At 41.8% G+C, this 276,208-nt stretch overlaps 1 protein-coding gene across 7 annotated transcripts; it reads right to left on the bottom strand.

The window, feature by feature from the left end:
* Window positions 1–78,300: 78,300 nt before the first annotated feature.
* On the bottom strand, window positions 78,301–215,207 carry LOC126272899 (cytochrome P450 6k1-like). 7 transcript variants are annotated; one of them, XR_007549277.1, is made up of 9 exons: window positions 215,071–215,189; window positions 183,506–183,751; window positions 166,259–166,497; window positions 137,233–137,495; window positions 105,347–105,450; window positions 103,103–103,324; window positions 101,837–102,088; window positions 82,809–83,311; window positions 78,301–81,865 (listed from the first exon to the last, which is right to left on the bottom strand). XR_007549277.1 is itself a non-coding variant. In XM_049976157.1 (9 exons), the coding sequence occupies exons 3-9, from the start codon at window positions 183,723–183,725 to the stop codon at window positions 83,142–83,144; spliced, it is 1,563 nt and encodes a 520-aa protein (XP_049832114.1). In that variant the 5' UTR covers window positions 183,726–183,751; window positions 202,568–202,686; window positions 215,071–215,207; the 3' UTR covers window positions 78,301–83,141. The 7 variants fall into 7 exon arrangements, 5 of the variants coding, with proteins under 5 accessions (XP_049832114.1, XP_049832117.1, XP_049832115.1 ...); XR_007549276.1 differs by having other exon boundaries at window positions 105,347–105,543; window positions 215,071–215,158; XM_049976157.1 differs by adding an exon at window positions 202,568–202,686 and having other exon boundaries at window positions 78,301–83,311; window positions 105,347–105,543; window positions 215,071–215,207.
* Window positions 215,208–276,208: the final 61,001 nt, after the last annotated feature.

The following is a 276,208-nucleotide window of genomic DNA, read 5'->3' as shown; positions in this document are numbered from 1 at the left end:
ACATTTCTATTTGAATTCTCGGTTACAAATAAAAAAAACACATATTTCACTGTTTTTGGGAATACATCCACTAGGGGAACGAAATAGGGATGAAAAATTAATGAAATATTTTCTTATGAAAGTATTTTCAAAGTTACGTCTATGAAAATTTGAATTTCGCTTTTCAGTTGGAAATTAAAAAAATACGCGTTTCAGTGCTTTTTGGAAATTCAGCCCCTAAGGGGTTAATACTGAATAGTGCTAATGTTACGTTATCTGCTACTACGGTCCATTTCAGCATTACGCGTTTGGAAATCCTGGTCTTAACTATAGTTTCCATAACCGCAACTGGTTACTTGCAATAAAACGAGAATGAATTGTAATTTAATACATATAATTTTAGATCAAGTGCAATCGCTGGGGTTATAGCATGACGCTACTCTAAAAATGTAAATATACATTGTTTTATTGCAACAAAGCAACTACTTACGTTGGTATATAGAATGTGTTAGTCTGGTGACATATCAGCTGATTTTCGGAAAAATATCATCCACGCAATTTCGAAGACTGCAAGAGCCGACAAGTACGATAATTATCGCACAATCACTATAACAGCACTTGCGACCAAGTTGCTGACAAGAATAATGTACAGAAGTCAGGAAAAAATTGAGGATGTGTTAGATGATCATCAGTTTGGCTTTGGGAACGGTAAAGACACCAGAGAGGTAATTCTCATGTTACTGTTGATAATGCAAGCAAGACTAAAGAAAACTTAAGACACGTTCACAGTATTTTTCGTCCTGGAAAAAGGTTTCGACAATGTAAAATGGCTCAAGATGTTCGAAATTCTTAGAAAAATAAGTGCACGCTATAGGGAGAGACGGGTAATATACAATATGTACAAGAGCCAAGAGGGAATAATAAGAGTTGACTACGAAGAACGACGTGCGCCGATCAAAAAGGGTGTAACACAGGGATGTAGTCTTTCGCCCCTACTGTTCAATCCGTACATCGAAGAAGCAGTGATGGAAATAAAGGAAAGGCTCAAGAGTGGAATTAAAATTCACGGTGAAAGGACATCAGTGATACGATTCGCTGTCATTGCTTTCCTGAGTGAAAGTGAAGAAGAATTGCACGATCTGCTGAATGGAATGAACAGTCTAATGAGTACAGAGTATGGATTGAGAGTAAATGGAAGAAAGCCGAAAGTAATGAGAAGTAGCAGATATGAGAACAGTGAAGAACTTAAGATCAGGATTGATGATCACGAAGTAGTTGAAGTTAAGGAATTCTACGACCTAGGCAGCAAATAACCAGTTACGGACGGAGTAAAGAGGACATTAAAAGCAGGCAAGCAATGGCAAAAACGGCATCCCTGGCCAAGAGAAATCTCCTAGTATGAAACATAGGCCTTAATTTGAGGAAGAAATTTCTGAAAATGTACGTTTGGAGCATAGCATTGTATGGTAGTGAAACATGGACTGTGGGAAAGCGGAACAGAAGAGAATCGAAGCATTTGACATGTGGTGCCATAGACGAATGTTGAAAATTAGGTGAACTGAGAAGGTGAGGAAGGAGGCGGTTCTGCGCAGAATCGGCGAAGAAAGGAATATGTGGAAAACACTGACAAGGAGAAGGGACAGGCTGGCGGACATCTGTTAAAATATCGGGGAATGACTTCCGAGGTACTACAGGGATCTGTAGAGGACAAAAACTGTAAAGAAAACAGAGATTTGAATACATCCAGAAAATAACTGAGGACGTAGGTTGACATGAAGAGGTTGGCACAGGAGAGGAATTACTGGACGGCTGCATCAAACCAGTCAGAAGACTGATGACTCAAAAAAAACTGTTAGTTTGAAACATATAATTTAAATTAAAAACCATAATTTAATGGTTGACAGGAATGTGACCAGTGATTGACAGTGAAACCCACTAACAATTCATTTGTATAATACGTTGTGTAACAAATAACATGGCAGTATTATAGAATCTCATTCTCACATATGCACATTACATTATTATTAAGCGTGCACGAAGAATATAAAAAGCATAATTTTCAAGCAAAATAACAATGAAGGCAAGATATTTTGTTATCGGTATAGAGTTAAGAAACTAGTGTGATGCTCTTCAGTTTAAAATTGGTGTCAGATCTGTTACCTGAAATGATAATAGAATTTTTTTTAAATGAATGTTAACGAAAATAATTGTAATTTAGTTTAGATTACCCCCCCCCCCTCATGAACTATGGACCTTGCCGTTGGTGGGGAGGCTTGCGTGCCTCAGCGATACAGATAGCCGTACCGTAGGTGCAACCACAATGGAGGGGTATCTGTTGAGAGGCCAGACAAACGTGTGGTTCCTGAAGAGGGGCAGCAGCCTTTTCAGTAGTTGCAGGGGCAACCGTCTGGATGATTGACTGATCTGGCCTTGTAACACTAACCAAAACGGCCCTGCTGTTGTGGTACTGCGAACGGCTGAAAGCAAGGGGAAACTAAACCCATAATTTTTCCCGAGGGCATGCAGCTTTACTGTATGGTTAAATGATGATGGCGTCCTTTTGGGTAAAATATTCCGGAGGTAAAATTGTCCCCCATTCGGATCTCCGAGCGGGAACTACTCAAGAGGACGTCGTTATCAGGAGAAAGAAAACTGGCATACAACGGATCGGAGTGTGGAATGTCAGATCCCTTAATCTGGCAGGTACGTTAGAAAATTTTAAAATGGAAATGGATAGATTTAAGTTAGATATTGAGGGAATTAGTGAAATTCAGTGGCAGGAGGAACAAGACTTCTGGTCAGGTGAATACAGGGTTATAAATACAACATCAAATGGGGGTAATGCAGGAGTAGGTTTAATAATGAATAAAAAAATATGAGTGCGGGTAAGCTACTACAAACAGCATAGTGAACGTACTATAGTGGCCAAGATAGACACGAAACCCACGCCTCCAACGTAGTACAAGTCTATATGCCAACTAGCTCTGCAGATGACGAAGAAATTGAAGAGATAAAAGACATTATTCAGGTAGTGAAGGGAGACGAAAATTTAATAGTCATGGGTGACTGGAATTCGACAGTAGAAGAAGGGAGAGAAGGAAACATAGTAGGTGAATATGGATTGGGGCTAATAAATGAAAGAGGAAGCCGTCTGGTAGAATTTTGCACAGAGTATAACTTAATCATGGCTAACACTTGGTTCAAGAATCATAAAAGAAGGTTTCATACATGGAGGAATGCTGGGGATACTAAAAGGTATCAAATAGATTATATAATGGTAAGACAGAGATTTAGGAACCAGGTTTTAAATTGTAAAACATTACCATGGGCAGATGTGGACTCTGACCACAATCTATTGGTTATGAACTGTAGATTAAAACTGAAGAAATTGCAAAAAAGTGGGAATTTAAGGATATGGGACCTGGATAAACTGAGTAAACCAGAGGTTGTAAGAGTTTCAGGGACAGCATAAGGGAACAATTGACAGGAATGGGGGAAAGAAATACAGTAGACGAAGAATGGGTAGCTCTGAGGGATGAAGTAGTGAAGGCAGCAGAGGATCAAGTAGGTAAAAAGACGAGGGGTAGTAGAAATCCTTGGGTAACAGAAGAAATACTGAATTTAATTTATGAAAGGAGAAAATATAAAAATGCAGTAAATGAAGCAGGGAAGAAAGAATACAAAGGACTCAAAAATGAGATTGACAGGAAGTGCAAAATGGGTAAGCAGGGATGGCTAGAGGACAAATGTAAGGATGTAGAAGCTTATCTCACTAGGGGTAAGATAAATACAGCCTACAGGAAAATTAAAGAGACCTTTGGAGAAAAGAGAGAAACTTGTATGAATATCAAGAGCTCAGGTGGAAACCCAGTTCTAAGCGAAGCGGGGAAAGCAGAAAGGTGGAAGGAGTATATAGAGGGTCTATACAAGGGCGATGTACTTGAGGACAATATTATGGAAATGGAAAAGGATGTAGATGACGATGAAATTTGAGATACGATACTGCGTGAAGAGTTTGACAGAGCATTGAAAGACCTGAGTCGAAACAAGGCCCCGTGAGTAGACAACATTCAATTAGAACTACTGACGGCCTTGGGAGAGCCAGTCCTGACAAAACTCTACCATCTGGTGAGCAAGATGTACGAGACAGGCGAAATACTCTCAGACTTCAAGAAGAATATAATCATTCCAATAAAAAAGAAAGCAGGTGTTGACAGATGTGAAAATTACCGAACTATCAGTTTAATAAGTCGTAGATGCAAAATATTAACGCGAATTATTTACAGACGAATGGAAAAACTGGTGGAAGCCGACCTCGGGAAAGATCAGTTTGGATTCTGTAGAAATATTGGAACACGTGAGGCAATACTGACCCTACGACTTATCTTAGAAGAATGATTAAGGAAAGGCAAACCTACGTTTCTAGCATTTGTAGACTTAGAGAAAGCTTTTGACAATGTTGACTGGAATACTCTCTTTCAAATTCTAAAGGTGGCAGGGGTAAAATACAGGGAGCGAAAGGCTATTTACAATTTGTACAGAAAACAGATAGCAGTTATAAGAGTCGAGGGGTATGAAAGGGAAGCAGTGGTTGGCAAGGGAGTAAGACAGGGTTGTAGCCTCTCCCTGACGTTATTCAATCTGTATATTGAGGAAGCAGTAAAGGAAACAAAAGAAAAATTTGGAGTAGGTATTAAAATCCAGGGAGAAGAAATAAAAACGTTGAGGTTCGCCGATGACAGTGACAGCAAACGACTTGGAAGAGCAGTTGAACGGATAGTGTCTTGAAAGGAGGATATAAGATGAACATCAACAAAAGCAAAGCGAGGATAATGGAATGTACTCGAATAAAATCGGGTGATGCTGAGGGAATTAGATTAGGAAATGACACTTAAAGTAGTAAAGGAGTTCTGCTTTTTGGGGAGCAAAATAACTGATGATGGTCGATGTAGACAGGATATAAAATGTAGACTGGCAATGGCAAGGAAAGCGTTTCTGAAGAAGAGAAATTTGTTAGCATCGAGTATATATTTAAGTATCAGGAAGATGTTTCTGAAAGTATTTGTATGGAGTGTAGCCATGTATGGAAGTGAAACATGGACAATAAATAGTTTGGACAACAAGAGAATAGAAGCTTTCGAAATGTGGTGCTACAGAAGAATGCTGAAGATAAGGTGGATCGATCACGTAACTAATGAGGAGGTATTGAATAGGATTGGGGAGAAGAGAAGTTTGTGGCACAACTTGACTAGAAGAAGGGATCGGTTAGTAGGACATGTTCTGAGGCATCAAGGGATCACAAATTTAGCATTGGAGGGCACCGTGGAGGGTAAAAATCGTAGAGGAAGACCAAGAGAAGAATACACTAAGCAGATTCAGAAGGATGTAGGTTGCAGTAGGTACTGGGAGATGAAGGAGCTTGCACAGGATAGATTAGCATGGAGAACTGCATCAAACCAGTCTCAGGACTGAAGACCACAACAACAACAACAGTTTAGATTAGATCATTTTATATTTACTTTCATTCCAACTGATCTGTAGTGAGGAGGTCCTCCAGAATGTGGAAGATGTCAGAAAAACAACAATACATGTCAAATATTTACAACTAAAACAAATAAGCTAATGTACCATTCCACAGGTCCCAAGTGAAATGATCGTCATTTTTTAACGAACACTATATGAAAGAGTCATTTTACAAATACTAATGCACTGAATTTAAAATAAAAAAGTTTTTTAATTTTTTATAAGGTAATAAACATGTAATACAACTACTATAATACTTATTTACAATGATCACATTACTGCACTGTAATGGTGCAGAAGTTAGATTGTACTTACACACACACACACACACACACACACATATTTGCAATTAACATACTGAAATTGTGCAGAAGTTATATTAGATATCAGTTGGTTTTACCGCGAAATTCATCAATGGAGTAGAAGGAGTTGGCCACCAACAAATCCTTGAGGCTTTTCTTAAACTGAATTTCATTGGTTGTTAAGCTTTTTATGGCTGCTGACAAGTTATTGAAAATGTGTGTTCCTGAATAATGCTCACCTTTTTGTACAAGACTAAGTGACTTTAAATCCTTGTGAAGATTATTCTTATTTCTAGTACTGATCCCATGAATTGAGCTGTTGGTTTGAAAAAGTGATATATTTTAATGACATATTTCATTAAGGAATAAATGTATTGGGAAGCAGTAGTTAGTATCCCTAGTTCCCTAAACAGGCTTCTGCAGGATGTTCTTAAGTTCACACCACATATAACTCGTACTGCACGTTTTTGGACTGGAAAACTTTAGCTTGGCTTGATGAATTACCCCAAAAAATAATCCCATATGACATTATGGAATGAAAGTAAGCATAGTATGCCAGCTTTTTCATTTTTATATCCCCTATGTCTGACAAAATTCGCATTGCAAACAGAGATTTGTTAAGACGCTTCAGCAGTTTTGTGGTGTGCTCCTCCCAGTTGAATTTATTATGAAGCTGTAATCCCAAGAATTTAACACAGTCCACTTCTTCTATCTTCTTATCGTCGTATGTTACACGTATACTCGTGGGACACCCGTTACAAGTTCTGAACTGCATGCAGTGTGTTTTTTCAAAGTTTGGTCACAAAGAATTGGCTAGGAACCAGTGATTAATATCCACAAATATTTTATTAGCTGATCTTTCTAAGACAACACTTGATTCGCTATTTATTGCAATGTTTGTATCATCGGCAAACAAAACGAACTTGACATCTGGTAATGTTACTGATGAAAGATCATTGATATACACAAGAAAAAGTAAGAGCCCTAAAATGGAACCTTGTGGAACCCCACATGTAATTAGTTCCCAGTTGGATGATGCCTGATAGCTTGATACATGTCTATTTCCTAATGACACCCTTTATTTCCTGCCAGAGATATAAGATTTGAACCATTTTGTAGCATTTCCTGTTACACTATAATATTCTAATTTACGTAAAAGGATATTGTGATTTATGCAGTCAGATGCCTTTGACAGGTCACAAAATATATCAGTTGCCTGCAATTTTTTGACTAATAAATTAAGCACATTTTCACTGTAAGTGTAGATAGTCTTCTCAATACCAGAACCTTTTAGAAATCCAAACTGTGACTTTGACAGTATGTTATTTGAGATTAGATGATTATAAAGCCGACTGTACATTACTTTTTCGAAAATTTTGGAGAATGCTGGCAACAGTGAAATTGGACGGAAATTTGATGCTATTTCTTTATCTCCCTTCTTAAACAGTGGCTTAACTTCAGCATATTTCAGCCATTCAGGAAATATTCTAATGATAAATGACTGGTTACACAGATAGCGTAATATGTTACTTAGCTCAGAATCACATTCTTTAATTAACTTTGTTGATATTTCATTATACCCATTAGATGTTTTTGATTTTAAAGATGTTATGATGGACACTATTTCTGTTGGGGTAGTGAGGGTCAAATTCATATTATGGAAGTTACTTGAAATGTCTGGTCTGAGGTATTCCATAGCAGCATCTACCGAACCTGACAACTCCATATTTTCAGTAACAGTTACAAAATGTTTGTTAAAAGTTCTGCAACACTATACAGAACTGTCACCATTGTATCATTTACTCTTATTGTTGTTTGTTCCTCTTCATGTCTGGTTCTACCGTTCTCCTCCTTCACTATATCCCATACTGTCTTTATTTTGCTGTCTGATATGACTGTCTTTTCCTTGTAATATATTTGCTTTGACATCCGTATTACAGTCGTTAATATTTTGCAGTATTTCTTGTAATGTGCTACAGCATCAACATTGGAACTGTTTCGGATTGACAGATACAGTTTTAGTAACAAATACAAGAGTCTCTACTCGAAATTCTTGATTATTACAACATTCATATGAAATATAAACATTGATCCGCATGCCAGTGGCTTATCATGGGCCTAATTATGGGGAGGCCGGGAAAGATATTGGAAAATCCCCTCTCCTTCTCCTTTAAAGTACGCATATCTAGAGTTCCTAGGACGTATGACACAAGGGACACCCAGTCACCTGACCACGTTCAAAGTCCGTGAGTTCCGCGGAGCGCCTCATTCTGCTCTCTCACGATGTCTAATGACTACTGAGGTCGCTGATATAGAGTACCTGGCTGTAGGTGGCAGCAGAATGCACCTAATGTGATCACATAGTGTAGCAGTTGTTGCATTGTAGCTGCCCGGTATGCGTGTTTTGCTGGAAATGAGCCATATAAACATGCAGGCCCCTAGAATGCGATTTCACAAAATGTTACAAAATGTTCGTGTGTTATTTCTAGCATAGCATCTGTTCGGTGCTGGGGGCATAGATTTGTAGCTCTTTAATTTTCGATGTTCAGGTGTTGGAGATTTTAATGCGTGATAGAGAATGTAACATCAGTGTTCTGAGTGTAAAAGCATCTACCACTCTTAAGGGCTACATACACACATTCTTTCTTTCTTCGTGGATATCTATGGCAAAGTGCCTTTCGAATTTTATAGGAATCATTGTCTTCCTTGTACAATTAATATTAAAAATCGGTACTTCGATTTTCGTGTACACGTACTAATATTATGAATCGCTCTGCGACAATATATTCGTTCCTAGGTACGCATTATACTTTCCTTCTTTTTGTATGAAATTGTACGTAGAAATAGGAGACGTGGCTCTCCTTTAGAGAGCATTTTAAAATACTTGTGCGTTGTAGTAATTTGTTTGAAAGCGAGCTGTCTTAACAAAATATTACTTAGCTGAAAAGCAGAACAGCATTGTCGAGTTTCACAACGAAGTTTATGTTGGCACACAGTCTGATAAGTCCGTTGCAGCATTAACATTAGCTTCATAGATACAGGCGGTCAATGCAATGTTGTGTCTTAATCTGTAAAGTTAAGACTATACCGGTTCACGGCACTGCACTACGTTAGCATGTGAGATCCATTGCTCAATGTTTACCATCAACTGGTGCCACTAACACGCTCTCCACGGGCTCCCTGTCTCTGTCAATTCACTAGTGGGTCGTGAGGTAGCGTTCTCGCTTCCCACACCCGGGTTCCCGGGTTCGATTCCCGGCGGGGTCCGGGATTTTCTCTGCCTCGTGATGGCTGGGTGTTGTGTGATGTCCTTAGGTTAGTTAGGTTTAAGTAGTTCTAAGTTCTATGGGACTGATGACCGTAGCTGTTAAGTCCCATAGTGCTCAGAGCCATTTGAACCATTCACTAGTGTGCAACAACAAAATTAACCATCGACGTAGGTACCAGCTCAGGGCAGCTTCCTCTAATGTTTGTAGAAATTTCACAAATTGTTTTTATGTTCACTGCAAACGTTCTACTGCCTGAATAAATCACATTGGAGCATGTTGCTCGACAGAGGGAGATGAACAGTTTTATTTTCGCACATACACTACGCCACACACTCAACATGAGCACCATGCATCGCTCGAGAAACATCGAAACGGCAATCTATTTCACTCCACACACGAATCAACAGGTTCCTGTTTATTCTACATCTACATCTACATGGATACTCTGCAATTCACATTTAAGTGCCGGGCAGAGGGTTCATCGAACAACCTACACAACTCTCTATTATTCCAATCTCGTATAGCGCGCGGAAAGAATGAGCACCTATATCGAGCCGTACGAGCTCCGATTTCCCTTATTTTATCGTGGGGAGGTTCCTCCCTATGTAGGTCTGTGTCAACAAAATATTCTCGGATTCTTGAGAAGATTCCGTCCTAACGAGAAACGTCTTTCTTTTAATGATGTCCATCCCAAATCCTATATCATTTCTGTGACACACTCTCCCATATTTCCTAATAATACAAAACGTGCTGCCTTTCTTTGAACTTTTTCGATGTACTCCGTCCGTCCTATCTGGCAAGGATCCCACACCGCGCAGCATTACTCTAAAAGAGGACGGACAAGCGTAGTGTAGACAGTCTCATTAGTAGGTCTGTTACATTTTCTAAGTGTCCTGCCAATAAAACGCAGTCTTTGGTTAGCCTACCCCACAACATTTTCTGTGTGTTCCTTCCTATTTAAGTTGTTCGTAATTGTATTTAGTTGAATTTACGGCTTTTAGATTAGACTGATTTATCGTGTAACCCCGAAGTTTAACGAGTTCCTTTTAGCACTCATGTGGATGACCTCGCACTTTTCGTTATTTAGGGTCAACTGCCACTTTTCACACCATTTAGATATTTTTTCTAAATCGTTTTGCACTTTGTTTTGAACTTCTGATGACTTTATCAGTTGATAAACGACAGCGTCATCTGCAAACAACTCAATACGGTTGCTCTGATTGTCTCCCAAATTGTTTATATACATAAGGAACAGCAAAGGGCCTATTAACGCTACCTTGGGAAACGCCAGAAATCACTTCTGTTTTACTTGATGACTTTCCGTCAGTTACTACGAACTGTGACCTCTCTGACAGGAAATCACAAATCCACTCACATACTGAGACGATATTCCTTAAGCACGCAATTTTCACTACGAACCGCTTTTGTGGTACAGTGTCAAAAGCCTTCCGGAAATCCAGAAATACAGAATCGATCTGAAATCCCTTGTCAAAAGCACTCAACACTTCATGTGAATAAAGAGCTAGTTGTGTTTCCATGAACGATGTTTTCTAAACCCGTGTTGAGTGTGTGTCAGTAGACCGTTTTATTCGAGGTAATTGAGAATGTTCGAACACAATATATGTTCTAAAATCCTGCTGCATATCGACGTTACCGATATGGGCCTGTAATTTAGTGGGTTACTCCTACTACCTTTCTTGAATATTGGTGTGACCTGTACAACTTTCCAGTCTTTGGGTACGGATCTTTCGTCAAGCGAACGGTTGGATATGATTGTAAAGTATGGAGCTAACGCATCAGCATACTCCGAAAGGAAACTAACTCGTATACAGTCTGGACCAGAAGACGCTTTTATTTTGTGATTTAAGTTGCTTCACTGCTTCGAGGATATTTACTTCTACGTTACTCATGTTGGCGGCTCTTCTCCATTCGATTTCTGGAATATTGACTTCGTCTTTTTTTGTGAAGGCATTTCGGAAGGCTGTGTTTAGTTGAATCGAAAGTTTCGACAATTCAGTTTCTCAGTTCTTGAAGAGACTGTCTTTTATGCGCCCCTACAGGAAAAAGTCGCGTATTTTAGTCCTGGTGCCCTGGGAGGCCGAAAGCAGTGAACAAGCTCTGTCCTTCTCTTCCAATCCAGCGTTGTGGGATGGTGTCGTTAAGATAACGCCACACCTCAAGTTGAAAGTGAGGTGGGGCGCCATCATGAATAAAAATGAAATATTTGGAATATTCGTGAAGTTGAGGAAGCAACCAGTTGTGCAACATGCCCAGGTATGAAATTTCTGTCACAGTTTCTTCCTAGAAAAAGACAGGTCCGTATACTTTGTAAACAGAAACGGTGCAAAACACATTCACTTTCGGTGAATTTCTTTTATGTTCAACGAGGACACCCAAATCCTTACGTACGGTGGTTTATTTTACGCGATAGATGAAACGTCGATTAGTCCGAGAAGATGAGTCGTTGGCATAAAGTGTAGTCTGCCATATCACGGAGAACTGAAATGGAAAACTCGCAATTTCTGTTATGGTAACTGCAGTAACTGCAGCTTGTAAGGCTTCGTATGCAGGCGTCGTTTGAGAACATGCCACACCCTTATTTGAGGATGCTGAAGTCCTGGCCTGCTCGCCTTGGGGACTTCCAGGCTCCGTGTGAACGCATCTCGGATACGCTCGGCGTTCTCATCAGACGTGCGTAGCCGATCGGTGCCTCCTTTGCATATGCAACCAGCTTTCAAGAATTTTGTGCGCCAGCCATAAATCTGGCGCATAAAGGCGGCTTCTTGGTGAATCCACGGCGTAACACACTTTGGACTTGAACAATGGACTGACTTCGCGAAAATTCCAACACAACATTGATTGGTCTTGTGGTGTTGCCGCTGTGTTGCTACAAACAAGTACAGCTGGACCAAATTTTGAAACTTCCTGTACCTATTGACATGTGGAATATGTTGCAGTATTTTACAGTTTGTCTGTAATAACCGACTGAAATCTCTTCTTTCTTTTTGAATCACCCGGTATTTTATGCGTAAGCAACTTTGTCTTTTCATTTTTGCAGTTGTAAGCGTACTGGCTTGGTCGCGGAGTATCTTTGCGGGCACTCGCGTCGGCAGAGCCGAGCGCGGGACATCGAACTGTTTTGTTGTGTGGTGAATAGCTCTGCATGTAATAAACATTGTTAGTATGGAAGTAGAAGTGTTGCTACAAGTGCTATTACAGTAAAATGATGAAATAGGGAAGTGATTTAGAGAAAGGGGGGGGGCAAAAGATGTAATTATAAATGAGCAGTGCCGCCGATAACGTATTTGTGTATCTTCTCGTTACGTGTCGCACAGCATCAATCATCCACGCCGTGTTCGGTCTCCCAGAATGAACTGCTGTGAATCAGTAGAAATTAATCACCATAAAAGAGCGAAGTCAAGCGCCAGTACTTTTTAGCGAGCGTGAGAACGTGCGTTCGATCATCGCGTTTCCGCATTATCAACAATCAACCGCGCCGCGACGGTTACGCACACGCTCGTACAACGGAGAATTGTGAACTGTAAATTTAACTTTGTGAACAGTGTTAAAATATCATTACTAATGTCAAGGATGACTGGTACCAAATATCTGTGTATGCGTGACGAGCGTAAGAACTTCCGTGCGATCATTCGGCTTCCGCATCATCAACAATAACCCGCGCCGTGTCGGTTACGCGTACGCTCGTCCGAATGATATTGTGGACTGTTAATCATCCACTAATTGGGATAACACTTCTGAATTAGAATGTAAACAGTGCAACCTGCGACTTTCTTTTATCGTCTCAGAATATAGTTGTTCATACCAGACGTAGAACAGTGTTGTGTTTCGACGTTGAGTGGCTCCCCTAACTCGCTTGCGTACTTCGATAGATAATTTCAGGTAAGCCAGCTGGAGCACGACCGCCGCGGGATTACCAGATACTTGGGGTGGACAGGGCGCACGGTCAAGAAAAGCAGAAGTGGAGAGAACAGTTTAAGGTACCCCCAACCACATTAGTACTCCCGGGCGTGTTACACAGTACGTTAACAATTTTTTCAAAGTTCTATTCTTATTTTGTTTTACATTGTCCCATTTCTTTTGACAGTATAAAGATCTGCGTACATCCATAACATAAAGGAATGGTTGAGCCCAAATAAAGCAGAAACTCCGCATTCAAAGACTCGCGCACAGCCACAAAAGATAACGTTATGCATCTGGTGGAACAGCGAAGGTGTGGTGAACTCCGAGATGTAACCAACACGGCTGACACTTATTGTCAACAACTGAGGCGTCTTGCAGACACAGTCCAAGAACAAGACCAGGATGACTCCGTGAAGTAACTGCATCTCCAGCCCACATTCTGCTAGGCTGACAAAAACAGCGTACAGGAGTTGGGTTGGGAAATCATTCCGTACACACCTTATTCACCTGATCTCGCGTCCTCAGATTTTCACCTCTCTATCGAATCTTCAAGGAGCTTCCTTTCTGGATGAAAATGCGCTCCGAACATGGTTCGATGAGTCCTTCGCCTTAAAACCACGTGATTTCTACAGTCACAGAATCGAAAAGTTACCCCAGCTTTGGCAGACTGTTGTGAACAGTGAAGCAGAATGTACAGGGTGTTTCAAAAAGAACTTTACAACTTAATGAAAATTCCTATAAATTTATTAAAAGAAGATAGAACTGGGTTTAGCATTATTTTGTGGGGAACTACATCAAGTTTTTTTTTTTTTTACCTTAAACTAAAGATGTTGCATGCGGCTTCCGTTGGTTATCCTGCACATGTGTATCAGAAGCCAATTCCTTCCCAAACTCGGTGTAGCATTGTAGGTGTAACTTGCTCAATGGCAGCCTAAATTTTGCTATAAGTTCAGGTAGAGAAGCCGGCACAGGACGTACAAACACGATATCCTTGATGAATTCATATTAAAAAAAATCGAGTAGTGTCAGGTCTGGGGAACGTGAGCGCCATGCAATTGGCGCATTGACCTGGAAAGCGGTCACTGAGAAAATGCCGGACGTCAGCCAGGTTGTGGAGTGGTGCACCATGTTGCACGAAGTAAACATTTCGTTCTAGGTCATCGGCATCGATCTGTGGTAACAAAACCTGTTGTAACGTTGTATCACTCGCCCAACGACGTCGCCAGATTGGACGACCTGCTGATTTCCCATGTCTAACCGACCAACCTGTTTCTACAAAACAATTATGCTACTCATAAATTGTAGGCCTACTAGGGGGATCTTTAGCGTACTTGGTACGGAAATTTCTCTGAATTGCTGTCTCCGACTCCGATTCTTCAAACTAAAACACGCTCGCGTCCAGTGAAGCCAGCCATCTTTAACGCAATTGCCGCTGACGATCCTTACGGTGTGATTCGGCACTAGCGATCTAAGCGAGACAAAACTTGATGTATTTCTCTACAAACTGACACTACAAACACCTCTGTCAGTACTATCAATTAATTTATTTGAGTTTTCAAAGTTGTTAAGTCCTTTTTGAAACACCCTGTATTATTGATGACAAGATTCTGTTGTCTGTACTTGTTGTGTTTATTAAACGTAAGGAATAACCAATCCAGTAGAAGCTTTAAACTCCCTTACTTTTCGACTCCAACAGGTTCTCTATTTGTGCCGTAATTGTTCCGCACTGAATCTGTAGTAAGAAAGTTCGTAAGGGCTTGGTTTTTGTGATATTGATAGTGGCAGTGCACAGTACGTCAGAAAATTAATGTTCCATGCATTTTGAGCAAAGATAACTATTTAATACATAACACAGAGTATATAAAATACTATGGCGACAATTCTTTGAGCAGCCAATAATGTCCTCCACGAAGTCTTCGAACTTATTTAAGGCGTCCAAGGCCGTAAGGACTTGTTCCTTTACACATCGCAGCAACTGCCAGCCAACTTTATCTCGGACGCCCCGTTGTTACTTCTGCCGGAACTTCGTCTCCTACCTTGCAAAATTTACAGAAGCTCTCCTGCGAACCTTGCAGAACTAGAACTCCTGAAAGAAAGGATATTGCGGAGACATGGCTTAGCCACAGCCTGGGGGATGTTTCCAGAATGAGATTTTCATTCTGCAGCGGAGGTCCCGAGTTCGAGTCTCGATCCAGCACACAGGAAGTTTCATATCAGCGCACACTCCGCTGCAAAGTGAAAATCTCATTTTATTTATAAACTGTTTGAAAATAAGGCAGCTCACAGTGGCTCTGGTATATACGCACGCTGATTTCAAAATATGTTACGAGTGCAGTTAGCAGTAAACAAGTAATAAATTATAACATCATAACACATGTGTTACGTTACTCTAAGAACACAGAAAAGTAGTAAGCGAGAAACGTTTTTCCTTCCATCTTTCGTAGCGGTTGACAGCGACAAAAAATGTCGTAAAACTTTGAAATTGTGTGTAATGTTTGTTGTAAGTCGCTACGTGCTCTCATTCTCAGATACTGGGCGGATAAAGACTGGAAACGTACACGTCACGGTCTATGCTTCTTTTTCTCCCCTACTCCTTTGATAGGCAGGTGGTCCTTACCGCACAGCGACTGTCACCTGACGGTAAGGCATACGTGTACTAAGTTCGTTTGAAACCGGTCCACTAGTTTTTAAGGAGTTTTAAATCTGTCTATCCAAATAAAAGAATGTGTGAATTTACCTTACAAACGTGTTTCGTATGATTGATGTAAGGACGATCAGTGGTTTGTAATAAAATGTACTTACAATCTGGTTTACTTTCTAGATCTAAAAATCGCTAGCTACAAAACACATTGAGATGTGCTTGTACATACAGTACTTTGTGTCCAAATTTCGCTCACATCTGTGTCATCTGCTGCTTTTTTGGGGGTGGGTGGGAGGAGGGATTTGCTCTTCTATTAACTTAATGATCTCATTAACAAGGGTGCAGTTCTACATCAAAGGAAAGCAGCGCCGTAAATATGTTGCAGTGCAGACCACTTGCGATGTTCTACACCAATAAAACGAAACATGCTTAGCGTCAAAAATATATACTTTCTTCTAGTTTCACATACAAATTTAAAAAGTTCAATAATTCGTTTATTAAAAAAATAGGAACAGGAATTATATGATAATGTATGATACTTATCAGGCCTCCATAGACTCAATAAATAAGAAAAAATAAAAAATGCATTCACAGATCAGCTTCTGTATGGTGCTAACAGATATAACCACTCATAGATGTCAGTATTTATGCTATCCACATGGTGTTTTCGTTGTGGACTGCAGTCCAGAGACTGGTTTGATGCAGGTCTCCAAGCTTCTTCATCTCCCAGTACCTACTGCAACCTACATCCTTCTTAATCTGTTTAGTGTATTCATCTCTTGGTCTCCCTCTACGATTTTTACCCTCCACGCCGCCCTCCAACACTAAATTGGTGATCCCTCGATGCCTCAGAATATGTCCTACCAAGCGATCCCTTGTTCTAGTCAAGTCGTGCCACAAATTTATCTTCTCCCCATTTCTATTCAGTATCTCCTCAATAGTTATGTGATCTACCCATTTAATCTTCAGCATTCTTCTGTAGCACCACATTTCGAAAGCTTCTGTTCTCTTCTTATCTAAACTATTTATCGTCCATGTTTCACTTTTCACTTCCAGACATGGCTGCACTCCACACAAATACTTTGAGAAACGACATCCTAACACTTAAATCTATACTCGATGTTACAAATTTCTCTTCTTCAGAAACGCTTTCCTTGCCATTGTCAGTCTACATTTTACATCCTCTGTACATCGACCATCATCAGTTATTTTCCTCCCCAAACAGCAAAATGCCTTACCTACTTTAAGCGTCTCATTTCCTAATCTAATTCCCTCAGCATCACCCGACTTAATTCGACTACATTCCATTATCCTCGTTTTGCTCTTATATCCTCCTTTCAACACACTGTCCATTCCGTTCAGCTGCTCTTCCAGGTTCTTTGCTGTCTCTGACAGAATTACAATGTCAAGTGTCCACATAACAAGTCCATTAGATATTGTAAGTTGGATTAATTACCGCACTTTTACGTCGTTGTGCTCTGAACAGCAAATTTGTCGTGGTACTCGTCAGTAAGAGCAGATTGTCATGTTTTGCTGTTCTTACAGCCAAGCAAATTGTCAGTGTTACATCAGCGTACAGCGTGGGAAGAAGTAATCGTAACAAGCGGAAGAGGACGACTGTTCGGCTAGGAACATCAACTTCCAAAAACCGGCGGAAGAAAGGCCTCAGACAACAACAGAGCGAAGAAGAAGAAATCCATTATCCGGACAGATACTGGGCCGAGGGCTATCTGGTGTTTTCCCGGTATACCGGGGATGACTGGATTGAGACCCATGGGGACCTGACTGAAGACCTCTATTATGGATGCAAAGTCACAACGTTGGATAATGATAACTCACTTGAGATCCGGACAATCTGTTAGAGTGCCAAGACCAAAGTGAGGAAGGTGATGAAGGACAATATTAGTGAAGATCCATTTAGGATGTTCGACGTGAAAACAGTGCGACAGGTGCTGTTGGACCGTGGGCGGGATGGCACGGTGAAACTTCACAATCGAACTGTTAAAAAGAGACCTTCATTCTCCATTCTGGCAGTACATCCGACAACTGATGCGGTTGGTTTCTAGAAGACAGAAGACATTTTCAACTTGGCGGACTTCATTGGCTTTGAAGTAAAGATAGAATCTCTCCCAACTGGATTTGACATCAAACCACAATGTTATAAATGTCAGTAGCAAGCATACGTAGCAAAATATTGCTGAAATAAAGTGAAATGCGTTAAGAGTGCCGGTAGTAACGACAGCCACAACTGTTCGCAGAAGACTGAAGACAGAAGAGGAGGAGACGAAGAAGACGCGGGAATCGCGGGACATCATCCCTTGAGAAGATCAAAAGTGTCTCGGCGGCGACCCCTGATCCCGGTTACCAGCCGGCACCCGCTGTCTGTGGCAGGGACTGTGGTGGGGGAACTGATCTCACTGTGCGGAATCGGGACAAGCGGAGCCGAGACACCGAGATGGAAAAGTCTCTGGAGTAGCAGAAGGCAGTGCAAGACTAGAAGCCACGGATTCCGGGATGGAGTTGTTGGTGAAGAGGGAGGCACTCGCCGATGTTTCAGTGAGGAGGCTTTTCCACCAGCTCGAGACCAGACTCCAGAATAGAACTGAAGAGGTGCTTCAGGCTGCAGTTAGGAGATCAAGATAGCGCCTTGGGCATTTTACAGTCCTAGCCTAGGTTTTTACAGAGGTTTCCCTTAAGGCTGTAAGGCATATGCCGCGACTAACAGCTCTCCTCTGCCCAGCCAGTGCTGTATCTATATGCTGCCCTTGCAATGAAATGTTAACCCTACCACAATAAAAAACATCTATTGAGTCACAACAGAATAAAAGTCTGTTGCTGAAGAGAGTTAATCACTAGATGCGGCGCACTCTCAGTAGAGGGGATGAAGGTTAAAGAAAAAAGCCGCGCAAATTTATTTTTGAAATAAATTTGTTGTTTTTAAAGAAAATGAAAAACGGATTGTATTTACGAGCAGCTCTTTTACTCCTGAAAACACACAATGCACAGAAGTTGGTTACGTTGCATAGCTGTTAGGGGTAAGGAACCAAACCCATATTCCCTACATCATTCATTCAAATATCAGTCGATTTTAAAAATTCAAACTGCAGACATCGTCTATGTTAAACGACCTATTCAACAATTATTAAACATTAATATTAAATCTTGTTGTTGTTGTCTTCAGTCCTGAGACTGGTTTGATGCAGCTCTCCATGTTACTCTATCCTGTGCAAGCTTCTTCATCTCCCAGTACCTACTGCAACCTACATCCTTCTGAATCTGCTTAGTGTATTCTTCTCTTGGTCTCCCTCTACGATTTTTACCCTCCACGGTGCCCTCCAATGCTAAATTTGTGATCCCTTGATGCCTCAGAACATGTCCTACGAACCGATCCCTTCTTCTAGTCAAGTTGTGCCACAAACTTCTCTTCTCCCCAATCCTATTCAATTCCTCCTCATTAGTTACGTGATCTATCCACCTTATCTTCAGCATTCTTCTGTAGCACCACATTTCGAAAGCTTCTATTCTCTTCTTGTCCAAACTAGTTATCGTCCATGATTCACTTCCATACATGGCTACACTCCAAACAAATAATTTCAGAAACAACTTCCTGATACATAAATCTATATTCGATGTTAACAAATTTCTCTTCTTCAGAAACGCTTTCCTTGCCATTGCCAGTCTACATTTTATATCCTCTCTACTTCGACCATCATCAGTTATTTTGCTCCCCAAATACCAAAACTCCTTTACTACTTTAAGTGTCTCATTTCATAATCTAATTCCCTCAGCATCACCCGACTTAATTTGACTACATTCCATTATCCTCGTTTTGCTTTTGTTGATGTTCATCTTATATCCTCCTTTCAAGACACTGTCCATTCCGTTCAACTGCTGTTCCAAGTCGTTTGCCGTCTCTGACAGAATTACAATGTCATCGGCGAACCTCAAAGTTTTTACTTCTACTCCATGGATTTTAATACCTACTCCGAATTTTTCTTTTGTTTCCTTTACTGCTTGCTCAATATACACATTGAATAACATCGGGGAGAGGCTACAACCCTGTCTCACTCCTTTCCCAACCACTGCTTCCCTTTCATGCCCCTCGACTCTAATAACTGTCATCTGGTTTCTGTGCAAATTGTATATAGCCTTTCGCTCCCTGTATTTTACCCCTGACACTTTCAGAATTTGAAAGAGAGTATTCCAGTCAACATTGTCAAAAGCTTTCTCTAAGTCTACAAATGCTAGAAACTTAGATTTCTCTTTTCTTAATCTTTCTTCTAAGATAAGTCGTAAGGTCAGTATTGCCTCACGTGTTCCAACATTTCTGCGGAATCCAAACTGATCATCCCCGAGGTCCGCATCTACCAGTTTTTCCATTCGTCTGTAAAGAATTCGCGTTATTATTTTGCAGCTATGGCTTATTAAACTGATTGTTCGGTAATTTTCACATCTGTCAGCACCTGCTTTCTTTGGGATTGGAATGATTATATTCTTCTTGAAGTCTGATGGTATTTCCTCTGTCTCATACATCCTGCTCACCAGCTGGTAGAGTCAGTAGTTCTAATGGAATGTTGTCTACTCCGGGGGCCTTGTTTCGACTCAGGTCTTTCAATGCCCTGTCAAACTCTTCACGCAGTATCGTATCTCCCATTTCGTCTTCATCTACATCCTCTTCCATTTCCATAATATTGTCCTCAAGTACATCGCCCTTGTATAAACCTTCTATATACTCCTTCCACCTTTCTGCCTTCCCTTCTTTGCTTAGAACTGGGTTGCCATCTGAGCTCTTGATATTCATACACGTGGCCTGCTTCGCTTACTGCATTTGTATATTTTCTCCTTTCATCAATTAAATTCAATATTTCTTCTGTTACCCAAGGATTTCTAGCAGCCCTCATCTTTTTATCTACTTTATCTTCTGCTGCCTTCACTACTTCATCCCTCAGAGCTACCCATTCTTCTTCTACTGTGTTTCTTTCCCCCATTCCTGTCAATTGTTCCCTTATGCTCTCCTTGAAACTCAGTACAACCTCTGGTTCTTTCAGCTTATCCAGATCCCATGTCCTTAAATTCCCATCTTTTTGCAGTTTCTTCAGTTTTAACCTACAGGTCATAACCAATAGATTGTGGTCAGAGTCCACATCTGCCCCTGGAAATGTCCTACAATTTAAAACCTGATTCCTAAATCTCTGTCTTACCATTATATAATCTATCTGATACCTTTTAGTATCTCCAGGATTCTTCCACGTATACAACCTTCTTTTATGTTTCTTGAACCAAGTGTTAGCTATGATTAAGTTATGCTCCGTGCAAAATTCTACCAGATGGCTTCCTCTTTCATTTCTTAGCCCCAATCCATAATCACATACTATGTTTCCTTCTCTTCCTTTTCCTACTGACGAATTCCAGTAACCCATGACTATTAAATCTCCGTCTCCCTTCACTACCTGAATAATTTCTTTTATCTCATCATACATTTCATCAATTTCTTCATCATCTGCAGAGCTAGTTGACATATAAACTTGTACTACTGTAGTAGGCATGGGCTTCGTGTCTATCTTGGCCACAATAATGCCTTCACTATGCTGTTTGTAGTAGCTTACCCGCACTCCTATTTCTTTATTCATTATTAAACCTACTCCTGCATTACCCCTATTTGATTTGGTATTTATAACCCTGTGTCCACCTGACCAAAAGTCGTGTTCCTCCTGCCACCGAACTTCACTAATTCCCACTATATTTAACTTTAATCTATCCATTTCCCTTTTTAAATTTTCTAACCTACCTTCCCGATTAAGGGATCTGACATTCCACGCTCCGATCCGTAGAACGCCAGTTTTCTTTCTTATGATAACGACGTCCTCCTGAGTAGTCCCCACCCGGAGATCCGAATGGGGGACTATTTTACCTCCGGAATATTTTACCCAAGAGGACGCCATCATCATTTAATCATACAGTAAAGCTGCATGTCCTCGGGAAAAATTACGGCTGTAGTTTCCCCTTGCTTTCAGCCGTTCTCAGTACCAGCACAGCAAGGCCATTTTGGTTAATGTTGCAAGGCCAGATCAGTCAATCATCCAGACTGCTGCCCCTGCAACTACTGAAAAGGCTGCTGCCCCTCTTCAGGAACCACATGTTTGTCTGGCCTCTCAACAGATACCCCTCCGTTGTGGTTGCACCTACGGTACGGCCATCTGTATCGCTGAGACACGCAAGCCTCCCCACTAACGGTAAGGTCCATGGTTCATGGGGAAGTAATATTAAATATGTTTTTCAAATTGTAAAAAGAAAAATTTCAGTTTCTACTACCTTATATTTCTCAAAATGCTTCACAATGAAACTAAAATATGTACTTAACACGTTGACAACTTTTTTTTTACAGTTTTTACTGATTTATTTACTTTAAAGTTTTCTGTGAAACTTCTGTGCAGTGAATCGTGAGATAAGTTTAGTTTTCCTAACATTAGTATGTAGCCTACAGTGTTTTCAACTGTCTTACCATTCAAAACAAGCACAATTCTTAATGAAGTCATACAGCTCCTTTCAAAATTGTTGTCCTTTTACAAAACGCTGAATCATGTATACTTACAGAAAGTTATCTGGTAGATCCAAAATCTTCTTTTCCTGAGGAAATATTTCATGTTGCACATTCTGCAGAAATACTTATCTGTCTCAAAAGCTACAAATATGAAATAAAAGTGTATAAAATTCCAGTCAACTATAATAATTTCTGATATCCAGTTCGAAATTCTTCTGACCACTTAATCAAGCAACTTCTTGACTCGGAAGTTCACAAAATGAAATTGGTAGCTTCGGATTCAGAAGTCTCTTTTGTTCTAATTCAGGTTGTTATTCAAGTTCATATTTTACAATTGAAGCTGTAATTTCCATAGTTCTTACAAGTATTGAACCTTCCTTTGGAACTGTTCCATCAGTTCCATCTGCATTTATACTATACTACCAGACAAAATCATGAATTAAATTCAAACTCTATATGAAGCATAGAATAAGAGCACCTTTTAAAATTACTTCTTTACAATTTTTAAAGAATCTCAGTACTATTTCTTATATATAAGTACTTCATTCGTATTTGTATTTATCTTACCATTGTTTATATTACCTACCAAAGATACTGCATTTTACCATAAAGAGATGAACTTAACTGAAGCTAAACTATTGACGAAACATACGAATGTTCGCTTGTAAGGAGAATATTATTTTCTCCTTATTGTTAGGAAATAAAAAAATATGATAAAATTCTCAATTAGTTAAACATTTGGTGTAAAATTTGATCCATGTTCATGAATAACATCAAAACTCATATAGAATTAAGCTTAGTAGGATTCATGCATTCATTTGTAATATTTATTCTAAACTGTAGATCTTTGTTTGCATAACCAAATTACTCTTCGTCTTTTCGTTCACTGAAAATTATTTAAATTAATAGCTTTCAACTATTCATTCATTTCAGAAAAAATACCACCCTGTTTATTGCTAAAATTATACTTACAGCAGCTGTATTAAAATCTATTATTTCTTCATTGTTATTAGTTGTAGTCAATATTATATCATGAATTTTATCATTAATTGGTGTTAGTATTGGATAGTAGAATCTGTGTGATGTATACGTGCCAATCGCGTAAAATTACGGTACGCTCATGAGACTTAGCAGCTCCTAGCAATGAAGCAGTACAGCAACATTAACCTCACATTACTGAATTTTGCACTGGGGGAACATTACAAGAGACCCTTGAGTCGGACCATGTACCAATACTGACGAAGTTTCAACATACCAAAAGCACCAGGAAAAAGTTTTCTCAGAGTATAAGTGGAACACCAGGAAAGGACAAGAGACCGATTATAACGAAATCGTATAACACATACTGCAAGACTACAAGAGAATTTGAGATGTGTGAGTACATTATGCAAACTTTGTGGTTGTCATAGAAGGTGCACCTGAAAACTCTATTTCACAGAAAACTCCTTTCTACTCTATGACAGACCGTATTCGGCCTAGTTGAACAGAGAATGTGAGATTGAAGTCCAAGGTAGGAAAGAAGCGCTTAGAACTTGAAGATGAAACGATTAATAAGGATAATATGTTTGTGAACAATTTAGAATCTCTTGTACACAGTTTTTTAAACAGTTGGGCATATTGAAATAGTCTCTCAGTACATTCACTCCCTTATGAAGTTTGTCAAAAACAATTTGAAAACAGGAGAAACATTTATAAATATAATACCAGAAGGAGAAATGAAATACTGTATCCATAACTCATCCCTAGTGTGTCAGCAAGATATTCAGTGACAAAATCTTTGACCACGTTCCTAGTTATGTAAACAATTTAACAGCCAATATAATCACTGTACGTATGTGAAATAGAAAAGCAAATTTAAAGAAAGAGAGAGACTAAACATAGTTAAATATAAATCACTGTACGTGTGTAAAATCAATAACTTAAGAAATCATGTAGATGGACGGTTTGTTGTCATGTATTTTGCTGAGAAAGTATTTTACGACTGTAAAAATAGCTCGCTTCACATTGTAGCGAGAGATCGCAATGTCGATCTATGTACCGTGCAGGTAACTAATTATCGACAAATTACGGGGGGAAATTTCTTGACTAAGTGTAATATAGGCCATGGTGAAACGATGTTTAAAGGAAGAAGAGGGATTTCTGAAAGAATCCTCAGTAATCAGAGTTTAGGAAAAGTTGAAAAAAGTGAAACTTGTCAGCACGGATACGACAAACGTACACCTGCCTAAATTAGGCATTCTAAAAGTAGACCAGGTCATCAACCGATCCTAAGAGAATAGCGCGCCACACCATCTTAGAAACTGCACTTTGTTGGCAATCAACAGAGCGCTAGCGCACGTCAAATGTACGACGCCCAGTCCACAATGCTACAACACCTGCTGGAGAAAGGACCAAAACATTCCGTGAACATGCTTAATAACCTATGGTATAGTAAAACTTACATCCCCCAGCCCACTAAAACAAAAACCTGTGAAGCCGCCAGATTGTGGTCTGCTGCGCAGATCTCTCCCACGTGTGTCGTGCGTGTACAAAAGACTGGAACGTCTAATGAGATATAAACTACGAGGGCTGATCAACAGAGACTGAGAATGATTCTTTCCTGTAGTCCCGAGACAATGTGCTATCTGTAGCACGAATATATGAAAAGAGCGTGTTTTATTGTATAAAGTCCACAGGAGGCGGCACTTTCGTATCGATAGGTTGGCAGCAATGCTCTGTTTCGTAGCCGCTCTTAGCATTTCGCATACCAAATAATGGAGGTGATGCGAGAGGAACACTAGGGCGTAATAAAAACTTCTGTCTATTAAACCCATACAATCACTGAAACCAACGAAGAGCTGCAGCAAGCGTACGGCGGAGATGCACTACCTCAAGTAACAATGTTTGGGTGGCTCAAGGACATCAAAGAAGGCCGACTTCCCTATGTTAAGGAAGGGAGTACTGCCGTTTTGGTCTCTGCTGTGACTGCAGTCAACAACACAGCTGCTGAAGGAAGTGGTAATGATCACTGTGTTTCACCGCAGTAGAATGATTTACCAGCATAGAGTTTCACTACTGATAGAGCAGCATACTGCACGTAACTTTTGGCTGAACTGAAAAAGCACGCTGCAAGGACACGACCAGAACTCTCTCGGACTGGGTGGCTCTCGATCGTTAAGTGAACGCCGCCGGCCACTGCGTTAGAGGTAATGCCTGAAATTTGATATTCTTCTCACGCTCTTGACACTGTGGATGTCGGAATATGGAATTCCCTAACGATTTCAATGCTTGTAGCTCCAGCTATTATTCTGCGTTAAAACTGTTAATTCTCGGCATATGCCATAATCACGTCGAAAAACTTTTCATCTGCGCACAAAAGATGGCACCGTCAATGCATTGCTTTTTTATGACTTGTGTACGCGATACTGCCGCCATCTGTACACGTGCATATCGCAATCCTATGACTTTAGTCACTTCAGTGTAACATTAGGACAGTTCATATTCCACGTTAAAAGATCCATTAAATACTTAGGACCCCATATTACCGATAAACTGTTGTGGCACCAGTCAATGAATATGTAATCCAAAATGTGAAGTAACTGTTACAGTCAATTTATGCCGCTCCTTGATCAGAAATTGTATGAATCATGGGTGAATTTGTTTCAGATCAGCGATAAACGCTGACCTAGTGAGAATAAGTGTCAGTTCTAATGCATTAGGATCTAGCTGGGTGCGTTTAACTCCGAAAAATTCCCTCACTGTTGAAACAAATTACATTAATCTAGATCGAGATTAAAATATATCAGGGGCAAATTACTGTTGAAGTGTTTCCAATTCACACAAGCCAGACTGTCATCAAAGATCCAAGAACTCTCCATTAAGGGTTATGTTGACAAGTTTAACTGAAAATGAAATTTCGACCTCTAGCGGATGTGTTTTATGGCTTCATGCTGCTACAGAGGACATCTGCTACTTTGGTACACCGTACGTTAATACCACAGATGCTAACACATATCAGTTTCATCCATAGCCGAATCTCTTAAAAAATCCTGAGCGGAAACTTATGCGAAAGTGTGATTCCTTGATGCCACTGAACAAGTCCTATCAAACCGATCACTTCTTCTAGTCAAGTTGTACTACAAACTCCTCTTCACCTCAATTCTATTCGATACCTCCTCATTAGTTATGTGATCTACACACCTAATCTTCATCATTCTTGTGTGGCACCACATTTCGAAAGCTTCTATTCTCTTTTTGTCCAAACTATTTATCGCCCATGTTTCACTTCTATACATGACTACACTCCATACCAATACTTTCACAAACGACTTCCTGACACTTAAATCTATACTTGATGTTAGCAAATTTATCTTCTTCAGAAACGCTTTCCCGTCATCAGTTAGTTTGCTCCCCAAATAGCAAAATCATTTACTACTTTAAGTGTCTCATTTTCTAATATAATTTCCTCAGCATCACCCAACTTAATTCGACTACATTCCACTATCCTCGTTTTGCTTTTGTTAATGCTCATCTTATATCCTCCATTCAACTGCTCTTCCAACTCTTTTGCTGTCTCTGACAGACTTATAATGTCATCGGCGGACCTCATAGTTTTTATTTCGTGCCTCAACGATACAGACACCCGTACCGTAGGTGCAACCACAACGGAGGGGTATCTGTTGAGAGGCCAGACAAATGTCTGATTCCTGAAGAGGGGCAGCAGCCTCTTCAGTAGTTGCAGGGACAACAGTCTGGACGACTGACTGACCTGGCCTTGTAACGCTAAACAAAACAGCCTTGCTGTGCTGGTACTGCGAACGGCTGAAAGCAAGGGGAAACTACAGCCGGAATTATACCCGAGGGCATGCAGCTTTACTGTATGGTTAAATAATGATGGCGTCCTCTTGCGTAAAATATTCCGGAGGTAAAATGGTCCCCCATTCTGATCTCCGGGCGGGGACTACTCAAGAGGACGTCGTTATCAGAAGATAGAAAACTGGCGTTCTACGGATCGGAGCGTGGAATGTCAGAACACCTAATCGGGCAGGTAGGTTAGAAAATGTAAAGACGGAAATGAATAGGTATAGGTATAGATATAGTGGGAATTAGTGAAGTTTGGTGGCAGGAAGAACAAGACTTTTGGACAGGTGAATACAGGGTTATAAATCCAAAATCAAATAGGGGTATTGCAGGAGTAGGTTTAATAATGAATAAAAAAATAGGAGTGCGGGTAAGCTACTACAAACAGCATAGTGAACGCACTATTGTGGCCAAGACAGACACGAAGCCCACGCCTACTACAGTAGTGCAAGTTTATATGCCAACTAGCTCTGCAGATGATGAAGAAATATATGAAATGTATGATGAGACGAAAGAAATTATTCAGGTAGTGAAGGGAGACGACAATTTAATAGTCATGAGCGACTGGAATTCGAGAGTAGGAAAAGGGAATGAAAGAGGAAGCTGCCTGCTAGAATTTTGCGCAGAGAATAACCTAATCATAGCTAACACTTGGTTCAAGAATCATAAAAGAAGGTTGTATACGTGGAAGAATCCTGGAGATACTGGAAGGTATCAGATAGATTATATAATGGTAAGGCAGAGATTTAGGAACCAAGTTTTTAAATTGTGAGACATTTCCAGGGGCAGATGTGGACTCTGACCACAATCTATTGGCAATGAACTGTAGATTAAAACTGAAGAAACTGCAAAGAGGTGGGAATTTAAGGAGATGGGACCTGGATAAACTGAAAGAACCAGAGGTTGTACACAGTTTCAGGGAGAGCATAAGGGAACAATTTACAGGAATGGGGGAAAGAAATACAGTAGAAGAAGAATGGGTAGCTTTGAGAGAAGAAATAGTGAAGGTAGTAGAGGATAAAGTAAGTAAAAAGATAAGGGCTAAGAGAAATCCTTGTGTAGCAGATGTTGAATTTAATTGATGAAAGGAAAAAATATTAAAATTCAGTAAATTAAGCAGGCAAAAAGGAATACCGACTTCTCAAAAATGTGATCGACAGCAAAATGGCTGAGCAGGGATGCCTAGAGGACAAATGTAACTATGTAGAGGCGCATATCACTAGGGATAAGGTAGATACTTCCTACAGGGAAATTAAAGAGACCTATGGAGAAAAGAGAACCACTTGTATGAATATCAAGAGCTCAGATGGAAACACAGTTTTAAGCAAAGAAGGGAAAGCAGAAAGGTGGAAGGAATATGCAGGGGGTCTATAAAAGGGCAATGTTCTTGAGGACAATATTATAAAAATGGAAGAGAATGTAGATGAAGATAAAATAGGAGATATGATACTGTGTGAAGAATTTGACAGAGCACTGAGAGACTAAGTCGAAACAAAGCCCTGGGAGTAGACAAAATTCCATTAGAACTAATGACAGCCTTGGGAGAGCCAGGCATAACAAAACTCAACCATCTAATGAGCAAGATGTATGAGTCAGGCGAAATACCTCCAGACTTCAAGAGGAATATAGTAATTCCAATACTAAAGAAAGCAGGTGATGACAGCTGTGAAAACTACCAAACTATCAGTTTATTAAGTCACAACTGCATAATACTAACGCGAATTCCTTACAGACGAATGGAAAAACTGGTAGAAGCCGATCTCGGGAAAGATCAGTTTGGATTCCGTAGAAATGTTGGAACACGTGAGGCAATACTGAACTTATAACTTATCTTAGAAGAAAGATTAAGAAAAAACTAACCTACGTTTCTAGCATTTGTAGACTTAGAGAAAGCTTTCGACAATATTGACTGGAATACTCTCTTTCAAATTCTGAAGGTGGCGCTGGTAAAATACAAGGAGCGAAAGGCTATTTACAATTTGTACAGAAAGCAGATTGCGGTTATAAGAGTCGAGGGACATGAAAGGGAAGTTGTGGTTGGGAAGGGAGTGAGACAGGGTTGTAGCCTCTCCCCGATGCTATTCAATCTATATATTGAGCAAGCAGTAAAGGAAACAAAAGAAAAGTTTGGAGTAGGTATTAAAATCCAGGGAGAACAAATAAAAAAAATTTAGGTTCGCCGATGACATTGTAATTCTGTTAGAGACAGCAAAGGACTTGGATGAGCAGTTGAACGGAATGGACAGTGTCTTGAAAGGAGGATATAAGATGAACATCAACAAAAGCAAAACAAGGATAATGGAATGTAGTCGAATTAAGTCGGGTGATGCTGAGGGAATTAGATTAGGAAATTTGACACTTAAAGTAGTAAAGGAGTTTTGCTATTTGGGAAGCAAAGTAACTGATGATGGGCGATTTAGAGAGGATATAAAATGTAGACTATCAATGGCAAGGGAAGTGTTTCTGAAGAAGGAAATTTGATAATATCGAGTATTGATTTAAGTGTCAGGAAGTCGTTTTTGAAAGTATTTGTGTGGAGTGTAGCCATGTATGGAAGTGAAGCATGGACACATATCTAATAAGGAGGTACTGAATAAAATTGGGGAGAAGAGGAGTTTGCGGCACAACTTGACCAGAAGAAGGGATCGGTTGGTAGGACATGTTCTGAGGCATCAAGGGATCACCAAATTAGTACTGGAGAGTAGCGTGGAGGGCAAAAATCGTAGAGGGAGACCAAGAGATGAATACGCTAAGCAGATTCAGAAGGATGTAGGTTGCAGTAGGTACTGGGAGATGAAGAAGCTTGCACACGATAAAGTAGCATGGAGAGCTTATCAAACCAGTCTCAGGATTGAAGACCACAACAACAACAACCATGAATTTAATACCTACTCCGAATTTTTCTTTTGTTTCCTATACTGCTTGCTCAATATACAGATTGAATAATATCGGGGAGAGGCTACAACCCTGTCACTCCTTTGCCAAACACTACTTCCCTTTTACGTCCCTCGAAATAGTTATTCTAAGTTCTGACACTTTTATATCAGGATCGTCTCATTTGTAATTATGCCATATAGAGGTTTTTTATTGTAATATACGTGTTATGCCCCTCAGAGACGCATTAAATTCATTCTTCAGCAAAGCCCAAAGCATACACTCCAACTGGTCATATGCAATGTATAATACTAATGTCTCGCCATTTTCCTGAGCTCAACATATCACTCATTATGGGGCGTGGCTTACTCAGTTATTTTAACAGGAAAAATTGAAACATGTTGTGTTGTGTTCCGTTGTGGGGTACATTTTGGCAGTGATGAGAGCCGGCAGCATTCGTTAAAGTGAATGGTGGGGGTGGAGGGGCCCAGTAGATACACTGATGACAGAGAGACAATACTTCATTAGCTTCAGGTACACATCACATGGTCAACAGTGTGAGGCAGACACGCCCCACTCCAGTGACCCAGACCGGAGAAGGCTCGCAGACAGCAGCTCCCTCCCTGGCGACAAGCAACGTGAGCACACCGCGATGCTGACGTCACGTAGGGCGACTGTCCATATCCTGACAGTGAGCCGTGGCCTCAGAGCATAGAAGGATCCTTCTAGCCGTGGCCTGGAAGCCAGCTGCGTTCCGTGTTGCGATGGCGGGCGCCTTCACTTAGGTGGCTCAGGCCCGGCGACGACTACCATACATTAGGGACACTTCAGGAGAGTATCAAGCTGCATACCTAGCTCCACGCGGACTGGCCGCGCGGTTTGAGGAGCCAAGTCACGGGCTGCGCGGCCCTTCCCTCCCAGGGCACGGGTGTTTGTATTGTTCTTAGCATAAGTTACTTTAAGTAGTATGTAAGTCTACGGACCGAGACCCTCGTCAGTTTGGTCCCTTAGGAATTCACATTTGACTATTTGCATACCTAGCTTTTTTCTGCTTTTATAGTTAACTTCTTCAGTTAGCCTTGCTAGGATGGATAGGATGTATGCAAGCTCTGTGTGGACGCAGCAGGAGCTAGCCACAGTTCACGAACAGTTGAATGCACTTTTGGCAACGGTCAGTCTCCTTCAGGCTGCCGCCGCAGACTGTAGCGGTGCCAGAGAATCTTGCACATCACGTGGCACATCTCACGTGTGACTCATTTTGCCCACGAGCTTTGCTGCCGAGGCACCTCCTGGTGTACCCAATACGGTTGATCCGCCCTCACGCCAGAATGAGTGGCAGGTTCATGTCGTTCGAGGCAGAGGGCCAATGTGGAGATAGGCCATCTCTCCTCAACAGTTCGCTCTGTGAGTGAATAAGTGGCCATTTCTTCAACAGGGTCCTAGTAGACACGCGTGTGCAGGGCTTTGCTGGTTATCGGGGATTCTAATGTTAGGTGTGTTATGGAGCGCCTTGGGAGACAGCGTTCAGCGCTGTCAAGTAAGCCAATGTGCACTCGTTATGTTTGCCAGGAGGCATCATCTGAGACGTGGAGGATGCCTTGCGTATGGGTATCGAGCACACATGGTGCACTCATTTGCACGTTGTGGCTCACGTCAGCAACAGCAATGTCGCATGAGTCTGACGCCATCCTCAGTTTCATATAGATGGCTGGTGGAAATGGTGAAGGCTGCTGGTCACACGTTTGTGGTGCTACCGGAGATCGCAATTTGCAGAATTGTTCCCAACCCTGATCGTCGTCGTTTGGTGTGGATACATGTGGAGGGGCTCAGCCAAAGGCTTCATTGACTCTGTGACGATCTTGGGTGCAAATTTCTAGACCTACATTGTCGGTTGGGGAATTGCAGGGCTCCCTTTGATAGGTCAGGTGTGCACAACACAAAGGAAGCAACTACTTGGGTAGCAGAATACGTGAGGAGTGCACAAGGGGTTTTTAGGCGAGGTGGCACTCTGAGGTATTCTGATGAACATTCGCGAAACGATAATCAGCTAACAAGATCAGACGGCTTTCAGAATAAAGACTCTTCGACTCTCCAGATTCAAATGGTTCAAATGGCTCTGAGCACTATGGGACTTAACTTCTGAGGTCATCAGTCCAGCTAATTGAACCTAACTAACCTAAGAACATCACACACATCCATGCCCGAGGCAGGATTCCAACCTGCGACCGTAGCGGTCACGCGGTTCTAGACTGTAGCGCCTAGAAGCGCTCGGCCACTTCGGCCGGCGACTGTCCAGATTTTATCACTAGACTGTCGGAGTATTCATAATAGAATTCCAGAATTTACTGCACTCCACGAAAGTTCTCGAACTAAGATTATTATTGAGGCCGACAGCTGGCTGAAACCCGAAGTACAAAGCTCTGAGATGTTTAGCCAGTCCTCTGACGTACGTCGGAAAGACAATTTAGACGCCATAAGACGGGGTGTGTTCACTGCAGTTGATAAAAATACTGTCTTCATTGGGGTCGAAATTCAGCGTGACAGCGAAGTTATCTTGTCGATGTAACAACATATCTAGATGAATACAAATTAACTGCTGGACGTTTTTACGTCCACCCAATTCCGCTGTGACAGGTTTGTTTGAGTCATTGAAAGGAATCCTACGGTACGTAGCAAGTAAATACTCAGTCAAGCAATAATAGTTGGAGGCGACTTAAACCAACCGAGTATTGACTGGAACCCCTATGGAAACGTTGCAGGGGGCACAGACCGACAGTCTTGCGAAGTACTTTCGAGCACGTTTTCCTAAAACTGTCTTCCTAAAACTGTCTTTTCCTAAAACTGTCACACGCAATGGAAATATTTTAGAACTTTTAGCTACAGGTTTGACCTTATCGGTGAAGTCAGTACAACGACTGGGATTCGTGATCATGGCTTCGTCACTGCGCCTGCGGTTACTAAAGTTAACAAATCATTCAAGAAATCTAAGAGAGTGCTTCTGTTAGACAGAGGAGATAAGCGGATGTTGGCATCTCACTTGGACAACAAACTGACTTTATTTAGTTCCAGCGTGATGGCCTTAGAGGAATTATGTGCAAAGTTCGAAGGGATTACAAATTATGCTCTGGGGAAGTACGAGCATAGTAAGTGGATTAAAGGCGGAAAAGACCGACCGTGCCTCAACAAGAAAATTCGGAAAATGCTGAGGAAGCAAAGCCTATTAGCCTCGCGGTTCAAAAGGTAATGCGTAAATGGCGACAGGCAAAGGTTAATAGATATTTGTGCACCTGCAAAACGCAGTATGTGGGAAGCAGACAACTATTATCACTATCATACCTTAGCAAGAGATCTGGGTGAGAATCCGAGAAAATTTTGATCTTCAGTAAAATAGCTAAGAGGCCTTAGGGCTTCTATCCAGTTACTCGTTGGCCCACCAGGGGGATGGGTGGGGGTGGGGGAGTTGGAGTAGCAGAGGAAGATTGGAGAAGGAAAGCAAAAACAACTGAACTTAGTTGAAAACAACTAAGCCACCAGGCCCTGATGGGATCCCAATTCGATTTTACAAAGAGCACTCGGCAGCATTAGTCCCTAACTTAAATTGCGTTTATCGCGAATCTCTCAACCAGCGAAAAGTCCCATGCGACTGGAAAAAAGCGCAGTGTGATCCTGTATATCAGAAGAGTAAAGTAACGGACCCCTTAAATTGTTCAAATGTTCAAATGTGTGTGAATTTTATCGACCAAACTCCTGAGGTCATTGGTCCCTAGACTTACACACTACTTAAACTAAGCTATGCTAAGAACAACACATACACACCCATGCCCGAGGCAGAACTCGATCCTCCGGCGGGAGTGGCGTGCAGTCAGTGACATGGCACCTCAAACCGCGCGGCTACTCCGCGCTGCCCGCTAAATTTAAGATCAATGTCCTTAACATCGGTTTGCTGCAGATTTCTTGACCATATTCTGAATTCGAGTACAGTAAATTTCCTTGAGACCGAAAAGATTACGTCCACGAATCAGCAGGGTTTTAGAAAGCATCGCTTGTGCGAAACACAGCTTGCCCTTCTCTCATATGAAATACTGTGAACTATGGATGAGGGTCAACAGGTGGATTGCGTACTCCTAGATTTACGAAAAGAATTTGACACGGCACCGCACTACAGGTTATTAACGAAAGTACGAGCATATGGAATAGGTCTCCAGATATGGAGGTGGCTCGAAGATCCCTTAAGCAATACAACATATCGTTGTCCTCGACGGCGAGTGTGCATCAGAGACAAGCAGTGCCTCAGGGAAGTGTGATAGGACCACTGTTGATCTCTATAAACATAAGCGATCTGCGGGTGATTACTGATGATGCTGTGGTGTACAGGAAGATGTCGTCATTAAGTGACTGTAGGGTGACAGAGGACGACTTACACAATATTTCTTTTTGGTGTGGTGAATGGGAACTAGCTATAAATGTGGAAAATCTAAATTAATGCATATGAGTAGGGAAAACAAATTTTCGAATAAAGCATTAGTTTTGTACTAATTGACACAGTAATATCGTATAAATATCTGGCTGTAGAGTTGTAAAGCGATATGAAACGGAACAAGCACGTAAGGACCGTGCAGGTTCGAATCCTGCCTCGGGCATGGATGTGTGTGATGTCCTTAGATTAGTTAGGTTTAAGTAGTTCTAAGTTCTAGGGGGCTGATGACCTTAGCTGTTACGTCCCATAGCGCTCAGAGCCATTTTTTTTTATTTTTTCTTGCCACCATCCGTGATGTTTGTTGTTGTTGTGGTCTTCAGTCCAGAGACTGATTTGATGGAGCTCTCCATACTACTCTATCCTGTGCAAGCCTCTCCCAGTACCTACTGCAACCTACATCCTTCTGAGTACGTTCAGTGTATTCATCTCTTGGTCTTTCTCTACGATTTTACCCCCCCCCCCCCCTCCCGCGGCCCTCCAATACTAAATTGTCAAGTTGTGCCACATACTCCTATTCTCCCCAATTCTATTCAATACTTCATCATTAGTTATGTGATCTACCCATCTAATCTTCAGTAGCACCACATTTCGAAAGCTTCTATTCTCTTCTTGTCCAAATTATTTATCGTCCATGTTTCTCCTCCATACATGGCTACACTCCATACAAATACTTTCAGAAACGACTTCCTGACACTTAAATCTATACTCGATGCTAACAAATTTCTCTTCTTCAGAAACGCTTTCCTTGTCATTGCCGGTCTACATTTTATATCCTCTCTACTTCGCCCATCATCAGTTACTTTGCTTCCCAAATAGCAAAACTCTTTTACTACTTTAAGTGTCTCATTTCCTAATCTAATTCCCTCAGCATCACCCGACATCGACTACATTCCATTATCCTTCTTTTGCTTTTGTTGATGTTCATCTTATACTCTCCTTTCAAGACACTGTCCATTCCGTTCAACTGCTCTTCCAAGTCCTTTGCTGTTTCTGACAGAATTACAATGTCACCGACGAACCTCAAATTTTTTATTTCTTCTCCCTGGATTTTAATACCTACTCCGAACATTTCTTTTGTTTCCTTTACTGCTTGCTCAATACACAGATTGCTGCAACCCTGTCTCACCCCCTTCCCAACCACTGCTTCCCTTTCATGTCCCTCGACTCTTATAACTGACATCTGCTTTCTGTACAAATCGTAAATAGCCTTTCGATCCTTGTATTTTACCAGTGCCACCTTCAGAATTTGAAAGAGAGTATTCCAGTCAAGATTGTCGAAAGCTTTCTCTAAGTCTACAAATGCTAGAAACGTTGGTTTGCCTTTCCTTAATCTTTCCTCTAAGATAAGTCGTAGGGTCAGTATTCCCTCACGTGTTCCAATATTTCTACGGAATCCAAACTGATCTTTCCCGAGGTCGGCTTCTACCAATTTCTCCATTCGTTTGTAAAGAATTCGCCTTAGTATTATGCAGCTGTGACCTACTAAACTGATATTTTGGTAATTTTCACAGCTGTCAACAACTGCTTTCTTTAGGATTTGAACAATAATATTCCTCTTGAAGTCTGACGGTATTTCGCCTGATTCATTCATCTTGCTCATTAGATGGTTGAATTTTGTTATGTCTGGCTCTCCCAAGGCTGTCAGAAGTTCTAATGGAATTTTGTCTACTCCCAGGGCCTTGTTTCGACTTAGGTCTTTCAGGGCTCTGTCAAACTCTTCACACTGCATCATATCTCCTATTTTATCTTTATCTCTTCCATTTCCATAATATTGTCCTCAAGTACATCGCCCTTGTCTAGACCTCCTGTATACTCCTTCCACCTTTCTGCTTTCCCTTCTTTGCTTAAAACTGTGTTTCCATCTGAGCTCTTGATATTCGTACAAGTGGTTCTCTTTTCTCCAAAGGTCTCTTTAATTTTCCTGTAGGAAGTATCTACCTTATCCCTATTTATATGCGCCTCTACATAGTTACAATTGTCCTCTAGGCATCCCTGCTTAGCCATTTTGCTTTCGATCACATTTTTGAGACGTTAGTACTCCTTTTTGCCTGCTTAATTTACTGAATTTTTGTATTTCCATCAATTTTCATCAATTAAATTCAACATCTGTTACCCAACGATTTCTCTTAGATCTCATCTTTTTACCTACTTGATCCTCTGCTACCTTAACTATTTCATCTCTCAAAACTACCCATTCTTCTTCTACTGTATTTCTTTCCCCTATTCTTGTCAATCATTCCCTATTGCTCTCCCTGAAGCTCTCTACAACCTCTGGGTCTTTCAGTTTATCTAGATCCCATCTCCTCAAATTCCCACCTTTTTGCAGTTTCTTCAGTTTTAATCTACAGTTCATAACCAACAGATTGTGGTCAGAGTCCACTTCTGCCCCTGGAAATGTCTTACGATTAAAAACCTGGTTCCTGAATCTCTGCCTTACCATTATATAATCTATCTGAGATCTTCCAGTACGTCCAGGTTTCTTCTATGTATACAACCTTCTTTCATGATTCTTGAACCAAGTGTTAGCTATGATTAAGTTATGCTCTGTGCAAAATTCTTTCAGGCAGCTTCCTCATTCATTTCTTGATCCCATTCCATATTCACCTACTACTTTTCCTTCTATCCTTTTTCCTACTATCGAGTTCGAGTCACCCAGGGCTATTAAATTTTCGTCTCACATTACTATCTGAATAATTTCTTTTAACTAATCATACATTTCATCAATCATTTCGGAGCTAGTTGGCATATAAACTTGTACTACTGTGGTAGGCGAGGGCTTCATATCTATCTTGGCCACAATAGTGCAATCACTATGCTTTTTGTAGTAGCTTACCCGCATTCCTATTTTCCTGTTCGTTATTGAACCTACTCCTGCATTACCCCTATTTGATTTTGTATTTATAACCCTGTGTTCACCTGACCAGAAGTCTTGTTCCTCCTGCGACCGAACTTCACTAATTCCCACTATATCTGACTTTAACCTATCCGTTTCCCTTTTTAAATTTTCTAACCTACCTGCCCGATTAAGGGATCGGACTTTCCACTCTCCGCTCCGTAGAACGCCATTTTTCTTTCTCCTGATATCAACGTCGTCCTGAGTAGTCCCCGCACGGAGATCCGAATGGGGGACTATTTTACCTCCGGAATATTTTACCCAAGAAGATGCCATCATCATTTAATCATACAGTAAAGCTGCATGTCCTCGGGAAAAATTACGACTGTAGTTTCCCCTTGCTTTCAGCGGTTCGCAGTACTAGCACAGCAAGGTCGTTTTGGTTAGTGTTACAAGGCCAGATGAGTCTATCATCCAGACTGTTGCCTTTGGAACGTCTGAAGAGGCTGCTGTCCCTCTTCAGGAAGCACACATTTGTCTGGCTTCTCAACAGATAACACTCCGTTGTGGTTGCACCTACGGTACGGCTTTCTGTATCGCTGAGGCACGCAAGCCTCCCCACCATCGGCAAGGTCCACGGTTGACGGAGGGAGGGGGGGCCGGGGGGGGGGGAGGATGATTGTGATTAGGACGGCAAATGATCGACTTAAGTGTATTAAGATAATTTTGGGAAAGTGTAGTTTATCTGTGAAGGGGACAGCGTAGTGCGACCTAGTCTTTAGTATTGCTGGGGTTCGTACTCTGTCAGGTTAAAGACAGTCGCCGAAGAAATTCAGAAATTGGCTGCTAGATTTTTTACCGGTATGTTCGAACAACACACAAATACTTCAGCGTTGCTCAGATAACCCAAATGGGAATCCCCGCAGGGAAGGCGACATTAATTTCGAGGAACACTGCTGAGGAAAGGTAAGATACGAGAAATTAGGGCACAAGAAAAGAATTGAGTAGTAGTGATACAGGGTACCCTACGTCACGAACCGTGTGGTGGCTTGCAGAGTATGTAGATGTATATGCAGACGCAGAAGCCGAAGGAAGGCTACCGTACATGGGACCCAATGCGCTGTCCCTGGCAGGACAAGGAGGGAGGTAGGCGCAAATGGTAAAGACAATCAGTGCTGGCGGCGTGTAGCCCGACTGCAAATTATTCCGAGTTCTACTAAAATTGCCCGCATCTCGTGGTCGTGCGGTAGCGTTCTCGCTTCCCACACACTGGTTCCCGGGTTCGATTCCCGGCGGGGTCAGGGATTTTCTCTGCCTCGTGATGGCTGGGTGTTGTGTGCTGACCTTAGGTTAGTTAGGTTTAAGTAGTTCTAAGTTCTAGGGGACTGATGACCATAGATGTTAAGTCCCATAGCGCTCAGAACCATTTTCTACTAAAATTGGGCAGTGACAATACAGCGACGAGTTTTTTCAGGCATCAGAGTACCACGGCACTCAACATCAATAAAAGTCATTATATCGGTTCAGCAGAGGTGGCCGTGACTAACACGAGTGCTGAGCGACGGTATAGAGTCAAAGTTCTCGGACTCAGTTATATATAATACCTAATTCTCGTTAGAAAGAGATCCGACGTCATGTAGAATATGTGACATGTGTCACTCTGAATCAGAGTCCTTATCCGGTTGGCAGAAGACACTTTCAGCAGGTTCTTCTGAGTGTGGTCGCGAAGCGGTGAGCTGTTGGACGAGCGGCAGCTGTCGAAAGCTGGCTTCAGGCTGCTGTCCGCCGGCTCCCGCCGTCTGCTCCGGAAGTGGAGCCGTCGGTCGAGTGTCCTGTCACCTCTGCTTGTCGGGCCTCGCAGCCAGCATAGATACTGTGCAGGTGGAATGAGAGCACGTGACTATATGTTTCCGCCCACGTCACGTGCGATTGCTAGCAGGGCGGCAAATATGCCGTCTTCTGCAGGCCGGGTCGGAACTAGTGTTTTCAAAAATGGTTCAAATGGCTCTGAGCACAATGGGACTTAACTACTGAGGTCATCAGTCCCCTAGACTTAGAACTACTTAAACCTAACCTAAGGACGTCACACACATCCATGCCGCAGACAGGATTCGAACCTGCGACCGTAGCAGCAACGCTGTGCCGGACTCAAGCGCCTACAACCGCTGGGTCAAAACCGCCGGTAACTAGTGTTTTACCTGTGTGTCGACTTGGGGATTAACGGCTGCTGGGCAGCAACCCACATGACACTAGTGTACCGCGTGAAGCCTATGTGTCCGTGCGCTAGTGCAAAATACAGATGTACACTCCTGGAAATGGAAAAAAGAACACATTGACACCGGTGTGACAGAACCACCATACTTGCTCCGGACACTGCGAGAGGGCTGTACAAACAATGATCACACGCACGGCACAGCGGACACACCGGGAACCGCGGTGTTGGCCGTCGAATGGCGCTAGCTGCGCAGCATTTGGACACCGCCGCCGTCAGTGTCAGCCAGTTTGCCGTGGCATACGGAGCTCCATCGCAGACTTTAACACTGGTAGCATGCCGCGACAGCGTGGACGTGAACCGTATGTGCAGTTGACGGACTTTGAGCGAGGGCGTATAGTGGGCATGCGGGAGGCCGGATGGACGTACCGCCGAATTGCTCAACACGTGGGGCGTGAGGTCTCCACAGTACATCGATGTTGTCGCCAGTGGTCGGCGGAAGGTGCACGTGCCCGTCGACCTGGGACCGGACCGCAGCGACGCACGGATGCACGCTAAGACCGTAGGATCCTACGCAGTGCCGTAGGGGACCGCACCGCCACTTCCCAGCAAATTAGGGACACTGTTGCTCCTGGGATATCGGCGAGGACCATTCGCAACCGTCTCCATGAAGCTGGGCTACGGTCCCGCACACCGTTAGGCCGTCTTCCGCTCACGCCCCAACATCGTGCAGCCCGCCTCCAGTGGTGTCGCGACAGGCGTGAATGGAGGGACGAATGGAGACGTGTCGTCTTCAGCGATGAGAGTCGCTTCTGCCTTGGTGCCAATGATGGTTTTATGCTTGTTTGGCTCCGTGCAGTTGAGCGCCACAATCAGGACTGCATACGACCGAGGCACACAGGGCCAACACCTGGCATTATGGTGTGGGGATCGATCTCCTACACTGGCCGTACACCTCTGGTGATCGTCGAGGGGACACTGAATAGTGCACGGTACATCCAAACCGTCATCGAACCCATCGTTCTACTATTCCTAGACCGCCAAGGGAACTTGCTGTTCCAACAGGACAATGCACGTCCGCATATATCCCGTGCCACCCAACGTGCTCTAGAAGGTGTAAGTCAACTACCCTGGCCAGCAAGATCTCCGGATCTGTCCCCCATAGAGCATGTTTGGGACTGGATGAAGTGTCGTCTCACGCGGTCTGCACATCCAGCACGAACGCTGGTCCAACTGAGGCGCCAGGTGGAAATGGCATGGCAAGCCGTTCCACAGGATTACATCCAGCATCTCTACGATCGTCTCCACGGGAGAATAGCAGCCTGCATTCCTGCGAAAGGTGGATATACACTGTACTAGTGCCGACATTGTGCATGCTCTGTTGCCTGTGTCTATGTGCCTGTGGTTCTGTCAGTGTGATCATGTGATGTATCTGACCCCAGGAATGTGTCAATAAAGTTTCCCCTTCCTGGGACAATGAATTCACGGTGTTCTTATTTCAATTTCCAGGAGTGTAATAAGAGGCGTGGCAATACAGTCTGTCGTAACGTGTATGATGAGGCGCAGTGAGCAATATTGAACAGTATGTAACTATTTCTCTTCTTATCAAAGTAAATTAGCTCACATATGTCCAAACATAAGAACACTGTACACCAGGTACAAACGGTAAGGCCGGCCGATGTGGACGAGCGGTTCTAGGCGCTTCAGTCTGGAACCGCGCGACCGCTACGGTCGCAGGTTCAAATACTGCCTCGGGCATGGATGTGTGTGATGTCCTTAGGTTAGTTAGGTTTAAGTAGTTCTAAGTTCTAGGGGACTGATGACCTCAGATGTTAAGTCCCATAGTGCTCAGAGCCATTTGAACCATTTATTAAAACCGTATGAGGAAGTGAATTGAGTGAGATATCCGCCTCTGAATCGGTAGGATGAAGTCTTGTGCTCTATCCGATCATTCTTTCATGGTTCACCTAAATCAAATCAAATACTGGGCTTGTTCCCTCGACGAGACCACTGCTGACCGCACGTCATCTTCTCGCTAAACACATGTGTGCAATTTTTTTTACATCTGCAGCGTGACTGACGTTCTTTCTGTATCAATCTGATAATTACTATGGGCGCAAGGATGACTGGAGTTTAACGTCTCGTCGACGAGGTTCGCAGGGATGGAGCATAAGCTCGGTCGGGGAGGGAGGATGAAAAAGGATATCGGCCTTGCATTTTAACGGAATCAATCTCAAATTCGCTTGTTAAGCGATTTAGGGAAGTCTCGGAAATCCCAAATCTAGATGGCGAATCTGCTTCCTCCAGAACACGAATCCTGTGTCTTACCACCGCTGTAGCGACCTCGCTCCCTTTAAAACTGACGAAAATACACAGCACCTCAACGCTAACCAGCTGTTCAAGACGCTGATACCGGTGTACTACGCCCAAAATGCAGCAGCGTCAAAGGACGTATGCCAACGGCGCTGGAGCAATCGTAACACCGGTTCCCGTCAGATCACCGAAGTTAAGCGCTGGGGGGGGGGGGGGGGGGGGGGGGCTGAGCTAGCACTTGGACGGGTGACCATTCGATCTGCTGGGCGCTGTTAAGAAGCGGAGTGCACCCAGCCCTTGTGAGGCAATCTGAGGATTGCGAAGTAGCGGCTCCGGTCTTGCAGACTGACATATGGCAGGGAGGGAGGTATGTTGACCACATGCTCCTCCATATCCGCATCCACCATTGCCTGTGGGCTGAGAATGACACGGTGGCCGGTCAGTACCGCTGGCCCTTCATGGCCTCTTCGAGCGCAGTCTTCTTATTAAAGGACGTATGCTATATGTTCAGTTAAACGACAGTATCCATACATTATTTAAATTAAGAAAGTACTAGACTGTCGAAGAGAACCTTTCTTTCGCTGCTACCACAACAGCACTCTCGTGCATACACCACTAAACTATTGCTGCGTATATATCCGTGCCTTTCACATGTACATACATATCCTTCCCTACCACAGTTCTCACAACACTCTTTCCATCTCTTATCGCTTTGCAGCCTTACGCCCAGATACTTAAACGACCTGACTGTGCCAAGCAGGGCGCTAGTAATACTCCATCCGAACATTACAGGTTTGATCTTCCTCCCACATTTAGAGCTACCTGCCATTCATCCGCCCACAGGAAATTCTGTCCAAGTAGTCTTGTATCTCCCTACAATCACTCAAGTTCTACACGTTACCGTAGACCACGGCAACATCAGCAAACAATTGCAGATTGCTGCCCACCCTATCCGCTAAATCATTTATGTATACAGAGAACAACAGCGGTGCTAACACATTTCTCTGGGGCTCTTCTGACGATACCCTTGTCTCTGATGAACACTCGCCATCGAGAACAACATACTGGGTTCTAATATTTAATTAGTCCTCGAGCCACTCACGTATCTGTGAACTTGTTCCACATACTCGTACCTTCGTTAACATCCCGCAGTGAGGCAACGTGTCAAATGGTTTCCGGAAATCTAGAAATATGGAATTCGCCTGTTGCCCTTCATACATAGCCGAGTTTCGCACCAGCGATACTTTCTAAAACTTTGCCGATTCGTCGATATAAACTTCTCAGTCTGAAGAAAGTTGATTATATTCAATCTGAGAATATGTTCAAGGCTTCTGCTAATTTTGGTATTCGTTCACAGTAATAAATACACTACTGACCATTAGAATTGCTACACCAAGAAGAAATGCAGATGATAAACGGGTATTCATTGGACAAATATATTATACTAGAACTGACATGTGATTACATTTTCACGCAATTAGGGTACCTAGATCCTGAGAAATCAGTACCTACAACAACCTCCTCGGGCCGTAATAACGGCCTTGATACGCCTGGGCATTGAGTCAAACAGAGCTTGGATGGCGTGTACGGTACACCTGCTCATGCAGCTTCAACACGCTACCACGGTTCTTCAAGAGTAGGGACTGGCGTATTGTGACGAGCCAATTGCACGGCCACCATTGACCAAACGTTTTCAGTTGGTGAGAGATCTGGAGAATGTGCTGGCCAGGGAAACAGTCGAACATTTTCTGTATCCAGAAAGGCCCGTATAGGACCTGCAACATGCGGTCGTGCATTATGCTGCTGAAATGTAGGGTTTCGCAGGGATAGAATGAAGAGTAGAACCACGAGTCATAACACATCTGAAATGTAACGTCCACTGTTCAAAGTGCCGTCAATTCGAACAAGAGGTGACCCAGACTTGCGAGCAAAGACACCCCATACCATCGCGCTGGGTGATACGCCAGTATGGCGATGACGAATACACGCTTCCAATGTGCGTTCAGCGCAATGTCGCCAAAGGCGGATGCGAATCTCATGATGCTGTAAACAGAACCTGGATTCATCCGAAAAAATGACGTTTTTCCATTCGTGCACACAGGTTAGTTGTTGAGTACGCCATCGCAGCCGCTCCTGTCTGTGATGCAACGTCAAGGGTGACCACAGCCATTGTCTCCGAGCTAATAGTCCATGCTGCTGCAAACGTCGTCGAACTGTTCGTGCAGATGGTTGTTGTCTTGCAAACGTCCCCATCTGTTGACTCAGGGATCGAGACGTGGCTGCACGATCCCTTACAGTCATGCGGATAAGATGCCTGTCATCTCGACTGGTAGTGATACGAGGCCGTTGGGATCCACCACGGCGTTCCGTATTACCCTCCTGAACACACCGATTCCATATTCTGCTAACAATCTTTGGATCTCGGTCATCGCGATCAGCAATGTGGCGTTACGATAAATCGCAATCGCGATTGGCTACAATCCGCCCTTTATCCTCCTTACACGAGGCATCACAACTACGTTTCACCAGGAAATGCCGGTTAACTGCTGTTTGTGCATGAGAGATCGGTTGGAAACTTTCCTCATGTCAGCACGTTGTAGGTGTCGCCACCGGCTCCAACCTTGTGTGAATCCTCTGGAAAGCTAATCGTTTGCATATCACAGCATCTTCTTCCTGTCGGTTAAATTTCGTCATCTTCGTAGAGTAGCAGATTTAATGGCCAGTAGTATTGATTCCGCTGCAAATGATTTGTTACAGAGCCAAGTATTTCATTTTGTTTAAGTTGTAATAAAGTAGTCTAAGATTTTATGCGTGTAATATCAACTCGGCTCCCTCCAGGAATAAAGCTAAGAACCCACCGCTGTACCGATGAGTGTTATTTTGTTGAGCGCAGCAAACAGGAGTCTCTCACCAGCTGGCTTTATGTGAAGTTTCGAGGAAGTAGGGTGGTTAGGTTCAGGCCTGGCCACCGTGCCGCCTCAATAGCACACTCACGCCCCGAACTTACAGTTTTACTTCCGTTAGTACCCTGTCTCTCACATTCTAAGCTTCACAGAAGCTCCCCTGGGAAGCGTGCAGGCCTAGCGCTCCTGGATGAGAGGATATTGCGGAGACGTGGCTTAGCCGTACCCTAGGGGTTGTTTCCAGGACAAGACTTTCACTCTGGAAACACACTCCAGCCTCTGACTAAACCATTTCTCCGCAATATCCTTTCTTTCAGAAATGCTAGACCTGCAAGTTTCGCGGGAGAGCTTCTGTAAAGTCTGTAAGGTAGGAGATGCGCCACCGGCGGAAGTCAAGCTGTGAGGACGGTTCCTGGGTCGCGCTTCAGTAACTCAGAGCACTTGTCCGAGAAAGGAAAAGGCCCTGACTTCGAATCTCGGTCCAGCAAACAGTTGCTATCTCCGAGGGATTTTCATATCAGCGCACACTCAGCTGCAGAGTCAAAATCTCAAACCCGTATGTTGTTGCTTGCTGAAACACTTGGGTCTAACATATTATGACTACTGTACTTTTCTCATTTTTCATATGTCACAGGCATTTCAAAACTAGCGACATTATCTGGGAAGTACGAGTATCTGAAAGATGGAAAATCCATAACCGTTGCACTTTCGGAACCACGGCTTGATTTAAATGCCGCACCATGCATTCTTTTCGATCAATCTAGTCTTCTTATCTTCTGGTGCAAGTCAATTTAGAAAGGGACCGAAAAAGGGAGCGCGTTGGAAGCAGGAAAGCAACCATCCATAACGAATATTTAAAAAGAATGGCTTATAACAGCCTTCAGGAATTGAAAGATAAACTTAATGTAATATCTCTACAGAAGAATTTGGTGAAAGTAATGAAACAAGGCTGCACTATTTTAATGTGCATCCGTCTATCTGTGCAGTCTCTTAACTACTTATATATTGTGACTAACACTCATTTGAAAGCAGAGGTCTTTGCAAATGGAGTTTCATGAAAGAAAGTTATAGTCACTAAATTTATTCTTGAAGTTGTACTGGTAACAGAAAATTGTGTGAATACAACCGACTGTGATATGTATGCCTCGGTGTTCTTGCATAAAAATACACTCCTGGAAATTGAAATAAGAACACCGTGAATTCATTGTCCCAGGAAGGGGAAACTTTGTTGACACATTCCTGGGGTCAGATACATCACATGATCACACTGACAGAACCACAGGCACATAGACACAGGCAACAGAGCATGCACAATGTCGGCACTAGTACAGTGTATATCCACCTTTCGCAGCAATGCAGGCTGCTACTCTCCCTTGGAGACGATCGTAGAGATGCTGGATGTAGTCCTGTGGAACGGCTTGCCATGCCATTTCCACCTGGCGCCTCAGTTGGACCAGCGTAGGTGCTGGACGAACAGGCCGCGTGAGACGACGCTTCATCCAGTCCCAAACATGCTCAATGGGGGACAGATCCGGAGATCTTGCTGGCCAGGGTAGTTGACTTACACCTTCTAGAGCACGTTGGGTGGCACGGGATACATGCGGACGTGCATTGTCCTGTTGGAAGAGCAAGTTCCCTTGCGGGTCTGGGAATGGTAGAACGATGGGTTCGATGACGGTTTGGATGTACCGTGCACTATTCAGTGTCCCCTCGACGATCACCAGAGGTGTACGGCCAGTGTAGGAGATCGCTCCCCACACTATGATGCGGGTGTTGGCCCTGTGTGCCTCGGTCGTATGCAGTCCTGATTGTGGCGCTCACCTGCACGCCGCCAAACACGCATACGACCATCATTGGCACCAAGGCAGAAGCGACTCTCATCGCTGAAGACGACACGTCTCCATTCGTCCCTCCATTCACGTCTGTCGCGACACCACTGGAGGCGGGCTGCACGATGTTGGGGCGTGAGCGGAAGACGGCCTAACGGTGTGCGGGACCGTAGCCCAGCTTCATGGAGACGGTTGCGAATGGTCCTCGCCGATACCCCAGGAGCAACAGTGTCCCTAATTTGCTGGGAAGTGGCGGTGCGGTCCCCTACGGCACTGCGTACGATCCTACGGTCTTGGCGTGCATCCGTGCGTCGCTGCCGTCCGGTCCCAGGTCGACGGGCACGTGCACCTTCCGCCGACCACTGGCGACAACATCGATGTACTGTGGAGACCTCACGCCCACGTGTTGAGCAATTCGGCGGTACGTCCATCCGGCCTCCCGCATGCCCACTACACGCCCTCGCTCAAAGTCCGTCAACTGCACATACGGTTCACGTCCACGCTGTCGCGGCATGCTACCAGTGTTAAAGACTGCGATGGAGCTCCGTATACCACGGCAAACTGGCTGACACTGACAGCGGCGGTGCACAAATGCTGCGCAGCTAGCGCCATTCGACGGCCAACACCGCGGTTCCTGGTGTGTCCGCTGTGCCGTGCGTGTGATCATTGCTTGTACAGTCCTCTCGCAGTGTCCGGAGCAAGTATGGTGGGTCTGACACACCGGTGTCAATGTGTTCTTTTTTTCCATTTCCAGGAGTGTATTATTTCAAAATGTGTGAATGCTTTACCAAACAAATACTGTACATTTAAAAATGCTCCAGATCTTCCCAAAAGGTTCAAACCCCCAAAAGTAACTCATATTTTTTTATAGAAGTGAGCAGTTTTGTTTGCAGATGTGATAGTCAAACTGCATATGCTGCGCACCGAATCAATCACAGTTTTCGTCCTACCTGTTTTTGTCTCATTAACACTTAAACAAAAATATGTGTTTTCTGTGTTACCTAGTCTCACTCAAGTATCAACTCAAAAATAGCTAATTTTTCGAGCCACAAGATTCTTTTCTCTTCGGCTGCTTTATAGAAGTATTACCGCTTGGCTGTGACGTCAAGGCACAGTTGTTCAGCCTTGTCTCCAGGTGGGTGTTGGCTCTACCTGGTGGGGAACATTCTGTCAACAGCTTGAAATGCAGTCACGAAAAAGTTAAACTTTGTCTCCTCTGTATAGAATTCTCTTTTGCACAAAAAACAGTTACCGACGATGAAACTTAAGTTTAGTAGGAGCCTGTACCAACGTCGATGAAAGACATTTAATTTGTTTATATATAAACTTAAATAAAACTAAAATTAAAAAATGTGTTGGTAAAACAACAAATAAAAGACTCGCTAATGGAAAAAATTGAGAAATAAAAAAAATGGCTCAACCTATGCCGACTCACCTTCAATCGGTAACGAAGGGACCAAAAATAAAACGAAAAAATATAAAAATAAAACAAAAAGAAGGTAGGAAATACTAAGAAAATCACTTAACCCAGTATTAATGACGTTGGCATCACTGAAATACTATACACCTTTCAGCCCGCGGCTTCGCCCTTGTACACATATGCACAAACGTCACACGTATTTCGCACTGTGTATACCTCCCACATATTTCGCACATATTTATACATATATCTCACCTGAATCTGTAGCGAGTTTCGCCTTGAATTTTCATCTGAATCCTAAGAAAACTTGTAATTCTTCCTGTCATGGGCAATGGTTCAGCATTTTAGCTGTGAAAATAGAACAAACACGTCTTGTAAGAGGATAAATGTTTCATCTCGTCTCTTAACATTCTCTTAAACTTCCTGTTCTAAATTCTGGTTTAAATGAGAAATCGAGGAATATTTAAACCACCAAATTTGGTTGAGGTGCTCCTGCGTTATGCTTTTGTCACCTCTTTCTACAACTACCCTCCGCCATAGGGGTGCTAGGGATGTCTTACTCTCAAAATAATGTATGCTAGACAACAAGTGATACGTGTGCCTACCTTTGTAGAAATGACTTCTGACCTTGTACCGCAACCCCCTCTCATCCCTCAGGGTGGAACATCATTGGGACTGTAACCAATCGTACTAGCGACCACAAAAACTGTGGTTTTGGCACTGATGTCCGTCGCTGTAGAATATTTTTACGTGTCACAATATTCACGACCCACCCTCCATTCCTATGAGTTGTAGAGCTATATTACTGCAATAGTATTTTTTACAACTGATTTTGCCAATAATCAAAATAATAAGTCTTGTATACAGGGCATCCCAGGAGGAATTGTCAGTATTCAGGGATATGACAGGAACGATCATCTGAAGCAAAAAATTCCGGTAAACATGGGCTCTAAAATGCACACCTTAAAGGCTACAAACAATTCTTTGCGGTTTTTGTTGTGAACGGCCAGTGTCGGTTGGCCAGTCAGTGTGCTCCCTGCCGCCGTTGGATAAGCAGCTGCAGCAGCAAGTCGTATAACCCTAGCTTACTTATTTGTTAGATAGTTTAATTAATTTCTTTGCGTGTTTTTGGGTACTTGCATTGTTGAATTCATATATTTCGGGCGTATTATAGTATTTGACAGTTGTAGCATCGCGCTTTAGTGTTTACTTCGTAGATTCTTATTTAAATTGCGTGTGAGTTTCGTATAGGAGGTGCAATTTCGAGTTTTAGTTACTGTAATCGTAAATTCAGCAGATTGTAGCACAGTCGTTAGGCATTTGTACAGGTTAGTTGATACATTCTTTGCGTGTTCCGCTTGCGTTATCTAGGCACGGACTCGTGTTTCGGTAACTGTTGTTAAACATCGATTAGAATGGACAGGGACTGCGATTGCTGTGTTCGGATGAGGGCTGACTTGGCATCCCTTCGCTCACAGCTGCAATCGGCGCTGACTTCGGTCGCGCAGCTTGAGGCTGTTGCCAATGGGCACCATTGTGGGGAGCCGGACTCGGGTATCATGGGGATGTCAACCTCGTCCCGTCTGTCCCCAGATCGGTCTGCCGCTGTGGTTGCCCCGGTTGCTGCCCGCAGTGGGGCTGAGCCCTCGCCTGTGGTTGATTGGGAGGTCGTTCCAAGGCGTGGCAGGCAGCGAAAGGCGTCCCCGGAGGCTGATCAGAAAGCCTCCCCGGTGCGTCTGACAAACCGGTTTCAGGCACTGTCTCTGGCTGAGCCAGATGCAGCTGCCTGCCCTGTTTCAGAGGATCATTCTCAGCCTTCAAGGTCCGGGCAATCGCAGAGGGTGGGCTTACTGGTAGTTGGGAGCTTCAATGTTAGGCGCGTAATGGGGCCCCTTAGGGATATGGCGGTTAAGGAGGGGAAGAAATCCAGTGTGCACTCCGTGTGCATTCCGGGAGGAGTCATTCCTGATGTGGAGAGGGTCCTTCCGGATGCTATGAAGAGCACAGGGTGCAGCCAGCTGCAGGTGGTGGCACATGTCGGCACTAATGACGTGTGTCGCTTTGGATCTGAGGAAATTCTCTCTGGATTCCAGCGGCTATCTGATTTGGTGAAGGCTGCCGGTCTTGCTTACGAGATGAAGGCAGAGCTCACCATCTGCAGCATCGTTGACAGAACCGACTGCGGACCTTTGGTGCAGAGCCGGGTGGAGGGTCTGAATCAGAGGCTCAGACGGTTTTGCGACCGTATTGGCTGCAGATTCCTTGACTTGCGCCATAGGATGGTGGGGTTTCGGGTTCCGCTGAATAAGTCAGGAGTTCACTACACTCAGCTGGCAGCCACACGGGTAGCGGAGGCTGTGTGGCGTGGACTGTGCGGTTTTTTAGGTTAGAAGGCCTCGGGAAAGTGCGGGATGGGCTGCAATGTCAAAGGGTGCTTGGCAATTACAGGACGTGCTTGGGATCAAGGAACAGTCGGAATTTTAGTTGTAAATTGTTGTAGTTGCGCTGGAAAAGTCCCTGAGTTTCAAGCGCTAATAGAAAGCACAGAAGCTGATATCGTTATAGGTACAGAAAGCTGGCTAAAGCCTGAAATAAGTTCTGCAGAAATTTTTACGAAGTCTCAGACGGTGTTCAGGAAAGATAGATTAGGCAGAATTGGTGGTGGAGTGTTTGTGTCTGTCAGTAGTGGTTTATCTTGTAGTGAAGCCGAAGTAGATACTCCGTGCGAATTGGTGTGGGTGGAGGTTATACTTAACAGCCGAATTAAGTTAATAATTGGCTCCTTCTACCGACCCCCAGACTCCGATGATACAGTTGCGGAACAGTTCAGAGAAAGTTTGAGTCTCGTAACAAATAAATACCCCACTCATACGGTTATAGTTGGTGGGGACTTCAACCTACCCTCGGTATGTTGGCAAAAATACTTGTTCAAAACCGGTGGTAGGCAGAAAACGTCTTCCGAGATTGTTCTAAATGCATTCTCCGAAAATTATATCGAGCAGTTAGTCCACGAACCCACGCGAATTGTAAATGGTTGCGAAAACACACTTGACCTCTTGGCCACAAACAATCCAGAGCTGATAAAGAGCATCATGACTGATACACAAGGTCATTGTAGCTAGGCTCAATACCATTTCTTCCAAATCCATCAGAAACAAACGCAAAATAATTTTATTTAAAAAAGCGGATAAAGTGCCACTAGAAGCCTTCCTAAAAGACAATTTCCATTCCTTCCGAACTGACTATGCGAATGTAGACGAGATGTGGCTCAAATTCAAAGATATAGTAGCAACAGCAATTGAGATATTCATACCTCATAAATTGGTAAGAGATGGAACGGATCCCCCGTGGTACACAAAAAAGGTCCGAACGCTGTTGCAGAGGCAACGGAAAAAGCATGCGAAGTTCGGAAGAACGCGAAATCCCGAAGATGGGCTAAAATTTACAGACGCGCGAAATTTGGCACGTACTTCGATGCGAGATGCCTTTAATAGGTTCCACAACGAAACATTGTCTCGAAATTTGGTAGAAAATCCGAAGAAATTCTGGTCGTATGTAAAGTACACAAGCGGCAAGACGCAGTCAATACCTTCGCTGCGCAGTGCCGATGGTACTATTATCGACGACTGTGCCGCTAAAGCGGAGTTATTGAACGCAGTTTTCCGAAATTCCTTCACCAGGGAAGACGAATGGAATATTCCAGAATTTGAAACACGAACATCTGCTAGCATGAGTTTCTCAGAAGTAGATACCTTAGGGGTTGCGAAGCAACTCAAATCGCTTGATACGGGTAAGTCTTCAGGTCCAGATTGTATACCGATTAGGTTCCTTTCAGATTACGCTGATACTATAGCTCCCTACTTAGCACTCATATACAACCGCTCGCTCACCGATAGATCTGTACCTACAGATTGGAAAATTGCGCAGGTCGCACCAGTGTTCAAGAAGGGTAGTAGGAGTAATCCATTTAACTACAGACCTATATCATTGACGTCGGTTTGCAATAGGGTTTTGGAGCATATATTGTATTCAAACATTATAAATCACCTCGAAGGGAACGATCTATTGATACGAAATCAGCATGGCTTCAGAAAACATCGCTCTTGTGCAACGCAGCTAGCTCTTTATTCGCAAGAAGTAATGGCCGCTATCGACAGGGGATCTCAAGTTGATTCCGTATTTCTAGATTTCCGGAAAGCTTTTGACACCGTTCCTCACAAGCGACTTCTAATCAAGCTGCGGAGCTATGGGGTATCGTCTCAGTTGTGCGACTGGATTCGTGATTTCCTGTCAGGAAGGTCGCAGTTCGTAGTAATAGACGGCAAATCATCGAGTAAAACTGAAGTGATATCAGGTGTTCCCCAGGGAAGCGTCCTGGGACCTCTACTGTTCCTGATCTATATAAATGACCTGGGTGACAATCTGAGTAGTTCTCTTAGACTGTTCGCAGATGATGCTGTAATTTACCGTCTAGTAAGGTCATCCGAAGACCAGTATCAGCTGCAAAGCGATTTAGAAAACATTGCTGTATGGTGTGTCAGGTGGCATTTGACGCTAAATAACGAAAAGTGTGAGATGATCCACATGAGTTCCAAAAGAAATCCGTTGGAATTCGATTACTCGATAAATAGTACAATTCTCAAGGCTGTCAATTCAACTAAGTACCTGGGTGTTAAAATTACGAACAACTTCAGCTGGAAGGACCACATAGATAATATTGTCGGGAAGGCGAGCCAAAGGTTGCGTTTCATTGGCAGGACACTTAGAAGATGCAACAAGTCCACTAAAGAGACAGCTTACACTACACTCGTTCGTCCTCTGTTAGAATATTGCTGCGCGGTGTGGGATCCTTACCAGGTGGGATTGACGGAGGACATCGAGAGGGTGCAAAGAAGGGCAGCTCGTTTTGTATTATCGCGTTATAGGGGAGAGAGTGTGGCAGATATGATACACGAGTTGGGATGGAAGTCATTACAGCATAGACGTTTTTCGTCGCGGCGAGACCTTTTTACGAAATTTCAGTCACTAACTTTCTCTTCCGAATGCGAAAATATTTTGTTGAGCCCAACCTACATAGGTAGGAATGATCATCAAAATAAAATAAGAGAAATCAGAGCTCGAACAGAAAGGTTTAGGTGTTCGTTTTTCCCGCTCGCTGTTCGGGAGTGGAATAGTAGAGAGATAGTATGATTGTGGTTCGATGAACCCTCTGCCAAGCACTTAAATGTGAATTGCAGAGTAGTCATGTAGATGTAGATACTGTGAAACACTTCTCTTCTAGTGCAAGCTCTTTGGTTTCCATATTTTGGGTGGAGCTATAGTGGAACAATATAAAAGAAACTGTCTGATAAACACGAGCTCTAAAGTAATACCCTAAGAAACATGAGCCCTTATTATGCAGAAGAGATGTGTGAAGATCAACAAGTGCTCATAGCTCTTAAGGTGTGCATTTTAGAACCCATGTTTATCGTATTTTTATGCTTCGACCGATAGTTCCTGTCATATCCCTGAACACTGAGTCTGCCTCTGGCACACATAATTTCGTTGAAATTGCTCCAGACGTTACAAAAAGTCCATGGTGTGAGTTTATTTTGGTAATGTGGGTTACCTTACTTTACTTCTGTCGGTTATGTAGTACCCTACTTGACAGAAACACCCATCAGCTACACCACTATAATACTATGTACCATGAAGATCTGACTATTTAATATTTTGGTCCTAATGGTGGAACTGAAGTGGACATAACGTCATAGAATTTTAACTGCTTTAAATAACTACCACATAAATTAATTTAAAATGGTTTTAGGGGTTCATCTCTACTGAAATGACAGTTGTTAGTACGATTACGCAGATTTATTACCGAAAAACACCAGGGTGAAATACTATGAACAAACATAAGTAATTCTTCATTAGGACGGGTACAAAAAGTACTGCGGTGCAGCTGATAAAGTCAGGAATGAGTGGAGTCTCCAGACCATAGTTCCCGCTTAGAATGTGGGTAACGCTATCTGACTATAATTCACTGGATTGTCGGTGCACATTAGGTATGTCGAGCTACGGCTGCTGCTGTTAGAAGAGGCCAGTGCCATACACTGTGAGAAATTCACCTCTAATATTTCTATAAAGCCAGAGCAGCGCTGTCCTTACCACTCACTAGCAGGAGTCTGCAGCGCTGCGAGCTGTGTGCCACTACAGTGACTCGACTGAAGAACCACAGACTCCACTGCCTGATAAAGGATCCACGACTTCTTATCCAAACCAGACACGGAAGTTGTGATGCCTTGGGAACCAAGGCTCTCTGTCAGGAAACGTATGACGGCCCTTGCAGCTACCACGCAACACCTACGCCTCCTTCTCATTGCGACTCCCACCCTGGCAGTCTGATCCCGACTGTCGCCTTCCATTCTCCTTTATTCATCTAAGTGCTCTTTTCAGAAAAACCAGCACTGCACATAGAGTTCCTTCAAAATCTACCAATGGCAGGGCGGGCGTGAGCGGTGCTCTTCGCCAATCACATACTTTTGTATATTCGCTTCTGCCTGCCTCTAAAATATGGGCAGATACTTTTCTGCCAATCCTCTTTCTACTGCATCATTGAACGGGTTGTGAGTGTGTGGGTTTACTTTGTCAAGTTGCGCAATGGAATGATCCAACGAGTACCCTTTGGCTCCTGCAAGAAGCAATTTCCACCTCACACCACTACAGAAGTCAGACAGACGCTCCTAACGTACCAACAAGAACTGCTTGAAAAACAGTCACCAACAAATATCATCTGGAGTCGTCTGCTGTAAGAAAAAGACACAACAATATTCTATATTCTTATGTAACTAGTGGAATACGTGACTACTGGACAATTGCTAGTTAGTGTAAGAAAAACATTAAACGAATGAAAAATATTATTTATTGCAAAAAATTCTGAGAAATCAAGTGAAACATTTTCTTATAAAGTAATAAATTCCCGGGTTCTTTTCGGAACAGCAGATTGCCTCTTATGGATAGGAATACTATTATTTCACAAAGTATGGAAAGGTTCTTTTCTCTCTTTTCTTTAAGAATGTCATTTACTCTGCAGATTGGCTGAGAGCCACACCTACACAACTTGAATAACTTTTCTAGGTACGGTCAAGGATGTCGCGTGAGAAATCTAATGGAGTGTACTGTTATGGAGGAAAGGCAGGGATCGCATACACTATAGTGCACAATACCGTGAGCTGCAACGACTGCTGCCTGGGTCGTTCGCTGCTGACAAATAACACAACTATCTCTTTCTATCTAGATTGACCTTCGCCAATCAAACTCTCCCTACACCTTGATGAAGACAAGGACTCGTATTCGCCCCTAGTCTAACTATTAGCATGGTATGCCAGTCAGATAACCAGTCCACCGCTATGCCACTCAATATTCACTCACAGGCATTTAACTAGTACTCTGTCCATGTTCACACAACACAATAAGTGTGGCAGCCGACACAGTGCACAACGCTTAATCGCGAGAGACTCAATATAGAGTCGCACTCCGATTCGCCAACGACAGAGGTGCTCTCCCAGTGAAGTACTGAGGCGAGACTTTGTTCCTCGCTCTTTGCATGCACGTACGAGCGCACTCGCTCTCGTTACATGTTCCCGCTCCAAGAGCGACAATGGAACGGCCCCTTTTCCTGGAAAAATTGCAAGGGTATATCCTTCGCTGCTATCCCTCACACCTCTGGCTCTTTGCGTCAGAAATATTCCGCCAATCAGCGTTACTCTTTTAAAATATAGAGTGGCGATTCGTTTAAGTCGACCAATGTGGAAACCTGTAACATCTCCGTTAAGAGTATATTGTCCTCCTGTGAGAACTTCGTAACTACATAGTTGGTCTGTCAAAAAATGCGTCTTCTGGGTGCTCCCACAGAATGTAGCCGAATATGAAGTCGAATACGGGGGTCGTTATCACTTTGCTCTGGCAAAAGCTGTCCTCTCTCTGGGTGGTCATTCCGGACAAAGTAGGTGTGCGCCGATCCACCTCTCTGAAGGGACGGGCCTCCCATTGGGCCGGCCGCCTCCCTAGAAAGAAAATTCCTGGGGCCATCATGTTGTGTAGGCCAGCCTCAACTTTTTCAACCTCGGTGCGCACTTGTGATTTAGTTATTAGATTTGGCTATCACTCATATGAATTCACACAAAACTGAATATACCTTATCGAGTCTGAGTTCGAATGAAGCGTGTTGATGTGCAGAATACGATTGTGAGGACGGAATATGTAATAAATGAAGGTCAGGAGACCACCCACCTTACCTACTCCCCCCCCCCCCCCCCTTGTGACAAAAGTTTTGTCTGGGGTTTGTCAATGCCGAGGAAAACATTGACAAAGTCAGGTAGAAATTGTTCTTTTAGATTTTCCAATAAACTTTCTCAGCCATTCTTAACAATTTTGTAATTATTTCTTTGTAGCTATTGTTTCTAGTTTTTAATTATACAGTTTGTGTTTTATTGTTAGGCAAACATAGACTTTACAAAGGTTGATTTTCTTTGTCATTGGCATTACGTGTCTCAGTTTTCCTTTTTCATTTCCAAAAGTTCCTTTTACAATATTAGTTTTTCTAAACGCATTAGTGGACAGTGTATCATGTCTTAGTGTGGTTATTTCTTTTCTTTAGTTAAGCTTTGCATGAATGTTCGCAAAACATCTGTTGTGTCACTTTGTTTCATTTATTTATTTCTTTTATGAAGAAACTTTTCTCTTAATTCTATCCTCGGTTATGATTGCAACAAAAATGTATTTATGAACATTCTTTACAAAAGGAAAATACTACATAATTCTTTTTCTAATTCTACATATAAAGGAAATAAGAAATTGTATGACTATCCTAATTCAGTTTCTTTCTCAAAAATTTTGAGGTTTGCATAAATTAGAGACTTTACATATTTAATAAATAGAAATAGAAAGAAGGTTAGTATTATTCGCAATATCTAATATTTATAATCCATGCCGGTTGTACTTTTACTCTGTCCGTTTCTTTGTTCGACAATCCCCACTGAAGTGCTGAAAGGCATCGACTCATTTATATGGATGTCACAAATCATGTTAGAAGCACTCTAGCATGCGATTCTGGGTCTTATTTGTTGATGTTGTCATCATGAAGTGGTACTTTTAACCGATGATGATGACTGGGGTTTATTGAGTATACGGTGATGTTTTCGTAGTCCTGGGCGGTATGGCAGTTCGATGATTATAGTAAGTTGGTGATTACCGACGATCGTCACCTAATACTGGTTAGCTGGTTAAGAATGGCAATTTGGTGGTGTGGTAGGGAGAATGATGCTTTATTTTTCTGAATACATTTCTGGATAATGTTTGTTGGTACTGTTTAATATTCGGTTTGCCGTTCGTTTGTCTTTGTTTGACTTATTCAAGGTTTATTTTTGGAGAGGTGGTTGTAGTAGTTACCGTGCCTCAAAGACGCTTGTAACAGTTTTCTTTGTAGGATAGGAGAGAAAGGTATCTTGCTGTCTTCTGCCCTTCCTCGTCTTGCATCTTCTTCTCTTCTTTCTTGCATTCTTCCGTTCTTCTTGGGCTAGGAATACGTGAATTTTAATGTAGGAGAGATATAGGATTTGTAGGATCTCACTGCCTTTACAAATATACGTTGATGAGAAACTTCCTGGCAGATTAAAACTGTGTGCCCGACCGAGACTCGAAGTCGGAACCTTTGCCTTTCGCAGGCAAGTGCTCTACCACCTGAGCTACCGAAGCCTGACTCAGGCCCGGTCCTCACAGCCAGTATCTCGTCTTCTACCTTCGAAACTTTACAGAAGCTCTCCTGCGAACCTTGCAGAACTAGCACTCCTGAAAGAAAGGATACTGCGGAGACATGGCTTAGCCACAGCCTTGGGGGATGTTTCCAGAATGAAAGTGGCCGTGAGTCGTGCTTCGGTAGCTCAGGTGGTAGAGCACTTGCCCGCGAAAGGCAAAGGTCCCGAGTTCGAGTCTCGGTCGGGCACACAGTTTTAATCTGCCAGTAAGTTTGATTTCAGCGCACACTCCGCTGCAGAGTGAAAATCTCATTCTGGAAATACGTTGATGAGTTTATTTCTGGTTTCTTCTTTGTAGTCTCGTCGTATCATGATTCTCCCCACACTTGTCCCTGAAGTAGCAGTATCGTGGCATATGACTTGTCTATGCTGCGCGTTGCTCTTCTGAAGTCCAACCTGGTTGCCACCTGCATTTCCAGTGTGGCGTCGGTCTTCATGTTGTTGCCATTGCCCTAAGTGCTTTCTCAACATGTCTGTACTCTCTCCGTCGCTATCTCGAAGCATCTGGCGTTGAGGGAGCTGGCTATTGATGTTGGTGGCGATGTCCCTCTGAGGCGTAGAAATATTTACGATTTTTTTACATATATTTGTTATTCTTATTTACCAAAAAACTCTGATTTTATATAATGCAAAAATTTCCTGATAGCGGCAAAAATTATCGGATTGATATATATATATATATATATATATATATATATATATATATATATATATATATATATATATATATATATACTCCTGGAAATGGAAAAGAACACATTGACACCGGTGTGTCAGACCCACCATACTTGCTCCGGACACTGCGAGAGGGCTGTACAAGCAATGATCACACGCACGGCACAGCGGACACACCAGGAACCGCAGTGTTAGCCGTCGATTGGCGCTAGCTGCGCAGCATTTGTGCACCGCCGCCGTCAGTGACTGCCAGTTTGCCGTGGCATACGGAGCTCCATCGCAGTCTTTAACACTGGTAGCATGCCGCGACAGCGTGGACGTGAACCGTATGTGCAGTTGACGGACTTTGAGCGAGGGCGTATAGTGGGCATGCGGGATTCTGGGTGGACGTACCGCCGAATTGCTCAACACGTGGGGCGTGAGGTCTCCACAGTACATCGATGTTGTCGCCAGTGGTCGGCGGAAGGTGCACGTGCCCGTCGACCTGGGACCGGACCGCAGCGACGCACGGATGCACGCCAAGACCGTAGGATCCTACGCAGTGCCGTAGGGGACCGCACCGCCACTTCCCAGCAAATTAGGGACACTGTTGCTCCTGGGGTATCGGCGAGGACCATTCGCAACCGTCTCCATGAAGCTGGGCTACGGTCCCGCACACCGTTAGGCCGTCTTCTGCTCACGCCCCAACATCGTGCAGCCCGCCTCCAGTGGTGTCGCGACAGGCGTGAATGGAGGGACGAATGGAGACGTGTCGTCTTCAGCGATGAGAGTAGCTTCTGCCTTGGTGCCAATGATGGTCGTATGCGTGTTTGGCGCCGTGCAGGTGAGCGCCACAATCAGGACTGCATACGACCGAGGCACACAGGGCCAACACCCGGCATCATGGTGTGGGGAGCGATCTCCTCCACTGGCCGTACACTTCTGGTGATCGTCGAGGGGACACTGAATAGTGCACGGTACATCCAAACCGTCATCGAACCCATTGTTCTACCATTCCTAGACCGGCAAGGGAACTTGCTGTTCCAACAGGACAATGCACGTCCGCATGTATCCCGTGCCACCCAACGTGCTCTAGAAGGTGTAAGTCAACTATCCTGGCCAGCAAGATCTCCGGATCTGACCCCCATTGAGCATGTTTGGGACTGGATGAAGCGTCGTCTCACGCGGTCTGCACGTCCAGCACGAACGCTGGTCCAACTGAGGCGCCAGGTGGAAATGGCATGGCAAGCCGTTCCACAGCACTACATCCAGCATCTCTACAATGAATTCACGGTGTTCTTATTTCTATTTCCATTTCTTTCTTCTAATTATGTCCTACCAGTCCTTCATCCTTTTATGGGTTGTGTGTTATTTCTTGTTTTCGTGCATGTTGCAGTTTACTCAATACTACAAGAAATTGTTAGTCTGTTTTGTGTCCCTTTTTTGTGTTGTTCTGTTGATCTATTAATTTAGCTTTTGTTTAATGGTTAGTACAAGATAGTGTGGACGTTAGTTTGCCTAACCTCTTCCGCATTTTTCACGTCAATCTTTACGTTTTGCGGTGTTTCGTGGCGTAACTTCTACTTCTGGTTTCCCTTTGCTGCGTTGTTCTTGTCCCTGTGGACCATAATTTCCTCTGAAATTATTCGCGCCTTGGTCTCGCCAGTTGCTGTTTCTGACATCGTGACCTCTTTCAAAGTACCCTTGACCGTTGGCATTTTTATTCCTAAACCAATATCCACCACTATATGAGTGTCCATTTCCGTTCCTATTTCGGATACCAATTATTCTGGCTCTCGTTTCTATGTGAATTACCTTCATTATGCCACTGTCCTGGTCTGTTAAATTGCCGAAATTATTGGTATTAGGATTACAATTATTATTATTGGAATATTCGTTCCTCTCCTTTTGCTGTTCCCTCTCCTTTCTTTTTTCTTTACCTCGTCTTCTTTAAACGTGAATTCAAGTTCCCTTAAGACCTCTTTGAATTCTTCGGTATTTTCATTTTTTTTCTACTGTCGCCTGTTGATATTTTACCGGTGACTTCATTCTACATAGACGTATCAGCTCTCCGTTACTGTATGGTTGGTCTAGGCATTGATTCTTTTTGTCCTTTGTGTCAAAGAATTTCACCATGCTTTTCTCCCCTGGGTTTTCATATGGCGTCATCTGAAGTAACTCGTATTTAATTGTTTTGCGCCTCCTTAGACCAATATCTTTCGAGAAATGCTGTTCTGAACTGTAGGTAAAACGTACAGGTAGCAGCGATCTTTTGAATCACCTCCGCTACTGTTCCTGACATGTGTGCACTAATGAAGTCAAGTTAGTGAGCAACGCTCCAATGGTTTGGCAAGCCTACTTGAAACTGATCGATGAATGTGCGTGCGTGCAAGCTACCTCCTTCTTCCTTGAAATGTTGAAATTTTCTGTTAGGAAGTGGTATGTATCATATCCACTCATAAATCCGGGTTGCGGCTGATTCATGGACTCAAATAATCTGCCACTGCTTGTTTCGTCTTGCCTGTTCTCTGGTAATCTACTGCCTATCTGGATATGTTCAGTTTCCTGCCCCATAAGTGCATCATATCGTTACATTGGTGAACAAAAGTGTAGTTCGTTTGTCTCTACTCTCGTCATTCGGGGTAGTGTACCTGTGCTACTGTTATATTGTGTCATTGGATGTACTGTTTCAGTCGCTTGTCTTTCCACTGATATCGGCTGACTGTATGTGTCCTGTTTTTCTAGATACTGTGCTTGGTTCTGTGGTATGCCGTTAATCCGGGTTTTCTGCTTCGATTTCTGCGCGAGTGTTACGTCTGTCCTTGGTTCTACTTGAACTTTCTTAGACGGCGCGTGTTCGTGTACTGAATTAATGCTTGACGTATCAGTTGTTCCGCTACAGGTGTAATCGGTCTCGATCTTTTCTTCGATAGTTTGTATCAACTATGTTCGAAGCTTTTCGAACTGATCTTTGTTTTTAAGTTCTATCTTATTGATCCGCTGATCATATTTTTTCAGTGCAACTTTTGCGACCTTGCTTTGAATTGCTTGTTCTTCCAAAATTTGTATTGCTGTTCGAGTGGCTTTTTCCGTAAAACGTTCCACCTTTTTGTCAACGTTTACGATGTCCAATTGGACCTTGTCCACGTTAGTGCGTAATTGCTGCTGGCTTTGTGTTAGTACCTGAATTCTTTCTCCATATTCTTTCTCGTCTTTGTTTATCTGTGTGATCTGACTACAATTCTAGCGATCCCTTCTTTCATCTGGATTTTAATCTGTTGAGTCTGTGTCTTCATCTCTTGTCACAAGTTCTGATTATCCTGTTTCAATTGCTGATACTGTTTCATCATCTGTGTATTAATATCCTGATTCTGCTTCGTCATCTGTATATTCTGTTTCGTTATCTGTGTATTATTGTCATCATCTGTTTATTCTGTTTCGTGATACTATTGTTCATTTTTTGTAAGATTTCCATGATCGCCTCCTGTCCTGTAACACTGCCTTCTGCTGAACTATGTGCTCTCTATCTATTGTTCCCTACTCGGTCACTCACGTCGTTTACTGGTCTGTGCTGTGGAGTTTCTAAGTTCTGTAACTGCAACAATCCGTACTGTCTACCATTCTCCCTGTGTTGATCTTTGTGCTGAGAACTAGTTGCGTATGTCATTGAACCACTACGTGGCGCAAACAGCTCCGCCCACTGCCCTCTCTGCTGTGTATGTCTTGTGTTTGCAGGTACAGTTGTGTCTGCTACGGTGCTCTTTAGCACCGCTTGCAACTTCATAAAATTCTGCGCCTGTTGCTGAGGCCTATTTAGAATGTGTACAAGAGGTTCCACGTATTCTAAATGTTGCCCTTCTTCCTCACTGTCTGCACTTCAACACATCGGCAAAGATAATGAGGGTTAGCTGCAGGAAGGTGCACACACATGGACAGCTTCCGCGGTTCATTCCAGATCGGATTAAGGTATTTAATTTGTTGTTAAATTGTTGAAGTACGGCGATCAGTACTGCAGCTTCAGAATCATCAAACGCAGAAATGACAAGTAAATGGAATTATAGCGTTTCCTTTCTGCTTAATATCTGCACGAAACAAATGTTATACACTATTGCTGATTGTGACGAAAAAACTGCGCTTAGAAACTGAAAGCTCTTATGATTGTTGCTATTCCTGCACTATTAAAAATGTATAATACTTAATAACGACTGAAGGATGCTAAGTTATAACTTATCTCATAGAAAATGTTGAATAATAGAATGTATATGACAAGGTGATCCATAATACGTAGCTATACATCTGTCATTACTAGAAAGAGAGTTTCACTGCCGTAGAAAGCACTAACGTTAAGTTCCTGTGTAGGTAAGTTTCATTCAAACTCTTAACTCATTATATCGTCCTTCAGTTTCGTAAGTCAATGGTGGCTTAAGCGGAATACTGCCATTCGCGAACGTAAAAGTCGTCTCTTCTCGACAGTGACGTCACGCGGAAACACTCGCTGCCGAACGCTTTGGCCCAATCTTCCATGTAATAACCTTGTTGCTGCCAGTGCCTATACAGATGCGACTACGCTCTCTCGGTCCAACACCTTCTGATACACAGGCCTCGCGGCGGAACTATGACGTCATCAGTGCTAGGCTAACACCTTCTGCCTCTGCAAGGCAGCCTGTGAGCTAGAGGCGATTAACGTGTATTTCTTTCGTGAAACCATAAAAAATTCACTAATCGTTAAATTTGCCCTTTACAGAGAAATTGTGCCGCCCTTGTATTATATTGCGCGCAATGTGGCACACTGATTACAACACAGTGTGATCTCCTTCTGCTGTGTTTAAAATCGTATGCAAAATCTGACTTACTTGTTAAGAAAAACGTCGCTACAGAAACCTAGATCCATTAGTCAGTAAATGACACTAACGGAGATACTTCGTAACAGTTAACAGACAGGGTGACGAAATTATTGTAGTGATCATAAGTTTATTACTGGGACAAAAATATAATTCACTGCGGCATGAATGGCTCATCAATGATCGCATAGATATTGGAGATATTGTCACAATGAAAAGCTTAATTACAAACGCCCATTTAACCAATGCAAAAGCGTGAAATAAGACTCATTTGTGGCGCAAATTCAAGAACATAATGTATACATCTACTCAAAGAACTGGGTATTCTAACCAGTGCTTCTCAGTATATTTATTCCTTAATGCAATTTGTTGCAAACAATATGTCTCTACTTCCAACCGATAGCTCAATACATAGTACCAAAACTAGGAATAAGAACAATCTACATAAAGACCTAAAATCACTTACCTTGGTCCAATATTCAGGAATACACATTTTCAATAAATTACTAGCCACCATTAAAAACTTGATTTAAGATAAAGCACAGGTTCAAAAGCTTCTTGGTAGGTAACTCCTTTTGTACTCTACAGATGAATTTTTTTTAACAGGGACTGTTAGAACAGCTGAAGTAAAAATGTCTGTTAGATTTAAGCTCTGACAGCACTTGGCCACAACAGTCAAGATTAAGTAATTTGTGTATGATATATTTAATAAAAGTGTATAATTATGTTTTGTTCTGACTGTGTACATTCTGTAGATATTAGCAGTTTCAGTTTACTGTAAAGTATCTGGATATCTTGACAATCTACTGGCAAAATGATCAGGGAAGTGAGTATTATATAAAAGTGTCCTATGTTTTTATGTTATATCTTCTGACATGTCCCACACCCATGCGACTCATCATTTTTGAGTCTACAGTACAAAAACTGAATCTACTCTAACCTTTAATCCACAAAGCAAAATCAGAGATTTTGGAGGTTTGGCACTTTTGCCTGTCTCTCTCATCAAAACTCTCAAATATGTAACAGATATACTTGATAATGATATGACATCATTGTAAATAGGATATAGCCCTAATTTTATGCACATTCATTTTAAGCAATGCAGCTACACACATCAAGTAGAGAAAAGTTGGAATTAGGAGAGAATGACAAATGTAAGTGTTTGTTAACCTGTCACAAAATTTATTCTAAACTACTTTACAGTTGACAGTTTTCTCTTTTTCATTTTACTGCCAATATGGCTCTCATTAATTATTTAAGATAATTATTGAGAAATATATTACATGCTACTTTTGATACAGACTGTAGAATTTTGTCATCAGATTGATCTACCGGACTACAAGAAAACTCTGTTAGGAAAAAGTCTTCCCTTTTAATTACATCAACAGCTAATCTTATAACTAGATTTCTCTGGGATGTACATCTCATGTAGGAGAGATCATGTTCTCCAGACACCAAGTTTTTAACAATCAAATAAGTGAAAATAACAGCATTAATGACTTTATTAGGGCAATACAATCCACCTCTATCTACCTTTCTTATAAGTTCATAGCTTTCATCACTTTCTATTACTGATAATGTTTTATGAAGCACTAAGTATGTTTTACATGTTTCATACCTCAGCTTCTTAAGAACAACTCTGGCACAGTGTCCTGACAAGTATGTGAATGGCAAGTATTCCTGAACAGACTGAACTTGTTCTTCACTGAAATCCATTATGCTATCAAAGTTTGATGGTGGTGGTAAGGTAATATTATCTACACACTCACTTTCGAAAGAATCTAAATCTATGCCAACTTCACCAAGAGCAGAGGATGAAATTTTCAAGGAAAGGAGAGTCTGTATTCTTAACTTGGATTCAGTTTCAAATACCTGTCTCAAACATACCAAATACTGAGATACTGCCATTGTTTGATATTTTCCAAATCTTGCTTCTAGAGCATCTGTCTGAACCTTACCTGGCAAAAGATATTTAAAATTCAGCTTCTCAGTGCAATACTTGGTCAGTTCTAGAAGGGCATGAGTGGTATGTGATATGGCCAAATGTGTATCACTGGATAATCCAAATGTACTATCAGAAATATGTTTCCATTTATCCAGCCATGATAGAAATCTTTCTAAATATCTGATATTTCCATTACTTGTGCTCGAGAGTGGTTTCAGCATTGCATCCTTGAAATGGATATCTTTACCAGGTGAGCGAACATTAACAATATTCCACCATGTACAAATTAATTTAATGGGTTTATCAGTGCTCTCAAAACTTTCAGTATGATTATGTTCCCCAGAGGCTAGCAAACCTTGGACACTCATCTCAATGAAAACATTAAGTACAAGTTTGACATTTTGTTGCTCCAGGTTACTTGGAAAAAGAGAATTGAAATTAAACTTATTGGCAAATTGTACTATCTGTGTACACTCTATGTCATGAAGTTTTTTAAGTGAAGAGAATCTGTCCATACACAGCTGTGTATTTTCTGAATCTGTTTCAAACTGGGGGTACATAATTGTCTGATCAGGATCTTTTTTATTAATCCAATTGTTTGTGACACATTTTAAAATGTGAACAGAATCTAAAACATAAAAAAGAGGATTGGTGTCATCACAGGGGTGTTTGTACACAATTGACAGTTGGGGAGGGGAAGCAAAGAATGACATTGCCCTTCTGTTAACTGAATTGTTGTCACTACCAACACAGACTACCTTAAAACCTATTGCATGTAGTCCAGAAATTGTTTTCTTTATTACAGTGGAAAGTCCTTCACCATTTATATTTTTTACTGGAAGAATGTGGACTACATCTTTATATGAAGACAACAAACTCTGTATCATGAAAACCTGAGCACTAGTTGCCACATTTTTAGAACTGAATGCAGGATCCAAAATGTTACCACCTGTGAAGTCTAAATAAGGTTTCAAGTGTATTTCATCTAACATTAGTGAAACAACATGATCTGATTCACAAAGAAACTGGAATTTCTGTTTTATATACATCAGAAAATTGCCACCTAGGTGCTCAGCTGCTGGGTTTGTTTGAAAATGTGAACAGATTTTATGCAGGGTATTAGGATGAGGTAGCACAAGATACTGTGTACTTCTTATAAACTTATAAGAACGGGCTGATATTGAAAATAGAATACTACAAAATATAATAGAGTCTGTTGAGTGTCTGTAATGGTTCTTGTGCCTCCTATTAGATTCAGTTACTCACATAAAAAATTTATTTTGTTACTTTCACTCTCACCAAAATGTTTTGCCATATATTTCAAATAATCAGTAACGAATAGCAAGTGGTCTTTTCCAGTGCTACCATCGTTTTTCCTAGTAAAGTTCTCCAAGTCATCAATAGTGTTAATTAAGTCATTTAAATGGTTTATAGTTAAAGGGAACTTTCTTGTGCCACAACAGAACACAAAAGTGCAGGAATATCTTTGACGTCTATTAGAACAAAAGTTATGGAACTTTCTGACTTTATCAGATGCCAGTCATTAGGCAGCTTGATACCCACTAAACACTTAACAAAACCATTAAAGTACACAAAATGTCTTTCCTGTCCATACTGAGCATGAGTTGCTACACTCAGTGCAATAGCTATTTCTAAGTCTCTATTTTGTAGGCGCTTTCGTCTCTCATCTCCACTTTCCCTCGAACAAGAAACAGGAACCTGCTCTTGGGACATAGTCCTCCTACAGTACAGGCGATGAAAGTTTACACTGACCTGTGAAAGCGGTTTTAATAGTTGGCCACCTGCGTCAATGGGTCGACACCTCTATATTTAATAGGATCGCCACATTTTCTCGATGCCAGTACATAGGCGGTATTTGTTTTCGATATATGTATCGGAAGACAGGGACGCGAAAAAATCTTTTCGCGTTCTCTGTCGGATGACGTCAGCGGAGCTTTTATAGTTCATAGTTTTTCAGTTGGATAGTACAAAATAACGATGATAGAATGTTTGGGTGGAGATGCGCATACACCTGAGGGCCCCAGATCTCTTTCGGAATGCAGTGCCTGTGTGTAGTTTGAAGATGCACAGCAATCCTGTAGCAAAACCCCCATGTTTCTTCCAGTCCTTCGTCCAGTTCCCATACTGTCTTTTATACTACATTCTGTTACAGGAGAAAGCCTAGTTTTCGCGCTGATTTACACAACATTCACGGCTTGGTGTGTCGAGTAGGTATTAAAGTCTATGGAGAAGAAATAAAAACTTTGACGTTCGCCGATGACATTGTAATTCTGTCAGAGACAGCAAAGGACTTGGAAGAGCAGTTGAACGGAATGTACAGTGTCTTGAAAGGCGGATATAAGATGAACATCAACAAAAGCAAAACGAGGATAACGGAATGTAGTCGAATTAAGTCGGATGATGCTGAGGGAATTAGATTAGGAAATGAGACAGTTGAAGTAGTAAAGGAATTTTGCTATTTGGGGAGCAAAATAACTGATGATGGCCGAAGTAGAGAGGATATATAATGTAGACTGGCAATGGCAAGGAAAGCATTTCTGAAGAGAGAACTTTGTTAACATCGAATATAGATTTAAGTGTCAGGAAGTGTGGAGTGTATGGAGTGTAGCCATGTATGGAAGTGAAACGTGGACGATAAATATTTGGACAAGAAGAGAATAGAAGCTTTCGAAATGTGTTGCTACAGAAGTATGTTGAAGATTAAATGGGTAGACCACATAACTAACGAGGAGCTATTGAATAGAATAGGGTAGGAGTTTATTGCACAACTTGACTAGAAGAAGGGATCGGTTGGTAGGACATGTTCTGGGATGCATCAGTGTATCACCAATTTAGTATTGGAGGGCAGGGTGGAGGGTAAAAATCGTAGTGGGAGACCAAGAGATGAATACACTAAGCAGATTCAGAAGGATGTAGGTTGCGGTAGATGCTCGGAGATGAAGAAACTTGCACAGGATAGAATAGCGTGGATAGCTGCATCAAACCAGTCTCAGGACTGAAGACCACAACAACAACAACAACAACAACAACAACAACCATCTCGGTCGGTGGCGCTACGAAAAATTGTCCCCATTTCTACCGAGTGGTCAAAACAAAGTCCTGTTGCATTAGCTCAGCTCACTTGTTCCTACACAGGTTGCAGAAGGTGGTAGATGTAGCTCTGTCCGACTTCTGCTCTATGCCGACTTAGATTGGGACGATCATATTGACTAACATGCAAGGAGGACGGGGCAGAGACAGTAAATTTGGAAATTTGTCGTAAGGTCTTATAGGACCAAATTGCAGAGTTCATCGTTCCCTAAGCTTACACACTATTTAATTTAACTTACGCTAAGGACGACACACACACACACACACACACACGCCCATGTCCGAGGGAAGATTCGGACTTCCGACGGGGATAGCCGCGCGGACCGTAGCAAGACGCCCATAGATCTCGCGGCTACCCCACACGGCCGAGACTGAGGAACAGTTACAAGATGCAGAGGGACTGTCCAAAGGCACGTTGGAGATTTTCTGCTGCAGACAGGTTCGAAAAAGGTGACTCGTTATGAAATATGAGAGTGGCACAAATACACTCCTGGAAATGGAAAAAAGAACACATTGACACCGGTGTGTCAGATCCACCATACTTGCTCCGGACACTGCGAGAGGGCTGTACAAGCAATGACCACACGCACGGCACAGCGGACACACCAGGAACCCCGGTGTTGGCCGTCGAATGGCGCTAGCTGCGCAGCATTTGTGCACCGCCGCCGTCAGTGTCAGCCAGTTTGCCGTGGCGTACGGAGCTCCATCGCAGTCTTTAACACTGGTAGCATGCCGCGACAGCGTGGACGTGAACCGTATGTGCAGCTGACGGACTTTGAGCGAGGGCGTATAGTGGGCATGCGGGAGGCCGGATGGACGTACCGCCGAATTGCTCAACACGTGGGGCGTGAGGTCTCCACAGTACATCGATGTTGTCGCCAGTGGTCGGCGGAAGGTGCACGTGCCCGTCGACCTGGGACCGGACTGCAGCGACGCACGGATGCACGCCAAGACTGTAGGATCCTACGCAGTGCAGTAGGGGACCGCACCGCCACTTCCCAGCAAATTAGGGACACTGTTGCTCCTGGGGTATCGGCGAGGACCATTCGCAACCGTCTCCATGAAGCTGGGCTACGGTCCCGCACACTGTTAGGCCGTCTTCCGCTCACGCCCCAACATCGTGCAGCCCGCCTCCAGTGGTGTCGCGACAGGCGTGAACGGAGGGACGAATGGAGACGTGTCGTCTTCAGCGATGAGAGTCGCTTCTGCCTTGGTGCCAATGATGGTCGTATGCGAATTTGGCGCCGTGCAGGTGAGCGCCACAATAAGGACTGCATACGACCGAGGCACACAGGGCCAACACCCGGCATCATGGTGTGGGGAGCGCTCTCCTACACTGGCCGTACACCTCTGGTGATCGTCGAGGGGACACTGAATAGTGCACGGTACATCCAAACCGTCATCGAACCCATTGTTCTACCATTCCTAGACCGGCAAGGGAACTTGCTGTTCCAACAGGACACTGCACGTCCGCATGTATCCCGTGCCACACAACTTGCTCTGCAAGGTGTAAGTCAACTACCCTGGCCAGCAAGATCTCCGGATCTGTCCCCCATTGAGCATGTTTGGGACTGGATGAAGCGTCGTCTCACGCGGTCTGCACGTCCAACACGAACGCTGGTCCAACTGAGGCCCCAGGTGGAAATGGCATGGCAAGCCGTTCCACAGGACTACATCCAGCATCTCTACGATCGTCTCCGTGGGAGAATAGCAGCCTGCATTGCTGCGAAAGGTTGATATACACTGTCCTAGTGCCGACATTGTGCATGCTCTGTTGCCTGTGTCTATGTGCCTGTGGTTCTGTCAGTATGATCATGTGATGTATCTGACCCCAGGAATGTGTCAATAAAGTTTCCCCTTCCTGGGACAATGAATTCACGGTGTTCGTATTTCAATTTCCAGGAGTGTATGATCACCTCTGGTGGTAACCATTAAAAGACATCTCCATAGGATACAACGCAAGTATGTGGTTGAATGGAGAGACTTAATTCTAAATCGCAGACAGCATTTCTATCAGAAAGCGTAACGCTATAAGCAAGTCTTGTGTGTGCCTGTAGAACCAAGACCTCTTTTTATGCAGGGTGACTGTAACATAGTTGTTGTGATCGTGTTTTTAATAGCGCGGTCCTTACGCGAAATTTATGTTGCCGGCGGTAGAATCCTTCTGTGGTCAGTTTCAAACTTAGGTTCTCAACAGTGTTCCTCGAAAAGAACATGGTTTTCCCTCCAGTGATTCCCATTTGAAGTACCTGGTGAGTTTAATTCGACTACGGAAAAAGTAAGATTTCTCGCCATGCAGTGTACCCCTCATGACCAATTTAATTAATTAACATATCAATTTGATACCAGTGACATGCCGCGTGGTGGGTGAAGACGGTGGTTAAGTCACCATGGATATGATTCTTCACTTTCTTTGATGGTGCGATATCTTTAACGTTATTTGAATCTCAGGAAGAGATGACTATCGTAATAAAATCAAACTAGTCCCGAATCTATAAAGTGATACGTAGTGTAAACTTTATATTTGCAACTTCTCTGTGCTGTTACCTTAAGAGAGAGTCTGAAAGCGAGGAGGCTCCATCGTGAGCCAAAAATGAGTTTAATATTATAGTATTCTGATGTGGGAGATATTAGATAAGAAAAAAATATTTTTCTACCTGACGAGAGAATACTTTGAAGGATTCCAGCCAATGCCATAATCCTGTAAGGGAGAGCAGGGCTACAAGTTCCGATTTTTAGTGAACCTCAACGTTCCTTAAGAATACTTGATTTTAGTATTCAACCCACGCAATCAAAATTTACTTATATATGTAACTTTGAAATTAAGACAGTTATTTTGATCATTTGTTGTGAGATTTTTTAGGAATAATGTTTTAATGTGTAAAGTCTTAAAATAACAACTTATTCCGACGTGGGGAAATTGTTAACAAGCGGAGGTAAGTTGTTACCATGTTTGCTAAAGCTATTATTTGTGAAATAAAAAACATGTCTTAGGATGAAAATATCATATTGCCGTCATAGGCAGCAAATATATATACTTATAATTAATTATTCATCAGAAGATATATCACATTCACAGTTTGGGCATTTTAGGCTAATAAGACTTGATTCTGCCTACATCTGGAATGGGCCCAGTTCTCACATTCTTGACACTGAACCCATTCTTCACCTGAACGTGTATTAGAGTCACTGTCACGGCGCACCATACAATAATTGTCCTCTTCACTCTCAGACCTTTCACTACTCGTTTGTAAAACCTGTCGTTTAACAGACTTCCCCTTCCCTTTGCCTTTTCCTTTTCCATTTCCTTGTATTGTTTTACCTTTCCCTTTTCCTTTGTTTTTTCTCAGTTTTTGATTGTTGATGTTCAATTTCCTCTCCGTTCTTTGTTCTTCTGCTAAGGTTTGTTTTACTAGAGTATCGGTTAAAGACGTCTCTTGTTTGCTCCAATCCTTGGCGGTGCCTTCGGAAAAGGAAGTACTGCTTATGGAGAGAAACGGTTAAAATAGCGGATCTTCTAAGACGTCTTCTAAGGCGCCCGGAAAAATTTCGAAGTTTGACTTCTTACACCTCCTGGGTAATGCTATGTCGAACGTGAAACTTGGCATGTATTAAGCTAACAACACAAAGTTCTCAAATATAAAGTTTCATTTGCGTAGCACTTTCCAGTACTGAATGAATTAAGCGCAAAATTGAAAATTTTGTAAAAACGTGAAAATTGTGGTATTTTACTTCTGATCTTGGTAAAAAACTATGTTCTATAAAACATTACAAGCTGTGTAATTGGGCTGAAAGTTGGGCGCGAAAATCAGGCACGAAAACAATGTAAACTTCTCATTCGCTTATCTAGTAGAGTGAAAGCATAATGAAAATGAAATTTAGAGTGCAGTAGGTTGATAGCACAATGATATGGAATAAAAATTTTCATTCCCCTACTATTTTCCAATAACCTACAAATTAGTATTAAAGATGTAGATTTTTAAGAAAAGATGAAATCAGGGTATATTAGATACTTCTTTTACAAATACCATTTTCTATTAAGGTTTCAAAGCCAGTCTCATCTGAACAACCAAATTTAGGCACACTACCCTCCCCAGGAGCGTGAGTTTAATTTCCAATATTGGGTAACAACAGAGGCAAAGTAGCAAGAAAAATCGCACTGAGAACAGAGTTTTAGCTTTGTTAACTTTGGCATGTTATTTCTCGTTGATCAAAGCCGTTTGAAATCAGTTATGGAAAACAGGTTTGGTACAAGTGGACCGAATGTGATCTACGTTTGTACTACTAAGGATAAAAGAATAAAACTCTCTACGTTAGGTGTTAATAATTTAAATGTATGGTACGTAGGTTAGTATATGAGTTTTGTTATACTGATGCAACGTACTCGGCGTAATTACATTTGCCACAGTACAGATATTGCGCCATGTTAATCACCTAGTCCGTTCATTTGCCAGCAAACTGCTACATATGAAGAAGTGACGCATTGTGTGGATAATTTTACACCTGTTGCATCTCATTTGCCAGCAAACTGCTACATGTGAAGAAGTCAAGCATTGTTTGGATGATTTTACACCTGTTGCATCTATTTCCCTTCCTTCTTTTCGGTCCGGGTTTTGAACCGGCACTGGCGAAGTTAAAAACAGATTTATATATTTTTTACATTGTTTGCCTTTTTTTGTAATTCGTTCAGAAGTGCCAATAAATTTTCTCAAATTTCGTTCCCATTGATTATTGATGCTTCTTTGTATGATAAGTCTCATATCAGGGTATGACACATAATAGAGCATTGCAGTTTTACGTGGTATCTAGTTTCCCGGCGTACCTTCTGTTTCGCGCAAACCACGCATTTGCGCATTGGAGTGCTTTTCTGCGAATGTTCACTCACTATAACAGCCGAAAAATGTCTCACTGTGAATCGCAGAGGATTCTCGTCATCGTAGCGCCTTCCCCTACTGGCTTTTTTCCGTTCTGTGGCATATTTTTCTACAATTTCTCTTACGAGAGGAAGATGAAGCTCTGCGAGTGCCATGTTTCGCCCTGTTACCGACCAGTGGAGAGCGTGAGCATTTAGAATGCACAAATCCAGAATGTGAAAAAAATATTTCTTGTGCCATTTCACAGTCTTACGCACTGATCCCTCTGAGCTTAGTAACATGTCACAACGGTCAACTGCGCCCACACTCGAATTGTAATCTAGAATACATTGTAGTTTCTTTATTTTTTTCGCCAGTATTTCTGTCTGTCTTCTCTGTTTCAAGCATTTTTGTTGTGCGACTTGTGGTCAAGATGCACACCTCCCTCTTATCGCACCACTTGATAGCAAGGAGCTTGTCTGTGGACGTAAACTCAGTTTCTCCTCGTTTTAATTTCTTCCGAAGTTTTGGCATGTTGCGCCTTCTCTTGCGGATGGTTGTGAAGCCAGAGGAACAGGTCCGGACTGGAGTACCAGTTATCGACATATAGAATATGACCCTGTTCCCGATTCGGTCCCATAAGAGAGGCTACTACGTCGCAGTTTTTCCCTAAATTTTGGAAGCACGATTCAAATGGCTTTGAGCACTATGTGACTTAACACCTGAGGTCATCAGTCCCCTAAAACTTGTTGTTGCTGTCTTCAGTCCTGAGCTGGTTTGATGCAGCTCTCCATGGTCCTCTATCCTGTGCAAGCTTCTTCATCTCCCAGTACCTACTGCAACCTACATCCTTCTGAATCTGCTTGGTGTATTCATCTCTTGTTCTCCCTCGACGATTATTACCCTCCAATGCTAAATTTGTGATCCCTTGATGCCTCAGAACAACCAACCGGTCCCTCCTTCTTGTCAAGTTGTGCACAAACTCCTCTTCTCCCCAATTCTATTCAATACCTCCTCATTAGTTATGTGATCTACCCATCCAATCTTCAGCATTCATCTGTAGAACCACATTTCGAAAGCTTCTATTCTCTTCTTGTCTAAATTATTTATCGTCCATGTTTCACTTCCATACATGGCTACACTCCATACAAATACTTTCAGAAACGGCTTCCTGACACTTAAATCTATACTCAATGTTAACAAATTTCTCTTATTCAGAAACACTTTCCTTGCCATTGCCAGTTTACATTTTATATCCTCTCTACTTCGACCATCATCAGTTATTTTGCTCCCCAAAACTCCTTTACTACGTCAAGTGTCTCATTTCCTAAACTAATTCCATCAGCATCACCCAACTTAATTCGACTACATTCCATTATACTCGTTTGGGTTTTGTTGATGTTCATCTTATATCCTCCTTTCAAGACACTGTCCACTCCGTTCAACTGCTCTTCCAAGTCCTTTGCTGTCTCTGACAGAATTACAATGTCATCGGCGAACCTCAACGTTTTTATTTCTTCACCAGGGATTTTAATATCTACTCCGAATTTTTCTTTTGTTTCCTTTACTGCTTGCTCAATATACAGAGTGAATAACATCTGAGAGAGGCAACAACCGTGTCTCACTCCCTTCCCAACCACTGCTTCCCTTTCATGCCCCTCGACTCTTATAACTGCCATCTGGTTTCTATACAAATTGTAAATAACCTTTCGCTCCCTGTATTTTACCCCTGCCATCTTCAGAATTTGAAAGAGAGTATTCCAGTCAACATTGTAGAAAGCTCTCTGTAAGTCTACAAATGCTAGAAACTTAGGTTTGCCTTTCCTTAGAACTACTTAAACCTAACTAACCTAAGGACGTCACACACATCCATGCCCGAAGCAGGAGTCGAAACTCCGACCGTAGCGGTCGCGCGGTTCCAGACTGAAGCGCCTAGAACCGCTCAGCCAAAATGCATGGCAATTGTGGAACCTAATGTCTATTGTTGCGCCTGTATATACAATAAAATCCGAAATGTACCCACTCTGATAGTCACACGGTAGAAATGTCTTTATTCCGAATCTACTTCGCTTGGTTGGAATAAATTGCTTAAAAGATAATCGTCCTTTGAACAGCGAGAGAGTTTCATCTATACAAAGCATGTGATGTGGACGTAATGAATTACGAAACGTCTTACGAACTTTGCCAACAATCGTCCTAATTTTAAACAGTCTGTCGCCTCCAGTACTCGCAGAGTTATCACAGAAGTGTAGCATTCTCAGAAGTAGATAAAAACTGTCTCGGGACATAGTTTCGATGATAACTGGTGTGTTCAGAAGTGTATCTCGGACCAATAATCAGTTAATTTTAACTTCTTAGCTTGCACCATTAGAAGGCAAATAGCAACAGAACAATACATTTCCGCAAATCAAGTGCCTTTCCACTTTTTGACAGTCGAGTATTTACAGATTTTGGAGCATTTTCTCTGGTGAAAACGAAAAACGATGTGTTTCTTCTGCAATAAATTGCAAAGTTTCTTCAGACATAAATATTACAAAAAATGAAGGAAGCTTGGGTCAGTATCTGGTTGACATTTGTGTCCTGAACTCGGCCCATCAAGGTAATGGTTTAACGGCTGGAAATTGGTATCTTTACAGCCAAATGTGTCACTTAAGCGCTCTCTTTTAAGAAACGTTTCACTGTCACTTTGATTCCTCGGATTCATAGGAACTGCTGACTGTAATTCTTGCTCTCCCATCTGATGTAAAGGGCTGAGGACTACAGCTTCGAGATTCCGTTGAAGACTTATCACTGCTAGCAACATCAAATAATTCCAACTCACTATCGTTTACAGTGAGCATGACCAGGATCTCCTTTTCTGTGCAACAATGGCAACGTGACATTTCTCCTGTAGAAAAAAAGAAAACTGACGAAAACATGGGAAGCGGAGTCGAATTCTGCATAGAGGGAACACAGCAAAAAACATATACGCACTTTCGAACTATACAGTCAGATCACTGAACAGCTACTGGAAGAGCAGGGCGGAAAGACAGCTCTGCGTGTTTACACATCTGTAGCGCTCGGGGAGCATTGGCTGAGCGCGCCCAAACTCGTCCCTAGAAGTGAGAAGGTCGTTAGCACTCTGGGAAAACCCAAGGGCTGCGCTTACACTTTGAGCGCACCACGGAAACAGCCAGGCATTTAAAGGGTTGCCGCCACCTGAGGCTGTTCAGGTATTAGCGTCACATATGGTGTGTCAGTTGCAGGGGCTGAGTGGACACTCTTGGACACTGGTATTTCATGTGGCTGGTGATGGATGGATCGCTTTGCATGTGCAGTGCAAGCCGGCACTGGGTGCTGGATGGCAGATGGTGCATGCTTCCAGTTGAAATATTTTTAACAGTGTAATTACATGTGATGCGTGTTTTATGACGGTGTTCCTTGTGCGATTGGAATGAAAAATAATCTCAGTTGTTTAAATAGTCCACATATTACCTTCTATCCCATAAATTGTTTAAATAAACAATATTGCACAGACTCTCAAAATTGTTTAAACAATATTCCATATTCTGGAATCGATTTCCCACCAAATTCTTTAAATAAATTGTTTAAACAAGATTCCATACATTGCAATTGATTTCACTCTAAATGGCCTATCAAATTAGTCTTCTTTCCGCCAATTTCTGGTAAGGGGAGGGGAGGGGGAGGATTGGAAATTTCCCAGATTGGGGATTTAATTAACTGATCGATTTAGTGAATTAGTTAATCAAATTGATATCAGATATGTGCTTGTATTGGTGAAGCGAGTTCCTGTGGGTGTGGGGAAGGGGGAGAAGGAGGGGAAGAGTTTGGGGAACAATAGATTGCCAGTCAAAAGGGAGGATTATATCCAGGGGATTCTTGTTAGCAGAATAAAGGGTTAAGCATCTGTCACTCAAAAGATAACATTAAAATTGCCCCCTGCATGCATCCTTGTCCCTGAATGTAGGCAAATGGCACTAACAAAATAACCCAGAACGAACTTTGCCTTACTACTTCTATTTCCTCATAAAAGCTCATCAAACGTTTTCCTACATGAAACATCAAAATATACTAGTCTAACAGTGAGAAAGCCGTTAAGACAAATAGTACCCAAAAGTGGTGTGGTTTCTCGATTTGATTACGCCTATTTTGTCACTGTCTTCTAGATAAAACGAAATAGTCTTTTCAAATATTGCACATGCCAAATAAACGAAACTATTTTGGCACAAGTGGTCAATTTCATGTACCTTATTTACGTAAATAACACGACAGAATATAATTCTCCAAGTACTAATGTAAATCGTCTGTTGGGGTTATTACAAGCAAAAAGTTTTGCATTAGGAACTAGTTTCACATTTCGTTCATATTCTCTAGTTTTTCAAGCTTGACATCGAAAAGTAATAGTAGTACGACATTATTATATAAATTTGGAATCGACATATTCTTCCATATAATTTATGTAATGTCGCCATTTCTATTCCTTCCTCGTTCTAACAATCTTGTCAAGACTAATTGTGTAACTATTCCTGCCAATGTCAAAACACATTCTCTGGTCTTCAGTCATTCTGCTTTTATCCTCCCGTTAGGCATTATTAACTGTTCGTACAACTCGTTTTCCATGCTATTCAGAGAACAGCAATTAAGCCGCTGCTAACTGGGGACTGTAAAACTGGCCTTTGGCAGCGTAACGATCTGACAAAAATGTTCTCTCATGATCTCATTTTCTTAGATACACCGAGATAACACATAACACGTAATACATAATAAGAAATCACCTTAGAATGTTCTCAAAAATAATCAAATACCAGCAGAGATAAAAATGTTTTTCAAAATCGTATGGATAATCGATAGACCAACATGCGCTGGATGCTAGACGCTTTGTTGAGTAAAAAAAATGTTTTACGTTATTAATATAGTCGCCGCTACCCGAGTGCCTACAAAAGGATTTCTGTCGTATAGGCACTGGCTCGAATCTCTCTACCAGTAACTTTTATTTACATATTTGTTTAAATTTCATATTACATATGGAAAATGTTAACTAATAATTGTCAAATCCTAATTTTTGTGTAAAAATATCTTTTTATATCTCGTGACTACTCACAAGAAAGTAATATTTGATACAAAAATGCGAAGTCACGAAATAGAAAATAAAATAGTTATTCGCTTCCAGAAAGAAAATATATATAAAATATTCCTTTTCAAGTAAGGGATTTCGGATGTCTGTACCAAATTTTATTTCCATAATACCAGTAATTTAAAGTAAGAAGGTGTTAGTTTTATTAAAACATTATTATTGGGTATTTACCATTTCACACTTCCACTTGATAATAAACACAGAATCAAAATTAAACTAAAAAAGCGAGAAATATTTAAAGTGAAAAAGGTTTTTCGAGGGTTCTTAAATAAAGCCATTATAGTAAAGATGTAAAACCAGAAGTCCTGTATGGGTCGGAAACAGTGCTTTTATCTGAATATAAAATGACATCAGGAGATTGGGAAAAGATATAAAGGAGAAGCTTGCGAAAAATTTAGGTCCAGTCGAGAAAAAAACATGGAAAATGTATTTTGAGGCCCAAAAAGAAAATACATCCATTCTAACGTAAGATAACAAATGAGAACAAGAAAAGGTGTATTGCGCTCTATGGATATCTAGAGAGAATGAAGGGAGACATATTAACGAAGATCTTCCAATACAGGAAAACAGACAGACCCTCAGTTTCAACTGTAACAAGCGCTTAGTCTTCCGAGGGTAGTTTAGATGCAGGTGCGAAGAACTGATTGTTATCCAGCAGTCACTGCAAAAAACTATGAGCAAAATAAACAGAGCCTAAAATCGAAATATCGTGATAAGATCACAATTAGTCAGTCCCATTTCGAAGATGAAGAAAATATCTAACGAGTTGTTTCAGATAGCAAACAAGAGCTGAATTCAGTACATACGGAGTGCTATTACCGAATTCAAGCGGTGCAGGCAATGGGCGAGGATGGAGACCGTTACAGAACAGTACTGGCATTTAAAACGCTACGTTCATTTCCAGACGTAGTTTGTAGTCATTGGGTTAGCCACACGAGATTCCATGTATAACGCGTTTTTGAACGAAGATGGGGTAACGAGTTGTTGCCGAACACCAAACATGTGGAGACGTTCCTTCTCAGAGGTTTCGCGTACCTACGGCAGTCTCTGTTCATGTGAAAGCAGAGGTAAAGAAACATGAAGAGAAAAAGTGACATTTCAAACACTACTTGCGTTGTGGATCACATTACCTTGTAAAATCAGTCAGCTTTTTCCTCTTTCCTCTTGGCTTTGCCAACTACAACTCATCATCCAGTTAAACAACTACATGGTTCAGCTGCAAATAACTCTATAGAAGTAGGAGGAAAATACCAATGATCTAGACTTTATTTCCTAATACGAAAACATTTAAATAAATACATAGTGTTCATTTTAATCGCAGTCGCAGTGATTTTGTTATATATTTATTCAGTCACAGGATTGTAGTACTCAATTTTAAACAAATTTTTCGTCGGCCTTTGATCTTCACTAAGAAAAAAATTCTCGCATTAGTGCCATACTTCAATTATTAACGTAAATAGAAAGCGCTACTTGTACTGCTATTACGCTTCTACTGCAAAAGACGACAGGGAAGGGAATCCAAATTTTTATAGTTTTATAAATCGTTTGTTGGCATCCATCTTGATTACTTTTTAAGTGTACGAGTGAGGCTCATAAGACTTCAGGATTTCCTTATTTCACGAAATGTTCACAGTATGAAAAGAGGTTTCCGACGGATGATAGCACTCACTAGGGCACGAGATTTTGTTACACAGGTAATGCACGTTACTTTTGTACCAACCGAGATACTGGGGCAAGTATGGTTTCTTTAAATGCAATGGTGTTTTTAACGTTATTTGCCAAAGCATCAGAGAAATAATGTACAAGTAAGATGGGAGTTGTTGGGAATACGCTAATACTGTGTAAACATCATCAGCATGTAGGTCTCTCATGTCAGGCTACGTCACTAAAGGAAAATTACCTGATGAAACTCTGTTTCAACACGATCTGTTCGTTTAAACACGGAGACATACAATTTTTTAAATAGTTTTCCAAATGCCCTTCTGATTCAATAAAAGTTAGTATAGGATCCCAATAAGAAAAAATAATGGCTGAATGTGTGTCTGTCATATGACATAAGGCCACGAACAAATGCACTTTATCTCGTGCAACATTCTTTCTGCTTTCTTTCTGCATGAAACGACGGAGCCTTACATGAAAGCCTTGTCAACGTTAACAATTGTTATTTCACTGTAATTGTCGTTTCAAATATTTTCCAATGTACACGACACAGTAGCCATAGGCACTCAAATGTTAATAAATAAAACCTCACACAGAAAAGTATATGAAATAGTGGACTGCTGTCTTATTAAGAAATTGTAAGCCCTGTTTTTTATCATAATTGGCACTAGAATCTACATGTCGCGTCCTTGTAGTTAAATAATAGTCACTTTCACATCTTCCTTCAGATGTAGTGACTCCGAGAAACTACACGTCTGTTTTGGTAGGACCATTTGAGTGTGAAGTAGTTGTAGCTAGAGTAGATGAGCTGCCTCGTTTCGAGAACGAGGAACTAATGTTTCTACATGTACTTGGCACGGTTTATTCATTCGTGGCTAAGACTTTTTATTGCTCAAAAGAATCTAATACTGTGACTTGAATTCAGAGGGTTTTTCAAATTAAATGGTGTACTACTGGTGATGACACAGTTTTTGAGAGGTTAAGGGTTGAGCGTGCGTCACAGCTGGAACATGACGAAAGCTCTGTATGAGTTACAGAGATTAGTTTACAGCTTCTGGTACCTCTGATTTCGTCCTAAATTTCTATTCGAGGAAGAGTATTTAGAGATCAATATATGATGACATTATCCCTTCCTGAAGGGAGCTATTCTGGTTGCTTACTGTCCTGGGGAACACTTTGTTCGACAGTCAGCTCTCCAGGCTATTCTTTACATTCTAAGTTACTTTCATTTCCTCCTCATACTATGAGTGTTTTTCTATTGGATGCACTACAGTATGAAATAAGCTTCCTCATACTTCAAAGAAATAACCCATCTTCTCAATTTAAAAAATTAGCAGCAGCCTTACCTTACTATACATACACCACCATATATAGTCTCCAGAGTGTCACCCAAATCCTTAGATATTTTACGAATCGTTGCCTCATTCTTTGCTTTATTTTCTTAATGACATAAATTTTTATTTTCGTTACTTATTATTATCAAATAAATCTAAATTGTTATTCCATGTGTAGCTATTAGCTGTTATTCAAAATTAGGTACACCTATGTTACAAATTGTAAAGTATCTGCTGAGACTAAACACTCAGTTTCGTAAAGGATGAACAGTGAAACATTTACACGCCTGTACTCATGTCTGTAAAACTGGAAATTTGTGGGAAGTCTTACGGGACCAAAGTGCTGAGGTCGTCGGTCCCTAAGCTTACACACTATAGAATCTAACCAACCTAACTTACACGAACTTACGCCCAGGACAACACACACAACCATGCCCGACGGAGGACGCGAACCTAGGCTATCCCACGCTACCACTCATGTATGTATGTGTCACAAAATTAACAGAAGACAACGTCTTTTCTTTCTGTCTCCTTAAAAGCAGTGTAAGACTTTTATTTATAAAATAGGTTGATACAAGCTGTATGAATATGTTATACATATTTATAAATGCATGACGATAAAACGAGAAACGATGTTAATGGTTTATTGCAGTAAATAGTATGTCTAGTGTAATTCCAGAAAGATCTGCTAATGATATTTTCATGGATATTAACAAATGGTTTAAAGCCAACTCACTGTCATTAAACTTCGAAAAGACTCACTATATGCAATTCAGAACCTGTAAGAGCTTTCAACCCAGCATATGCATAAAGTACGAAGAAGAGCAGATAGAAGAGGTTGACAGTCTTAAATTTCTGGGATTACAACTTGATAATAAATTCAGTTGGGAGGCGCACACCACAGAACTGCAGAAACGCCTTAACAAATCTGTATTTGCAATTCGAGTGTTAGCAGACATAGGTGACATAAAAGTGAAAAAGCTTGCATACTTTGCCTACTTTCATTCCATAATGTCATATGGTATAATATTTTGGGGTAACTCTTCAAGTCAAACAAAAGTTTTCAGAGTCCAAAAGCGTGTAATACGTATTATTTGTGGAGTAAATTTACGGACGTCTTGTAGAAACCTCTTCAAAGAACTGGGTATACTAACTACTGCCTCTCAGTATATTTACTCCTTAATGAAATTTGTCCTAAATAATATATCTCTTTTTCCAACAAACAGCTCAGTTCATACATACAATACCCGGAACAAAAATGATCTGCACAAGGACTTAAAAGCACTTACTTTAGTTCAAAAAGGGGTCCACTACTCAGGAACACTCATCTTCAATAATTTGACAGCAAACATAAAAAATTTAGTTACAAATAGAGATCAGTTTAAAAGGAGCCTGAAAGACTTCCTAGTGGCCAACTCCTTCTACTCCATTGACGAATTTTTTAATAGAAACAAATGATGTGTTGTATATATTTATACTATTAGTATTATTATTTCAGCTTAAAAAAATAAAAATAAAAAAAAGGTGACATGTTCCACATCCACGAGGATCTCCTCAACACGGATCTACGGAAAGAAAACTAATCTAATCTAATCTAACGTGATTACCCTGCATAAAGCCAACGAGCTTTGTGCGTGAGTATTCGGCCACAGTAACTCATAAGCAGTACAGACATAATTAAGGAAATCCTTGAGTTCGGCTGCTTTTATAATTGTCATGTATTATAGCTTTGTCCGAAACCAGTTCTCTCCCGAAGAGCGGGTGAATACATGAAAATCTTTAAAAGCTTTGTGAGCCATTAAAATGGCTGGTCTCAGGAAAATATTTGTAAACTAATGTTGCACAACACAGGAAAATCCCGTGCTCTTGAAGCGTTCCCCCTGCGTCGTTTCAAACCCACACCCGACTTCAGTAAACCCGTCTTTGTGTCAGTGTCCCCATCAACTGCACCTCTTCTCCAGTCGAAGTTGAATGCCGCCGTTAGGTAGAAGTATTATAGTCCTGGCGTTGTAATCCAAGGTTTCTCGTGTCTTCTCTGTGGGCCGCACGCTGTACTTAGACAGCAGACACACCAGCCCAACCTTGACTTGCAACAGGCCAAGTCTCATACCTGAAATGTGATCGGAGAAATTCGATTAAAGCTGACGGACAGTACGTTAGTGCCTCTGGTTACCACAGATCATTATCAACACAAATTCATAGATGAGAAGAGTAGGAGCAGTTGGGCAGACAATCTTATAAAGAGGTGCCTGAATATTTCTCCTGGTTTTTGCAGGCAGTATTTCATTATAGATAAACGTAACATCTGCAAATAGTCTGAGGCTACTATTAATGTTGTCTGCAGTTCATTAATATACAACCTGAAAAATAAGGGCTCCAATACAGTTCCCTCGGGCATCCCAAGGGTGATGACTCTCCTACCAAGAAATCCTCAATCCAGTCATAAATTTTGTTTGAAAGTCCATATAACTGTAAATTTACTAACAAACCTTGGCTTCGTGATGAGTGTAATGCATCCACCTGATGCCCTTGTCCATGTCTTTCAGAAAGCCATGAGGGGATAACGTGAGTTGAACCTCGCATGAGTGATGCTCCCAGAATTCATGCTGGACAGCAAGGAGGGGGTCATTCTGTTCGAGATACCTCATTATTTTTGAGCTAAAACGGTGTTCTCAGATTCTATAAGAAGTGATCAAAAAGTTTCCACTCGAAGGCCGTACAGTTCACAATCGAGATGTCATCAGGCAAAATCGCCCTTCAGCACTGAGGTAGTCATGCCTCCAATGCACAAAGTTGGAAATACCCACTTGGTAAAACACGGTCTCCTACTGCGTGACGAAGTCCGTAACTGCCTGCTGAACATCCTCGTCCGACAGAAATCGTTGACCCTTCAACACCTTTTTAAGGGACCGAATACATGGGGAGAAATTGGGGCCACAGGGCGGATGGTCGAGAATCTCGCGCTTGAATGGCGAAATGAACGGGGCTGGCGCCCCAGACTGGCCGGCGTCTCGTGTCGAAAGGCGACCACAATGGAAGTCGGTGCGCTGGTTTTCGACAGAAATGCTGCCCCATACACACTGTTCAATCTCCTGTAGATACCTACCGGCGTTTGTTCTTCGGCAGCCAAGAGACAAAAACAGTACATTGGTCCTATTTGGACGCATTTTATAATAACATCACTATAATTCACGTTTTCGAATATACAGTACGCATGTCGGAAAGATACCAATGCAGCCCACGTGACGTAGCCGTCATCCATTCTCTCATTCGTGACAATTGTCGGTCGCACACTGCAGGGGCAGTGAAAACGCTACTACAGCGTTTTCGATGGCAACTGTTTGATCATCCAGAACACAGGTTGGAATTGGCTACCATTCTCATCTCTGCTCATATGGATCGCTGACCATGAAGACAACATCTTGGAAGAGACAGCGAGCTGCAGACAAGCGTAGGGAATTGGCGGTAAGCACTGGCGCCAACCTTCCAAGACGAGGGTATTGGATAGTTGGTACAACATTATGACGTATGTCAAAGTCGGAACGCCGACTACACAGAGAAATAGCTGGAAGCGTAGGTGATTGTTGCACATAAAATATTTTTGATTTTCACTGTGGTTTCCATTTCGAAACCCGTCGGCCTTAATAAACGAACAGCTCTTGTACATGTGTCAACCAATTAATTTAAGAATTATGGTAGGAAGAAACTCGCATAACTGTGAGAATGTCCCAATTTAGACGATATACGTCGCAATACGGCTATACGCACGTCTAAATCAGTGGGACGCTGTTTTTCCAGTCTTCCTCCTCCCCCACCCTTACCCCCCTCTCGCTCTCTCCAGCGCCTTTTTTCCACTCCAGTTATCACGACCGCGTGGAAAGCTAAGGAAAGAATCACAGTCATCACAATCACTCACTGCAAACACTTGGTTTAAAAATCATCAAAGAAGGTACAGTAGTAGCTGGAGACAATAGAGATTTCGAAACCATATGATAAACTGTAAAACCCATAATTTACTTGTTCTGACTTATAGATTAAAACTGAAATACACTCATGGAAATTGAAATAAGAACACCGTGAATTCATTGTCCCAGGAAGGGGAAACTTTATTGACACATTCCTGGGGTCAGATACATCACATGATCACACTGACAGAACCACAGGCACATAGACACAGGCAACAGAGCATGCACAATGTCGGCACTAGTACAGTGTATATCCACCTTTCGCAGCAATGCAGGCTACTGTTCTCCCATGGAGACGATCGTAGAGATGCTGGATGTAGTCCTGTGGAACGGCTTGCCATGCCATTTCCACCTGGCGCCTCAGTTGGACCAGCGTTCGTGCTGGACGTGCAGACCGCGTGAGACGACGCTTCATCCAGTCCCAAACATGCTCAATGGGGGTCAGATCCGGAGATCTTGCTGGCCAGGGTAGTTGACTTACATCTTCTAGAGCACGTTGGGTGGCACGGGATACATGCGGACGTGCATTGTCCTGTTGGAACAGCAAGTTCCCTTGCCGGTCTAGGAATGGTAAAACGATGGGTTCGATGACGGTTTGGATGTACCGTGCACTATTCAGTGTCCCCTCGACGATCACCAGGGGTGTACGGCCAGTGTAGTAGATCGCTCCCCACACCATGATGCCGGGTGTTGTCCCTGTGTGCCTCGGTCGTATGCAGTCCTGATTGTGGCGCTCACCTGCACGGCGCCAAACACGCATACGACCATCATTGGCACCAAGGCAGAAGCGACTCTCATCGCTGAAGACGACACGTCTCCATACGCCCTCGCTCAAAGTCCGTCAACTGCACATACGGTTCACGTCCACGCTGTCGCGGCATGCTACCAGTGTTAAAGACTGCGATGGAGCTCCGTATGCCACGGCAAACTGGCTGACACTGACGGCGGCGGTGCACAAATGCTGCGCAGCTAGCCCATTCGACGGCCAACACCGCGGTTCCTGGTGTGTCCGCTTTGCCGCGCGTGTGATCATTGCTTGTACAGCCCTTTCGCAGTGACTGGAGCAAGTATGTTGGGTCTGACACACAGGTGTCAATGTGTTCTTTTTTCCATTTCCAGGAGTGTAATTGCAGAAAGATGTTTATGGCAGAGATGGGATGATCCTGATAAACCGAAAGGGCCAGAGGATGATGATAGTTTGAAAGAGAGCATTAGACATCGACTGACTTGAAACATGAGAAAAGAATGCAACAGAAGGCGGTTGGACAGCTTTGAGTGATGAAATAGTAAAGGTAGCAGATATTCACATAGAAAGACCTGACTGCAATATGAAGCGGTTCCTAGTTATTCACAGACATGAAGACATCAGTGTTTCAACTTGTGGAGGGTAGATCGACATTCCAAAAGTGAAAACGAGAAGGTGTGATAACTATTTATTACCAGGCTTCACAAAAACTACTATCAATAGTGAAGTGTGTAATTTGTTTAACCATTTTATCTGCTGAAAGCATGATGCCTGACAAGTTAAAGAGACATCTTGTAACCAAACATCCAGAATTTACAGGGAAACCAAAAGAAAGTTTTGTCAAGAATCTAGACGTTTTATTTCCCACCCAGAAGAACTTTATTAAACAACTAATGCGATCTCCGGGGTCGTTTTATCCCTTTACTAGGTTTCGTATAGGTTTGTAAAATGCAAGAAACCACACACAGTTGCAAAACCTCTGGTTTATATGCAGCAACTGATACAGTATCAGCCATGTTTGGTGATTCATTTGTTCAATAAATGAAAAGTATTCCTACCTCTAATGACACAGTGAGTAGAAGAACTTTTGACATTTGTGACGATTTACTCGAGCAGTTAATAGATATACAGCGTAACAATCGTTTTGCACTTCAAGTGGACTAAGCAACTAACATTCATGAAGGTGCTCATTTGATTGATTATGTTCGTTTCTTTGATGAGTTTAACATTTAAGAGGCATTGTCTTTGCGTGAGTCGATAGTGAAAACCACTACAGCTTTTTTGATTCGATCAGTATATTTTTTAATCAAAGCGGTATATCATGTAATAGGCGCACTGGAGTTTGCATAGATGGACCTCGCTCAATATCTGGAATTCAGGATGGACTGCAAGAGAAAGTCAAACCTGTAGCTCCTGATGCTGGATGGATTCGTTGCATGAAACATCGGGAGGCTCTAGCAGCTAAAGAACTTAGTCCCCTCCTTTCTGAAGTGCTACCAATAAGGTTAACATTGTTAACGGGACATTATATGTCCTATGCCGCCAATGTTAAATTATCGAATTTTGTGACCCATTATCTTGGAAACTTTTTAAGACATCATCTTACAATTTTCCACAATTATTGAATGCACCTTTCTAGACACTCTGAACTAGAATTGTTACTAAAATTGTATTGTGGGCCATGTTATCTTTTTTATATTTTAATTACTGTAGTTCCATACGTGTTGAATCTCACACTTGGCATGCTGTGAGAATTTCACGTCTCTATAATCAGTAGCTTTTTAGAAAACTGGTCATTTATTGCAAAAAATGTAGTTCAGAGATATTGAGGTTTAAAACTTTTTTATTACAAATTGTTATACAGACTTACATTTCAGCGTCTTTTATGGACTAGAATTGCCCTGGCCCATAGTCTGTGTCTTCTTCAGTGTCTCAACAGCCCAGTAATTATCTCCTCCTTTTCTTTCTTGCTTGCTTGTTTTGTCATTTGCAGAGCAGCTAACTCTGTTTCATGTACACGAAGCTCATCCAGTTCCTGCAGTCCTTTCACTATGTTCCGTCCAAATCTTATCCCTAGCTTCTCCAGAGTCTAAAGTCTTTCATAGTTCCCACCATTAAAAGTTATTACAGCATCAGACACTGCGAACTTTAGAGTCATAAGGCCAACAAATACATTTTTAGGCACACGGCACCACACAACATTACTGAAGGACTCATTCACATTCTGAGTCTTCCCATGTAAACACTTCTTTAGTAGCTCAGGATTTGCCAAATCTCTGAAAATAGGTTTGATTGCCTCCATTCCTACCAAAGGAAGAGAATGTTTATGTGTAAATTCATGCAAGGTGCCAGAAAACTCAGCTTGCCTATATTTACACCAAGTGTTTGGTGGAGTTGGACACAAAGCATGATATGGCTTTTCATCAGTTGATATTCGACGAAAGAAAGTGCTCCACACAGCTCTTTAGATCTTCTCTAAATTGTCACTATTATATTTAATGACCTTCCCATAATATCCCTGCAATTTATCAATTACTTTGTCCATTAGTCTTCCAGCACATTTTATTGTCTTGCCATCAGACAGTTTTGTGATACCCAGTTTGGTTTTTAGGTTATACAGATGTGTTCCCATCCTTTTCTTGACGAGTTTTACGCACTCAAGTTTTTGTATAGAAACATCATTTGGCTTACAGTTTTGTACTGCAATGAAAGCCTTGCTGTCTCCATCACCTACGTAATTCACTTATCTGACACCTCTCTCCTTCTGTGAATGCTGGAAAATGTTAACCATTTCTTTTACCACCGTTCCTCCACTTCTGCCATCATAATTTTTTATACACTGCTCCTTATGAAGTAATCTGTTCTTGTGGTTCGCTGTACGACCTTGGCAGTGCTTTCTGAGAACTTCAAAATCCAAAACTTTTCCGGTGTCAATACTTAATGAAGATGTAGAACCATATTTAGGACTAAACCCACTCTTTTGCCGGTATCCATCCACAGCAATGCTGATGACTGCGTCACCCTCACTTTGTTTGACAGCTTCTGACGTAGCAGCAACCATTGAATCTTCAGCCACAGCATTTACAGAGTCCCCAATTGCTGCTATATATTTCGTATACCTAAAAGGTGGTTTTGGCAAATTCAACACAGTGAAGAGAACATTACCAGCCCTTGCAACTTTACCAATACATCTAAGGCCATAGAACAGTCTCACATTAGTTTCATACAGTTCATTGCCTGACCACTTTGATGGAGTACGAAATAATTTTTCGTTTTTGCACTTCTGACATTTAATAATTAATTTAGACAAAACACCTATTGTAGCTCCAATATCCTCATAAAGTTTAGCTTCACCACTACAAAGACAGCAAGAGATAGTTTCAGAAAGACCTTGTGCAAGGATTTGCAGATCAATAACGATGTTGTCCATAATATCATTACTTTCACCACTGTCACCCGTTTCTAAAGTTACATTCTTTTTCTATGTACCAGGGGGCGTGGCCACTTCAGAAACATTATTGTGGTTTCCTTCACTGCTAGCACACATGTTTTCAAGCACTTCAGAGGAAAATGCAGGTCTCACAAATCTGTTACCTCAAATTTGCATTTCTTTTAAGTTACTTTTACGCTTAGTCATTTTATTTATGTATAAAAAGCAATAGCAGTTAGCTTACTACAAAAATAGCCGATAATCACACTGCTTTCAACAAAAACTAGTATCAGAAACAAAGGACTGATGTGTTTATTCGTAATGTCAACTTCTGAGATGTAGTAGTAGGCACAAAACAAAGCAATTCATAGCCTTCTCGACCGTGTAGTTCCCAAGATATGAGTGCTCAGCTGTGGCAGTATACGCGTAGCTGTGAAATTCGACAGTCACACATAAATGTTCAAAATATTATTTGAAGGTGTCACAATTGTCTGTTTTTAATGTATTATATATCAAAATTTTCAGGTAAGTCCATAAAGTACGTTATGTAGTAGAAACAGAAAATGTCAAATTTTATGTACAATGTCCCCTTTAGGCAAAATCTATCAATTCTAGGATTTTTAAAGTGCTATGGGAGGAGATGGTTGCTGAAACCGTTCAACTGCTCTTTTTTTTAGTAATTCTCGGTGTATTTCAATGACTAAACTACTCTTGGGACGTCCATTAATCCATTAATTATGCGAGCACGAAATGGAGGGATGGGGGAGGGGTCTGGCGAAATTTCACCAAATCTCGTTTAAGTGGTAGGGGGTGGGGGGATAAAAATATCACATCAACTCTTTCATTCGAAGAATATACATCATTATAGCGCATAACATTTTGTTTTATTTAAGTGATCTCATGCATAAACAATATTTAAGTACCCACCAATCTGTATGGCCTCTCTGATTTAGTATGAATACTTAACACTTGTGAAAGGCTGGGCTTCCCTGGTACAAAACAAGTGCAACACAAGTGCTAGATTTTATTCGGAGAGTTTTCTGCTTCACCAGTCAGAATCACTTCATGTCAGTCAGTGTCATTCTTCAACGCTTAGGAAGTTGATGTCATTGTGTTCAACATGAATTCACATAAAAGGTTCTACAATGCGTATGTAAAGCGGAATGTCTAAAAGTCGAAGCACATGTGTGAGCAAGAAGTCTACCGTTTGTGGAAGGAAGCTAAGCTGTAGTTCACTGACAAGGATTCTCTTACTGATCATTCAGGGGCGCGCTGGAAACTAATGCCTCCGAATTGCTTATTCTGTTCTCAATGTAGGTTGAGGTGTTTCATGTCATGCATATTAATAGGTCGGATTTCCCACTTCGTCGACACTAGCTGCAACACTATACAGTTAGGGGACTCCGAATCGTTGGGTCTAAGATTCCACTGTGTGGCGTAACTATGTCGGTGCGTGAGAAACTGAGTGCTGCAATCGAGTTTAGAATTCGAAAAGTAAGCCCACACATGGTGCATTCCTTCCTTCAGCATGACAATGCCAGACTACACACTAGTGCTGAGACATCTGCGCAATTCGATATTTTGGGTTGACTGCCATCGATCATCTGCCATATAGTCCCATTTTGACCCTACCTGATTTTCACCTGTACCAAAATTTAAAGAATACCCTCGTGGATTTCACTTTGATGGTGATGAAACGGTGCAAGCACAGGTGAGGTTGTGGCTCCGTCAACTGAACCAAACATTTCGCAGTGACAGTATCAACAAACTGGTCTGTCGTTGGGAGAAATGTGTTGTTGCTAGGGTGACTCTTGAGAAATAACTATGTAGACATGAAGCATAAAGATGTAGAGTGTTAATAACGTTTGTTTTGTTTAAAAAAGCTTTAGGAGTTATGAAAAATTTGGAGCACAGCCTTGTATAAAACAGGAGATTGAAAAGCTACATGATCATATGGTTCAAGGGAAAATACAAACAATACTGTTGTGGTTGGCTGGAGAGCCAACACAGGGTTACTAAAGGAGGCCGAAATGCACGCGTTTTAGCTCATGCAGGCTGGCGTGAGGTCTGGAACATGTCAAGGGAATTAGAATTGAGAAAAACGGACGTAGCTGGTGGAATACTTAACTTTAATCCATTAATGACGAACGTCGCTCTTGACGGTACATGATTTACAATATCAATAGAAACTGATCATGGTGCCTTGCTAGGTCGTAGCAAATGACGTAGCTGAAGGCTATGCTAACTATAGTCTCGGCAAATGAGAGCGTAGAAGTCAGTGAACCATCGCTAGCAAAGTCGGCTGTACAGCTGGGGAAAGTGCTAGGAAGTATCTCTAGACCTGCCGTGTGGCGGCGCTCGGTCTGCAATCACTGATAGTGGCGACACGCGGGTCCGACGTATACTACCGGACCGCGGCCGATTTAAAGGATACCACCTAGCAAGTGTGGTGTCTGGCGGTGACACCACAAATACTGTGTTCATCTGCAAAGAAAGTAAAGGTTCAGTGGCATTTAATGTGTATAATATACAAATAAAAGGTCAAATTTTAGCGATCCGTCGAAACAGTTGATACTGTCCCCACAGAGGCTCTTTGGCTACCTGTCTTTTTTGGTCTGTCCTGTCACGTGTTAAAAACATGGTTTATCACACTTTATAAACAAAACATTATTTTATTTAAGTGTTTTAATCAATAAATTAAAAAAATAATTTTGTACAACTACTGGTAAATCTCACATGGAGGGGAGGGAGAGTGTCACCATATCTCACCAAGGCGCGAGGTGGGTCCAAATTTTAAAGAAGCCTCTCACGTTATTAATAGGCGTCCTCTAAAATGAATGTTTGAACTGTGGTCTGAGGTGTTCTGTTTCTTAAAGGGGAGAAGTCACTCTCTATCAGACTTCAGCAATGGAGATTTTCTATTGAAAATGACTTACCTCACTGGCATTTTTCGGTAACTAAATATTCTTAACATTTCACTTCAAGGTAATCAGGCAACTTAACTATCTTGCAGTGAATAAGTGAAGGCGTTCATAAAGAAATTAGTGCTGTGGCAAAAGCGAATGGAAAGTGGCATGCTTGATATGTTCCTTAATCTGTTAGAGGGCACAGGTAATCCGATACTTCCAGTGGAGATAGAAGCTGGCCTACTTCATCATCTTGCAACATTAGAAGTTCACTTCAAAAAGCATTTCAGAGACAATTTTGATAAGTTTATTTGGATTAAAAATCCTCTCAAAAAAGCTCCTGAACTATCTTATCTAAACATAAAAGAGCATGAAGAACTTACTGATCTCACTTGTGATGCTTTACTGAAGATTAAATTTAATGAAGTGTCTTTGTTGGAGTTTTGAAAACAAATTAGCAAAGAACTCCCATCGCTGAGCCAAAGTGCAATGAAGATCCTGAGCCCTTTAGCAAGAACGTAGTTGTGCAAGACTGGCTTTTCAGCTATCGTTCAAAAGTAAATGTAAGCAAATAATCGAGTAGCTGCTTCTGATATTACTTACACTATGCCTCGAAAAAGCTCATTCATCACAATTAATTTTGTAATTTAAATGTTTAATGTTACTCTACTCCTTATTTGCAGAATTTTAAATATTGTTCATTTCATAGGTTTCGAATAAATAAAATTGTGATTAAGATAAACAGTTTGTTTCGTATTTTCATCACAATAATTCATGCACTTTTGGTTCTTGTTTCATAAAATCCTTCTAAATTGAAATTGGTTAAACAGAGAATAAGGCAGAGAAAACAGATCACAGTGATCATTTTATTAATTAAGTAAGCTGGGAGGGGGGGGGGGGGGAGGGCTGAGTCTGATTGTATTTTTCATTGTGAAGGAAAAACGTTTCAGAACCGCTTCTCTAGGGGAAATACAGAATTACAGAAGCTTACATGACAGTAGATAAAAATGAAAGAGAAAGATGTTGTTCTTGTGGTCTTCAGTCCAGAGACTGGTTTGATGCAGCTCTCCATTCTACTCTATCCTGTGCAAGCTTCTTCATCTTCCAGTACATACTGCAACCTACAGCCTTCTTAATCTGCTTAGTGTTTTCATCTCTTGGTCTCCCTCTAGGATTTTTAACCTCCACGCTGCCCTCCAATACTAAATTGGTGATCTCTTGCTGCCTCAAAATATGCCCTACCACCCGATCCCTTCTTCTAGTCAGGTTGTTCCACAAATTTCTCTTCTCTCCAATTCTATTCAATACCTTCTCATTAGTTATGTGATCTACCTATCTAATCTTCAGCATTCTTCTGTAGCACCACATTTCGAAAGCTTCTATTCTCTTCTTGTCTAATCTATTTATCGTCCAGGTTTCACTTCCATACAGAGCTACACTCCATACAAATACTTTCAGGAACGACTTCCTGGCACTTAAATCTATACTCTATGTTGACAAATTTCTCTTCTACAGAAACGCTTTCCTTGCCATTGCCAGTCTACATTTTATATCCTCTCTTTCAACCATCATCAGTTATTTTGCTCCCCAAATAGCAAAACTCATTTACTACTTTAAGCGTCTCATTTCCTAATCTGATTCCCTCAGCATCACCCGATTTATTTCGACTACATTCCATTATCGTCGTTTTGCTTTTGTTAATGTTCATCTTATATGCTCCTTTCAAGACACTGTCCACTCCGTTCAACTGCTCTTCCAAGTCCAAGTTCTGTCTCTGACAGAATTACAATGTCATCGGCAAACCTCAAAGTTTTTATTTCTTCTCCATGGATTTTAATTTCTACTCCAAATTTTTCTTTTGTTTCCTTTACTACTTGCTCAATACATAGATTGAATAACATCGAGGATAGGCTACAACCCTGTCTCACTCCCTTCCCAACCACTGCTTCTCTTTCATGCCCCTCGACTCTTATAATTGCCATTTGGTTTCTGTACAAATTGTAAATAGCCTTTAGCTCTCTGTATTTTACCCCTGCCAACTTTAGAATTTGAAAGAGAGTATTCGAGTCAACATTGACAAAAGCTTTCTCTAAGTCTACAAATGCGAAAAACGTAGGTTTGCCTTGCCTTAATCTATTATGTAAGGTAAGTCGTAGGGTCAGTATTGTCTCACGTGTTCCAACATTTCTACGGAATCCAATCTGATCTTCCCCGAGGTCAGCTTCAATCAGTTTTTCCATTCGTCTAGTCTTTTGGAGAAAGTACCAACTTCTGTATCAATACAGAGAGTTCATATGCCAGTCCGATGCTAAGCGGAAAAGGATGCAAGATGGAATAGATGCATAAAAGGGCTACAAAAAGGAAACACACTTGAAGACAATGTTATGGAAAGGGGAGGATTAGACGAGGAGGAGCTGGGAGACTGATACTGTGAGAAGAATTTGACAGAGCACTGAAATATCTATGCCGAAACGAGACCTCTGGAGTAGGAACATTTCCTCAGAATTATTGAGATCCTTGGGACAACGTACCATGACAAAACTTTTCCACTTGGTATGCAATATATATGAGACAGGGGAATACCTACAGAGTTAAAGAAAAGTGTAATAATCCAAATCTGAGGAAGACTTTTGCCGAAAAGTTTGAATATTACCGAAGCAGCAGTTTCAAAGTCATACTAGCAAAACACTAACACGAAGAGCAGGTTGGAAAGGCTATGAAAGCCAACTATGAGGAAATCACTTCGGATCCCAGAGAGATGTAGAAGACGGGAGACAACATTGGCACAACGAATTATCTTGGACGATTGAAGAAAGATACACGCGTTTACAGAATAAGTAGAAAATGTAAACTGGCAAACGCTCTTTACAGTTCTCATTTTATAAGGGATAAAATACAGGGAGAGAATGGATAGCTTTAGCTTGTACAGAAACAAGACTTCAGTTAGAAGTGTTCCAGGACATGTAAGGTGGAGGGTAACAGAGCTGAGTGAGACAAGGCTAACCCTCATGTCATTCAGTCAGCATAGTAAGCAAGAAATGAAGGAAAACAGGCAGAAATTCGGAAAGTGAATTAAAGTTCAGGGAGAACAAAAATCCTTCATGGTTTCTTGTAGATATTGTTGTTGTGTTAAAGACTGTAAGTGACTTGGAAGGTGAGCTGAACAAAATGGATAGTGTCTTGAAGAGAGGCTATGAGATGATCGTCAACACAAATAAAGCTAGTGTACTGGAAGTAGTGGCATTAAATAATGTGGCAATGGGGAATTCGATTAGAAAATGGTGCACGGAAGGTAGCAGACGAATTTTGCTATTTACGGAGTTAACTCACTGACTCTGACAAAAGTAATGATAATGGAAAAGTGCAATAAAATGAAGACTTGCAACAGCAGAGAAAGTTTTTCTGAAAATGAATGATATTTTAACATATAAGCGAACGTAGATGATTTACAGAAATTTATTGCACACCTTATCTAAAAGAGGGGATCAGTTGGTAAAACAGATTCTGATACGCCACGAAATAGTCTGGAATTATAGAGGGAGAAAAAGACCTGAATACAGGGAGATTAATAGACTGCAGGGAGATAAATACTTGACTATACTAAGCACTTTGATGTATGTACAGTTTTGTTGTTATGCAGAGATGAAGAGACTTGCATGAGATGGCTTAGTGCGAAGAGCTGCATCAGATCAGTCTTTGGAGTGGAGGCCACAATGACAACAACAAACGTGTAATGTTTTCGTTTACTTTTTTCGGTGTAAACATTATGTCTGTCGTTATTCATGTTTATTGACAGTCAGAGCCGCCTTTTATTCGAGTGGTATACGTTTCGTGAGGGACAACGTATCCCGCTTGTCTTCATCTGAAAACACAGCAGCACTTAATCTTTAGAGACAAGCTATTGAAGTAATTGAACCACCTTAATTGACATAGAAGATAAAAATGCCTCAGTTCTAACACGTACTTTTCCTCACACAAGTTGATACTTTATTTAATATGTAACAAATTAACCATTAAAATATAAACACGAATTCGGCTCGTCTGCATACATGTTGCTTCGATAAAATGTGACTTCCAACTCATATTTTCTAAATCACATGCTGTTGTTTGACGTGCGTGAAGATAACATTCCATTTACTTTTATTTTGATACTATTAGGACAAATTTTGTTTTTTTATGTTTGTAGCACCTCATACGTACAGATACAATAAATATCTTATCAATATAATTTCCATACTTGCGGAACCAGATCTGTGTCAGGGACCCGTTTTACATTGTCGATCACTGAAGGACAGAATTAATAAGTTATAGCATCGTTAAGTATATATCGTCTGACGTTTGAACAGTGACTGGTTAAAGTAAGCTGCATCGGCTGAAGGGGAGCAGTGTGTGGAGAGTTAAGTTAGAGGTGCTGTACGCGTCTCACAATAAATGTGTAGCTGTCAGACTGTTAATGAGAGTGATAGAAATTGTATTAATACCTCAATGCTAGGGTCTAATTTTCTTCAGAAGTTACAACTAACTATTTAACGTCAAAGTAAATACTTCATTTACTATTTGGCCACATGAGAAAAAAAGTCGAACGCAACCGTGTACCTACTCTTTTAGATAATGAAGCTGAATCATAATGAGTAATACAATGTCGTCAAATGTCGTTATAACCTATTATTTTGATTACTGATATGAATTCAGGATGTCTAAATACAACAGGAGCAGGAGTCCCATGCTCTTGTAAGCAATAGTTTGCAAGCATTTAGCATTTTATCATGTTTGATTGAAAGCTATGGATTAAATTTGCCAACACCATATTTGATGTGAGCGGTTAGTTGGGACAGTATATTCATGGATTTAACAACATGTGGTAATTGGAGTAGCAGTTTTTTATTTATTAGTGATTGTTTCCGTTTCTGGTCTATCGCTGTAGATTATTTGGTATCACTTTTGGTTGGTGGTCAATATTACTGATGGGATTGTATAAGCCACTTTAAATAATGAAGCTATGCGAAGTTTGAGGTCGTCAGACTTAAGACGTCGGCTGTAGGAATTTTTGAAGCCTTTCATAGAAGTTTTAAGAGCAAAATTTTGTTAGTTCTAAAAATTCCTAAGGGCACATTTAAATGGATAGCAAGATATGCTTGGCTCTTAGGAGGATGAAACGGATGTGTCTCTTTAGGAAGAATTGAGGGAGTTGGCAGTTGCGCAAATGCGGTCGGAGGGAGTGGTTTGATTTTTTATTACGAGAATGCAGTGAAAATCAACAATCATTCTGAACGAAGCCCGCTCCCGTTGTATGTACAAGACGCAGGACGTTTGTTATGCACTGTACATGTCGATCAAGTCACCGACTTCACTCGGTATACACATGAACAAGCACACACTCACATACACTAGGTTTCATACTTATTGTCTGGAAGGGATATTAAATTAAAAATATCTCTCACACTCTGGTCCTGACCAAGCTTTTCTGAAAGTTTACGTTGGTAGTGAGGCAAATTACAGAAGGGGAATCCCCTCCCAAACGATTTCCACGAAGATTTCCCGCCCCCCACTGTCCACTCACCTGGGACTTGCTGCATAGTCCCTCATTCTCCAGTGGGTCATCACCCAAACAGCCCAATGTGCCTTTAAGGACAGGGAATGAAGAGTAATAAAAACAAGGGTCGGGGATTTAGTCGGCAGCGCAGCTAAGCCGAATCAACGTCCCTCGATTCTCTGATCTGCAGTAGGTCACAAAACTGTGGACATCGAATATTTTCGGATGTGTACGAAAGGTGTGATAAAAATATAACATCCATTTTGGACTATGTGTTTGGAAAGTGTCACTGTGGAGACTTTCAATAGCTTGACTGTGGTAATTAAGCTGATAAATTTAAACGTTTACGGTTTTTTTCCTACCATTACATCAAGTCTCGACTTCAAACGATTTTAACAGCTGGGTTGATGTATGACACTCAGAACTATTTCGCATTCTTCCTTGAGATGTGGCAGTGACATGTCATTTCCATGTCCATGTTGATTTCCAAAAATAATCTTATGCAAACGTTTGGTTGAAGAAAAGCATTACGTATTGTACAAACGGTCGTAAAGCGTGCGGCTTGAATTTTGCAATTAAGGGATGCAGCCCACATCTAAATCCAACATTTGGTTAGAGTGTAATGTAATTTTTAATCGAGCAGACAGCACAATTTGTTGAGGTGCATGAAACCATGTTTAGCCATTGATATTCAAGGTCGCAGAAAAAGTGAATCCGCTAAAGGTCGGGGGGAAGCTGCTTCCAATAGAGGGAAGAGAGAGGTGTCGCGATCGTTCTAGAAGATTGGCGTAGGAATACTTCCATCGAAAGTGAAAAGTAAGCGGCATTTTGAGAGGGACACACTATGGCAATAATAGAATTGTCTCCCTATCCGTGCATGGTGGAATAAAACTACGCTTTGAATGAGAAAGGTACATCCTAAATTTCTCGCAAGACTTGCTCTCTGTAGATGTAAGTGGTACTCACTGTTGGCACTAATAAAAATGTCTAATTACAGCTGTCACAAAGAGTGAGTGTGTGTCGCCAAGGGGGTTGGGGGGAGTTCACAAACAGCGTACCCTTGTTACAAACAGACTGTGACGGAGGTTTGCTAAGAGTCTACCATATAGCTGGAGGCTGCTCAACCTCAGAGTCGCGACGAGCCTTATCGATACTTCATCTGATCTTGCAAAGTGAAACCATGCACAGTGCCGCAGTAGGTGACTTTATTTGGTGCACGAACGCTTTATTCAGAACGATGACAGTAACAACAGCCTTAGATGCGGATAGATCAGATGAACAAAGCTTAGTTCGTACTCGTGTATCATGTCTCACAACAGCACTGATAAGTAGGGCTATGGTCACAGTCTTTCTGTGTACATTGCGGATGGCCTTATGATCGCGACTGAGTGCGTAAACGTAATAGTAGAGTATGTTATTGTGAATGGTGTTTCGCAATATCTTAAAGACCCTCACGCTTCATGTATGAAGTCCCGCGTGGCAGTGTATTTTGTACAAGCACGGTAGAAGATGTGTTTTAATGGTCAGCAGTCGAATTATCTCCCTCTGCGGTCGTTAGTTTGTAAAGAAATCTTTGGTAAGACTATGATTCGGAATTAGTGGCTTCCGTCACGGCTCCATGACTTCTATCTTTGATTTGAATATCATACCAATGTAAGCCAGGGCCTCAACAACAGTCTTTTTTTACCAGATTCGTTGGTTACTTACTTTCTGACCAACCAACCTCAAGCACGGCCTATCATTTCTTTCGAAGTTGCTTCACGTGGATGCCAACCCAGACGAGCGCGACATCAGAAACTTGGAAGGCAGGCGGCGGGGTCACTGGCGTCGGCCAACATTAGTGTAGGGCTCTTTGGCGTAGCGGTCAGCCAGCCACCGCTGAGATGTCATGTATGCTGTGCTTCTCACCTAATGGGTTACGGTATTCAGAGATGGGAGAATAAATAACAACCCCTGCCATGCAACATAAGCAGCGTGGCGCATTAACGTATTTCGGACAGGTACGATCGTGTGTTTCTTGGCGAGCAAACATTTTACGGACCTTTACTGCTTTCATTCTTCAAGTGACAGGATGTTGGAGTTCGATAGCTGTGTACTGGTATGTTACAGGTATGAAGTGGTATTTTATTCCAAGAGTACTTCATTTAATGATAATAATCTGTATTTCCAATTACAGCCCTGTACATAGCCCTGTATATAAAACAGGGACACTTGCACATTTGCTCATCATACGTCGGAACATTTAAAGGAATTATTCTTGAAAGTACATTTGTACATCTTTGATCAATGTTTACCATAAACATGCAAATTCTATTTGCGTATTAGCAAATCCCACATTTTAGGCTTCCATACTTCAGTCGGTAGAAACGGAACACCTACAGGGTCACTTTGTCGTCCATCTGTCCGACTCTTAAAAAACTCTTTCTAAGGAGCGGGTTGACTTATCAAGTTAATGTCACATACTAAGATCTACAGTCTCTTTGCGATTTAAAAAGTTGAAGCTTGTAAGCCACTGGAGTCAAAAGATACAGCTATTTATGTTATTTATGTTACGTGCCAACTCATTCATTTAAATCTATGTAGGTGCTCCCATGGACCTAGAATAATGAAATTTGGCAAGAAGCAAGCTGTCACAATACAAGTAAAGGATAAAATTAGAATGATATTAATTTGTTATCGTAACACACACAAAAAAGTAATTCTTTTGTCGTTTGTTATTCGACCTCGCACTCAAAATCAAAATATTCTCAGCAGTCTTGGAATTTCCACGGCCGATATCTTGCCAGTATGAATGTTGTAAGAGGCAAACATGGTCGCGATTAGAGACTGAACTGTCTGTACACACAATTACGTTCGTATGGGACCCTCAGAACGCAAGTTCTACTCGCACCTGGCCATTTTTACGATATCCATTAGGTTACTTACGGTCACTACCACTGGTACTGGTAAAGTGCTTCTTAGTTCAACTACAATAGTCTCTTCTTGCAATTTGAGTGGACCTCAGGCAAACACCCAAAGCTCCAAAAGGAATAACCCTTATGTAAACACTTAGTGGCCTTCATTAATTTCTTTCTTGAACTTTGACGACTAATGTTATTAACCAAGCACTTTTTTGTTCAAAAAGGAAGGAGGAGACATTAAAAATATTATAAAACTACATCTGCATCTACATTTATACTCCGCAAGCCACCCATCGGTGTGTGGCGGAGGGCACTTTACGTGCCACTGTCACTACCTCCCTTTCCTGTTCCAGTCGCGTATGGTTCGCGGGAAGAACGACTGCCGGAAAGCCTCCGTGCGAGCTCGAATCACTCTAATTTTACATTCGTGATCTCCTCGGTTGGTATAAGTAGGGGAAAGCAATATATTCGATACTTCATATCGAAACGCACCCTCTCGAGACCTGGACAGCACTCTACACCGCAATGCAGAGCGCCTCTCTTGCAGAGTCTGCCACTTGAGATTGCTAAACATCTCCGTAACGCTATCACGGCAACCAAATAACCCTGTGACGAAACGCGCCGCTCTTCTTTGGATCTTCTCTATCTCTTCCGTCAACCCGATCTGGTATGGATCCCACACTGATGAGCAATACTCAAGTATAGGTCGAACGAGTGTTTTGTAAGCCACCTCCTTTGTTGATGGACTACATTTTCTAAGGACTCTCCCAATGAATCTCAACCTGATACCCGCCTTACCAACAATTAATTTTACTACTCTATGGAAAGGAGCAACCAGTAAGACCACTGCAGTAATGTATATAATATATATTATAAATTTAGCATGTTTGTTTACTAGTTACCTTAATCCTACATGGATGGACTGAAACAGACCAATGCACCCACTTTATATGAGAAACTATTAATTAACACTATTCGGATTTTATAAAAGTTCCGGCAGGTCTAGCACATGTCTGTATCAGTATGGATTTAAGAACAGGATCTGGGTTTCGCGAAACTTCAAACTACAGAGAGTGCAGAATATAGTGCGGATTACGAACTATGGTGCCGTCGAAAACTAATACATCTATTTCCTTAAAGTCAAGTAGATACCGACCTATACAGTTGCGTGGTCCGTCTCCGAATGGTAGGTAAACGTAAGGCTGTCTCTGGGCTTTCTGCTCTTCGCAGAACCTCTCAGGGTCGAAATGCTCTGGTTCTGGGTAGTACTTGGGGTCGCGGTGGAGACCCAGCACCGAGATGGAGATCGGTGTTCCTTTCTCCAGCACAACGTCGCTGTCTGGAATCCTGTACTCCTGGTTGGGCTCCCGGTTCAATAAAGGCACCGGTGGATACTTCCTCAGGGTCTCTGGAATGTTTTAAGACAAACACTCTTTCTTATCTCACTGAGAAAAGCAGACATAATAAAATGTTAATAAATATCGTTTAATTTAATCAGTGCTCTCAGATCCTCATATGATGAAACAGACAGTGTATTTTAAAACAATAAGATCAAACATCCACAGCAGTTATCAACTCTTTAAGATAAGATTCTGGTCTGTCACATTTATTATTTGACCTCGATAAAACGAAATCCTACAATATGGTCAAGACACGAAAAGACAAAAGAAATATACTCGGGAAATGACAACAGTGTTCCGACAGTCTTGTTCGTGGACGATAATATGCTAAATGCAATTTTGAAAGACAACTTACAAACTTGAAAAACGTGGAAATTACGGTCAGTAAACCGAAAACAGTGGCTACTGAATGAAAATATTTATGATGGCTAAAATTGAGGAAATAATATAAATCTATGGCGCTGACGTCGAATTTAATATCCAAATGTGTAATAAGCCAAATGAATGCATTAGTAGTCACTGTGGAATACACAAAGAGAAACATCTTAGAATCAAAAAAACAGAATACTATATCTAAACCTGTTTTGTTTTATTAAAAAGCGTTGACATTAAGCCAACAAAATAAGAGGAGGATACAAATAGCAGAAATTTACGCTATAGATCAAGGGAGAGATTTTATGAGATAAAATTAGAAGTGAGGATATCTGTATAGAACTACCATTCGTAAAATGACTAAAGCAGTGGTTCCTAGATTTACAAAAAGTACTGCAACACTTACTTCTGTCGGAAGGCCACTTTCATAAACCAGAACAAAGACTACATGTCGAAATTCAGGACTTGAATTATATTCAGTACCGAACTTTTAGCCAATCGAAGAAGAGCAAATATAATTCAAAGTAGGATATATGTCTTACTACGAAAGAACAGAGCATGGTGGAAACTCAGTAATATTGTTTATAGTAAACGATAAAATAAAAACTAACAAAAGATACTGATTTGGTTTCAGAGTTGAATTTACTCACCAGATACTACTTTGTCAAGGAAAGACATTTTGGAAAGTGCTTCATATGAAATCTCTCCACCACTCTCCTTTAGGACTAAATCTATTTCCTCTTGCAGCTTCGTTTGAATGTGTAGGTTGAACGCCAATTCGTGGAGAGCAAAGCTCATCGTTGATGAAGATGTCTCGAAACCCGCTCCAAAGAAGATAAACGCCTGCGCTGCTACGTCGTCCATTGTGAACTCTGTAGGAATAAAATGATGTGACGAGTCAACGCGCATTTGCTCGAGAGTGCAGAAGGATAGATATAGATGGATGACTGCTGAGCTATGGTATATATGACGTTGATGCATAAGTTCGTAGCGTTTTTGTTTTGCCTGCTGGTATTTCGGCTGCTATGGTTTCTTAATCGATTATCATTTTTTTCTGCGGTTCACTGTTGCTATTTCAGTTTACATATTGTCATCTGGAGAAACTGCGTGCACCCGTGGACACTAGGAGATGGACTACTGAGTGGCGACATCGGAACATTTCCGACATATTTTTCTGTTTTGGTTCAGTAGTAGGGTGACACCAGTGGAGGCAACCATAAACATTTCCGCCATGCATGAGGATAAAGCCGTTGAACAGATCATGGCAAGAAAATGGTTTCTCATTGTAATGAGGATCGTTTTGACATTAATGACCCCAGGTTCAGGATGATCTTCAGGGATTGATGATCATTTTAACACATTAATCAATAATGATTCCACATCAGTGTACACGAGAACAGACAAATGTGATGAACTATGACTATTCCACCATGACATGACATTTATATGCAATGGAGAATGTTAAAAAATCTGGTATATGTGTACTGCATTTTCTAAACCAAAATCACAAAAATGGGTGGCCATATGCACATCTCTGCTTGCTTGTTATTAATTGGCTCTTGATCAGTACCAACCTATCCTGTATTGTTACTGGTGACGAGAAATGGTATCTTTATGCTGACATAAGGGGAAAAAAAGGATGGCGGAGTCCAAACAAAGCAGCAGCTCCCCATACAAAGACCTATGTGCATCCACAGTCTGGTGGAACAGCTATGGTTTTGTGTACCACGAATTACTTCTCCGAGGTGTAACCATCACTGCTGACATTTATTTTCTGCATGTGAGACGTCTTGCAGACGCAGTCCGACAACGGCGACCAGCAAGACTGTGAAGTGATGCTACTCCGGGATAACACCCGACCGTATTCTGCTAGACCGCCGAGCGAGGTGGCGCAGTGGCTAGGACACTGGACTCGCATTCGGGAGGACGGCGGTTCAATCCCACTTCCGGTCATCCTGATTTAGGTTTTCTGCCATTTCCCTAAATCGCTCCAGGCAAATGCCGGGATGGTTCCTTTGAAATGGCACGACCGACTTCCTTCCCTGTCCTTCCCTAATCCGATGAGACCGATGACCTCGCTGTCTGGTCTCCTCCCCCAAACAATCCAAAAAAAATCTGCTAGACCGAAAAAAAAAAATTGTACAGCAGTTGAGCTGGGAAATTAGTCCACGCACATCTTATTCATCTGATCTTGCGCCTCATGTTTTGATCTTTCCCACTCTCTACCGAACAGTCTTCACGGAACTTCCTTTCCAGATGAAAATGCTCTCCAAACACGGCTCGAGGAGTTCTTTGTCTCACAACTTCGTAATTTCTAAAGTTACAGAATCGAAAAAGTTACCCCAGCTTTGGACTGTTGTAAACAGTAAAGGAGAAGACATTACTGATGGGAAAAGTCTCTGTTATGTGTACCTGTGCGTTTATTAAGGTTTTGAAGAAACTCTACGAACTCATGCTACAAACCCAATACATATTATGCACATCTCTTTGAATAAGCTAAAAATGGAAAAAGGATATCTATTGTCTTGGGGAAAGAAAGTTAAAAAGCGGTAAGGCTTGAAGTTACTATGCTATTTTAGATATATTTAAATAAATAGTCCGACGTGGGGCGTGACAATATAATATGAAATTAAATTAACCCTACTTCCATTGAAGAACTTATTTGGGAGAATATTTAGTACCGGACTTATAATACTGATTATCGTCTATCTCAGAATTTCCTGTTATTTTACAGGTTGTAAGCGAATATTCATACAGCTCGTTGCTGAATCTGATGTGAGCTATTATTGTCTATTTTACAACGAATAGTGTTCACGGTTTACACACTATACCTGCCAGGCATAGGTAAGAAAGACATAACATGCAATGCTTATTACAAAAAATAAGACACATACCCATTTGAGAAACTTCCTTGCTAGTACTGTCTCCATCCTCAATCTTTTCACCGTCGAGGTATCCTCTGTTTTTTAGTTGTATCAGAAGATCCATGAAATCTTTCCTAGAAATGTTATTTTTCTCTCTATAAGCAACTGTTTGCGCCACCATGTCACGAAAATATTTACAGACTGCAGCAGCTCTTTTATCTCTGAGTCTGCAACAAGATGAAACTTAGTAGTTAGTAACACATAATAACGAGGAAGAGAGCACTTTTGGCACTGTGTAAAATGGGAATTTTGTTCTCAATGTTTTCAGTAACAAGGAAGTTGAAACAATGATAGGGAAGGTGACAAAATTTTAGTTTTGCTATGTTGTATACATATTCTATAGAAAAAGTCACTGAAAATTACAGCTAAGTTTACAAATAACATATATTTTGTCAGTGAAAATATGGCTATTCCTTGACCATTTGCATAACTGTACAATTACTTTAATCTTACTGTACAATAATATTTAATAAAAGTAATTCAATTGTACACATGTATCATTTGTTTAAAAATTCATCTACGAAAGGGAAAATCCTGTCAAGCAGAAAGTATTTCAATTTATTTTTCAAACACCTTCCACTGGATTTCGGCATCCTATATTCCTGAGGGACGACTTACATTATGTTTATAATTGCATACTTCCCTCTTCTCTGTGCAAGAATAGGGCTATGTTGTGGACAGAACCAACTTTTGATTCGAGTGTTATGTTTACAGATGCCACTATTATTTTCAATCTGTGACTGGTTCTTCAGGACAGGCTTTTGTTACTAAGCCTAATTTCATAAAAATTTACCTATGTAAGGTTTCTTATTGCACAGGGTCACGCAAAAATCTGTAAGTAGAGATGTAAAAATTGACATATACTTGAAAAGACATAGGATTTTATTGTAACCAAAAACAGGACAAGATGACCAATATGGCGCTTTAACCAATACAAATGCAAATATTAGCATAACAATTTATATTTAGCAAAGACAATGTTCTCTATAACAAATGCTAAACATGTTGGCTGTCACTCATCAACAATAACCGTACTGATAGGATAATGTTTCAGGCAGCACTGTATCGCATGTCAGTATATATGGAAAGAAATTGTTGTTGGATGTTGTCTTTTAGCATCCATAATGATGTCGGATGATTGCTGTAGACTTGTTACTTCAGGTAATCCCACAACCAACTATCACATTTTAGGTCTGGGGAGCTAGGAGGCCAAGCATGACGGACACAGCGGCTCAGCACGCGATCCTCACAAAACGATGTCTGCAAGAGATCTTTCACACATCAAGCAACTGGGAAATGGGATGGAGCACCATACTGCATAAAATTACAATGCAGCAGGTGTTCAACAGCCTGGCTAAGGATAATACAGGTCTCTAACATATTGAGGTACCTCACACCCACCACACGGGCAGTTTCAAAAACAGCATCCCACATTTCCTGAGAAAAGGAATTGATGTGGTTAATCCTCACCACGCCGTGGATTTCTCGATAAGCATTGGGGTTTCACGACAGTTCTAAGATTTTCGGTAGCGCAAGTTATGCAGTTTTTGGTGTCGACAGATATTCGATGTGTGAAATGGCCTTCGTGGATCCACATTTTAGATAAACAGTCATCATCTTCCCCCATTTTTTAAAGTGCACACGCCGTAAATCCTCTCTGCGTCACAAAACTGGTGATTAACAGTCGATAGTGATGCTGGATTTAGTACGGATAGCATTGGAGGGTACGCTTTAGTGCTCTCTAAACAGTAGTGCTGGTGTGACGTGTGATTTCACGAGCGCTCATTTCACCATACGGAGATGAACCCTCTAAAGCCTCCATTTCTTCCTGATCTGCCCGAGCAGTAGCTGGTTACCCACTATGGGTCCCATCGTCTAAATAATCCATGGCTTCGAATTTTGTAATCATTTTCTTCACAGAGACACTTGTCAGAGGACCTTTACCCGTTCTAATACCATTCCTTTATTGATGAAATAGTAAAGCTGCAGTAGTAGACTCTCTGTTCTGAAAATAAGGCTTCATTAACGCAGCCTTTTCTGGTAAAATGAACATGCCGCAGTTACTGACACATCAGACCCCTCTTTGTCACGACAGCTGATTTTATATACTATTCTCATGCTCTCCAACGCCATCTGTTGGCCAGTTTTTGCACTCGGTTTTGGTTTCACCAAAACCTAATGTAATTTTAGGCATTTGTGTCAAGTTTTGCCTCTCTACTTATATTATTACGTGAATTAGCGCATTTTCAAATGTTAACGGACTTTTGGGTCACCTGTATATGAGATTAAGGAATGGGGTATCAACAGTAAATCTAGATTCTGGAGCTTTCATCACAAAAACCAGCAACTACACGATGGGTAAATGTTTCTCAACTCAGGCGTTTGAGAATACTGTCTGTTGTTAGCAATTCAACATATGCCCAATACTTTTGGGCCTCTAGTTTCTTTTGTGCTATATTGTCAATTCGTGCTGATGTACAGAACTGAATGACTTGAGCTTTCTGTAAGTTAAGTGATAAATCATTTACTGAGCTACAATAACTTTTTGTGAAAGTGCCATTGAATGCAAATCTATTGCTCTTGATTATTACAGTCAGAAAAAACCACAATAATTATTCCACCAGTCTAAGATGGGAGGTCATACACAGGGTGTATCATTAATAGTGAAAACTGAGACAGTTGATTCTACACATAACAGAAACTAACATGTTGCAGTTAACATGGGTCCAGGAAAGAGTCATTAGCGAGACGATTATGAATGTTTCAGTTTGAAGTCTTGTCCCAGTACGTTCAGATATATTTGAATCGTGATCTTTTCGATCAAATCACCATGTAACTAGGCTCAAATTTCACTCATGGTTCACGGTTGATGAATGTGGTGGATACATGATGGGCACCGGCACATAGTGCTGCTGATGTAGGGACTACATCTGACGCACCAACCCGGTGTGAGAAGGGCTTGCAACTTGGCCTGTATCGTCACCTGACTTAGAGCCTCTGCATTTTTCTAGCTGGGGTCATTTGAAAAGTGAAGTGTACACCACTTCTGCTGATACGATTGAAGAAATGGAGCAGCCAATTGTACTGCCTGGTCGAAGTTTTCGAGATGCTCCTAGGCCGTTTACAGGAACTAACAGCAGTGACGAATGCAGAATTGTATCCAAATGCGAGGGCACGTCAATCCTTTCCTTCAATGTGCATGAGTGTACATTAAATTGTAATGGCCTGACGTAGTACTGCGTTTCTTGTTAAGGGAGGCCATGGGTGATATTTGAGCTGATTGGATGATTCCTCAATCCAAAAGTCCATTTAAACTAACGAGGACAACATCTAATACTGAAGTCACTGGCGACCTGTACCCACACGTTATCAGTTATATCGCTAACGTTTTGTGTTCAGGCCCCTTTGTACTGGAATGTTTTTAATTTAATTATCGCATTCTTTCACCAGTGTCAGTTACCGCTAAATTGATATACAGCATATGCAGGGTTGTCAGAAACTGGAAAGCTTATAAGAGTGTTGCAGGGTAGCTTACACTGAGATGTAATCGTTAGGAAAAAAATTCGACACGTTTCGACATTTACGAGTTAATTAGCAATTAATCAATCCCTTGCATACAAAATCAAGCTGTCCTCAAGAGGTGGTGTCTCCAATAGTATCCTTGTTCCTTTTCCTAAAACTGAAACAGAGCTCTACAAACATTGAGAATGGGACTGTAGCAAGGATCGAACCTCAGCCAAAGGCTGAGAAGTGTCGTGCACTGTCACCGATGCTGTGAGAACAAGTGACATTAATTGTATCTACTCGAATTTGCACATGGAATGGCGTGATTGACTAATTTCAAAGCTAATTAACTTTGAAACGACACAACGTATCCAATTTTTTCCTTAAGCATTACTTTTCATTACAACCTACCCTGAAATAACCTTACACGCTTTTCAGTTTATAGCAAGAACATGAACTGTCCCAATATTTAGCCCTTAGGAACGCCCCCCCAAAAAATTTGTGCCATTAATTGTCCCATTCTGGAAAAGATACATCATGAAAACTGCATGAGCTATATGACATTAACCTGTACTTCCTGTAAGTTAAATATGACGTGACCGACATATTCTTTTTTAAAAAAAGTTTATTTTTCTTTATCCAAGGAATGGCGAGGCACTGACCACCATGTATGTTTGACAGGTTTGAAAGTGATGGAATATGGGCAGTACATCAGCTGTGTATATCTAAAGTCTCATTATCCCGTCAGCTTTATAGATATAGAAAAACAGAAAGGAGTAAAAAGTAATTAAATTTTTCTCTTTAGCTTAATTATGTATGATTACGAGGAGAATGTAAGAGATGCCTTACTATATGAACTAAATATACAAACAAAAGAATATAGTAAACCAAAACTGACAAGCTTTGTAAATGACATAACTGTGGAAGTTATTCTAGACTCTGGTAATAATATATCAGTAACAGATTATACACTCCTGGAAATTGAAATAAGAACACCGTAAATTCATTGTCCCAGGAAGGGGAAACTTTATTGACACATTCCTGGGGTCAGATACATCACATGATCACACTGACAGAATCACAGGCACATAGACACAGGCAACAGTGCATGCACAATGTCGGCACTAGTACAGTGTATATCCACCTTTCGCAGCAATGCAGGCTGCTGTTCTCCCATGGAGACGATCGTAGAGATGCTGGATGTAGTCCTGTGGAACGGCTTGCCATGCCATTTCCACCTGGCGCCTCAGTTGGACCAGCGTTCGTGCTGGACGTGCAGACCGCGTGACACGACGCTTCATCCAGTCCCAAACATGCTCAATGGGGGACAGATCTGGAGATCTTGCTGGCCAGGGTAGTTGACTTACACCTTGTAGAGCACGTTGGGTGGCACGGGATACATGCGGACGTGCATTGTCCTGTTGGAACAGCAAGTTCCCTTGCCGGTCTAGGAATGGTAGAACGATGGGTTCGATGACGGTTTGGATGTACCGTGCACTATTCAGTGTCCCTTCGACGATCACCAGAGGTGTACGGCCAGTGTAGGAGATCGCTCCCCACACCATGATGCCGGGTGGTGGCCCTGTGTGCCTCGGTCATATGCAGTCCTGATTGTGGCGCTCACCTGCACGGCGCCAAACACACATACGACCATCATTGGCACCAAGGCAGAAGCGACTCTCATCGCTGAAGACGACACGTCTCCATTCGTCCCTCCATTCACGCCTGTTGCGACACCACTGGAGGCGGGCTGCACGATGTTGGGGCGTGAGCGGAAGACGGCGTAACGGTGTGCGGGACCGTAGCCCAGCTTCATGGAGACGGTTGCGAATGGTCCTCGCCGATACCCCAGGAGCAACAGTGTCCCTAATTTGCTGGGAAGTGGCGGTGCGGTCCCCTACGGCACTGCGTAGGATCGTACGGTCTTGGCGTGCATCCGTGCGTCGCTGCGGTCCGGTCCCAGGTCGACGGGCACATTCACCTTCCGCCGACCACTGGCGACAACATCGATGTACTGTGGAGACCTCACGTCCCACGTGTTGAGCAATTCGGCGGTACGTCCACCCGGCCTCCCGCATGCCCACTATACGCCCTCGCTCAAAGTCCGTCAGCTGCACATACGCTTCACGTCCACGCTGTCGCGGCATGCTACCAGTGTTAAAGACTGCGATGGCGCTCCGTATGCCACGGCAAACTGGCTGACACTGACGGCGGCGGTGCACAAATGCTGCGCAGCTAGCGCCATTCGACGGCCAACACCGCGGTTCCTGGTGTGTCCGCTGTGCCGTGCGTGTGATCATTGCTTGTACAGCCCTCTCGTAGTGTCCGGAGCAAGTATGGTGGGTCTGACACACCGGTGTCAATGTGTTCTTTTTTCCATTTCCAGGAGTGTATTTCTTGCAGCAAAATAATTTTTTTAATGCATACCCTCAGCTACCAGTCACAAGAATAAAGAATACCGGAGTAACACATATGACAAGCAAACCAGTATACAAAATAATTTATCGAATTTGCATTAAAGACATACACATTTCAGCAAACAATGTTTGTTATGGAAGATTTTAATGTACCATGATATTAGGCATAGATAGGTTGCCAGACAGCAACATATCGTTAAAAGTCAAACAGGGCACTTGTTATCAACCAAGCAACAATATCAAATGGCTGTCTTTCATTTTAAGCAAAGCAACACAAACAAATCAGGATCGCTTTATTGACAGAAGCTGCATTAGAAAAGAATGACAGCCACTATTTAGGGGCCAATATGGTGCATGTGAATGAGGCAGACATAAGTGATCAGATCAAAGAATCTACACATAAAAGAAAACAACAATAAGATTTCATTACTATGAAGACATATGCACAGGTGTTATTGAATTGGATTTTGTGATTTAATCTTCAACCTGTAAACAAAAACTTTAATAACTTTGTTTTTAGATTGAAGATTAAATCTCACAGTCCATTGCAAATCAGGCCTCACTGCATACCAGTATCGATGAAGCCATAAATACAAAAATAAATTGAACAAATGTTACAATGGAATATTATAAAAATTCCCAATAGCTCTTATAACAATCCATTAATTGTTGTCAAAAATCCAGATACTAATGTATGTATTGTGTAGTATACATGAAGTCTAAGTAGAATAATAGAGCCAGAGAGAGATAGATCCCCTATAATAGAGGAACTGCTTGCAAAGTTTGAAAGACTAAAATATAATAGCCCTATTTATCTGAAATTTAGTTATTGGCTGACTGCCCTGCTTGCAAAGTTTGAAAGAGTAAAATATAATAGCCCAATGGATCTGAAATTTAGTTATTGGCTGACTGCCCTGCATCACGATTGTAGAAGTATATGGCCTACCTGTTTGAAGAAAGGTTGTGCCATTTCCAAGTGTAGCATTTGCCCTAAATGTTTGTCTCAGTTTTCATGAGAACTTTGTATAAAGCATCGGCAAACCAGTTAAGAGGTAAAGTGTTGTTATATGTCGATGACATAGTTATAATATGCACAACAAGGGAAGAGCAACTACAAACAATGAATAATTTTTTACGAGATTAAATTCCCAAGTTGTCAATAGTAAATTGTGAAAATCACAAATTGATAAAAAAGAGATGAAATTCTTGGGACATATTGTAAAAATTATGGGTATTCAGCCAGATCCATACAGCTTAGTTGCCATCTTGAAGTGCCTAGAACCTACTAACAAAAAAAACTCAAATATTTTTTAGGTGTGGTAGGATTCTACAGATCATTGACAATTCAGTGCTTAATACACAAAGTTAGATGTGATTATTAAAACAGAACACAATGCGGAAATGAGATTGAAACTGTCATGAAGAATATTCAAAAATAAAAGAAGCACCAGCAACATGTCAGTTACTGGTTCACTCAAATTTTGTCATTCCTTTTCACATGGCGGTGGATTATCAGATTATTGGTTGGGCATTCTGAGAACATGTGACTGCTCACAGATTATAGCAAAAGCAAGTAGCTATCGCCAGCAGAATGCTCACACAACATGAAAGAAGTTATAGCATTACAGAAAAGGAAACATTATCAGTAATGTGGGCATTCAAAGAATTTACTTACCTTCTACCTACTAGCAGGATATGAGACAGTAATACATACAGACAATAGTGCATTAACATTTATGTTATGTTCAACACAATAATTAGGCTAACATGATGCACACTCTTTTTACAGGAATTTCGTATTATTATTAAATACATAAAAGTGAAAGATAATAAAATAACTAATGCACTGTCTTGACTACCTATTGGTGTCAAATCAAACCAAAATGTAAAGGAAAGAGGCAAATTTGCTGTCTACTTTGTAAAAGTAAATACATTTTTATAAAAACTTAGAGAGCAAACAATGAGTTATAGTTATACACTGATGCCTTACAGCAGTCATACTGATATAAAGGACATCGGAAAATTGTTCAAAGAGATATTGTTTCATTGGAAACACAATTCACATAGATGCTCGCTTTGCATCCAACGAAATAGCATTAATTTAATAGCTTGGTATGTACATATAAGGTATACTCATTTTGGGCCAAAAAAGTGTATAATGGATATGAAAAAATTTCACTACTTTAAGAATATTACTTAGAAAACATGAGATCCTTTAAGATATGACAGAAAGTTAGGGTACAAGCTACTGGTGTCTACACTGCATTCTATCCCACCTTTTCATGTAATTATGTAATTTGTGGGACTTATTGGTCGTTGACTATTACTGTCCACTGTGTATAGGCTAAGGAGGAATAATGTATATGTTTGTGGTGTTTGAATGCAGGGATAACCTAATAAAATTATACCCATTAAGGAAGACATCACCTCATAATTTTCAATGAAACTATTATATCATTTCAAAAATATAGGTAAACTAAAAATTTGCTTTTGAATAATGGAACGTAGTTTTAGCCAGGAAATTATAGAACTTTTGGGGTGGGAAGGTGTGAACCACACACTAATATCCAAAACTCATCTGCAAAGTAACCTAGCAGCCAGGATCATACTCAAGTTGGGCAGGTTTTGTTGGACTTATTGCGCTGAACAGGGACTAAATGAGTTACCCCACTCAGTAAGAAATGTTTCCCCAAAGAGAATAGTAGGAGAAAAAATAAGAGAATCATTCATATAGTGGGTTGAATGACCACTGGAGGATGTTGCTACAGTCACAGAGCAATAATGTGGATGATTTACTAATGAGAGAGTCTTAGAGAAGAAAAAGAGTTGAGAGAAGGGTACATCTATACAGTACAAGATGGGCGAATTGGCTTTAATCTGGAGTCACAAAAAGAGGGATACATGTGAAAAAAGTATTATCAAATTTCTACAGGGAAGGATAAAGGTATGTAGAGTTTTCAAAAATTAAAACCACTCAACAGTGTATAAGATAAGGATAATGAAAAAACCAATGGTCTCAGAACTGTCCAGTGTAATTAGTACACTGTATAACATCAGAAATTTGTTAATCAAGGGAGAAAGTATTCGCTATATTTCAGAGTCCATAGATTGGGAAAGGTCATAATTATTAGCAGATTGTACACTATGGATGCTTTGGAAGAAAGATAGTTATAAGGAAGAGACAATCTGTGATGACTGTGTGACTGTAGGGGTATGAAGTAACAGTAGGTTTTGAAAGGAGGCTCCGAAAAATAAGTGGCATGAGGTGTGTGCTTACAGTATTAAAGGTGTTAAAGTGGGTGTTTCGCAGCTACTTTCAAATATTTTGTTGTGTTGTGTTAGCAAGTGTGCAAATGCAGTTGACTTTAAAGTCTGGTTTTAAAAGGATACATGAAGCTGAAAGATATTTATCGGGTGTAGATTGAACTGTACATGGGGAAAGCAAAATTTGGGAAAGAGGCTGTCTGTCATGTAGAAACTGTTTCAACCTATTAGCCTTACATCAAGAGTACTAACGATGTATTTAGTATGGATTCTGGTTACATGGAATGGTAAAGCGATTGTAAGAATAGAGAGTGGAAAAAACGGTAACCTTTCTATGGCCTCTGATGTCTCTGAACTATGTAAGTCTTGTCCTAAATAACCAGATATGAAATATTAAACTAGACCTACTACTGCGCCACAAGAAAAGATGAAAATTTTGCATAATTTTGAAGTTAGTAAAATTTTGTTATTTAGGAGTGGTTGTTTTTCTCGAATGCTGGGGCAGTATTTCAATCTTTTTACGGGAACATAGATGTATATTGAATAATTATTGTGGGGAAAGGCATCATACCTTTTTTTAAATGAAATGGTATAGGCTGTTTGAGTTTTTGTTTGGTAATGGTAGTTGTAATTTTTTTTAAGTCGAATCCATTCCCACTCTACAGAAATGGGCAATTCGCTCTGAAACCATTGAATTAGCAGTTGTATGATTTAGTACAATAGTTTCATGTTTCGTTATTCTTTTGTTTCTCACTGGAAATCGAACTGTATCTTCCTAGTTAAAGAGTTGTGTGAATAATTAAAATTGTAAAATTTGTGGGGTACAGTGAACATATTGTTATTTTTTTAATAAAAAATTTACCAAGACTGTTTTATTCAAGTAATTCAATTACAGTTATTTTCACATTGGTTTATTACAGGTGGAAACTACTTATAAGTCAAACGTTTGTCCATTTATAATGGGTGACAGTTGTGAGAATACCAGATTTTCCAGATATTTTGTACTCTAAGTATGGAATTAAGTATTTCTGTTGAATGGAAGTGAAGTCTCGTGCTAATTTTGAATATAAATAAATGAGCTTTATTAAGAGAATTATGTGCATTTTTGTTATATAGAATAATCGTCCATAATATAAAACTTTAATTATTCTGTAAGAAGATTTATTAGGGGACAAGTCCTGTTTTGTGTATTTTATTATCTGCATGAGGTATTCTACCTAGGTCTCCATGCAATCTAAGTAGGCTGAGGATGTAAGTGGAATCTTGATGGCAAAGCAGTCGAAGGCAGCAAAGTGTGTTCTGTACAAGAGCCGCTGTCAAGGAATACCAATGACCAGAAGTGTATATCAATAATATATATATATATATATATATATATATATATATATATATATATATATATATATATATATATATATATATTGAAAAAATGCTTGCTATTCGATATCCAGAAAGTCTTCTGTAACAAAACATTTTTCAGCTCGTATGTATTGTATTTAAGAGAGCAATAAAAGTCTGAAGAGGAGTTGCCAGGTACTGGTTTTAGTAAGAAATTAAGTTATTCTACAGATAAGAAGAATATTAATAAGTCGTGGGTTCACAGACTGCTCCAAGCTGAAGATCACAACGATGTCTTTCTGACTATAGGAACTTAGGGCACATACTCATTTTAACTTAAATTCCACAGAAACTTCACATTACTCCATAAAAATGTAGTGACTAAGATAATCGAATGCCACAGAGACATCACAGAAGATTCCATTAGATGACATTTGAGACATTCCGTTAAGAATTCAGACATGTCGATGAAATTACTGATGGCATGTCCAGTGGAGATCCTTCTAAAATTCATTTTGTAAACACCGCATATGTGATATCTGTAAACATTCGTAACTAGAATACATTTTTCAGAGATTTTGAGAAGGAAGTCAATACTGGATATTAATATTTGCTTTAATACGTTTCTTAAAGACAACTCAAAAATAAATTCAGAAAAAAATGATTTTCATATTTTGTTTGAGCTACCGCAAATCTGTTTCACCTTAAGGAGCAGATAGGGTGGTACCTGCGTGACTGGTAGTTACAACACACTGTCAAGAACAGCCCTTCATAGAAATGAATTAGCAACTGCTTCGCCACAACAAAGTGTTACTGGATTTTGGCGTGGCAGTCGAATGTAGGATGGGAAACATTAGCACTTCAGACTTAATTCTAAACCCTATATTACAAGAGCTATTAACTTTTATTTATGATAGCTTATACAGTTAATAATATGTGAACCAAATAAGCAATATGCACATATAGTGTCTCATAAAAGCTAACGGTATCAGTAATAACTACAACATGTTACTTTTATAATCAGGCATAAGTGTTCAATTATTAAAAAGCTACCGGACCTAGCAATATTTAATATGTGTATGGGAACTGGATTATGCCCTAACCTCCTCCACCCCTTCTCTCTGTCCATATCCTCCTCCTCTCCCTCGTCCATCGTCTTTACCCCTCTCTCTGTCCATCACCTCCTATCTCCACTTTCTATCCATCTCCTTCTTCTCTCTATGTCCATCTCTTCACCTTTCAGTCCATCTCGGCCTTCCACCTCTTCCTGATCTTGAGCTTTGTCTATTGTTATCGCAAATGAAATCTTGGTTGGGAACTGAACTTGCTTAAAATGAATAGGTAAATTGCTTGGGATCATGGGTATATAACATATGAGGGAAACCTCCCTAGTTGCTGGATTTGTGAGGAGAGTACCTTCAGTTGCGTAATTTAGTGTAGTTTCAAAGTGCAAACAGGTAGCATTACAAAGTTTCAGACGATTTAGATTGTATAGTAGTAACCTTATCGTAAGTCATAAATACAAATTCCCTAATGTCCAGGATTTCTGTTAAAACCAACTGTGAGGAAAAAAACGGACAGCACATTGTTTTGCATACAGTCTTTATTTAAAATTATATAATAGAGAAAACATAACATGAAGTGATTTGTCTAATAGACTAAAACTGACTGCAACAAAGAAAATTAAACCACACATTTTCGCAGCATGGCATTTTCTGTATTTCAGTCAATTTTAATAGGAAACTTGACATTACATGTACCAATGAGAATGGCTGAGGACAGACTGAGATAGATCAAGGAGGGGATGGACAGAGAGAGGGGGAGGAGGAGATGTCAGAGAGGGGAGGAGGGGGAATGGATGAGGCAGGTGGAAGGTGTAGATGGGCTCTGGATGGGTTGAAAAGTAAGATGGGTATTCAGAAACGGAAAGAGAGAGATGGATGAGGATTTGATCAGAAGGGAGGAGGAGGAGGAAGATATGGTCAGAGAGAGACAGAGAGAGAGAGAGAGGGTGAGGGGGGGTTGTAGGAGACTTGTAAAGAGAGGGACAAGACGAGACAGAGACGTTAGGATGAGGTGGACAAACAGATAGACAAAGAAGCAGACCCAGTGAGGAGGAGGGGTGTTATATATATATATATATATATATATATATATATATATATATATATATATATATATATATATATATGTGTGTGTGTGTGTGTGTGTGTGTGTGTGTGTGTGTAAAGGGGAAATGTTCTCAAAAAGTTGTTTGTCAATTTACTTCAGATTTTTACAGGATACTCTAATGAACATTCAGACATGGGTTATACAGTTTTTGAAACACAAGTGTCAAGGCTTTCTGTTAAAGAGTAATTTCGTAGGCGTGAGTTCTGGACTTTAAATTCTGATGGGAGCTAAATATATTTGTGTAGTTTTCAGTGATTGTTTTGTGCAACCACACGAACTATACCATTAGTTGAGCTACGTAAGGCATCAGTAAACTGTAATATTTCGCTGCAGTTGCTTCTTATAATAGTGTGACGATGTTGTTAATGTCTGCTGTGATAGTGAATGGGATTAACGAAATTTAGTTTACATTTTCCCCTCCCCCCCCCCCCCCCTCCAGTCAAACCAGATCATCATATTTATTTAATCTCTTGTGTTGGAGCTCAAACTGTCACAATTAGTGGTGGTTTTCTGGGTTTTCTGGCTGACTGATAAACTTCAGTCCACCCATGAACCAAGACCTATGCTGTTGGTGGGGAGGTTTGCATGCCTCAGCGATACAGATGGCCGTACCGTAGGTGCAACCACAACGGAGGGGTATCTGTTGAGAGGCCAGACAAACGTATGGTTCCTGAAGAGGGGCAGCAGCCTTTTCAGTAGTTGCAAGGGCAACAGTCTGGATGATTAACTGATCTGGCCTTGCAACATTAACCAAAACGGCCTTGCTGTGCTGGTACTGTGAACGGCTGAAAGCAAGGGGAAACTACAGCCATAATTTTTCCCAAGGGCATGCAGCTCTACTGTATGGTTAATGACAATGGCATCCTCTTGAGTAAAATATTCCGGAGGTAAAATAGTCCCCCATTCGAATCTCCAGGCGGGGACTACTCAAAAGGATGTCGTTATCAGGAGAAAGAAAACTGGCGTTCTGCAGATCGGATCGTGGAATGTTAGATCCATTAATTGGGCAGGTAGGTTAGAAAATTTAAAAAGGGAAATGGATGGGTTAAAGTTAGATATAGTGGGTATTAGTGAAGTTCGGTGGCAGGAGGAACAAGACTTCTGGTCAGGTGAATACAGTGCTATAAATACAAAATCAAATAGGGGTAATGCAGGAGTAGGTATAATAATGAATAAAAAAAGTAGGAGTGCGGGTAAGCTACTACAAACAGCATAGTGAACGCATCATTGTGGCCAAGATAGACATGAAGCCCACACGTACCACAGTAGTACAAATTTATATGCCAACTAACTCCACAGATGACGAAGAAATTGAAGAAATGTATGATCAAATAAAAGAAATTATTCAGACTGTGAATGGAAACGAAAATTTAATAGCAGGGGTGACTGAAATTCGATAGTAGGAAAAGGAAGAGAAGGAAACGTAGTAGGTGAATATGAAATGGGGGTAAGAAATGAAAGAGGAAGCCGCCTGGTAGAATTTTGCACAGAGCATAAGTTAATCATGGGTAACACTTGGTTCAAAAATCATGAAAGAAGGTTATATACATGGAACAAGCCTGGAGATACGAAAAGGTATCAGATAGATTATATAACGGTTATCAGGTTTTAAATTGTAAGACATTTTCAGGGGCAGATGTGGACTCTGACCACAATCTGTTGGTTATGAACTGTAGATTAAAACTGAAGAAACTCCAAAAAGGTGGGAATTTAAAGAGATGGGACCTGGATAAACTGACTAAACTAGAGGTTGTACAGAGTTTCAGGGAGAGTATGAGAGAACAATTGACAGAAATGGGGGGGGGGGGGGGGGGGAAGAAATACAGTAGAAGAAGAATGCGTAGCTTTGAGAGATTAAGTAGTGAAGGCAGCAGAGGATCAAGTAAGTAAAGAGATGAGGGCTAGTAGAAATCCTTGGGTAACAGAAGCAATATTGAATTTGATTGATGAAAGGAGAAAATATAAAAATGCAGGAAATGAAGCAGACAAAAATGAATATAACCGTCTCAAAAATGAGTTCGACAGGAAGTGCAAAATGGCTAAGCAGGGTTGGCTAGAGGACAAATGTAAGAATGTAGAGGCATATCACACTAGGGGTAAGATAGATACTGCCTACAAGAAAATTAAAGAGATTTTTGGAGAAAAGAGAACAACTTGTATGAATATCAAGAGCTCAGATGGAGACCCAGTTCTCAGCAAAGAACACATGCCTTGAGAACAACACCTACCCACTCTAAAATCTTCTTTTTGCAGACAATAGAGATTTTCAGTCGTTGATTGACTCCTCTCAGGATATGCAAAGCAGAGGCTTGTTCCCCCTGTGTGGATTGGCTACCAGGCCAATAGAGTCAAGAGGGGAGTTTCAGTGAGTAGAGGACAGTTTATTTGTTTTGTACAATGTGGAGGCGGTTTCGTCTATGCTAATCCGGCTTCTACGCTGAGGTTTGGCGGAAAGTGGTTGTGATTCTATGCCTTCTTCTTCTTCTGGTCCTCCCCTGGTAGGTAGCTTCAGGTCTTTTCCTAGTGGGTAAGACTTGTGGTCTGTAACTTGTGGTGGACTACGAGCCACTAGCAGTTTCCAACTGTACTGACAGTGGAACTGCATATCATCTTGGACATATCAGGTATCATGAGGATGAACTTATTCATCCTGAATTGTCCATATAATGTTTTGTAACGTTCCCTGGCAGCACACACACACACCAGTAATAACATGAAATGACACACATAATTGATGAACTCGAGCGTGCACATTTGCAAATGCTTAACAACAAATGTGGCACGCCTGTTAGGAATGTGTACGGTAATGAGAACATTACGTACAGTTCATACCAACAAAAAAGCAATTCATATGTACTGTAATTGTTTAACAAAAATGTTATTAAATTTTGTGTAAAGGACGTTGGTTATTATTGTAATATTTTCTGTAATAATATTCTTGATGTATTTACGATTGTAATATTTCTATACTGATAATATAATTACGAAATATGTTAATATCCGTGACGAATAAAATGTAAAATATAACCACAGAGGAAAATAATGTTGTAACATTACAAAGAGACATTCACAATCAGCAATAATATAAGTAACGCTACATAATGTTTATTCTTTGTCGTCTTCCTCGAGAGCTGAGAGAGAGAGGAACCTGTTTGTCTGTATCTAACTTTAGCCGCCATTAGAGGAGAAATTATAAAGGTGCGTAATTTTAGTTATTGTTATGGTCTAAATACATTATAATTTATCAAATTTGTGTATTACTAATGTAAATTAGCTTGCCCATGTCATCTACAATATTTCTTTAAAGAATTTTCAGCATTTTTAGCGATTATCGTTGGTGTTGCTGGGCTGTGCCGCGACCGAACGATCTGCAGCGGCGGCACATTTAAAAAAACTGTTCCGCTATAAAATTAACCAAACCCATAAATCGGGAGCAGGTAAAATTAGCAGTGAATTACGAAATATTTTTCTTTTACAGCAATCCTGAGGCTGACTGAATTTATTACTGGTTTTACATTTGTGCATTCATAGGCGGATAATTAACATTGAAGTTGTTAATCTGTTGGTTCTTTCAATTTCCAAAGCAAATAACTTAAACGTATAGTGAAGTGTGTTTTGTCAATGATAATTAAACGTTCAGGTCGGCTTGGCAATATTCAACCATTTTATGCTAACAGAGACAGTCTTGTGTTCAATAGCTAACGCCGGGAAAGAATGCAGTAAATACTTAAAAAACCACTGCATTTAGAAAATGTGTGCCAAGGCCGAAATACGTAAAAAATTTAATTTAAATAATTTTCAAACTCATAAATGTTATTAATCAGTTAGTTTGAATTTATCAGCAGGAGAGGGTTGCTAAGGTTCACGTAATTTTAAATGTGCTTAATTCTGTCTAAATGAATTTTTATTACCACACGTAAATAAGGGGTTCTACAACAAAGTTCGTACTGAAGGAGTAAATAACAAAAATATTTAGAGCCATTTCTTCCCCAATTTCATCAATGCATTTTTTACATAATATATATATTTTTTCTCATTAAAGTTTGACAATTCTGGCATGCACCGTTCTGCCTGTGAGTGAAACTGGTTTGGCCAGACCAGAGAACGGGTGCGCCTCGGACTGAGTTCTGCTGGGATTTCAGGGTTCTGAAAGGGAAGTTTCTAATAATCAGAACGCCACTCTGTGCAGTTTGCAGATTGCCGTGGACCCATCAGAACATTCCAACTGTCGCAGTGCACCAATCCTCGCCCACAGCACGCTATTTTCTGCTGCCACCTGAATCAAGGTGAAAAGGTAAGGTATTGATGCCCTGGCTTATGGTAGTTAAATGATACTCATAGCTCTCTGTTCTCCGGTAAACCATAGTTTATCGTATACTTGGTCGTCGTTGATTCCTTTTGAGTAGAACTGGAGCTCACGGTGGATTCAGGTCAACAAAGTGAGATTGCGTTGTAAAAGAGATTAAGTCAGGGGAGAATTTGTATACCTTCGACCTCAATGAATGCTTTGCCGATCATGCACCATCCCTTTTCTGATTTGTTTGTCTTTTTTTTGTAAGATTCATCTACTCGTTGTAGTTATAAAAGGGTTAATAAAACATGTCATTATTTTTGTAATCTTAAATACAGCACTGTTCTCATTCAACTCTTCGCTGTTTTTATTTTATTGTGGCGATACTTAGGTGTACCAGCAATTCAAGGTTCAATCTATATAACTTAGTTAATTTGATCAATAATTTGAGTTCTGAAAGTGACTGTACACACAGCCAACAAAAGTACCATGAATAAATGCACTGATTTCATATATAAGAATTTAGTGTGTAGCTCACGATTTATGGTATTGAGAAGATAATACTTTTCTTCATGCAAAGGTAATAACATTTTGCATCACTCAGGCATATAATTATGATTAAAGCAAGCAACTGCTTGCATTAGATGAAATTCTTGAAACTGTGTTTTAATGCTTTGCTCACACTACATACTATGTTTTCCACTGTTCAGTTAATTATTGTTTAAATGTTCCATTATATTCAATCAACAAACATTTTGTGAGAACACCACTCTCATATGCGGCCACATCTATTATTCAAATTATACTGTGGAATTTTATCAATTCATTCCATATATTTTCAGTTATTTTATTTCATTATATGTACCTAACAAATTCGCTAATCTATTACATAAACTAGTTAAAGATATCACACGTACACCACCTGACAAAAATAGTGAAGCATCTAGAAGACACGGTTGTATGTCAACGTAACTTCATACAAACACACACCGTTGGCATGTATGTAAATGATTAGAGTCGCAGTTCTCTGTGGTAAGTAGAATGCCCCCCACCTGCATGCAGTAGTAATGTTCAAGTTTAATGTTGTGAGTAGGTTAGTTAGGGTATAAAACAGGACTGAACAAAGTCAGATATTGAGTGATTACAGTGAAGGACACTAAGATGGCGTGTGCTCGTGTGAGACAGCGTTATCATCATCTGAAAGTATGAAAGGGCCTCATTGTGGATCTCCATTTCACTGGCTGCTGATATGGTGCAATTTCAATTGGGGGCCTACAGGTGCAACAGTAGCCTAATGTTGATTGCATGGGATCCTGATAGCTAGCATGCTGCTCTTCAGTATTCTGAACGACTATAAATGTGCACTACAAACGAGGTTCGTTGCACTGCATACTGCTGCGTCACGAATAGGTACCGCCATGGATGTGGGGAATTCTTGCAAATTTCTTGCAGTTATGGCTGGAAGACAGTAGTTACGGGACTGATTGCCACATTGGATGGCAGGCAAGGAGGATGTTGATATTTAACAAACAATTATGTGATGCATGGTTTATGACACCACTGTACAGGATGGGCACTTGGGCAGGCGGTGAGCGTTATGGAATGAGCAGGACAAAATTTAGATAAAGGCCATTTAATGGCGAAAGTATGTTAAAAAGACATCACGTAGCCAGGTCTAGGGAGGCAAGGGTGAGTCAGAGCGTAGAGTTTGGCGAGACATAGTTCGCAAAGCTAACAAAAGTTGACGTCTGCCAATCGGGCCAGTCCGAGCGGCATGCCGGCTGCAAAAACTAAGTCCTCGGCGCTGCAGCACTGGCTGAAGCGGGAGATGTTTACTGCTACAGGCCGCGCGTCCAAGAGGGCGGGAAGACAAGAATACAAGACAGTGGGCACGGCGCCGGTCGGACGGGTATATTCGACGCACCACGCAGCCTCCTCAGCCCTGATTGGTCAGGACCGAGAAATCCGAGGGGGCGTCAATGGAACTATCCAGAGCATTGCCTGCTAAGCGACACCTGGAAAGGCATTACCTAGTAAGCACATGAGGGAGGCGCGTGATCAATGTCCCCTTCCTTGGTGCTGACTTCCTGCTACTAGACCATGGGACGAAAGAATTTACAGGCAGCTAACACTGCCGGCTGTGGCTTGGCGGCAATGGAATAATGAAGCTCATATAATACAGTAAAATCCCCTACTGTCTGGCTCATCCTTTACACCACGAAAAGGCAGGACCTGGAAGGCGCTGTATACAAATGTGAAGTAATCAGGGCAGCACAGAGTACTGACATACTCTGAAGAACCCATACATTGCATTTACAATAGCGCTTAGTGACTTGTGTGTAGGGGCTAAAGCAGGCTGAGGAAAGCTGACGTAATTATTAAAGAGCACTCTACTTGTCCCTCCAAAGGAACTACGTCAGAGGTGTAGCGAAAACATGTATAAAAAAGCAAGTCTGGAGGCTCAGATCCGGCAGTTGTGTCGCCATTCTGTCTGTGTCGGGAACTGGAGTGAACGACGATTGTTTAAGCTGGCCAACTTCAACGACCTCTGGTGACGGATATCGGCAGCCACCTGGCCCTCCGATTTACCGCCAACTTCTGCTGCACTGGCATGGGGAGTGAGAGGGCTGCTGGCCTCTGCTGTCCTTTGTTGTTATCGTCCGGAGGACTGCAAGCTGCCATCTGTAAGGGCGGCGCTGCTGGCGTGCGAACTCACGTCGTCCCAGTTCTGGAACTGTATGCAATCACTGACCAAGCTGTGCGCTGGGCAGACGGCCAGAGCTGCTAAAAGGCTCACTACAGCGACGGCACTCTACAGGGGATCCGCGAGTTGCGCTTGAGGGGGCAGCCAGCTGGCCTACTGGTGCAGCCAACACATGCAGCAGCCACTTAGCTAAGGTCTGAGTGGGAGCGCTACATCTGCAAGTATGGGCGACTGGACGCCGATGCAGCAGAATCCAGGCTCACTCGCCAATGCTTGTCTGCACCCTTCAGTGTAAGTCACCCCTCTCCCCCAAACCAAATCACTCAGTCGTTCTAATATATAATAACCCCTGATCTAAGGGGGTTGTAGTTGTCAGAAAGTGGATGTGTCAGGAACTGTTTATCCACATCCAACACTACATTTTGGTGACAGAGTTCGATTTGGTGAGTGGTGAGTGAGGCAGTGACACTTAACGTCGGTTGGATGGTACCAGCTCAGCACAATGTGTGCTCGTTGTCAGAGTTAGTTGTGTGAGCTAGGGCACAAGATGTTTAGAGTTACTTTTGTGAAGTCCTAGGAACCTGTGTACTGTTTAGTGGTACTGGTGGACGAGACAATTTAGTGCTAATGAGGTGTTCATTCTTCAGTTTGTCTGGGCGTGTGTCGCCATGTACCAGAACTTTAGCAGCTGTTTGTTCTGTATGTAGTCGTGCTGGTCATTTGTCTAGTATCTGTGCTGAGTGTAGATCGACAGTGATCCGCCAGAGGAATTATTTTGTGCTTACATTATCTGTGTAGGATTTAATGCGAGTTTGTGTTTTGTCTTTTTTTTTTAAATTTCTGTTGATTTGAAGTGGAAGTAGAGTACGCAAAATGGTTGAAACACTTGCTGCTACTTCAGATGCACTTGCTGCTTCTTTTGGGAGAAATTAAGTACAGTGACGATGCAGCGGAAAGAGCCTGTAGAGGCATTCTAGGATAGAATCTGTAAGCTAAGTGCAAAGACACATGTACAGATCCAGAATGCAGAAACTAATAGGGTACTGCTACAGGAGGCAGAAAATAGAGCGACGGATTGTTTTTTGCGTTGTATACCTACAGAAATGTCGCGAAGGGTACGGATGGAGAACATGGACGACTTGGAGCCCACTCTTAGGATCGAAACACTTATGGAGGTGTTGTATATGGCCACAAAGCAGGTAGTGGACCATTGCATTTTCACTTCTGAAGTCAAGTGTTGTAGATGTGGTCGGGAGGGGCATGTAAGAAAGCAGTGTAAGCAGCGAGAATGCTATGTGTGTGGAGGTGTTGCCACGCATAGGTGAAGGTTATTCAGTCATTTTCAGTCTATACTTTCTTGACAAAGATTACACTGAGATTGATCTTTTGGAATTCACAGTGGAACTCAGTGGGACTTTGTTTCAACTGGGGTAAACAGTTATAACTGAGACAATGGCGCAATCATGCGGGGGAGACCAAAAAAAAGGCATACGTTTTCAGTAAAGATTAATCAGCAGGATAAAATACCAGCAGGTATGGGAATGATAGTGTGGGTTTCAGTGCATACCGATTTGCCGATAGAAACATTATATGTGGTTGAACAGTTCATAAGCAATGAAGAGTTGGATAGTTCACATTGTTTTCCAGATGAGAGTGTACCACATGTGAGTAACATTCGGAGGGGAGGTGACTCCGTCAAAGGGTGCAAAATAGTTACTCTGGAAGTCTTGGAAGACGATGACTTTGATAGGTCGAGGCTAGAGAAAACCCACAAGCAAACCGTCGATACAGAAGTGTTGCGAGGGAAAGTAGATCGTTTGAAGGGCAGTGATCGAATGGCTATGGAGAATTTGTTGTTGAGGTTTAGTGATTTATTTTGTGTGAACGGACGCAAGATCACATATCGACAGGGGATAGTGCACCAATTGATAGGAAGCCATAATTTATAGCAAGGGTGCATTATTAAAGAGCACTGCACTTGTCTCCTGCAGAGGAACTACGTCAGATGCGTAAGGAAAATAAGTCTGGAGACTGAAATCGGGCAGACGTGTCGCCATTCTGTCCGCATCTAGAACCGGAGAGAATGGCGATTGTTTAAGTTGCATTCCAATTACGACGACTTCTGGTGACGGATATCGGCGGCCAATTGGCCCTCTCAAACTACTCCAACCTCCGCTGCACGGCCGCGCCATAGCTGCCCCGGGGCGGGCTTTACCTTGCAGCTGCAATGGCACGAGGAGCGAGAGGGCTGCTGGCCTCCGCTCTCTGGGTGACATCGTCTAAAGGACTGGAAGCCGCCATCCGTAGGCACGAACTCGCTGCGTCCCGGTTGCAGAACTGTATGCAGTTACCGACCGACCTGCCTTGGATGGACGGCCAGAACTGCTAAGGCTCACTACAATAACAGAGAAAGGCTGTTTCCCTTTGGTGTTCTGCATGGGGTCCATGTGTTGCGTTTGATGGAGCAGTCAGCTGTGTCGTGGGCAACCAGCACAGCCGGCACACACACACATCAGTGAATGGGAGCACTATGTTTACAAGGCTGGGTGACCGAATGCCGACGCACCACATCCCGGCATTAGCATTGGCGCTGATGGACGCACGCCTGTTGTGCGGCTCTTTCACCGGAATCACTGAAAGGTTGCTTGTGTACCTTCAGTGCAATAAAGTTAATGACACACTGTCTGGTTTTCTCTGCACACTTCAGCAAGAGTCGCCCCTCCTCCAAACCATACCTCTTGGTCGTTCTTACAAATTACAACCCCTGAGCTCGAGAGGCTGGAACGATATCAAGCCCTTCATAACCCTTTCACACCAATATATGCCTGTCATGTGAGAGGAAGTAATGGAGTACTTGCAGCAGTCTGTGTCGGACACTAGCAGTGGCCACATTAGGGAATTACAGTTGTACGCATAGGGTGCTGTTGTCATCATAATGAAAACAGCTGTGTTTTGAGTGGTACCGAGACTGGGGAGCATGGACTGCTTACTGATTGCCGTCGCATTGTGTCCAGTGATGAAATGCTGTTCTGCAATACCATGGACAACCATCGTCAGCGAGTATGTTGGAAGCATGGACAAAGGTCCACCTCTTCCAATGTTACGGAGAGGCACAGCAGTGTTACTGCTAGTGTCATGGCGTGGAGGGCCATGGGGTACGACATCAGGTCACGGCTGGCGGTGGATGAGGCAACCCTTCACCACAAAAGCGTACGTTACGGACATCCTGCGTCTTCGTGTGTTAACTCACATATGATAGCACACTTGCTCTGAGCACTATGGGACTTAACATCTGAGGTCATCGGTCCCCTACAACTTAGAACTACTTAAACCTAGTTAACCTAAGGACATCACACACAACCATGCCCCAGGCAGGATTCGAACCTGCGACCATAGTGGTCACGCGGTTCGAGACTGAAGCGCCTAGAACCGCTCGGCCACTCCGGGCGGCGGCATGTGTCCCTATGATTGTGTGGCCAGTAATAATGACAGGTGTGTGCCCAGCAGAACATATGGGACGTCAGCTCAGCTCCAGTTCTAGTATCCAGGATATCAATGTGCAGTTAGAACAGCTGAGGGCCAGTTTACCTGAGGACAAGATACAACGGCTCTATGAGACCTTTCCCATCCGAATTAGTGCATGCATCCGAGCAGGTGTGTTGCAACGTCTTACTGATAAATGCGCTCGTACCACCGTGTTTTTTTGTAAATATTGCTCGATTTTGTAATCTCTGAAATAACGTCACGTATCCTCTCGACCGATAGCGTTTCATTTTGTTTCCTCCACCCCTTATGGACGCTTCATTTTTTGTTTGTTAGGAAGTATATTTCTATCATTCTTGTTTTGGTGGAGACTGAGTGTTTGGGAACATGCACGAGACAGAGGTCATGAGCAGGGCGTACGACGAGTTATTGTTCAAGGACAGCAGTTATTTTAGAAAAATGAAAATTATAATATAAATTATTACACTCCTGGAAATGGAAAAAAGAACACATTGACACCGGTGTGTCAGACCCACCATACTTGCTCCGGACACTGCGAGAGGGCTGTACAAGCAATGATCACACGCACGGCACAGCGGACACACCAGGAACCGCGGTGTTGGCCGTCGAATGGCGCTAGCTGCGCAGCATTTGTGCACCGCCGCCGTCAGTGTCAGTCAGTTTGCCGTGGCATACGGAGCTCCATCGCAGTCTTTAACACTGGTAGCATGCCGCGACAGCGTGGACGTGAACCGTATGTGCAGCTGACGGACTTTGAGCGAGGGCGTATAGTGGGCATGCGGGAGGCCGGGTGGACGTACCGCCGAATTGCTCAACACGTGGGGCGTGAGGTCTCCACAGTACATCGATGTTGTCGCCAGTGGTCGGCGGAAGGTGCACGTGCCCGTCGACCTGGGACCGGACCGCAGCGACGCACGGATGCACGACCAGACCGTAGTATCCTACGCAGTGCCGTAGGGGACCGCACCGCCACTTCCCAGCAAATTAGGGACACTGTTGCTCCTGGGGTATCGGCGAGGACCATTCGCAACCGTCTCCATGAAGCTGGGCTACGGTCCCGCACACCGTTACGCCGTCTTCCGCTCACGCACCAACATCGTGCAGCCCGCCTCCAGTGGTGTCGCGACAGGCGTGAATGGAGGGACGAATGGAGACGTGTCGTCTTCAGCGATGAGAGTCGCTTCTGCCTTGGTGCCAATGATGGTCGTATGCGTGTTTGGCGCCGTGCAGGTGAGCGCCACAATCAGGACTGCATACGACCGAGGCACACAGGGCCAACACCCGACATCATGCTGTGGGGAGCGATCTTCTACACTGGCCGTACACCTCTGGTGATCGTCGAGGGGACACTGAATAGTGCACGGTACATCCAAACCGTCATCGAGCCCATCGTTCTACCATTCCTAGACCGGCAAGGGAATTTGCTATTCCAACAGGACAATGCACATCCGCATGTATCCCGTGCCACCCAACGTGCTCTAGAAGGTGTAAGTCAACTACCCTGGCCAGAAAGATCTCCGGATCTGTCTCCCATTGAGCATGTTTGGGCCTGGATGAAGCGTCGTCTCACGCGGTCTGCACGTCCAGCACGAACGCTGGTCCAACTGAGGCGCCAGGTGGAAATGGCATGGCAAGCCGTTCCACAGGACTACATCCAGCATCTCTACGATCGTCTCCATGGGAGAATAGCAGCCTGCATTGCTGCGAAAGGTGGATATACACTGTACTAGTGCCGACATTGTGCATGCTCTGTTGCCTGTGTCTGTGTGCCTGTGGTTCTGTCAGTGTGATCATGTGATGTATCTGACCCCAGGAATGTGTCAATAAAGTTTCCCCTTCCTGGGACAATGAATTCACGGTGTTCTTATTTCAATTTCCAGGAGTGTATAATACAGGGTGTTTCAAAAAGGACTTTCCAAATTTATGTAGTACCTATATTTTCATAGTACCTACAGAGGTGACTGTAGAGCCAATTTTACTTCATGCAAGATGGTGCACCACCCCACTAACTGGCTGACGTCCGGGAATCTCTCAGGCACCGCTTTCCAGCCCATGTTCATCAAACCTGACACCACTCGGCTTTTTTATGGGGATTCATCAAGATACTGTGGCTGTACCTCCTGTGCTGGCATCTCTACCTAAATTTAGAGGAAAAATTTACGCCATCACTGAGCAAGTTACACTTGCAATGGGAAGAAATTGACTCCTGATGTGATGTGTGCAGGATAACGAACGGATGCCACATACGACAACTTTGTTTAAAGTAAAAAAAAAATTGATATGTTTCCCTACAAAATAACACTAAACCCAGCTCTACATCGTCTTTGAATAAATTTATATGAAGTTTTAAACTTGTAAAGTCGGTTTTGGAACACCTTTAGTATTCTAAATGGATTGACGGATTTTTGTTGTGCCCATTAGGCCTATTTGATTCACTGTTTTATATGCTGAATGGTAGTAAAGATAAACTGATGAGAAATGTGTTGTTTCAACATTTGCGTTTGGTTATGTACGAGGTGCATTCAAGTTCTAAGGCCTCCAATTTTTTTTCTCTGGACTGGAAAGAGATAGAAACATGCGCATTGTTTTAAAATGAGGCCGCGTTCATTGTCAATACGTCCCAGAGATGGCAGCACCATACGGCAGATGGAATTTTACCGCCAGCGGCGAGAATGAGAACTGTTTTAAATACTTAAAATGGCAAGGTTTTCCTTACTTTAACAGCGTGCACTCATTCGTTTTCTGAATTTGCGTGGTATGAAACCAATTGAAATTCATCTACAGTTGAAGGAGAATTGTGGTGATGGAGTTATGGATGTGTCGAAAGTGTGTTTGTGGGTGCGACAGTTTAATGAAGGCAGAACATTGTGTGACAACAAACCGAAACAACCTCAGGCTCGCACAAGCCTGTCTGACGACATGATCGAGAAAGTGGGTTCTGTGCACACAATACTGCATGACAACCTGAAAATGCGAAAAGTGTCATCCACGTGGGTGCCACGAATGCTGACGGACAACCACATGGTTGCCCGTGTGACATGTTGCCAAGCAATGTTGATGCGCAACGACAATGGATGAGACGTGGATGCCATTTTTCAATCCAGAAACAAAGCGCCAGTCAACTCAATGGAAGCACACAGATTTACCGCCACCAAATAAAAAATTTCGGGTAACCGCCAGTGCTGAAAAAATGATGGTGTCCATGTTCTGGGACAGCGAGGGCGTAATCCTTACCCATTGCGTTCCAAAGGGCACTACGGTAACAGGTACATCCTACGAAAATGTTTTGAAGAACAAATTCCTTCCTGCACTGCATGAAAAACGTCCGGGAAGCGCTGCGCGTGTGCTGTTTCACCAAGACAACGCATCCGCACATCGCGCTAACGTTACGCAACAGTTTCTTCGTGATAACAACTTTGAAGTGATTCCTCATGCTCCCTACTCACCTGACCTGGCTCCTAGTGACTTTTGGCTTTTTCCAACAATGAAAGACACTCTCCGTGGGCGCACATTCACCAGCTGTGCTGCTATTGCCTCAGCGATTTTCCAGTGGTCAAAACAGACTCCTACAGAAGCCTTCGCCGCTGCCACAGAATCATGGCGTCTGCGTTGTGAAAAATGTGTACGTCTGCAGGGCGATTACGTCGAGAAGTAACGCCAGTTTCATCGATTTTGGTTGAGTAGTTAATTAGAAAAAAAATCGGGGGCCTTAGAACTTGAATGCACCTCATATATATACATGCAATTCGACTGCGTTAAAATTTTGTGCTTACACCCAGCAAGATTTCTCAATTAGTACAGCGATTTTAGATAGGTGACTAGCGAGTAGTTTCAACATTGATGTGTATTTCATATAGTGTAGCGGCAGTTCTGTGGTTTCAATATATGAGTGCGTACGCATGTTATAACTGAATTTCAACAAATACAAACAGCAACATTTCAGTTAGGTGTGACATAAAAAGTGCGGTTGACTCTGAAATTCCAGTTCCGGTGGACATTAGGTGACCGATATCACACTCATTCTCTTTTCTTTTTCCAAGTGAATTTCTAATAGCCGTGGCAAAACTTTACTTTCGCTGTCAAATGAGTTATGCCACAAAAACAAGCCATTGCTCGAGCTATTCCTTAGGCACGAAAGAAAAAGGCGCTCGAGCTTTAGAAACAGACGGGAAACTGGAATCCTCTCGAGTACGCAATACTCGATCCAGACAAACATAGCGTGCTGACTTACATCTCGGTGCTTTCCACTGCGACTGATGACTGGGTGTTGTGTGATGTCCTTAGGTTAGTTAGGTTTAAGTAGTTCTAAGTTCTAGGGGACTGATGACCCATAGTGCTCAGAGCCATTTGATTTTTCCACTGCGATGTTGTTAGTACAGTATTTATCCGAGTGCAGTTATTTGAAAAAGAAAAAATGTGCTTGTGTCGCAGTGCCGTCAAATTTAAGATTGAAACACCAGGAATGTGCTGTAGGGAAGGAAAACTGAAATTTCCAGAATAATTTTCACCACCTGAACCTTTATCGACGTTGGTATCAGATGACACAACTCAATCGAAATATTTCTTGACAAACATATGAATGTACAATTCATTGTTCCAAATGACATCCTCTGGCGCAAATATTATTCATATCGACTAATGATTCGCGAAAACTTTGAAAATCACATCTCGAAATGTCGTCAATTGTTCTATCAATACATTGTCGATATGTATGCGAAAATCGACGCCAAACGACTTCTCTACAATTTGCTCCGAAACATAAATCTACAACGACTTTCACCGGTATCAGAATTTCAGTGAAAAATATGAACAATATCATCGAAGCTACAAATTCAAATGGGAAATTTACAGGCGAAGTTATGCCGTTGCTACACGACCCAAAGATACCGACGGATATGCCATTTGAATTCAAACGTGTGCAGCTTCTGGTGCGACTCGCATTTGATATGACAATCAACAAAGCACAGGCACAATTGCTACTAATATTTGAACTAAATTTGGCGAATCCAAATCTCGTGTGGACAGTTGAGCGTGGCCATCCCGTGTGTAGGTAGGGAAATCTGATTTATTTGCGTGTGAACTTAAAGTAAATACAAAAAAATATTCCGTATCCAAAAGCACTTCAACAAACAAAATTTAAACACAAGCGCTCTATTCCTTTGAATGAAATGCAAGGCATACTAGGTACTCACTAGTACTTTATATTAGGTTTTGATAGAAAAGTTGTAGTTGACACTTAAAAAAAAGAAAGCAACTCGATTGTCTTAGCGTCATGGAGAAAGGGGATGGTTTAGAGAAAAGCGCTATAGGTTATCCAGTCAAATTATCAGAATGGAGGAAAAGCGACAGTGCTGAAGCCGAAAGTGATGGACTTTCAGTAGAGGAGACGGTTGAGCCTACTAGAAAAGACTCATCACAGCCGCAGGTATAAATACTAAGCAGTGAGATGATTATTTAGGATCTCAGTAAAGTATTTTGTACTGGTAAAAATTTTCAGTGAGGTCCCTTAAAAGATATGATTTGTCCAAGCAACACTGTACAAACAGAACTACATTTTATTTCTACCATCAGTGGTTAGGATCAAGGCTGTCTCTTCAACAGAAATTGGTAATCGCCACAGTTATAACCCACATGAAGCGATGCGTCCTGCGTTTTTATGGAATAGTGGTCAGCCAAATGGTGGAAATAGAGTCGCGTTGGGGATACTTACACGGGATGAAATGAGGCCCCTGGTGCACCTGCCGTAGTTTCTCGTCAAAAAAACAATACAGGAGCCAGCTGTCCACCACGTAGTCAGATGTACACAGTTTGGAACCAATTTCGACCAACTTGTGTAGGGTTTTCGCGCAGTCACGAATCAGGATGGCTAGTTAGTTGCATGTTATATAAATCATCCTTTCATCGAATTGATTTCGAACGAGTCAGTTTACAGGATATGTACAAAAGTTAAGTGTTAACATTAACGAAAACATTATTCCTTATTTTTTTTATTCCTACTAGTGCAGCTATATTAAAAAAACTGTTTTTTTTACAGACTACTAGTTTTTAGATACAGTTTTGTCTATGGAAAAGAAGTTGTCCAGGAGAAACGATTTTAGGTTAAATTTAAAACTTACTTTGCTATCTCTCAGACATTTTATGTTTTTGGGCAAATGACCAAAACTTTTTATTGCTGCATACTGAACCCATTTCTGGGCCACTGAAAGTTTTAAAATGGGTAATAAAGGTCACTTTTTCATCTTTTAATGTTATAAGTGTGGACACGAGTACTCTTCTTAAATTCTAATGGATTACGCATGACGAATTTCATTATCAAATACATGTATTGTGTATTGCCCAGCTCCTTGAATAGATACCTATATGACGACCACAGGCGAACACCTCATATTGTTATTACTGTTTCCTTTTGCGCAACCAATACTTTCTTTTCGAGTGATGAGTTGGCCATAAAGATATGCAATAAACATTATTGAGTGGAGATGTGCAAAATCTGTCAGGAGGCTAATTCGTTTGCTTCCAAGACTAGCAAATATACGAGGAGGAAATGTAGCAGATCTTAAAGAGTCTGGGAAGCTCAGTAATGTGCTTATTCCAGTTCAAGTTTTCACCAATAGGTACAAAAATCCGGAGCATTCTACCCTGTTAACTTACTCCTCTTCATGGGCTACATAAGGTTTCTGCGTGGCTCTGTTTGTTGTACAGAATATACTATCTTTTCTCAAAATTAAGAGAGCGTCCATTTTCAGGAAACCAGTTAATGACTCTTCCAAAAACATCATTAAAATTCTCTTCAGTGGCTTTCTCTATAATGCAATTTATTATAACACTATCTGTAAAAAGTGTCAATTCTGCTTGTCGAATCCTGCCTCGGGCATGGATGTGTGTGATGTCCTTAGGTTAGTTAGGTTTAAGTAGTTGTAAGTTCTAGGGGACTAATGACCACAGCAGCTAAGTCCCATAGTGTGCAGAGCCATTTGAACCATTTGAACTGGATGATTTATTCAAATAAAAGAGCTTCACAAGTCAGTCAATGACTCGTTGGTCCACTTCTGGCCCTTATGAAAGTAGGCTTTCGGCTTGGCATTGACTGAAAGAGGTGTTGGATGTCTTCCTGAGTGACGTGTAGTGGCTGGCTGGAAGGCCCTGTCAATAATGCTCTAAATGTTCTCAATTGGGGAGCGATCCAGCGACCTTGGTGGCCAAAGTATGGCCCGCATAGCACTGTGCTGTGAGGGTGCCACATACGACAACGAAAGGAGTCTTGCAATGAGAAGAATGGGCATCTCTTGGATGTCAGGCCATATACCAGGCGACAGTAAGGTTGGTATATCACCGCTGTCTGGGGCGTTTCCTGACACGTCTTTGGCCTGGAATCTCATTTACTAGAATAGAATTGTCTTCAATGAAGAGTACCACTTTGAAATGAGGCTCAATGACCAACATCTCGAGACGCCCTGAGCAGAGGTGGGATACCAGCCTTACTGACGCTCGGCATGTGGCCCTTCAACCAGGAGTGATGGTCTGGAGTGGTATTTGATTTCATAGCAGGCGCCATTTGGTGTTCGTCCGTGGCACCTATACAGCACGGCGGTACATCGTTTTGTTGCCCTTCATCCATTTCACTAAGATAACGGCCGCCCATTCCCAGCGAGCATTTCTTCTGCTTGTCTTCGTACTTGCCGAACCCTATCTTCGCCAGCAAGGTCGCTGGATATCTCCACTACTGATAATTTGGAGCGTTATGGGCAGGGCTGTCCAACCATGTCGGGAGTCTGACGTTCTAACGCGCCAATTGGACAGAATTTGTCACGATATCCAACAACTCCATCAATCATTGCACAAGGGACAGAGGTGGACCAGCGTGTTATTGACTTGTTCAATTTGTGAAGCTGTTTCTCTTGAACAAATCATCCAAATTGTCTGAAGTTGTAATCATTTGTTTGTCTCTATACGTAAGTTGCATCTACCGATTTCGTCCATTTCGGATAATTGTTTCTTGATGTGTGGATTTTTGTGTGTGTCTTACAATGCAAATAGGGACTAATAGCGGACTTTGCAGGTCTCTCTTTGTGACTTCTCCCCTAGTTACTATAATTTTCTCTCTTTCCAACAGTGTAGAAATTACTCAGCACAGCTTTTTGCATTCTACCATTCCACATTTCAAACCAATTGTGTCTAAAACCACCAACTTAAGTTTTTGCAAGAGTTAATATGGTCTACACAATGAGACAGTTCAGAAAGATCACAAAAACAACTGGTGACATTTTATTATTTAATGCTTGTAACATTTGGAGCATAGTGGAGCAACTCTCGACACTGTCTGTGTGTCCTGAAATCAATGCCACAATATACGACTACCGTCATTATGGAGCAAGGGCCGGCCGGGTGGCCGAGCGGTTCTAGGCGCTACAGTCTGGAACCGCGCGACCGCTAGCGTCGCAGGTTCGAATCCTGCCCCGGGCATGGACGTGTGTGATGTCCTTAGGTTAGTTAGGTTTAAGTAGTTCTAAGTTCTAGGGGACTGATGACCACAGCAGTTAAGTCGCCTTGAGCTCGGAGCAATTTTTTGAGCAAGGGGGTGCGCTACACATACAGTGGAAAGAGAGAAAAGTCGTTTACCGTCATTACACAGTTTATGTGACTGACGTAGGCTGCCACTTACTGGACGAATCTGGTCAACTTGGGGCTGATGACGGACAGCATTAAGGCGAGCCCAGTGATGAGAGAGGGCTCGAAGATCTTGCGCCCCCAGTGGCGGAACTCGTTGTCCGGGTCGCGCTGGCAATGGACCTCGATGCCGAAACCGACGGAGGCGATGAAGTCGGTGGAGTACCTGGCGAGCAGCTCCCGCACCTCCACCGCCTCGCTGCGCCCCGCCACCCCCTCCAGCACCGCCGCCATCTCGTGGCCGCAGTCCACCAGCGTCTGGACAAGCAAGTACACCCACTCATCGCCGACTGGTTCTCTTAGCGGACGCGAATCACTCGTGACTTTACAGTCGCTAGCAAACTGGACTCACAGGCCGCCTCAGCAGTTAATACTGATGAAGGAGGACGCGAATGAACAGAGCCATCCAGACAATCCGTATCACTAAGCGGCTCAAATGGTCGCCCAGTCCCAGTTGCAGACAGCCTGCCTAACAGATTCCAGGGAGAGATACAGGAGTTGGACAGAAACACGGAGACATAGCGAAGAATGCGTACTTGAGCATAAATGCAGATGCCGGCCAAGCATGCGGGATGCGCTCTCATATTTGATCACAAAGTGCACCAGTGTAATGCCCTCAATACGTTGCAAGTGTCAGTCGCGATCACAACAGTGTTCCATGTAGTTGTGAGTGCATTCTGTCGGAGTTAAGTGAATGTAAATTGCTGGTGCTTATATGGTGGTTGCTCCCACCACAAAGGGAGCACAAGTGTCTGGTGTTTCAAGAGGCACCCACAACTTGGATGAAAGTGTGCATTGAGTGATCCTAACGAATAGTTAGTGAATGGGATTGTGATGAAAAATAAGAGGACGATTGCTGCAAAAATTGCTGCAGAACAGACCTGAACGTCGTACTCACGAATTCTGGCCGCGTGGGGTGACTGTGCGGTCTAAGGCGTCTTGCCACGCACGTTTCAAGCGACTCCCCCCATTGGAGGTTCGAGTCCTCCATTGGGAATGGGTGTGTGTATGTGTGTTGTCCTTAGAGTAAGTTAGTTTAAGTTAGATTAAGTAGAGTTAAGCCTAGGGACCAATGACCTCAGCAGTTTGGTCCCATAGAACTTACCACCACCACCACGAATCCTGTCAGCACCAAAATAACACACAGCGGGTTCCATAATCTGAGAATTGCAGGGCAAGCTGGAATTACAGAACCGCTTATCAGTAATGCAAATGCCTGCAACAGGAAAACGTGGGATAAAACTATAAAAGATGAACTATGGAGCAATGGAAGACAGTCTTTTGGTAAGGTGAGTGTTACTGCAGACTGTTTCCAACTTCGGATCGACTTTATGTCTCAAGAGTGAAACGTGGGGAGTGTTTGCAGGGCGATATCGTGGTATACCATGGGCGCCGTGGTTGCTCTGCATCATTGCATTAATGCCAACTAGTATGTGGCCTTTTTGGCTGATCAGGTCCTTCCCATGGTACAATGTATGTTCCCCGATGGTGATAATCTGTTCTAAGACGACAGGGCCCCTCTTTACACAACTCACGTCGTCCAGGACTGGCTTTGTCACATCGCCCCCAGCCATCACAGTGCCCAGATCTCAGTATTACTGAACCTTTGTTGTCTACTTTGGAGAGAAGGGTGCGTGATCGCTACCCACGTGCACAGTTTGCTGAACTAGCCACTCTTTTGCAGGAAGAATGGAATAAGGTTGTTTTGAAAACCATACAGGATCTGTATTTATCAATTCCGACACGAGTGGAACTGGTCTGAATCCCAACGATTTTCCTACACCGTACCTCTACGGAAAAAGTGCGACGCAAAAGAAGGATAAGGCTGTAGATGAAGTAATTCTATCATCCATCTTATAAAGGCTATACCTAGAGTCACGTATTACCGAGAGAAAGATAGGCAGTAATCCAATACCCATCACAATAATACAATTTTATAAAGCAACTAGTTCCCCAAATAATGAAGACACTGAAGAAATGAATGATGAGTTAAAGCAAATTATTCAGATAGTTAAGGGAGATGACAATTTAATAGCGGTGGGGGACTTCATTCCGATAGTAAGAAACGAATGGGAAGGAAAAATAGTAGGTGAATATCTACTGAGAAAAAGGAATGAAAGAGGAAGCCGCCTGGTAGAATTTTGCACAGAGCACTGTTCAATGATTCCTGACACTTGGAGACACCGGAAGATTACAGATTGATTACGTAACGGTAAGACAGATTTTAACTTCTAAGACATGTGCAGTGGCAGATGTGAACTGAGACCACAATGTTCTGGTTATAAAATGTAGACTAAAACTGAAGAAACTGCGAAAAGATGGGAGTTTAAAGAGATGGGGCCAGGATGGTTCAAATGGCTCTGAGCACTATGGGACTCAACTACTGTGGTCATCAGTCCCCTAGAACTTAGAACCACTTAAACCTAACTAACCTAAGGACATCACACACACCCATGACCGAGGCAGAATTCGAACCTGCGACCGTAGCAGCAGCGCGGCTCCGGACTGGAGCACCTAGAACCGCACGGCCACCGAAGCCGGCTTAAGAGCCTGGATGAACTGAAGGAACCAGAGGTTGTCGAGAGTTTCAGAGCGAGCATTAGTAAACGAATGTCGGAAACAGGGGAAAGGAATACCGTAGAAGACGAATGGGTAGCTTTGAGAGATGAAATAAATAAGGCAGCAAATGAACAAAATACGTAGGCTAGTAGAAATTGTTGAATAACACCAGAGATATTGAATTTAATTGATGGAAGGAGGAAATATGAAAATGCAGTAAATGAAGCAGTCGAAATGGAATACAAACATATAAAAAAAATGAGATTGACAGGAGGTGCAAAATGGCTAAGCAGGAATGGCTGGAGGACAAGTGTAAGGATTTAGAAGCTTATATCACTACGGAAGAGATAGATACCACCTACAGGAATATTAGAGGGGCTTCTGGAAAAAGAGAAGTAGTTGTATGAAAAACAAGAGCTCTGATGCAAAATCAGTCCTGAACAAAGCAGGGAAAGCTGAGAAATGGAAGGAGTATACAGGCTGTAAACGATATAAGCTGCCAAAAATCCTGTTAACAGAAAACAGGTAATTGATTTAAAACGTGTAGTAACGTGTGTTTGTCCATTTCCTACGGTTGCCACTGAAAAAGACAAAAAAAATTAATCTCGAGACAATGTCTTTGGACAAGCATACACTCGACAGTCACCCGAACTAGACGTGAGTGTGCAAACATCATGCACATTAGGCTGGAAGTATTCACTAAAAAGGAACAAAACACTAGGGGGTGGCTGTTCCGCCCCCCCTCCCCCCGCAACACAGGTGTACTTATGTAAACAATCACTTAGTGTTTTTTACCGCTCCGCACATTCACACCGCGAGCGTGAGTCGCAAACACGTAGGCAGCTATGGCCTGTGTGTTTGAGTCGCTGTAATACGTCGGTCGTCGGCTGTCGGCGAGTTACCTGTGCAGACGTTATTGCAACTCTGTTAAGCGTTAGGATGGAAGAGAAATTTGCTATCGCAAAACTATTCGATATTCATTTAATTTCTGGCGAGGCAAGCGCAAGGGCAGCTGTATATCGAGAACGCTTCACACAACGAAGACTTCCTGCTGACCGACGTTTGTTGCTAATCACCAAAGGTTTGTATCATCACAATTCTCTGCTTTTGCACGATTATTTTCCTATTCATTTGTAATGAAGTGCAACAGTTATCTTTACCTTTTTATATTTAATTCTGTTTGCAAAACATATTGTCTGTTCTAATATGTGTATTTAACAAGATCCTACTCAGAGTACTAGAAGAATCGCCCACAAGTCAGATATCGCACACTCTCGTTCATCGCATTTTGAACAGGAGCTTTTGAGGCCTTCCCACGTTCAACGGGTACAAGAGTAGCAAGAGCAAGGTTTCCCTCTGTGACGAGAATTCTTAGATTGGCTTTAGTTACAAAGTGCACAGCATGATTTTGTTCGTCATGGATGAACGGTGTTTCGCTCGTGACGCAATAACTAATTCACGTAACATGTAGATGTGATATGTACACAGTCCGCGCCGAGTAGTAGCAACACATTTTCAGTGCAGCTTTTCCGTTAATGCGTGGGGTGGCGGGGGCGGGGGAGGGGGGATATAATTTGTAATTACGTTATTGGGCCTTACGTTTTACCTGTAAGATTGACTGGTAACAGTTACCATTCCTTTCTACTGGAAACATTGCTACCAACTTTAGAAGAACATATTCGTTAGCCGTACGTCATAACATGCGGTTAAAAATGGTTCAAATGGCTCTGAGCACTTCGGGACTTAACATCTGAAGTCGTCAGTCCCCTAGAACTTATAACTACTTAAACCTAACTAACCTAAGGACATCACACACATCCATGCCCGAGGCAGGATTCGAACCAGCGACCATAGCGGTCGCGCAGTCCCAGACTGTAGCCCCTAGAACCGCTCGCCCACCGAGGCCGGCTAACATGCAGTTATTCAACGATGGTGCTCCACCACACCTTGGTAACAGAGTACAAAGATTTTTGAACAATTGATTTCCAGGACGTCCTGGTCCATGTTGATGGACAGCACGCAGTCGTGATTTAAATCCATTGGATATGTACTTCTGGGACCATATGAAGGAACTAATTTATGCTCAGCAAGTAAATAATGTAGATTTTCGATGCTGCCAGTACCATAAAGACGAATGTGCATGTGTGTGAACGAGTGCGACGAAACTGGCTTCCTCCTAATGAAGCACGTGATGAATCAAATGGTGGACATTTAGAACACCTATAGTAGTATTGGTGTAAGAGAAAACAAAGTAATACGGGTATCATTTTCGTGTAGGTACTGTTGTGCTTAAGGAAAATAATCTTAATTTAATTTTCCTTCTGATATTGGTGTAAAAATTGTGCAATTAATGCACAACGTATTGGGTAGTGATTGGTTGATTTTGTACTAAGAGAAACACATTTTATTTTATGTTAGTTTTTCCTTACTACCACAGCCTGCATCATGGTAGTGTTGCAAAAAAGAAAACGACTGGTTACACTTAGTCCACTGTTTATGTAAAAAGAAATACACGTTCTTTACAACCCACTGATTCTTTACACCGCTTCTTTCGGTAACACCTAATTGAAGCGCCTCGTCGTTGTACACATCCAATGTTTACACTCCTTTGGTTCTCTGACTTCCACGTTAATGTCGGTAATATATAAGCTAGGTCATGTACCGTCAGTTCACAATGTAAACAGAAATGCATCTACTATCAGTTCTACAAATATCTATCGTTTAGGTATACAAAAGTAAAGAACATGATACAAAGATATTTAATTACACTTTTGTCAAGCACACCGACATGTACCATCTGTATAATTATGATAGCTTATGCCGTTTATGCCCAGTTTAGAGGGCGTATACAAAGGAGATGTACTTGAAGGCAATATTACAGAAATCGAAGTGGACTTAGATGAAGACGAGATGGTAGATATGGTACGGTGAGAAGAATTTGACAGAGCACTGAAATACCTAAGTCGAAACAAGGCTCCAAGAGTAGATGATCAGCCTTTGGAGAGCCAGCCATGAACGAACTCCTCAATCTGGTGAGCAAGATGCATGAGACAGGCGGAGTACCCTCAGACTTAAAGAAGAATATAATAATTCCAATTCCAAAGGTAGGCCGGTGCCAACAGGTGTGAATATGAAGGAACTATCAACATAGTTATTCATGGTTGCAAAATACTAACACGAATTCTTTACACATGAATGGAAAACCTGGTATAAGCCAGCCTTCGGAAGATCAGTTTGGATACTGGAGAAATGTAAGAACATGCAAGTCAATATTTATCCTATGACTACTCCTAGAAGATAGGTTGTAGCATAGAAAAAGCTTTCGACAACGCTGACTGAGATATTCTCTTTGAAATACTGAGGGTAGCAGGGATAAAATATAGTGAGCGAAAAGCTATTTATAATCTGTGCAGAAACGAGACGGCAGTTATAAGAGCCTAGGTGCATAAAGGAGTAGTAGTAGCTGAGAAGGGGGTGAGGCGGGGTTGTAACTTATCGCCGATCTTATTCAATTTCTACACTGAGCAAGCAATAAAGAAACCCAAAGAAAAATTTGGAGTAGGAATTAAAGTCCAGGGACAAGAAATAAAAACTTTAAGGTTTGTCGATGACGTAATTCTGTCACAGACAGCAAACGACCTGGAAGAGCACTTTAACGGAATGGGCAGTGTCTCAAAAGGAGGATATAAGATTAACACCAACAAAAGCAAACAAGGACGACGGTATGCAATCGAATTAAATCAGGTGACGCTGAGGGATTTATATTAGGAAACAAGATACACTACTGGCCATTAAAATTGTTACACCACGGAGATGACGTACTACAGACGCGAAATTTAACCGACAGGAAGAAGGTGCTGTGATTTGCAAATGCTTAGTTTTTCAGAGCATTCACACAAAGTTGGCGCCGGTGGCGACACCTACAACTTGTTGACATGACGAAAGTTTCTAACCGATTTCTCATACACAAACAGCAGTTGACCGGCGTTGCCTGGTGAAACGTTGTTGTGATGCCTCGTGTAAGGAGGAGAAATGCGTACCATCACGTTTCCGACTTTGATAAAGGTCGGATTGTAGCCTATCGCATTTGCGGTTTATCGTATCGCGACATTTCTGCTCGCGTTGGTCGAGATCCAATGACCGTTTGCAGAATATGGACACGGTGGGTTCAGGAGGGTAATACGGAACGCCGTGCTGAATCCCATCGGCCTTGTATCACTGGCAGTCGAGGTGACAGGCATCTTATCCGCATGGCTGTAACGGATCGTGCAGCCACGTCTCGATCCCTGAGTCAACAGATGGGGACGTTTGCAAGACAACAACCACCTGCACGAACAGTTCGACGACGTTTGCAGCAGCATGGACTATCAGCTCGGAGACCATGGCTGCGGTTACCCTTGACGCTGCTTCACAGACAGGAGCGCCTGCGATGGTGTACTCAACGACGAACCTAGGTGCACGAATGGCAAAACTTCATTTTTTCGGATGAATCCAAGTACTGTTTACAGCATCATCACGGTCGCATCCGTGTTTGGCGACATTATGGTGAACGCACATTGGAAGCGTGTATTCATCGCCATACTGGCGTATCACCTGGCATGATTCTATGGGGTGCCATTGGTTACACATCTTGGTCACCTCTTGTTCGCATTGACGGCACTTTGAGAAGTGGACGTTACATTTCAGATGTGTTACGACCCGTGGCTCTACCCTTCATTTGATCCCTGCGAAACCCTACATTTCAGCAGGACAATGCACGACCGCATGTTGTAGGTCCTGTACAGGCCTTTCTGGATGCAGAAAATGTTCGACTGCTGCCCTGGCCAGCACGTTCTCCAGATCTCTCACCAATCGAAAACGTCTGGTCAATGGTGGCCGAGCAACTGGCTCGTCACAATACGCCAGTCACTACTCTTGATAAACTGTGATATCGGGTTGAAGCTGCATGGGCAGCTGTACCTCTACACGCCATCCAAGCTCTGTTTGACTCAATGCCCAGATTTATCAAGGCCGTTATTGCGGCCAGAGGTGGTTGTTCTGGGTACTGATTTTTCAGGATCTATGCACCCAAATTGCGTGAAAATATAATCACATGTTAGTTCTAGTATAATATATTTGTCCAATGAATACCGTTTATCATCTGCTTCTTCGTGTAGCAATTTTAATGGCCAGTAGAGTATATTAGGAAAGAAGATACTTGAAATAGTAGATGCGTTTTGCTGTTTGGGCAACAAAATAATTGATATTGACCGAAATGCATACTGACAATGGTAAGAAAAGCATTTAAATATTTGGAAGTGTTTGCTAAAAGTATTTGTATGGAGTGTAGTCATATAAGGAACTGAAAAATGGGCGATAAACAGTTTCGACAATTAGAGAACAAAACCTTTTGAAATGTGGTGCTATAGAAGAATACTGAAGATCAGGAAGGTAGAACACATAACTAACGAGGAGGTACTGAATAGAACTGCGTACACAGAAATTAGTGGCACAACCTGACTAGAGGAAGGACTCGATTATCAGAACACGTTCTGAAACAGAAACGTATCACCAATTTGGTATTGGAGGGAAGTCCCTCTGTGTGTGTGAGCTGAGGTGGGGGGGGGGGGGGGAGGGTGAAATCGTAGAGGAAGAGAAAGAGATGAATATGGTAAGGAGGTATGTTGTGAAGTTATTTGGAGATCAAGAGGCTTGCACAGGATAGAGTAGTTTGGAGAGCTGCATCAATCCCATTTTCAGACTGAAGACCATAACAACCAAACAACCATATGAAACAATGAATGTACCTGCAGTATTATGTTTTAAACATAGTTTAGAGCATGTGGAGTCATAAACATTGGGATGCGCGAAACTTTCTGCTACCCATTCTTAAAACGGTGCGGAAATCACCCAAAAGTGTACTGATCCTGTGTCTGACGATGGGAGTACTTAGCTACTTCGAGCAATCTGTAACTAATGCAACCACCATAATTAGAGTTTTGAATCTTAAATCATGTGGGTTCTGCATGACTGACTTCAAATATTTAACTCGTTAACTGATTTCTAAAGTAATCATCGATCTGAAGCTGTTTTATACGCTGAGGTGACAAGTCATTGGACAGCGAAATGCACATATACTGATGGTGGTAGTATCGCGTACACAAGATATAAAAGGGCTGTGCATTGGCAGAGCTGTCATTTACAGTTACGTGATTCATGTGAAAAGGTTTCCGAAGTGGTTATGGCCGCACCACAGGAATTAACAGACTTTGAACGCGGAATGGTAGTTGGAGCTATGGGACACTCCATTTCGGAAATAGTTACGGAATTCAATGTTCCGAGGTACACAGTGTCAAGAGTGTACTGAGAATACAATTTCAGGCATCAGTTCTCCCCACGGGCGACGCTGTGGCCCACGGCCTTCACTTAATGACCAAGAGCAAAGGTGTTGTGTTGGGTTGTCAGTGCTAACAGACGAGCAACACTGCGCGAACCACAGAAATCAATGTGGGACGTACGACGAACGTATCCGTTTGGGCAGTGTGGCGAAATCTGGCGTTAACGAGCTGTGTCAGCAGACGACCGACGCGAGTGCCTATGCTAACAGCACGACATCGCCTGCTGCGCCTTTCCAGGGCTGGTGGCCATATTGGTTGTCCATAGACCGCCGGAATACTGTGGCCTGGTCAGGTGAGCCCCGATTTCAGTTGGTAAGAGCTGATGATAGGACTCGAGTATGTCACAGGCCCCACGCAGACACTGACCCAAGTTGTCAATAAGCCACTATGCAAGCTGATGGTGGCTCCATAATCGTGTGGGCTTTGCTCACGTAGAGTGGTGTACGTCCTCTAATCCAATCGAACCGATTATTGACTGGAAATGGTCACGTTCGGCTACATGGAGTTCATATGCAACTATTCATGGACTTCATGTTACCAAACAATGATGCAATTTTTATGGACGACAATGCGCCACGTCACAAGGCCGCAGTTGTTAGCGATTGGTTTGTAGAACATTTTGAATAATTCGAGCGAATGATTTGACCAATCATAGAGCCCGACATGAATGTCAGCGAACAATTATGGGACATAATCGAGATGTCAGTTCGTGTGCAAAATCATGGATCGGGGACAGTTCCGCAATTATAGACAGCTATAGAGGCAGCATGGTTCAATAATTGTGCAGGGGACTTCTAACGACTTGTCTAGTCTGTGCCACGTGGAGTTGCTCCCGACAACGAGGGAAAGGTCAGACACGATATTAGGAGGTGTCCCATGACTTTTGGCACCTTATTGTACATTGAAGTCCTATTCCTTAACGAATCAGGGATGGGGTTAGTGATATCTCAGGATCACTTCAAAGGCAAATTTTCATTTAAGTAATCACTTTAATAACATTGTGCAGCATCATGAATTATCTTTAGCCTGTGTATGAAAGAGGCAGTTATTAAACTCAGAGCAGATCAGAAAGAGGTGTAACAATACATGGCCAAAGATCAGATTCGTTAAAACGTGGCTGTGACAACTGTCCCAGCTGGGAGCGAAAAGATCTTAAATGGATAAGGGTTATTTGGGGAGAACGTAATATTAAAATAATTAAGTCCAAAACAGAAAAAGAAGAGGAAGCCAAAGTTCGAGTTAAATTACGTATCTAACGAGCAAACTGAGAAAGTCATCTCAGTTTCTGATTTAGAAAGTAAGATCAGCATGGATAGATGGAATAAAGCAAAGGCAGAAGCAGAATTACTCAACCAAAAACTACCTTCAACAAGAATAAGATAATCTTAATTTCAAGAAGCAACAGCTAGGAAATCAGGAGAAGTCTTTCAAATTTCGCGTTTGGAATCTGGCATTTTGTGGCTGTGAAAACTGAACTCTTGCTACTGGGGAAGAGAGATAAGGCTTGCCAGCCACCGATCGACTTCAGTGCGGATGCACTCAAATTGCCCAAACTCTTACGGGAATCGGTAGATTGACTGCCACGAGGAATGAGTATGATGGGAAGGGGCACTACAAATGTAGTGTGTGGACAGAAAGTTGGAAAGTGTGGGTCTCATGGGAAGTGTGCCAGAGATAAGTCCCTGCAGTCGCACTATCTTCTGTGTCCTTGGTGGCTCAGTCGAGTAGAGACTCTGCCATGTAAGCAGGAGGTCCCAGGGCTAGTCCCAGTCGGAGCACACGTTTTCAACAGTCCCCGTTGATATCCATCAATGCCTGTAAGTAGCTTAGAGGTCTAACTTTCATTATAATTTCACATATGGGATGAGACAGAACGACGAAGTCTCTCCAGATTTCAGAGCCCAACATTGCTACTTTGTCAGGTTTTCCCTCTTGAGGAAGAATGGGCTAACACTGGTCGACAGACATTCAGACACCAAAGTGAAAATGTCCTCAGTAGAGCTTAATCATCTTAAACGTGAAGGGTGGACAGATCCTATATTAATAAACATTTTCTGATACATCTCATAAAGTAGGGTACTATACAATCGAACAAGAAATCTCTATTACCCATTCATCCAAGTGCATTTCATTTTCATTAAGATCGTATGATATTACCTACTGCAGACTGTTGATTGATAGATTTGTCTCTCTGAATAACACTACACATTCACCATTGCACATCTTGATAAACAACCCTTCGTTTTCGAATAATTTTTGCATTTTAATTCCATGTTTCACTGACACCTTGTAGTACACACTGCTTCTTTACTTTTCTATACTATCACACTGCAAGTTTTGAAAATGATATATATTTTACAGATAACACCACAGGCTGTTTTTACTCTTCTGTTTGTATATTGTTGCTGCTCGTTATGTCATCATCTTCAACTGCCGTAAACAGAAAGACTCGTCCACTAGTTCTATGACTTCATTGTTAATGTGTTTGCTTTTTGGAGTACGCAATATACATTACTGTAATCTTACTGTATTCACTCTTCAGGATTATTTTCGAATTTCTCTAGTTGTTCCATTCGCTTATTCATTTGTAAACTTCATCCGCTTTAGAGGCAAACACTACATTATCATCAAAACGAAAGTGGTTTGTTATCTTCCATTAGCACATATGCCTTCTTCAATTCTACCCCCCCCCCCCCCACCCCTCCCCCATTTTAAGGATATAAAAAACCTCTGTATAGCTGCTGAAAATAGTTTCAGTCACATGGAATCTTCTTAACTGCCTCCTCTTTCAATCCTGATTTTTTTTTGCTATCTTCATTATGTACAGTGAAAGCGGCATTGACATATATATTATACAATGTAGTAAAATGAATCAATCAATGCCTTGCTTCTGCAAGACTGTTTTACTGATTCTGTCGAAATATAGTCACTATTTTATCTTAAAATCTATGATTCGCAGACAAAGTGGTAAGTCATACTACTAGTATATTTAGAACAATTGTTACAAAGAAGTTTTTTTAAAAATCTAATAAATCCTTTGTTCATAAATTAAAAGAAAAATGGCGTATGTGTGGGACGAATTTAAATCTGATAAAAATATTATTAATAAACCAAGAAAGGGATAATTTTTTCTAATTTACTAACTTTCAGTTACAATTCTACATTGTGAATCATACGTTAAATACATTTCATCATAGTTATGCAATTATATCATGAGGTGTATATCTACATCTACATCTACATGATTACTCTGCTATTCACAATAAAGTGCATGCCAGAGGGTTCAATGAACTACCTTCAAGCTGACTCTCTACCGTTCCACTCTCGAACGGCACGTGGGAAAAACGAACACTTAATTTTTTCTGTGTGAGCCCTGATTTCTGTTATTTTATTGTGATGATCATTTCTCCCTAAGTAGGTGGGTGCCAACAGAATTTTTTCGCAATTGAAGGTGAAAACTGGTGATCGAAATTTCTTGAGAAAATACCGTCGCAACGAAAAACGCCTTTGTTTTAATGATTGCCACTCCAATTCACGTATCATGTCTGTGACACTATCTCCACTATTTCGCAATAATATAAAACGAGCTGCCCTTCTTTGTACTTTTTCGATGTCATCTGTCAGTCCCACAGTGCATAGCAATACTCCCAAATAGGGCGGCCAAATGTGGTGAATCAGTCTCTTTAGTAGACCTGTTGCACCTTCTGAGTGTTCTGCGAACAATATTTGCTTTGCTCCACCTACAATATTATCTATGTCATCGTTACTTACAACATATGAGTAATTACATTTCTTTTCTGTGCTTAAGGCATTCATTCTTCTAGATATATTGATTATATAGATAGATTAATTCTGAATAAAATTGAATGGACTTAAATTTACATCATTATTTAATCATGGTATTTTTTAATCATGGTAAAAGCATCACAAGCTTTTAAAAAGTTATTTGGTGGGTTAAGATGCCATAACTTTTGCGGTTTGATTTCCTCCATTTTTAGATGGGTATTTTACAATTTAACATGATCGAATAAAGAAGAATCATGTAACTGCTTACTCTTTTGATTAATTTGGTGAAATAACAAAATGCATATCATATTCAACAAAATTATAACAATTATTAAGATCTAGTTCAAATTGACTTATTCCATTTAATCCAAGTGATTCAGTTGTTTCAGTTAAAAAAGTAATTGGAATTCTTGGATTTTCAGCCTTTCTTGTTCTAGTTAAAGCAGTTATTTTGGTTCATATTTAATGACAGCAACACGGATTTTCATACTTTTGACAACAATTTTCTCTTCCTTTGGAAGTGGGCTATTATCATTTTTAGTAATCCACAAAGAATAGAATCCTCTTGATATTTTCTCGATCTCCAAGTGCAAATTACAGTTAAAAGTCCATCCAAATTTTTTTCTTTTAAACTGATAAAAAGTTCACCAAATAATTCTAATGGTTAAAGTACTACATTTTGTTTCTTTTCAATTTTACCATTCTTAAGAATATATCCTTGCATAGTTCAAGAATTTGACACAGATGAACTTAATTAAAAATATAGTAGATGGAGAAATAAGTGGATGTTCTGTTCTAGATAATATGTAGTTTCGTTTCTAAATTCTAATAACATAAAAAATTTTAAAATATAATTATCAATTAGCTTAATAATCGATTTAACAACATACTCTGAAAAGTCTCTACTGCCAGTGTGAGTAACATCAAATGTCATATAAAGTTGTGAACAATTAGAATGAATCCATCCATTGCGAATATTAATATTAATTTGTTTCTCTGTCAGGAATATTTAAATTATTTTTGTCTTCTCATTATCAGGAAATGACAAAAAGTGGTACCTCTTAATTTTGTTCATGATTTATTGAGAAAAAAAATTATTACTGCTTTTTAAAATTTCTGTTAGACAAGCAGTATTGAAGACAATCAAATTATCATTGTTACAAGTTATATTAATTATTAAGTTTTGAATAGAATCGAAAATTGGAACATTTACAGGATAATTTCTCACATTTTACCAATAGATTCCAATGAAGGAATAATATTAGTTTCTCTATGAAAATGATGTTTACATTTAACAAACATTCCATCAGCTAAATAAAAATTAATATATTTAAATCAAATAGAATAGTTTTAAGAACATTATTAGCAAAAATTTTTATTAGCTTTAATAATTCGATTATTAAATCCTAAAATTTGTCCAACAGTATCTTCTTTGTCCATTAACAAATTAATATCACTAGTAACTCTGTTTAAACTTTTGTCTTCTTTATTGGGTATATTAGGTTTTATCGATTTAATAAACAAGTGAAAATTTTTTGAACTATGTTAAACAACAAGAAATTCAGAAATTCTATCGTTTCTTTGTTAGTATATAATTTATTAACTTTTGTAGTAATATTTGGAGTTACAAACTCGAATAAACACATTTTTATACATCTTTCTTATTGGAACAGTTGTGTTTTGGCCAGAACAGTTGGATTACCACTCAGTTGAAATAATTTACTCATTTATATTTAAAAAATTATGTAAATAAAAATCACACTGGTAAATCAAAGTAAGAATTCCTGAAAAAATTGAAAAATAAACAAAGTAAACTTTTGGATAATCCTTGTGGTTGCGGAAAAATTTCATTAATTGTTGATAATTATGTTATGGATCGTTAAATTAGAATTATATTACTCGAGTGTATGTTTATTCTAGAAGTTTGGAATCAGCCAAATACCAAAAATTTATAAAAAATATATGTAAACATGTTTTTATCATGAAATTATGCCATTAGATGAAAGTGAAAAAAATTCATTTGTAGTTTTTGACAATTTCTTTCTTGGAAACCAAGACATAGGTAGAGGCAATTTAAGTTTGTTTTACTTAGCTCAAACTTACTCAAAAATACGAAATCGATTGGTTAGAGATAATCCAAATATTTAAAATATTTCCAGCCAAGATGACACACATTTGAATCATATTTATAACGAATTTCTTATTTGGTGACACATAATTATATGATTTTAAATAAATATGTGGTAAATGTCGAAATATAGGTTATGATGTTTTTTTTACGACAGATCTTTACATAAAGAATCAATAACAGTAAATGCTGAGGTAATATGAAGAATTTGTTGAACATTAAACATAAAAACTTTTAGCATATACATGTTGAACACAAGAACATTCACTATAAACACCTGAAATGTAAATGTTAAATATTAAACAAGATTCATTTTTTTATCCAGAATAAATAATTTTAAAATATGAACGAGGGCTTGTTAAAAAAGCTAAACGTAATAGAAAGGTAAAAGAACCTTTAAAAGGAGAGTTTAAAATTGGAAAAATCACCCAAGAGCCGAATACTAAAAGTTGTAAAAATATCAATCAGTTACTTATCAAATTAAACAAGTAAAACAAGATACAAATGTTTAGGTGATTCTGTTTTGAAAGCCATTGAAGACAACAGAATAGCTAAAAAACACATATTTCTGTGTAATAAATATTAATTAGTTGGTTTTAACCATATTCCAACGATCACACAATATGATAGTGATAAAAGAGGTTACACATTAAGGGAAACAGAAATATATAATTTGTTAAATAATTATAAAAGAGAAAGAAAATTGAAACACAAATATATTTAAAAAAAGTATATCAAATAATGACAAAATTTATCAGTCATAGTGAAAATATTGTGTCTGGATTGTGACCTGTTGATGTTTTTAATTCTATTGTAAAAAACCAGTTGAATTCAATGGTGATAAAAATTTAAAAAATGGTGAAAAAGGATATAAAGGTGCTGGTTGTTTCATGAATCTTTTAACTAAAAAACAAATTACTACAGATGATGTAGGTAATGAATTTGATTCTCATAATCAATCCAATTTCCTACAATTTTAATTGACTCACATGCTCTATGTTCTGATAGTAATCTGAATAAAATTAACTCAACTGAAGGAAATAAATATTGTTATTAGATGAAAACAATTGTTGAAGACTATTTTCCTCCTTTTTCATAAATATATCTAGGTCATTCATCAGCAAAGGTTTAAATATTTGCTGAAGATTTAATTAAAAAATATCAGCATAGCAACTGAATATATTTGGATGAAGGATGTTTGCCAATTATTGATAGATTATTAGTAATTCATGAAGATGATTTATCAGGGCATAAAAATTATTAGAGTAAAGAATTGGAATACCTAAAATGTTAAAATAAATTCAGAAACATTATTGTTAATTATCCAAAATGAATTACCCACTGAATTAGATTTCTGGGTAATTTTCCACACATGTTTTGGAAAAGTGAAAAAAAGGAAAAGGATTATTTAACACTTTAGTTAATAAATTACCACTTGAAAGGGATTTATCTGGTGAAAGTTATTGTGGCTCAGGAACAGAATTGGAAGAAAGAAAAACCAGAGATGATAATAGAATTAAAACCATTAGATGAAACTTTTAAACAACCTGATACTACTTATAGAGATAATAAAGAATGACAAAAAACACATAAAGCAGATAAGGAATTCAATTATTTGGTAAAGAAAATATGGTGAAAACTTAGCTTCAACTGCAGTTAGAGGAAATGTATGTAAAATGAAAATTACGACTTGTATTAAATGTTCATGTGAATTATTAAAAAAAGTTTATTGCATTATATATATCTATATAAATGAATAACTGTAGTACTGATTATACTAATCTACCAAATGCCAAAAGAAAACCAAAATCGATTGAAGTTAAACTGAATAATGAAGCTTTAAATAGTGGTCATCAATTTTTAACTGGTGCACAAAGAAAAGACATAAAAAATTTGTGGAAATGTAATTGTTATATTAGGTGCTCCTGTTGTGAAAAGTTATTGACTATTTACTCAACAGAAGAGAAGCAAAACGTGAAGGTGAAATTTTACCATTATTATTAGTTCTATTACCAAATGTAGCAAGTATTGGTTCACTCTCAGTTGAATATTATTTCCTTCCAATCATATTAGTAATCATTGGTTTTTAATTATATGAACAAACTTAAAAACATCATTTTATACATTTGGAGGAAATATCCCAACACAACTTGTCAATTATTTAGAAAAAACGACTTGTATTATAATATCGATTGGATACGAAATTTTAACGACTATATTTGTGGCCGTTTGTATCTATTTGTTTCAAGACTATTAGCTTTCTATGCATTATAATTTTAATGATATTTAAATTTAATAAATGGACAATTTTGGAAATAAGATAGACAACAACAAATCAATGGATAATTAAAAATTAGTTAGCATCCATTGAATCATTTTATGTAGAATCAATACTTGATTTAAAAACAGAAAATTTATTTAATTAATTTCATAAGAAGTTATATAACATTTTTCAGGTAAGAAAAAAGTATTGATTTTAAAGATAGATGAATTGTAGATATAAAAGAGCTAGTAAGTAGTTACAATGCTGTCACTTAACAATCCTTACAAAGAATTGTAGGTATAAAAGAGGTAGTAAGTAGTTATGATGCTGTCACCAAACAACACTTACAAAGAATGTTACAAAACCTGAACATACATTTACTTTAATGCAGTTGTACAATTACGTTAATGTAACATATTTTAATGAAAAGATTAGTCAAGTCAGTAGAACTTATCTATAAAATTACTTTAGGAATAAGAAAATTAAAAACCCTTTGTCTACTTATTTCAGAGAAACAGTTCCTGTTAAATCTGTTTTTGTTGATATGAAATTAATTATATGTGGTGAAATAATTTAATTGATTTTTTTCTATATAAAAAGATAATTCGTTTCAGATCTACTGTTTGAAGTGTAGAAAGTTTACCAAAACAAATAAGGCTCATAGATTAACAACTAATTATAGAATATGACAAATTCATGGTATTTGTTCATTTTGTTATACTAAAAAGGGTATATCTGACAAAATAATTTGTTGATAAAGGATGAAATATTCATTTAATAAGCATTAATTAATTACATAAACAAATAAGAAAATTTTTTATAGAAAAAATTTAATTCCTTTTGGAATAGATTATTTGTCACAAGCTGATTTAGCAAAAATGGATTTCAGAAAATGGAACTGAACTTCAGAAATAAGTATTTATTACCTGATACAGATGTATTTTTCAAAATTAGCTTGGGATATTGTGCTTAAAGATAGAACAGGTGAAAATATAGTCGATTCTTATGCAAAAAGTGCCAAGTCGCGAAAAAAATTATGATATATAATAAAGAATATCAAGAGGTAAAGCAATTAATATTGATCACTGTTGAACATGCAGTGTTGAACATGCATCTGTTGTTGAAACATTTAATAAAACATTAAAAGAAAAATTGCAGAAAAAATTGACCTCCACGGAAACTATAAATGGGTTGACTGAATTAAAAATCTTGTTAATGAATATAAAAACACAAGACATTTAACAATAAAAATTAAACGTAAGATGTAAACAATCAAAATGAAAAAAATTATTGATTACTGTTTACATGACAAATGTTTGAAATACTAATTCAAAATACAATTGGTCATAAGAAAATGGAAATTAAAAGGAATTTTCTAAAAAGGATATATATATAATAAACTGGTCAACAGAAATTTTTGACTCTGAAGATACTATTCATTCGTAACCAAACACGTATCAATCAATAGGTTTAAATGGTGAAGATATCAATAGATATTTTTTGAAAAAGGACTATTGAAAACAAATATTGGAGATGTTTATCTTGTTGAAAAACTTTTAAATAAGAGAGGTAATACAGTATATGTTAAATGGCTAGGTTTCGATAATTCACACAATAGTTGGGTAAAAAAGTAGTACATTTTTTAAAATGGTTTAAAAATTTTATATGGAAATGGAGATAGTCATTGAAAATTTGAATATGTTTAGCATTGAATATAATATACTTCATGCTTATTGTTTTATTGAAGATTAAAGAGTATATTTTGATATTCAAATAAAGGGTTAAGAAATACGATTTACTGTCGGAATTATTTGAAAATTTTAAATTTGAATTAATGGAATCAACTGGTTTTAATGGGTTTTGTATATAAGATGTATAAAAATCATTACAAATTTTGTTTAAAATTTAATTTCAAAAGATAATGGCAATTTAGGTTTAGGTTTCAAGACCCATTTGCTAGATTAGTTACTTCATCATACAATTGTTCTTGTGAAAAATTATTCAGTGAGTTGAAATAATTTCGATGGCAAAAAATTTTTAAAGTTTCTTACTATCAATGATATAAAGTTGAAGAATGTGTTACATAATGAAATTCTTATAAATTCTTCACATTTTGAATATTTCTAATAATATTTGTTTTTCAACATTTTTAACTTGTGATTAAATAACATAATAATCACAATCAGAATTATAATCGTGTAACCTTAAAGTAACATAAATAGAACTTCAATTTTCATCAGTAAATTGGGATTCACCATTTGGAAATAAAGTAGTTATTTGTTCGTTTCTTTCGTGTAGTATTTCTAAAGTTCTATAATATATTTCTTCTGATTTTTAATGTCATCATCATTAATTTTATTTAGATTTTTAAATGAATTATATGACCTTCATACATGGTTTTACATTAATGTTTATCTTATATTCTCTGTAGCTTCTTACTGAAGGTAAAACATAATGAGTAGTCCATTTTTCCGAATTCAAAATTAAATTGTTACCCACATTTGCTCATAAATTTTACTAATTTTTCTTTTGTTTGTAAGACATCTCCAAGACACCTATAAAATTTTCTGATATCATACAATCATATTTGGCAATATTGTTTCCAATAGTTCGTTTTGTGTTGTTATATTCTAAAATATCTGCAAAGAAGTGAACTGTACATATATATTTTACTGTGTAGAATAAAGGCTAGAAAATTAATCGTAGTTTTTGTTTTTGTGTAAGTGCTGAGAATATCCTTGTGCAGTGCGGCTTCCTAGTGTAAATTTTCCCTCCTCCAGATAGCCACATCGCCCATGGCAGGACCCAGTTGAACAAGTGACCATTGACTAATCGGTGTAGCAGCACGCACAGGCTGAGAGGATGCACAGCATAGCAGGAGCAGGGCGTCTGTGATAATCTCTAAATTAATTTAGTCTTTGCTTTTTGTTCACATGCTTCTACAAAGATGTGAAATGTACATGTGTATTTTACTGTGTAGGCTAGTGGTTAGAAAATTCATTGTAGTTTTTGTTGTTGCATAAGTCTTGTGAATATCCTTGTTTATGGCTGCTTCCTAGTGTAAATTTTCCATGTAGAGAAAGTTATTTCTGTTTAATAGCTTACAGTCTCAGAAGAGTATAGTGAGAAATCTGCACACCATCTTTTAGTGTAACTTTATTCTCCTTTGGTATATTTTCAATCTCATTAGCTCCAATTGAGACCTGTCCACAAACAGCTGGAAGCTGTGTTGGCTACTGTCGACAACCTTCTAGCTCATGCTGAAAGCTGTGGTGATGTCGGGGTGCCAGTGACGAGACCTTCGACACCTTTGGTGCCCCTGGAATCCCATGGTCACCCAGACATCACTGCGGCTTCCAATACATACACCTGACATGTTCGTCTTCACTCCAGAGTAGGTGTCAGACGGTGGTGGGTTCGCATGTCACTGGGTGGAAGGCGAAAGAGGGAGCACGCCATGCAGCTAGCTCCCTGTCTTGGAAACAGGTGCGAGGTGCTTCCTAGTGTTGATGATAACTCTTAGGCACCATTGGAAGACGCTCCTGTTGGGCCATCAATCAATTTTCCTGCCCAGTCCAGACAAACATAGAGGGTATGTCATTGGGAGCTCCAATACTAGGGGAGTGATGGAGCCCTGCAGGGAGATAGCAGGCAAGGTGGGAAAGAACTCGTATGTGAATTCAGTGTGTTTGCTGGGATGTCTAATCTGTAGTGTGGAGGAGGCCTTGCTGGGACATGTTGGCATGAATGCTGCCTGGCACTGGGATTCCAAAGCCATCCTCGGCTCCTTTCGTCGGCTGGCTGGTTTGGCGAAGGCAACTAGAAACGCACACAGGGCGCAGGCTGAGCTGTCTGTTTGTAGCATCGTGCCCAGGGTCTAAACCAGAGGCTCAGATGGCTCTGCAATGGTGCCAGATGTGAATTTCTCGACCTCCATGATCAGGTGCTGAATTGTAGGGTTCCCATTAAAAAATAGGTCAGGTGTGCACTATACTCAGGAAACAGCTACTAGGGTAGCGGGTTACATGTGTCATGCAAATAGGGCTTTTTTATGTTAGAGGACCCCTCCCTTGGGAGCAAAGACGATATGCCTGTCAAATCAACCACAGTGACCTCAGAGAATTTTGGTCCTCGCAGATCAGAGATATAAAAGATTAATGTGACTTTAGTAGGCTGCAGGAGCATCCAAGGAATGGTAACCGAATTAGTATCGCTTACTAAATGTTATAATGCACATATAGTATTGGGAACTGAAAGCTGCTTGAAAACAGATATCAATGACAACAAAATGCTAACTTCTGACTGGAATGTTTATCGTAAGGATAGGTTAGTCAGAAATGGTGGTGACGTGTTTATTGCAGTAAAAAAATTGATAAAATGTAGCGAGGTTATCACGAATCCCTAATGTGAATTAATCTAGGTGAAACTGAGTATCAAAGAACGGTCACTAATAGATGATTGGATGTTTTTATCGACCACCTAGGTCGAAATCTGTAGTTGTAGAGCGCTTCAGACAGAACTTTCAGAATATCATTAGTTATTTTCCTCATTATGTCGTTGTAATAAGGGGTGACTTCAATTTGCCAGCTACAGTTTGGGAGTGTTACGCCATCAAAACTGGTGCTGAAAATTACCTTCATCAGATAGTTAGAGAACCAACGAGTCTTAGACTTCCTGGCAACAAACAGACTTTAAGTTATCGAATCATATATGAAGAGGGAGGTAGCAGTGATCATAAGGCTGTGACAGAATCTATGATCCTACAACGAATGTTAAGAAAGGTGGGATGATTTATTCCCTCAGGAAGGGTGACACAACACAAATTTCAAAATATCTCAGTAGTCAGCATCAAATACTCGGTGATGAAGACGAAGATGTGGAGAACAAATGGAAAATATTCAAAGTCATCGTTCAATATGCCCTAGACAAGTATGTTCCATGTCAGGTTTTAAGGGATAAGAAAGATCCATCATGGCTTAACAGGTATGTCAGAAAAGTGCTATGAAACAAGGAGCACTTCATCTAAAATTCAAGAAAAGTAAAAACCTGTCTCACAAATAAAAGTTGAACGAAGCAAAAATGAGTGTAAAGATAGCAATGTGAATGCATTCAATGATTTTGCAAGTAAGGCGTTGTCAATCGACCTGAGTAAAAACCCTAAAATCAGTGAGTCAAAATGGTCTATTCATTCTCTCAGCGATCTCATCGGCAGCAAAACGGAATATCACAGAGAGAAAGCCGAAATACTAAATTCGGTCTCGCAAAGTTGTTTCACCATGGGAGATCTAACAGTCCCTCCTTTCAATCGTTGTGCGAACATCGAAGTGGCAGATATTGAGATAACTGATCGCAGAATTTAAAAGCAGCTATAATCGCTTAGTAGAGATAAAGCTTCAATACCAGATGAGATACCTATAATGTTCTATAAGGATTATGTGGAAGAACTTGCTCCCCCTCTAGCAGTTATTTATCATAGATCGTTTGGGTAACGAAAGGTACCTAATGACTGGCAAAAAAAGTGCAGGTCATACCCGTTTTCAAGAAAAGCCGTAAGAGAGATCCACAGAGTTATAGACCTATATCATTGACGTAAATCTATTGTGTAATTATGATGTTCTATGAAAATGAACATCTCCTCAACATGGATTCTGCAAACAGAGATCCTCCAAAACACAGCTCGTTCTGTACCTTCATGTGATCCACGGGACTTTCTTGCAGACAGAACTCAACACGTCGCTCTTAATGGGACTAAATCGCCAGATGTAAAGGTAAAGGCAATATATGAAGTACTATAGGTAAGTGTGATGGGACCATTGCTGTTTACAATATATATATATATATATATATATATATATATATATATATATATATATATATATATATATCTGTGTATGTGTGTGTGTGTGTGTGTGTATGATCTCGTAGAAAGCGTCAAATGCTCTTTAAGGCTATTTGCAAATGACACAGTTGATTATACCAAAGTAGCAATGCCAGAAGATAGTAAGAATTTGCAGAACGACCTGCAGAGAATTGATGAATGGGGCAGACTCTGGCAGCCCCTGAAATGTAACATATTGGGCATACTTAGGAAAAGAAATCTATTACTGTACATTACCATTGATGACAAACAGCTGGAGACAGCATCTACGGTAAAATATCTGGTCATAACTATCGAAACTGACCTTAAGTGGAATGACCATATAAAAACCGTATAAAACAGATAGTAGGGAAATCAGACACCTGAATCTTAAGGAAGTATAACTCTTCCACGAAAGAAATGGCTTATAAGGCACTTGTTCACCCGATTCTTGAGTATTGTTCATCTATCTGGAATCCGTATCAGGTCGGACCGATATAGAGAAATCCAATGAAGAGCTGCATGTTTCGTTACGGGATCTTTTAGCTGGTGATTTGATTTAAACATATCTGTTAATACTTAGAGAAACTCCTGCTCTAATTTCTTTTTCTATAAATAAAATCAAATCTTAATCGTCTAATAAAAATAATTAAACTTTTGTCATTATAATGTAGAATCTCAAGCTAAACCAGGAGCTGTAAAATACCAAGATGGATGGAGTTTATAAGATTTAATACAAGTATCTCTAAAATTTTATGAAAAAATCTGCTAAAATTAAAATGTCAGGGTTATTATGCAATCTTGTACACTCATCTACATTTTTTATATTTTTTTAAATACAAGTATCTCTAAAATGTTTTGAAAAGATTCTGCTAAAATTAAAATGTTAGGTTTATTATGTAATCTTCTACACTCATCTACATTTTTAATATTTTTTTAATACAAGTAAATCTAAAAAAAATTTGAAATAATCTGCTAAAATTAAAATGTCATGTTTATTATGTAATATTGTACACTCATCTACATTTTTAATATTTTTTAATACAAGGATCTCTAAAATTTTTTGTAAAAATCTGCTAAAATTAAACTGTCAGGTTTATTATGTAATCTTGTACACTCATCCACAGTTTTAATATTTTTTTCCAAACTGTTAATGCATGACTATAACCTTCATCAGAAATATTTTCTTTATTAAATCTCAAATGAAAACATTCTTTATTAGATAACTTTAATTCTTGTAATTTTTCCTCAGACTCCATTTGTTTGTAAGAATAAGCTCCTATTAAATTATTAAATGTAAGTGTTCACCTTAAGAATATTAATACTTGAAGCCATAAAATTAAATGTTTCCAAAAATTTTTATGTCAATGCATCTTCAAGCTTTTACTGAATAAATACAGTTTTGATCATTATTTGATATAGTATTAATATCTCCTTGAGCTACTGCCAATTCTTTAACAGATAAATTATCATTGTAATTTGTTAAATTATGAAAATAAACTGGAATAAATTAAGTATTATGATACTTAAGATTATAATCAATGATAACACTTCCTCGATATTTTCCTGTTAAATGATCTCTTACTTTTTTCTCATTTAGCAAATTCATTTTCACATATAAAGCAAGTTTTTAAATTTTGGAAAGTTACTTTATCTTCACTTGTTACTAACCTTGGTACATTTTGGTCATATGTTTAAACATTAATTGAAATATGACTTCTTTCCCAAGTTTGGAATATCTGAAAATGAAAGTGGAAAATTTATTTTCACTTTTTAAATAATTGCATCTTATTCTTTTCCAACGTTTTTATTGTTTCAATCTCTTTCTCCATCATGATCTATTTGATAAACAACTGATGTTGCTGAATAATGAAAACATTTTTGGTCTTTGTTGTTCTCATTGATTATAGCTTTTAAACATAAATTTCTTTTTCTAAATCGATATAAGAAAAACCCGAAATTGGTTTGTGTTTGTTAACACTTAATTCTGAAATATTTGTATAAAAATAAAGACTGACATGAATTTTTTCTCTTCATTTCTTCCATTTCAATTAATAGTTTATTAGTTGATTTTTATTATAATAAAACTCCATTAGTTCTTTAAAATTAAATCTTCTATTTCATCTTGTTTCTTAAAATTAAAATTAGTTTCATATTAGCATTAATTACTCTTATTTCTATTGCAATATTCTTAAATTTAGTGATTACTTCTTTTTCAATTTGATTAACAATTCTTGCAGCTCAACAATGTTATCAACACTGTTAATTTCATCAGCTATTATCCTAGATTTAAAAGTAAACCTTTTCTATTAATTAGTGTAGGTAATCATAAATATCATCATCTAAATAACTGAACCTGAAAAATTTTTCATGTGGTTTTTGTATGATTTCTTGACGGTTTTGAAAATAGTTCTCATTACCGATATTTTAGAATTACCCTCAGTTGTATTCATAATATCGAGTAATGGTTGTTTATAAGGTTTCATATATTTTTGTAGATTTTACAAGACTTGAAAGATTTTTTATTGAAATTGTTATCATTATTATTAATCTAGTCCTCAGTTCTATCGACAAGAGACTTTAATTATGTTTATTAAGTTTGGAATACTTTTTTAATTTTTTGTTTTACAGATTTCAAGAAGTTCTTTTAAAGATTTTTTATTTATTTTATTATCATTATTGTTAATATTGTCAATAGGGTTTAGAATAAGATCAGTAGTTTTTTTTAATAAGTGTAGAATGATTTTTTATTGTTTTCATTTTACAAATTGATTGAAGTTCATTTATAGTTTTGTATCTTAGTTCTCGCTTCTTCATTTCTTTCATATCAAAATAATCAGTAAACTCCTCTAGATTTTGTGTAGTTAACGTTTGAATAACGTGTTTCTTTACAATAATTTCCTAAATCTGCATAACTTAATATACATTTGTCTTTGCAATAATACGTAATTCAGTTTTGGATTACATTTTGTTTTGATTTTTTTATGTAGAAAAATTTAGATTTTCAATAATTTAAACGTTTTAGTTGAAATGTACCTATCAAAAGTTTCAGATGCCAATATGGATAACACTCTACCTTGAAGATATTATTTACAAAAAAATTATTCGATTTCTGCATTTTAAAATGAAATTCGTTTGTTGTAATAGATAAATTTTTGATTGTGGAATATAGCAAAACTGTAATCTTATTTTTAAATCGAAATTTTTTAAGGAAATATGCTCTTTGCGCCAGGAATGCCATAAATATACTATACATACTCATTTTTTGTTCTGTAATTTAGCCCACAAGTTGTGAAAGATTCACTGTGAAATGTCTACCTCTAAAACCAGATTTTCGGTTTTCTCAATACAGTATAACGTTTTCTTTGCAGTTGGTGATAAATGTTGTGACCATGTTATACATTAGAGACGAGTCTGAGAGGTACTCAGTTATTAATCTTACCTATCATCTTTCTTGTGAAATCAATTAATTATGGAGATTTCCAGTTTCACACAGCTGACTTCAACCACAGACATTCTACAAAAAAAAAATTTCATGAATTTTCCTTGTGTTTCTTTGCTTCCAGCTGCTATCATTTCTATCAAAACACCAATGCCTCCAAACTAATTTTCTTATGTCCCTCATGGAATGACGTTATACACATCAACCAGCAGTGATTGACATATGTCATCTTAATTACTATTAACTGTATTTCTTATTCATCATTGTAGCCATACAAACATTCAAAGAAACTTCCAGTGGTTGCACAATTGTTCATTATTGTGCAGTCAGCCATTGCAAAAGATGAAATGTGGTGTCTAGTGATCCTAACTTTCTGCTTTGTTTCCTTCGAAAATTTGTAGTTTTCAAAAATTTTCTTTACCAAATTTCCTATACATCTTCTGACTCCCTACATTGTTCAATTGAGCATATTCAAATTATAGATTTCTTGGGCCACACGGGATAGCTGTGCGGTCGTAGCTGCCTTGTGATCTGCGCGGCTCCCCCCTCAAAGGTTCGAGTTTTCCTCATGGATGGATGTGCGTTGTCTTTAGCGTAAGTTAGATAAAGTAGTGTGTAAGCCCAGAGAACGATGACCTCATCAATATGGTCCCACACTAACTTAACACAAATTTTCAAATTTCATAGGTTGCTCGATATTCTCGCCTTCTCTTTAGTAACGATTTCTTTATCTTTTGGTTTCCTTGTAATTTCAAGACCTTTTCTCTGTGCATAAGTAGTAGTGTCACATAATTATCCATTTAATGTATGTCTACATAAACGTCGTTTTCTAAGATGCAGAACATATTCTTTAATTTAACCTGGTATACCTGCCTGTTCGTAAATAAATTCCGATAATCTACAAATCTGACCTCCTGTTCTCAAGTTTCTTTGTATCTCATGCCTTACGAGTCTTTCATTGCGATGTGCTTCAGAATGGCCACACTCTTTACGATTTGTTTATTTTTATGATATACAGGTTTTGGTTACATTTGGAGAGTCCATTTTCTGTTTTGTTCTTGAAGGATGTGTTAGGGATGCTTCTGTCGTTCTTCTCTACATATTTACTGTTGTTTCTAGTATCATATCTGATATTTATCAATAAGTAATCGTTATTTAGTTTTTGACCTGTTTTCGCCATAAAATCCTCTCTTCTCACCTAGTGCTTGAGTTTTCTGTAATTTAACAGCTTCCAAGACTCTCTGCAGAAGTCCTCAACCCTCTTATTAAATGTGTGTGTGTGTTTCTGCAATAGCTTCCAGATGATATCTGTAGTTTATCTGTCTGCCTGAGATTCGTTCAGTATTCATAATATTGTTTTCAATTTTCTTGTTTAGAATAAAACTTCACATCTATTTCTTCTCTGCACTATTTGCCTATAGCTAAATAAATACAGGGTAATTTTTCTGAATGGACACAAACAACTGGAAACGATTACTGAAGCAGCACAAAAGATTACAGACGTATTGCTGGAAATGCATTCTAAAGTAGATACACATAAATGAAGGGGAAGATAAAAGATCTTCGACAGTGGACCTGTTTTCAGAACTGGGTAGGTGACCTGTCAGCATATGGTAACCGAGAGGAACGTGTGGAAAGTTCCTCTGAGTTTTGCCACTGTCTGTACTACTTACAACGCCTTTAGGCCTACAGAGTCTGCATGGCAACAGTTTTGTCGCTGGTTCATCGGAAAGGCCTCCACGGCTCTGGAATTTCTATCATCTATTCTATTCACAGACATGGCTGCTTCAACGAGGGGTGGTATCGCGAATCTTCACAACACTAGTCTGTAGCCTACAGAAAATCCCCATGGTGTGCTGTCAGCGAACCACCAGCACCAAGTCAGTCTGGATGTGTGGGCAGAGAAGATTGGCGACCACCTTGTGGGACCAGTCATACGTCCAGAAGGCCTCACAGCCGAGTCATATCTGCACTTCCAGCGTCTTGTACTTGGCTTTGTGCTTTTGGTGGTGTGATGTGTCGCTAGTACATGGTGGTGCTCCAGATCACTGCCCACTTCAGTGTGGAGCTAAAACACTGTACAGTCAAAACAACACGACCTGCCTGTTGAATTGACATGTGTATCATCCCTGAAAACCATACTGTCAAAAATCTTTTATCACTACCTCTCCTAGGATGCTTTTCCAATCATGTGCCCACATGACGTTTTTTCTTCCTTATCCTCTGAAGGATCGTTTCCTGCAGTTCCCCCCTCTATACAAATCACCTTCTATACTGATTTTAATTTTATTTGGTCCTTAATTTTTCACCAGCCACAAATATAGGCAACTCAAACTACATTCCCAGTTCCTGGAACAAGTACGTGGGCGCAGAACCATTGGAGCAACGTGGTCTATCCAGTGCCCAGAAATCTAATTCTATCGGGACCAATAACCTCTTAAGAAAATTCAAATAAATTCAAATTGGTATGTTCCTTCCTCCATGTAACACAATACTGTGTGGAATAAATGCAAACTGTAAACCAGTCAAGGGATTTAAAGTAATTTCAGAGTACTATAGACGACTGACGTTTCCACGAGGACAGCTGCCACTGCTGCGGTGCCACTCACCTTGAACATGCCCTTGAGCTTGCCCGACGTGAACGCTGGCGTAAGCTTGATCCTCAGCTGGCGCCACTTGATGCCTGTCAGAGCGAACAGGTGCCTGTTGAGCGGCTCCTCCTCGTCGAAGAATATCCCCCTGTCGTGGAAAGTCGCGAAATCCTTTATCAGCACTTCTCTTATCAGCTCAGGGTCGCGGATGAGGAGCATTGGACGATTGAATCCGTAAAATCCAACGTATCGCGCCCCTGGAAACGGAATTATCATTAGAGCTATGAAAACCTTGACATAACAAATCGCCACAAGATGAAAAGACAAGTAAACGTTACATCAAAACAATTATGACATCTTCACATTACATGGGGAATTGATCTGATGCAATTACATTTTCCTGGAGACATACCGAACCTAAATCTTATCTTTCATAAGGACAGAAGCTGAAGTAGGGAATTAAAATTTGTGAAGTAAACGTCACATCAAAAGAACTTCGGTGTCTTCGCAGTACAAGAGGGAATTGATCTGATGTAATTACATTTTCCTGGAGGCTTTTTGAATCTCAACCTAATCTTCGATAAAGATAGAAGCAGAAGTAATGGATTAAAATTTGTGCCAAAGCCAGGCCTATATTTGTGTTTTAAGAAGGGAAAACTCAAGATGGCCTGAGATATGAAGTTTGTGTTAGGACTACAATGGTCCGTGCAGGTGTATCAGCCACAGTGTAATTGCTGGTATAGCAGACAGCACATCTGCCTAGTAAGTAGAAGTCCTGGGCTCAAGGCCAGGCCTCGGCACAAATTTTAATTCATTGCTTCAGCTTCTATCCCTATCGAACGTGGAAGAATGTTGCTTGTGGAGAGGGAAATGTACAGCGGAGCTCCACTGCGACCGAAAGTGGGTACAGATCCCTCCGATCGCGTAGACAACTGAAATTACATTATTGCTGAAGCATTCATGATCTATCTCTGTTCTATATGTGGAAGATGCTGTAATGTTTCGACAATATGATTTACGTAGTCTGCAGCATTACGACTCACTGGTTGGTCCTTTGATATTCAGTAGCAAACGCGTCTGGAGGACTCTAATATTAATGTCACGGCTACACACAAGCTTGCAATTCGAGAAAGGTGTTTCAAGGATATCTGTAAGTTGCATACGTTGTGCTCATGGCCAGTTTGTGCATGCGGCAAAGTGGATTCAAAAGCGCAATGACAAGACGGAAAGTACCAAATCAAGACGTCAACACTGGTCTTCATAAAGGTAACCAGATTTCCTAAACAAAGCGACACCACAGTGCTGGAAGACACATTCGGAGGAACATAGTTCAAGGGCACAGATCGAATGATATCGTGTCCCATTGTCTGTCAAACTAGACCACTGATGTGTGTAGCGTGTAACAATCTGACACACACTGCCTGACAATCAGGGGAACCAGCCAGGAGAAATGATCGGATGTCAGTATATCTTTGTGCACATATGCATCATCAACAGTCAAGTAAATGATCAGAGTTGCAATTCTCTGTTACAGAATAACCACTACATTGTCCTAAAAGTAAACTCCACTCGAACTGACCATGAAGCCCCAGAGTTGCAATTCTCTGTTACAGAATAACCGCTACATTGTCCTAAAAGTAAACTCCACTCGAACTGACCATGAAGCCCCAACGGTACCGACCGGCGCCGTGTCATCCTCAGCCCACAGGCATCACTGGATGCGGATATGGAGGGTCATGTGGTCAGCACACCGCTCTCCCGGCCGTATGTCAGTTTACGAGACTGAGTACAGTGTCCTGACGTTTGTATCTAGTGTTGTTAGCTGACTCGGCTCCGTATACAGGGCCAAGAAAAATTTGCTCACTCGCATTTCGCAGCGGGATTCCTCACATACCAGGAACACAAAAATGTCTGCCACAAAATTTCTCCCAGCGAATATTTCGGACAGTAAATGGAATTTAAAGATTGCTATCTGGCAACACTGTAATCACGTGTATGGTAACACTCTCTGTCAGGATATAGAAGAAGTGTTGTGCGATTTCTGCAGTGGCTAGCGTTTAGAGTTAGCATGCAGGAGGTCGAGGATTCGATTCTGAGCCAAGACTTGTTTGTTTTTATTTGCTGAAAGTGGTCTGCGTGGTACAGTATGTGGTGTCTTAATCGTCACACAGCGATTACAGTGAGTCTTCTACAAAACATCTGCAGTTATGTATTACGAACACAGATATGGAAGTACAATCGTTTCATTGGTCTCCTTTTAAAGCCTTCTGCACGTCACGGGCGCGAATTGTTTCGCATCACTGCATCTACCAGATCCCAAAATTTTTGTGTGTACCCTCCCTAATGGTCCCCATCGATTAATACGACCTATTAGTTTTGCCACATTCAGGCCCATTACATTTTGTTAGGGCTCTATATCACCAATAGGGATAGCAACATGCTTTGCAAATAATTTCAATGGGACCATTGGGAGAGGGTACACAGAAAACAGGTTTGGAATCTAATAGATGCAGTGATGTGAAACAATTCACCTCCACGACATGCAAAAAGCTTCTTTAAAAGATGACCAATGAAAACGATTGTACTTGCATTTGTGTGTCCGTAGTATATAATTCCAAATATTTTGTAGAAGACCCACTGTAAGCGCTGTATAATGATTAAGACGCCTGATACCGTACCACGCAGACTGCTTTTGGCAAATGAAAATAAATAGGCCTCAACCCAGAATCGAACCCTCAACCTCCTGTGTGCTAACCCAAAAGGCTATCAGTTGAACCAACTGCACAGCACTGGTGTGTCTGCTGACTGAGGTAGTTACGGTATATGTGGTTACAATCTTACCAGATTTCCAATCTTTAACATCCATTTACTGCCCGAAATAAGCGCACGACAAAATTTTATGACAGAAATTTTTGTACTGGCAATATGTGGGGAATTGCGCTACAAAGACCAAGTGCGCGAATTTTTCTTCTCCCTGTACAACGGGCGTCAACAGCAACAGACGCCGAATGATCAGCGTGAAGAACGTGGAGGTGCCGTGTGCTCAGCGTTCTCAGCACCTGACAGAGGTTGAAAAGAGTCTCATTGTGGGGTCTCTATCTGGCCAGCTCGTCGAATTGCATAATATCCAGAGCTGTGGGGTCTTCAGATTTGATGGAGCCCCCATTGTTGGACAGCACGGGAACGTCATCGTCAAGGTTTTGGTCGACCACGTCTCACCACTACAAGGAAGAATGGCCGGACTGTGTACCAAACACATTGCGACTCCTCAACATCTGCTCCTGATGTATGAGGACAAGAAATGAACTCCCTCCGACAGTCTTTGTCATCGCACAACACTGGCTAGAGACTGGCATCTGCAACAGAATGGAACTACCGAACCAAGCGTAGCATGGCGTTAACACCAAAAGGCTGGGTTTGGAGTTGTTTCATGAGCAGGTAGACTGGACTATTGCCGAATGACGTCGCGTTGTATTCGGAGATGAATCGCGCTTCTGCAGTACGCTAGAAGACCATCGTCGGCGCGGTGGCGTCCGGAGGATGTGGGTCTTTCTTCCAATGGTTCAAATGGCTCTAAGCACTATGGAACTTAACATCTTAGGTCATCAGTCCCCTAGACTTAGAACTACAGGGTAGCGCACGAAATGTGTTACCATTTAGTTTTTGAATATAAACTTTATTGTCAATACAATCTGAAAGGAATATATACTACAAAGAAGAGCCGTCCATGGAGATTTGTTCTAGCTCAGCACATGCTCAATATGTCCACCATTTCGCTTCCTAACTTCCTTCAAACGAACACTGAAGTTAGTGATTACCCTACGGTACATATCTTCCATAATTTCACTGCAAGCTTGAAGAATAAGTCATTAAATCACGTGGACGTTTCGGGAAAAATTTTTCCTTTAGGTACCCCAAAGAAAAAAAGTCACATGGATTGAGGTCTGGACTATGGGGGGGGGGCAATTTTGTCCGTCATTGAAGCGACCTGGAAACCTGAGTGAAATAATCCGCATGTCGAAATGCTCGTGTAAAAACTCCAACACAGTGTTTGCAGTATGTGGCCTTGCTCCATCTTGCATGAACCACTGCGTGTTGAAGGGCAAGGCAGTAGCAAGAAGCTGTGGAATGAAGCTGTGGAATGAAGCTATTGTGAAGCATGCTCAAATAACGTTCGCCGTTCACAGTTTCTTCAAAGAAAAATGGTCCAATAAGTCCGTGACTGGAAAATGCTGCCTACGCTGTAATCCTCGGAGCATAATGTTGTCATTCATGAAGCACTTCTGGGTTATCAGTGGCCCAAAAGCGTACATTTTATTTGTTAACCACACCATGTAAATGAAAATGCGCCTTGTCTGAAAACCAAACGTTGTTGAGAGTTTCTTTTCCATCCTCCGCCCACTGAGCAAACAGTAGTCTCTGCTGCTTGTGTTCTTTAGTGAGCTTCTGTGCACAGGTCATCTGGTATGGGTACATATGGAGGTCACTTTTAAGAATGCGTTCAACGGAGCGTCTGGATATTCCCAGGTGCAGTGCTGCCTTTCTCCACGATTTCCCGGGACTTCTCTGTACAGCAACTCGTACCGCTTCAATATTTTCCGGCGAACAAACAGGCTTAGGCCGAGGTCGCTTTGCTTCCAATGCTGTTCCTTCCTGTACAAATTTATCCTACAACATGTGGATGGTCTTCTTGCAAGGGACGCATGGTGTGTTAAACTGTTGTCGAAAACGCCTCTGAGTCACAACAAGGCTTTTCGTTTCATGAAAAAGTAACACAATTGCCGATCGTTTCTGTGTCGTCAGTCTTCCATTGTCAGCCATTGCTGCTTACTAGTCTCCTAGCGGCAATATCGTGAATTACACATCATTTCGTAACTCATTTGTTTTTCCAAGCTCTGCTGGTACTGCTGTAGAGATCCCAGCGGGATATCTAATGTGCGCCGTAAATTGTGAAAGAAACAAATGGTAACTCATTTCGTGCGCCACCCTCTACTTAGACCTAACTAACCTAAGGACATCACAAACACCCATGCCCGAGGCAGGATTCGAACCGGCGACCGTAGCACCCGCGCGGTCCCGGACTGAAGCGCCTATATCAGCTCGGCGACAGCGGCCGGCTTTTCTTCGAATGTTTTGGAGAGACGCAGCGGTATTACTCCTGACGTCATGGCGTGGGGAGACATCGGGTATGACCTCAGGTCAAGGTTGACAGTGACTGACGGAATTCTGACGGCGCAACGATAAGCCAAAGACATCCTGCATCCTCATGTGTTACCTCTCGTGTGACAGTATCGTTGTTATATTTTTCAAGAGGATAATGCCCTTTCACACATGGCATGTGTCTCTATGCACTGTCTGTGTGTTGTTGGCATCCCCAGATCTATCCCCGATAGAACCTAAACCACCCCAGAATGGTTGGGATATCATTCTGATAAGTGGACTCATATTGTTAAGTCATTTATAAATTTGTCTAGATATTGTAACCACATCACATATTCTAATTACATCACATGCCCTGTCAATTTGTGAAGTTCTCTTTCATGTCCTCCTCCCCTTCTGGGTGCTTCAGTCCTTTTGGCAGGCGTTTAAGTATAAAAAAATTAAAACCCAGCCCCTGTATTACACACCACGGATAAGCAGGTAGCCTATCCTTTTGTATCATCGAATAATATTGTAGTCTTACATAGAGAATAAGCATACTTCCCTTGTGAATAATATAGTAAGGCAAAAATTCATTCCAAGCATTTAAAGTTTGTGTAAATACTTTTCGTTGTTTCAAATTTATCGATGCACAGTAAAACGATGCTCTGATTGAAAAGTAACATGACTATGTGCAGTTTGACAAAATCCGTTTCGCGACGAAGATATCATTCTGACAGCAGGTAAGGACAGTATTCGCGAGACCCCTCCGTTATATAAGGGCAGCAGGCAGCAAGTACGGCATCGGTCCTTTGCGAGAGTTTTTATCGGTTGGTTCGTCAATATTCGTGGCTCGATACCCGTACGGTTCAGATTCTAAAATATTTCGTAGGTAGTTTAGAATTAGTTTACTTTCGTCCACAGCTCGAATAGTTGATTTTGTGCACCGTTGGGACGTATTAATTCGGAGATAGTATGGGACTGTTACTCATGTGTAGCTTGAAAACAGTACCTATCTGTTGGCATCAAGATCACATGCAGGTCCAGACGAATGCATGGGCAGTTGTGTTTGTCAATAAGTGAGTGACTATTTACCGATTGCTATCACTTACAAGACTTCCCGGTCCACTTATAATTCCTGCCGCGTAGCAGTTCAGTAGTTCCTATGATCTCACTAAAATTTGAGGACAATTTCAATGCTGACAGAATAAAAGAGCAACATCTTGCGTTCTAGCAGGTACATACAGGCCCATCAATACAATGCGTTCTGGGAACTTCTGTTCTGTGAATTATCGTTTGCTTCACCTTTGGCAGTGGCTTATTAATGTGAGAAATCTCAGGTTGTACCGTGGTACGTTAAACTTGATAAGTGAATTTTACTGGCGCAAGAAGAAAAGGGCATGCCCTAGGCAACAAGACTATGCCTAGCGATGCACTGCTGCATTCAAATTAACCTTCAGCACGAGGATAACTTCACCTCCTTTTCGTCAGAACGAAGATCAGTTGTTCCCTGTTGTTTTAAAAAAGAGAGAAGGGAGATTATGTTCCTCGTGTGGGAGTGATGATTACTTATGAGTACCGCATGCTTAATGTCGGTGAAATGTTTCCCTTTCGTATAGTATTGTTTTTGCTGTTACATAAAACGTGTTTTTCGTTGTTATTAATTTAATTTTTTCTGTTTTCCACATCCAAACTAAGAACATAGCTATTACCTTTAAGCCAATCGATATCTTCAGGTCTTTCTATTTCGTTCTAACAGTTTCCTTCTCTTAGGAAAGAAAACCTGTTTCCATTCTGTTAAGCACGAACGTTGTAAGAACACACTAAGCATGTGTATAGGTAATATATGAACAAACGAAAAATGCAGTTACAATTAATAATACGTCTAGTTACCGGGGGCGTCGGTAATTGCGTGGCGTCTCCAAGGCATGCTTGAAACCAGGTCTTCCGCGTATTCACGTGGAAGAGACCTCCAAATGCGTCGAACTTGCGTTGACAGCTGTTTCAAAGTGAAGACCTTTCTTCCTTGCAATTTCTTTTTGATGTAAGACCATACATATTCAGTAGCTTTAGCTTCAGCCAATTGTGAGGACCAGTGCAGCACCTGGACATCTTTTCTTCTTTTTGCAGTCGGTGCAAAGCCTGTTACAGTGCTTCAAATATTTGTCCTCCTGCAGTATCCAACGTTCATTTTTGAACCACCGTTTGGCAGCCGGCATCAAACATCTTTGATAAACCCGAAGCGTAAATTGCACTCATGTCTTTTATGGTGTATCTCAGTGAAGAATTCAAAGTAAACTAATGCTCTGTGGACATTGCATGAAGGAGAAAGGCCCCTAGTGTTCAGTTGCAAAAAACCTAACATGCTACCTTGTATGTACCATGGGTGAGTACTGCGACACCGACCACACTCTTACTTAACAGACTGTATGTCCAGTTTTGTAAATAATTTGGAGTTATGAATTTGAATGTTTTGCTCTTAAGGACCCCACACATGAGCGAGGAATCGTAGCAATCGGTCTCTCGCCTCGACACCTAATACACGAGTGATTTGCCGAGCAATTGCAATCAGTATTATAAAAGTCACTCTGTCGAGAGGTTTTGAAACGCAAAATGAACTGTTACGTTTAGCAGCAGTTGCAGTAAATTTCCGTATCCCCAAGAATACGTGCAACACAAATTTAAAATAAAGGAGAATTACAAATTATGAAACTTGTCTTGAAACGCTTTTCTTGGGAGCTGAAGGTTGCTTTACAGCATATACTACATTTTTCCTTGACGTCAAATGAATTGTGTACATTGTTCAGTGTGACAATAAAATTCGTTTTACGTTTATTACTTCATATTTCGTTTTCGGTTCTTTAGTCTTATAGTTTAAGTGCAAATATGTACACAATTTGGTCGATGTGTCTACAGAGATATCTTGCCAATAGCAGCACTGCTGATTACAATAAGTCTTATAGCCGGCCGCGGTGGTCTCGCGGTTCTAGGCACTCAGTCCGGAACCGTGCGACTGCTACGGTCGCAGGTTCGAATCCTGCCTCGGGCATGGATGTGTGTGATGTCCTTAGGTTAGTTAGGTTTAAGTAGTTCTAAGTTCTAGGGGACTGATGACCACAGCAGTTGAGTCCCATAGTGCTCAGAGCCATCTTATTACAAACTGTGTCAAGCAGAATCAGATTTTCGGAAATAAAGAGTTTTGAATGTTGTTGTTGTGGTCTTCAGTCCTGAGATTGGTATGATGCAGCTCTCCAGGCTACTCTATCCTGTGCAAGCTTCTTCACCTCCTAGTACCTACTGGAACCTACATCCTTCTGAATCTGCTTAGTGTATTCATCTCTTGGTCTCCCTCTACGATTTTTACCCCCCACGCTGCCCTCCAATACTAAATTGGTGATCCCTTGATGCCTCAGAACATGCCCTACCAACCGATCCCTTCTTCTGGTCAAGTTGTGCCACAAACTTCTCTTCTCCCCAATCCTATTCAATACTTCCTCATTAGTTATGTGACCTACCCATCTAATCTTCAGCATTCTTCTGTAGCACCACATTTCGAAATCTTCTATTCTCTTCTTGTCCAAACTATTTATCGTCCATGTTTCACTTCCATACATGGCTACACTCCATACAAATACTTTCAGAAATGACTTCCTGACACTTAAATCTATTCTCGATGTTAACAAATTTCTCTTCTTCAGAAACGCTTTCCTTGCCATTGCCATTCTACATTTTATATCCTCTCTACTTCGACCATCATCAGTTATTTTGCTCCCCAAATAGCAAAATTCCTTTACTACTTTAAGTGTCTCATTTCCTAATCTAATTCCTTCAGCATCACCCGACTTAATTCGACTACATTCCATTATCCTCGTTTTGCTTTTGTTGATGTTCATTTTATATCCTCCTTTCAAGACACTATCCATTCCGTTCAACTGCTCTTCCAAGTCCTTTGCTGTCTCTGACAGAATTACGATGTCATCGGCGAACCTCAAAATTTTTATTTCTTCTCCCTGGATTTTTAATACCTACTCCAAATTTTTCTTTTGTTTCCTTTACTGCTTGCTCAATATACAGATTGAATAACATAGGGGAGAGACTACAATCCTGTCTCACTCCCTTCCCAACCACTGCTTCCCTTTCATGTCCCTCGTCTCTTATAACTGCCATCTGGTTTCTGTACAAATTGTAAATAGCCTTTCGCTCCCTGAATATAGGTGTATAATTGATTTGTCCTTAGTATTAAAATTGAAATTTCCTCTTAACATTATAGTAGGTACGTTTATCATTCGGTTTACAAGTTAAAACTTAAATGATGCATAGGCATTATTTCATAAATAACTCTAAATCATAAGATTGTGCCCACTGCATCGAGACTATTACTATGAACTTCTCATCAGTTCTACTTCTACTCAATGAGTTTCAAAATGCTAATCACTGCAAAACCGGAGGGTGTATTTTGCTGAATTAGTTCTTACTATAAATGCCAACTCTGGCTTCCACTTCTCAGAGTAGTCTGTTGTCTCTGGATATCTACAAAGTCTAGCGTTTACTCAACTTCGGTGAAGCGAGACGAAAGAAAACTGTGCAACATCGCTTGATAAATAGAGAAGCCAGTCGCAGCCATGTTGCCCACATGCCTGCTAGTTAACCAGTCAGCCATATTGCATTAGCGAATCGCACATGATCCGACAGACTGCCTCGGATTTCCAAGCGGCAAGCGATCAGCGACCGATCGCTGCGATTTGCCTGCACACGTGCGATCAATGATGCGATCGGTCGCCCATGCGATGGATCGTTGCGATCCGGTGCTCGCTTGTGGGGCTCTGTATGCAGTATGTTTTATCAGTATTATTTTTATCAGTGTTTCTAATCCCTCTGCAGTACATACACGTTCGATAATATCTAAAGATTTTTGGTACCCAAAACGTTTCAAAATAAGAGGAGGCAGTAATAGCGATCCACCCACTTTAACCTACCACGTTCCGTGTCCGACTGGATCAAGTGAGGGTCTGCGACGGAAAGAGCGAGAAAGCTCCGTCTCCGGTAATCGGCTTCTTGGGTGGTCTCAGCCGCTACGCTACGTGCCGAATATACTTGGAGAAAGAATGATATCATTCGCCAGCGACGCTACGCGCCACTGGTAAGGGCGGTTTCCAGGAGGGTGGCCACAGTCGATTCGTTCAGCCGACGACTGTCTCTCTCTCTCTCTCCCTCTCTCTCTCTCTCTCTCTCTCTCTCTCTCTCTCTCTCTCACACACACACACACACACACAATGTGATGTCTTTTGGGACGTACGCTCAGTCCCCCCCCCCCCCCCCCCCCCCCCCCGGCACAGTTAGATGTATCTGCGTGCAGTTACAGACAGGCAGCATTGTGCGACGTGCGGAGAGAGACGAAATGTCACCCACAAGATGCGTTACGCTGGCAACTTGGGATTCAATGAAGGGGTGGTGGCTTCGAAGTGCGTGGAATGTAAGACGCTCCCACGACACACTGGCAACGACAAACTACAGAAAAACGAATGAAGCATATGGGAAAAGAGAAAGACAGACGCTTCTGGCAGATCAGTGGCGATTGGCCGTTAGAGGGAAAGAAGCTAATCATGACGATGCTAACAAAAGCAGCGGTCCTACGTAACGAATGGAAGGAAAAACGAAATTTTTGCACATATACCAAAAACGATATTTTTGGAACAATTCAACGATAAGTTGTAGGCTGCAGGACCCTTCCATCTCAGACTGAGGGAGACGCTTCGTGCCTCGGGCCGGGAAACCAGCGACCGCCGCACTCAACAGGCAGCACAGGCCAGCGACCGGCTACCTTAACGGCGTAGACCTATCAGTTTACCCGCCGCCCCACTGAATCATCAACAAGGTCGGGGCAGCCGCTCTGTAGCAGCAGCAGGATTCCTTGGGCATGTGAAGCGACGCAAAGCACTCGCATACTTTGGAACTAGTTCAAGTGCCCTCAGTATACTGGCCATTCTTATTCGCCTGTGTCATTAACTGTTTAGGAATTTATATAGAATAAATGTCACGGGGAAGATAAGTTTGGATTCTGGAGAAATGTAGGAACACGCGAGGCGATATTGACCCTGTTGTTGTTGTTGTGGTCTTCAGTCCACAGACTGGTTTGATGCAGCTGCCCATGCTACTCTTTCCTGTGCGAGTTTCTTCATCTGCCAGTACATACTGCAGCCTACATCCTTCTGAATCTGTTTAGTGTATTCATCTCTTGGTCTCCCTCTACGATTTTTATCCTCCACGCTGCCCTCCAATGCTAAATTGGTGATCCCTTGATGCCTCAGAACATGTCCTACCAACCGATCCCTTCTTCTGGTCAAGTTGTGCCACAAACTTCTCTTCTCCCCAAGCCTGTCCAATACCTCCTCAGTAGTTATGTGATCTACCCATCTAAACTTCAGCATTCTTCTGTAGCACCACATTTCGAAAGCTTCTATTCTCTTCTTGTCCAAACTATTTATCGTCCATGTTTCACTTCCATACATGGCTACACTCCATACAAATACTTTCAGAAATGACTTCCTGACACTTAAATCTATACTCGATGTACACCTTATTTCTCTTCTTCAGATACTCTTTATATTGACCCCCACGACTTCGAATAGAAGATAGGTTGAGAAAGGTAAACCTACAATTATAGCATTTGTAGACTTAGAAAAAGTTTTGACAATGTTAACTGGAATACTCTCTCTCTCAAACTCTAAAGGTGGCTGGGGTAAAATACAGGAGCGGAAGCCTATATACCATTTGTACAGGAACAAGATGGCAGTTATAAGAGTCAAGGGGCACGAAAGGGAAGCAGCTGTTGAGAAGGCAGTGATACAGGCCGGTAGCCTGTCCCCCGATCTTAATCAGTCTGTATATTGAGGAAGCAGTAAAGGAAACAAAAGAATTTTGGGTCGGAATTAAAGTCCAGGGAGATGAAATAAAAACTGTGAGGTTTTCCGATGACACTGCAATTCTATTAGAGGCACCAAAGGACTTGGAAGAGCAGTCGATCGGAATACGATGTCTTGAAAGGAAGATTATCGATGAGCTTCAACAAAAGCCCAACGACACTAATGGAATGTAATCGAATTAAATCAGGCGATGCTGAGGGATTTAGTGAAGCAAACGGAAAACTTACAGTAATAGATGAGTTTTCCTAATAGGACAGCAAAATAACTGACGATGGTTGAACTAGAGAGGATATAAAATGTAGACTGGCGGTGGCAAGGAAAGCGTTTCTGACGAAGAGCAATTTGTTAACATCGAGTCTAGATTTAATTGTCTGGAAGTCTTTTCTGAAAGTATTTGTTTGGAGTATAGCCATGCATGGACGTGCAAAATGGACGATAAACAGTTTAGATAAGAAGAGAATAGAAGCTTTTGAAATATTGTTCGACGGAAGAATGCTGAAATTAGATATCACGTAGCTAATGAGGAGGTACTGAACAGAATTCAGGATATGAGGAATTTGTGGTACAACCTGACTGAAAGAAAGGATTCTGAGGCATGAAGGGATCACCAATTTAGTACTGGAAGAAAGGGAGGGGAGGAGGGGGGTAAAAATCGTAGAGGGAAATCAAAAGACGAATACAGTAAGCAAATTCAGATGGATGTAGAATGTAGTAGTTATTCGGAAATGAAGAGGTTTGAACAGGATAGCGGAAGGCTATTTACAATTTGTAAGCATGGAGGGCTGCACCAAACCCACCTTCGAACTGAAGACAACAACAACAACAACAACAACAAATGTGATCTCTTTTACGTCTCACTACAAGTGTCACGAGAAGATTCGACTTTTGAAACTACCTGGTGCAGGACAGGGTTCCAGCAGCCATTCACCCAGGTGGGCCCTCATTTTTAAGTAATCGACAAAAAATAATTTTCGAATTTCTTGTTACTTTCTGAGCTGTTACTGTCTGACTGATGTTGTGGGACGGCACCTAGGACTGTATGTGTACCGATCTTATTATTAATACACTACTGGCCATTAAAATTGCTACACCAAGAAGAAAAGCAGATGATAAACGGGTATTCATTGGACAAATATATTATACTAGAACTGACATGTGATTACATTTTCACGCAATTTGGGTGCATAGATCCTGAGAAATCAGTACCCTAAACAACCACCTCTGACCGTAATAACGGCCTTGTTACGCCTGGGCATTGAGTCAAACAGAGCTTGGATGGCGTGTACAGGTACAGCTGCCCATGCAGCTTCAACACGATTCCACAGTTCATCAAGAGTAGTGACTGGCATATTGTGACGAGCCAGTTGCTCGGCCACCATTGACCAGACGTTTTCAATTGCTGAGAGATCTGGAGAATGTGCTGGCCAGGGCAGCAGTCGAACATTTTCTGTATCCAGAAAGGCCCGTACAGGACCTGCAACATGCGGTCGTGCATTATCCTGCTGAAATGTAGGGTTTCGCAGGGGTCGAATGAAGAGTAGAGCCACGGGTCGTAACATATCTGAAATGTAACGCCCACTGTTCAAAATGCCGTCACTGCGAACAAGAGATGACCGAGACGTCTAACCAATGGCACCACATACCATCACGCCGGGTGATACGCCCGTATGGCGATGACGAATACACGCTTCCAATGTGCGTTCACCGCGATGTCGCCAAACACCGATGCGACCATCATGATGCTGTAAACAGAACCTGGATTCATCCGAAAAAATAACGTTTTGCCATTCGTGCACCCAGTTTCGTCGTTGAGTACACCATCGCAGGCGCTCCTGTCTGTGATGCAGCGTCAAGGGTAACCGCACCCGTGGTCTCCGAGCTGATAGTCCATGCTGCTGCAAATGTCGTCGAACTGTTCGTGCAGATGTTTGTTGTCTTTCAAACGTCCCCATCTGTTGACTCAGGGATCGAGACGTAGCTGCACGATCCGTTACAGCCAGGCGGATAAGATGCCTGTCATCTCGAGTGCTAGTGATACGAGGCCGTTGGGATCCAGCACTGCGTTCCGTATTACCCTCCCGAAACCACAGATTCCATATTCTGCTAACAGTCATTGGATCTCGACCAACGCGAGCAGAAATGTCGCGATACGATAAACCGCAATCGCGATAGGCTATAATCTGGCCTTTATCAAAGACGGAAACGTGATGGTAAGCATTTCTCCTCCTTACACGAGGCATCACAACAACGTTCACCAGGTAACGCCGGTCAACTGCTGTTTGTGTATGAGAAATCGGTTGGAAAGTTTTCTCATGTCAGCACGTTGTAAGGGTCGCCACCGGCGCCAACCTTGCGTGAATGCTTTGAAAAGCTAATCATTTGCATATCACAGCATTTTCTTCCTGTCGGTTAAATCTCGCGAATGTAACACGTTATCTTCGTGGTGTAGCAATAATTAATGGCCAGTGATGTAGGTAACCTACCTAAGTTACTACGTTATGAGCTCCCAATATACCAGCTACAGTAAGGATGCGATAAGTTGTCCGCCGGCCTCAAGTATTGATCGGTAAAAGTCGGCACCGTTCGCAGCATTTAGTATCGACTGTTCTCTGTTTCCGATTGCTGCCAACCTTCACGACCCCAGAGTTGTGACAGAGAGAGTGACTGCCTGACAAAGTGTAATTGGGTTGTCTGTGTGAACCGATGATTAACTAGTTACTTACATTTGAATGCGTTGTGTAATGTGATACACAAACGTTAACTAAATATTTTAAATGTCATTTTTCTTCTACTTATTGTTTTGTACTATAACAGGCTGAATTTAATTTCGCATTCGTTGCTACAAATATTTAGCGCGATGAGGACGGCCGTCTCTGTAATATGTATTCATGAGTTTGTGGTACTTCTGATTCAGAAGTTATACAGTAGCAGCTGATCGGTACGAGCAGGGCACGCCCCTGAGTTGCCAGTACCAGCAGACAAAACAGTAGCACAGGCCGGCCGGAGTGGCCGTGCGTTTCTAGACGCTTCAGTCCGGTACCGCGCGACACCTACGGTCGCAGGTTCGAATCCTGTCTCGGGCATGGATGTGTGTGATGTCTTTAGGTTAGTTAGGTTTAAGTAGTTCTAAGTTCTAGGGGACTGATGATCTCAGATGTTAAGTCCCATAGTGCTCAGAACCATTTGAACCAACAGTAGCACATTCCCCCTCGTCATACCCTCTAATAACCCGACAGTGTTCCCGCTGCTTTCTACTCTGCCACTGCGGTAAGCGGCCTGATTCACAAGCGTCAATTACGATTAAACACATCTTAAAATATGACTGTGTCTGTAAGCTTTTCTGTTTGTTACTGAGCGGGAAAACTACCCTCTTAACGTTAGTCGGTGTGTCTGGAGTTAGGTGTTAGTTTGTACATGCTGCAGAATCACAGCACTGCTCTTGTAAACCGAAAAAAACATTGTTGCCAAAATGGCGCCGTTGCGTAATGCTAAAGCCAACGGGCTGGTATGGCGAAGGCTGTGGTTTCGTATCTTGTCATGTGCATTCCATATTGTTAATATGTTTATCGAATCCACTAGAACTCATTATTTTTATTCGATTAATTGATTTAAATACGTTCCTTTTCATTTCTAATCCTTCACTGCATCATCTCACTACTCCGCTGCTCGTGGTCTAGTGGCTATCGTTGCTGCCTCTCGATCTCGGGGTCCGGGGTTCGATTCCCGGCCCGGTTGGGGTTTTTCTCTGCTTGAGGACTGGGTATTTGCGTTCTCCTCATTATTTCATCGTCATCATTCGTGACAGTGGCAAGATCGAACTGCTACAAAACTGGATTGCGTTAAGACTGGGACTTTGTACGGGCGTTGATAACCGCGCTGTTGAGCGCCCCATAGAACCAAACATCATTATTTCTGTCATATTAAATTTCTTATTTTCTCCATTTTTTACTATTATGCTTTTTATCATTTGTAATCTTTGTCCAAGCGATTTTTAAATATTTTTAACTATCTATTTTAAGAGTTTCGAAATACTCGTCCGTTGGTTAAAAACAAAAGACAAAATAATCTAGCTAGTGTATATTGGCTGTGAAATGGTGTCAAAAATTAATAGTCGTTACAAGACGAACTTTTTAGGATGGTTATTGTCAGAGAAAAATTTAAAAAGTAAATTCTTTCGTACCTTGAACAAAATATTGAAAACGATGATTTGAATGAAAGAAGGTTTTATAAATGAAACTAATTTCAAGCAACGTGAGGAACAGAATAACGATTGCGCTAATATAGAGGAAAATACAAAATGACGGAACGGAAGAGATTAAATCGAAATAAATACGCCGCGCGGAGTGGCCGCACGGTTAGAGACACCATGTCACGAATTGCCGGAGGTTCGAGTCCTCCCTCGGGCATGGGTATGTGTGTGTTGTTCTTAGCACAAGTTAGTTTAAGTAGTGTGTAAATCTAAGGACTTATGACCTCAGCAGTTTGGTCACACACGTTTGCACATTTCAATTAAATACACGACTTAATAAAAAGAAAATCACATAGACAAAAGTTCCAAAGGAAAAGAGAATACAAGGTAGTAAAAAGTGAGAGCAGGTAAAAAAATTAATACGAAGACTAAAATTATCTAGAAAAGGATTACCAATGATACAGATTATATTTAAAGCAATTATGTCAATGAAAGTAATGATTGAAGTCGTTTTGATGAAGATAGAAAACAGGGAATATACATTGCAGCAATTCCAAGGCACAACGATGGACTTACGAGCCTGTGAACTTAACCGCCAACAAAGGTGTTGTGATAGACGCACTATTCTGAATGCTCTAGTCAGTCACAAGAAATTCAGAAATTACCTTTTTTCGTTTATTTTCAAGTGAGGGCTCATCTTTTGAGAGACTGCAGCGTGTGGAACATGCGACCCTAACCTATACCAGAACGTGGTGGTTTCAAAACATCGATCCCACAGTTGGGGGCATCTCCATGTCACTTGAAACCGCGATAAAAATGCTGATCTAGCGTTAAGCGTAGCTGTCGCACCATCGGTTTGAAGTGATACGAGAGGACAGCGAGATTAAAGCAAGCATAGGACAGTTTTGAGGTCAGTATTATCCCCTGCTGGTAACAGCTACCATTACAACACATTGGAAATTGAACATCGGATGACGGACCTTTATTTCTGTCAAGGTGTGTGGAGGGCCTTACCTGGTGCCATATTGTAAATGTCCCACAAGAAGAGGCCGAGGGACTTTTGGCCCATGGCGACGGGTCGGAAGTTGCCGAAGGGCACCTCCGGCTTCACGAAGGGCGCGCCCTTGCGCTGCCAGTGGCGCTGGCAGCGGGACATCCACGCGTAGAGCGCCAGCGCTGCTGCTGACACCACCACCACCAGCTCCGCCAACCACGAGTCCAGCAGCACGGCCATCGCTCAGCTCTCACAACACGACTCAACTGAAAAGGCAATAAAATGACACTGATAAATGCACGGCGCCTGCTTTCTGGTGCAACAAACCTTACTTTACACCAGCTGTATGACCACGCGCACACATACACATACGTCACTGTCTCATTCTGCACTGTTTTACACCGTGCGACTCCACAGGGGACATTAAATTTTGTGTGTAGTACACAGCCCTTTGGAATCATCTTTAGCCCTGGGACCATCTGGCAACATCACTGGCTCATCTGCGATCTGGTTGACGCACTGAACAACATAGTTGTAAAGTATTTCAAGTTAACTAAACACTGGAAAGAAATACCATCAGCCGGCCGCGGTGGTCTCGCGGTTCTAGGCGCGCAGTCCGGAACCGTGCGACTGCTACGGTCGCAGGTTCGAATCCTGCCTCGGGCATGGATGTGTGTGATGTCCTTAGGTTAGTTAGGTTTAAGTAGTTCTAAGTTCTAGGGGACTAATGACCACAGCAGTTGAGTCCCATAGTGCTCAGAGCCATTTTTTTTGAAATACCATCGAGTCGTTTTCAAACATTTTTGCATGTCATGCCTTTTCATACCTTCTACCATCCCCAAGGGAAGTAGGAAAGGAATACCTTATTGAAACTTCCTGGCACATTGAAGCTGTGTGCCGGACCGAGACCGGAACTCAGGTCCTTTGCCTTTCGTGCGCAAGTGCTGTACCATCTAAGCTACCCAAGCACGACTCACTCCCCGTCCTCACAGGTCTACTTTTGCCAGTATCTCGTCTCCTACCATCCAAACTTTACAGAAGCTCTCCTGCGAACCTTGCAGAACTAGCACTCCTGAAAGAAAGGTTATTGTGGAGATATGGCTTAGCCACAGCCTGGGGGATGTTTCCAGAATGAGATTTTCGCTCTGCAGCGGAGTGTGCGCTGATATGAAACTTCCTGGCAGAGTAAAACTGTGTGCCGGGTCTTCATATCAGCGCACCCTGTAAAGAAAATTTTCGTGGGAAGCATAGCCCCCACGCCCTGTGAAGCGTTTATACAAATAATAAATCATGTATATATTTGTATAATTTGGTCGATAGTGATCCAGGCATTCCAGAGTTATGCTTTCATATTACCCCTTCTCACCTTAACTTTCAGTTGTAACGGTGCTAGTAGTTACAGAGGTACCATGGCACATCATTATCTTTTCGCTGCCACCCGTCCAGTCCACCTCTAAGGATGAAACGTCATCAGCTTTGCAACGGTGATCCTAATGACCTCAAAATCATTTGGTCGTTATCGAATATTTTTACATGTCACATGTCATGCGGCCATTTTTGTCAAAACTGCCTTATAGCTTTCTAATAATTCCATTAAAATTAGTAAAAAAGCAGCCTCTATCTCACGGTCATTAATTATGAATATGACTGGTTTCCTCGTCCACTAGTACGCCATCTTCAGATAATGTACCATCCGGCAGACATTGAGGACGCTTGGGACAGCTTTGCTGACCCAGTCGCAAAACTGCAGCTGTTTCAAGCCTCATCATTGTCACCTGGATGCATTACCTGAAGATGGCGTGTTTCTAGACGACGAAACGAATCATTTTTAATAAAAATGGTTCAAATGGCTCTAAGCTCTATGGGACTTAACATCTGAGGCCATCATTCCCCTAGACTTAGAACTACGTAAAGGTAACCAACCTAAGGACATCACACATTTCCGTGCCCGAGGCAGGATTCGAACCTGCGACCGTAGCAGCTGCGCCGTTCCGAACTGAAGTGCCTAGAACCTATTTTTAATAAATGATTGTCCGATGGGGACTGTTTTTTACAAAAGTTACTTAACTGACAGATCGCTGTTTACCAATAATATTTTCTAAATTTATGGAAACTTCATTCAATCGATAAACGCGTCTCATCTATATTAATTCCCAAATAGAAATGAGAGTACATGTGAAGATAAAGTTAACGTCAGTGACTGCCATATCTAACTACTGAAATCTAACATTAATTTCGTGTTCTGCAGGATTGTTTAGAGGAGTGGTTGGGAATCCTACTGAATGTCAGTCGTGCTGACAATAGCAGAATAAGGGAGGGAGAAAACGCATCAGACCACTATGGGCCCCTGTTCTTTTCAAAAGACATGTGTCAGCAGTGCAGAGGGAGGAGGAGAAGCTAGGCAGAACCAGAGGAACTGCTATACTGTACTGCGAGTGAGCTGAGCTCCGCAGAACAGGCGTCCTAAACGATGGAAATCTATTGGGTGATGTTTGTCACGTGACATGTCCACTGGCGTCAGGGAGGTACGTCACGAGCTAAAAGCACCAGGGCGTGCTGTACCGTACTGTAATACACCTTGCAGGAAGCCTCTGTTCCGGGAACCGCTGGCCACGGAACAGTTCCAAGATCAGGTCTGTAAGGTGCAGAGTCATGAGACCGTCCGACGCTTTTGCGGTTCAAAGAGCGGCACACACAACCTTAAGGTGGAGTCAAGATAATCGAAGTGTTGTTCATTCTGCTAAGAAACAGCAAGAGCATTTTTTTATTTTTATTTATTTATTTTTTTCATCAGTCTTCTGACTGGTTTGATGCAGCCCGCCGCGAATTCCTCTCTTGTGCCAATCTCTTCATCTGAGCGTAGCACTTGCAACCTGCGTCCTCAGTTATTTGCTTGATTTATACCAATCTCTGTCTTCCTCTGCAGCTTTTGCTCTCTACAGTTCCCTCTAGTACCATGCAACTCATTCCGTCATGCCTTAACAGATGTCCTATCATCCTGTCCCTTCTCCTTATCAGTGTTTTCCACATATTCCTTTCCTCTCCGATTCTGCGTAGAACCTCCTCATTCCTTACCTTATCAGACCACCTAACTTACAACATTAGTCTGTAGCACCACATCTCAAATGCTTAGATTCTCTTCTGTTCCGGTTTTTCCTCAGTCCATGTTTCACTACCATACAATGCTGTACTCCAGACGCACATTCTCAGAAATTTCTACCTTAAATTAAGCCCGATATTTGATATTAGTAGACTTCTCTTGATCAGTAATGCCTTCCCTTGCCATAGCTATTCCGCTTTTGATGTTGTCCTTGCTCCGTCCGTCATTGGTTGTTTTACTGCCTCGGTAGAAGAATTCCTTAACTTCATCTATTTCGCGACCATCAATTCTCATGTTAAGTTTACCGCTGTTCTCATTTCTACTACTTCTCATTACCTTCGTCTTTCTTCGATTTACTCTCAATCCATAGTATGTACTCATTAGACTGTTCATTCCGTTCAGCAGATCATGTAATTCTTCTTCACTTTCACTCAGGATAGCAATGTCGTGAGCGAATCTTATCATTGATATCCTTTCACCTTTATTTTAATTCCACTCCTGAACCTTTCTTTTATTTCCATCATTGCTTCCTCAATGCACAATTTGAACAGTGGGGGCGAAAGGCTACATCCTTGTCTTACATTCTTTTTTATACGAGAACTTGGTCGTCCACTCTTATTATTCCCTGTTGGCTTTTGTACATATTGTATATGACCTGCTTCTCACTATAGCTTACCAATACATATTTCAGAATTTCATATATCTTGCACCATTTTATACTGTCGAGTGCTTTTTCCAGGTCGACCTATCCTATGAACCTCTCTTGATTTTTCTTTAGTCTTGCTTCCATTATTAACCGCAACGTCAATATTGCCTCTGTCGTGTCTTTATTTTTCCTAAAGTCAAACTGATCGTCACCTAGCGCATCCACAATTTTCTCTTCCATTCTTCTGTACATTATTCTTGTAAGCAACTCAAATCCATGAGCTGTTAAGCTGATTGTACGATAATTCTCGCACTTGTCAGCTCTTGCCGTCTGCGGAATTGTGTGGATGATGCTTTTCCGAAAGTCAGATGGTATGTCGCCAGACTCATATATTCTACACACCAACGTGAATAGTCGTTTTGTTGCCGCTTCCCCCAATGATTTTAAAAATTCTGATGGAATGTTATCTAACCCTTCTTCCTTTTCTGACCTTACGTCCTCCAAAGCTCTTTTACATTTTGATTCAAATAGTAGATCCCCTATCTCTTCTAAATCGACACTTGTTTCTTCAGAAAAATCTCCCTCCTCATAGAGGCTTTCAATGTATTCTTTCCGCCTATCCGCTCTATCCTCTGCATTTAACAGTGGAATTCCCGTTGCACTCTTAATGATACCACCCTTGCTTTTAGTGTCCCCGAAGGCTGTTTTGACTTTCCGGTATGGTGAGCCTGTCTTTCCGACAATCATTTCTTTTCGATGTCTTCACATTTTTCCTGCAGCCATTTCGTCTTAGCTTCCCTGCACTTCCTATTTATTTCATTCCTCAGCGACTTGTATTTCTCTATTCCTGAGTTCCCCGGAACATTTTCGTACTTCCTCCTTTCATCAATCAACTGAAGTATTTCTTCTGTTACCCATGGTTTCTTCACAGCTACAACCTTTGTACCTATGTTTTCCTTCCCAACTTCTGTGATGGCCCTTTTTAGAGCTGTCCATTCCTCTTTCAACTGTACTGCGTAATGAGCTATTCCTTATTGCCAGATCTATAGTCGTTAAGAACTTCAAGCGCATCTCGTCATTCCTTAGTACTTCCGGTACTTCCGTATCCCACTTCTTTGCGTATTGATTCTTCCCGACTGTCTTAAACTTCAGCCTACTATTCATCACTACTATATTGTGATCTGAGTCTACATCTGCTCCTGGATACGCCTTACAATCCAGTATCTGATTTCGGAATCTCTATCTGACCATGATGTAATCTAACTGAAATATTCCCCGTATCGCCCGGCCTTTTTCAAGTATACCTCCTTCTCTTGTGTTTCTTGAACAGGATATTCGCTATTAGCTGAAACTTGTTACAGGATTCAATTAGTCTTTCTCCTATCTCACTCGTTCTCTTAAGCCCATATTCTCCCGTAACCTTTTCTCCTACTTGTTCCCCTACATCTGCATTAGAGTCCCCCATGACAATTAGATTTTCATCCCCTTTTACATACTACCTGTATATTACGCTTTCAATAACCTCATACTGGTTTTCTGTCTCTTCATCTTCAGCTTGCGACGTCGGCATGTATATCTGAACTATTGTTGTCGGTGTTGGTTTGCTGTCGATTCCGATAAGAACAACCCTGTCGCTGAACTGTTCGCAGTAACGCACTCTCTGCCCTACCTTCCTATTCATAACGAATCCTACTCCAGTTATACCATTTTCTGCTGCTGTTGATATTACCCGATACTCATCTGACCAGAAACCCTTGTCTTCATACCACTTCAATTCGCTGACCCACACTATATCTAGATTGAGCCTTTGCATTTCCCTTTTCAGATTTTCTAGCTTCCCTACCGCATTATAGCTTCTGACATCCCACGCCCCGACTCGTAGAACGTTATCCTTTTGCTGTTTATTCAATCTTTTTCTCATGGTAACCTTCCCTTTGGCAGTCCGCTCCCGAAGATCCGAATGGGGGACTATTCCAGAATCTTTTGCCAATGGAGAGATCATCATGACACTTCTTCAATTACAGGTCACATGTCCTGAGGATACACGTGACGCCGGCCGGAGCGGCCGTGCGCTTCTAGGCGCTACAGTCTGGAACCGAGCGACCGCTACGGTCGCAGGTTCGAATCCTGCCTCGGGAATGGATGTATATGATGTCCTTATGTTAGTTACCCCCCATGAACCATGGACCTTGTCGTTGGTGGGGAGGCTTGCGTGCCTCAGCGATACAGATAGCCGTACCGTAGGTACAACCACAACGGAGGGGTGTCTGTTGAGAGGCCAGACAAACGTGTGGTTTCTGAAGAGGGGCAGCAGCCTTTTCAGTAGTTGCAGGGGCAACAGTCTGGATGATTGACTCATCTGGCCTTGTAACAATAACCAAAACGGCCTTGCTGTGCTGGTACTGCGAACGGCTGAAAGCAAGGGGAAACTACGGCCGTAATTTTTGCCGAGGGCATGCAGCTTTACTGTATTATTAAATGATGATGGCGTCCTCTTGGGTAAAATATTCCGGAGGTAAAATAGTCCCCCATTCGGATCTCCGGGCGGGGACTACTAAAGAAGATGCCGATATCAGGAGAAAGAAAACTGGCGTTCTACAGATCGTAGCGTGGAATGTCAGATCACTTAATAGGACAGGTAGGTTAGAAAATTTAAAAAGGGAAATGGATATGTTAAAGTTAGATATAGTGGGAATTAGTGAAGTTCGGTGGCAGGAGGAACAAGACCTATGGTCAGGTGACTACAGGGTTATAAACACAAAATCAAATAGGGGCAATGCAGGAGTAGGTTTAATAATGAATAAGAAAATATGAATGCGGGTAAGCTACTACAAACAGCATAGTGAACGCATTATTGTGGCCAAGATAGATACGAAGCCCACACCTACTACAGTAGTACAAGTTTATATACCAACTAGCTCTACAGATGACAAAGAATTGAAGAAATGTATGACGAAATAAAAGAAATTATTCAGATAGTGAAGGGAGACGAAAATTTAATAGTCATGGGTGACTGGAATTCGAGTGTAGGAAAAGGGAGAGAAGGAATCGTAGTAGGTGAATATGGATTGGGGGTAAGAAATGAAAGAGGAAGCCGCCTGGTAGAATTTTGCACAGAGCACAACTTAATCATAGCTAACACTTGGTTTCAGAATCATGAAAGGAGGTTGTATACATGGAAGAACCCTGGATATACTAAAAGGTATCAGATAGATTATATAATGGTAAGACAGAGATTTAGGAACCAGGTTTTAAATTGTAAGACATTTCCAGGGGCAGATGTGGACTCTGACCACAATCTATTGGTTATGAACTGTAGATTAAAACTGAAGATACTGCTAAAAGGTGGGAATTTAAGGAGATGGGACCTGGATAAACTGAAAGAACCAGGGGTTGTACAGAGTTTCAGGGAGAGCATAAGGGAATAATTGACAGAAATGGGTGAAAGAAATACAGTAGAAGAAGAATGGGTAGCTTTGAGGGATGAAGTAGTGAAGGCATCAGAGGATCAAGTTGGTAAAAAGATGAGGGCTAGTAGAAATCCTTGGTAAACAGAAGAAATATTGATTTTAATTGATGAAAGGAGAAAATATAAAAATGCAGTAAATGAAGCAGGCAAAAAGGAATACAAACGTCTCAAAAATGAGATCGACAGGAAGTGCAAAGTGGCTACGCAGAGGTGGCTAGAGGACAAATGTAAGGATGTAGAGGCTTATCTCACTAGGGGTAAGATAGATACTGCCTACAGGAAAATTAAAGAGACCTTTGGAGAGAAGAGGACCACTTGTATGAATATCAAGAGCTCAGATGGAAAACCAGTTCTAAGCAAAGAAGGGAAAGCAGAAAGGTGGAAGGAGTATATAGATGGTCTATACAAGGGTGATGTACTTGAGGACAATATTATGGAAATGGAAGACGAGGTAGATGAAGATGAAATGGGAGATACGATACTGCGTGAAGAGTATGACAGAGCACTGAAAGACCTGAGTCGAAACAAGGCCCCCGGAGTAGACAACATTCCACTGGAACTACTGACGGCCTTGGGAGAGCCAGTCCTGACAAAACTGTACCATCTGGTGAGCAAGATGTGTGAAACAGGCGAAATACCCTCAGACTTCAAGAAGAATATAATAATTCCAATCCCAAAGAAAGCAGGTGTTGACAGATGTGAAAATTACCGAACTATCAGTTTAATAAGCCACAGCTGCAAAATACTAACACGAATTCTTTACAGACGAATGGAAAAACTAGTAGAAGCCGACCTCGGGGAAGATCAGTTTGGATTCCGTAGAAATACTGGAACACGTGAGGCAATACTGACCTTACGACTTACCTTAGAAGAAACATTAAGGAAAGGCAAACCTACGTTTCTAGCATTTGTGGACTTAGAGAAAGCTTTTAACAATGTTGACTGGAATACTCTCTTTCAAATTCTAAAGGTGGCAGGGGTAAAATACAGGGAGAGAAAGGCTATTTACAATTTGTACAGAAATCAGATGGCAGTTACAAGAGTCGAGGGACATAAACGGGAAGCAGTGGTTGGGAAGGGAGTAAGACAGGTTTGCAGCCTCTCCCCGATGTTATTCAATCTGTATACTGAGCAAGCAGTAAAGGAAACAAAAGAAAAATTCGGAGTAGGTATTAAAATCCATGGAGAAGAAATAAAAACTTTGAGGTTCGCCGATGACATTGTAATTCTGTCAGAGACAGCAAAGGACTTGGAAGAGCAGTTAAACGGAATGGACAGTGTCTTGAGAGGAGGATATAAGATGAACATCAACAAAAGCAAAACGAGAATAATGGAATGTAGTCGAATTAAGTCGGGTGATGCTGAGGGAATTAGATTAGGAAATGAGACACTTAAAGTAGTAAAGGAGTTTTGCTATTTGGGGAGCAAAATAACTGATGATGGTCGAAGTAGAGAGGATATAAAATGTAGACGCAATGGCAAGGAAAGCGTTTCTGACGAAGAGAAATTTGTCAACATCGAGTATAGATTTAAGTGTCAGAAAGTCATTTCTGAAAGTATTTGTATGGAGTATAGCCATGTATGGAAGTGAAACATGGACGATAAATAGTTTGGACAAGAAGAGAATAGATGCTTTCTAAATGTGGTGCTACAGAAGAATGCTGAAGATTAGATGGGTAGATCGCATAACTAATGTGGAAGTATTGAATAGGATTGGGGAGAAGAGAAGTTTGTGGCACAATTTGACCAGAATAAGGGATCGGTTGGTAGGACATGTTCTGAGGCATCAAGGGATCACCAATTTAGTATTGGAGGGCAGCGTGGAGGGTAAAAATCGTAGAGGGAGACCAAGAGATGAATACACCAAGCAGATTCAGAAGGATGTAGGTTGCAGTAGGTACTGGGAGATGAAGCAGCTTGCACAAGATAGGGTAGCATGGAGAGCTGCATCAAACCAGTCTCAGGACTAAAGACAACAACAACAACAACAAGGTTAGTTAGGTTTAATTAGCTCTAAGTTCTAGGCGACTGATGCCGTCAGAAGTTAAGCCGCATAATGCTCAGAGCCATTTGAACCATTTGATACACGTTACATGTCTTTAGTACAGTGGTTTCCATTGCCTTCTGCATCCTCATGCCGTTGATCATTGCCGATTCTTCAGCTATTAGGGGCAGTTTCCCACTCCTAGGACAAGGGAGTGCCCTGAACTTCTGTCCGCTCCTCCACTCTCTTTGACAATGCCGTTGGCAGAATGAGAGAGATTTCTTTTGCCAAAAGTCTTCGGCCGCCAATGCTGATTATTAATCCAAATTTAAGCAGCGGTGGGATTCGAACACGGGACCGAAGCGTTTTGATTATGAATCAAAGACGCTACCCCTCTTTTTTTTAATCTTTTTCAATACTGTTCGTTGAAATTTTTCAGGGTGGACGTCTGATGACACCGTTCATGTTGTTTCGTTGATCCATTCGCTCACCCTCTGACCGAACACGCTGATCTACCGTGCCGGCACCCCTAGACCACGGTGCTAACGCAGGCTAAGACAAATAAATTCTGGAATGGCAGAAAGGTACTCACCTTGGCTGAAACAGGGAGCAGGACAGATGGTGGGAGTCAGAGGTGTCCTGCCTCTCAGCTCCATCGCTAAACGCCCCTCTCCACCTCCCCCTCCTCCACCCCCCCACTGATTCGTTAATGTGTTAAAATCGATTGTGGGAGGGAGTCTGCTGCCTTATCAGAACGTATCTGATTGTTCGGCACTTGAGAGATTCGCTGTCGTTGCTCATCAAAATCGTGTACAGTGCTCGCTCTCAGAAAGAAAGGGTAAAAACTCAGCTTCTCGCTGGGAGAACTCAGTAGAATAACTTGCAATCGAGTTTCGTCAGGGGACGAGTCAGCCGACGAACGGACTTGAACTCATACCTAGGAATGAGAGTGGCTTTAGGTGCAGGACAGATGACTCGGAATTTTGTAGCGACTACGGCAGCCACTCGCTGGTAACGCTAACAAGGGAACCGTACGTACTTGCCCTCCCCGATTTAATTCATATTGATAGGCTGTGTAGATGATGGCTGGGACTTCAACATATGTAAACAGTTAGGCGTAACTGTCAACTGTTTTCGAGAAAATCGAGTTTAAAACTTTTCATCCTGACTATATACACTGATAAGCGGAAACATTATGACCAGTGCCCAGCGTGACGTTGGATGCCGCCTGGTGGCGTTGCGGGCACGTGACAAGGTAACAAAAGAATGTAAGCGAAGCAGACACGGACGGAGAATCACGCTAATGAAGATATGAGCTGTAAATGGGGAAACCCGTTGAGGTAAGCGAATTTGACAAAGTACAAATTAATATCATTACGTAGAGCCTGTGAACGAGTATCTCGAAAACCACGAAACTGGTCGAATGTTTACGTGCTGGTGTCATGAGCATCTACGGAAAGAGGTGGAAGGACAGTGAAACTACCACTAGGAGCTAAATGGTTGGACATCCACCACTCCTCACAGAGCATAGATTTGGGAGGCTTGCTTGCTCTGTAAAGTAGGATCTGAGACATCTCTGCCGAAAGAGCACAATGCTGGTGCAAGCACGTGTTTTGAAGCACACCAGTACATTGTTGAGCATGCAGCTCCACAGCAGACCACCCCTACGTGTTCACATGTTGACCCAGCGACATCGACAGTTACGATTGCAGTGGGCTCGTGACCATCGGGATTTGACTGTGGAGCAATGGAAAGGTTTCAGCTCTTCGGGTGAATCACATCTTTGGGACACTTGGTCGATAGTCGTGTCCACAAACTCCGTCATCGAGATTAATGGCAGCTCGAAACGTGCAGCGCGCCACAGACGCGGGGTCGTGGAAGCGGTATTGCGCTACGGTAGGTATTATCTGCGCTTGCATGGGACCTATCATGCTTGATGTCTCCCCGACGGCGATGTCATTTTTCGGCATCATAACTGTCTGTGTCTCGGAGCCAGAACTGTACTGCAGTCGTTTGAGAAGCATTATAGTGAACTGTCTCGGCAACCAGCTGCGCCTTCGCAACCCATCTGAGTCGCAATCGGGCGCCATCACCACGTACGCAAATCAGCGGCCCGTTATTTACACGTTACGTGACCAGTGCGTAGACATAATGCCACATACCTCCTCAAACCTACTAACAAACTGTCGCAGCCCTAATATGCAGAATCAGTGGTGTACTTCGTTCCAAAGACGGACAAACAAGCTATTAATCATGTGGTCACAACGTTACTGCACATCAGTGTTCACTAACGTATGGACGCTAGCAGCCAAGGAATTCGTAGCCACCCGAGTAAGCGCTTGGTGTATGACATCCAAGACTGGATGAATGTCACTCCCGCTATTGTTTTTTATTATGATTGTGGAAATTATCCGTAGCTAAGGAATCATTTATTATTAAAATAATCATAACGTTGAAAATTTGGGTTTTTCTGTAACATTTTCGAAGTAATCCTGTAGGTACGTTTCATACCACGAAGAGCCCATTTTTCTGGTACAAGTATGGGTATGGTACGACTCACATTTTACCGGTAATCCTGCAGTTTTGACCTGCCAGAGAGAGCTGCAAGTGTAAAAACAACTTTCAGTTGGTGGAGAAAGAGAACAGCGCACCAAGAATACTTCATTCGTGTGTTAGTCCCTGAGGTAGTTACATGTCAACGCTCCAACATGTGTAATTTTACGAGTTGATATCCCTGGTGGTGGCGGTGGTGGTTAGTGTTTAACGTCCCGTCGACAATGAGGTCATTAGAGACGGAGCGCAAGCTCGGGTTAGGGAAGGATGGGGAAGGAAATCGGCCGTGCCCTATCAAAGGAACCATCCCGGCATTTGCCTGAAGCGATTTAGGGAAATCACGGAAAACCTAAATCAGGATGGCCGGAGACGGGATTGAACCGTCGTCCTCTCGAATGCGAGTCCAGTGTGCTAACCACTGCGCCACCTCGCTCGGTTGATATCCCTGGTACTTCTACAGCAAGAGAACGCCATCTTGATTGTGAAGCCGTATCGCTTTACAGTGAAGTTTGAAAAGTATGATTAAAGACGTCACTTGTGTACAGTTAGTAGCTCCTTCTCCATAACAATTCCATTGCTTCGAAACTTTCTACATTAATAACACAAGAACCCATGGAAATTGGAGAACAAATACTCGTATTTTGCAGAATTTTCGAAATGCTAGCGGAGGAACAACTCGTGGTACAAGACGAACTAATTTCCCACCAAGACACTGGTAAAGAGGTTGTTTGAAGGAACTGAAGAAGTCGCTTCATCTTCGTCAGATGATTACGAGACCGAAGACAAGCAATCGAAAATGAACAGCGATTACCTTTCGCAGTAATACAAGATTAAGGTCACCAATCTACTGAGGAGCGTTTAGGGTGGAGTTTGGCCACTCCCAGTTGAAGGGGACCTCCACTCTTCAAATGCATGAGAGGCTTGACAGGGTGGAAAGAACATATGAAATAAGGTGGAACAAGGATGAACAACTTAAAACAATTGATTCGTTTAGCAGAAGCTCGAGAATTTAATCAGCAGGTGTCGACGAGAAACCTGCAGCAATGGGCTTTTGCTGTTGCTACACAATTTCCTGATTTAAATTTTGAAACTTCTGACTTTTGGTTAGTGCTCTTCAAACGAATAAATCGTATTCGTAAGAGAAAAATCACAAGATTTGTATCCGAGAGAGAAAGTGTTTCATCGCAGCAAGTCGTTTATGCACCAGCAAATATCCGAATGCAGACTGGAGCCCTAATACCAAAATACAACAAGGATTTTGTTATTAACTATGATCAAGCAGGTATTGCACATAAAACTATCTGATTTATTGACATTGGTTGCAATTTTGTTTTTATAAACCATACGATTGCGATTTTATTTTCATAGACCATACGATGCTAGTTTGTGAATCTTTGTTCAAGGGCGCCAATATCAAACAACTTACGACTGAACTGCCCCCCCCCCCCCCCCCCCCCACGAACCATGGACCTTGCCGTTGGTGGGGAGGCTTGCGTGCCTCAGTGATACAGATGGCCGTACCGTAGGTGCAACCACAACGGAGGGGTATCTGTTGAGAGGCCAGACAAACGTGTGGTTCCTGAAGAGGGGCAGCAGCCTTTTCAGTAGTTGCAGGGGCAACAGTCTGGATGATTGACTGATCTGGCCTTGCAACATTAACCAAAACGGCCTTGCTGTGTTGGTACTGCGAACGGCTGAAAGCAAGGGGAAACTACAGCCGTAATTTTTCCCGAGGACATGCAGCTTTACTGTATGATTAAATGATGATGGCATCCTCTTGGGTAAAATATTCCGGAGGTAAAATAGTCCCCCATTCGGATCTCCGGGCGGGGACTACTCAGGAGGATGTCGTTATCAGGAGAAAGAAAACTGGCGTTCTACGGATCGGAGCGTGGAATGTCAGATCCCTTAATCGGGCAGGTAGGTTAGAAAATTTAAAAAGGGAAATGGATAGGTTAAAGTTAGATATAGTGGGAATTAGTGAAGTTCGGTGGCAGGAGGAACAAGACTTCTGGTCAGGTGGCTACAGGGTTATAAACACAAAATCAAATAGGGGTAATGCAGGAGTAGGTTTAATAATGAATAGGAAAATAGGAATGCGGGTAAGCTACTACAAACAGCATAGTGAACGCATTATTGTGGCCAAGATAGATACGAAGCCCACACCTACTACAGTAGTACAAGTTTATATGCCAACTAGCTCTGCAGATGATGAAGAAATTGAAGAAATGTACGATGAAATAAAATAAATTATTCAGATAGTGAAGGGAGACGAAAATTTAATAGTAATGGGTGACTGGAATTCGAGTGTAGGAAAAGGGAGAGAAGGAAACATAGTAGGTGAATATGGATTGGGGCTAAGAAATGAAAGAGGAAGCCGCCTAGTAGAATTTTGCACAGAGCACAACTTAATCATAGCTAACACTTGGTTTAAGAATCATGAAAGAAGGTTGTATACGTGGAAGAACCCTGGAGATACTAAAAGGTATCAGATAGAATATATAATGGTAAGACAGAGATTTAGGAACCAGTTTTTAAGTTGTAAGACATTTCCAGGGGCAGATGTGGACTCTGACCACAATCTATTGGTTATGACCTGTAGATTAAAACTGAAGAAACTGCAAAAATGTGGGAAATTAATGAGATGGGACCTGGATAAACTGAAAGAACCAGAGGTTGTACAGAGTTTCAGGGAGAGCATAAGGGAACAATTGACAGGAATAGGGGAAAGAAATACAGTAGAAGAAGAATGGGTAGCTCTGAGGGATGTAGTAGTGAAGGCAGCAGAGGATAAAGTAGGTACAAAGAAGAGGGCTGCTAGAAATCCTTGGGTAACAGAAGAAATATTGAATTTAATTGATGAAAGGAGAAAATATAAAAATGCAGTTAATGAAGCAGGCAAAAAGGAATACAAACGTCTCAAAAATGAGATCGACAGGAAGTGCAAAGTGGCTAAGCAGGGGTGGCTAGAGGACAAATGTAAGGATGTAGAGGCTTATCTCACTAGGGGTAAGATAGATACTGCCTACAGGAAAATTAAAGAGACCTTTGGAGAGAAGAGAACCACGTGTATGAATATCAAGAGCTCAGATGGCAGCCCAGTTCTAAGCAAAGAAGGGAAATGGAAGAGGATGTAGATGAAGACGAAATGGGAGATACGATACTGCGTGAAGAGTTTGACAGAGCACTGAAAGACCTGAGTCGAAACAAGGCCCCCGGAGTAGACAACATTCCACTGGAACTACTGACGGCCTTGGGACAACCAGTCCTTACAAAACTCTACCAGCTGGTGAGCAAGATGTATGAGACAGGCGAAATACCCTCAGACTTCAAGAAGAATATAATATTTCCAATCCCAAAGAAAGCAGGTGCTGACAGATGTGAAAATTACCGAACTATCAGTTTAATAAGCCACGGCTGCAAAATACTAACGCGTATTCTTTACAGACGAATGGAAAAACTGGTAGATGCAGACCTCGGGGAGGATCAGTTTGGATTCCGTCGAAATGTTGGAACACGTGAGGCAAAACTGACCTTACGACTTATCTTAGAAGAAAGATTAAGAAAAGGCAAACCTACGTTTCTAGCATTTGTAGACTTAGAGAAAGCTTTTGACAATGTTGACTGGAATACTCTTTTTTCAAATTCTAAAGGTGGCAGGGGTAAAATACAGGGAGCGAAAGGCTATTTATAATTAGTACAGAAACCAGATGGCAGTCATAAGAGTCGAGGGGCATGAAAGGGAAGCAGTGGTTGGGAAAGGAGTGAGACAGGGTTGTAGCCTCTCCCCGATGTTATTCAATCTGTATACTGAGCAAGCAGTAAAAGAAACAAAAGAAAAATTTGGAGTAGGTATTAAAATTCATGGAGACGAAGTAAAAACTTTGAGGTTCGCCGATGACATTGTAATTCTGTCAGAGACGGCAAAGGACTTGGAAGAGCAGTTGAACGGAATGGACAGTGTCTTGAAAGGAGGATATAAGATGAACATTAACAAAAGCAAAACGAGGATAATGGAATGTAGTCAAATTAAATCGGGTGATGCTGAGGGAATTAGATTAGGAAATGAGACACTTAAAGTAGTAAAGGAGTTTTGCTATTTAGGAAGTAAAATAACTGATGATGGTCGAAGTAGAGAGGATATAAAATGTAGACTGGCAATGGCAAGAAAAGCGTTTCTGAAGAAGAGAAATTTGTTAACATCGAATATAGATTTATGCATCAGGAAGTCGTTTCTGAAAGTATTTGTTTGGAGTGTAGCCATGTATCGAAGTGAAACATGGACGATAACTAGTTTGGACAAGAAGAGAATAGAAGCTTTCGAAATGTGGTGCTACAGAAGAATACTGAAGATAAGGTGGATAGATCACGTAACTAATGAGGAGGTATTGAATAGGATTGGGGAGAAGAGAAGTTTGTGGCACAACTTGACTAGAAGAAGGGATCGGTTGGTAGGACATGTTTTGAGGCATCAAGGGATCACAAATTTAGCATTGGAGGGCAGCGTGGAGGGTAAAAATCGTAGAGGGAGACCGAGAGATGAGTACACTAAGCGAAATCTTAGAGAGGGTTTGCTAACGTGCAATATGAAAGTAATTCCTCCAAAATGTATTTCGTTGGTGCAGCCGTGCGACCTTTATTTTTACAGGTGGGTGAAAACTCTTATAAATCGACTACAAGATTTCTCGTACATCATCGAACATGGTAGGGAGGTAGCTTCAAGAGAAGCCTGCATAAAAAATCAATCAATTGCACACCATCAGTCGTCTTGTGGGGCGGCGTATGGAAATTTGTTGTTAAAAAGTTTCTATGAGTTATTTAATGCTGTTGTTTGCCGTTCTCAACACTGGCTCTCTAACTACAATATTGGGAACCAGAAAGTGATTAGCAAAACGTGAAGCCTGTAATTAGAATTCCTAGTGCCCACGTCATCTGAGAAATACACTTGTTGCTACAGCTTATAGCTCTGAGGAATTAGGAGATTGTCTGGGATTCATAATCAAAAACGATTCACTCTAAAAGGTTCACTATATTCTGAAAGTCACAGACCAAAAAGAATCCACACAATCCAATTACCAGAGCAGTTCAGAGTCTAATGCGCTGATGCAATTATAACTGTTCCAATTAAATGTTTAGGTGGATGCTCGCCATAATTTGATGATAATGTTCATCAAACGCCACGCTAAATAATGGTAGATTGTCTGTCCCGCGGCGGCACGTGAAAATACGACATACGCGAACTGAAGATCATCAAAGTCATCCCAGAATTAACACTTCACTCGAAAATGATTTCTTGACTACGCGTATCCCGAGTAACTTATTACAGCATCCGAGGCTGTTTATAGCAATGATACTGCAGAGACTCTTGTGAGTCTCGTATGTATTTGATGATCTATAGATGTTTATCTATAGAAATTTATAGGTTTAACTGTCAATGCACTTTAGCGATCTGTGCAAAATGATTTTAGCGTTGAAAGTCCCAGAAAGAAGAGGTGGCACCATCAGTAAGTCGGCGAGTAAATTCGATAAGAGTCAATCATAATGCTCGATTAATTCACATTATTTGTGCTACATAACTGTGAGAATATTTGTGTGTGTTGAAAGTAGGAAGGGTAGCACGTGATGGAGTGGGTAGCGCATTAAGACCGTGAGGAAGACTCCATTCGGTGTTATTCTGCGCTATTTTCGTAAAGAGGTTTTGTTAGGGCAAGAATTTCCGTGCATACAAGCTGAGTGAACACGGTAACTACTACGAAAGCTCTTGTTAAGTATTTCTGGGGGAGTATGCAATTTACTAGAATTCGACTTGGTTATTATTTTACATAGCAATGTGGCTTCAGTATAACATGAGAATGTTGCTAGATGCACTTGCAATGGAAAGTAGCCACGCGTGGCCAAGTGTCAGTCAAACGTCACGCATGGTCCATTAGAATCGCTAAGGGGAAAGCGGCTTATGCTATTCTGGATTGGATTTCTGCAACGTCTTCGCTGGACCGCAGTTAGAGTGAGGGTGGTGACGAACTTGCACGTGTGACAGTGCTTGGAGCGTGCGCTCTGTAAATAACTCTTCAGCCTGTCAAATCGTGTCACCAACAGTGCCCACATACAACTTTCACCTGCGTTCAGCAGTAACTCGTATCTGCACTCCCGCTCGATCACATCAGCACATGTGTGTAGGTGAACACGCATTAATAGGAATTTCTCAGAAATCAAGTATGAATGAGATGTCGCCGCATCATGCTTGCGGGACCCGGGTGGGGGACTGTACGTAGTTTGACAGGTGACGGCCACGCCACTTCGTTGGGGTTGCCTGTGCACTCTACTGGACAGGGGTTTGTGGAGGGTGCTTGCGGGCATTGATTGCATTTTTTGTGAACAGCTCTGTAGGCTGTGCTATGCGTTATATAGACACTTTACGGTATTTCGGTAATTTGGAGTTATTTTGCGTGTCTGTAGAGCGTTATTTATACTTAGTTTACAGGTCTGTGGGCTGTGTGAGACAGCCCCAAGCATATCAGAGCGTGTGTTTTGTGTCAGTGCGATAAATATACTCCATCACTAAATTAATCATTTCAAAATAGAGTTCAGTCTTTCCTTACTCTATACAGCAAAACAGAGCAGTCTGAGTCATTTTCGCGCCATTTCCCCCCTCCAGACCACCATCTAGGAATACATCACAGGATGAATGATAGCATCCTCTGGTGGCAGTATTGTGCACTAGGTTGCTTAGAGTCTAGATCTCGTGGTGGTGACACTGCCTGCAAAATAAAAACTTGTGTCCAGAGTCGTTTTCCTGTCATATCCCCCCACCATCTTGGATTACGTTACAAAATGGTCGGCAGCGCCATCTACTGGTGGTACTGAGTACTAGCACTCATGGTGAACAGACTGTATGCACCCATCTTGAATAACGGTACTTGCATCATCATCAGACATCATGGTAGTGCCTCTGGTGGTGGCGATGTGTACTAAGTCAGTTGAGCTGTGGACCGTATGGTGAACACTGATGCATGAAATTGGTTAAATAATAAAGACTTATGTCCAAGTCCTTTTTCCCCTCGAATCCTTAAGAGCAGATGGCAGTCGGGTGACTGAGGTTAGTGCAAGTGTCCTTTCTTTCGAGCCATTTTCTTAGCTTCAGGAAAGATATGCGAATTGACCTTTGTTTACTTAGGTTAGTGGAGGTAGACCAAGTGAGCTAGCTTCCTGCAATTAATTTGCTTACTTGAGATAACTGGGGTGTGGACCATTACCCTCTTGGAATTTGAACTTCCCACCATTTTTCAGGGGTAGGGAGGTGTGGCACTTTCTCAACAAAATTCAAACTTACCGATAAAATACGCCATCTTGAATGACGTCATGGCAGCAATCTTGGATGATGTCATGTGCTGTTGAGAAGTCTACACGCCGCAATCTTGGAATACGTCATCGCCGCCATCTTGGATACATCTGGCAACAATGCAGAGAGGCTCAATACTGGCCTTGTCCCAATACTTGTATCATGTTCGAATCCATCTAAATTTCTTTCTTTTTCCACTGTAAGAGATACACTTTCTAATTCAACAGTTCGTTGTCTATGAAACATACACTGAAGACGCATAGAAACTGGTACACCTGCCTAATATTGTCTACAGCTCCTGTGAGCAAGTAGAAATGCTGCAACACCATATGGCGTGGACTGGACTAAAGTCTGAAGTCTGCAGGGTTGTCCACAAATCTGTAAGAGTACCAGGGGGTGGAGATCTTTTTTGAACAGCACATTGCAAGGCATCCCAGATATGCTCAATACTGTTCATGTCTGGGGAGTCTAGTGGCCAGTGGAAGTGTTTAGACTCAGAAGAGTGTTCCTGAAGCTATACCAATTCTGGATGTGTTGGGTGTCGTGTTGTCCTCTTGGGATTACCCAAGTCCTTCGGAATGCACAATGGACATGAATGGAAGCATTTGGTCAGACATGATTCTTATGTACATGTCACCTGTCAGACGCGTATCTGCATGTTATCAGGGGTCCCATATCACTCCAACTGCACGTGCCCCTCACCATTACAGAGCCTCCACTAGCTCGAACAGTCCCTTGCTGACATGCAGGGTCCATGGATTCATGAGGTTGTCTCCATACCCGTATGTGTCCATCTGCTTCATACAATTTGAAACCAGACTCGTCCGACCAGGTAACATGTTTCCAGTCATCAACAGTCCCATGTCGTTGTTGACAGGCCCAGGCAAAGTGTAAAGCATTGTGTCGTGCTGTCACACAAGTGGGCCTTCGACTCCAAAAGCCTATATCGATGATCTTTCGTTGAATGGTTCTCACGCTGACACTTGTTGATGGCCCAGCACTGAAAGCTGCAGCAATTTGCAGAAGAGTTGCACTTCTGTCACACTGAACAATTCTCTTTAGTCGTCACTGGTCCCATTCTTGTAGGATGTTTTTCAGGCCACAGTGATGTCAGAGATTTGATGTTTTACCGAATTTCTGATATTCACAGCACACTCGTGAAATGGTCGTATGGGAGAATCTCCACTTCGTCGCTACCTAGGAGATGCTGTGTCCCATCGCTCATGCTCCAACTATAACACCACATTCAAACTCACTTAAATCTTGATAACCTGCCATTGTAGAACCATTAACTAACAACTGCGCCAGACACTTCTTGCCTTACATAGGCGTTGCTGACTGCAGGGCTATATTCTGCCTGTTTACATATCTCTGTATTTGAATATTGGCGGGCATAAGATGTCACCAGCACACCGGTTGCCGAAGATGTGGCGCGATGATCGATAGTAGGTACTGGATCAAGTGTGCCTATTGTGAGACAGGCAAAAGATACACTCACAAGCAACGAGCTGCCAACACTCTCTAGACCGCAAGTATTTACGCCGCCATCGCTGACTGGAGGGTCCCAGTCACTGACTAACACTCCAGTTTGTCGTCTGCATTCAGTGCAGTTGTAGGCTCTGTTCATGTCTCAGGCTACGACAGTACATTGGGTCACTTTACCGATATTGTCTGTAAGACATTGATGTTTTGCGGTATGCACTGCAGCTGTAGCCGTCATAAAGCTAAGTACTGACAAACTTATTTGTGCACTGTTATACAGTTATTAAATTTAATAGTTTTCAGAGGTATTTCGTGCTGTTTGTGGCGAAACAACGATTTAATAAACGTTTGGAAACGTTCTATCACTGTGTTTTCTAGAGTTTTCTGTGAATTGTTGTCATTTAGTAAATTTCATGTTTTAGTTTTCAGGTGACTTCATTATTGTTACTACTGCAATATTTCAGTAAAAGTTTCTTCAGTGTTTTAACTTTGTTGAATGTTCCAGTGGCCAATTGAATTTTTGGTTTTAGCTAGTAGTTTTGTGAAATTTTGTTGTTATTGATATTAGCTATGGTGAAGCAGTATTAATATACGTAGTTGCTTTCTTAGTAGACAGTAAATTTCGAGACCGTTATTGTTAGTTCTGTAAATAGTTGAACTGGTGTAACTGAACTTTGCTAATGTAGACGTATAGTTTTTTTCAGTAACTGTAAATTTTACCATGAGTGAGAAGTGTCCCCTCTGTCGTTGGTTTGTGAGTAATGGGCTACGGTGTGGGAATTGTAGGAAGTATATTCATTGGGGAGGGGGGGGGGGGGTGCATGCAGTGGGGAAGCCAGTGGGCACTCTAAGGAAATCCTCTCCTGGTAACGCAGAATCTGTAGTTGAAATAAGTTGACAGAGGACAGTACAGATAGTATTGAGGATCAGTGAACAAAGTTCAAAACCATCGTACAATATGCATCAGATAAGTATGTGCCAAGCAACATTGTAAGAGATGGAAAATAGCCACCGTGGTACAACAACCGAATTAGAAAACTGCTACGGAAGCAAAGGGAACTTCACAGCAATCATAAACATAGCCAAAGCCTTGCATACAAAGAAAAATTACACGAAGAGAAATGTAGTGTGAGGAGGGCTAAGCGAGAGGCGTTCAACGAATTCGAAAGTAAAGTTCTATGTACTGACTTGGCAGAAAATCCTAAGAAATTTTGGTCTTATGTCAAAGCGGTAGCTGGATCAAAAAAAAAAAAAAAAAAAAAATGTCCAGAAACTCTGTGAGCAAAATGGTACTGAAACAGAGGATGATAGACTAAAGGCCAAAATACTAAATGTCTTTTTCCAAAGCTGTTTCACAGAGGAAGACTGCACTGTAGTTCCTTCTCTAGATTGTCGTACAGATGAGAAAATGGTAGATATCTAAATAGATAACATATGGATAAAAAAAAACAATTAAAATCGCTCAAAAGAGGAAAGGCCTCTGGGCCTGATGGGATATCAGTTCGATTTTACACAGAGTATAAGAAGGAACTTGCCCCTCCTCTTGGAGGCAGCGGTGTACCGTAGGTCTCTAAAAGAGCGTGGGGTTCCAAAAGATTGGAAAAGTTGTAGAATTTTGGAACACGTATTATGTTCGAGTATATTGACTTTTCTGGAGATTAGAAATCTACTCTGTAGGAATCGGCATGGGTTTCGAAAAAGACGACCATGTGAGACCCAGCTCGCGCTATTCGTCCACGAGACTCAGAGAGCCACAGACACGGGTTCACAGGTAGATGCCGTATTTCTTGACTTCTGCAAGGCATTTGATACAGTTCCCCAGAGTCGTTTAATGAACAAAGTAAGAGCTTACGGACTATCAGAGCAATTGTGTAATTGGATTGAGTTCCTAGATAATTGAATGGAACATGTCATTTTCAATGGAGAGAAGTCTTCCGAAGTAAAAGTAATTTCAGGTGTGCCGCAGGGGAGTGTCGTAGGACCGTTGCTATTCACAATATATATAAATGACCTTGTGGATAAGATCGGAAGTTCACTGAGGCTTTTTGCGGCTGATGCTGTAGTATATCGAGGGATTGTAACAATGGAAAATTGTACTGAAATGCAGGAGGATCTGGAGCGAATTGACGCATAGTGCAGGGAATGGCAATTGGATCTCAATGTTGACAAGTGTACTGCGCTGCAAATACATAGAAAGAAAGATCCTTTATCATTTAGGTACAATATAGCAGATTCCATAAAGTATTTGGGAGCAGGCATTAGGAATGATTTAAAATGGAATGACGATATAAAATTAATCGTCGGGTAAGCAGATGCCATAATGAGATTCATTGGAAGAATCTTAAGGAAGTGCAGTTCGAAAACAAAGGATGTAGGTTACAGTACAGTTGTTCGCCCACTACTTGAATACTGCTCACCAGTGTGGGATCCGTATCAGGTAGGGTTGATAGAAGAGATAGAGAAGATCCAACGGAGAGCAGCGCGCTTCGTTACAGGATCATTTAGTAATCGCGAAAGCGTTAAGGAGATGATAGATAAACACCAGTGGAAGACTCTGCAAGAGAGACGCTCAGGAGCTCGGTATGGGCTTTTGTTGCATACCTTCACCGAGGAGTCAAGCAGTATATTGCTCCCTCCTACGTATATCTCGCGAAGAGACCATGAGGATAAAATCAGTGAGATTAGAGCCCACACAGAGGCATACCGACAATTTTTCTTTCCACGAACAGAGACTGGAATAGAAGGGAGAACCGATAGAGGTACTCAAGGTACCCTCCACCACACACCGTCAGGTGGCTTGCGGGGTATGGATGTAGATGTAGATGTGGAATTTTTGTCCAACGGAGCTTGACGTGTAAATAAATAAATAAATTGCAGTTATTTCAAAGAAAATACCTTTTTGCATGCTGCACTTCGAAATTTTTATTTTTATTTATGCACTCAGATGCGTTTCGCCTTAGTTTACAAGGCATCTTCAGTGGATGCCCTGAAATATTACATGATTTGTCCAATTTTACACATAGGTTATGGTTTCACATCTTGGTTATAGATTTAAAAAAAGGTTCCTTTAAGTTTTTTTATGAAATGAAAAGATACTTACAGGTAACTTCTAATTCATTGCATGTAAGCAAACTGTAAATAAATAAATCAATCAATAAATACACACTGGAGAACACAGAACTTTTATGAGTACAGTTAACAGGTGTTCTCGTCCTGATACTGAGTGCTTGTTGCACGAATCTATCTGCAGTCGGAATCGGGAGGTTTTGTTACCGACAGTAGTGCTAGAAAACTTCACGTGGGCTCTTGAGGACACGTTCGAATGGAGGACGTTTCCTAGCGCCCCATGTAGGCCAAGTTTTCTCTTCCATTCACCGTCTGACTTGCGCGGAGCGATTAGTCAGTCTGTTTATTAGACTGCGAGTCTAACATAACAAGGCGTGAATGAGCAAGTCCATAGCTGCACTTCGTCTTCTTTTCTCTATCTTCATCTTTTTTTCTGCTTGCACTTGTCTTGCCCCTGAAAGTAGTGGCGCGCAGTAAAAACAGATGACGCGCGAGGTCATGGCCTTCTGTTGACTCACTTCCTCTCTCGACTTCTGCCGAGTCGAGCCACTGGGCTGCTCCGAAGAGAAGTTGTCAACTAGTGGCACTTTACGGAGGTCTGAGAGAATACTTCTACAGCTTTTCTCAGAAAGTACTTCGTCTGTCTGATGTTGTTAGTAATGTCTGCCAGGCTATTCATATAAAACATGAGCAACACACGTCCCTGAGGCACACCTGAACTAACCTCTACTTTTGTCGATATCTCTGTGCAAGATACGATAGGGGGAACAGTAGGAAAGACAGGAATACGTAATAATGGCCAAGGAACAATCTGAAGTGGAAGAATTAATTGCGACTGTACTGTAACTGAAATGGATTTGTAGGATATGAAAGATTCCAAACGAATTATAAGTGGACCAATAAGTTCCTTGATTGATTCACTATAGTTAATTCAGGTAAGAATTTACGTGTTAGACCGTGCACATCGACGGTGTTGTCTAGTATCTGAACACAATTATTACTGTAGAGGCGGATTTAAGCTAGACCATTGAAGACGGAGAGCGTAGTCAGACTGGACCAGCTTCCAGTAGAAAAACGGCCGTGTTGTTTCCAAGACAACCATCTGGACAACCGCCTGTAAAGAAACCACAGAAAACCAATTTCGATGTCGGGAGAGGGATTCAACGCCCATGTTTCCAGAGCTCTTTATTTCTCCGCCTCGCGCTCCACAGCAGGGAGACGAACAGAACGTGGACTAATCTAGTGACGGAGAAACGACCGATTGGCCATTCAGTTGTCACTTTGGTCATTCTTTTTTTTTCAGTCGACTGAAACAATCGAATGAAATTAGTCGCTACGGCCGCACCAGCTCATTCGCCGGGTCTGAGTGGTTTCGTTTAACGTGAGACAAACGAATGGTGAAACTCTCTGATTGTTGCGGCAATTGTGTAAGTGTTTTCAGTCAGACTCCAGAAAGAAGTGTTTTCACTCACATACTTGTTTGGCTTTTTCGGTTACACATCAACCATGACTAGGGTTACCAACTTTTTTAGGGACACATAACGTGTCTTATTTCAAGTAGAGGTAAATAAAAGTATATTTCTAAAAATCGCTTCAAAAAGTCTGTCTTTATTTACTTAAATACAAATTTTTCGTACTTCTCGCACGGAATGCAGATTTCTGATTGGTTTTAAATATTTAATAAGTGGTGCTACATTGTAAATTTATGTTGAAACTAACGAACAACTAGATATTTGTTTTAAACTGCCTGTTCCCAGCCATGTGTTGCTGTAGGCCAACGTGGTTAAACGGGAAACAAAGAAAAAAGGAGGCACAGGTTTGTGATAAGTATAGGAAATGGATGCATAATCTCCTTCTCTCCCTTGTCACTGCCCATCCCTTTCCCCATCTCTCTCTGTCAATGTCCTCCTCCTCCTCTCCCCTCTCTCTGACCATCTCCTTCTCTCGCTCTCTCTATCCACCTCCTCCCATGTGCTTTCTATCTCCAATTCTCCATTTCCTCTCTCCCCTCTGTCCGTCTCCTCTTGCCCCCTCTCTCTGGCCTTGAGTCTTGGTTATCGTTATTCCCTATTCGAATTCTGCATTAGTGTTCTACTGACGAATCGATAAGCCATAAATACAACATTCCTCTTTGCTTACAATGTTTCACCTTTTTATACACACATCAAAAAAAGTTTTGCATCACCTCGGTTCCCAGAACTCCGGAAGATAGACGTTGACTGTGAATATAGTATCACAGACACAGTCCCTTGGACTTTTCAGATATGTCACCTGCCCAAAGATGTAAACAATCATGCATGAGCAGCGCCTATTAGATGGAGGGAGTCCGACAGTAGATCAGTTTCAGTCATTCCACCAGGGGGGAGGTACACGCCTCGTATTGTCTGTAGTTTAGCCATGCCTAGACGGTCAATACTACAGTTAGATCGCGCCCGCATTATTACTTTGGGCCAGGAAGGGCTCTCAATAAGGGAATTGTCCCGGCTTCTCGGAGTGTTCCAAAGTGTTGTTGTTCGGACTTGGAGGAGATACAGAGAGACAGGAACTGTCATCGACAGTTCCTGCCTCGCTCAGGCCGCCCAAAGGCTACTACTGCAGTAGATGGCCGCTACCTACGGATTATGGCGCGGAGGAACCCAGACAGCAACGCCACCATGTTGAATAATGCTCTCCGTGAAGCCACAGGACGTCCTGTTACGACTCAAACTGTGTGCAATAGGCTGCATGATACACATCTTCGCTCCCGATATCCATGGCGAGGTCCATCTTTACAACCACGACACCATGCAGTGCAGTACACATGGGCCCAACAACAAGCCGAATGAACCGCTCAGGATTGGCATCATGTTCTCTTCACCGATGAGTGTCGAATATGCCTTCAACCAGGCAATCGTCAGAGATGTGTTTGGAGGCAACCCGGTCAGGCTGAACGCCTTAGACACACTGTCCAGCTAGTGAGCAAGGTTGGGATTCCCTGCTGTTTTGGGATGGCATTATGTGGGACCGACGTATACCGCTCGTGGTCGTTTAGGCCGCCGTAACGCCTTTAGGATATATGAATGTCATCCTCCAACCTATAGTGCAACCATATCGGCAGCATATTGACGAGGCATCCCTCTTCATGGACGACAATTCCCTCCCCCCCCCCCCCCCCAATCGTGCACATCTTGTGAATGACTTCCTCCAGGATAACGACATCACTCGACTGGAGTGGCCAGCAAGCTCTCCAGACAGGAACCTTATCGACAATGCCTGGGATAGATTGAAAAGGTCTGTTTATCAACGAAGTGACCCACCAACCACTCTGAGGGATCTACTCCACATCGCCGTTGCGGGTTGGAACAATCTGGACCAACTGTCCTCATGAACTTGTGGATAGTATGCCACGACGAATACAGGCATGCGTCGGTGCAAGAGGACGTGTTACTGGGTATTAGAAGTACCGGTGTGTACAGTAATCTGGAACACCACCTCTGAAGGTCTCGCTGTATGGTGGTACAACATGAACCATGTGGTTTTCACACGAACAATTTTCTGTACAGCTTCCAGAACTCTCGGAACTGAGGTGATGCAAAACTTTTTGATGTGTGTATATTTTCTGTGTTCATTACAATATTGCTTAAAAATGTAAATTATATAGGTCAAGGACTTTTCCACATTTTTCGTAATAACGTTTCCCCTTTATATATTACATACTTATTACCGAGCGAGGTGGCGCAGTAGTTGAAACACTGAACTGGCTTTCGGAACGACGACGGTTCAATCCCGCGTCCGGCCATCCTGATTTAGGTTTTCCGTGATTTCCTATACCACTTCAGGAAAATGCCGAGATGTTTCCTTTGGAAGGGCACAGCCGTCTACCTTCCCTATCCTTCCCTGATCCGTTGGGGCCGATGACTTCATTGTATGGTCCCTTCCCTTAAAACAACAAACCATATTTATTTATATATTAAAAATACACTTCTGGAAATTGAAATAAGAACACCGTGAATTCATTGTCCCAGGAAGGGGAAACTTTATTGACACATTCCTGGGGTCAGATACATCACATGATCACACTGACAGAACCACAGGCACATAGACACAGGCAACAGAGCATGCACAATGTCGGCACTAGTACAGTGTATATCCACCTTCCGCAGCAATGCAGGCTGCTATTCTCCCATGGAGACGATCGTAGAGATGCTGGATGTAGTCCTGTGGAACGGCTTGCCATGCCATTTCCACATGGCGCCTCAGTTGGACCAACGTTCGTGCTGGACGTGCAGACCGCGTGAGACGACGCTTCATCCAGTCCCAAACATGCTTAATGGGGGACAGATCCGGAGATCTTGCTGGCCAGGGTAGTTGACTTACACCTTCTAGAGCACGTTGGGTGGCACGGGATACATGCGGACGTGCATTGTCCTGTTGGAACAGCAAGTTCCCTTGCCGGTCTAGGAATGGTAGAACGATGGGTTCGATGACGGTTTGGATGTACCGTGCACTGTTCAGTGTCCCCTCGACGATCACCAGAGGTGTACGGGTGTTGGCCCTGTGTGCCTCGGTCGTATGCAGTCTTGATTGTGGCGCTCACCTGCACGGCGCCAAACACGCATACGACCATCATTGGCACCAAGGCAGAAGCGACTCTCATCGCTGAAGACGACACGTCTCCATTCGTCCCTCCATTCACGCCTGTCGCGACACCACTGGAGGCGGGCTGCACGATGTTGGGGCGTGAGCGGAAGATTTAAGATTCTGAACAAATGAACCTTACATATTTATTTATATGGATTTATTGAAGCTCTGTCTCATCATTCGCACCAGTATATACACTCACCAATTATTCTTTCTTCGTAAATGCGGAGGTGACGTGAAAAGAAAGTATGTAGAATACGACTCTTTTAGTTGTTTCGTGACTTAATCACCTGCCGTTTACTCATATACAGCCACTTGTCGGAAGTATTTTCGCGAATAAAGTCTGCAGAATGCAGATGGAGAGCGTTATAAGCACCAAGTCTGACATTTGTCAGGAGTATGAAAAAAAGCAATGTTATTCTGTTTTACATAACTGATTTGTGTCAAAACACTGATAACCTATTCTGATACCAGAGAATTAGGCTACTCACCGCATCACCGCGAAAAAATCTGATAAATTAGGAAATAAATACGTTATAAGGTAATTCTAACTACCATACCAGGAAAGAGTCTTGTTCCAAATGTCAACAACAAAGATTTTGCTAGTTGAATCATGCAGAAAGAAGCAGCAACGATGTACCGTTAATAGTGTTTCTTATTTACACAAAAAAACGCCGTTACCTGTTTCCGATCGACACTTCCATCTTCACACGGCTGATCGTGTTGTTACAGAGGCGGCGTAAGTCGTGGGATACCTCCTAACAATGAGTCGGACCTCTTTTCGCCCTGCGTAATGCAGCAGCTCGAAGTGACATGGATTCAACAAACCGTTGGAAGTCCATTGCAGAAATACTAAGCCATGCTGCTTCTGTAAGTGTCCATCATTGAGTAACTGTTGTGGACCAGGATTTTGTGAACCTACTGACCTCTCGATTATGTTCCATAAATGATCGATGGGACTCATGTCCGTCGATCTGGGTCGCCAAATTATTCGCTCAAATAAGTTCTTCAAACCTATCGCGAACATTTGTCGCCGGAGACTTGGTGCGTTTTGATCCATCAAAATTCCATCGTTGTTTGGGAACATGAACTGTCACTGCAAATTATGTCCAAGTAGCCGAACACATCATTTCCGGTCGGTGATTGGTTCATTGTACCAGAGGACCCAGTCTATTCCCTGTAAAGTCCGCACCATTACGGAACCATCACCTACTTGGATAGTGCCTTGATGACAACTTGGGCCCACGGTTTCGTGGAGTCTGCGCCACACAGTAAGCCAACCATCAGCTCTTATCAACTGAAATCGGGACTCACCTTTCGCACGCCACTGAGCGTTTCGGCATTTTGGTCCTGACACAAATTTCGCTGTTACGTAAACGCGGTATTCATAAAGACGACGAAAAAGTGAAGTAAATGGTATTTATGGGCAGAAATTAAACGGCGAGTATTGGAACGACAACAACATTGACGACTGCCGATAATTGTGTGCAGTCAAGAATAATGACAGAACAACACCAACAAGATTGATTGTTTCCGCTCAGAATTGAATGCGGCAGGGGCAGGTGAGTCCAGTTGTCATTTCCAGCCGTTCGGAGGGGTAAGAATTTGTTTACAGACTGTCCAGAATTTACAGTGTTCGTTAGAGATTCGTTGAGATTAAGTGGAAAAATGTACCAGTGTGTAACTGTGGATGCCACTTCTGTAAATCCTGCTGCTTTTCAGAGGCTGTGAAATATAAAAAGGTACATGTGAATGGTTTTAAGTTGTACCCCACATAACCAATGGCTTAGTTTTCTGCACGAAATATTTACCTTCATACGAATAGATGACAGAACCAATGTTTAAGCGGTAGATTGAAATGACTTCTAACGTATAGAGATTACCATACGTTCTCCAGAACCGGAGTACAAAAAGTCGCTGAGATTTGTCAACGTTGCTTTATTCTTAATGTACTCCTAAGGAACTTTTAGACACGATGACCAACGATGAATCAATTTAATTAGTTACACGTTGATTGCGTCTTTGACAACTTAATTTGTCTTTAGTGCTGAAGAGAAGAGTTACCCTACTCAGTACGTAATTAAATAAAGGTGTACAACACTCGTTTTTGCTTTGGCGCACTCACTGAGCTTTCTTTACGTAGCCCTGGAGGTGCAGCTACTCGCCAGGGCGTTCATGCGCCAGTTGTATACCACTCCTGTAAACACTGAATAAATTTTCAACTGCCGAGATCACTAAAAGTTATTTATTCATATAGATTACCGGTTTCGCCAATTCTCTGTTGCCATCTTCGCATCTGGAGACAATGGAACCGAAAATGCTAGGATACAGCAATGTCTGTACAGCGTGAGCTGTAAGAGAAGGCTGTTACTAACATAGGATAACGACATACCTTTACACAGCCTTCTCTTTCAGTACAGTAAGTTGTGCTGCACAATGTGTGGCCATACTGGTATCGTGACTTACACTATAAGTGAGCATGGCAATTTTAAAATAACAGCTACGTACACACATTTTATTGCTCCAATTATACGTGCTCACATTCATCACCTGTGGAAAATTGACGGATCCCTCTGTAAACATTGTTACTGACTTGTAAATACACCAGATAGCGCAGTGGTAGCACTAATCGGTATTATTTTCTCACATTTAATTAAGGCATGGTCGTACTATTCCATACATTTACATGTAGTTTAACCATGCTAATTTCACTCAGAAGAATGAACGGATAGCTCAGTCCGACAAAATACTAAAATGTGGTTTCAAAAAAATGGCTCTGAGCACTATGGGACTCAACTTCTGAGGTCATTTGTACCCTACAACTTAGAACTAGTTAAACCTAACTAACCTAAGAACATCACAAATATCCATGCCCGAGGCAGGATTCGAACCTGCGACCGTAGCGATCTTGCGGTTCCAGACTGCAGCGCCTTTAACCGCTCGAAAATGTGGTTTCAGTTGAAAGGACGAATACACGGTTAAATTGATGGAAAGATTAGACTCATTTCACTTGAAAGTGAAGAATGAGTAATTTAGTGAATGTGTAAAATTACAACAGTGGAAATTAGGTACCTATATATAAATGTGAATACTATTACTTCAGATCATGCTGTTTTTCAATGTCTGTGAAATGTAAAAAGGCTCAGGTGCACGGACTTATTTCAATTCGGTAGCTCCTAGTGACTGGTTTCACTTAAGAGAAATGAGAAAATAATATTTCGACCAATGTGTAGAATTACAAACGAGGGAAAACGCTGGTTCTGACTCGGCTGCTGGCATCAGCAGGGAAGTCCTATAGGAGAGGCGATTATCTGTGTTTCACTTACCTGGTGCTGTCTGTCCCTCGTGGGTGCCGCCGTCTACAGTGCCACGTGACCGCCCGAGCGTCGCTCTTTATACCACGGCCCACAGCCGGCGTGGCGTGGCTGCGCGGTTCGCGGCTCATCTGTCAACGCCCGCCCGTTCCCCCCCCCCCCCCCACCTCCTCCCTCCCCCCGCCCGCCTCCACCACTAATCACCGCTAATCAGCGATCAACTCCATGTCTCCGCGACGCGTCGAACCACACACGGAGCTCAGCCTTACATTCTTCGCCACTCTCTGCAGCCAACTCCGCCTTGTTGTGATACCTGGCAATTTGTCCTGTCACGGTCGCCATATGTGATGTGTCTTTTGGAAGGCATAATTGCCCCATAGAGAAGTATCAAATACAAGCTAATATTGAACCTAGTGTACACAATGTACGCATCCAGTACTTTCGTTCGTCTATGGTTCATCAGTGGATGAATTTATGTACTCTGCAGCCTGCCTTGAGTGAGACCCCACCCCTCCACACCCACACTCTATTCCAAGCCGTTCTGTTGGATTACCTTATGGGAACTGAGATCCACCTGTTATGCAAACAGTTGTTTTTTTTACACTCGTAGATGCCCTGACACATTTCAGAACTTTAGTCCTGGCATTAGTGGGTACTTTTATTCAGTTCTTTATATAACTTATACTCTCAGCTTGTCATATGCAACTAAATGCTTTTATTGAGAGTTCGATTCGTCAGTTAACAAATCATTTTAACTATAAACGTGCGAAATAGTTCACGACTGTATTTTGCGATTGCTTACGTTATTCACGGAGTATCCGTCCTCATTTGCATGTTCCTCTCTTGTGAGAATGCACTCAGAAATACGGTACAGATTTTTGTGGAACTCCATTCGCAAGTTACAGTTCTGCATTCCACGACACACTACGTTAATGTTGCTACTGTGTGTCTAATATACCTTGTGACCTTCACTCGTTTTCATAATATCCTGGCGCCAAATTTGACTTGGTTTGTTTCCTCTCTCCTTCTCTCACTCACTTCTCTGCGCGCGCGCGCGCGCGCGCGCGCGCGTTTGTGTGTGTGTGTGTGTGTGTGAGAGAGAGAGAGAGAGAGAGAGAGAGAGAGAGAGAGAGTCAGTGTGTGTTCATTTTTTTATTTGTTTCTTTTGAAATGATGCACACACTGCTTCAGCAGGTAGCTTCAGAATTTCGCTGCTTATTTGATTCAGCGACTGCTCATTTTCCCTCACGAGCCTCAGTGGACCCGGATTCATACCTTTCGCCCACAAAAAGAAGGTATGGAGTGAGCACCCACATTCGAACATGGACCTACCACAGGTGTAGCCAGCAGTGGTAATAACCTTCTTCTTTCTCCAGTCTGATATGTGAGCAGGGCCACCGTCTCAAGACGAGAAGGGGTGGAGAGAGATGGAGAGACTAGATGGAGGTGCTACCAACGAGACAGACAACTTACGTTTTATTAGCTTACCTTGTCTGGCGAACAGCAGTTGTCACAAGCGTTCTCGCTTCCCCCGTGCCTCTTCCATCTCCCAACGATGGGCAGGAAGAACGACTGCCGTTAAACCTCCGTATGAGGTCTAATTCCTCTGATATCGTGAGACGTATCTAGGAGAAAGTGGAATATTTCCCGATACTGACACAGAAATTTAATAAAAAACTTCTCCGTGATGCCCAACTAATCTATTGCAGCGTCTGCTACTGGAGTATATGGAGCATCTCCGTAATGCTCTCGCGCTTACTGAACGTGCCTGTGAAGCAAAGCGCCACTCTTCGTTGGATCTTCTCTATCTGTTCCATTAATCCAGCATCGTTAGGGACTCCGAATCACTTGTTTCGTGGATGAAAAGTATTTACTTAAGACTCTATCAATGAATTTCATCGTTGGATCTGCTTTTTCATAAAATTAGTTTCATGTCGTCTTTCCACTTAAGCTCGCGTCAAGCAGTTTGTCTTTTGAGTTGTATAGTTGTCACTGTTCCATGTAATATATAGTGGAAGTAAACAAGAGTGGATCTCTTCTCCTCTTTATGTGCAGTACTACTACAGATCCGAGTGGTGTTTCTTCTGTTGGACATGTGCGACAGAACAGGCACCACGCACATTATTTGCCGAAAATGTTTCCGTGCGGATGTACAGCCAGCGTCCAGACTCCTACAGGAGTCAGAAATGGACGAGTAGAGGGCTAATGGGTGGAGGTCTTATGCGGTGCAGCGAGCGGTAGGGACTAGATAGGGTGTGATAGGAAGCATGTCCGGATGGCTGAGGAGCTTAACGCGACCATTCTAGAGAACAATCTGCTTCGGAGAAAATCTTCAACTTTCGCCACTACATTGCCACAATGCCCTGTGCTGCTAGAAGTTATTATCCCTTCCCTATCTCTTTCCCAACCCCTTTCCTTTCCATTCTTTTTACCCCAGTTACGTATGTGCAATACAGCTCATTTATTCATGTAGATGGTCAACTGCCAGTTATTGCATCAATTGTCGATCCTCTTCAGATCTTCTTGCGTTTCACAACTTTTATGGCAATACAGACTTTAAGTAGAGAACAGTATCGTCCGCGAATGGCCTCACAGATCCTCAAACGCTATCCACCGCAAACAGTAACGGGCCCTGTAACTTAACCTTCCAACCCCACCCCCTTTAATCACCTTTACAAATGTCAACTTCGTTCTGTTAAGCGCAACGTGTGACTTGTATCGAATCCACTCACAAATCTCGTCCGATACCCAGTGAGTTCATATTTTGTTCACAGAAAGACAGTGCAGAACTGCTTTCATGGAGTTGGGCAACACGGCATCATCCTGGACACCTCTGTAAACGGACGAACAGAGTTGGCTAAGTTCTCTCAAACCTCTATTTGCGGAATACATGTTGATTTTTATGGATGAGGTTGCCATTCTCCAAAATTGTAATAATTCGTAGCATAAAACACGTTCAGCATTTCTACAACAGATCGACGCTAGCGATTTAGCTCTGTAGTTAGTTCATCTCCCCGATGACTCTTCTCCAAACAGGGTGTGTGACGCAGTTTTTTTCTTTCCAATCGCTTCGTAGTATTCATTGCTCCCCTGGCCGACGATAAAGTGCTGCTGGATGGGGTGCCTGTCTGTGTCATCTACCGTTTCGGTCCAGTACTGTCACAGAACCACTGAGTAAGTGACTTCACAACGCATCAGAAGCCACTCCCCTCTGTTCCTATGTTTATTTAATTTGTTTGTAGAAGTTCAATTTAAGATAATGAAATTACAGCACAAAATGGATGAACAGTAACTTTAAACAATCACACTGCATTAGATTTTCGTTTGGATTCGTGATGAAAGGTATGAATTATACAATAAAACTCTTGAAACCAGCAAAGAATAGAGGAATTTAACAGCCAACAGAAGAAATAACTTAGGTGATAGTGCTCTTCTGGATGTACAGTGAACATTCCAAAAAGACAGGGAATTATGCAGCTACTGTATAAAAATAACTTGCTCTACAAGTCAGATATAACTACTGTGTTTTGTCAATCAGTACAAATGGTAAACCCGCCAGGGGGCTCGCCGGTCTTTAGAGGGTTCGTTCTTGGCTGTCAGGGGGCTCCAGCCATTGGAGCATTTTTTCCCTTCCATGCTGCTTACCGAGCGAGGTGGCGCAGTGGTTAGCACACTAGACTCGCATTCGGAAGGACGACGGTTCAATCCAGTCTCCGCCCATCCTGATTTAGGTTTTCCGTGATTTCCCTAAATCGCTTCAGGCAAATTCCGGGATGGTTCCTTTGGAAGGGCACGGCCGATTTCCTTCCCTCACCCGAGCTTGCGCTCCGTCTCTAATGACCTCGTTGTCGACGGGACGTTAAACACTAATCTCCTCCTCCTCCATGCTGCTTGTCTATCCTCTTGCTGTGCTTTTTACCCTCCTTTGAGGAACCTGTCTGAGCTATTTCTGCAAATGTGTTCTGCACTTTCGGTGGTCAATATCAGGATACACTCCACTGTTTTTCGTTCCTTTTTTCTTTCTTCGTTCACCTTCTCCTATCGTTCGTCCGCTTCGGTTTTTGAGGTTCCTCTTTTTCTTCTTCCTCCCTGTGCGCTCCTGAAGACTGAAGACCAGCCCACGCTTCTGACACGTAACAGGTGACTGGGTAACGCTCAATTACCAGCCCGAGGTCGACAGGTAGGGTTCGTATGTAACCCCTGGTACAGGAAAGGCTTACGGAGGGGTGATTTCCTGAGCTGCTACTTTCCCAAATTGCCGATTGGTTCCTCTGTCAGGTGTTCGGGAGGTGTGAACAGTCGCCTAAGGCGGGTGCGCCTCATTCTGAATGGGCCCCAGTTAGAAGCAGCGCACCATGGGAGACGCTCGCAAACATGAGGGATTTTCTCGCGATGAGCCAATCATCTTCAAAGTCGACGGCTATGAAACGTAAACGGAATGAGACCCCCCCTCCCCCAGCTGCACACAGTTCCTCGTGGTTTCATGTACCAACGACAGTCAGTCCTTCGCTATAGTAAATCCGTTTACTATTCAGAAAGGTGTTGATGCAATTGCTGGCCCTGTGAAATCCTGCAATTTGCTTTTGGCGACTACTTCCGATTCTCAAGTACAACTGCTTGCAGCTTCGCTCGTCCATGGCTGTCCTGTTCGTGTCGAGGCCCATCGAATGCAGAATCCTTCCGTGGTGTTATTTGCACTAGGCTACTCGATGGTCTGACCGAGGCAGAAATCCTAACGTACCTCTCTGATCAGGGTGTCATTGCAACCCATCAGGTGATGAAAAAGGTAGATGCCTCCTTAGTGCCCACACGCACTATCTTCCTTACTTTTGAAACAGTGGTTCTTCCATCCAAGATCAAATTAGGCTATAAAGGTGTCACGGTACAACCATACATTCCGAACCCCATGCGCTGCTACCAGTGTCACCGTTTCAACCGCACTTGAATATCTTGTCGTCACCCAGCCAAATGTGGTAGGGATGCGCACAAGGGCTATTGTCCACCTCCTTCTCCAGTTGTATCAACTGCAATGGCGACCATACCGCCTCCTCCCGCGACTGTCCCGTGTATTTCACAGAGCGGGCTGCCCAGGAGAACTGGGTGATGGAATTAGTGCCGTACCCGGTCTCTCACAAGTATTTAGCGAGTCGGAAATCCTGTGTTCTACCATCTGACACCTATAGCACTGTTCTTTGCTACATCTCTCTCCACGTAGGACATAGCCACACAGACATGTGACTTCAAATTTAAGCACTGCAGTTGTGAAATCGCACAGCATCATGATAACGTCCCCGTCTCCTCCTCCAGCTATGCAACACGCCACCAAACTTTCGCCTCACAGGGCGAAGTCACCGCCACACAAGTGGCAGACCGGAAAGGACAGAAGGAATACTCTCGTGAAGACTTCCTACATCCCTCCAACCAACCAACATCTGAGTCTCCCTCTGCCAACCGGAAAGGATCCAAGAAGTCAATCAAAGGCAAACGGTCTCCTTTGCCGACCTGAAGATCCTCTTCGACGGTTTCGCCATGTGGTACCTCTGCCCGGCTGGCCTCATTCTCGCTGGTGCACACCACCAACCGCTTTTCTCCCTTGAATCTGCAGGCTGACAGTAAGAGAACGCCGACACTTCTGTAGACCCCGTGAAGCAGAATCCTCCTGCCTCCGTGCCCTGTAGCAGCAAGTCTTCGAAGGCTGGCACTCGGCAGCCGCTGTGGTGACACCCCTTCATTTTTTCTTCGTCATGACTCTCCTCCAATGGAACGTTCATGGCCTTTGATCCAACAAAGAGCATTTACGGCTGCTCTTCTCTACAGCATATTCTCTGCCTCCACTTTCAGCTCTCACATTTCTACCCAGTCCGTTTTGACCTCCCCCCAAGGACGGCATTCCATCTCATGGGTGAGTCATGCTGCTCATATGGGATGACGTTTATAGTCCATCCACCTCCCTGACTATGCGCCTTCAAGCTGTTGCAATTCGCCTTTTTCACCTTTTTCTTCTTCGCTTGACCTTTTCCCCTTGTACCGTTTACATCCCTCCATCATTCGATGTCACAAGGTCAGTCTTCCTCCAGCTTATTGCGCAGCTACGTCAACTCTTTTTGCTGCTCACCATTCCCTTTTGGGTTACCCAGAACCTGTCAGAGAGGTGCCCTCTTGGCTGACCTTCTCAATCAGCTTAACCTCTTCTTCCTTAACACAAGAGCATCTACATTCCTTTCAGACTCCACGCACACCCATTCCCATTTGGACCTATGCTTCTGCACTGCCCAGCTTGCCCATCGTCTGGAGTGGTCCACTCGCTCTGACACATCCTTGAGCGACCATTTCCCATGTGCTATCCGTTTGCTGATTCCTACCCCACCTACGTGCAAACCCAACTGGCACCTTATTAAGGCTGTCTGGGGGTTTAACTACTCCCTGGCGACCTTCGCCCGCGAAAAACATTTCCCCAGGTGTGATGACCAGGTAGAGCACCTTACAAGTGTTATCGTTACCGCAGCAGAATGTTCCTTTTATCGCACTTGCGATTTACCACGCCGTGTCCTGGTCGATTGGTGGACACAGGCATGCTGCGACATGCTCTCTGCGTTTTTAATCGTCATTCTACAATAGCAAACTGCATTCATTACAAACAGCTGCGTGCACAGTGTCGTCGCGTTCTTCGGGATAGCAAAAATAAATAAAAAAATAAAAAATAAAACCAGGTGGATTTCATTCACTACTACTTTGAACAGTTCCACTCCCCCGTCCATCGTGTGGGCCGACCTCCGATGGCTCTCTGGGACCAAGAGTCATTCCCCAATTTCCAGCTGACAGTATCAGACAGTGTCATAGTAGACGCTATTGCTATCTCCAACACCCTGTGCCGCCATTTTGTGGAGATTTCGCCCCCACTATCACCCTGCCTTCCTTTGTAAAAACAGACATAGTGTCTGATAGGATAGCCGCAACCAGTGATTTTACATTGTTACTTGCTGTATTTGGACGGGTTACTCCTGTAACCGAAATATTAGATCTGAAGATGGTTCTAGAGGTACCGAAACCGGACATATGAATAAACATTTGCAATCAAGACGGATTATAAGTAACATAACACTGCCTTCCTCCATGGGAGCCTGCCGGAGTGGTCGAGCGGTTCTAGGCGCTTCAGTGCGGGACCACGCGACCGCTACGGCTGCAGGTTCGAATCCTGCCTCGGGCATGGTTGTGTGTGATATCCTTAGGATAGTAAGGTTTAAGTACACTACTGGCCATTAAAAATGCTCCACCACGAAGATTACGTGCTACAGACGCGAAATGTAACCGACAGGAAGAAGATGCTGCGATATGCAATTGATTAGCTTTTCAGAGCATTCACACAAGGTTGACACCGGTGGCGACACCTACAACCTGCTGACATGAGCAAAGTTTCCAACCGATTTCTCATACACAAACAGCAGTTGACCGGCGTTGCCTCGTGCAACGTTCTCGTGATGCCTCGTGTAAGGAGGAGAAATGCGTACCATCACGTTTCCGACTTTGATAAAGGTCGGATTGTAACCTATCGCGATTACGGTGCATCGTATCGCGACACTGCTGCTCGCATTGGTCGAGATCCAATGACTGTTAGCAGAATATGGAATCTGTGGGTTCAGGAGGGTAATACGGAACGCCGTGCTGGATCCCAAGAGCCTCGTATCACTAGCAGTCGAGATGACCGGCATCTTATCCGCATGATTGTAACGTATCGTGCAGCCACGTCTCGATCCATGAGTCAACAGATGAGGACGTTTGCAAGAAAACAACCATATGCACGAACAGTTCGATGACATTTGCAGCAGCATGGACTATCAGCTCGGAGACCATGGCTGCGATTACCCTTAATGCTGCATCACAGACAAGAGTGCCTGCGACGGTGTACTGAACGACCAACCTGGATGCACGAATGGCAAAACGTCAGTTTTTCGGATGAATCCAGGTTCTGTTTACAGGATCATGATGGTCGCATCCGTGTTTGGCAACATCGCGGTGAACGCACATTGGAAGCGTGTATTCGTCATCGCCATACGGGCGTATCACCCGGCGTGATGGTATGTGGTGCCATTGGTTAGACGTCTCGGTCACCTCTTGTTCGCAGTGACGGCACTTTGAACAGTGGACGTTACATTTCAGATATGTTACGACCCGTGGCTCTACTCTTCATTCGACCTCTGCGAAACCCTACATTTCAGCAGGATAATGCACGAGCGCATGTTGCAGGTCGTGTACCGGCCTTTCTGGATACAGAAAATGGTCGACTGCTGCCCTGGCCAGCACGTTCTCCAGATCTCTCACCAATTGAAAACGTCTGGTCAATGGCGGCCGAGCAATTGCCTCATTACAATACGCCAGTCACCACTCTTGATGAACTGTGGTATCGTTTATCATCTGCATTTCTTCTTGGTGTAGCAATTTTAATGGCCAGTATTGTAGTTCTAAGTTCTAGGGGACTGATGACCTCAGATGTTAAGTCCCATAGTGCTCAGAGCCATTTGAACCTTAATCGGAAACGAGCGGATGAGGCTCTAGCGATATTCTTCTCCTCTCAGAATCGTGAGTGCTACAATGCTGCCTTCACTATGAGAGAGCTAGGTCATGCTCTCACTTCATCCCAATCCTCCGCCCCAGGGATGTTGCAACACCTTTCTCTTCTGGCAAAGCACTTTCTGCTCCATACGTGCAACCGCATCTGGGCAGAGAGTACATTTCCCAGACGCTGGAGTGAAGCCACATTCATACCTACACCTAAGTTCGGTAAGGAAAAAGACCTTCCTTCTAGCTATCGCCCCATTTCTCTCGCCAGATGTGTTTGAGAGGTAATGGAACGAATGATTCATGTCTAGCTGCTATGGTGGGTCGAGTCTCACAATTTTGAGCGCGCCATTCTGCAGTTGACCATCTCTTCACTTAGCCCACCAATGTCATGAATGGTTTCCTGAGGAAATACAGAGTTAGAGGCACCATGTCAATGACTACGCGGCCTCTCCCGCCGGAGGTTCGAGTCCTCCCTCGGGCATGGGTGTGTGTGTTGTTCTTAGCATAGGTTAGTTTAAGTAGTGTGTATGTCTAGGGACCTATAACCTCTGTAGTTTGGTCCCTTAAGAACTTGCACACATACGAACATATGAAATTCAAGACTGAGGTCGTATTTATCTACTTGGAGAAAGGTACGACATCTGCTGGAGGTCTGGTATCCTCCGCACTCCTTTACACATAGGGCTTCCGTGGCAGCCTGCCCCATTTCCTCGAGGAATTTTTAAAATACCAAGTTTTGAAGCTACGTGTGGGTCTGCCTTGTCGGACACCTTTATCCAGGAAAACTTTGTACCTCAAGGTTCCGTCCTGAGCGTCGTCCTATTTGCTATCACCATTAATCCTATAAAGGCCTGTCTCTCACAGGGCATCTCCAGCTCCCTTTTCGTTGATGATTTTGCCATCTATTGCAGTTCTCCATGGACTTCTCGCATTCAGTGGTGTCTCCAGCGATGTCTCGATCATCTTTACTCATGGAGCTTCGACAACGGCTTTCGTTTTTCAAAACAGTTTGTATCAATTTATCGCAGCGCTATTGGTTTCTTCCACCGACTTTACATCTTGGGCCTGTTGCTGTTCCATTCGTTGAAACTGTGAAATTCCTGGGGCTCCTGCTTGATAGGAAACTTTCATTGTCCTCGCACGTGTCTTATCTGGCAGCCCACTGTATGCGGTCCCTCAATGTCCTACGTTCTTCATTGGTACTTCCTGGGGAGCAGATCGAACCACCCTCCTCCATTTGTATTGGTCTCTTGGCCACTGGCGCCTTTTACACTAGCCCGGTTGAGGGTTTATATGCGGAAGCTGCCAAAATATCACTGTCTTAACGCCGCGACTTTCTCCTCATCAGATATACAATCTGTTTGTCTGTCGTGCTTGTCCAACCATCCTATGCCTCCTCCTTCAGCGACTCCTTTGATGGCCAGTACTGGGAGCGACCCTCTTCTCTGTTACCTCCTGGAGTTCGCTTTCGGCTCTTGCTCCGGCAGCTTAACTTCACGCTACCTGCAACTTTCCCAGTGGCTTCGTGTGGCACCCCGTGTTCACTTCGGCCTTCATTCGCTTCCTAAGAACACTACTCCAGCCTCGCTCTATCGCCTTAACTTTCACGACCTACGCATGGAACTTCGCGATAGTACCTTTATGTACACTGATTGCTCTCGGACTGACCGTGGTGTCCTGTGTGCCGACGTTTTTTGGTATCGACTTCCAGAACACTGCTCAGTGTTTACAGCCGAGCTTCTCGCCTTTATCAGGCCACGCAGTACATCCGGCGATACAGGCTTTTCAATTACGTCATCTACTCAGATTCGGTCAGCGCCTCTAACGGCCTCTGTGTACTGCACACCGACCATCCCTTAGTGTATCGGGTACACGAAAGCTGTCACTTGCTCACTCTTGGTGGAGCCACTGTGATGTTTATGTGGGTCCCTGCTCATGTCGGTCTGACAGTAAACGAGGCCGTTGGCGCTGCTGCCAAGGCTGCAGTCCTCGTACCTCAGCCCGCTAGTTCTTATATTCCCTCAGATAACCTCTGTGTGCCGTCTGTCAGCAAGTGGTGTCACTTTGGCATCGCCATTTGTCCTCCCTCCATGAGAACAAGCTCCTGACTGTTAATCCTCTCCCAGCGGTTCGGACGACCTCCTCTCGGCCCTCTCGCCGTGAGGAGATCGCTTTAACTATGTTGCGTGTTGGGTACTGTCTCTTTTACCCGTCGCCATTTGTCAAAGTAGTGGGGGAACAGCACTTTGTAGACACTGCTCCCAACTTTTAACCATCCACCATTTTCTGACGGAATGACTTTTTTTAAACCGCTTACGTTCTCGTTTGTGTTTACCGTCTGAGTTGCCGGCCGTTTTAGCGAACGACGAGCGGGCTGTCGACCGCATTTTATTTTTTATCCGTCGTAGCAATATGGCGAAGGCCATTTTATTTTTAGTTCTGCACCTCCATTTCTCTACGGCGTATTTTATAGACCTTTCTCCCCGTGCCTGTTTTTAGCTGTCTTCTCTTTTGTCGTTTGTGGTTGACTCCTTTACAGCAAAGATAGAACATTTTTTGTTATTGCCTATCGTACCTTTCATGTTGGCGAGATGTATAACAAAGACATGGGCAAATCATATTAAATATGTCTGATGTTTTGAGAACACGTAACAAAAGGAAAATTAATGATGATGAAACTGTATTTCTTTGGTGTAAAGGAACTGGACGTTGTCCATGAGTTACTGCTAATGGCAATCTTATATTATATTCTTGTATATCGTATAAGTGAAACACTATGCTTACTTGGCTCCGCGCGGAGCGATTACTCCTCTTTGCCTTTGTATTCTCGAGTTTTGACACCGACGCGTATGACCCTAGCCGTTTTTGCGCCCTAAAACAAAACAAAACAAACTAAACAAATGGTAAATATGTTGCAGCAAGTAAGGTGAAGGAGAAGATGTCATCACCCTCAAGGCTGGTCTGAACACAAAAGTACACCGCTAGGTATCGTCTTTTGCCTTCCTGCGACCTTTGAATTGGCATCCAGAGTTTACTGTGGACACAGAACCGTGGTGCAATTTGGCATTATTCTCATACATAAATCATTGCAATAAGTGTCTGACAGAAAAAAAAAAATCATATAGGGTAGACTACGTATTGGACCCAGACATACAGATCTGTAGTCTTTCATTTATTCTCTAAATCATGAAACCATTATCTTTTTAGAAGAAGTTAAGTACATAGTTTACCAATATAATATGCAATGAGAAACTGAAATCTTATTGACAAATGAAACCGAAAATTCATTGAAAACTAAAATATTGGAGCCTTATTGTGTAAGTTCCGCTGGAAGCTGAGCTCTAAAAATTGATCTTACTGTTTTCAATGTCGATGCTCTTTCTTCTCCCTGTATATTTATTTGGTACCTGTTTGTCATGTCACTTTTTAGTTACGTAGTATTGTTGATATATTTGAAATCCAATTTTAATGCACTCCATTAGTTCATAATTATAATTCTGTTAGCTTTGTCAGCTTCTGTAACAATATAGTTTTCTTGATTTACTTTGGTCTGCAGTTTTCTGTAGGTCCTATATTCTGTTGTTCTTCTTGAACAACTCCTCGTTGGAAGAATCAGGGCAACTAAACACTGACACGGATGTTTCTTTCTCTGTACTTCTCTATATCCACAGAGTGTTGGGCCTTGTGAGTATCCCCATTTCAGTAAGCCGTCCTTGGAATTCCTAACAGACGCTCGTAACCCGTTCCCCGACCTCTACGTGGTGCAGTCCAACTTGTGGCCAGCTGATAGGCACTGTGCTGGACTCACCCCTACTTGGAGATTGGCTGCTCACACTTTTTCTCTGGCTTCCTTGGCTGATATATCTAGCGCAGATGTTGACCGTCGAAAGTTCTTCCTAGACCTGAGCCTAGGTCTTAGTGCAGTACGCCCATGCACTGGGTGTTACTTATTTACTTCGGCTTTCTTCCTTTCGCTGTTTCCCGGCGTGTCAGGAGAAGCAGTACCTGCCATGCAGTACAATTTGTCAACAGGAGTTGGCTTCAGATATCTGTTACTTAGCCATGCAGTTTCAGAAAGGGCTACGTCTACTTCTTTCGTATGGGCGGATTTATACCATTCTGGGAGGCGTATTCTATTGGACGATTTCTTAGCAGGAGCTCACCCGAAAAAATACAGACCTACCCGGAAATCTACACCCTGTCTACACACTACTGTAACTCGCCAAGGGCTGACAATTTCTGCATAACACATATTAAGAGACGCGCGTAGGACACGTATCAGCAAATGTTAAAATACAACGCTATTGGGTTTTAGATGGTAACATAAAAGACAGGACAAATATGGAACATAGACACACATAGGGCAAAGACGCTGTTTTGATTAACAGCTGGTTAAATATCCTCAATATGTGTGCTTAATATATTCTATTTTACATCGTGGACGTATTGGCGTGCACTGAGATTTAAAGAAGTCCACCAAGAATTTTATGAAATCTCACATTTTCTGAATGGAATATTTCATAACACGTTATTCTATCGAAATTATACGTTTCTGGAAACAGAGAAATTAGGAACACAACCCTGTGACACTGTATCTTCAAAGGATTACGTTTTAGGATTCGATACCTGACGCAAGAATTTTGAGTACGGGCAACTTTTGAAATACACAGTTTTCAGAAAAGAATAAATGATAATTAGCACCCTGACTGCTCATCCCATCAACTGACGGAAAGCGAAAATTTCGGTAAGATTCCTATTACTTTTAAATACGAAATCTCGTAGGGCAGGGCTTTATACATAGAAGATAGCGTACCTAGGAAGACATGATGATGTTTGGTCGGAACTTCAGGCTAATGACTGATTATAGAATCACATGAAACACCGACATAAGCAATTTCCGGCATTTTGTAGCTTTGGTCGTTGGTGGACATGAGATTGTATTGTGTGCTACATGTGTGAATGTTTCGGTTCTACTCATTTAAGTGCTGTGTAAGATACCGAAGCTCTATGGAAAATTTTGTTAACTCGTTAGGTACAGAATTTTATGTTGTATATTTCTAGAACTATTTATACGCTCCTGGAAATTGAAATAAGAACACCGTGAATTCATTGTCCCAGGAAGGGGAAACTTTATTGACACATTCCTGGGGTCAGATACATCACATGATCACACTGACAGAACCACAGGCACATAGACACAGGCAACAGAGCATGCACAATGTCGGCACTAGTACAGTGTATATCCACCTTTCGCAGCAATGCAGGCTGCTATTCTCTCATGGAGACGATCGTAGAGATGCTGGATGTAGTCCTGTGGAACGGCTTGCCATGCCATTTCCACATGGCGCCTCAGTTGGACCAGCGTTCGTGCTGGACGAGCAGACCGCGTGAGACGACGCTTCATCCAGTCCCAAACATGCTCAATGGGGGACAGATCCGGAGATCTTGCTGGCCAGGGTAGTTGACTTACACCTTCTAGAGCACGTTGGGTGGCACGGGATACATGCATACGTGCATTGTCCTGTTGGAACAGCAAGTTCCCTTGCCGGTCTAGGAATGGTAGAACGATGGGTTCGATGACGGTGTGGATGTACCGTGCACTATTCAGTGTCCCTTTGACGATCACCAGAGGTGTACGGCCAGTGTAGGAGATCGCTCTCCACACCATGATGCCGGGTGTTGGCCCTGTGTGCCTCGGTCGTATGCAGTCCTGATAGTGGCGCTCACCTGCACGGCGCCCTACACGCATACGACCATCATTGGCACCAAGGCAGAAGCGACTCTCATCGCTGAAGACGACACGTCTCCATTCGTCCCTCCATTCACGCCTGTCGCGACACCACTGGAGGCGGGCTGCACGATGTTGGGGCGTGAGCGGAAGACGGCCTAACGGTGTGCGGGACCGTAGCCCAGCTTCATGGAGACGGTTGCGAATGGTCCTCGCCGATACCCCAGGAGCAACAGTGTCCCTAATTTGCTGGGAAGTGGCGGTGCGGTCCCCTACGGCACTGCGTAGGATCCTACGGTCTTGGCGTGCATCCGTGCGTCGCTGCGGTCCGGTCCCAGGTCGACGGGCACGTGCACCTTCCGCCGACCACTGGCGACAACATCGATGTACTGTGGAGACCTCACGTCCCACGTGTTGAGCAATTCGGCGGCACGTCCACCCGGCCTCCCGCATGCCCACTATACGCCCTCGCTCAAAGTCCGTCAAATGCACAAACGGTTCACGTCCACGCTGTCGCAGCATGCTACCTGTGTTAAAGACTGCGATGGAGCTCCGTATGCCACGGCAAACTGGCTGACACTGACGGCGGCGGTGCACGAATGCTGCGAAGCTAGCGCCATTCGACGGCCAACACCGCGGTTCCTGGTGTGTCCGCTGTGCCGTGCGTGTGATCATTGCTTGTACAGCCCTCTCGCAGTGTCCGTAGCAAGTATGGTGGGTGTGACACACCGGTGTCAATGTGTTCTTTTTTCCATTTCCAGGAGTGTATATCAAGTGGACAGTTTGCCATACTTCGTCGGTGGTGCGCCATCATGTAAAATGAATCAGAAGGAAGTCTTTTACCAAGCAACGTGTTATGCTTGCAAATCAACTAGGTTTTTCTAATGTCTTAGCAATTGAACCTGTGTTGAAGCTTGACATCTGTGTTAGTTTCAAATTGCTTCTATTCCAAAATAAATTTAACGTAGAACTGGTTTTTGATAATACTGCTGCTGAATTTCATTTCATTTAATGATTATTTGTGTTTTGCAGAGTAATAATGTTACAGATAGGCAATTAAATGTAGTATCGACACGATTTTTTAGATTTCAACGCTTTTATATTTCATCAGAATATTTGTTCCTAGATACTTGACCATGTTATATCTTGGAACATGTTTCACATTTGGACAAACCTTCATTTTTTGGAGTACTTTTTACAATTTCAGAAATGGACTGGTTCATGAAAAGTGAATGCCATTATTTAGAAATGGAATAAAAAAAACATATTATATTTTAATTACAGGTTTAGCTAGAGGAAAGTCTGAAAACTGCTTAAAGGTAAGACACATTATTCTACATTGCTGGGCTCCATTGCTCTTCCCTGCACTAGTATGGAGCAGTAGCTTCCAAAACAGCTTTAAGAATAGCCCCTATAGTAAGAAACGGCAACGTTTACGTATCTGCCAGTCAAAGTGCTAGGAAAACAGGAATGAATAGTTTCAAATAAGGTATGTCAGTCATGATACAAATTGTTGTTGGCAGGATGAAATTTGGCAGTGAATGTGGTTTTCAGGAACTGTAAACTTTGAATGCATTTTTAACTAAAATGTTTCTTCATGAACAGTTTACACTATTGTTACCAGCAGACTATAAACTATACACTAAGTAACAAAGTTTTGTTTGGGTCAAGAATTTGTAGATTTCGCACACTTATGGTATATTTACTCTTATTACGTTTCCAAAACAGAGCATAGAAGAAAAAACATATTTTAAATTTATGAGTTTCATTATAGCAAGTGATGTATTCTATACTGCTTCAACATGTGGACTGATGGCACCCGCTGGCGATAGCACTTTTTATATAATAATGGAAAATACCAGAAAGTGATATTCCCTTGATCTTTCACCGACAAATAATCCCGTGACTGACAACCACGTGCATGTTTTCATCTCGTCGCTTTCTTGTCTCTCTGTGACTAACGCCACGTATCTTCTCATCTCGAAACAAGTCGCGCTCTTTAAGGCGTTTTGTATCTTTATATAAGACTTTGACCTTCATCAGATATTTTTAAAGAGTATACGTTTCACATCGGTGTTTAGGGTACCCTTTAATGTTCCTTCCAGCGTTTCACCAAATCCAATTGTATTTCCCTTAGCAAGTGCTGGGTAATCCGACAGATGTGGAGTGTTTTGTTGTTACATTTTCCTTCTCATTTTTTGTATAAAACACTGACACGACCCAGACTTTTTTTTCCTAATGTACATAATTTGCGTTTTACTTGAACTGTGTTGTATTTAGCAAACCGCCGCGAACAAGGAAGCTATGAAGACAGTGAAGAGCAGTTGAGTTCTATTTATTTTTTATTTCCACGTCTAGTATCATAGGAATAAATTGAGGAACAAATCTCCACGGTCATGTAACGTGTCAGTACATGAAATTACAACATAAATGAAATAACAGATAAAAATAAAATGTTTATGAACCCAAAAAAATCAAGCTTTAAGGAGATCCGATTTGACAACGCGTGGATTACTGCTAAGATTTTTGAATCCTTGTGGTAGCTAATAGAAAATTTATGCAGCAGTATACTGCACACCTTTCTGCAAAAGAGTTGTGCGATCCAAATACAGACTGGATTCCTGCCGAGTATTAATTGAGTGAAAGAAACTAATTCTTGGGAATCAGCTGATATTGTTAACAAGAAACAACAGTAAAGAGTATATAAACTGAGAAGGCAATGTCAAAATACCCGGACTAGTGAATAGGGGTCGACAAGAAGTTCGTGAACCCACACCATATATTGCCCAGACTGCCCATTTCTGAACTAAAATATCCTTTTAGAATGGGAAGGGTTACCAAAAATATAATACCATATGAAATAAGCGAATGAAAATAAGCAAAACAGACTAATTTTCATGTCGAACGATCACTTACTTCAGATACCGTTCGAGTAGTAAAAATGGCAACATTAAGTCTTTGAACAAGATCCTGATCGTGGGCTATGCACAACAGCTTACTATCTACCTGAACACCTAGAAATTTGAATTTTTCAATTTCACTAATCATATGTCCATTCTGAGAAATTAAAACATCAGGTTTATTTTCTACAAGCCATGAACTTATGTCATGAACTGCACTTTTGAAACCGAGCCAATGTTGCACACAAAATCCTTTGCTACCAAGCTAGTGTCATCAGTAAACAGAAATATTTTTGAATTACCCATAATACTAAAGGGGCTATCATTTATATAAGTAAGGAACAGTAGTGGTCCCAACACTGATCCCTGGGGCACATTTCATTTGATCACACTCCACTCAGACCCTATACCACAGCCATTCTCAGCACTGTGAATAATGACCCTTTGCTGTCTGTTGTTAAAGTAAGATGTGAAACAATTGTGAGCCACTCCCCATATTCCGTAATGGTCCAACATCTGGAGCAATATTTCGTGATCAACGCAATCAAACGCCTTTGTTAAATCAAATAATATGCCTAGCGTTCGAAACCTTTTGTTCATCCCATTCAATATCTCACAGAAAAAAGAGAATATAGCATTTTCAGTTGTTAAACGACTTCTAAATCCGAACTGTACATTTGATAAACTGATCAATTATTCTCACATAAACAGCGTTTCCAATAACTTTAGGTCTAAAATTGCCCACATTATCCGTTTATAAAAAGGGGCTTTACTACTGAGTGTTTTAATCGTTCAGGAAACTAACCATTCTTAAAGGAAAAATTACAAATATGGCTAATTACAGGGCTAACATGTGCTGCACAGTACTTTAATATTCTACTACGCACTCCATCATAACCATGAGGGTCCTTAGTCTTCGGTGATTTAATTATTGACTCAATCTCTCCCTTGTCTGTATCACAGGGGAGTATTTCAGACATCAATCTCGGAAACACATTTGCCAAGAGAGGTTCACTGTAGAAATTAAATTTTTATTTAATTCACCAGCAATGCTCAGAAAATGATTGCTAAATATGTACATATATCTGACTTATCAGTAATAGAAATATTTTTACTACAAACTGGCTTCATAACGTCGACCATGTGCTGCTGACCAGACACTTCCTTCACAACTCACCATATGGTTTTAATTTTGTACTGTGAATGAGCTATTCTGTTTGCAAACAACATACTCTTTGCCTCCCTAATAAAATTTATAAGCACCTTTCAATACGGCTTGTAATGAGCTACTGTAGCTTGATTGTGGTTACTTCTAACATTTTGATATAATTCCCGCTTTGTTCTACATGATATCCTTATCTCACTAGTCAGCCACTCAGGCTGCCTTTTACTACTAGTACCCAGTTTAGAACGTTCTCATGGAAAGCAACTCTCAAAGAGCTTGAGAAATGTGTTAAGGAAATCATTATTTTTGTCATCTATGTTATCTGCACCATTAACATCCTGCCTCTCTTGGATTAGCTTTCCTACATAGTTTGTAATTACATGTGACATTTGTTTGAGTACAAAAGCCTTTTAGTGTTAAAATTGGTGCATCATGCTCTGAAAGGCCATTCACTCTTTTCGTTACAGAATGCGCATCTAGTAATAAAGAATGAATAAAACATTGTCTTTGGCTGAGCTACTGTTCCCCTGCACCCTAGTTGTACAAACCACTGTCTGTATCCGATCATATGACTTTAGGAGATCCCCCAACATCTTTTTTCTTGCACAATCATACAAAAAATTAATTCTGAAGTCACCACATATAACTAATTTTGGTACTTTCTATAAAGTGAACCAAGCACTCTCCCTAGTTTGAGCAGAAATGCTCTGAAGTCAGAGTCAAGGGACCTATTAATCGATAACAATTAGGAATTTAGTTACACTAAATTCAACTGCCCCTGCACAACATTCAAATATCTGTTCAGTGCAGTGCTGTGATACGTCTATGGACTCAAATGGAAAACTGCTTTTTCGTACACAGCCACTCCTCCATCCTGCAAGGAACTCCTTGAAAAACAGCCAGTTAATCTGTATCCTGGTAAAGGAAGCCTCTGAATTGTCAAGTTATTTAAGTGGTGCTCTGATATACCACTAATTTCAGAGTCAACATAAGCAGTTCACTAACTTTATCTCTAATACCTTTTACATTTTGATGAAATATGCTAATTCATTCTCTACTTGGAAACATTATATCCTCAGGAGCATTTAGTTAGATAGACGTTCTTTAATCAGGTATACCTATAGGCTGACATCAGTCTAAAAAAGCTGCAGCTCTAAACAACAATTACTACAGGAATTTTTCGATGAGTGATCTCACCACCACCACCAACCACTACACTGTCACCTATGAGCTTTGCCAGCCTTCCTTTCCCATATCTATCGAGGTGTATGCCATGCCTAGTGAAACCCGATCTACTGATAGACTCAACTGGCACCACTGCAATGTGACCCACGCCCTTTGCCATCAGTACCTTCACCAGCCCCATGTTAACACGCCTAACAGCCGCATTAAGATGAAGTCGATCATGTCGCTGAAACAGCGTTCACAATGCGTATTTTTGCCCGTACAGGCTGGTTGTTTATTCCTGTATTACGCTTGGTACTCTGCAACGTCAAAACTAAACTTCCGATGTGTTTAAAAAGGAGAGTTTACAGACGGTGTGTGTGTTTTCAGCTATGGCTTATGGATGTGGAGACATGGAATTTGTTATCCAAACGCCACTGAACAGCAGAAGACTGCTCAGCGATAGGAAATGCCAACCGGGAAGTATGGCTAGACACTCGCTGTACTGCTACAAGTGCCCTCTATACCCAAACTCTAACAAAAGCAACCGTCACAGTAATGCACCATAACAATAGCGATACATATAGAACACTAGAGCTCTCAACAAATGACCAACGCATCATGAGAATAGTCCCAAGCTCTTGCGACTAAAGTTAAGTTATGAATTCGACATTCTCTACCACTAATATTGCCCAATCCAAAACAACGTGTCGAAAGCTACGGGATAAGGCCAGAAAGAAGAAACAAAATACACGGAAGTAGATTTAAACTTTGAGCGCGAGCAGCAGTGGACACTAAATACGGGATGGAAGAGGAGACGTGATAAAACTGGCTTAATGAGTAGAGGGGAAAAGAAAGTGGCCTGATGATCGAGAAATGAAAAAAGAATGAAGCGTGAGTGAGCAAATAAGGGGGCGTTCGTTTCACTGTTTTTACAGAGGGTAACTTTTATTTATTTATACGTGTCCCGAACATAACATATTAAATATAACTTATAGTACATAGCATATCATACATAGCATATCATACATAGCATATCACATAGCATATCATACATAGCATATATATTACAAGTATTACAGAGAATATGTGCGTCTTTATATTCCATGTGCTGCCCAGTATTCCGCTGCACAGACTGCCTTATCATTGGCGATAATCAGATCGTCCATGGACACAGGTTCCGACAGTTTCCTGCTGTTGAGTAGGTGCTGATGGTCTTGAGGTTCACCACATTCACGTAGTTCGTCCCCTGAGATGTATCCCCATTTCTTCATGTTCTCCTTACATCGAGATACGCCAGTTCTAAGTCTATTGAGTACTTTCCATGTTGTGTATGGGAGATGATGACCTATAGCAAGTTCTTCCTTGGGGTTGTCCCAATATTTCTCTGATGATGAGCTACGCCAGAGTTGTATCCTATGGTCTGCAGGTGATGTCTGGATTGGTCGCGTTGTCTGGAGAAAGCTTTTTCTCGACTTGAGTCTTGGCGTTTGATGTTCGCTTCCAAACAGGGGGTGTCTCTGATCTGTCTCCTGCTTCTTTCTTTCCACTTCAGCTACTGTTCTCCTTCGGATGTCTGGCGTGCTACGCCCATGAGGTGGTAGATTTTGTCAACAGGGGTTGCCCGCAAGCAGCCGGTTACAATTCGTCCTGTTTCATTTAGGGCAATATTTACCTGTTTGGCATGGCTGGAGTTCTACCATACAGGTGCTGCATATTCAGCAGTGGAGAAGCACAAAGCGAGGGCAGATGTGCGGAGGACCTGTGGGTGTGCTCCCCAGTTGTTGCCGGTCAGTCTCCTAATAATGTTGTTCCTAGCACTGACTTTCATTTTTGTATCTGTACAGTGGTCCTTGAAGGTGAGGGACCGGTCCAACTTCACTCCGAGGTACTTTGGGGTGTCACAGTGGGCCAGCTGTTGACCTCTCCAGGTTATTCTCAGTTTCCTCCGTGCCTCTCTGTTCCGTAAGTGAAATGTACACACTTATGTTTTGGAGGGGTTTGGCTTCAGGTAGTTGCTATCGTAGTAGTTAGATAATGCCTCAAGACTTGTTGTGAGTTTTTCTTCCGCCTCCTCAAAGGTTCTTCCTTGCGCTGCAAGTGCTGTGTCATCTGCATAAATGAAAGATCTTGTGACAGAATTAACAGGCTGGTCATTTGTGTAAATATTAAACAGCAGTGGGGAAGAGGGTAACTGATCATACACTTTAATTTCTGGGGAAACGTCATAAGGTCGACAAAGGGAAGTACGTCAGCTTTTTCTAAATGCGTCGGGGCATTGCATCGTGAGCAGAAAGCAGGTCAGCTTGTTACAAGGGCTGAAAGCAGCAACACAGGGGCGTATGAATGTTTTTGTTCTATGGGTGGGCACGACTACGATAGTAGATAAGTGAGACCTTGTGTTCTGATTATGATGAGACGACAGATACTTCAACTCTTCATGTGACGTATTGAGATGCATGCCCCCTGAGGAGCCGATGCAGCAGAAACAGCTTACGGTACTCACGTAAACAATCTGGACGCCACATCCATCCTAAATGTGCAAATAAGGCACTGACATGGTGCTATACACGAATGTTATCATGACCCTGTTACATAAAAAGTTTCACAACTATTGGGATTACCACTTAACCAAGTAATATTTTATTTATTTATTTATTTATTTATTTATTTAACCTGGCAAGATTAGGACCATCAGGCCCTCTCTTACATCTAACCAGGCATTCTACTTATTTTACAGTCATATGTTTTAGTAGGCATGTTAAACTACATCTAATACAAAAAGTGTGATAAACAATTAGAAAGATACACCTCGAAAAATACATTACTGAAGAGAAAGATTTTAGATAGGAGTGCTGGCAGCAGGGAGTATGAGGGAGACTCATGGTGAAGGGAGGAGAAGAATAGAGAGACATGATGAAACATAATTAAGGAAAATATAAAGGAAAAGAAGACTGCGTGGCTAATAGAGATAGGTGAAGAGGAAGGCATCTCAGGAGCAAGATAGGAGACACTAGCTTTGCTATTTGACAGATGAGAGGATTGGCCTTGCACATTAATTTTGTGGAGAATTTTATGCGGATGATAGGAAATGCTTCAGCTTCTTCTTAAAAGCAACAGGAGATTGAATTTTCCTCAAGGTAAGGGGCAGTTTGTTCCAGAGGCGGACAGCGGCAACTGAGAAGGAGTTTGCAAAAGTTTTTGTTTTGTGAGTGGTCACAGTTAGGATACCAGATAAGAGTGACCTCGTGTTTCGATTATGATGGCATGACAGGTTTTTAATCTCTGAAGCTAGGTGCTGGGGTGCTTGCGCGACGAGGAGTCACCATGCTGTAAAATATCCTCTTTCGAAATAATATTATTTTACGAAGTAGTCGTATAGTATAGCAGCCGGTCTAAACTTCCTAGTAATAGTCACTATAGTACTTCTGTGCGGTATTTTTATCCCATACCCCATATATATTTTAAATGCAAACACTTGTGTGGGGTATGTTTGTTACTGTTTCGCACTGAAACGGTTGCACGGATTTTGAAGAAATTTGAAACTGAAGTAGCTTTGTAAGATGGGCATGTCATTATGATTTTTATACGTTATGTATGTGAGAGGCAGAGCAAGTTATGTTACTGTTAAACAATCTTTGATCTTGTTGCGACACAGTCTTTGTCTCTGCGCAGTCTGATACCCAGTCCCCAGGCAAAGAAAATCCCCAACCCGGCCGGGAATCGAACCCAGGACCTCGTGATCCAGAGGCAGCAATGGTACAATGGTGGTGTGTGTGAGAGAGAAGGATACAGTGGCAGTGTAACATAGCTGACAGTGACAGAACAGTGCTTTGTTACTGTTTTGCGCTGAAACGGTTGGATGGATTTTGAAGAAATTTGGAACTGAAGTAGCTTTGTAAGATGGGCATGTCATTATGATTTTTATACGTTACGTATGTGAGAGGCAGAGTAAGTTATGTTACTGTTAAACAATCTTTGATCTTGTTGTGACACAGTCTTTGTCTCTGTGCAGTCTGATACATTCTTAGTTGATGTGCAGTATGTGACGGACGTCTTCTGTAGTCTTATGTTGACTCGTGATTGTATCTCTTAGATGAAGAAAGATTTATTGTAGAGGACAGCAAGGATGAATATGGTGAATATATTGGAAGGTGAAAAGAACGTAAATTTTGAATAACGTTATTACTTTCTTGAAGAGAGACTGCAGCACTGCGCAACTAGCTTGCCGGAATCATTATTGACAGCTAGTTGACTTGCTCAGGGCTGAGAGAGAGACCACTCCACTTCCCTGATTCATCCATCCATTAAGATATCAACCAAGTACGCTGTTTGGTTTTTATAGAAGTTCTCTGTTAAAACTGTGACCTTTTTATACCACTGTTGACTTCGTTAAGCAGAATACTGTTCAGACCAATGTTATGTGAGAAGATCACACGGGATTTTACTCTGTCTTTTGGAATACATTCTTCATTCTAAAATCGTTGTCATGAAATACGATTTAATAGGAACAGTTACTATAAAGTCTCCCCATCCGGCTGTGTAAAGAAGGTTTATCGTAATGCATTACCACATTGCACCATATGGTATGCAACAGTTTTAATATTGTTTGGAAATTTTATTTAAATATTGAAATCTTGCTTGGCCGCTCTCTGATCGCTGTTTTGCTTTCGAGAAATCTGCAACACTATTGTCAAGACTGGAGTTAAGTGGAAATTTTGATTAGGGCCAGATAGAATTTGCCCTGCATTGAATTAAAAATTGCTTATTTTCTTTCTTCGTCGAGTTAGTATTTTTGTTACGCTTTCACGCTGAAGCTGCTGTACGGATTTGGATGAACTTTCCAATCAGGACAGCCTCTGCCGTGAGGCAACTTTTATTCTGAAAAAAGATCGCTCTTCCTGTGGTATGGTCAACATAGTATGACAGTACATTTCTGGCTCTTCACACACACCATGACAATTATGAACTTTCCCGTGCTTGGCATGTCGCAAACAGTCTTGAAATTATTTACTCCATTTCCTGCCACATTTTGTAATTCGCTGCTTCGTGCGTAAAAATTTTTTCCTTAATTAAACGAGTGAGTTGTGAGCGACTTGTATTCTGTCAGCTTCTCCCATCGTCTCAGTTTGGTGCTTTGTTTTTGCTATTGTCGAGCGGTTTGCTGCGCCGTTCGCGCTTCATTACCTCCAAGAGATAGCAGATAACTTTTGTGATGGCGCATAAGCATGGATAGTGAGTTTCGGCACTAACGTTTCTTTATAAATAACTGTTTAATCATGGTTAACACCGCGGGTCGCAGCTAATGAATCGATAAATAATTGAAAAAGCAAGTAAATTTTTCTCCATAATATTTTAATTATAATAAACAGTATTTTCCTTATAGATAATGTGCAGCTATTTTCTGTGCGTCCTGAATTGCATGATCAATAACCAGCTCGAATGTTGCTTCGAAATGTGTTAGGCTCATATGCCAGAAGGTCTCCGGATGTATATTCTGTAACGACTGACCATGGACCAAAATCTATTAAAGGAGACGTTCCTATGCTTAAAATGGAACACGGAAGACCGAAAATACGTTAAACCGTCTCACTTAGGACGAGGTAGAAGTTTTAATATTCTCGATAGCGTCAAAAATCAGTTATGACCTTAGGGAATAGATAAAAATCACCTGGTGCTAGGCGCTCGGAGGTAGCCGCGTGATCTAGAACGTGTCTTGCCACGGTTCGCGCGTCTCCCCCCTTCCTCCCCCCCCCCCCTCCCCCCCCCCCCCCCCCCCGCCCTTCCCACTCCACCCATCGAAGGTTCGAGTCCTCTCTCGGGCATGGGTGCTGATGTTGTACTTAGCGCAGGTTAGTTTAAGTTAGATTAAGTAGTCTGTAAGCCTAGGGACCGATGACCTCGGCAGTTTGGTCCCCCAGGGACTTACCACCCACCTGGTGCTAGGTCAGCCAAATAAGGTGGGTGGTCTAACAATGGAATGCCGTGCTTCGTTACAAACCTCTTCCACAGTTTAGGTCGTTTTTTCTCATTTTCTCGCGGAGTTGAGCAAGAAATTTGGGTGTAATGCTAATCAATAGTTTCACCCCTCAGGAACTCAGTGGAGATACACAATTCCATGAATATAGGAAAAACAATCATCGCCGCTCTGAATCTTGATTTGCACACTCGAGCTTTCTTCGCTCTCGGTGAAGTTGGGTCCCGTCCAATGTGCGGACTGGCGGTTAGTTTCTGGATCATAAGTCATAATTAAAAAAAAAAAAAACAAGGTTCGTCACATGCTATCTCTCTTTCCAAGAAATTGGTAATTTTCACTGGTGTTGAAACCGAATGTACAAACATTTCACGAACTTCTTTTTGGTCGATCGTGAGAATTTTTGACATCGGTTTCGCACACACTTTTCTCGTGTTAAATTGGTCATGTAAAATTTCCCTTACGAATTTTTGTCCGTTCCTAGTTTCAACAGTCTATCGAATAATCAAACGACTATCAGCTGGAATCAGATTACGTACTTCTTTGATATTTTCACCCGCTTTTGATGTTATTGGACTTCCGGGGCCGGGAGGGGGGGGGGGGGAGGGGGGTATGAGTGATCATCAACATCTCGGCCATTCAAAAATTTGCATACGTGATAAACAGTCTTCGCCCTACACTTCATTTAGTAACAGATAGGTTTCAGTAGCAGTTTTTTCCAAGTTTCATGTGAAACTTCACGGCAATTCGTTGCTGTTTTATTACACTTACCATTTTTCTGGCAAAACAAAATAATAGCTCCGACATAAACGAAGGCCACGGCCAAATCGTTCTGGCTACACGCACCAGAGATGCTGTACTCGACAGAGAGGCCTCCACGCTTCGCAGGTATTGGTCGTTCGTTTCGGTCGCATGCATACTTACCCTGTGACACCATCACTACCGTAATTTTATAGGCACATCTCTTATTATATTCGTCTTGTCAGAAAGCAGACGATCACTGAGAAGCCTAGCGTCATCTACCACACTCGCTTCCACCTGTATGGCCCTACTCGCGTAGTCGGCTGAACCATTAATTCTGACTGGAGGAGACGCAGACCGTCGCGTTCGCGACATGCTCATCGGTGGACTGGTCCGGCGATCTCGATGACCAGGACAGCTGACAAACATCTATCAGAGGGCGTTGGTTAAGGCGAGAAGTGTGTGACGGACACTCTCATGCTGCAGTAGTACAATTTCATGATGTATTTGGAACGTCGACATAACGCGTTCGATGTAGTCTACACTGCCTCTTCTTTCTTTGACAATAGCCAGAGGTGTTCGATAGTCGCTGCACATGGCCTACGTAATCGCCGGAACTGGTACTGTATATACTGTTGCACACCTGTGAACTCTAGTAGCTGCCGCAGCTCTGTTCAGTACCGCACTTGCAACTACACATCGCTACTGGTCCTGGAGAGGAGTCCGCCCTCACAGTAACAGACAACTCTGCCTCCAGCTGCGAACTTAACTGTACCGTCCCAGTCTTGTGGTAAGGTGCAGAGTGGCAGCTGAGGCAGATTACTTCGCGAACGATCCTCGCCCGTGGACCAGCAAACAGTTTCAGGTAGTTCTAGTACACCGTAGATTAAGGTCGCCTACGACGTAAAATGTAATCTAGGTTTACATACAATAGACACAAACATAATAGAATGAGCAGCGATTATCCAAAGCCTACATATTCAAAAAATTCAGATGATTTCCACCATTGCTTACAAAGTTGTTTCGCCGGGAAAGCCTTCGAAGTCAGTAGTAGCTGTAGCAAACTTAATAACTGTGTATTCATTTAACCCTCCTTTACATGCACAAATCTATAAAAAGGTTTTCGTGGAGATTGCTACTCTTGTAATAAAAGAATCTTGATGTATTTGTGTTCATTGAAACTGGTAAATGCCTGGTAGTCTAAATCGTAGAATATCTCTACAAATAAAAAAATCTTCGACATTTTTAATTCGTTTTCTGTGTTGCTAAGAGTTTTCTCCTGGTTTATACGCAAAGTCCTGTAGATAAGCATGCTGAAGTAAGTAAAATACAAATACGAGGGTTGGAACTTAAGTAGTGGCAACTGTTTATTCACAACCTATACAAAAGTTACATGTTTGTACTTGTTACTGTTCTTCAGGGTGGTCACCAGCGTTCCGTAGAACCCGTTTCCAGCGATGTGAAAGGCGTAGGATACCGTGGCATTCGCTTCCGAACTGTTCCAGAGTTTCGACAGGCAGTAGACCGCTCTATTCGCACCATCAACAGATCAAGCTATCCTAACGGTATACAACGTCTTCCACATCGCTGGCAAAGGGTTCTACAGAACGCTTTGAAGAACAGAAACTGGTGCAAACATGTAACTCTTTTGTATCGATTGTGAATAAATACACTCCTGGAAATTGAAATAAGAACACCGTGAATTCATTGTCCCCGGAAGGGGAAACTATTGACACATTCCTGGGGTCAGATACATCACATGATCACACTGACAGAACCACAGGCACATAGACACAGGCAACAGAGCATGCACAATGTCGGCACTAGTACAGTGTATATCCACCTTTTGCAGCAATGCAGGCTGCTATTCTCCCATGGAGACGATCGTTGAGATGCTGGATGTAGTCCTGTGGAACGGCTTGCCATGCCATTTCCACCTGGCGCCTCAGTTGGACCAGCGTTCGTGCTGGACGTGCAGACCGCGTGAGACGACGCTTCATCCAGTCCCAAACATGCTCAATGGGGGACAGATCCGGAGATCTTGCTGGCCAGGGTTGTTGACTTACACCTTCTAGAGCACGTTGGGTGGCTCGGGATACATGCGGACGTGCATTGTCCTTTTGGAACAGCAAGTTCCCTTGCCGGTCTAGGAATGGTAGAACGATGGGTTCGATGACGGTTTGGATGTACCGTGCACTATTCAGTGTCCCCTCGACGATCACCAGAGGTGTACGGCCAGTGTAGGAGATAGCTCCCCACACCATGATGCCGGGTGTTGGCCTTGTGTGCCTCGGTCGTATGCAGTCCTGATTGTGGCGCTCACCTGCACGGCGCCAAACACGCATACGACCATCATTGGCACCAAGGCAGAAGCGACTCTCATCGCTGAAGACGACACGTCTCCATTCGTCCCTCCATTCACGCCTGTCGCGACACCACTGGAGGCGGGCTGCACGATGTTGGGGCGTGAGCGGAAGACGGCCTAACGGTGTGCGGGACCGTAGCCCAGCTTCATGGAGACGGTTGCGAATGGTCCTCGCCGATACCTTAGGAGCAACCGTGTCCCTAATTTGCTGGGAAGTGGCGGTGCGGTCCCCTACGGCACTGCGTAGGATCCTACGGTCTTGGCGTGCATCCGTGCGTCGCTGCGGTCCGGTCCCAGGTCGACGGGCACGTGCACCTTCCGCCGACCACTGGCGACAACATCGATGTACTGTGGGAACCTCATGCCCCACGTATTGAGCAATTCGGCGGTACGTCCACCCGGCCTCCCGCATGCCCACTATACGCCCTCGCTCAAAGTCCGTCAACTGCACATACGGTTCACGTCCACGCTGTCGTGGCATGCTACCAGTATTAAAGACTGCGATGGAGCTCCGTATGCCACGGCAAACTGGCTGACACTGACGGCGGCGGTGCACAAATGCTGCGCAGCTAGCGCCATTCGACGGCCAACACCGCGGTTCCTGGTGTGTCCGCTGTGCCGTGCGTGTGATCATTGCTTGTACAGCCCTCTCGCAGTGTCCGGAGCAAGTATGGTGGGTCTGACACACCGGTGTCAATGTGTTCTTTTTTCCATTTCCAGGAGTGTACTTGCCGCTACTTAAGTTCCGACTCTCGTAATAATGACTTAAAAGTATTGAGGTAACATAGTAAGTATCGTAAATACCCCTTTTAGGAGTGACAAAGTTTTTCAGTTCTTACTGAGTTTAAAAAACAGCAATCGAAATCATGTGACACATCAGAGGTTGGATCAGCCTATGTTGTCTCAGATAACATTCGCATTGTGACCAGCGCATGCTGCACGTGACTGAAAAAGAATTAAACATTATGTAAGTTCGTGTGCTTCAGTAGAATCTGACAAAGCAGATTTCGAATGAGGAAAATCATCTCTTCTTTTTTGCACATACATAACAACATTCCACTCCCATGGTGTAAAACACTGAAATGTTGTTATGTATGGAGTTAGAAAGTAATAGAAAAAAGTGGCATCACGGCTGGGGTGACTGACTAGGTTTGAAGCTGATTTATTAGGTCATACTGCTTTCCGCGCCTCATTATCAAAGGAGGGAACTTGGTATCCGAACGAGAGCTACACATACCCGCTTTCAAGGAAAGAAGGGGTTTACAGTTCCCCGACCCACTCGTCGTTCGAAGAGTGCGCAAAGAATTACGCGGTATTGCAGACAGTCGACGGGCGCGCTGCAGAAACAGCGCTCGTGTCATGATCGACGAACACGTGGAGGCGGGTTTTGTTATCTCGCGTCTCTGTCGACTGAAAAGATACAGAAGGTTTTTGGCTTAATCCCACATTATGAGAAAGTTAATTCAAGGATATTTCCTAGATCTTTATTGGATATCATGCTTTCTTCCTGGACGCCAATGAAATTCCATATGACCTCATACGGTACTGTACTGATTCATAATATCTTCCAACGAGCAGAATTCCAAGCAAGATACACTGATTTTGGTAATCCGTCGGCTAGTGGCCAACTGTTTCACTAGCAGATACTGACCACAAAAGAAGCTTTCTCCATTGGCATATCTCTGTTATGACACCTTAACACTTTGTCCCAGGATTGCTTTATCCCATCAGTATCGCTGTTCCACTAAAGATGATCGGGAAACGATAATGATGTTGGGCTTACGAGCACATACACGTTGCACGGAATCTAATTAAAATTTTTGAAATCTTTTGTTTCAGAATAATAAAATTCACGACAGCACTAAGTATAGCGTCCGCGTGCGTTTTTAGTGAATGTGTATCAAGATGAAAAGAAATACTGATGCGGAAGAGTAATACTTCTCCCAAAGGATCCTGTGTTAACAACAGAACTCGCGCCGATACCACGACTTGAATATGATGACAGAATAGGAGATTCGCGTTATGAGTTGATACGACTAATTAAAACAGGAGCATTTGTGACAGCTGTATTGTCGTGATGAAAAGACTACAGTGGTATGGGCGTAGGAGCGCCGCAAGAGAGAGGAGATGAAGATGTCTGAATGAGGTAGTGCACTATGGTCGGATTCCGCCGGTAAGGCTGACCCAAGGCTGTGAGACTACAAGGTTCAAATGGTACAAATGGCTCTGAGCACTATGGGGCTTAACATCTGAGGTCATCAGTCCCCTAGAACTTAGACCTACTTAAACCTAACTAACCTAAGGACATCACACACATCCATGTCCGAGGCAGGATTCGAACCTGCGACCGTCGCGGTCGCGCGGTTCCAGACTGAAGCGCCTAGAACCGCTTGGCCACTCCGGCCGGAAGACTACAACGTACAGCCAGTTGGAACAGCAGATGGTGCCATTCATATCAGTATGAAACCCGGCACTATTATGCAATGATCCCAAAAATGGTTCAAATGGCTCTGAGCACTATGGGGCTTAACTGCTGAGGTCATCAGTCCCCTAGAACTTAGGTTCTCTTAAACCTAACTAACCTAAGGACATCACACACATCCATGCCCGAGGCAGGATTCGAATCTGAGACCGTAGCGGTCGCGCGGTTCCAGACTGCAGAGCCTAGAACCCAATGATCCCATTCCGATCATTCTAGAGACAATAATCTCCTCCGATTTTATCGATAACATTAGTCTGCGTTATATCAAGTGACTGAAAAAAGTGTTCTTAATTAACATTTTTGTGCTCATTTCAAAAATATTCCTAGTTTCCGTCTGTTCACGTACAGTTTTCCCCAATGGAATAAAATTTATTCTGTGCAAGTGTTATTAGAATAGCAAGCTGGATACATGAAAATGCTCTGCTTTTCATACGAGCGAAGTAACTGGGGAAAGCACAAGCCATGAACGTAAAGGTTGACGAAACTGGAAACATTCTGTGCCTGGTACTAAAAAAGTCTTGCCGCTTCTAGACCGCAAAAAAGTGCCTTCACCACAATACAGTAAAATGGGCTTCATGAAGTAGTTTCTAAGCATTCTTCCTCAAGATTGATACTGCGTAAAGTTCCTTTATTTTAAATTTCCCTTTGTTTTTGAGAATACACTACTGGCCATTAAAATTGCTGCACCATGAAGATGACGTGCTACAGACGCGAAATTTAACCTACGGGAAGAAGATGCTCTGATATGCAAATGATTAGCTTTTCAGAGCATTCACACAAGGTTGGCGCCGGTGGTGACACCTACAACGTGCTGACATGAGGAAAGTTTCCAACCGATTTCTCATACACAAACAGCAGTTGACCGGCGTTGCCTGGTGAAACGTTATTGTGATGTCTCATATAAGGAGGAGAAATGCGTACCATCACGTTTCCGACTTTGATAAAGGTCGGATTGTAGCTTATCGCGATTGCAGTTTATCGTATCGAGACATTGCTGATCACGTTCGTCGAGATCCAATGACTGTTAGCAGAATATGGAATCTGTGGGTTCAGGAGGGTAATACGGAACGTCGTGCCTGATCCTAACGACCTCGTATCACTATCAGTCAAGATGACAGGCATCTTATCCGCATCGCTGTAACGGATCGTGCAGCAACGTCTCGATCCCTGAGCCAAGAGATGGGGATGTTTACAAGACAACAGTCAACTGCACAAACAGTTCGATGACATTTGCAGCAGCATGGACTATCAGGTCGGAGACCATGGCTGCGGTTACCCGTGACGCTGCATCACAGACAGGAGCACCTGCGATAGTGTACTCTACAACGAACCTCGGTGCACGAATGGCAACACGTCATTTTTTTTTCGGATGAATCCAGGTTCTGTTTACAGCATCATGATGGTCGCATTTGTGTTTTGTGACATCGCGGTGAACGCACATTGGAAGCGTGTATTCGTCCTTGCCATACTGGCGTATCAGCCGACGTGATGGTATGGGGTACCATTGGTTACATGTCTCGGTCACCTCTCGTTTGCATTGACGGCCCTTTGAACGGTGGACGTTACATTTCAGATGTGTTACTACCCGTGGCTCTACCCTTCATTTGATGCCTGTGAAACCCTACATTTCGGCAGGATAATGCACTACCGCAAGTTGCAGGTCCTGTACGGGCCTTTCTGGATACAGAAAATGTTCGACTGCTGCCCTGGCCAGCACATCCCCCAGATCTCCCACCAACTGAAAACGTCTGGTCAATGGCGGCCGACCAACTGGCTCGTCACAATACGCCAATCACTACTCTTGATGAACTGTGGTATCGTGTTGAAGCTGCATGGGCATCAGTACATGAACACGCCATCCAATCTGTGCTTGACCCAATGCCCAGGCATAGAAATTTTACGAAGGAGGATCAGGTAGTGATACTGGGTGGAGCAGGGAACAATCTTGATAGTTATGGGGTAAAGTGGTAAAGACAGCTACTCAGACTGGTGGTACCAATGTGCATTTCGTGCAACTGTTTCCGTGTCACGATCGGCCTCGTCTTAATGCGGCTGTTAGGCGCGTTAACATGGGACTAGGGATGGCACTGCTGGCAGGGGTCATAGGTCACATCTCACTGGTGCCAGTTGGTTCTATCAGTAGTCGGGATTCACTAGGCATGGCCTGCACCTCAATAGGTATGAGAACGGGAGGCTGGCAAAGCTTAAAGATGACAATGAAGTGGATGTTGGTGGTGGTGGTAGTGGTGGTGGTGAAGGTGGCATCACTCATGAAAAAATTCCTGTAGTATTGGATGTTAGAGCTTCACCTTTTTTAGACTGAAGTCAGCTGATAGGTATACCAGCTTAAAGGAAGTCCCTCTAACTGAGGGCTCACCTTCTGAGATACAATGTTTCCACATAGAGAAGGAATTAGCATCATCATAATCATCATCGTCATCATCATTTAAGACTGATTTTGCCTTTCAGCGTTCAGTCTGGAGCATAGCCCCCTTATAAAATTCCTCCACGATCCCCTATTCAGTGGTAACATTGGTGCCTCTTCTGATGTTAAACCTATTACTTCAAAATCATTCTTAACCGGATCCAGGTACCTTCTCCTAGGTCTGCCCCGACTCCTCCTACCCTCTACTGCTGAACTCATGAGTCTCTTGGGTAACCTTGCTTCTCCCATGCGTGTAACATGACCCCACCACCTAAGCCTGTTCGCCCTGACTGCTACATCTATAGAGTTCATTCCCAGTTTTTCTTTGATTTCCTCATTGTGGACACCCTCCTGCCATTTTCCCATCTACTAGTAACTGCAATTAGCATATTTCATCAAAATATAAAAGGTACTAGAGATAAAGTTAGTGAACTGCTTATAGATATTGACTTCGAAAGTATTGGCATATCAGAGCTCCACTTAAATAATTTGACAATTCGGAGGCTTCCTTTACCGGGATACAGATTATCTGGCTGTTTCCCAAGGAGTTCCTTGCAGGGTGGAGAGTGGCTATGCACGAAAAAACAGTATTCCATTTGAGTCCATAGACGTATCACGGCACTGCACTGAACGGATATTTGAATGTTGTGCACGGGCATTTGAATTTAGTGAAACTAAACTTCTAATTGTTGATGTTTATAGGTCCCCTAACTCAGACTTCAGAGCATTTCTGTTCATGCTAGAGATGGTTCTTGATTCACTTTGTAGGAAGTACCAGAAATTAGTTATAAGTGGTGACTTCAATATAAATTTAGTATATGATGGTGCAAGAAAATGGTTGTAGGTAGATCTCATAAATTCATATGATCTGATGCAGACTGTGTTTTTATTCATTCTTTATTACTAGATGGGCATTCTGTTAGTGAAAGGGTGAATAGCCTTTTAGGCCATGATGCAAAGAGTCTTTAGTACTTAAACAAATGTCACATTTAATTACGAACTATATAGGAAAGTTAATCCAACAGCAATAGAGAGTTTTTTAAACCTCGTCAAGGAACAAGAGTGGCAGGATGTTTGTAGTACCGACAACATGGATGACAAATATAATGCTTTCCTTAACACATTTCTCTTGATCTTTGAGAGTTGCTTTTCATTAGAACGTTCTAAACAGGGTACCAGAAGTAGTAAAAGGCAGGCTAGATGGCTGACTAGTGGGATAAGGATATCATGTAGAACAAAGTGGGAATTAATCAAAATGTTAGAAGTAATCAAAATCAACTATCAAGCTACAGTAGCCCATTACATCCAGTATTGTAAGGTGCTTGAAAATGTTATTAGGTAGGCAAAGAGTATGTGGAATGTAAATAAAATAGCTAATTCACAGGCTAAAATTAAAACCATATGGTCAGTTGTGAATGAACTGACTGGTCAGCAGCACAACGTCATTGATATAAAGCCAGTTTCATTAAAATATTTCTGTTACTAATAAGTCAGATATATGTACAGTATTTAATCATCATTTTCTGAGTATTTCTGGTGAATTACATTAAAATTTAGTTTCTAAAGGGAATCATATAACTCTCTTGGCAAATGCATGTCTGTGATTGATGTCTGAAATACTCCTCTGTGATACAGATAAGAGGGAGATTGAGTCAACAATTAAATCACTGAAGACTAAGGACTCTCATGGTTATGATGGAGTGCCTAGTAGAATATTAATGTCCTGTGGTGCACAAGTTAACCCTGTACTTAGACATATTTATCATTTTTCCTTTAAGAATGGCAGTTTCCTGGACGATTAAAGTACTCAGTAGTAATGCCACTTTGTGAAAAGGGAGACAGGGATAATGCAGATAATTTTAGACCTATTTCTATGGCATCAGTGTTTGCAAAAGTTATTGAAAAGGCTTTTCATGGAAGAATAATTGATCATTTTACATCACACGATTTGCTATCAAATGTACAGTTCGGCTTTAGAAGTGGCTTAACAACTGAAAATGCTATATTCTCTTTTCTCTGTGAGGTACTGGATGGGCTAAAACAAAAGGTTTCGAACGCTTGGCATATTTTTGTTCTTTTTTTTTCAACTAAGGCATTTGATTGTGTTGATCACGAAATATTGCTCCAGAAGTTGGACCATTACGGAATATGGGGAGTAGCTCACAATTGGTTCACCTCTTACTTTAGCAACAGAAAGCAAAACGTCATTATTCACAATGTTGAGAATGGCTGTGGGGTGGGGTCTGAGTGGTGTACAGTAAAGTGGGAGATGCCCCAGGGATCAGTGTTGGGGCCACTCCTGTTCCTTATTTACATAAATGATATGCCCTCTAGTATTACAGGTAACTCTACAATATTTGTTTGCTAATGACACTAGCTTGGTAGTAAAGGATGTTGTGTGCAACACTGGCTTCGTTTCAAATAGCTAAGTTCATGACCTAAGTTCATGGCTTGTAAAAAATAAACTAATGCTAAATCACAGTAAGACCTACTTTTTACAGTTTGTAAAACACAATTCAACCAAACCTGATGTTTTAATTTCGCAGAATGAGCATATGATTAGTGAAACTGAACAGTTCATATTTCTGGGTGTTCAGATAGATAGTAAGCTGTGGTGGAAAGCCCATGTTCAGGATCTCGTTCAAAGACTTAATGCTGCCATTTTTACTATTCGAACGGTATCTGAAGTGAGTGATCGTTCGACACGAAAATTAGTCTAATTTGCTTATTTTCATTCGCTTATGCCGCATGGTATTATACAGGGTGAGTCACTATCTACTGCCATCAAGAATAACCCCGAAAGTACGATATCGGGTGAAAAGTTTGTTGGACAAAAGTTGCATGGGACAACGAGGGCTGTAGTATGGCGTTGGTTTTTTGTTGCTAGGTGGGGTCGCTTCAGAGATATTAAGGTCAACTTTGTTTTATTTAAATGGGATGCTATAATTTGGTACTTATTCTGTTATAGCGGCTATCGAGACGGCTCCAATGACGTGTAACAGTAAGGTACTTGAAGGTCATAAAAGTGGCATGAACGTCCATTTACAGAAGGTGTTCGAAGTGATGACCATTGGTATCAATGCAGTGCTGCAATTTTCTTACCATGGATTGAGTGATATTCCTTATGACATCGGTATTTATCGAAGCACATGCTCTGACAATTCTCTCTCGCATATCTTCAGGTGTTGTTGGACCGTCTTTCTATACGATGTCTTTTACGAATCTCCACAAGAAAAAAATTCAGAGACGCCAAGTCTGGCGAACGAGCCGGCCACGACACATCTCCTCCTTGTCCAATCCAACGATTTGGGAATTGTCCCTGCAACTCATTTCTAGTCATCAGCGAAAAATGTGCCGGACACCCATCCTGTTGATACCACATTCTGTTCCTCGTTCCTAAAGGCATTTCTTCCAACAACAAACCTAATGTTTCTCGCAGGAATGTGGTGTACTTCCTACCATTAAGATTTCCTTCGATGAATTGGGGGCCTACAATTCTGTCCTCCAGAATCTCACACCATACATTCACCGACCACGGTTTTTGGTGTGCAACTTGCTGCAGCCAACATGGATTTTCAGTTGCCCAGTAATGCATGTTATGCAAATTAACATTTCCATGGTTCCATGGTTCAGTAAATAAAATAAAATTAATAAATGTGTCATCCCTCTGAATCTGAAGTTGAGCCCATCGGCAGAATTCAGTGTGACGCATACAATCCGTACCAGTCAATTCTTGGTGCAGACTGATATGTTAAGGATGATATTTTTGGCGATGCAGAACACGAACGACACTACTCTTGCTCATGCCAGATTCCCTTGCGATTTGACGCGAACTAACACAAGGATCTCGAAGCACAGTGGCAAGAGTACCAATTTCCGTTTCCTCGTTAGTGACTTTCCTTTTCCGGATATGTTTCCGATGCTTTAAATATCCAGTTGTTCTCAATTTATCATACACATATTTAAATGTATGATGTGTAGGGTGAGCGTTGAGGATATCTATCAGCGTATAAGTCTCTAGCTCTCATTGAATTTCGTTGGCATTATTCTAAATGAAAAACATATCGCCTTGTTCTTCGAAGGAGTACATCATTAACATTCGCTTGATTCGACGATACTAGTCTTACCGTTCCTATTAGTGTTGTATTGCGAAGCTGTCTAATAGTGTTTACATGTCAATGACACGTTAGATGGATACGCCGTATTCGGCGAATATTTACTGTTTGCTCGATATACGAGAGAGAATTGTCAGAGCATGTGCTTTGATAAGTGCCGAAGTGATAAGGAATACCAGTCAATCCATCATAAGAAGATTGCAGCAGTGCATTGATACCAGTAGTCGTCACTCTGAACACCTTCTGTAAATGGACGTAAATGCCACCTTTTTGACCTCCATTGACCTTCAAAGACCTTACTGTTACACATCATTGGATTCGTCTCGATAGCAGCTATCATAAAATAAGTACCAAACTATAGCATCCCATTTAAAAAAAAGAGAAAGGTTGACCTTCGTCTCTCTGACGCGAAACCACCTAGCGACAAAAAGCCAACGTCATATTATGGCCCCCTTTGTAGCATGCAACGTTTGTCCCACAAACTTTTCGGCTGCTATCATACTTTCGGAATTATTCTTGGTGGCAACAGTTAGTGACTCACCCTATATTTTGGGGTAACTCTTCCCATTCTAAAGGATACTTTTGGCTCAGAAACGGGCGGTTCGGGAGATAAGTGGTGTTAAGTTCACGAACCTCTTGTTGAACCCTGGTCACGGTTGTGGGTATTTTGACATTGTCCTCTCTACTGTCATTTCTTGTTAACAATATCAGCTTATTCCCAAGAATAAGCAGCTTTCACTCAGCTAATACTCGGCAGAAATCAAACCTGCATTCGGATCGGACTTCCTTACCTCTTGTGCAGAAAGGTGTGCAGTATACTGCTGCATCCATTTTCAATAACCTACCACTCGAATTAAAAAATCTTAGCAGTAATCCACGCGCCTTCAAAATAATGGCTCTGAGCACTATGGGACTCAACATCTGTGGTCATAAGTCCCCTAGAACTTAGAACTACTTAAACCTAACTAACCTAAGGACATCACACACATCCATGCCTGAGGCAGGATTCGAACCTGCCACTGTAGCAGTCGCGCGGTTCCTGTTTTAGGGCCTAGAACCGCTAGACCACCGCGGCCGGCACGCGCCTTCAGATCGAAACTGGAGTTTCCTCATGGGTCACTTCTTCTATTCTGTCGAGCAGTTCCTTGAAAAAGTAAGCTGATTCTTGTTGTATTGTTTATTGCGTTTACTTAAACTTATGGACTGACTTTTTTCGGGTTCCTAAGCATTTATCTGTTATTACTTTTATGTTATAATTTCATGTATCGACACGTTCCATAATCTTGGAGATTCGCTCCTCAATTTGGTCCTACGGGACATGACGTGTAAACAAATAAATAAAAAAGAGGACTATTATGGATGAACTTGTACCACAACACATGGACTCTATTCAAGCTAAGTTGCAGCTACTTTTTCATGTAAATAAAGAACCGTGTTAATCCACATGTACAAAAAAAAATGGCTCTGAGCACTATGGGACTCAACTGCTGTGGTCATTAGTCCCCTAGAACTTAGAACTACTTAAACCTAACTAACCTAAGGACATCACACACATCCATGCCCGAGGCAGGATTCGAACCTGCGACCGTAGCAGTCCCACGGTTCCGGACTGCGCGCCTAGAACCGCGAGACCACCGCGGCCGGCCCACATGTACATTTGTGTTATAAAAAGAGGATACCAGCCACTCATAACAACATCGTTTACCCTTGATTCGTATAGTAAAAGACTCTACAGTGGCGACGAGGATTCTACATTGGCGACGAAGACACTTCAATGGCGACGAGGTTATTCTGTGGCGATCCTAGCTAATCAACTTGGACAACGATTTTTCTTGCTTCACTTGTATTTTAGCTTGCAGGGGTGATCGTATTTCTCATTGCTAATTTGTTGTTGTGTTTTTACATGTATTCCAGGAGGGGAGCTGCAGGACTAATCAAATTTCTCTTTTCAGAGGCTCTTCTTGCTTCTTGCTATGACATATTTATGTAAACCTTGAATTTTCCGCCCCCTCCAACCCCTTCTCCCGCGCCTAAGCCGCAGACGGCCAATGTGATAGGTCTAACACAAGCTTTTCAGTTGCAGAGCCAGTAAATCGCAACCCCATTGATGATGGTGCAACAACTACTAACTGCACAAAGACAAATGACCAACCAACTAGCCCAATAAGTGCAGCCGACCACCATACCAGTGTTCCGACAATTCAAGGACAAAGAAGAGGAATGCCTCGAATACCAGACACAGTTCCAAGCACATTGTCAAGTTCATCGTGTTCAAGATACTGTAAAGTTACAATACTTCCTTTCGATTGTGGTGTCCCCAGGTTAATACAAAAACTATTTCCAACCGCGTCTCCCGACGAACTCAACTATGACCAAGTAATCGCTGCATTAACTCAATATTATGACCGAGTCCTAGTAGCTGCGGTTAGATATCAGTTCTTTCGTTTGCAGAAAAAGACGTACCGCCATTGGTGCACAGAACTAACGGGCATGACTAGGAAGTGTAAATTTAAGTGCAGTTGTGGTAACTTTTACAATGATCTCATGATACGCTATGCGATAACATTGTCTCCCAGATAGTAGAATACGGGGACAGATTTTAAAGTATTCTGATCCATCACTTCTTCAAGCATTGTAGATCTTAGAGCAATATGATTCGGGCGCCATAGCGGCCGGTAAGTTCGACCAGGCCCCGATTTGTCGGGTCGTGTCGCCCCTTGTACACGACCTCCCCAAGCAGCCACAACAGCGAGCGTTACATAGCTGCGCGGGCAACCGCGTTGACAGGTAAACAGGCCTGTGAATTTAGTGAAGTCTTGCTCTAGATGTTTTTCTCGCCATAAAAGACAGGATTGCCCATTACGTCACTTAACATGTTACACTTGTGGAAAAAGGCCATGTCCAAGCTGTTTGTTTGCAACGGCACAAAAACACGTTTTGCCCGCTCCCAGAAAAAAATAGAGTCGTGCACATGCAGTGAACGCTGTGTTTGCAAAACCGACATCAGCTTCTGATAAAAGTAAGATTAAGATTGTTCCTCTGTGATAAACCTTTTGCATCTCCTTTATGTTTTCGTCTTCTTTAAAGGCAAAGAGAGAAGATGAAGCGGTAGCCCATCATAGAGCCTATGCCCATCGTCATGTATTTTTTGACTTTCAGTTGTTAAAAAACAGAGGATTTTTTTCTGGTACCAGGAGGAGGAAGGAAGGATTCGCGCTCAGCTAGTGAACGAGTGAGAAGCACGCCATTTTTAGCGAGTAATTTTAGACGACATTTTGCGGTCGCTATGAATATGTGTACAGTTTAGAAAAATACAGTATTGTTTTATTAACAGAAAGGTCGCGGGAGTTGTTATTTCAAATAATACAATAATTACAAGAACTGAAGCCCACCTGTGTACTTTGGAAAATTACGAAGATCCGATAAGCTTAATGGAAACACGGTCAAGACTTCAAAGGTGAACACGGCGACCAAACGTAGCATTATAAGGAATAGTAAGCACAAATCTACAGCGGAGAAAGAAACTACTTCGCCCTGGTAAATAATATGAACTAATACGAACTTTTTTCCAGGCATAGCTCAGCTTATTGTGCTTGTCATTCATGCCGAAAAATTAATCTCATTAATTCAATACATTTTAAAAAGCCACGCATTTCAACATTTTATTATCGTCTATTCCATTATTTTATTATATTATACCTCCTCCTCGCCCTAGTGTTGCGCAACGACGTTCTAACAAACTATTTGTATCATTACAAATTGCTGGACGCCGTGTGAACTTTCCGCTACACGCAGGTTGGTTGGTTGATTTGGGAGAGAGGAACAAACAGCGAGGTTATCGGTCCCATCGGATTAGGGAAGGATGGGGAAGGAAATCGGCCGCGCCCTTTCAAAGAAACCATCCCGGCATTTGCCTGGAGCGGTTTAGGGAAATCACGGAAAACCTAAATCAGGATGGCCGGACGCGGGATTGAACCGTTGTCCTCCCGAATGCGAGTCCAGTGTGTACACACAGGTGCCTCAGAATTTTGCTCAATCGTGCCACGTGCGACGGTTAGGCTCACCACGCCTTTCTAAATCTAGCAGGCACCTCACTGCTTACAACGGACGGAAATTCCAGTGCTCGTACAGTATAGTTTGCCTGCCATTAACAAATCTAAATGGTTCAAATGGCTCTGAGCACTATGGGACTTAACTACTCTGGTCATCAGTCCCCTAGAAATTAGAACTACTTAAACCCAACTAACCTAAGGACATCACACACAACCATGCCCGAGGTAGGATTCGAACCTGCGACCGTAGCAGTCGCACGGTTCCTGACTGCGCGCCTAGAACCATTAACAAATCTCACATTAGCTTTGTGAATTTTACTGCGTTGAAATCTATTGACAGTGAGAACATATTCGATTTAGATGCGTTTGATTTCTTTGAACTTCGTACTCAATATAATATACTTTTAGTCACTGCTTTTGAGACAAAAGACACTGTATCTAGATTGCTTAAAAATGGTTCAAATGGCACTGAGCACTATGGGACTTAACATCTATGGTCATCAGTCCCCTAGAACTTAGAACTACTTAAACCTAACTAACCTAAGGACATCAAAGAACACCCAGTCATCACGTAGCTTGCTTGAAGAATTTCCTAAAATGTATCCGGAAGGAATGGGAAAAGCAAATAACTTTATAGCCGGCCACAGTGGCCGAGCGGTTTTAGGCGCTTCAGTCTGGAACCACGCGACTGCTACGGTCGCAGGTTCGAATCCTGCCTCGAGCATGGATATGTGTGATGTCCTTAGGTTAGTTAGGTTTAAGTAGTTCCAAGTTCTAATGGACTGATGATCTCAGATGTTAAGTCCCATAGTGTTCAGAGCCATTTGAACCATTCGAAATAACTTTGTATCGCAAATTATATATTGAAAGACAATGCACAGCCCAAGTTTTTCCTGGCGCACGCCGTTCCAGTTGGCTTAAGAGACGAAGTAGCCGCTGAATTGAAATAATTAAAGCTAGTCAATGGGCAAGTCCTCTCGTTTTGTTGTCTAAGGCTTCTGGTCGCATTCACATTTGTGTTGACTTCAAGTCTACAGTCAACCCACAGACAGTAGTTGACACTTATCCGTTACCTGGATCTGAGGAACTCATCGCCAGGCTTGGTGCAGGACTTTACTTTTCTAAAATAGATTTGCGTGATGTCTACTTGCAAAATTCCATTGGATGAAGAATCACAGAAAATGTTTGTTGTAAATACATACTTGGGACTGTTGAAGTATTTGCGTTTGCCCTTTGGCAGTGCTTAGGCACTCCCCAATTTTCGAGGTTACTTGGAACAGCTGACCGAAAAAGTGGCTTTTTGTTCAAACTACCTTGACTATATTGTCGTCTCAGTTCTACACCAGAAGAACCCACTGCCAATTTTCGTACTCTTTTTCGAGTGTTGTCAGAAGCAAGACACAAGTGTCGTCTCGAAAAGTGCGACTTTTTTCAAATTGAACTACAGTACTTAGGTCGTGTGATAAACAAACAAGATGACCTACTACATTCGACTCATACCGAATGCCGCTCAGATCGCGGTTCCATTGCATCGCTTGCTTCGCAAAAATATGCATTATGTGTGGACTCAAGAGTGTATTTTGGAAACTCAGAAATGCATTGCTTAGTAACAGATGTTTAACACATTTTGACCCTGCCAAGCCTGTAGTTTTGCAAGTCGACGCATCTTCCTACGGAATCGGCGCTTTTCTTTCGCACAGAATTGGTACAAAAGACAGACCCATTGCTTTTGCCTCAAAGTTGTTAACTCAAACTCAGTGCAATTACTCTCAAACTGAAAAAGAATCTCTCGCTCTTGTTTATGGCGTGACAAAATTTCATCACTATTTGTATGTTCGCAAGTTCTTGTTAGTGACAGATCACAAGCCTTGCAGTCCTTATTTGATCCGTCAAAGCCGGTTCCTACACGCACTACTCAAAAATTGCAACGACAGGTTTTGTGCTTTCGCAGTAACAGTATGAAATAGTGAACATATCAACGGCAAAGCATGGCAGTGCAGACGCACTATCTCGCCTTCGAATTGGCCCAGACTCTGATTTTGACGCATCCGCCGCATCTTGTTGCCAAATCGATGCGCAGGACTCTGAATTGCTGGAATCTTTTCCCTTGCACTACAGAAAAATTGCAGAAGCCACGGAAGCAGAAGTAGATCTCAAGATTTTATTGCATTACATTCCCACGTTTTGGACTCGTTCATTGAACAGTTTTCAGAACTCAGTTGTGCACCGATGTTTTGCATGTCAGTATAACCTTTCAGTTCAACAGGGTGTGATTCTAGTTCACAATGATAGTGGACAATCACTTGTGCTTATTCGCAAAATGTTGCAAAAGGATGTGTTGCGATTGCTCGACTGAAGACATTCGAGGATTGTTTGCACTAAACAGCGCGACGGCACTGTACTTAGCAGGACATGGACGGCCATATTGAACAGATGATGCCAGTGTCGTGCATGAGCGGAAAACCAATCCACTCCGCCACAGACATTCTCGGCTTGGCCTAAGACTCAATCCTCAGTGCACATTGTCGTGGCAGGGCCTTTTCGGAACACTCGGTGGCTCCTAGTGGTATATTCTTTTAGCAAGTTCCCATTTGCAATACCTAAGGCTCCTATCACATGACGTAGTACCATTCAAGAACAGTGTTCCACATTTTGCATAGAAGGTTTGCCAGAAGTTCAAAGGTCACTCCAAAAGAAATGCACACTATTTTTGTAAAAATACAGTTTTCATTCTGCATGTGTGAAAGTTTCAGAGTGTGTTGATACATCCTACCCGCTTGTTTTCAAATTCAGTTCAACCTGTTCCCGTGAGTGGCGCAGTCAGAGCATGTCTTCAAGATGGCTGCTACACTTGACGTTCGTCAGAAGCAACGTGTTGTCATGGAACTCCTGTGCTGTGAAAACGAGACAGTGGGAAACATCCACAAGAAGTTGAAAAAGGTGTACGGAGGTTCTGCTGTCGATCGCAGTACAGTTACTTGGTGGGCAAGCAGGTTACGCGATGAAAGCGGGCAAGGCATTATTGAGGATTGTCCTCGCAGTGGCAGGTTTTTTTCGATTCCGAAGGACTCTTGCTTGTGGACATCATGCCAAGTGGAACCACCATAAATTCTTATGCATGTGTGACGACGCTGAAGAAACTTCAAGCTCGACTGAGTCGTGTTCGACCACATCGGCAAAAGCAGGATGTTTTGCTGTTGCATGACAATGCACGGCCACATTTCAGTCAAAAAACCATGGAAGCAATCACAAAACTCGGATGGACAACACTGAAACACCCGCCTTACAGTCCTGACCTGGCTCCATGTGACTATCATCTGTTTGGGCAACTGAAAGACTCTCTTCGTGGAACAAAGTTTGGAGATGATGACTCCATTGCGCACGCTGCCAAACAGTGGCTCGAACAAGTTGGTCCAGAATTTTACAGTGCGGGTATACGGGCGCTGGTTCCAAGATGGCATAAGGCAGTTGAGAGGGATGGAAATTATGTGGAGAAATGAAAATATTGTTCCTAAAAGATGTATGTACACACTTTAAAACTTTCAAACGTGTAGAATAAAAGGCGGATTTGAAAGAAAATAGTGTGCATTTCTTTTGGAGTGACCCTTGCACTTGTGTCAGACAATGGACCACAGTTCACTTCACGTGTTTTAGAACAGTTTTGTGAACGAAATGGCATTAGTCATCTAACAAGTGCTCCATTTCACCCCAGTCCAATGGAGAAGCACAATCATTCGTATGCACTTTCAAACTACAGATGGTCAAGCTTCGCACCACCCACGCAGGAACAGGCGCTGCAACTCCTTCTCGCCTCCTATCGCTCCCATCCACGAGACGGGCCATCATCAATAGAACTTCTGCATGGCCACCGCCATCGGACACTGCAACACTTGCTACATCCACCGCAGAATCTGGCGCACCAATGGAATGCAAGTATCGCTTTGAGCCACGCGATCTTGTTTTTTACAGGCTTTATGGCAACTGTGGGCGCTGAGAAAGAGGAGTGATCCAGAAACGCGTTGGCTCTTTTATGTACTTGATTGCAGGTTCAGATGGTTTGCAGCGCTGCCACCAGAACCAAATTCGTGCATGTCGTTTGTCCCATGATTCTGCTGCTTTCATTCCCCCAGATTCACAGCCTCATGGGACCGCGCAGTCTACGCAGCCGTCCACTGGTGCCACCAGGGCACCCCACGAGGAGCGGATGGACGATGCACCTTCGTCCCCGCCGTCCCTGCTCGCCGATCCATTGGATGTTGGCCCTCAAGCGTGTGCCCTGGCAGCAGTTTTCCAGAGCATGTTCCTGTTCCTTCGCAAGCCGGATGGCGGGGTATGGTTGGGAGTACATCGTCCTCCACAGCTACGGCTCCCAACTCCTCTCTACAGCCAGCGTCCTGCCCCCTCCCTGTTGTCGTTCGCATCCTCCTTACATGACAATGGTGCGGCATTTGGGGGGGGGGGGGGGGGGGGAGGAATGTGCTGGCATAAGCTGTCATCAGCGGTCGGCAAAGATTTAATGCGAAGATCGATAGTAGGTGCTGGATCTAGTGCGCCTATTAGGAGAGAGGCCACACACCCACAAGCAACAGGCTGACAATGCCCTCTCAGCAGCAAGTATGTAGGCCGTTGCCACTGTCCGGAGGGCCTCAGGCACTAGCTCCATCACTCTCTCTGACCCATTCTAGTTTGGCATCTGTCATTCATTGCACTGCAGGCTCTGTTCACATCTCAGGCTGTGATAGTACATAGCATCACATTACCGATATTGACTGCACGAGGACTATTATTGATCAGGTCTTAGCACAACACATGTACTCTATTAAAGCTAGGTAGCAGCTATATGTTCATGTAAATAAAGAACCATGCTAATCCACATGTGCATTTGTGTTATAGAAAGAGGATACTGCCCACCCATAACAATATCCTCTCCTTTGCTTCCAACGGTACAGTACACATGCCCACACCAATTTCTTTGGCGCTTCAGTGTATTTCGATGATGTCCAGCTAATACCTCACAGAAGTTGAGATGAAGTTTCGGCTATAAATTTTAAGCGATTCTGTCTGTTTTAATTATTCGGGAGTTGACCGTCTGATTTTAAACTTTCTTTGCTTTTTGCGTTCAATCTGATTGGGAAACCGTTGAGATTGAACTTAACATATACATGGATGGACATGAGAAATGAAAGGTTGCAATACATTTTTCATCTGTGATTATTACTTTACATATGAAATATTCTGTTGCAGATTAATAAAAATGAATTTCTTTGAATAGTCCAAAATAATGATTCAAGTTTTACTTTTATTCAAGTACTGAAGCTGTTTGTGCAAGAACGAAAATATTATTGTCCATCGCACTTAGCAAACATTTTCAAGTTGCAGTGGATTTTTGTTTAACTGGATATACCCCAACTAGCTTTGAAGCATAAGACTATCTTTACTATATTAAAATGTTTTCTTTTTTTATATTGCAAAGTTCTCATGAAAATTATCCACTTTTAAATACACATTACGATATGTTCAGAATCTATCACTTTTTTTGAATGAAAATTTACAAAAGCTGCAGCTTGTATCCACCTGTGAATGCACAAGATAAAATCTACTATCTCTTTTTATTCTGCGTCTGGAATGCTGTGAAAAGAAACCCTTTATTATTTCCCTTCACCTCTACCTGTATCCTTTTTAGGATGTGGTCGTTATTGCGATCGTATATTTAAATCTGCCGCTGCTGCAGACTGCTTGCTCGAGGCGCAGCTCCGCACAGCCAGAGATGTACAATAAAATGCTGAAATTTCAAAAATAAAATGGGTAATGTCCTGTGCGAACTCTGCAGTAACTGTGACAAACAGATTTTACTAGATAAATATATTTTAACAGAAACAATTAAAATATTTGCACATCTTTTACAATCCCACCTACAAATGGCGTCGATCATCGATTTATGACAAATGAAGACTACCTAAGAGCCAATGCAACGTCACGGGTTCCTCTCCCATTCAGTCCGTGCAGAAGGCAAGCGATTCTATTACAATATATTGCCTATTTAGGTCTTAACTAATTCTTGTACAGTGTTTGTCACTTTTAATTACATATCGTTTCTTCTGTGGCGGTTTTCACATCCTCCGATACAGATAGTATTTCACACTCTTTCAATAATCTTTTATAACAGCAACATTCATATTTATCTTTCTCCTCAAAAAGTTAAGTGTCCTTTTGAAATCCAATTAACAGAAATACATATAAATTATTTATTACAGTGAGCATTATACATCGAAATGTTCTTTTAACTTTCACTTTGGATGCGTGCTGCCAGAGAACGTTACAAAATTAATGAGAGCCGCTTCTGGTGGAGAATGACCTCGCTGGAGTCGAAAACTGAAATCTACTATCTCTGTTTCACGTAAGAGGTGAGAACTATCCACACAGGTCCCTGATGTTCCGTAAAGATAGACGTATTGTCTGTCACGGCAGGTTAGGTGTGCAAGTGCACCGGTCTTTTCATAATAGCCAACGACAGTACAGGAGCAAGGTCGAATACCTGCACCACGTCACTTTCAGTCTAATCACACTACTCATTCGCGACGACGGTTCAAACCAACGTCTGGCGACCCATATTTAGGTTTCGTGTGAGTTCCCTAAAACGCTCCAGGCAAAGGCCAGGATGTTTCCTTTAAAAAATGGCACGACCGATTTCCTTCCTCGTCCTTGGCGGAGTCCGAGCTCGTGCTCTGTCTCTAATGACCTCGATGTCGCGAGACGTTAAACACAACCTTCGTTCCTTCCTTTACTCATTCGCCATGACTCATCAAGGGGCTATTGGTGACAGTGTCATTGTTATTGTGAAGGAAGGCATTTTGATGGCGTCGCCGTCTGAGGCCGAGGCACATGTGCGTTCCTGAGTGTACTGTGCGACCATGGATGAAACGTTATGCAGATACTGGAGAATTCAGTACGCTTGTGGTAACTAGAGTTTGTAGAATAATAACAGCCGGCCAGCAGAATAACCTTCTCAACACGTCACGCCAAAATCCATTTTTAAACACAGTGCAGTTGAATCATACTACTATTGTTTGCCAGCCATAGTACTTAGCAAATGTACGGCCATGGAACAGAGGCTCCATAATGACCATCGACAGAGGACAATGTCAGTCGTGACTGGCGGAAGGTGATGTTTTCCGACGAATCGGTGTTGTCCTCGACGAGTATGATCGAGCAACAGTATACAGGCTGCCAGGTGTCCATGAGTGGCCATAATCCTGTGTAAATTTCGGATTGGACGTGTTTCTGTGGACTTGGATTGCCTCGCAGGATGGGTGATCAGCTTGTTGCTGCCCAGTACAGCCGTATTATGAGTAATATTACGGTCCCATCAGTGTAACAACTACACTACTGGCCATTAAAATTGCTACACAACGAAGATGACGTGCTACAGACGCTAAATTTAACCGACAGGAAGAAGATGCTGTGATATGCAAATGATTAGCTTTTCAGAGCATTCACACAAAGTTGGCGCCGGTGGCGACACCTACAACGTGATGATATGAGGAAAGTCTCCAACCGATTTCTCATATACAAACAGCGTTGCCTGGTGAAACGTTGTTGTGATGCCTCGTGTAAGGAGGAGAAATGCGTACCATCACGTTTCCGACTTTGGTAAAGGTCGGTTTGTAGCCTATCGCGATTGCGGTTTATCGTATCGCGACCTTGCTGATCGCGTTGGTCGAGATCCAATGACAGTTAGCAGAATACGGAATCGGTGGGTTCAGGAGGGTAATACGGAACACCGTGCTGGATCCCAATGGCCTCGTATCACTAGCAGTCAAGATGACAAGCATCTTATCCGCATGACTGTAACGGATCGTGCAGTCGCGTCTCGATCCCTGAGTCAACAGATGGGGACGTTTGGAAGACAACAACCATATGCACGAACAGTTCGACGACGTTTGCAGCATCATGGACTATCAGCTCGGAGACCATGGTTGCGGTGACCCTTGACGCTGCATCACAAACAGAAGCGCCTGCGATGGTGTACTCAACGACGAACCTGGGTGCACGAATGGCAAAACGTCATTTTTCCGGATGAATCCAGGTTGTGTTTACAGTATCATGATGGTCGCATCTGTGTTTGGCGGCATCGCAGTGAACGCACATTGGAAGCGTGTATTCGTCATTGCCATACTGGCGTATCACCCAGCGTGATGGTATAGGGTGCCATTGGTTACACGTCTCGGTCACCTACAGTGTGCATTGACGGCACTTTGAACATTGTACGTTGCATTTCAGATGTGTTACGACCGGTGGCTCTGCCCTTCATTAGATCCCTGCGAAACCCTACATTTTAGCAGGATAATGCACGATCGCATGTTGCAGGTCCTGTACAGGCCTTTCTGGACATAGAATATGTTCGACTGCTGCCCTGGCCAGCACATTCTCCAGATCTCTCACCAATTGAAAATGTCAGGTCAGTGGTGACCGAGCAACTGGCTCGTCACAATACGCCAGTCACTACACTTGATGAACTGTGGTACCGTGTTGAAGCTGCATGGGCAGCTGTACCTGTACACTCCACCCAAGCTCTGTTTGACTCAATGCCTAGGCGTATCAAGGCCGTTATTACGGCCAGAGGTGGCTGTCCTGGGTTCTGATTTCTCAGGGTCTATGCGCCCAAACTGCGTGAAAATGTAATCACATATCAGTTCTAGTATAATATATTTGTCCAAAAAATACCCGTTTATCATCTGCATTTCTTCTTGGTGTAGCAATTTTAATGGCCAGTAGTGTATATCCTGAGGGAGCAATCTGTTTCCAGCAGGACCAATATGCTACACACATGTCAGCCATGGTGCAGGAATGATTTTCAGAACCGAATGAGATTTCTCTTTTCGATTTGCATCCTGTGAAAGACTTCACCCTACTGAAATCGTAGGGGCAGAGACGAAATGTACCGTGTGAGAAAACTGGCGTGACCCTGTGGCGCGATCCCGTGATGACCTGAGGAAAGTCACCACACCTGCCTGGGAGGAGGTGGTGGAAAATGAAAGATTTGTACCCTCTTCCAAGATTCACTTCCTCGCAGACTGCAGACAGTCAATGAAGTTGACGGCCTTTCGTCGGGAAATTAAGTGGTAAACAAGGCACGTGCTGTGCTCTTTTGAGGGCACAGTTTTCTGGCGTGTTTCTACACGGTGCGTCCTTATGGTAAGCGTGGAAAGGGCGTTAAACCTTCCACTACACTTGCTGTTGCAAGTGTATTTTTATGAGCCGGTCTGCACACCCTGTGATGTGATTGGCTCCTGCGTAACATGGTGGGTAATTCAAATTTCACGCTCGACCATTTTTTAATGGTATCAAGTGTACGTCTGCATTGAAAGTGGCTAATTCGTTTTTGTTGTATGGTAATGTTTTGTAATATTTATAAGAATTTTGTCTATATGGTAATGTGAAGTTAAACTCTTGATTAGAGAAACAGTTAAGTTCGTACTTAAGTTCATAAGTAATCTCGTAATTCTTGAAAAGTGATCAGCAATGCAAAAGTTAATCAGAAGTGGAACATTAAACAGGGTATTGTAGCGCTTGTGTTGAGAGACAGTCTGGGCTGCTGTATTTAAGAAACATGAAACATAAATAACTATCAGAAAGACACTGTCTGAAACGTATGTCACTGTTAAAATGTTAATTGCATCACACAAAAATTATAAATAGCCTGCCTGTTTGCACAATGCATAAACGCTGTCCTGCTATCTCCAAACTACTGCAGGTGCTGCTTGTATGCTAGTTAAAAAATAAAAATGCAAACTACTATCTACACGATAAAGCATATCTGGACAATATTTTTGTCAACTTTAAAACTACAGAAGAATCATGTGATGTTACAGCGTTTCCATTTTCAGATCATGACTCTGTATCTTTCAACTATACAAGTAGGTTCTGTATTGATAATAGTAATATTCCTAAGCCTGTCCCAAAAGTTATAATCAGCGGACCTGTCACAGATGACAAAATTGTTCAGCTCTGTAAGTCCCTTGCTGAGAGAGACTGGTTCAACCAATGTAATGGTGACATAAGTTATAGTCTTAGCGCTGATTTGACAGGGAAACTATTATTTGAGAGATTTTTTAAAACATTTCTGACACAATTTAATGACAACATCCCCATAAAGAAATACAAATTAACTGACAAAGGCTTTACAAACAGGGCTACAGACAGACAAATTCATGGTTCACTAAACAATTATCAAATATGAAAAACCAAGTTATGGTGTTGGACAATCTATGTAGCAATCATAAAACAGAACATGCCAGATTAGCCTATATAAAATGCAGGAATGAGTATAAAAAAGCCGTCATGGAAGCCAAAAAAACCACATAATTTCAATACCACTGATAATTGCACAAATAAGTGCAAAGCTCTATGGAAATTAATAAATGGCGTTGGTAAAGATGTAAGCAGCAAAAAAAATTAATATACGTCCCCAAAAATTCAATGATTTCTTTATTAAATCTGTTGAAGATGTAGGAAATACTATAATCAAACCTGATATCAGCTCATCAGAGTTGCTTTCTAAAAATGTTTGCAGAATACCAACAGACACAGGTACATTTATGTTCTCTGAGGTCTCACCTATTCATGTCCTAAGCATTGTAAAACGGATGAAATCTTCAGACAGTGTAGATATATATGACATATCCTGTAATTTACTAAAGAAAGTAATAGACTATATTGTGTACTTCTTAACATTCTGTATAAATAATTGCATATCTGATGGATATTTTCCTGGAGAACTTAAAGTGACTAGGGTAGTTCCAATATAGAAAAAGGGAGATATGGACTCACCTTCCAGTTACAGACCAATCTCCATAGTCCCAGCTTTTTCTAAAATACTGGAATGTGTAATTTACCAACAGCTATCTGTCTCTTTTCAAAAATTAGAAATAATTAGTGAATCTCAGAATGGTTTTAGGAAAAAATTGTCCACTGTGGATGCTATAGATTTTGTAGTCAAATACTTACATCAAGTGTTTGAGGATAACGGCTATGCTCAACTCACATTTTCTGGTCTAAGCAAACCTCCTAGAAAAACTGGAATTCTATGGCATTAGACATAACAGCCTTAAATTAATAAAATCATATCTTCAGAACAGTAAGCAAGTTGTTTGTGTAGGGAGAGAAATATCGAGTATAGAACAAGTCAAGGTAGGTGTTCTACAAGGATCTGTGCTGGCCCCCTTTTTGTTCCTGTTAATGATAAATTATCTACTGTCATTTGTCAAGTCCACCACTGTGTTGTATGCAGATGATACAACATTTCTTCATGCTAGTGATGATTTCAATAGCCTTAAAACTTGTGCAGCAAAGACAATTGACCAAGCATCCTATTGATTCAAGGCAAATGGATTGCTGCTGAATGAAAACAAAACACAGCAGATGCTCTGTAGTTTTAGAGACAAGCTTCTGTCACATTATCCAAGCTATGTCAAATTTTGTGGGGTATACATTGATGATAAATTATCTTGGGGTCAACATGTACAATATATTAGTGGTAAATTGTCAAGAGTAATTACCTGTTAAGGCGACTTATGGATTGTGTTCCTGAAAAATATGTTAGAACATCCTATTTTTCATTCTTTAAAAGTATAATAACATATGGAATTATTTTGTGGGGGACTCTAGCTGTGTATGTGACATACTAATACTGCAAAAAAAGCTCATACATTCACAATATTCGTTCTTATAACACAGAATTAAATCTCTTCAGTAAGCCATCTTCATGACATTGCCACCTCTCATGACTCGGGCTTGCGTAGAGTGTGCTACGATACTGCCACAGCCAACTTTACACAAGCCTGAGTCATGACAAGTGGCAGAACTGTGACGCAGTGCCATATTCAAGGATACACGAATTGTGAACGTTTTGATTTCATTTGTAGTAAGGGGTGCACTGTCTGGTAAAATGCTTCCCCTAGATGTCAAAAGACTACTAATCTGTCTGTATGTAAAAGCAAGTTTTCCTAGTGATTTTCTGATATAGGAACGATATTAAAAGATAGTGTAAGAGTTTGAAGACAAAGAATAAAGTGCATAGCTGTAACATTAGTAAAAAGCTGTGTATTACCTATGTGTATTGTTGGTAAATGTGTATTGTTATTAATGAAATAACATTTTCCAGATGCCATAAACAAATATGTTGTCACTGGATGTGCAAACTGTTGTTGTTACAGAGACGATATGAGCTAAACCATGGTATTCTCTTTCTCAGCAGATACCTACAAGTATGGAGCAATTTGCGGGAAAATCGAGGTAGTATCGAATATGTCCATGGTCCATGTGAATCATTTTGAAGAGGAGAACATTAATAGCAATCAATAGTTTTCAAGGATTTACAAATAAATGAGCAGAAGAATTCAAGAAATCCCCAAAATTACGTGAGGGTGCGATTTCAAGAATATTCCCCACCGTACTACATTATTTAATTTAACCAACAAAAATCTGAGTGTGGGAAACATGCTACTGAAAGTATATAGAAGCGACAGCAAGATCCTCATGAGGGAAATGAAGAGTGGCTTGCAGAAAATGTAATTAAAAGCTTCACTGACATTTATGAAAATGTGCATAAGATTGCAGGAAACGACAAGTTGTACCATACTGCAATAAACGATCACTGGAAGGATTTCAAAAATTCATCCCAGTTTAAAGATTCACAGTCGTAAAATTATAATTTCCTTACACAGTTCAGCTGAAAATAAGTCAAATAAAACTATATTTAAGCCATGTCATTACTGGTTCTCAAGTATATGATACTAGTTTTAACCTGTTGGTTTTTCTGGGTAAACAAATGTGCCAATAAAACAGTAAAAAAACTAAACATGTGCCAATTTCAAACAACACTACTCAAAATCTTACACTACCACAAAATGTTTTAAAAAGTTACTGTAATTAAATTGAAGTTGTATTCACACTGTGTACGTTTTTTTGCTTTCCATAATTTTTTTGTAGATTTTCCTTTGAGTAATAACTCCTGCATATACAAACATGTGCAATTAATTTATTAAAAAGTTAATCAGAAGAGTGTTGTTTCTCAAACCAGACATATCACATCTTGATATTTGCAAAGATTAACAGATAATGAAATTCTTTTCAATTAAGCGTATGTATAATATCATTAAAATGACTTTTTTGCGTCTTACATTTAATGTATGATGGCAAGTTATCACCATCTTTTACATCTGTTGCCATGTTGTAATTCTTTTTGACGTGTTTAGTGTGTGTATACCATGCAATAGCAGTGGCTGGCGCCCAGATTAAGAAATCAATGTGCTTAATAATGAAATTTTTCTGAATTGTGTTTTGTATAATCTTCATTTATCTTATACTGTTCAAAAACACAAGAAAACAGCAAATATGGTGATTGTACATTTATAAACATAATCTGGAAATAGTGTAGCTAATAATAGTATGTGTACAGAAGTGAGTTCAACTCTGTGTGTGTGTGTGTGTGTGTGTGTGTGTGTGTGTGTGTCTGTGTGTGTGTGTGTGTGTGTGTGTGAATGCAGTATTGTAGTTGGTTAGGTCCACCAGCTTTGCTTGTTTTCTGCGTACTTTTGTAGGTGTGTGAGGACATGCTGTGGTGAATTTGGAGCTGCTTGGATTTGAACAACAGTTTGCCAGCTAACTCCCTGCTCATGTTCATTCTCATTCTAGATGTAACTGTTTCTGTGGTATGAATGTGGTGTGGTTCTGGTGTAAAATTTAAAATGGTGTAACTGTGGGAGGATGCATATGACTTATTCCTCACTGGGAATGCCACAGAGAGTAACTGCTGGGAATGATCCTGGCTTTTGCTTTATGGACAAGGAAAAAAAACTCTGCGGAAAACCTTAGCCAAGAGACATTTCATTTGTATTTTACCTAACACATTAACTAATAAGATCTTTGTCCTGACTGATTACTTATACAGTAGTTGAATGTGGTTACTCTTCTCACTGGTGCACATATCAATTACTCTTTTGTCAAAGTTTGAGATTTGTATGATTCCCTACTTATTCATGATATAAAAAAAACTGTGCTTTCCCTCTTTGTGGGCCCAAGCTATTCCTGAGGAAGTTTTTAATTCTTTTTATAGTGCAGTAACTGCACTCTGCTTCTGCTGCTAAAACAGGTTCAGTTATTGCAATCTGCAAAGTTTCATGCATATCAGTGAATGATCCTTCAAAGGGATATTCTCCAAGAAAAGTGAACAGATCCCAAACCAATGTAATGCTTTTTTAAAATACCACTGTAATGAATCACTGACAGTTCATTTTTGAACTTATCATGGCAAATAAATGGACTGTATCAATTATTATTGTTCATTCATCTTAACATTACTGCAGTTAGTTAAAGAGAATTGTACACCAGGCACATTTCACTTTTATTTACAAAGCATCTTCTGTCCTCGTTTACGTTTCTGCCTCTTGTTCACATATTCTCCAAACCACTGCTTCTTCCCTCTTTGTTAGCAGAGGCTGATGTCGAAAGAAACTTCGTTACACATATGTACTTGGCAGTTTTTTACCTTTCTACACTTTTTCTTATGCTGCATTTGCGTTATTTACAATTCATCTCACTTTTGGAAGTCTAACTGAAGTTATGTGTGTTCTAATTCAGCAGAGTATTACAGTATTTGTGTCTATTCAATCGGAATAAAGCAAATTTTTTTGGATCAATAAATTCGAAAGTATTAAATACATGAGTTTTGGAATCTTCCTTTTAGTTGGTGTCTCATAATTCACACACTTCTTTGGCATCTGCTGGACAGTTTTCGTATAGAATTGAAACATTGACCTTCAGAAACGTGATACCCTGGAATGTTCTCTCGTATTTCAGAATCTTTCCACTAAAAATTACGTAATTTATTGCAATTTGCGAAGTTTTATGCATATCAGAGAATGATTCTTCAAAGGAATATTCTACAAGAAAAGTGAACAGTTCACAATCTGTAATGTTTTTAAAAATATCAATGCAATCAATAGTACTGGTACATATAACTGGCATTTCCACTCCAAATATTGACTTTGTTTTTCAAAACATCAACATGTTTCAGAATCTCATAGGAAAAATTTTGAAGGAACATAAAGTCTGGAGTGAGAAGTAACTGTCTTAAAGCAAAAGATTCTCTTATTATAATGTCATCCCAGGTATCCACTTCCTCAATCGTACCAAAACCTTCTAGCAAGTATATTTTGTTTCTTTTTACACTATCTACAACGCAAGACTGGAAGTTCCATCTAGTTTAATGATTCCCAACTTGGAGTTAATTACCCCCTTGAGGGGTAAAATGTAATTTCCTGAGGGTGAAAACCAAAGAGTGCAATTGAGTACTGGTCATGGAAATAAATTACTCTTAAAAGATCATTACCACTGTCATTACTCTGTAAGACTGTAGCAATGATTACCTAAGTTACCAATAATTATATTTCTTAAAGTTCTAGCTTTAACATGTTACACAATGTGACAGAGGTTACAGATTGTGAAATGAATGTACAGACAAACTCTTCTTCAATTACTCTACCCACTGCACACATACTTTATATGTGTGCAGTGCCTTTATGACGTAAAACTGAGACATATACATAAATTTTACTTAAATATCTCGTGAAAATACCTTCTTCGAGTTGTAGGTAGTTACTGCAGTAGACGAGAAATTGCTTCATTACTCACTTCACAACAGTGATTATGGAATGCTACTGCACTGCATTATTATTATTATTATTATTGTTGTTGTTGTTGTTGTTGTTGTTGTTGTTGTTGTTATCGGTGGCTGCGGTCAAACACAAAACACTGGCTACCTCAAGTCCTCTACATAGAGCCAGCTCAGAAGTAAGGAGCCCAGCAGTCAAGCAATTTACAAACTGTTGGCCGAAGTATAGTGCAGTTTGGTTGATTTTTAAGTGGGTTCATGGAGTGTGGATGAAGAAAGTGTCTAGGGAGAGGAGTGATATAGAGGAAGCATGTTTTATGACAAGTATTTATCCTCAATGTGGATTGTTGGTTTTGGTTTCTGAGAAAGAGATGCAGGTAGCACTCATGATACTCGGAAAATTGCTCCATCTTTCTATAAAAAGATGGTTACAAGTAAACAGTGGCAATTCTCTCTCTGATTCATTAGTTTATGGTTTAATAAAACCCATAAATATGACTTAGCTTTCATCACTTTAATAATGAAAGTGTTTAAAGAGAATTTATTTAATGCTGAAGTTTGGTTATGCGCTAATGTTCGTGAAGGTGGGGCGAGGGTGCGGGGAGAACCAACTAATATGTATTTTCATACAGAGGTAATGATCTCATGTAGGTTGGGAACTACTGTTCTATTTGAAGATTTCCTAAAAGAGATGGCGAATTTAAGAAACTGGCACTGTTGCATGACTCCTGTTTTTCATTGTGATCCCTTAGTGCTACCTCATGAATTCAACAAAATGCTAAGCACTCTGCTACTCTGTTTAATATGTGTCTGTTCTTCGTAACTTACATGTTATGTTTCCAAACTGACCTTTTATTCACTGAATCAGTCTGAGCAGCACTGTTAATGGTGCCAAATCATTAGTATCTACAAGTATTTTTCTAAATATAATCCACTTTGCTCTTTCTTTTTATTTCGTTCACTTAAAATGGTTTTGATCCTTACAGCTTCACACAATCCTTCACCTCCAAACAACACACAATAGAAACAAAATAATTTTTGTCTCTCTTCGCTCGCTGTTAGCAGCGACTTCTTGCAGTATCAAGTATTGCAGAAAGTTCTGTTTTTCTTTCCGAGTTGAGGCATTGTGAAATATTTCGCTTGATGTGCATCTGTCTGCTTGATTTAAGCTTCTCTTCTGTACTTATTAATAATTAGCTCTATTCATTTTAATGTCACTGTAAGAACATTAGAGTTTCAAACACTGAGCTCAAGAATAAGGATCACTACTGAGAGATGGGTCTGTTTGCTGTTTGCAACATTTCTCATTGATGAATGGCAGGAGGAGAGAAAGGAATGCAGTAAGGGACGTCACAGCATCTATAGGAGTGATAAGTGATGTAGGTGAAAATTCGGGCAATGGGCTCAAGCTGGCTGGCCCCAAATATTGTGTAGATGTGCAGACACGTGACCAAGGAGGGGAGAGTGGTAAATGACAGAGACAGCAGGTTTAATTGCCCACTGGGCCTGCTCTAGTTGGCCCTAAGCCATGCTATGTTGAGGGGTGGGGTGGAGGAAGGGAAACTGCTTGGTCATGACACTATGACTGCAACTTTGGGAACTGGGGATGTGTAAGGATTATGAGCCACCTGATTCTCAGAATTGGATGAAGGGGTTAGAGAAAGGAAAACAGGTTCATCACTGTGAATGGATGTGATGATTGGAGGGGTGAGAGAGGAGTAGTGGGAAGACCTGGCCTAACTGCTGGCAGCTCAGAGTAGCATCGTGTGTCTCTATAATAGAGCACTGGGAACTGGGCCTTGTTAGCTCTGGTTGCTATCAGTCCTACTACGCCAAAATCATGTCATACTCTAACTGCTTGAAATAATACTGAAAAATACGTGTAATAAAATTATATCGCAAAATTACTTGTGGGGATAGACTCCCCTGCTCTAGAACAATCTGCCTCTGTCACCATATATTCTGTGCTATTTCTTGAAATTCGGTTCCTGCCAATTTAAACAGAAACAGTGTTACTGATTCGTTCTAGTGCACATGTGCTAATCGTAGCATTGTATTTATCTATAAGCATATGATACGTCACATCATATGCTGTACTTGGTTTCTACATTGGCACAATGGTCTGTTTTCATGTTTCATAATTTTCGACACTTCTCAAAATTACATTTGTGGAGATTTAACTAGGGAGTTATCAGTGATTCGTTCCTTTGCGCATGTTTAAACACACAATTGCGTGTATTAGAGAGTAAAACGACTTTGTTTTTAATTTTCATTGTGTGAGTCTCGTCATCTATTTGACAGCTGTGCAGTGTTGTCATACTGAAGACTCTGGCTTGTGTAGAGCAGGCTATGATAACTATTGGAAGTTCTGAATTTGGACAGTGACTGAGAATACATGTATTTTTCTTTGTGCGACTGGTTGAGTTTGCTGATGATTATTCTTAGTTCTAGTTTTGATACTTCTCTGTTAGCTTTTGGTTGGCAAGCAAAACCCCTTATTAATCAAATGAATAAATTTTGTTAACCAGAGTTCATGTGTGTGTCTGTATATTTATGGCTGAAATGATGGGAGCAGCCTGTAAATTGATGACCTTGAAATTACACAAAAAAAACAGAGACTACAGAGTCAAGAGGAGTGAGACAGACGAACTGCTTTTATACCTACAAGAAGACCTACAGAAGTAGATTAGGAATGTGCAAAATCGAATAGCAGCATGAAAGGACATGAGTTTATACCAACTAATACGACAGGCTGTTTGCCCATTGCATCTGACATGATTTCCTCTCTGAAGATGTAAACACAAATACCGAAGTTTCTGCTAGAGCAGCCTGAACTGAGGTTCACAATGTTAAATTTTGAATTGATGAAAACCAGCGATACAAGCGATTATACGAAGTTTGCTGTAGTGGTTAACAGCTTGGATGCTCGAACATTCGAAATGGTATCGAATGTTATTTTGAAACCACCCTCACAACGATGTTATCTGCACTTGAAGGTTACCTTGGTCTGACAGATGTATGTCATTGGACCAATGAATGCAAGTAGTTCTTCAGTTCGAGCGTATCGGCGATAGAACGCCATCTCAATTCTGGCGACATCTGAGGAGCATCACAGAAGATGAAGCAATGTCAAACAAAACACTACAGCGTGTATAGCTTATGCAATCCAGTGAAAATGGCAGCATCCATCTAGCAGAAAGAAACAGGCAACCAGATTGTACGAGTATGACGAAATCGTCAGGTGTGTTGAAACCACAAGCGTTTTTTCGATCAACCAGCGAGATGAAAGTTTCCCTATGCATTCCCAAACGGGTGCAGTGACCAGCAGCAGGTGCAGCAGGCCACACTGTTCCACAGTAGAGCCAAAGTGTAGATGAGGGCTTTACCACTATTTCTGCAGACTCTGGGGGTGATGTAACCAAAAGGTGTCATAACCCAGCACACGAGATTGGTCCAATTATTTGTATTAATCGACCACATCCGCAGATACAGTGAAGAAACAGTGCCTGCTCACATTATCATGCCATTTGTATCTGAAAGACGGAAAGGCAGATCAGTACTGCTTCATCGACTCGGATGTAAGTGCCCTGCCATTCAGGCAAAGTAATACCACAGAGGCGGGTACAACTCTCCACCTTAAGGACGCTAACAAATCGCCCATCATAATGTGTGGCGACTGTGGAGCGGTAGTGGACCTGGACTTCAGTAAAAAGCGTAAGTGGAACTTCACACCGGCAGATATTAATGAACTGATATTAGGTGCGGACCTCACACATCACCAAGGACTGGAAGTATAGGCAAGTATGG

The sequence above is a fragment of the Schistocerca gregaria genome, chromosome 5 (assembly GCF_023897955.1).
Source record: "Schistocerca gregaria isolate iqSchGreg1 chromosome 5, iqSchGreg1.2, whole genome shotgun sequence".
Classification (NCBI taxonomy): Eukaryota; Metazoa; Arthropoda; class Insecta; order Orthoptera; family Acrididae; genus Schistocerca; species Schistocerca gregaria.
The sequence above is the reverse complement of the archived record's forward strand: the minus strand, read 5'-3'. Positions and strand labels throughout refer to the sequence as shown.

Excerpts from the sequence above, each read along its gene's own strand:
- LOC126272899 (XM_049976157.1), bottom strand. The coding sequence starts at position 183,725 with ATGGCCGTGCTGCTGGACTCGTGGTTGGCGGAGCTGGTGGTGGTGGTG. Across the intron at positions 103,325-105,346 it reads CAAGGAAGTTTCTCAAATGG|AGTTCACAATGGACGACGTA; the intron begins GTATGTGTCTTA and ends TTATTCCTACAG. Across the intron at positions 83,312-101,836 it reads CGGACCACGCAACTGTATAG|GTATGAGACTTGGCCTGTTG; the intron begins GTCGGTATCTAC and ends ATCACATTTCAG.